Source organism: Balaenoptera physalus (genome assembly GCF_965194825.1).
Source record: "Balaenoptera physalus genome assembly, chromosome: 9".
Taxonomy (NCBI): Eukaryota; Metazoa; Chordata; class Mammalia; order Artiodactyla; family Balaenopteridae; genus Balaenoptera; species Balaenoptera physalus.
This window is the reverse complement of record NC_138888.1, coordinates 42,634,500-42,922,857: the sequence shown is the minus strand read 5'-3', so window position 1 is coordinate 42,922,857 and position 288,358 is coordinate 42,634,500. Positions and strand designations below refer to the sequence as shown.

The 288,358-nt window shown below is 37.7% G+C and overlaps 3 protein-coding genes and 1 long non-coding RNA gene across 17 annotated transcripts; 3 read left to right on the top strand and 1 right to left on the bottom strand.

Moving 5' to 3' along the window:
- Window positions 1-62,366: 62,366 nt before the first annotated feature.
- On the bottom strand, window positions 62,367-275,062 carry CEP85L (centrosomal protein 85L). Of its 9 annotated transcripts, XM_082474593.1 has the most exons (15): window positions 272,915-275,062; window positions 272,619-272,776; window positions 218,952-219,060; window positions 196,342-196,503; window positions 163,853-164,640; window positions 131,601-131,722; window positions 122,662-122,779; window positions 102,668-102,847; window positions 95,905-96,057; window positions 93,550-93,704; window positions 89,434-89,551; window positions 88,832-88,882; window positions 73,430-73,534; window positions 71,105-71,336; window positions 62,367-66,907 (listed from the first exon to the last, which is right to left on the bottom strand). In XM_082474593.1, the coding sequence occupies exons 2-15, from the start codon at window positions 272,649-272,651 to the stop codon at window positions 66,744-66,746; spliced, it is 2,490 nt and encodes an 829-aa protein (XP_082330719.1). In that variant the 5' UTR covers window positions 272,652-272,776; window positions 272,915-275,062; the 3' UTR covers window positions 62,367-66,743. The 9 variants fall into 9 exon arrangements, with proteins under 9 accessions (XP_082330719.1, XP_082330723.1, XP_082330724.1 ...); XM_082474597.1 differs by lacking the exon at window positions 272,619-272,776 and having other exon boundaries at window positions 272,831-275,062; XM_082474598.1 differs by lacking the exon at window positions 272,619-272,776.
- PLN (phospholamban) lies at window positions 147,441-158,975 on the top strand. The gene is made up of 2 exons (XM_082475047.1): window positions 147,441-147,564; window positions 156,403-158,975. The coding sequence occupies exon 2, from the start codon at window positions 156,500-156,502 to the stop codon at window positions 156,656-156,658; it is 159 nt and encodes a 52-aa protein (XP_082331173.1). The 5' UTR covers window positions 147,441-147,564; window positions 156,403-156,499; the 3' UTR covers window positions 156,659-158,975.
- LOC309666887 (uncharacterized protein) lies at window positions 204,448-246,176 on the top strand. Of its 2 annotated transcripts, none has more exons than XR_014267316.1 (2): window positions 204,448-217,102; window positions 245,937-246,176. XR_014267316.1 is itself a non-coding variant. In XM_082475008.1 (2 exons), exons 1-2 carry the CDS (start codon window positions 216,920-216,922, stop codon window positions 218,200-218,202), a joined length of 420 nt encoding a protein of 139 aa, XP_082331134.1. In that variant the 5' UTR covers window positions 204,448-216,919; the 3' UTR covers window positions 218,203-218,934. The 2 variants fall into 2 exon arrangements, 1 of the variants encoding a protein (XP_082331134.1); XM_082475008.1 differs by lacking the exon at window positions 245,937-246,176 and adding an exon at window positions 217,966-218,934.
- Window positions 246,478-286,163, top strand: LOC309666929. Of its 5 annotated transcripts, none has more exons than XR_014267353.1 (5): window positions 246,478-254,715; window positions 254,988-255,085; window positions 255,704-270,659; window positions 276,645-276,773; window positions 280,310-286,163. It is a non-coding gene; the product is annotated as an uncharacterized lncRNA (long non-coding RNA). The 5 variants fall into 5 exon arrangements; XR_014267354.1 differs by having other exon boundaries at window positions 254,988-255,168; XR_014267356.1 differs by having other exon boundaries at window positions 254,988-270,659.
- Window positions 286,164-288,358: the final 2,195 nt, after the last annotated feature.

Genomic DNA, 288,358 nt, shown 5'->3' with positions numbered 1-288,358 from the left:
GAGGAATTGTTGGGTAATAGGATAGAGGTGAACTTAACTTTTTAAGAAACCTCCAAATAGTTTTTTAAAGTGATTATACTTTTTAAAATCCACTTTTAATTCCCTCAGACTGCACTGAGAACCTAATAGGCAGTCAAATATCTAGAGGTCATCCATAAGTGTGTACATAATTGCTTATAGTATGAAGTGCAATAAGCCAGAGAGCTCCAAAGGAGGCTCCAATCCCCCGGGCCCCATAGAAGCCCTGCTCCATTGTCCCCTTGGCACTTGGAGTAAGAGGGCACTATGGTCCACACCACCAGGGCAGAGGGAAGCCACTGTGCCCTTGGGTCAACTTAATCTTTTCCATCATGTGCTTCCTTAATGAGTAGAAAACTAGAACCCAACATTCTGTTTTGTGTTGAGTTTCCTGGCCCAGGGTCTTAAGCAGATAAAGAATGGCACATGCCCATGGCTATTTCAGGCTCTCAGAGAGATGTAGGAGGCTGTCCCTCAGAGAAAATGGGGCATCAACTCATGTATCATGCATTTATTTGAGCTGCCAAGAGGAAGGTTTAATCTGAGGATGGATTTTCCCCTCATTAATAACCACATTTTTAGACAGAGAGCTAAAGACAGTGTCATTTGTGTGGGGCGGGGGGTGGGGGGCACTCTTTAGGAACGTATTTCCCGTCAAGATTGAATAGTTTTACCTGGTCAAGGCCTAAGAGGAAGTGAGCATGATGTTCATAGACCTCTCCGGTCACCAACGTTCAGGCAGGGAACACTCTAGCGTCTTCCAGAATCTACCCAGTTAGGCCTTTGGATGGCTTCAAGCACTCTTGAAAGTATTCACCTTCTTGTGTGCTGGGAAGGGTCCAAGCACTGTGGCCCTCAGTGACTAAGGTACGGGTCCCCCCAGAGGGAACAGCCGGGGAGACGGCGCCAGCATTACCGGCATCCCGTCTCCCCAGACCCGTGGAGTCCAATTCCCTTCTGGTCTTTCCAGGCATCTCTCATCCCCCAGCAGCCTTAAAACACACCCCCTGAAGTCATTATGGGGAAGAGACTGAGTTTCCCAAGAGCCAGAGGAGTCCTCAGAAACCAGAGAAGGCAGTGACCCCCTAGAACCTGCCTGATGCCGAAACAAGCCACCAGGATGACCGAAGGGCAGTCCCGTTTCTCACAACATCCTCCAGCTTGGACCTGGGCTTCTCAGCCTTCTCGGAGCTGGAGAAGACGCCAGGACTTTCCAACTCTGGGTCCTCATTTCCAGGGCTAGTGTATGTTCAAGGCAACCCAAAATAGGGATCATATTTGCTGGGAATGAGGTTTTCCTGTACAGTTGTGGTGAAATTTCCTGTCAGTGATGAATTTGTGGTTGAAGCCACCTGAAATCTTCTGACTGACTAGGTCTCTGGCCTCAGGTGCCTGAAGTATCAATTCCCACAGCTCTGGCCAGGAGTCAACTTGGTCTCTGAGGTCAGACGTAAGGGAATAATTGTATATCCCATTGTTCAGACCCAGGCCCAAGTACTCAATCAGGTTGTTAAACTGTTTTTACTCCCACCCTGGACTTTTCGTAACAAAGTTCACCTTAAAAACAGTGAACTACTGTATGTAAAACAGATAATCAGCAAGGACCTACTGTCTAGCACCAGGAACTCTATTCAACATCCTGTAATAACTTATATTGGGAGAGAATCTGAAAAAGAATACATATATATATATATATATATATATATATATAACTGATTCACTTTGCTGTGTACCTGAAACTAACACAACATTGTAAATCAACCATACTCCAACATAAAATAAAAATTAAACAAAAAAACAGGTGAACTTGCTTTCTAAAGACACCTTTAAAAAGACTCTGAAAACAGGATAAATGTTATGTTTTCTTGATAAGGCATTTATTCCGTCCCCTGAGTACCCACACTTTATAGGTCAGGAAAAAACCCAGGTACTGTTCTGGTTTGATATAAGTAGTTATCACATGCTATTTACAGAGTGTGTGGAAGGATTTCTTGGCTCCTACTGAGTCTTGGAATTCTGTTTCCAACAGGCTTTCAGCAGCCATAGCTCTGAGTCACCCACCTGGTGACCAGAAGCTGGGACCCTGCATCACGTGCTCCCCAGATACTGAGGTCAGATGTGCCAGACCCACTGGGAGCCTGATAACTGACTATTAACATCCCTAAGTGATAGGACTTTTGATTAAACCTCACATCACTGCCTGTTCCCCCTCTTGTCCCATCTAAAATTAGAGCTGGTATTTTGATAACCATGCCCTTGCTTGAACTTTAGGATGGTTCAGGAATAGGGGAAAATCATGATGTCCCTAGACTATTACCTCCAAGGACAGGGTGTTTTCTGGGTCACAAAGCCTTAGACTTTAATTCAAGTCTTGCTGGCCTTTTTCCCCTATGGAGTAAACTTAGATATATTTTTAAGCCAACAAGGTATAAAAGGAAGCATGAGATTTAGATTTAAGAAACTTATGCTTGGCTTTTGAAATGCCAAGCTTCTGCTCCTAAACCAGATATGTAAACAAAGTCATTTTACTTCACTTTCATTTTTCATCTCTAAAAAGGAAAGAGTGCTACTTCCTGAACTGCTATGACGATCACATAGGATAATAGAAAGGGATCCCTTTGTGAATAATAAAGGTAATATATGACTATTAGGTTTTAGTATCATAATTATTTTTTATGTTCCTAGGTTTTCTACTTTGTGGCTTTGTTTGAAAGCTGTAATCGCCAAAGTCAATTTGTCCCATTTTAATGTCGGAGTTCAAGACATAAAATATTATAAGAGAACTTGGAACTATCCTCTAAAGTACCCCTGGACCTAGGAAATGAAGATGTTCTAGAGACAACAGACAGTCCTAGATCTCCACGAAAGTGAGGAGAAGAAGGCCAAAGGCAGACTGATGTAAAACAGAGGACAATTGCAGTGAGACTGGATGGGGAGATGCCAGTACAATAGAGAGTGCCCTCAGTCACGTGGGAGAACAGGTAGATTTTCCTGCCGTAGGACAGAGTGTTCAAGGCATCCCGGGGAATTAGGTTAAAGTGAATGTGCAAAGAAAAAACTAGAAGTGGGGAGGTTCTTTCAGAGATACTGAAACAGTTCAGGTGGAAGGCAGGTGGATTTCGGACAAGGATTGGAGCACAGACTGAGGGAGGATAGAAAGTAAAGAATAAATCTGAACAAAGACTCATTAGACTGAGAGATAAAGTGAGGGTGAGGCCGCGGTTCCAGACTCGTGTGAGGACCTCGATGAGGCTGCAAAGCACGTGTGGTGGGCTTGAGGGAGTGAGAGACCCGGGAGGAGAGAGAGACGTAGGAGCTGAAGATCTCGGAGGAGGGGGGGTTCTTACTGATGGGAATGGGTGTGCATGGGTGAGCGTGATGGAAATGGGAGGGGGGTGACAATCCCTGAAGTGGAGGAAGTCAAGCCTATAAGACCCTGTGTTCCCTGAGTCCCCACATTGTGAGTGGAGCCTCCCAGGATGAAGATGGGACTTAAGGTTATGATGTGCACAGGAACCAAAACTTCCCGTCGATCTGGAGGACTGACCAAGACTTTAGAAGCTGAGAGTAATGAGGTCGAGAAGCGAATGGTTTAGCCCCATGACAGTGGCCCATACAGTGGAGAATACAAATAGTATTTGGAATGCCACCTCTCCTCTCACTTCTGATCTCTTCTTCCTCATTCCATTTTCAGACCCAAGCTCAGAAACGGGGAAGATGAAGATCGATGAGCAGCCTCCACGTGACCCTTGAAAAGACTACAGGTTTATGACTCTTGCTTCGGGTTGTCAGGCATCAGTATGAAGGAAGTGGGAGGAATTGCTCTGTGAGGAGATGGAGCGACTCCTGATCCCCATCATCAGAGGACTCTGATGCCCATTCACCCGGTGCAAGAGGAGCCATGGAAAGAGCTGAGTGTGGGGACAGCCATGGAAGGAGGGAATGAGAGACAGAGCATGAAGCCTGGGTGAGCAGAGCGTTTGCATTGGGGGCTGCGTCTGAGCGACAAGGACGAGAAGCCTGGGCGGAATGAACTGACCCCGAGGTTCTGAGTGAACTCTAGGCAGGCGGAGACCTCAGGCCTTCTCAGAAACCCAGTGGCATCAGTCTTTTTATTATTATTACTATTATCGAGATACAGTTGGTGTACATTATATAAGTTACAGGTGTACAACATAGTGATTCACTATTTTTAAAGGTTATACTCCATTTATAGTTATTACAAAGTATTGGCTATATGCCTTGTGTTGTGCAATATATCCTTGTGGCTGATTTATTTTATACATAGTAGCTTATATCTCTTAATCCCCTTACCCTTCTTGCCCCTCCCCGCTTTCCCTCTCCCCGCTGGTAACTACTAGTTCGCTCTCTATATCTGTCAGTCTGTTTGGCATCAGGATTCTTAACAGAACATCAGAGGGTGTGCTGAGGTGGGAACTGGCCAAGGAGCCCTCCCACAGGTGAGCTCAGAAGTAGGGTCTTTTAGATGTTCTTCAGGGGACAATGAGTTTGAAGGTGCCACGGTTTCTTTTGCCTGCTTGAGTAGGACATAACTTCTGCACACCCATGGGGCAGTGACCTTCAGCTGGCTAGTGGGCCTGCCAGCATGACCTCTAAAGTATAGTAGCCTGAGGTCAGCTCTCAGTTACCAAAGGTCTGACTGAACATGATCCTGTGTTTTGCCATTAGGTCTTAGATGATATAATGACGTGGACTGATTCTCTTCTTGCTCTTTACCCTGCTTTCTTCTTCTCATATTTGCAACATTATTGGTAACCTTGAAAACTGGTGACAACCTAAATGCCCAACAATAGGAGAATCGTTAAATGAATTATAGTACATTTGTGCTTGGGAAGAGAGGAGAGTCAATTAAAGAAATGGGGCAAACTTGTACATGCTATTGTGGAAGGGTCTCTAAGATGACTGTTGGGTGAAAAAAAGTAAATGGCAGGATAATGACTAGTGTTAGATCAAATATTTGGAAAGAAAGTGAAGGAGGAAAGAGAGGGAGGGAGGGAGGAAAGAAGAATAGAAGGAAGGGAGGGAGGGAGGGAGGAAGGAAGGAAAGAAGGGAGGGAGGGAGGAAGGAAGGAAGGGAGAAAGGGAATTCATATTTGTGTATACTGTGTGTGTATGAGTATGTGTTTTGGGGTGTTTGTGAATACAGAAAAATTTCACAAAGATCCTGAACTGATAACTGTAGCTACCCTAGACGTGAGCCTTGGGTTAGTGGGAAGGGGGAGAGGAAGAATTTTTACTACCTACCCTATACATTTCTGCAGTTCTAGAATTTTTTGCAACTATTATTATGTATCACATCAGTAATTAAAAACATAAACAGTCTATAAGCCATTCTCTCTAGGTCTGGTCTTTACAAGCTCAAGTGCACACTCAAGTTATATTAACTTGGGGTTTGGGCGTGATAGAAGCAAGCAGTGAATGTTTACTCATTGAAGGCACGTTGTTTGGAGGGACTTGGAGCAGGGATGATGGCAGTAATTTGCAGAATCACTCAGCAGAAACTGGAGAGTGTTGTCAATGAGTTGGAAAATTGTTCTGAACAATTCGTGATGAGGGTTAGTGGCCGGGCTGAAGCTGAGAAACCTGAACTGCCTTGCTTTTGTATGCCATTTTCTATCTTCTGATTGTGAGTGAGAGCTGAAATTATTAAAGTTTAAAATTACATAAGCTGGCAATTTTCCCATTCTCAAATGATGAACTTAAGAGTCACACACAAGTAATTGCAGGTTATAAGGAGTTGCATCTGAAACCTACACAATACATATTTTGAAAAGTGAATTCAATTTAATTTTAAAATACTGAAAGGTGAAGTTTTTAAATAAACTTCCAATTTGATTTGTTTTCAGAATTTTACACCCAAAGTCTGGGTGAACCACCTTTACACCCAATCACTTAAAAACCTGTTAGAGTCGACAGCAATGACTTCATCTTATATTAGCTTCCTGTCTAAATATACCACTGAACAAATTACTGCAGACAACTTTGATGTTAAAACATCTTTCGGTACAAACACAATCTCTCAAACAAGTGTGAATGAGCTGCACTTGAAATTTCATTCCTTGTCATTACTTTCCAAAGTCAAGGACACTTCACTAAGCCCCCTGTCCTAGATCTCAAGAGAGGAAAAGAGAACAGAGTGGCAGGGACAAGGTTTGTCCTCAAAATCAGTCTCTCACACTCTCTCCTCTGCCCCATTTGGCCCAGGAAGTTGGTTCCATCTCATTTGGGTCCACTCTCCCGCCCCACCCGCCAGGCCTGAATTCTTCTCCCAGTGTCTCTGAAGGTTTCTTCTGTGAAGTTAACTATAACATTAAAAATTTTTTTATTTTATATTGGAATGTAGTTGATTAACAATGTTGTGTTAGTTTCAGGTGTACAGGAAAATGATTTAGTTATACATATACATGTATCTATTCTTTTTCAAGTTCTTTTTCCATTTAGGTTATTACAGAGTATTGAGCAGAGTTCCCTGTGCTATACAGTAGGTCCTTGTTGGTTATCTATTTTAAATATAACAGTGTGTACATGTCGATCCCAAACTCCTAATCTGAAAACCAGATCAAATAAAGAACTATCCAGGAAGAGCAAGTCTGTCCGTGTTTTGAGAAAGGGAAAGAGCTGAAGTTCACACAAAAATCATACGCATTTTAAATTGTAAGAGATTATGAAAATCTTTGAATTCAGGGACACTCCTGGAGGTCCAGTGGTTAAGACTCTAGGCTTCCACTGCAGGGGGCACGGGTTTGATCCCTGGTTGGGAACTAAGACCCCGCATGCTGTGGAGCATGGCCAAAAAAAAAAAAAATCTTTTAATTCAATTCCCTCCTTTAAAAGCTGAAGAAACCAACTCCTTGAGAGCTGACTGACCACGACCACATGGCTATTTTGTAGGCAGGAAGAGATTATCTTTGGTACCCAGATATTTCTGGAACATTTTGGTGATATTAAAAACATGAATATATCCAAAATGTAGTAAATTCATATTATATACCTTACTAGGTGATCAGACAGTAATAAATTGCAATGTCTTGGCATCTGTTTTTATACTAAGGTTTGAACATTAATTTATTCAATAGGCTAATATTTATTACCTACCTGTTCAGGTGCTGGGAGGAAAGCAGGGGACAAAAGGGCCTTTGGAGAGTTTTGAGCAGACAAGGGATATGATACAATTTTGCAGGACCACTCTAGTCACCGTGTTGAAAATAGACCATGAGGCAGGGGTGGGATGTGGGCAAGGGTGAAGCATGAAAACCAGTTAGGAGGCTGTTGCAATGAAGGTGAGCAAGCATGGTGGCTTGTGCCAAGGTAGGAGTGGAATGACTGATGTTTTCAAGGAAGAGCCAACAGGATCAGCTAATGCAGTGATGTGAATGTAGAAGGAAGGAATGAGTCAGGGACAACTCCAGAATATTTGGCTTCAGCAACTGAAAGAATGCAGTTGCCACTAACTAAAATGGGCAAAACCGGAAAGATGCGACTGAGAGATAAAATTTGTTTCGTTTGGGCATATTGTTTGAACATCCTAAAACACAGTTAAGAGTGATATTAATAAGCACAATTGGACCTAGGAATGTGGAGTTTAGAGGAAATACTGGGTTGGATATTTTCCAACTTTAATTTTGAAGTAAAGAGCTTAATTATAGCTCATTGTCACCCATAAAGGCTGTAACAAAGCATTTCTCACTAGAGTGTTAGTAACTATTATATTTTATGGATTCGACCCGTACTTACTTATTAAGCACCAGGGACCATTATAGGTTCTGGGGGATATAAAAATCATTATGGTCCTTATTCTAGGTGACTAAATCTAGATAAGGAGACAAAAAAATAACAACAAAAACCTATGATACTAGAAATGCTGTAAGAGTTTGTTCACGGTGCTAATGAAAACACAGAAGCAGACATAATCAACTACACCCAGGAAGGCCGGAGATAGTGTTTGAGCTGAGTCCTTAGGGTTGAGTTTGAGTTTTGCAGACAGACAAGGGCATTTTAGGCAAAGGAAACATGCACAAATGCACAGGGGCAGGGAGGGCAGGGCTCATCCTGGGACCCACAGAGTCCAGGCCATGTAGGGGAAGGTGACTGTTAATAGCAGGATGAAGAGGAAATCGTGGGCGGAGTGTGTGGAAGGTATGATGTGCCAGTTGCTATGCTACCTCATAAAAGAAGAGAGAACAAACACAGGCAGCAGGAGTAAAGACATACACATCCGTGCCCCGTGGCCGCTGGGCTCTGCTGAGTTGCAGTTAATCTCCTGGCAGCAGAGGAGGTGACCCTGCTGGCAGGGAGGGACGGACAGGTGCCAGGAGCTGACCTGGGCTTGAAAGGGTGCCCTTCAGAGGGTTGCCTCCAGTTGCTCAGAACAGGACCAGCCGCTGCGGGGGCGGGCAGTGAAAGCCCAGGCACACCCGGGAAAGGACTTTGCCTCCATCTGAGAAGATGGAGAGCCACTAGCAAGCTTTCATTCAGAGAGGGGTCCATGATGAGCTCTTCCTAAGGGGTTACTCCCCTCCAGGAGACTTTGACTGGGAATGATGCTTTAACTCAGAGAAATTCATCTCATTTGGTAGAAATGCATCAGGATCACAAGCCTGTGCAGAGCATTGGTCTGATCTCCCCCAGATCAGATCATGTGAAAGGCTAACTACTCCTTTTTTACTTAAGACCACCCTGAAAATGTGAGATTTCTGTCCAGGCTTAGCCTCCAAGAGTCACAAAAGAAATGCTTTTACTTTGGATATTTTAGAGCATCTGCAAATGTTTATTAAATTTTGTCCAAGTGTTAAGATTTAAACAAACTGTATAAAGGATCATCTATTAAAATTTTGTTCATTGTGACGTGTGTGTGTGTATGTGTGTGTGTGTGTGTGTGTGTGTGTGTTGAAACTGAAGGAAAAGGGAAGCACCTAGGGTTATAAAAGAGGATAATCTCCAGGAGGAGACCTTCAAGATGGCTGAAGAGTAAGACGTGGAGATCACCTTCCTCTCCACAAATATATCAAAAATACATCTACACGTGGAACTGCTCCTACAGAACACCTACTGAACGCTGACAGAAGACCTCAGACCTCCCAAAAGGCAAGAAACTCCCCACGTACCTGGGTAGGGCAAAAGAAAAAAGAAAAAACAGAGACAAAAGAATAGGGATGGGACCTGCACCTCTGGGAGGGAGCCGTGAAGGAGGAAAGGTTTCCACACACTAGGAAGGCCCTTCGCGGGTGGAGACTGCGGGTGGCGGAGGGGGGAGCTTCGGAGCCACGGAGGAGAGCGCAGCAACAGGGGTGCAGAGGGCAAAGCGGAGAGATTCCCACACAGAGGCTCGGTGCCGACCAGCACTCACCAGCCCGAGAGGCTTGTCTGCTCACCCGCCAGGGCGGGCGGGGCTGGGAGCTGAGGCTCAGGCTTCGGTCGGATCGCAGGGAGAGGACTGGGGTTGGCGGCGTGAACACAGCCTGAAGGGGACTAGTGCGCCACAGCTAGCCGGGAGGGAGTCCCGGAAAAAGTCTGGAGCTGCCGAAGAGGCAAGAGACTTTTTCTTGCCTCTTTGTTTCCTGGTGCGCGAGGAGAGGGGATTAAGAGCGCCACCTAAACGAGCTCCAGAGATGGGCGTGAGCCGCGGCTATCAGCGCGGACCCCAGAGACGGGCATGAGACGCTAAGGCTGCTGCTGCTGCCACCAAGAAGCCTGTGTGCGAGCACAGGTCACTCTCCACACCGCCCCTCCCGGGAGCCAGTGCAGCCCGCCACTGCCAGGGTCCTGTGATCCAGGGACAACTTCCCCGGGAGAACACATGGCGGGCCTCAGGCTGGTGCAATGTCACGCCGGCCTCTGCCCCACAGGCTCGCCCCGCATCCGTACCCCTCCCTCCCCCCGGCCTGAGTGAGCCAGAGCCCCTGAATCAGCTGCTCCTTTAACCCCATCCCGTCTGAGCGAAGAACAGATGCCCTCAGGCGACCCACACGCAGAGGCGGGCCCAAATCCAAAGCTGAACCCCAGGAGCTGTGCGAACAAAGAAGAGAAAGGGAAATCTCTCCCAGCAGCCTCAGGAGCAGCGGATTAAATCTCCACAATCAACTTGATGTGCCTGCATCTGTGGAATACCTGAATAGACAATGAATCATCCCAAATTGAGGAGGTGGACTTTGGGAGCAACTGTAGACTTGGGGTTTGCTGTATGCGATTGACTGGTTTCTGGTTTTATGTTTAACTTAGTTTAGTATTTAGAGTTTATTATCATTGGTAGATTTGCTTATTGATTTGGTTGCTCTCTTCCTTTTTTTTATATATAGATGTATATATTTTTTTCCTTTTTCTCTTTTTGTGAGTGTGTATGTATATGCTTCTTTGTGTGATATTGTCTGTATAGTTTTGCTTTTACCATTTGTCCTAGGGTTCTGTCTGACTGTTTTTTTTTTTTTTTAGTATACTTTTTAGCACTTCTTATCAAAGGTGGATTTGTTTTTTGATAGGTTGCTCTCTTCTTTCTTTCTTTCTTTTTTTTCTTTACTTTTTACATTTTTATTTTTAATATTTTTTTATTTTTTATTTTAATAACTTTATTTTATTTTTTTTCTTTCTTTCTTTCTTTTTTTCTCCCTTTCCTTCTGAGCCGTGTGGCTGACAGGGTCTTCATGCTCTGGCTGGGTGTCAGGCCTGTGCCTCTGAGGTGGGAGAGCTGAGTTCAGGACATTGGACCACCAGAGACCTCCCAGCTCCAAGTAATATCAAATGGTGAAAGCCCTCCCAGAGATCACTATCTCAACACTAAGACCCAGCTCCACTCAACTACCAGCAAGCTACAGTGCTGGACACCTTATGCCAAACAACTAGCAAGACAGGAACACAACCCCACTCATTAGAAGAGAGGCTGCCTAAAATCATAATAAGGTCACAGACACCCCAAAACACACCACTGGATGTAGTCCTGCCCACCAGAAAGACAAGCTCCAGCCTCATCAACCAGAACACAGGCACCAGTCCACTCCAGAAGGAAGTGTACACAACCCCCTGGACCAACCTTACCCACTGGGGACAGACACCAAAAACAACGGGAACTACGAACCTGCAGCCTGCGAAAAGGAGACCCCAAACACAGTAAGGTAAGCAAAATGTGAGGACAGAGAAACACACAGCAGATGAAGGAGCAATATAAAAACCCACCAGACCAAACAAATGAAGAGGAAATAGGCAGTCTACCTGAAAAAGAATTCAGGGTAATCATAGTAAAGATGATCCAAAATCTTGGAAATAGAATGGGGAAAATACAAGAAACATTTAACAAGGACCTAGAAGAACTAAAGAGCAAACAAACAATGATGAACAACACAATAAATGAAATTTAAAATTCTCTGAAAGGAATAAGTAGCAGAATAACTGAGGCAGAAGAACGGACAAGTGACCTGGAAGGTAAAATAGTGGAAATAACTACCTCAGAGCAGAATAAAAAAAAAAGAATGAAAAGAATTGAGGACAGTCTCAGAGACTTTTGTGACAATATTAAATGCACCAACATTCAAATTATAGGGGTTCCAGAAGAAGAGAAAAAGAAAGGAACTGAGAAAATATTTGAAGAGATTATACTTGAAAACTTCCCTAATATGGGAAAGGAAATAATCAAGTCCAGGAAGTGCAGAGAGTCCCATACAGGATAAATTCAAGGAGAAACATGCCAAGACACATATTAATCAAACTATCAAAAATTAAATACAAAGAAAAAATATTAAAAGCAGCAAGGGAAAAACAACAAATAACATACAAGGGAATACCCATAAGGTTAACAGCTGATCTTTCAGCAGAAACTCTGCAAGCCAGAAGGAAGTGGCAGGACATATTTAAAGTGATGAAAGGGAAAAACCTACAACTAAGACTACTCTACCCAGCAAGGATCTCATTCAGATTCAACGGAGAAATTAAAACCTTTATTGACAAGCAAAAGCTAAGAGAATTCAGCACCACCAAACCAACTTTACAGCAAATGCTAAAGGAACTTCTCTAGGCAGGAAACACAAGAGAAGGAAAAGACCTACAGTAACAAACCCAAAACAATTAAGAAAATGGTAATAGGAACAAACATATCAATAACTACCTTAAATGTAAATGGATTAAATGCTCCAACCAAAAGACATAGACTGGCTGAATGGATACAAAACCAAGACCCGTATATATGCTGTCTATAAGAGACCAACTTCAGACCTAGGGACACATACAGACTGAAAGTGAGGGGATGGAAAAAGATAATCCATGCAAATGGAAATCAAAAGAAAGCTGGAGTAGCAATTCTCATATCAGACAAAATAGACTTTAAAATAAGGACTATTACAAGAGACAAAGAAGGACACTACATAATGATCAAGGGATCAATCCAAGAAGAAGACATAACGATTGTAAATATTTATGCACCCAACATAGGAGCACCTCAATACATAAGGCAAATGCTAACAGCCATAAAAGGGGAAAATGACAGTAACACAATCATAGTAGGGGTTTTTAGCACCCCACTTTCACCAATGGACAGATCATCCAAAATGAAAATAAATAAGGAAACACAAGCTTTAAATGATATGTTAAACAACATGGACTTAATTGATATTTATAGGACATTCCATCCAAAAACAACAGAATAGACTTTCTTTTCAAGTGCTCATGGAACATTCTCCAGGATAGATCATATCTTGGGTCACAAATCAAGCCTTGGTAAATTTAAGAAAATTGAAATCATATCAAGTATCTTTTCTGACCGCAACGCTATGAGGCTAGATATCAATTACAGGAAAAAAAAATCTGTAAAAAATACAAACACATGGAGGTTAAACAATACACTAGTAAATAACCAAGAGATCACTGAAGAAATCAAAGAAGAAATCAAAAAATACCTAGAAACAAATGACAATGAAAACATGATGACCCAAAAGCTATGGGATGTAGCAGAGGCAGTTCTATGACGGAAGTTTATAGCAATACAATCCTACCTCAAGAAACAAGAAACATCTCAAGTAAACAACCTAACCTTACACCTAAAGCAATTAGAGAAAGAAGAACAAAAAAATCCAGAAGTTAGTAGAAGGAAAGAAATCATAAAGATTAGATCAGAAATAAATGAAAAAGAAATGAAGGAAACAATAGCAAAGATTAATAAAACTAAAAGCTGGTTCTTTGAGAAGATAAACAAAATTGATAAACCATTAGCCAGACTCATAAAGAAAAAAAAGAAGACTCAAATCAATAGAATTAGAAATGAAAAAGGAGAAGTAACAACTGACACTGCAGAGATACAAAGGATCATGAGAGATTACTACAAGCAACTATATGCCAATAAAATGGACAACCTAGAAGAAATGAACAAATTTTTATTAAAGCACAACCTTCCGAGCCTGACCCAGGAAGAAATAGAAAATATAAACAGACCAATCACAAGCGCTGAAATTGAGACTGTGATTAAAAATCTTCCAACAAACAAAAGCCCAGGACCAGATAGCTTCACAGGCGAATTCTATCAAACATTTAGAGAAGAGCTAACACCTATCCTTCTCAAACTCTTCCAAAATATTGCAGAGGGAGGAACACTCCCAAACTCATTCTACGAGACCACCATCACCCTGATACCAAAACCAGACAAAGGTGTCACAAAGAAAGAAAACTACAGGCCAATATCACTGATGAACATAGATGCAAAATTCTCAACAAAATACTAGCAAACAGAATCCAACAGCACATTAAAAGGATAGTACACCGTGATCAAGTGGGGTTTATCCCAGGAATGCAAGGATTCTTTAATATATGCAAATCAATCAATGTGATAAACCATATTAACAAATTGAAGGAGAAAAACCATCTGATCATCTCAATAGATGCAGAAAAAGCTTTTGACAAAATTCCACACCCATTTATGATAAAAACCTTCCAGAAAGTAGGCATAGGGGGAACTTACCTCAACATAATAAAGGCCATATATGACAAACTCACAGCCAACATTTTTCTCAATGGTGAAAAACTGAAACCCTTTCCTCTAAGATCAGGAACAAGACAAGGTTGTCCACTCTCACCACTATTATTCAACGTAGTTTTGGAAGTTTTAGCCATAGCAATCAGATGAGAAAAAGAAGTAAAATGAATCCAAATCGGAAAAGAAGTAAAGATGTCACTGTTTGCAGATGACATGATACTATACATAGAGAATCCTAAAGATGCTACCAGAAAACTACTAGAGCTAATCAATGAATTTGGTAAAGTAGCAGGATACAAAATTAATGCACAGAAATCTCTTGCATTACTATACACTAATGATGAAAAATCTGAAAGAGAAATTAAGGAAACACTCCCATTTACCACTGCAACAGAAAGAATAAAATACCTAGGAATAAACCTACCTAAGGAGACAGAAGACCTGTCTGCAGAAAACTATAAGACACTGGTGAAAGAAATTAAAGATGATACAAACATATGGAGAGATATACCATGTTCTTGGATTGGAAGAATCAACATTGTGAAAATGACTGTACTACCCAAAGCAATCTACAGATTCATTGCAGTCCCTATCAAACTACCACTGGCATTTTTCACAGAACTAGAACAAAAAATTTCACAATTTGTATGGAAACACAAAAGACCCTGAATAGCCAAAGCAATCTTGAGAAAGAAAAACAGAGCTAGAGGAATCAGGCTCCTGGGCTTCAGACTATACTACAAAGCTACAGTAATCAAGACAGTATGGTACTGGCACAAAAACAGAAAAATAGATCAATGGAACAGGATAGAAAGCCCAGAGATAAACTCATGCACATATGGTCACCTTATTTTTGATAAAGGAGGCAAGGATATACAATGGAGAAAAGATAGCCTCTTCCATAAGTGGTGCTGGGAAAAGTGGACAGCTACACGTAAAAGAATGAAATTAGAACACTCCCGAACACCATACACAAAAATAAACTCAAAATGGATTAAAGACCTAAATGTAAGGCCAGACATTATAAAACTCTTAGAGGAAAACATAGGAAGAACACTATGACATAAATCACAGCAAGATCCTTTTTGACCCACCTCCTAGAGGAATGGAAATAAAAAGAAAAATAAACAAATGGGACCTAATGAAACTTAAAAGCTTTTACACAGCAAAGGAAACCATAAACAAGACGAAAAGACAACCCTCAGAATGGGAGAAAATATTTGCAAATGAAGCAACTGGCAAAGGATTAATCTCCAAAATATACAAGTAGCTCATGCAGCCCAATATCAAAAAAACAAACAACCCAATCCAAAAATGGGCAGAAGACCTAAATAGGTATTTCTCCAAAGAAGATATACAGATTGCCGACAAACACATGAAAGGATGCTCAACATCACTAATCATTAGAGAAATGCAAATCAAAAGTACAATGAGGTATCTCCTCACACCGGTCAGAATGGACATCATCAAAAAATCTACAAACAGTAAATGCTAGAGAGGGCGTGGAGAAAAGGGAACCCTCTTGCACTGTTGGTCGGAATGTAAATTGATTCAGCCACTATGGAGAACAGTATGGATATTCCTTTAAAAAGTAAAAATAGAACTACCATACAACCCAGCAATCCCACTACTGGGCATATACCTTGAGAAAACCATAATTCAAAAAGTCATGTACCACAATGTTCATTGCAGCTCTATTTACAATAGCCAGGACATGGAAGCAACCTAAGTGTCCATCAACAGATGAATGGATAAAAAAGATGTGGCACATATATACAATGGAATATTACTCAGCCGTAAAAAGAAACGAAATTGAGTTATTTGTAGTGAGGCGCATGGACCTAGAGTTTGTCATACAGAGTGAAGTCAGAAAGAGAAAAACAAATACCATATGCTAACACATATATATGAAATCTAAAAAAAAAAAAAAAGGTTCTGAAGAATCTAGGGGCAGGACAGGAATAAAGACGCAGACGTAGAGAATGGACTTGAGGACATGGGGAGGGGGAAGGGTAAGCTGGGACAAAGTGAGAGAGTGGCATGGGCATATATACACTACCAAATGTTAAATAGATAGCTAGTGGGAAGCAGCTGCATAGCACAGGGAGATCAGCTTGGTGCTTTGTGACCACTTAGAGGGGTGGGATAGGGAGGGTGGGAGGGAGACACAAGAGGGAGGAGATATGGGGATATATGTATATGTATAGCTGATTCACTTTGTTATAAGGCAGAAACTAACACACCATTGTAAAGCAATTATACTCCAATAAAGATGTTAAAAAAAAAAAAAAGAGGATAATCTCCTCCATTTCCGATCATCAGGAACCCTTTTCATTGATAGATCGAGGTACCTGTGCCTCTCCATGAAGTGAGTTACGTGCTGTGGCTTACACTGTATATGACAGATACATACGCTTGTAAGCATGGCAGGCCTTAAAAGAGTATCTTGGCTGATAATGTTGTGGTGATTTTCCAGGTAGAGAAAAGTCTTTTCCACGGTGGCTTTCTGCTCCTGGCTTTTAGGGTATGGGGCTGAATAAGGTATCCTGTCATCACTCTTTTCTGTCTTTTCATTCCCACATCCTGTCCTCAAGAAAACAGCCAAACAACGTGTATTACTCTGGCACAAAGTTTCCAGAAATAACCAGCTGGAATTTTGGCTTAGTTGTTTCATTATTTGGGGGGTAGGGTATCAAGAAACTAGTCTACATATAAAAAGCCTGCATTACATACACATACGCACACACTCTGGGGATGTGCATGTATTTTTTAAAAAATATTTATTCTACATATGATGCTAGGCTCTTCTTGTGTATCATCTACCCAATCAAATATTCTGACTCCATAATTTATGGAAAGTCCAATGCCCTTGTCAAGAGTGATCTGAATTTCTGAAGGTATTAGGTAAATATGGTCACTTCTTTATCTGATCTCCTGCTTCAGCTAGACTGTTTTGTTTACAGAGTCACTGCCCTGCATGTGAGGAATCTGGTCCACACCACGTGAAACCAGCCGTGGTTGCCTGCCACTTTCACAGAGTTGCCAAACAAACTACTCACCCAGAGTCTTTGGATGTGAAGGCAACTTTACTGAAGGTCTAGGGGAAATGATGGGAAGTTTATATCACAGCAACTCATACAACTTTAAAGCTAAATAATCTTCATCTCTCTCCTTAGAAGTCCTTGGCCTCTCCATTTTATTGCTAAGCCATCTTGTCTCTTTTCTTTCTCCTCTGTATCCTCCTTCCCGCCCCTTTTTTTCTGATCAAAGTAAGAGCCTTTATAGATGTCTCCGGAGAGATGGGGAGAGAAAAAAAGATAGGCTATAAATAACCATTATGTACAACTTCCAATGGAAAAATTCTCCCAGTCACCCCTTCCAGCTTGAACTCCAAACTCTGCAGCATTCACTCCATTTAATCATAGCTGCCTACCTTCCTTTTTATTTTTATTTTCTCAGGAAAGGGAAAATTGGACATTGAAAGGCAAATGGGAATTCCCTCTGAGAGTGCAAATGGGAGAAGTCAGGAGGAAGTTTTCAAAGTACATATTAGAGGCATATACTACTCAGGGACACCGCTGACAGCAAGAGTGGGTTTAACATGAGTTAAAAGGAATTTTCTACATAGGCCTGAAAATAGAAATTACGTTGGAGCAGGAGAGGACTGGTTGTTGACAAGAGTGTGAAGGAGGGGGCAGATGTTAATTCAATCTGTTACCTGAGTGACCGAAAGGAGCAAAGTCCTGCAAAGAAAGAAACCTGCAGCCTCCGGGAGGTTTAATTCCCACATCTGGGAAGGCTTCCCTGCATCTATAGCTGTGATTTACAAAGAAGGAGACGGTACACCTGGGGACAAACTGATTTCCTGAAAGGGGATCAAATTCTGCATCCTTTTCTCACTGCCTGCTGACCTCTTGTTAGGACCCCGATGAAGACCAAGATATTATTGGAGATCTCACGAGGCAGGCAGGCGGAAGGAAGTCGATATCATCTTTGAAGATGACTTCAGACACAGCGGAGGCCAGTGACAACATTCTGCTTTCAATTACTGACCTTTTGAATAAAAACACTGGCTTGTATCAGCCCCAGGTTTTTGTTGGGAAACATATTCTAGCATTTCTTTCACATTTGTGTGTGTGTGTGTGCACACCCCGTGTACTTTCCAGTCACAAAGGGCCCTTTTGTTGTCACTAATGAAAACAGGAGAGACCATTACAGGACACGGACAGCGCTGTGCCCAGGAAATTGCATCCTCATTTCAAGCCAGACTGTTCCAATGGACAGAGTGGCCTTAGCTATGCTCAACTGTTTACGTGTCCTTTGGAGCATCCGGACAAGGAAGTAACTTGTCAGTCAGAAGGAAAGCGCAAGTCAAAGCAGGATGAACAAGGCGAGTTTATGGGGATGGAAGACTGATGAAATTAAGCAAGAAGGCAGTCATTCTTCTCAGCCAATAGAGTCATAAGCCCTGGCCAATATTTTCAACGTCAGACATTGAACGGAGAGTTTGGGGTGAGGTCAGCAGGGCAGTGAGTCCAGCTCACTCTCTCCACTGTCTCACCTGTCCCCCCACCATCCTTCTCCATAAGGCGTCTCAGAGGCGATTTGTGCTGACTACTCTCTGTGTTAATATCCTATGTTTAAGTACCTCAGCTCCTCATTGTACTTAGCAATCCTTTCAGGATAGGAATCAAGCAAGTGAGAACATCTCTGAGCTGACTGGGCCAGTCCGGGGACACATTTATATCAGATCACATTAAAGGTGTTTAAGTGAAGTGTTTAAAATTGGGAGACAACGAACAATTGGCTGAGTATTGGGCTGCCATGTTTCGGTGGGCACACCCCAGCTGTGGAGACGGGGGGGATGTCCTGGGAAGGAGCTGCGTTTGCAAATTGATAGGGGAAAGGGCACCTGGCAGGTAAACAGGGTCCTGCTGAGGGTGGCGGGCTCCCCCTAGTGGTATTAGGGAAACAACGGAGCAGGGAAGGCGTTGACTGCCTCCTTGGAAGGAGTGACTCTCTAGACCTTTCCAACCATTTGCTGCCTTTTCAACCCCTCACCACCTTCTCTCCTCACAGATCTCCGTGAAGCTTTCACTTCATACATGGGCACGCGGGGTCGTGTGCTCACCGTCCTTTACTCATTCTCTTTCTCTCTTCAAGGGATCACCTGTAATATAAAGTCAGCTTAGATCCTGTGCTCCCCAAATACCTCCATTTCATCAGATTTTTCTGAGTCCGTTTAGACAGCAAGATTAAATCAGGGAGAGGACTGAACCAAAATTCTCTGAGGAGAATTTCTTGCATGGCTTTGTTCTCCCTGGCCTTAAAAGAAGCAGCAGAAGAAAAAAGTGATACTGAATGCCATACAATATAGCACATTTTAGGAGAGAGGTAGCTTTTAGTTTTAGTGATTATTTTGTGTTTACAAAATACAAACGCTTATATGCAAGCTCTGAAGAAGAGACCACTTGGTTGCCTTTAAGCTGTAGTCAAATATTGCAGGCTTGTTCTGAAGAAATGTACTGAAATTCTGCTTACTCCAAAGGGAAAAACTAAAAGAAATAGGAAAAAGATATTTTGACTCAACATAAAAAAAAGAGTTAACCTTTACTGCCTTGAAAAGTAGTGAACCTGCCAGCCCTGAAAATCTTCGTGCAAAATGGTGATCTGGGTTGTATAAATTAGAGAAACCTAAGCTGAAATAACAAATACATCCAAAAGATTCAGTGACTTAAAGAACAAGGTTTTGGGAATTCCCTGGTGGCCCAGTGACTAGGACTCCACGCTTCCACTGCAAGGGGGCACGGGTTTGATCCCTGGTCGGGCAACTAAGATCCTGCAAGCCACGCAGCACGGCCCAAAAGAAAAAAAAAAAAAAAAAAAAAGGTTTTTTAGTGTGTTTTTTCTTTCTTCATGTAACAGTCCAGAGCAGGTATTCAGGGACTCAGGTTGATGACTATTCTAGTATTCCAGACTTGTCCTGAATGTCACCATCCAGTGTCCTGGAAAGGGGAAAGAGCTTGAAGAACCACCCAGGGGAAGTCACCACCCTGCCCCCACTGCACTGGCCATGACTAACTGCAACGGAGGCTGAGAAGTATTCGCCCCAGATAGTTACAGGCTCGCGTGGCACTTCTAATACCGTGAGTGGATAACAGGAGGAGTGGACTTGGGGTGAGTGCTGGGAAATCTCTGCCGTGTGAATGGATACGCTGCACTTGGACTCAGGCCAACAAAGTTTGAATCATGCGCAGCAGTTCAATAGCTCTGGTACACTTAGGTGAATCATTTAACCTCTCTAAAGTGGTGTTTCCTCATCTGCAAAACAGGAGGAACCTTAGTAACATCGATCTTACTGATGGGAGAATAAAGGGAAAAGAAACAAGATATCCAAGAGCACTGGGGTTATTAGGCCAACTCTCCGTTGTTTCCATGGGCATCTTCAGTGTAGGCATACACAGTAGAGAGCATCCATAATGCACTCTACGTCTGGGAACAAATGACAAATGAAGCAGATTTCAAATGCAGAATGAGGGTTCTACGCTACAAGGGGAAACAGAACCACTTAAACATGGCCATCAGAAATTAGACGTGAAGGAAGGATCTGGGGGGAAATGAGCTATTGAGGAGGACGATAGAGCTTCTTTGTCTAGATAACCTTAGAAGAAGGTGTGATTCTTATTTCCTGGGGGAGGGGGGTTGGAAAAAATTTTAGGACTAAAAAAATGTTTTAGAGGACTGTACCAGGTGATTGTTTCTCCAAGTCCTTTCTAGAGCTGTTTCTCTTGGTCTGGCATTAGCCTGTACAGGCATCACCAAAAATAAGGCACAGTTGAGCATTTTTTCATAGAAAACTTAAGATTCCTCATTCTACTATAATACACAGAGAAGGAAATAGATATTATAAGCCGGAAAGCTGGAGACATTTGTAGACCATGCAAAACATTCATCTGCAATAACAAACCTATTGCATCAGTAGTACAGGAAAAGTACTTGAACAGAGCTGAAAGTTTGTGTTTGCTGCCTGCTCATTGCTATTTTTAACATGGCTTTCCAAAAAAAAAAATAATAATAATCAGAAGGCAGTAAATAAATGATTGACTTGCAAGTAGAAATTGAAGGAAATAGAAGTACAGAAATGTGTAGTTGCACATTCAATCATTTGTTTATTCATTAAACAAATATGTCCCAGGCACTTGGAATACATCCATGAACTAAACACACAAAGAACTTATATTCCAGTTGGTGAGAAATACAATAAGCAATAAATGTAATAAGTAAATTATATACGTTAGAAAATAGTAAGTGCTATGAAAACAAAACAGTGACAGACAGGAAGACTGGGGGGCAGGGGTGTGAGCAGTTTGTGATTTTGAATAGGCTGGTCAGGTGGACCTTATGAGAAGACAATATTTGAGCAAAGAACACTGCGGGTTGGGGAGTTGGATCCAGAATGTCTGGAGAAAGCGTGTTCCAGGCAGAGGAATCAGCAGGCAAGGACTTGAGATGAGGAAGGGCCTGCGTCACACCCAGCGGGCTATTGGGAGGAGGGTCGCTGGATGTGACACTCTTGGCAGTCTCCCAATGGTCACCCTCCTCCCTTGGGGAAGAATGAGAACACGGTGGGAAAAGGAGCTAGCAGTTTTCCCCTGGAAACATAAAGAATGATGAATAAGATTTTTTTCCCTTAACAATCAAGATTATTAAACTGTACAAATAGGAATAGCTTTAATTTTAGACTAGAGTAATTATTCATCACATATCTTTAAAAATCCCATTTTAGAGTGCATTGTATAACAGGAACTAGGTCATTATTATGCTCATAATATTCTTCCTTGCTTAGCCAATGTATTTCTCTGAGAGGCAACATAATGTTATAAAAGCAGCCTAGATTTGGGGGGTCAGACTGAAATCAGTTCTAATCTTGACCCCCTCCACCTACTAGCTGTGTATTTAGGCTTCAATTCCTGGCTGTAAGAGAGGAGCAGTGATATTGGATGAATGAGACAGCGTATGGAAGATAAATAGTATAGTATCCATCCCACAGGCTGCGCCTAAAAAGGTTAGTTTCTCCTTAAAGCAGGAGACTCAGTGGCGATGTGGAATGCCTGCTTTCTGCTATACATGAGAAAAAAAAAGTTCTTCTCCCTGAAACACCGGCTCTTCTATATGAAACGCAGTTTCTCAAAGTGGAAAGAGAAAAATTTGCTTTCCATTCAAACACCTTAGCTTCATTCTGGGGCTTCCTCTGATAGCATGGTGACCTCAAGCACCATACTTCTAATGAAGAACTGTCTGTGAGAATTCGGTACAATGATGAGAAGAATCGTCTTATGAAAGAAACTATTCTTGTGATGCCTTCAGCCCTAGCTCAAAGTCCTGTGGTTTCCAGTAGATCAAATAAAGCCGGGGGTAAAAATAAAACCTCTCTGGAGATTTGTTCATAGAAGCCAACTTGCTAGAAGGCAGCATTTCTCAATGATTTCACAGTCTGGTATTTTCACTGATGATATTTCAGTTATATGCTGTCAATTGCAAATTTTTCTAACACCATAGTATTGGCTCAAAGCTCTTTCTAATTAAGAAAGATGCTGTGAAGAATCATGATAAGGGGATTTCAAATGCTTTGATTAAAATGACATTCACAGCACTGACATTTAAATGACAAATTTTGTTCCTCTTCATTCTATAAGTTCATCCATACTTTTGTATTGTATATGGAAGGAGATTTAGAGAATTTCAGGAGCAAAGCCACCACCATCAGCAGCAGTCTCTTTATAAAACAAAATCTTTCCTGTTCACAGAAAAAATCCTGCTGCTATAGAGACAGCTTTATTTTCAAAAGATATGAACATATTATTGGATTAAACTACTTCATAACATTCTTTGATATTCTTCAGCATTTCCCCACAGTAATTTATACCTTTGTCTAATGTAGGATAGCACAGAGAAGTGGATTTTGGAGTTTAAAATTTCTTTGTTTTATTCCCAGATCCACTGGTTGTTTGATCTTGGGCAAAAGAGCCTCAGTTTTCTCAAATGTAATATAGGGATAGCTCGTAGGATTGTTCTGCAGATTTACCAAGAAAATTTTTTCGAAAACATCTAATATTGGGGTTGATGCCTACTAAGCAGTCAATAAGTGATGGCTATTATTTTCATGAAGAGTCATCATAGTACTTTTGTTCCTGTTTTTGAAACCTGGGTCAAATGACATACATTCTGGAGAGAGATGTTTATAGCTAGGGGAAAAATGAAGCAAAAGATAATAAAATAGCATTTTTTAAAACTACCTACCATCTTTGCATGGTTATTATGTGCCAGGCAATATACTGAGACATTTCTATAAGTTATCCCATTCAATACTCAAAATAACATTTTTTCTTCTTTAAAATTCACATACCGTAAACTCACCATTTTAAATTGTACAGTTCAGTTGTTTTTTGTATACTCACAAGGTTATGCAACCATTATTTAATTCCAGAATTTTATCACCACAAAAAGAAACTCCACACCCATTAGCAGTCCTTCCCCATCCCTCTCTCCCCAGTCCCTGGTAACCACGAATCTACTTTCTGTCTCTATGGATTTGCCTACAAATGTGGCCTTTTGTGTCTGGCTTCTCTCTTTTTGCATAATGTTTTCGAGGTTCATCCATGTCATAGCATGTGTCAGTACTCCATTCATTTCTAGGGCTGAATAATATTCCATTGGATGGATGCACCACGTTGCGTTTATCCATTCATCAGTTGATGGCACAATAACATTTTACTGTTGAGGATACTGAGACTTAGAAAGTTTAAAGAAACTTGCCAGAGATTGTATAATTAATAAGTGCCAGGGCAAGGATTTGAACTCGGGCTTCTTTCTTTAAATCCAGAATTCATATTCTTAATCATTTTACCTTACTGTATCCAAATGTAAAAATAAGTTAGTATATAATGAGAAATAAAAGAAATATGCATCCACTTCTTTTGCTTATTTTTCTGTTTTTTATGTCCTTCTTAAAGGTCTACAGGTATTCTTAATATAAATATTATTTTGAGTCTAATCTTATATTGATGGTGTGTATTGTAAATACTTTCTTCCAGTTTGTAACTTGTCCTTTCACTGTCTTGAATGTGTCCTTCGATAAATAAAACTTCTCAACTTCAGTATGGTCAAATATATCAATATTCATATAGCTGTAATTTTTATGTCTTGCTTAGGAAGCCTTCCCCTACACCAAGGTCTAAAACATAATCACTTATATATTCTAACAAGAGCACAAAGTTTCCTTTTTTATATTTAAGTCCTTAATCAATCTGAAGTTGATTTTGTATATGAAATGTGGAAAGGTTCTAATTTCACCTTTTTCCAAACATCATTTCATCCATGCATTTCATAGAAGAGGAAACATGCATGGCAAATAAATACTTGAAATGATATTCAGCTGTATTAGTGACAGAGGAAACACAAGTTGAGAACAAGTTGTGATAGCATATTATATTCTTTCAAATAACAAAAAATGTTTAAAGTTTGACAATACCAAGTATTTTGGAGAATGTGGTTCCACAGAATCTCTTCTACATAGCTGAAGGGAATGAAAAGTGTTAAAACCATTTGGAAAACAGTTTCGTATTATAAAGGTGAACACCGACACCCCCTGTGAACAACAGTTCTAAGAGGATAGACACTTAACACCATCGTTCATAATAACAAAACTTATGAACAACACAAGAGCTCATGTCAGGAGATCAATGAATAAACATTGGTATGTTCACATCAAAGAGTATGACACAGCAGCCAAAATGAATTACAGTCACACAATATTATGAGTGAATCTTAGCAATATGACATTAGGCGAAAAAAGTTAAGTCCTAGAAGATAACATACAATGTGATACTCATTTTGGTAAAGTTAAAAATAATTCTGATGGGGCTTCCCTGGTGGCACAGTGGTTGAGAATCCGCCTGCCAATGCAGGGGACACGGGTTCGAGCCCTGGTCTGGGAAGATCCCACATGCCGCGGAGCAACTGGGCCCGTGAGCCACAACTACTGAGCCTGCGCGTCTGGAGCCTGTGCTTCGCAACAAGAGAGGCTGCGACAGTGAGAGGCCCGCGCACCGCGATGAAGAGTGGCCCCCGCTTGCTGCAACTAGAGAAAGCCCTCGCACAGAAACGAAGACCCAACACAGCCAAAAATAAATAAATTAAAAAAAAAATAATTCTGATGAAAAAGAGAACAAGGGAAAAATGAACACTGGTGCAGAATGGAGGTTACCTTACGCTGGGGCAGGCACAGGGGAGTGGTGGAGAAGGACCAATAAACATGCAGGTTATCATCTTAGTTCTAGGTTTCTTTGTTTTGTTTTGTTTACTGAGTGGTATATTCATGAGTGACATTATTTTCTCCCAATTTTTTTGAGATGTAATTGACATACCATTGTATAAGTTTAAGGTGTACGGTGGAATGATTTGTTATATGTATATGTTGCAAAACGATCACCACTGTAAGTCTAGTTAACATCTGTCACATTGCACAGTTACATTTTTTTCCTTGTGATGAGAACTTTTAAGATCTACTCTCTTAGCAACTTTCGAATATACAACACAGTATTGTTAACTACAGTCACCATGCTGTACATTACTTCCCCAGGACTTATTTCTCTTTTAACTAGAAGTTTGTATCTCTTGACCACCTTCACCCATTTCCCCCACCCCTACACCCTGCCCCTGGCAACCACCAATCGGTTCCTGGTCACTATAAATTTTTTTTTTAATTCCATATGTAAGTGAAATTATACAGTTTTTGTCATTCTCTGTATGACTTATTTCACTTAGCATAATGCCCTCAAGGTCCTCCAGGTAGTTGCAAATGGCAGGATGCTCTTCTTTCTCATGGCTGAGTAATATTTCATTATCTATATAATGGCACATTTAATTATACATATTATGGAATATATATATATATATATATGACACATCTTCTTTATCCATTCATCCATTGATGGATGTTTAGGTTGCTTCCATGTCTTGGCTATTGTAAATAATGCTGCAGTGAATATGAAGGTGCAGATATCTTTTGAAGTTAGTGTTTTCATTTTCTTAAGATAAATTCCCAGAAGTGGACTTGCTGGATCATGAGGTAGTTCCCTTTTTACTTTTCTGAGGAACCACCATGTTTTTTTCCATAATGGCTGCACTGATTTACATTCCCACCAACACTGCACAGGGTTGCCTTTTCTCCACATCCTCACTAACATTTGTTATCTCTTGTCTTTTGGATAATAGCCATTCTAACAGATGTGAGATGGTATCTCATTGTGGTTTTAATTTGTATTTCTCTGATTATTAGTGATGATAAGCACCTTTTCATATGCCTGTTGGCCATTTGAATGTCTTCTTTGGAAAAATGTCTATTTAGAAATTTGCCCGTATTTAAATTGGGTTTTTTGCTCTTGAGTTGTATGACATCTTTGTATAGTTTGGATATTAACCCCTTATCAGATATATGATTTACAAATATTTTCTTCCATTCAGTAGGTTGCTTTTTCATTTCGTTGATCATTTCTTTTGCTGTGCAGAAGCTTTTAAATGTGATGATTGTTAAATGTCACTTGCTGATGACATTATTAAAGGAATCCAACCAGCAAAGAAGTAAATAAAAGAGACCATTCATAGAACAATGTTAAGAGTGTCATGAGCCAAAAATGTGATTAATCCAATTCCGAGGAGCTATGGTCCAATACAAAATAAAAAAAAAGAAAAATAGCTAATAAATCCCCATTTTAAAAAGAAATCCAGTAGCAGATCGATGAATTTTTATAATAAAGGAGAGGTTGCAAGTGACATGAGAAAGTGTCAGCTTTAGCTTGTTTGTGGAGACACTGTTCTAACTGCCTCATATAGCACTTGGCAGCTATTCGAGCAAGGATTCGGAGAACAGGTGGTGAAAGCAAAAGTGCCCGAGACATGGGCTCCCCTGAACACCCCATCAGGAGAACGGTCCGCAGGAACAGGATACTTATCATGGGCACCCAGGTCAGAGGTTGGACCATTGGACTATTCAGAGACATTCGTCTCTTCCCAGCTCCTGCACACACAAATTGTCTAACTAGGAGCATTTTTTTCAAATTATCAAAATCCTATCACAGTCCTTCTCTGGACTGACAAGGTGTGAAGCACGGTACAGACAGAAATGCTTCTGAGCTGGCCTCAACCTGAGAAAGCTTGAGAGTGACCTCCAGAAGGGTCTGTGGTCACTTCAGTTTACTGCCAGGCCAGCTATTTTATGTTTAGTATTCTCTTGCTCTTCTCGGTGGTTTTACCACAGGTACACGTATCCCTGAACAAAAAAAGATTTTAATTGCTTACCTTTAAACTAGAATTATTTACTTTGTTTGTTGTCTCTCTCCCTCTGACAGATATAAGTTCTCAGAGGGCAGAGATTTCTGTCTGTTTTGTTTACTTCTGTATTTCTGGTGCCTGACACAGAGCAGGTGTCACAAATATTTGTTAAATCTATGAATGAACTGATACAAGCGAGTGGAAGTGGTTCCTGATGTCACCCTCATCCCTCACTGAGGCCCACCTGTAGATCTGTAGGAACTTCAGCATCTGTGGAGAAAGGACTTCATTAGGTCACAAGAGCCTAGCCCTTTTTGCTGCCAGTAGTCAAGGATTCACTCTATTAACTCATGAAAAATTCTTGCTGCATCATATATATGCAATTTTGTTTCCCATTTATTGCTGTGTCATCAAGCCTATGGCAGGCATGGCTAGAGTCAAAGCCCAATCCCACAGTGGTATCATACAGCACCCTTGCTATGGTTATTTCCAGTGTCTTAGTCCATCCATTCTAAAACCTCTACATATGGCCCCATCTTTGTGTCTTTTCTAAGACAGAGTCAAACCCTAATCTTGTACAAATGGCCTCCAATATGCAGGGTCTCATTGCCCAATTCACGTGACCTAGAGGTCCAGGGGCCTCTGATAAGACTTCCCTAGACTGGCATCCTTAGCAAACCTGAGCAAGAAAGGAGAAGGAAGAAGGAAACCAGTCTACTTGACCACTGGTCTCTCTAACCTGGGGGAACAGAAAACAAGATTGCAGAGCTGAATTCGGGGATCTATCTTGGGTCACCTCCAAGCACTAATGCCTCTTTCCCAGCTTGACATCTCCCTACTTCCTCTACTCGGAAGATTTTCTTCCTTGCCCTTGAATTCATAGAGTATGAAGCTCCTCTATCAAATGACAGCCCTGCCCTCTTTCCTCATATGGCCCCACTTCATTCTTTGCTTTGTCCAGCCTGTACTCTTTTGATGCCCAGAAACTGCAAAGGCCAGTTCTGAGCTCATCAGAAAGTAAAACCCCTACCTAAAGTTGGCAAGAGGTATCCTTTCATCAGCCTCACAGTGTTTCCAGAACTGACATCTCACAGACTTCAGTGGAATTTTGTTCAACAATACCTCACCCAGAGCCGAGAAATAAAAAATACCCCCTATTCAGATACACTCTTCTGAATGAGGATGCACTGGGATATACAAAGCTGATTTTTGGTCTCAGAAACAGTCATTTTTTTTCCTTTTTATAGAATTTAAATTTTTTACAGTGAACCATGGGGATTTTTAATATATATCGAGGAAGTTTACAGAGATGAGGGGTATTTATAACATATCATCTTGAATCAAATTCATTTGAACAAGGTAATTGTCCCCTTGTGATAAGGGGGCAGCTTGTTTATGGGCTTGCCATTGTTACCCATTTCTAAAAGGGCTTCTGCCTTTAAAAAGGACTTTCTAACTCATGAGCCACCAATTCCTTTCCTCCTGTCTTGGGTGAAGTCACTGAGCTATCTTTATAATTTCATCATTATTTTCCGAGCAACACACTGAGCAGCTATAAACGGAACATTAGGGAAATTCAAACCCACGCAACTGGTAGGGAAATTGGGTTAAACAATGGTCTATCATCATGGTCAAAAGTGACCACGGTGAAAATTAATTAAAGAGAAATATTTCTGTTGCCTTTGGCATCATTCTGCAGCTTAGAGAATAAATGTTCCAGATAATAGCAACGACTCCCAAAGTGAGATGGTGATTTATACATTTTCTTCCTGAAGAAACTACTGGTTATGGACAGGGAGAAGCTCCCCACTTTCTAATTGGCCTGTGAAAATGATTTGGTGTAATTTGCAATTCATGTAGATGCAACTGGAATGTCAGAGGTGAGAATTCTCTTCTAGGACAGAGTTCTCTTTCACCTGGTGTCAGTTTCCCTGCCCACCCTTCATCCCAACACATGTTAGTCATAAATAACTCGCTTGGCAACACAGTCTCTTCTCTGTGTTCTGTCAGTGGCTCTCTGAGGGCTTCCAGCCTGTCCATTTGGGCCACAGCACCCGCAGAGCAAGTTATCTCAGAGCTGGTTCAAAACAAGAAATGAAATCTTCCTGACCTCTTTCTGGCCTCCTCCTTGGAAAAAGAATAGGAGTTGCTTGTTAACAAGTCTTTGAACTTTTGAGTGATCTTTCCTTGAATTTCAAAGAGGAGTTCTGCAGCAACTGGCTTTGATTTTTGTTTAATTGACATTCTGATATCGAGTTCTTGGTTTTAACTGTTTTTTTTTTCCTCTAAGACTATATTTTATTCATTTAACGTGATGTAGTTTGTGTTTGATCTACTCTCGTGGAAATAGGTTTTGCGTGGATTTTTAAAGGTTTTTCTAAAAGAAGATAACTAAATGGTGAACAAATTTCTCTCCTACTTCAGTGTAACGAAGCTTACTGGTAGCCAAAGAAAATGAGTTGTTATGAGCTCAGGACACAGCTTTTACTTTGTATTTTAAAATAGAAAAGAGGGAAAAAGCACTTTGTTGTATCAAAAACAGAACTTGGAGAAGCAAGTTCTTGATGGGGGCCTTTTGAATCCAGACAGGTAAATACGTAAAATTTCCAAGGTAGGGTGTGACTGGTGAGTGTAGATTTGAAATCAGAAGAGTGAGGCAAAATGAGCGAGCAGATTAAAACCATTATAATATATATATATAAAATATATATTATATATAAATATAATATATATCTATGTATTACTGAATCACTTTGCTATACACCTGAAACTAACACAATATTGTAAATCAACTATACTTCAATAAAATAATTTTAAAACCTGTAAGATATAAACTTGCAATTAAATACATCAAAACCAAATGTAATAAATACTCAAACCCCATAACTTCCTACTTACATTACTAAATTTGCTAGTATCTGTGGGCTTGAGGTAATTTACATGGATTGTATCTGTGTCGTAGAAATAGCACATGATGGAGCCTTACTGCACATCTCTTCCCAGCTCCATGTGCAGTGATGTGAGATTGGTAGCTTGAAAATAGATTTGCTGGAGTATTTACACCATGAAATTTGACAAATGGTACAAAGCAGGGCTTTTCACCAGACCTCCAGTTGTTTCAAACATTTACCAGCACTCTACTACCAAACAGCATAAGAATCTTGCTGTTTCAGAGCGTGAGTAGATCTGAAGGGCCTGTTCTGGACAGTTGATTGCTCTAAATGTGCTTTGTTTTTTACCATACAGCATTCTTTCCCTCTTCATCGTTTAGCATTATTCCTTTCTCCGTGGAGTTACCTCTTTCTTATTCCATGCAGTTGGGCCAAAGGGTGGAGACACAAAGACCCCAGCTCTCCCTGTCCTCAGGGGTGACTTGAGTCATAGTATTGAAAGTCACTGGCCACAGTGATTGGTTCAGGCATGAACATGTGAGCCAAACTGGAACAGAATCCTCCTTGAGATGTAATCGATGGATGCTGGCTGGGATTAAGAGCAGCATATGTAGGCTTGAAGCTACCATTAGCCATCTTTTCCACGTGTAATGATACATAAGGGGAAGCAGGAACCTGATGACATTATTTGAAATTTGTTTCAAGCCCGATGCCCCTTGGACTTCCCAGTTACCTGAGCCAATATATTCCCTTTCTTGCATGACCAATAGGCATTTTTTTATCTTGAGTAACTCTGATAAAATGCCATATAATACCGTACGGAGAACTCTCTTCTTGGGCTACAGGGACAGAGGTGCATAGAGGGGGTTGCAATTTGATCTACATTGTGACCAGATTTGTCGACCAATACAATATTCTTTACACACAGTCTTATTGTATGTATCAACCAGAATTTTGTGTAAATTTATGAGATTCTATTTAAAATACTAACTATTGTATTTGCTTGATTCTTTGAAGTTGATGAAAGATAAGGACAATGCAAAGTCTATCATCACATCCCCAGGACTTATGCCAGCATCACATACAATATAATAAGAAATTACTCAGGAAATACTGGTTGAGACAAAGCCTGTCTCCTGAAGACGCTGCATTCATCTGTACCATGATGATGATTCAGCAGTTTTATGCACTACCCCACAGCTTCCTTTGTAGAAAGGCATATGGACTACACTGTTTGATGTGAGGCAGAGTAAGCAGATTCTATAAATAAAGATATTCGAGCTCATCAGTATGCTGTTTGACCTTGAGAGTTGAAGTTGTTTCTGTATAAGCCAGATTTCCCATTTCTGAGTCTCTGGGCTCAAGGGAACCAAGCAAGAGAAATACCGTACCCTGCTTTATAACAAGCAAAAAAAGGTTAATCCGTTGGCTATTCGCAAATTAGCAAATAGCTAATTTAAATTAAATTAGCTATTTTAAATTAAAAGTAATTTAAAGCTATAACTAAGCTTTCAAAATTTAAACATTTTTTTCTTGTATATCTCATACCCACCCACAGCAACATCCAACGAGAATGCTTTTGTCAGAACAGAACTGAGGTTGCCAACGGGGAGGGAAGGATTGGAAGTTTGGGATTAGCATAGGCAAACTATAATATGTAGTATGGATAAATAACAAGGACCTACTGTACAGCACAGGGAACTATATTCAATATCCTGTGACAAATCATAATGGAAAAGACTATGAAAAAATATATATATATAGCTAAGTCACTTTGTTGTATAGAAGAAATTAACGCAACATTGTAAATCAACTATACTTCAATAAAATTTAAATAAATAAATACATAAAAAAGAATGCTCTTGTCAAAACAAGAGCAGTGTCTGCATCACAGTTAGAATCTTTTGGGGGAACACCTGCCTCCCCTTCTACGTTTCCACAGAGATGAAGGAGCTGTGTTGGAATGAATACTTCTGGATCTTCTCTTTGTCCCTTTACTCATTTTTCCTCATTAGAATAAAAACAGATCTGTCTGAAGAGACAGAGGATAATCTGGCACATATTTACCAAGCTGACCAGGGTGGGGATGAGGCACAGCATTGAAAGGCCAGCAGCACATCAGTTTCCCTTTCAGCTGGGCCTCTGTTCTGCCAGACATCAGGTTATTAAACAGCCATGATTCTTTGTGAGGTTGGCTGGAGAAAATGTGGGCTCTGCAGAAACAGCTCTCCCTACAGGTAAGGAACAAGGCCCAGACTGGGAGGAAAGGAGGAAATTGTGGCCTCCACTTCAGCCTGAACTCAACGATCCAACACTGTTTATCAGGGGTTGCCAAGCCAGCAGGGGATATGCTGATTTGCTCTAGCAGTGAAGCCATATCAGGAACAGCAACTATAATCTGAGTCACCATCTGATTAAGTTTACAGTAATCCACTATCATTCTCTATGATCTGTCTGTCTTCTTCATCAGCCAAATAGCAAATGCAGATTTGGTAGAAATCACCACCTAAACCTTCCAAATCCTCGATGGTGGTGCTAATCTCTGCAGTACCTCTAAGACTGCAGCGTTACTCCTGGTTTACTAATTGCGTAAGCTTTAACAGCGTCCATTTGCTCCCCCTACTACAACAGCTCTCATTTCACAGGACCAGTCTGAGGCTTCTGCCAGTTGCTGAACACGTCTGTTCTAACAGAGCAATCTAGAATTGAAGAGTGGGTTCAGGAACTTACCAGACACACTGTTACATTAACACGAGCCAGAAGTTCTTTGATCACTTGACATCATTTAACCCTACTCTGACTGGCGGACCACAGTAGCACTTCGTGTCTCCAGGACATAGTGTCAATTCAGAGCCAGAGTCACAACATCTGATCAGTCTCCTTTCCCCACTGCACAGTCACCCTGGGAAATAGCCACAGGTCCCTTTGGGGAAGACTATGAGGAATGTTACCGTATGAACTTTGCCTGTGTAGCAGGGTTTTCCCTTTAGAGAATTCAGTATTCAAGGATCCCTCCTTTATTTTTTTATTTTTATTTTTTACAGGTTATAAAAAAAGTATATTTTCAGGGCAGTTATGACATTCCTGGTTCTTTAAATTAAAGAAGAAAAGTCCATTGAAACCTCACGTTTCATCACTTTAAAATATTTTTTTTAAATAGCCAAATAGCAGGTAAATAACTGCAATGAATTTTTGGACGCCAAAGAATGCACATGGACTACAGCCTTAGGAATATTCTTACGTATTTGAAATACAGGTATTAAGGATCCCTCCTTTCAGGCATCCTTCATCCAAGGGGCTCTATATTTGTCAAGAGGCTCAGGGTTGGTTGAGAGAATGTGACTCTATTATGGTGATTCAAGTCAGACCTCTGTTCATCAGACTTAGGGCTTTTCTATTTATACAAATCGAATAAGACTTTAGTGGGATGTACACCTACTTTCATTCTAAGGACACCACAATCAATCACCAATGCCAAAGATTTCTGCGGGTCAGACTATTCTATGACGACTTCAGCTCAGCTGTTCACCATAGTAACCATGGCCACACTGTCTCTGGCAATTAAGTACATTCAAAGGGCAGATTTTGAATGCTGTCCTCTCAACCACTGTAAAGAGGACCATCTGCCGTGGACCTTGGCCCCATCCAGGTGTGCGTACTGCTTGAGAAAGTAGAGAAGCAACCCCCATGCCTGGATCCAGAAGAGGAGAGGAGGAACCCCCTGCCCCTGAACAGAGGAGTGAAAAAAGACAAATGGATGGAGACTGAACCTGGCTTCAGGGGCTCAGTTACTCACCCACCAGCTGACTTGGCTCAAACTCAATAGATGTCAAGTCCTAGCCGCATTGCCACTCCTTCTCCCTTGGGGAAGGGCAGGATAAGAAGATGGAGAGAGGCAACATTTCCAATCCTAGCACTTACCCTGGCAAGAAAAGGGGACAGATGCCCTCCTATGAGGAAACAAGACTCCTAATAAGAGCCTGGATGAAAGCGTAGGATTTGGATTAGCTGAAGTGACAGGCTTCAAGTGCTTGACATGGGGGGAAACAGTAGTCAGGAACACAAAGGCAGGAGAGGATGGCAAATCCAGGAGGGTTCTGGTCCTGACAAGTGACTTCCACTCTACTAAAGCTCCTGTCCCAGGAGGGAACTAGGTGACAATCAGGAACCAAAGCCTGACTTGTGATACAAAATGTACAAACGTGGAGGTCATTAGGAAAGGGAAGGTTCAAATGACACATGGATACATGGGGTGAGAACTTACAGTATCTAGGGCAAAAGAAGTAATTCCAAAGCCATCCCCAGTTCATAAGCAGAGATTTCCTAAAGTGTCTCCAACCTTTATTAGCTGAAAAATAGACAGCTATTCCCCAGTCATCCCAACTCCCTAGAAATGTGAACCTTAAGGCAAGTTTGCCCTGAAGTTGCAGTTGTGCAAAAATATGTCATTTATGGAACGATGAGCCTTGGATAATTCTTGGTTAATGTTCATGTGGTTATTAAAAATCAACTAAGACTTTAACTTTCATTTGCATTTCATTTTTATACTTTCCAGAAAGAAAAAAATTACAGAAAATACATCTCCTGGGACCAAAGCACAAATTCCAGTTCAGTTCAAGAAGCTGAAAGAATAGGACCCTTGCCTTCCTAGAGACGCAAAAACCAGCAGGTGCTCTGCTTTGAAAAGGAGGCTAAGAATAAAGCAGGCACAGCAAATAGTTCTGGGCAGGAAAGAAACCAGTCAAACTCTTGCCAAAAAGTATTGTATTAAATGCTAAATCCTACTTTAAGGTGGCAACCACAGTTTAGTCTTTTCGAATCTCTCCCTTTATAAATAGAGCCTCCTGCTATTTTCTAAGAAGCAGAAGAACTTCTGTCTGCAAGATGATTGATTTTTTTTTTTTTTTTTTTTTTTTTTTTGACAAGAGCCAGAATTTAAAACTGGCATCAAAACCAAGCCAACTTGAGGCTAGGGAGAAGAAAGTAACACTGGTTATTTTATCTAAAGATGAGCCAATCAAATTTTTGGTACATCAATGCCACGTTTGCCTGAGAAAAAAATTAAGGAAGTCTGGTTGCATAAATACCTCCTATTCATGACTTTTCACCTGCCTCTGTGAGTGCAAGATTGGGTGATGGTATTGGCAATTATTTGGAACAGTCACCAGGGGCTGCTTCCCCCAAGAGCAGCCCAGTTAAGTGGCATGTCTGCAGTGTTCTTTTTCATAGTGACAAATGGACCTGAGGCTGATGAAATTACATGGCGCTCCACATGACGGGCCATGGTCAGGTAGAGACTCACCAGGAGGATGTGGAAAAGTTCTTTTTTGAGGGGAGAAATTTAAAGGTGGAGATGGTAGGGGCAGGGGAGGTGGGATGTTGTGTTTTTAAAACATTCAGGAGATCAAAATAGGTATGCAGGCTCGGGAGATCCTTCAGGAAAAGCAGGAATGATGGTACCTACTTCATTGTGGAATGCTTTAAAATGACTAATGAAATGAAAGTTAACTACCTTCCCTTCGACATATTTTCAAAGCCTTCAGTAATGAAAACAGTTTCTTCTTTGTCAATTTCCTATGTTTCAAAGAAAATTTATAATGTTATTAGCATGGGAATTGTGTGATCTAAGCCACCAAGCCTTAAAAACAGGTAAGAAGGGACTTCCCTGGTGGCACAGTGGCTAAGAATCCACTGCCTGCCAAGGCAGGGGACACGGGTTCGAGCCCTGGTCAGGGAAGATCCCACATGCCGTGGAGCAACTAAGCACATGCGCTGAGCCTTTGTGCCACAGCTACTGAAGCCCGTGTGTCTAGAGCCCGTGCTTCGCAAAAGAGAAGCCACTGCAATGAGAAGCCCGTGCACCGCGACAAAGAGCAGCCCCTGCTCTCTGCAACTGGAGAAAGCCCGCGCGCAGCAACGAAGACCCTACGTAGCCAAAAATAAATAAATAAATTTATATTAAAAAAAAAAAACAGGTAAGAATGACATTCAGTTTTAAGGCTTAACTTTGAACGGGTGTTCAGTCTTCCTAAAATATAAGTTAATGAACAGACAGCCTGATATGCTGATCATTTCTCTGTGAGGAAGTTCATAGCCTCGTGAGAACACACACCAGTTGTTTAAACTAAAGCATTTTAAAAGAAAAATTGATTATTAAGGGGAAAGGAGTTGAGGTTTTGGGTGGGAATCCAGAAAGAAATATCTACAACTGAAACAAAAGGGGAGAAATAAAACACATTCTGGAAAAAAACTTATGGCCATAGTACCTAGAATTTTCCATGAAGCCACTGTCTTTGTTTTCTATTTCTCCATAGTTATGTAACTCCATATGCCCTAATTATGCATCATACAGCTTATTTAATGTTCTATTCTAATACTTTTTTTTTTTCATTTCTTCCTTTAGCAGAGACCATTGGGAAAAATATTTTTAAAAATAAAATATCTGCATTTACGCAAATGATACAATTTGTGCTTTCACTTTCCTCATCAAGATCATAAAAACAGCTTGTGGGTGATAAACTTCAGTAGTCTTTATTCCTTATAGCCCAAGAGTCTAGAACAGTTCCTGGCACATAGTAAATGCTTGTCTTAACCTGGAGTCCCAAGAAAGCAGAGCCTGAGACAAAGGCTTTAAATTCAACCACTTTGCTGGTGGAAGAAATCCCAGAAGAGCAAAAGTGAGGGAAAGGGGTTCTGAGAGCAAATGTTTCATTTGATCTTTTAAGACCATCCTTTGCTAAGTGTAGAAACTGCATCTCAAAAATCTCCTCTGGGAGAGGAAGAGAGAAGAATGCATCCCTTGGCCCCCATCTCCCACTGGTCTCCCTTATGTTTCTGAGTTGTGCACGTATGGGACCCCCCAGAGTTCCACACCTCGTGATCAACAGAAAAGCTGTGAGCAGGCCATGTGGGCTAGTTGCACCGGGGGGAAGTTGGTAAGAGCTCGCGCAGAGGAAGAGAGGACGGGAAGTGGTACATAAGAGGAGTCTAACATAGTACTCAATAAGTATTTGCTGAAAGGGTAGAATTTTATTATAATAGTCTGAGTTATTGACTGAAGAGGTGTAAAATGTCCCCAGTAATTCATTATCATAATCATCAGTAGTTTAGTGAAGAAAAGACACAGGTTCTGTTTTAAAAGATCTTGTTTCATGGAAGAATTTTAATATTTGCTGATTTTTGAAATATTTTTCCAACTATCAGCTCAGTCTAACTATAGCTGATTAACTGGGGGACCTGCAGCCATGTGACAAAAAGTCACAGATAATGCAGCTGCCCCTCGACTGGATTAAAGAAAAATTGTTCCTAAAAGCATGGAGCAAATCACACATTTCCTCGAGCATCATCAAAAACAAGTACCCGCTAAGTTAGCTTAAGTGATGTTTCAAATTTGCCACTGTCCCTTGAAGACTTCACCCAGACTCATCCTTCCCCATCACATCATCCTTTTCTGACTACGACTCATCCTTCAAAGCTAAACTGAGAAATCAGTTACCAAAAAGCCTTCACATTCCCTCTCTCTCCCCCTTCCCCCTTCCCTGCCTTTTCCCCTGTCTCCTTCCCTCCCACCTTTTGTCCCTCCCATTACTTTGTGCTAGGTGCTTTCACGTTACTCAGTTTTACTGCTATGGCTGCATCTATCATATTCCATTGTAGCAGTGAATATTTCCCCCACTAGATTGTCAGCTCTTCCAATGCTGGGATTGAGACACTTATCTTCTTAGGACCTGACACACAGCAGGCATCCAACAAATTTCAGCTGAATGAAAGAAGGAGCCAGTTGCTGTTTGAATAAGAGGGAAAATTGCAAAGGATTTTGGGAAGAGAGGGTAGCTGATGGTGATAGTGGGCTGAGTCAGGGGAATCTTAGAGGAGCTAGATGCAGAAGGAAGATGAGATTCATGGACCTAGAGAGAAGGGAGATGCTGTTCCAGCTGGGGCTGTGGCCATAAGGCAGAAATGCACTTAATTTACTGTAAAGCAGTGGATTCTCCAGCTTGGCGAGGGCAGGAAGCTCTAGAGCAGGTCACAGGAAATAAAACCGGAGAGGAAAGTGGGGGTCAGGTTGCAGGGAGCACCGAATGTCAGGCTTAGCAGCCTTACTTTGTCCTCTATTTTAAGTTCTCAAAATATTTTGAACAGTAGGCAACACAGACAAGCGGCATTTAAAAACAGCTGGTAGACGTGTGGAAGAGCAATCGGGAGGGAGAAACCAACCACACTTAGAAGCAGAAAGTGACTTTCCTTGTCAAGCTCTGAGCCAAAGATGAGAGTTCGGCTTTGGAAAAAACAATTGGGGAGGGGTTTAAAGATTCTTTGCAAATTCAGTGCTTTTCTGTCCCTAGCTTAGAGCTGACATTCTCCAAGATGTGACCCCAACTCCATAGTCTAGTCTCCTCACCTCCTGCCAAACTGACCCTTTTGTGGTCTCCACACATGACCTCTATTGCCTCATCTCTGGGAAGATCTTGGTGCCTGGAATACTCTCCCTTGTACCCTTTTCCTCCTGTCAAAATGTGACCTGCACTTTATCCCTCTCTTTAAATGCCCTCTCATCCATGATAGAAGGTGAATGTAAGAAGTTCATTACCAAGTGACACATGTCACTTTCTCTTGGGCCTTCTGGGGACAAGCTATCCCTACCTCAGAATGTGTAGGGGTCAAATCTAACCGTATCTCTCTTGAGTTTTACATATTGAGGAAGAATAAAGTGTGATGTAATAAACAAAAACCTGGATTTTAGTCTGTTCTGTATGTCCTGGGTCACACACAACCTTGGTTTCCTTACAGACAAAATAAAGGGGTTGGACGAGGTCTCCTCTGACGTGCCTCACTGCTCGACACTCCAAGTGACTAATAGTGAGAATTTGTTAGTGACTAGTGAGAACTTTTAGTCACCCCATGTGACTAATAGTATTTCAGAGAGATACATGGGGGCTAAAGGCGTGGCACCTAGAGTGACTGGCACCTTGGAGATGCCCAATAAACATTTCTTGATTGATGGACTAACTAGAGATCCACTCTAATCACTTAGATGTCTCTATTTGCCTCTGTTTGGAGCTGGCTGGGTGCAGGGCCCAGGGATCAGAGCTGACTGTTGTTATGGCAGTGACTGCAGTATCTTTCCCCCAGTTTTATTGAGATACACTTGACTTACAACAATTGTGTATGTTCAAGATGTATGTGACAAGTTGATACATGTATATCTTGAAAAATGATTACCTCAATAAGGTTATTTACCACATCCATCATGGCACATAGATTGTGTGTGTGTGTGGTGAGAACACTTAAGATCTACTCTCGTAGTAACTTTCAAGTATACAATACAGTGTTGTTAACTACAGTCACCACACTGTACTGGCTGCAGTCCTTAAAGCAGTGCTTCTCACACTCGAAAACACATATGCATCACCTGGGAATCTTGTTAAAAACTGGATTTGGGTTTAGTAGGTCCGAGTGGGGGGGCCTGAGATTCTGCATTTCTATCCAGCTCCCTGTGATGTGGATGTAGTTGCTTCCCCAGCCAGACTTTGAATAGCAAGAACTTAAAGCACGGTACAGTCCATCCTCCGTATCCCTGGGTTCGGCATCTGCAGATTCAACCAAACGTGAGGATGTGGAACCCGCTGCTCAGAGGCCAACTGTACATTACACCCTTTTATATAAGGGGCTTGAGCATCCAAGAATTTTGGTATCCATAGAGGTCTTGGAACCAATCCCATGGCTACCGTGGGACAACTGTAGTAGGCCATAGAGTCTAGATCTGTGATTTTCAAAGTAGGGCTCACAGTCAGACATGAGTAGGGAGGGCCATAGTGGGCTGAGGGCTAACTTTATGGAACAGATAAAGTATAATTCCATAGACTTTAATTTTTATACTCTAATAAATGCTGCTTAGTGGTGGAGGTTCCTACTGGGAGATTTGGTTGTCATGCGGTGTGACTGTAATTATGTAAAATGCATTCATTCGCTCAACAACTACTGGTGAGCGGTGCCCTGTGCCAGGCACTTGTCTAGGCGCTGGGAGTACCTCTGAACAAAACAAACAACCGGAAACTCCCTGCTCTCATGAAGCTCATATTTTAATACAGAAAGTATTGTAAACAAAACAAGACACACACATAGTTAGAATTCCTACACTTTAAAAAAACCCCACACTTTTCATCACATAGCAGTGTTTTCTTAAGCTGCTTATTGTTGTTTGCAATGCTGCTATTCTTGCCTTTTAGTTGTAAATTGATATTAGCTTAGCTTAATTATCAACGTAATTGTGGCCTGTTGTGTGAATCCAAGGGTGGGTTGTTACAGATGTTTGCACCAGTGGTATTTTAGGCCTACACATTTCCATTAGCTAGACTCTCAGACATGCAGGCATTTGAGATTCAATTACGAATCATTCACATCCCATTTCCAGCTATCAGTTCGTTTAATGTAGTTAGAACCGATTAACTGGTGACCAGCAGCAATGTGATGAAAAGTCACAGATGACAGACTTGTCCCTCCCTCAACTGGATTAAAGAAAAATTGTACATAAAAACTTGGAGCAAATCATATATTTCCATGAGCATCCTCAGCAACACTCCTAAAGTAGATTTACTGAATCTCATCAAATTCTGCTTGGCTGGTGACATTTAACTGTGATCACCACCAAGTCCTTTTTTCACAGAAGGAAGAAATGGATAGGGTAGATGGGCCATAATTCTTCATGTTCACTGAATCCTTATCAGGGAGAATCATGTGGAGGTTGAAATTTATAAGAATACCTGCCATAATCAAAGATTTCTACCACCTGGAGTTTTACAATTATTATTGTATGCAAGAGTCATGACTTTTCTATTAGGTTGATGATTTCATTAGCCATGTGCTTCCTTAGTTTCTGCTTCTCTGTTCTCTCTCTGACTGTCAAGGGGGCTATTAAGGGTTTGATTTTCTCCTTGCAGATGAGAGCAGGGTTTCTTTCTAAGTTTGGACATTTTAAGATGTTGGATGCTTCCGCTACACGGGCTCAGTCCAAATAGAAAAGTGAGTGATGTTGTCCTGGTAAGTAGTTTGGAAGTCAGACTGACCAGTGTCACCCGGCTTTTTTCACTTTGAAATACATGATCTTTTTCAAATGTTCTACAATAAGCACATACTGTTTTCATATATTTAAAAGTACTTTTTAAATAAAATAAATGATTTGTTGACAATTGACTCAGTATAGTCACTGTTTATGAAATGCAGTGAGGTGAAATTTTCAAAACTGCTTCTTTCTTAGCTAAAGGAGGAGACAGGCAATCATCTTTTTTATTTCAGAAAACTGAGTTAGTACCCATTACCCTGGGAAAACTGTATAACTGGACCTTTTTACTTTATGTGACTTAGAAAATGTCGCCTCTCCCCTCAGAGCTCTGGGAAGTGTCATGATAATTTGTATACTCCTGGAAGGGAAAGCCCAACTCCAAACACCCTTCCTAACACCACCAGTTATTTTCTAGCTGACAGAGTGGACCAGAATGGCTCAGACCCAAGTCCGCTGGCCAGAGAGGACAGCCCGGACCCCAAAGGGGACTTCACCTACAGCACAGGAACGATGGCCATAGGTGGGCACGGGAGAGAGCAGGGTCCAGCAGGGCACGTGCCCGCAGCTGCAAGTGCCCCCGCCTGACCAAGCTGCCAGGGTCTCCTTTTTACAAAGGCAGAACTCACCCTCTCTGAACTGAAGTAGCCGCCATGTTTCTAGACCAATCAAAAGCGAGAGGAGAACTCAAATGGAAGATGCTATACTCTGCTAAAATTTAGCCATTAATAGGGAAAAGATAGCCATATTTGTACCCTACGCTGGTGAAATAAGTTGATTTGTACTCATTTTGTGTGTTTACCATAGGCAAGTTAAGGAGGCAATATTCCCTCAACCGAGTTCTACGCAAAGATCAGGAGCCTGGATGTTTGTTGAGAATATTCTGAGTAAAGCTTTAGCAGCAAGTTTTAGCTGTGTGGTCACTGCACTATACATCACAGCTGTGAGTCTGAAGGGCCTGTTTCCTGGGAGAAATACTCAGGAGACCTATGGGCAGCACAGGAAGTGATGACAAAGGAATGTAGCAAATGAGCAAATATCAGGATGCATCGGAGTGTCAGGGACCCTCTGAGCTGAGAGGGACTTGTTTGGAGGCAGGAGGGGAATGGTGGCTCCTGTTTGTTTGAAAGCCCTTACCCTGGAGAGAAGGGGAGATAGTTCTGCCAAAGCTTCTGGGAAGTTTCCACTTGCCCTGAAGGCCTTCCTAGCCCAGGTGCTGCAGCATCTGACACGACCTCAGAGTCTTTCATTCCTTTGAAACATGCCTTTCAAGGTGCCATTTAAAACATTGGAACGAAAACCCATTAAAGAATATGTAAGCAAGAGTGAGAAGGAGGGTTGCCAGGGACAAAGAAGCCGGTCGTGCCTCATCGCCATTTTGCTTAAGGGCACTGTATTATTCTCCTAGAGCTACCATAACAAAGTACCAAGAACTGGGTAGCTGAAAACAGCAAAATATATTCTCTCCCGGGTCCCACGAAACTGTGCCCCATGGGAGGGAGACGCAAGAGGGAGGGAATATGGGGATATATGTATACGTTTAGATGATTCACTTTGCAATAGAGCAGAAACTAACACACAACTGTAAAGCAATTATACTCCAATAAAGATGTTTAAAAAAAAAAAAAAAAAAGAGCCAGACCATGCTGGCACTCTAATCTTGGACTTCTGGTCTCTAGAACTGTGAAAAATAAATGTATGCTTTTTTTAAGCCAAAAAAAAAAAAAACCCCCCTGAAACCATGCCCCATAGGGTTAATAAAAACTGGTGACTAACAGAAGCTCTTGGGCTTATCTTACAGAACAGCAGATAAGGGAACAGCTTGTTAAAAAAAAAAAACCCTCTGCCTGTAACACAACAAATCTGGCTGAAACCAGATGGAACCAACATGGCTGAGCCAAGTCTGCAGAGAATAGACCTGCTTGTTTAAGAGATGACCTTTTGAAGTCACAGCCCCAAATTTCCCCACGTTTCACACTAATTCCCCCCGGATTTGCACATGCATCCCAGGAAGAAGCGTGTAGCTCAGCAGCACCTGCACAGGAAGATGATTACATCACCTTTTCCTGCCTCCATCACTTTCCCTTGCACCTCCGACCACCCTATACTCTTCACTTGTCGCTATCCCAAGTTTCCCACCTTCAGGGAGGCAGATCTGAGATTTGTTTTCCTGTCTCCTCAGTTGGCTGCCTCATGAATAAACTTTTTCTCTGCTGCAAACCTTGGCGTCTCAGCGTTTGGCTTGCTGCATGTTGGGCAAAGGAACCTGGTTCGGTAACACTGTGGCTAGAAGTCCAAAGCCAAGGTGTTGACAAAGCCTCTCTGAGAATTTTAGGGAAAAATCCTTCCTTGCCTCTTCCTCGCCTCTGGTGGTCATCGGCAGTCCTTGGTACTCCTTGGCCTGGAGATGCACCAATCCAATATCTGTCCCTGTTTTACACGGTATTCTTCCCTCTCTGTCTGCGTTTCTGTTTTCTCTCTTTATAAGGACACCAGTCATTGGATTAGGGCGCGTCCTAATCTAATATGATCTCATTTTAACTAATTACATCTGCAAAGACCCTACTTCCAAATAAGGTCTGAGGTTCCAGGTGGACATCAATTTGGGGGGAACCCTATTCAACCTGTATATAGTATAGTATAGTACAGCAGCTATACCTCCTTTTGGCTCTATTTGTTTCTTCTAATATTCTAAATATGAAGAATTATCAAGGTGAAAAGAGGATTTCTTATGACTTGGATTAGTACACAGCTGACAGGAGATTTTTTATTTATTTTAAAAATAAGCTTTTTCACTAGATGGGGTCATTCAAGGTCAAAGATTACCTCGCATGGGGTTGGAATCCACTGATAATATCTTGCATGATCTTCAAACCAGCTGTTGCCAACATTCCTAATATAGGTAGAAAAATAATTATAAACAGAGCTCTCCCCCAAATCTGCCTTTGGATGTTCCTTTCAGCAAGTTCCCTCTAGAATACCATGATTTACATCCATCTCCTGTCCCCAACCGCAATCTCCTTCTTGTTGACAATAGTCTCTGGGACTCTGGGACATTGAAAGGAGAAAATTCACACAAAATTACTGCTGACCTCTTTCTGTGGGATTCTTTAGGAATGCCCTTCCTAAACATCTAGACCTGTATGAAGAAAGAATCCAGAGGAAATAACAAATACTCATTAATACATTAATGGTAGAAAGTGTTATCTCCTCAAAGTGTAGAGATCAGGCAATCACACACACACCCATTGCCTAAGTATCAGATATACAAGCTGAAACAAATGGGTCGTGAGCTACAAAACTATCCAGTCAATAACGAGAGAAAAATAAAGGTGTGCTTTCAAAAAACAGAAAATGAAAGCCAAGTGAAGATTTATTTTCTAAATAAACATATTTTACCAGAATATACTTATGGCTGTCTGTTTCAGTGCTGTGTTGCTTTGCCCAAGGTAGCCTGGTAAGGAAACACTGCACGTCTGGATTGGGTTCAGGAAGAGTTTATAAACATCATCTATACCCACAAGCCTCAACAATCTTTGAAGTAATACAAATGTCCCATAATCTAAAGAAAAATAGAAACACAGAAAAATTTGTAAGGAAATTTGCAATAAGCAAAACTGGTTACTGAGTATCTTCAACAGAAAGCTAGGCACTATTTAGAGCACGGTCTTCCAGGTTATCTGATTTAAGCCTGTCATTGCCTTGAAGCTATTTTACAACTCTTATAAGTTGTAGATAACTGATAATAAGGTAAAATAACTGTCTACTGACAATTCTTGTTTATCAATGTGCGATAAATTCTGACTAGCGGAGGTTCCATTGACTTCCCTTCCCCACAAAAGAAAAGCGTTTTGCAACCACTTGCAAATTCATTTCAGTATTCCTAATTTATAAATGTGTTTGTTCTTTGGATTCTCTTTTGAATTACTTGTAATAGCTTTTCCAGTTCCTGCAATTAATTAATGAGTTAAATAAAATCTTTGATGCATGTTCACTTTATATTCATGTAAGTCATATTACTTAAAAAAGTTATCAACTACAATCCTGCAGCCTGTGGACCAAAAACCACAGTTACAGAAAGACAGAGAAGATGAAAAGGCAGAGGGCTATGTACCAGATGAAGGAACAGGAAAAAACCCCAGATAAACAACTAAATGATGTGGAGATAGGCAACCTTCCAGAGAAAGAATTCAGAATAATGATAGTGAAGATGATCCAGGACCTCGGAATAAGGATGGAGGCAAAGATTGAGAAGATGCAAGAAATGATTAACAAAGACCTAGAAGAATTAAAGAACAAACAAACAGAGATGACCAATACAATAACTGAAATGAAAACTACACTAGAAGGAATCAATAGCAGGATAACTGAGGCAGAAGAACGGATAAGTGACCTGGAAGACAGAATGGTGGAATTCACTGCTGCGGAACAGACTAAAGAAAAAAGAATGAAAAGAAATGAAGACAGCCTAAGAGACCTCTGGGACAACATTAAACGCAACAACATTCGCATTATAGGGGTCCCAGAAGGAGAAGAGAGAGAGAAAGGACCAGAGAAAATATTTGAAGAGATTATAGTCGAAAACTTCCCTAACATGGGAAAGGAAATAGCCACCCAAGTCCAGGAAGCGCAGAGAGTCCCATACAGAATAAACCCAAGGAGACACACGCCGAGACACATAGTAATCAAAGTGGCAAAAATTAAAGACAAAGAAAAATTATTGAAAGCAGCAAGGGAAAAACGACAAATAACATACAAGGGGACTCCCATAAGGTTAACAGCTGATTTCTCAGCAGAAACTCTGCAAGCCAGAAGGGAGTGGCATGATATACTTAAAGTGATGAAAGGGAAGAACCTACAACCAAGATTACTCTACCCAGCAAGGATCTCATTTAGATTTGATGGAGAAATCAAAAGCTTTACAGACAAGCAAAAGCTAAGAGAATTCAGCACCACCAAACCAGCTCTACAACAAATGCTAAAGGAACTTCTCTAAGTGGGAAACACAAGAGAAGAAAAGGACCTACAAAAACAAACCCAAAACAATTAAGAAAATGGTCATAGGAACATACATATCGATAATTACCTTAAACGTGAATGGATTAAACGCCCCAACCAAAAGACATAGACTGGCTGAATGGATACAAAAACAAGACCCATATATATGCTGTCTACAAGAGACCCACTTCAGACCTAGGGACACATACAGATTGAAAGTGAGGGGATGGAAAAAGATATTCCATGCAAATGGAAATCAAAAGAAAGCTGGAGTAGCTATACTCATATCAGATAAAATAGACTTTAAAATAAAGAATGTTACAAGAGACAAGGAAGGACACTACATAATGATCCAGGGATCAATCCAAGAAGAAGATATAACAATTATAAATATATATGCACCCAACATAGGAGCACCTCAATACATAAGGCAACTGCTAACAGCTATAAAAGAGGAAATCGACAGTAACACAATAATAGTGGGGGACTTTAACACTTCACTTACACCAATGGACAGATCATCCAAAATGAAAATAAATAAGGAAACAGAAGCTTTAAATGACACAATAGACCAGATAGATTTAATTGATATATATAGGACATTCCATCCAAAAACAGCAGATTACACGTTCTTCTCAAGTGCGCACGGAACATTCTCCAGGATAGATCACATCTTGGGTCACAAATCAAGCCTCAGTAAATTTAAGAAAATTGAAATCATACCAAGCATCTTTTCTGACCACAACGCTATGAGATTAGAAATGAATTACAGGGAAAAAAACGTAAAAAAGACAAACACATGGAGGCTAAACAATACGTTACTAAATAACCAAGAGATCACCGAAGAAATCAAAGAGGAAATTAAAAAATACCTAGAGACAAATGACAATGAAAACACGACGACCCAAAACCTATGGGATGCAGCAAAAGCGGTTCTAAGAGGGAAGTTTATAGCTATACAAGCCTACCTAAAGAAACAAGAAAAACCTCAAGTAAACAATCTAACCTTACACCTAAAGAAACTAGAGAAAGAAGAACAAACAAAACCCAAAGTTAGCAGAAGGAAAGAAATCATAAAGATCAGAGCAGAAATAAATGAAATAGAAACAAAGAAAACAATAGCAAAGATCAATAAAACTAAAAGTTGGTTCTTTGAGAAGATAAACAAAATTGATAAGCCATTAGCCAGACTCATCAAGAAAAAGAGGGAGAGGACTCAAATCAATAAAATCAGAAATGAAAAAGGAGAAGTTACAACAGACACTGCAGAAATACAAAACATCCTAAGAGACTACTATAAGCAACTTTATGCCAATAAAATGGACAACCTGGAAGAAATGGACAAATTCTTAGAAAGGGATAACCTTCCAAGACTGAATCAGGAAGAAACAGAAAATATGAACAGACCAATCACAAGTAATGAAATTGAAACTGTGATTAAAAATCTTCCAACAAACAAAAGTCCAGGACCAGATGGCTTCACTGGTGAATTCTATCAAACATTTAGAGAAGAGCTAACACCCATCCTTCTCAAACTCTTCCAAAAAATTGCAGAGGAAGGAACACTCCCAAACTCATTCTATGAGGCCATCATCACCCTGATACCAAAACCAGACAAAGACACTACAAAAAAAGAAAATTACAGACCAATATCACTGATGAATATAGATGCAAAAATCCTCAACAAAATACTAGCAAACAGAATCCAACAACACATTAAAAGGATCATACACCACGATCAAGTGGGATTTATCCCAGGGATGCAAGGATTCTTCAATATACGCAAATCAATCAATGTGATACACCATATTAACAAATTGAAGAATAAAAACCATATGATCATCTCAATAGATGCAGAAAAAGCTTTTGACAAAATTCAACACCCATTCCTGATAAAAACTCTCCAGAAAGTGGGCATAGAGGGAACCTACCTCAACATAATAAAGGCCATATATGACAAACCCACAGCAAACATCATTCTCAATGGTGAAAAACTGAAAGCATTTCCTCTAAGATCAGGAACGAGACAAGGATGTCCACTCTCACCACTATTATTCAACATAGTTCTGGAAGTCCTAGCCACGGCAATCAGAGAAGAAAAAGAAATAAAAGGAATACAAATTGGAAAAGAGGAAGTAAAACTGTCACTGTTTGCGGATGACATGATACTATATATAGAGAATCCTAAAACTGCCACCAGAAAACTGCTAGAGCTAATTAATGAATATGGTAAAGTTGCAGGATACAAAATTAATGCACAGAAATCTCTTGCATTCCTATACACTAATGATGAAAAATCTGAAAGAGAAATTATGGAAACACTCCCATTTACCACTGCAACAAAAAGAATAAAATACCTAGGAATAAACCTGCCTAAGGAGACAAAAGACCTGTATGCAGAAAACTATAAGACACTGATGAAAGAAATTAAAGATGATACCAACAGATGGAGAGATATACCATGTTCTTGGATTGGAAGAATCAACATTGTGAAAATGAGTATACTACCCAAAGCAATCTACAGATTCAATGCAATCCCTATCAAATTACCAATGGCATTTTTTACGGAGCTAGAACAAATCATCTTAAAATTTGTATGGAGACACAAAAGACCCCGAATAGCCAAAGCAGTCTTGAGGCAAAAAAATGGAGCTGGAGGAATCAGACTCCCTGACTTCAGACTATACTACAAAGCTACAGTAATCAAGACAATATGGTACTGGCACAAAAACAGAAACATAGATCAATGGAACAAGATAGAAAGCCCAGAGATTAACCCACGCACCTATGGTCAACTAATCTATGACAAAGGAGGCAAAGATATACAATGGAGAAAAGACAGTCTCTTCAATAAGTGGTGCTGGGAAAACTGGACAGCTACATGTAAAAGAATGAAATTAGAATACTCCCTAACACCATACACAAAAATAAACTCAAAATGGATTAGAGACCTAAATATAAGACTGGACACTATAAAACTCTTAGAGGAAAACATAGGAAGAACACTCTTTGACATAAATCACAGCAAGATCTTTTTTGATCCACCTCCTAGAGTAAGGGAAATAAAAACAAAAATAAACAAGTGGGACCTAATGAAACTTCAAAGCTTTTGCACAGCAAAGGAAACCATAAACAAGACGAAAAGACAACCCTCAGAATGGGAGAAAATATTTGCAAACGAATCAACGGACAAAGGATTAATCTCCAAAATATATAAACAGCTCATTCAGCTCAATATCAAAGAAACAAACACCCCAATCCAAAAATGGGCAGAAGACCTAAATAGACATTTCTCCAAAGAAGACATACAGACGGCCACGAAGCACATGAAAAGATGCTCAACATCACTAATTATTAGAGAAATGCAAATCAAAACTACAATGAGGTATCACCTCACTCCTGTTAGAATGGGCATCATCAGAAAATCTACAAACAACAAATGCTGGAGAGGGTGTGGAGAAAAGGGAACCCTCTTGCACTGTTGGTGGGAATGTAAATTGATACAGCCACTATGGAGAACAATATGGAGGTTCCTTAAAAAACTAAAAATAGAATTACCATATGACCCAGCAATCCCACTACTGGGCATATACCCAGAGAAAACCATAATTCAAAAAGACACATGCACCCGAATGTTCATTGCAGCACTATTTACAATAGCCAGGTCATGGAAGCAACCTAAATGCCCATCGACAGACGAATGGCTAAAGAAGTTGTGGTACATATATACAATGGAATATTACTCAGCCATAAAAAGGAACGAAATTGAGTCATTTGTTGAGACGTGGATGGATCTAGGGACTGTCATACAGAGTGAAGTAAGTCAGAAAGAGAAAAACAAATATCATATATTAATGCATGTATGTAGAACCTAGAAAAAGGGTACAGATGAGCCCGTTTGCAGGGCAGAAGTTGAGACACAGATGTAGAGAATGGACATATGGACACCAAGGGGGGAAAACTGCGGTGAGGTGGGGATGGTGGTGTGCTGAATTGGGCGATTGGGATTGACATGTATACACTGATGTGTATAAAATTGATGCCTAATAAGAACCTGCAGTATAAAAAAATAAACAAAACAATTAATACTAAACTTTCATTGGGTTATTTGTATGGAAATATGTTAATATAAATGTTTCAGACATTACATGAAATTTCTAAAAATCTTGTATTTGTATGGAAATATGTATGGAAATATGTTAATATAAATGTTTCAATCATTACATGAAATTTCTAAAAATCTTATATTTGTATTTGTATGGAAATATGTATGGAAATATGTTAATATAAATGTTTCAGACATTACATGAAATTTCTAAAAATCTTATATGTTCTGGTATAATGTTATAAGTCATAATCCTAGTTATTACTTTAAAATGTATATCTCAGAAATAACTAATTTTCTTGTCAACTGCATTATTATGAACTTTCATCAGATCTTTTACCGTGGTCATTTTTAAGTCTTTTGTCATTTACAGACAGTTCTGGGTGTACTCTGATGATTTTGCAAATATGTTCCTATAAAAGGGTTTCATCTTCAAGAAATTCATGGAAAAGACTCTGACAAGTACAGGTTTCTGGTAACTGACTGTACTGCTGAACTGAATGAATAAGCATTTTCAGAACTCTGATGAACTCATAAAAGTGCTAACAAAAGATCAAGATGAAAAAAAAACAACAATTAATTACATGGGACTGAGTGAACTGATGAGGATGAGTATAATTTTTGTGACTTTCTGTCTGAATTTAAAAAAAAAAAAAAAATCCCACAAGGACTCAGAGGCAAAGAATATACAAATCAATTTTCACTGCAAAGTAAAGGAGCTGTTACAGTGGAGGATTACTGGACTGAATGTCAATATTATGACATAGTATGAGTGTGTTTCATGTTTGGTAATTGCAATCATTGTTGCTTTTGTTGTGGTCATCCATGTACAATGCTTGGTGTCAGTCTATTTATCTCTTGTAAAAATAAAATACAGTGTGTGTGTGTGAAAAAAAAAAAAAAAAAAAGTTATCCTTTTACAGAGTTATGGAGCAAAACATGCCACCACTTTCAGATTGAAAAGAAGTCTTCAATTTTTACTGAAAATTAAATCTATCCGTTAGATTAAATTTAAGTGAATTTATATATTCCTGTTACATATTCCTGGAATAGCACTCTTGTATGAAAGCATTAATCTCTGCATAGATGGACAGTTCAAGGTTATTAAATGTACTGTTTTTCCATAGTGTTCTCATTTTTTATCACTTCTTTCTGGAAAGTTTTCTAGACCAGCTCTGCTCCAGAGCTAAGGAAAAACTGGGATACAGCCATAGAAAATGTGAATTCATTTGGCTTGCTTTGTGAATTATCACATACATTAAAGCTGAGATTGACAGCAATGTAATTTTAAAAATAATTAATTGCTTGATAACAATGCAATAGCTACTACATTCAAACAACTTGACAATTTACATGTCACAGAGTAAGTGAAAAAGGAACAGGTAAGTGAGCTGCCCATCCTTTACCTAGAGGATGAGGACCCACAAGACTGACATTCTGACTTCAGGTAACACCTCATCCCCACACACTCAGGCCCTAGACCAAGTTGAGAAGAAATTAGGGTATGTCTTTGGTACATTTTAGTTGCCAATTTCTGCCAACCTACTATGACTACCTCAACAGCCAGTATTCTCTAACCCAGTCTCTGCTGTCAAGAGAAGATTTTGAATAACTCTTTCACACTAAAATATTAATAACTTTCAACACCTTTCCTTTCCCAGGAGGAGCTTTATTTTAAAAGAGAATTGCAACTCCCACATATACAGTTAGCTGATCTTTGACAACGAGCAAAGGTAATTTAATGGAGAAAGGATAGTCTTTTCAGCAAATGGCACTGGAAAAACATGATATACACATGCAAAAAAAGTGAATCTAGACACAGAACTTAGAGCTTTCACAAAAATTAACTCAAAATGGGTCAAGACCTAAATATAAAATGAAAACTACAAAACACCTAGAAGATAACATAGGAAAAAATATCTATGTGACCTTGGGGTTTGGTCATGGCTTTTTAGATACCCCAGCAAAAACATAATCCATCAAAGAAAAAATTTAAAAGTTGGACTTCGTTAAAAGTTAACATTTCTGTTTTGAGAAAGACACTTTTAAGAGAATGAACTATGAGCCATAGACTGGAAAATATTAACCATAGCCAACGCATACCTGATAAAGGACTTCTGTCCAAAATGTACAAAGAACTCTTAAAATTCAACAATAAGAAACCAAACAACTCAATTTTAAAAATGGGCAAAAGATCTGAACAGACACTTCACCAAAGAAGACATAGAAATGGCGAATAATAACATGAAAAGATGCTCAACATTGTATATCATCAGGGAAATGCAAATTAAAACACTAATGAGACTCCACTCCACACCTGTTAGAATAAAGTCCAAAACAATGACAACACCAAATGCAGGAAGAAGTCTCATTCATTGCTGGTGAGAATGCAAAATGGTAAGTCATTTTGGAAGACTGCTTGGCAGTGTTTTATAAAGCTAAATATACCATATAACCCAGCAATTGCACTCCTAGGTATTTATTCCAAAACATTGAAAACATGTCCACACGAAAAACCAGCACGTGGAAGTTTACAGGAGCTTTATTCATAATTGCCAAAATCTGGAAACAACCAAGTGTCCTTCGGTAAGTGAATGTATAAACTGTGGTATATCTATACAATGGAATATTCAATGATAAGAAGAACTAAGCCTTCAAGCCATGGAAATAAGCTATCAAGCCATATGGAAGAATCTTACATGCACACTGCTAAGTGGCTGAAGCCAATCTAAAAGGGTTACAGTGCTATATAATCACAACTATATGACATTTTGGAAAAGGTAATACTATAGAGACAGCAAGAAATATCAGTGGTTGCCAGGAGTTTGGGGGGAGGGAGGAATAAGTGGAGCACAGAGTATTTTTAAGGTGGTCAGACTATTCTGTTTAATACTGCACTGCAATGGTGTATACCTGACACTATGTATTTGCCAAAACGCATAGCACTGCTCAAACAGTGAACCCTATTATAAACTATAGGCTTTAGTAAAAATAATGCATCAATATTGGCTGGTCACTTATAAGAAATGTATCACACTAATGGAAGACGTTAACAATAGGAAAAATTGTGTGCGGCAGTGGAATGAGAGTGGATATATTTTCAGTGCAATTTTTCTGTAAACCTAAAGTTTCTCTAAAAACAAAATCTATTAAAAGAGAAATTCAAGTTGAGTAAAATGTTTAACACAAAAGTGTAAATCACTAGTTGTGAGATATTGGCAGATGTTTTGGAATAAGCAATCCCCCCTACGTCGCTTCATTCACATAAAATAGAGGCAAGCATTCCTCCTATCTATCAATAATGTGGCCTCCCTGAGTACCAGAGAGGGATTTTACTTCATTCTTTCTTAGTCAGATTCATTCTTTTTTTCTGATTCTGCCCCAGATTCATTGATGGGAAAATATTAGCATCGAATCATAAATCCTTACACATTTGGCCACACTTTCTGCACATAAAAGTTACTATCACTTTCATTCTGAACTCAAAAGCCAGATAAAAACACTTGCTATCACACCAAGCTTACCAATCCTTGGTGCCCTCATCAGTGTCAGTGTACTGTTCCACCACCCTTCATTCTCCACTACAGTGTTTACTCTAGGCACCTCCTCTAGCTCTGACTTTATGGTTATTGCTCTGTTTACTACTTGCCACTTTCCAACACGACTTAGAGCTACAGAGGGCAATTGTTGAAAGATACAAATACAATATAAGTATTTTTTTTTATCACAGATTCAAATAGTACACAAAGGTTATTTATGAAAAGGATTAACAAGATTACCCCACTTTACACACATTAGGAAACTGGACATTTTAATCTAGCTCAAAAGTTTTAAAACCCATATTCTTTCAAGCCAACCTTCCGTACATCTTCCTCTGGATTCTTAAATTAACTAACTTGAGTCTATTCTTGAAAATGCTCTCTTAGGAGAACTAGTAAGGGGTCTAAATGTTTAAAATATTAGAATTCTTAGATACTAGTCACATGGCTTACATTGCTACTTGAATTAAAAAGGAAATTAGTGCATTAAAATTATTCAACTCTTATAAACAGTTTAAAACAGTTATAAGAAATCTGTCAATACCATATCTAACAGCCCTCATTTAATTATTATTATCTAGCCGCTCCAATGCTAGATATAACTTCATTAATTTTAGCACTTTATTAATGATTCAAACACTTATGGAAGAAATAATAAGACTGACAATACTCCAATGAAAAATAGCTTATCTTTGTTTCTATAACAGAAATATCGATTGAGAAATTACTCAAAGCAAATATTTCAGAACCCGACTCTTATTTCCAGTGAAAAACATGTTTATTGAATAAGCACCAGGTGCAAGCCACTATGAGGCATAAAAGGATAAGGAAGATATGGTTAGGCATAATGCCACGTGAATTGAATTTTGAAAAGTAGAAATGGGAAGAAGTTCATTCTAAAGGAGAAAAAAGCATTAAGTTGACTAAGTAATTTGGTATTTTTTTAGCAGAGCTGAGTGTCCACTTTGATCAGTGTTTGTGACCAATATATTTTGACCAGACTAGTGAAAGGGAAAAACTTGAAAAATAGGATGAGAGAAAAAAAAAAACAACAAAAAAACCACAACATGAATGTCAAGTTAATGATTTCTTTAGACAATGGGAATCATTGAAGGTTTTGAGAGCCTGATTAGGACTGCCATTTTGAAGATTATTCAGAAGCAGATAGGCAGGATAGGTTAAAAGGGGAAGGAACTTAGTGAAGTAAATATATTATTGAAATAGTCTAGGAAGGAAGGAATTTTTGTGTAGTGATAGCAGTTCTTATAAGAACCAACTCTAGAATAACTGCACCCTACATCACTAGAGCAAGCAACTAGAAGAGATCAAAAGTAATAAAGGACAATATCCCTGGCAAACAATATTTTAACCAACAAGAGGGGATGATGGGGTACCCATTGTCAAACTGAATTTGTTTAAAAACTGGTGGTTAAAATGTCTTATAAAAACTCTTATAAAGATTTCTGCTTCCAATAAAGGCAAACTAAGAAATTCAGATGAACCCCCCACAGAGAACAACTAGAAAATGCTGGAAAAATAATCTACTTGAAGACATCAGAGAGCTAATGGTGCAGTAAAAAATATTACAGGATCAAGATCCAGTACAAGAAAGAAACAAAAAGGGGCTATTTTTCCTTTTGGGATATCTGCCATTTCTGGAAGAGATAGCTCAGAGGCAGAGAAGCTGGACAGAGCTTCCCTTATACTTAAGGACCCAGGACATGGGTCAGCAAAATTTTGCAAATAATAAATAATTTTTGCTTTGAGGGTCATATAATCTCTAACAACTATTCAGTTCTGCCATTTTAGCACAAAAGTAGCCTTAGGCAATAGATAAATGAATGGGCATTACTGTATTCCAATAAAACTTTATTTACAAAAACCAAGTGGTAGGTTAGATTTGGCCTGTAGGTCATTGCTCACCTAATCTCTGGACTAGGAGGTAAAAATTGGAATCCATAGCTCTCTTAGGAAGGGAAGCCCTGGCAAGTGCCCTTGACTTTGGGTTGGGATTCTGCTAGGTGAGCCAGATGTAGAGGGGCTCTCCCAAGGGCTCAAACTCTTGTTCTAAATCAACTGAAGCCCTGAGTTGACTAGGGTGATTAGTGCCCCTAGCCCTACCAGAAGCAAATTTAAATCCTATCTGGAGTAATATAACATTATCTAGAGCCTCAAATATTTTCATATAAAATATTCAGCTCTCAATAAAAATATGATCAGGTATTTGAGGAAAAAAGACTTTATTTTAAAAATGAAGTGAAACAACAGACAGTAGAAACAATCCAACTGGGGATACAGATAATGGGCTTTAAAATATTTATGCTTAATAAGCTCAAGAAATTAATGACAAAATTGATAATGTTGACAGAAAACTGAAAATTCTAAGGAAGAACCAAATCGAAATTTTAGAACTGAAAAACACAACACCTGATATTGAGAATGCAATGGTTGGATTTCACAGATAACTAGATATAGCAAAAAGGAGAAATAGTAAATTAGAAGATATATCAGAAGAGAATATTCAGAATGAAGGAAAGAGGAACAAAAGAGTAAAGAACATAAGACACATAGTGGATAAAAGAGAAGAAACACATAACTGGAGGTACAGATGTGGGGAAAAAAAAGAGAGAAAGCAGGACAAAAATGATATGCAAAAGAATATGGCTGAGAATTTTCTGAAACTCATGAAAGACATCAATTCACAGATTCAAAGGGCCCTATCAAACCTAAGCAGGGAAAATATAAACAAAAGCACTCCTAGGTGCATCACAGTAAATTTAACTAAAAAACAAAGATGGGGTCACAACAAAATATAGTCAACTTAATTCACCAGCATATTAAAAGCATTATACATCATGACTAAGTGGGATTTGTTCCTGGAAGGCAAGAACGGTTCAACATACAAAAATCAATGTAATACACTATATTAACAGAACAAAGGAAAAACCCCATGTGACCATTTGAACCAATGCAGAAAAATCATTTGACAAAATTCAACACCCTTTCATGATAAAAACCTTCAACAAACTATGAATAGAAGGAAACTGCCTCAACATAATAAAGGCCAAAAAGTAAATATTTCTTTTATTGTTTTATACAGTGTTTTTTGTATCCCAGCTTTTTGTTCACAGTTCCTTCTTACTTCTCTATCCTCCTTTCTGAATTTAATGTTTCTTCCTGAAATTTACCCTCTGGTAATTCTTTTATTAAGGTCTATTGATTTGAAACTCTTTCCAAATTTTGTTTTTATGAAAAATGTCTTTGCTTTGGTCTTACCTGTGAATAATTTATATGATTCTATGATGACAGCTATTTTGTTTCAGTCTTTGGAAGATATTCTACTGTCTTCTGTGTTTTGTTATTGTTTATGAGAATTCTGCTGGTCTAATTGCTTCTTTGAAGTTATTCTACCTTTTATTCTCTACCTCTTTTAAAAAATCTTTCTTTTAAATTTAAGATTCTGAGTTTTTCTACAATGTGTCCAGGTAGAATTTCTTTTTCATTATTCTGGTTTCAGTTTAATTGAATTTCATGACTCTCTAAATTCATGTTTTTCTCTGTCCTTAAAAATTCACCAATCCTGTTAAATAAATATGATCTCTTTAAATATTTCCTATTCCCCCTTTTCTCAAATCTCTCCTTTTGAAAACTCCAATTAAAATTTTTATTAGACTGTCTCATTATATCCTTTGTGTTTCTAAACCTTCTTATCTGGGTGACTTCTTCTTGACTATCTTCATGAATTCTTTTTTGTACCTAATATGTTACTTATTTGCTCCATTTAATTTTAAAATTTAAATTTTAAATTTAATTATATTTTTCACTTCGAAAAATTCTATTTTTCTCCCAAAGTTCCTTGTTTATTTTTTTAGTGTAAAACTTTTAATTGAATTATACATACATATAGAAAAGTGTGTAAATTATAAGGGTACAACTTGATGAATTTTCATAAGGTGAAAACATCTGTGTAAACATCACCCAGATCAATATGTAAATGGAACATGGCCAGAACCCCAGAAGTTCCTTTGTGCCTCTTCTAGTCACCATCTGTTACATAACTTCTGCATAGTTTTAAATTTTATATAAGTTTAATTACATAGTAATTTCTATATTATAATATACATCTGATAATTTCATTATCTGACACATTTAGGGCCTAACTCTGTTATTTGTTGGTTTGCGGACTTTATTTTTTCCTTCTGTTTTAAAATTTTAGATTTTGAGCTGATGTTCACAGGGACAAATCCATGGGACTTCCGTGAGGACTCAGTTCAAAATGCTTCCCTCCAGGGAAGATATGTTTTGTTTTGTCCAGGATTCCAAAGAGCTGCTAACCCAGAACTCCTAAAGTCAACTTCTAGCCTTAGGATTTTTTGGCTCGCAAATGTAGCATAAATTCAAACCTCATTCCACATGAAGGTAGCGTTATGGTTGCAAATTCTCAAGGGGACATTTTTTTATCCCCCTCAGCTGAGTCCTTGAAAACTAAATTTCCTTTTACTAGAGGGTATATTTTCCTCCATTTCTTCCTTTCATTGAATATGTGATCTTTTGGAGATCCTGGCTTTATGTAAAGGTCTTACTTAGTTCCAACCCTCTACTTTATATGGACCAAGGCCTTGCCATCTGTCCTTCATTTGACAATTAATGTTAAAGGGGATCATTTAGCACAACCGCATGATCTAATTCAGCATCACTAATAATGTTACAAACCATTATCATAAACTTCCAAATGCGATGAATGAGAAACACACATTACTCATGTAGCATATTCGCCAAAAATGTTTACCGTAAATCTAATCATCAGAAAGAATCAGACATCCAGATTTTGGCACATTCTATAAGACATTAACAAATAATGATGCTATAAAGATTCAGAAATTCTCAGAAAAAAAACAACATTTTTTTTTTCTTTTGAGAAGTTGAATCAGGAGTCTTACATGTCTTTTCTTGAGTGAAGCAAATACCAGAATCATTTATGATATAGTTTTAAAGCTGACTTTGGAGGCTCCAATTTAATTTTTTTTTTTAAGCTCAAGTATCTGACATCTGTTTTACAGTAGTTTGGGCCTCAATTAGATGGAACAAAAGAAATGGAAACGAAGTACCCAAGACAAATGTGAAAGAATCAAAGAAGACAGAACCTGTAAGATTTGACAACTGATTCATTTATGAGATAGTATGGAAAGTAGAACAGTCCCCCAAAGATGACTACATCATAATCCTTGGGACTTCTGAATATATTTGATTACATGGCAAAGAGGAACTGAGATTGCTAATCAGCCAACCTTAAAATAGGGAGAATATCACATTATCTGGATGGGCCCAATGTGATTACAGGGAGTTCTTAAAAGGGAAAGAGGGAAGCAGACAAGAACCAAAGAGGTGGCAATGTGAGAGGGATTAGGGTCGGCATTGCTGGCTTTGAAGAGAGAATGGGGCCACGAGTCAAGGAATGTGTTAAACTCCAGAAGCTGGAAAGAGCAAGGAAACAGATCCTCTCTTAGAGCCTCCAGAAAGAAAACACAGTCCTGTCAACACCTTTTGAATTCAGTAAGACCCATTTTGGACTTCTGATCTCTAGAATTGTAAGGTAACAAATTGTGTTGTTATAAACTAATACAAATGGGGATGTAGGGGAAAGAAAGAGCCAGAAAGGATTCCTGGAATGAAGGTGCAATGCACAGAATTGGAGAAGCCTAATGAGGAAGCAGGTTTGGGAAAGAGGAGGAGTTTAATTTTGAGCACAAAACTGAGACAGGAGGAACTCTAGTGAGTGGTTCAGTCAAGCTTTGGAGCCTAAGAGGCCTGGTTCTTACAAGCTATTCCAACTTGGTCAAGATAGTAAACCTCTCTGTGCCTCAATCTTTTCACCTGAAATAGGAATAATAATAGCACCTACTTCATAGACGATTATGCAGAGGAATAAATGGGATAATTTATGCAAGGCTCTTGTACTTGGTTTATGCTCAAATGTTGGTTGATGATAATGATGATGATGATATAGAAAACACTTTCTGTGTATTGTTTTTAGTCATCACAGGCCACTACACAACTTTAACTGCTTGGTTTATGACCAGATAGTGTAGGAATAAAAAATGTAAATTAAACTACCTTGCTTCCTTGTTTAGAAGGGATGCCAGCTGTACTATTTCTCTTTCAATGATTATTCTCCAGATTTGTGCATATATATATATATATATATATATACACATATATATATATGGATGAAACTGCATTCATTGTTCAAGTTGACATTTTGTTCCTCTTCTAAGACCTTGGATTTGCCCTTACAAAACCTACACGGCTGGCCTAAACCCCGATGAGATTGCTCTGCTCCAGGAACACTGGGGTTGGGAAATAACTGTGTCCAATCCTGTAGCCTGCAGGGCAGGCTTTCTGCCTCAGAAGGGCAGAAAGAAGACAGTCACAGGAGAGATTAGCAAGAGGTCCAAGAGATGGAGGAAAATGGAACTTGTCTAAGTAGCGTTTATTATCACTTTACCTGTCCCATTAAAAGCACCACACCCTTCTAGGATGAATTATGCTTTAAAGATCACTTCTTTTCTTCTTGGAAATCGTTCTTCCTTCCTGGGGCTAAGGCCAGGTATTTGCACATCTCTGGAGGTTAGTATTTCCTACTTGCTCATTAAACACAAAGTTTAATAAGACAGTGTGCCTGCTCTAAAAGAGCTCAAAGTCTGGTGAGTGACCAGCACCCAAACAAGGGTATAAAAAATTTGTTTCAAGAAGGGTAAAACCAAGCGTTTCACATCAAGTGTGGAGACTCATGGAACACAGGTGGCAGCATAACAAAGGGAAATGCTCCAGAGGGAAGTGTAAACAAAAGTGCCTCTGGTAGAAAGGAGGTCTGTTTTCCAACTCTGATGCTCCATTGCCTTGTGGTCTATTAAATTTTACTCCATTTTCCTAAAGGATTGACATATAAGCGACAATCAATTAAAACCCGAGGTCGTGAAACAATGCTGTTTTTCAACTCTAGGCCGAGAATTCTTACTGACAGATGCCTGTGCTATTTCCAGTTTTTGATTATTATGAATAAAACTGCTGTGAACATTCATTTACAAGTCTCTTTTTAGATGAATGTTTATATTTATCTCAAGTAAACACCTAGAGTGGAATTTCCAGGTCACAGGGTAGGTGTACGTTTAATTAAAACTTCTATTATAAGGGAATCAATAGAGATCGTGAAGCAAGACTGTGTTTAAGTAAAAACGGGTTGGCTAAAATGGAAAGTTTTTGTGTGTGTGTGTGTGTGATTGCACCGAATTCGTCAGGGACAGCAGTTTTATTTAAACATTGAAGAAATCTTTTATCCCAATTTCAGTCCTCAAACTGGAATCTCCTCTAAATCAAGGAGACCATCGTAACTGACATGATGTTAGAGTGCTATTCATTTGTAAACGGTTTGCTCTACTGGATCCACACGCTGCCATTTTGCACCATCACTAACAGCATATTCTACCCCTCGTTTTAACTGAGTCCTCTGCATTTCTACATAGAATGACTCTGGTTGGTTGGGAAAGCTGGCATATAAAGAGAAGCTCAAAGTACTGGCAAAATCACTGGGATGTACCCCGTAAGTCCTCTGCTGACTCAATCAAAACACTTTTTTTAAAACCAGATCAAAATAATCGTATCTTTCATTATAAAGGAGAAACCTCTTCATTAATCACCTTGGAAATACTCTAGGATTTTATCCATTCTGTTTTTATTTCCAAGTCATTTGCTTGCAACCTAAGGGGTCTGTAATGCCTGATTCTTTTTCCTGTTAACTGAATTAGATGCCTCATTTAAAACTCTTGATAGCAATGCCAAGTTAGCTGGACTAGAAACAGATGCTGCTAATCTAAATATTAACCAGCTAGAGACATGAAGGCACATATGACTTAGAACAAGGACCCAGGGTGCCATCAAAGCTGAGATGTCAAGGCCTCTGCAGAGTAACCTTTTAACAAGGTCTTATTTGTATATGTTTCAGTGAAGGTTTTAATATCTCTGATTAGAAGGGAGAAAATAAAAAAGATATAACTTGCCAGCCCAAGCTTTCAGCAATATAAAAAACTGAAATCTGATTTGCCTGTTGGAAAAGTAGAAAGAAGACTTGATTCAAATAAGTATTTTAGAAATTCAAAGTACAGACACAGTGCTATGAGCTGAAATGCATAGACATGCCCTTGTAGTTACAGCACCTGCCTTCAGAAAATCTCAGTGCCCTTCAGGGGAAGGCCCTGAGAAAAAGCTTTACGATGACTGAAGAGAAACTGTAAGACAGACCTAGAAGGCAGAAGTGTCCCCGACCTAGTAAGATTTTCTCTTGCGTATTTAAAGAAAACTTTAAAAAGTCAAGTCAGCATATTCTTACTGAGAATTCAGAGAGTCTGAAATTTCAAATACATTTTTATATTAACATTAGGCACTTGGTAGACATAAATCTTTTATAAAAAAATTTATTTCTCTGTTAATACAAATTCCGACATCAACAAACAATAGTCCAGTGGAAAAATACTTAGCCATTAACATTGAAAACTTTTTTTATTTAATAAATAGAACTTTGGCATTCAAAATTCTAGCTGTAAACCCTATTAAAAAGCAAAAACAAAAAAACAACCCCTTTACAAAAAAAGAGGCAAGGATGATAGATCAGAAGGCGTAAGCCAACCAGTGGCTTCACATTCTTTTTACAATAACTGTATTTCAATTAAGTCATGACCGTTGTATTTACACATGAGGTATTCTGGGTGGTTCAAAAACTGAACCTAGTTTACAAAAACCACCAGTCATAGTGACTGATTATACACTCTGCTGTGCTTTTAATGTAACCACCTAGCACCTTACTACTTCTTGTCATCACACCAATGTGATGCTGAATTTTATGTTTACATATTTAAATAACTATTTATACATATATGTACACATATACACACAAATGACTATACTCCAAAGGAGTTTCCTGCTCACTAAACAGGGAAAAGGCTGGGCTCCAAAGACATATATCTGATACCTCCCCTCATGTTTACTAAGGTATCTACCTAGTAACGAAAAACTGCTCCTTGCTTTAAAAAAAAGGAAAAAAAAATCCTAATCAAGTCTATTTACAGAAGAACAAGGTGCAATAATCATCAACATTCTTACAGCTCATGTAAAATAGAAATGAATGCTTACTGCAGGCAAAAAGGCACAAGAGGTTCTCTCTGTATGCAGCTGTAGTAGTGTTGTTAATGACTTATTGATTTGAAACTACATTCTTTATATACTCAATACTTCTTTTAAATAAGAAAAAATCCAAATATCCAAAACCTTTCCCTCTTCATGATTAAATGTAGAACATTATCATGCAGCAATTTCCACCATGACATTTTGGGGTGAAGCTAGAAATTTTATGTTTTGTGAACACTGGAAAAAAAACTGTCAAAAATGGAAACAAAATGAATTAACTTTGGCTCTGAGAGCTCTAGCTACTGGCAGTTTCAAATGACACAGTCTGAGTGAGCATGGTTATGAGAATTGCTTATTTCTGTAATTACATATCTACAGTGATAGAAAGCTGCATAAGAGAATGCCAATAACCCAAACTGAAGATGTGCCTGAGCTGAACTGTGTGATGTAAAAATATAGTCCAAGTTCTCAGCTACTGTATCATTCAATAAACTATTAGTGATACTGAAAGAACATTTTCCCAATAAAGCAGTTCCTTTAAAAATGCCCTCTAAGAGAATCCTATTAGTAAGTCTTGAACTATGACAGAATTAATTTATAAACTCATTAGTGAGTCAGAAATGTACAATATCCATTTTAGCAATACTTTCCGGCTCTTGAGATTGTCTCTAACAGGCTACTGGAAGAAGTCTAATTCAGTTTAATAAATTGTCATGACCAAAAAACAAATTTCACTAAAATAAAATACTGTTAACATTAAATACTGAATCCTATTTCAAATACAAAAAGTGGTCACACTTATTATTATTATTTTTTAATTCAGGCATGGCTTACCTAGTCAATACTTAAGCAAAATTTCAAATAGATTTACTTTAAAACTTAGGTTAATTTTCACCTCAGACATACAATCACTGCAATAACTTCCAAGAATATCCTAGTTCAAACTAGGACAAGATGCTATAGTGTTTCTATTTGCCCATCATACCTAGCCTAACAGTAAAATCTTTGTTTTTAATGAGATACTGATATTCTTACTATTCTAACACAAAAGGTTGTCTTGGGAAAGGGGAATTTTCTGAAAAATAAAAATCAAAATTAAATACTGACAAATTAGACTACTACTAGTTTTATTTCCCCCCAAATTCCCTCCAAGTCTGTCTACTAATTATCTAGGCCCCTTTACAAAACCCAGACTCCAAGAGATTACATTCTATACTTCAAGGTTATACTTACACTATCACATCTTAAATCCCCTTTTTATGTGGAGTATACATTTTGGGAACTGAAATACATCAGCAGTAGTTAGTTAGTTTTCTACTAGGTTAAATTTGTTTTAACCTCAAGATATGTGAACTAAGTCAAATTCTGTAAGTTTTAAAAAGCTAACTTATTTTTTAAAAATATAAATTACTTAATCCCAACTAAGCCGGAAAACAAAGTATCTACAGTGATCAAAACAAACGATCAAAAGTTTGTTTAACCATAAAACCCCCAAACATATAAATTTAAGAACCTAGTGACCCAAATCAGTGATTATTTGCCCATTATCACTATCATTTTAGGGTACCTTTACTTTCAAAATTATGAAGACTGGGGGTGTGGGGGAGGGGATTCTATTCAAAGAGGTTGTAAAAGTGTTGTGTGCTACACTTGTGGCTTATCTATTTCAGATGCTATTACCTACTTTACTGTAAAGGGCCATTTTTACAGATCTTAATTTTTATAAGGCAGAATTCTTTGCATCAGATTTTTGGTACAAATTTACTACTCCCTGATTGTCTTCAAACCACCATCATTCAAAAACAAAAGAACACATGAGAAAGCCAAATTCTTGCTAGTGACTAAGTCCTTCCTTATTAGGTTAGGGACCTTGGGATGCAGAATCACTACAATGCACTGATTTCTTAGTGCCCAGATCCTAAAGACTTAAAAGGGCAGGGAGGACTCAGGCACTGAACGGAAGGAAAGTCTGACGTCCTTACAATGTATTATAACTGATTGTTGAAATATAACTATAAAATAACTATTGAGAGCTGTATATAAGCCAATTTCTGAACTGAATGTCTTCCTGGGTAGTTTCCTTGAAGGCCTTATCCCAAATATGTTTTCACTGCTGAAAACATTTAGGAATGTATTTTTCTAGGAGCAGCCTTTATACCAGTATATAAGCCCGGCAAGAAAACAGACATGTGATCTGCTCTTGCCTCAAACAATATTCTCCTGCTTGATTAACATCCCTCATTCCTTCTACCTGTTATTTAGTCTTGACCTAAATGAGACCTGGGGTTGCATCAAGAGATAAATCAAAACAACTTGTAAAGGACAATGATTGCCATAACTAAGTACACTAAAAAGAACGTACATTTAAATGCTCTGAAGGCAATGAAATATATAGTCCTTCCAAAATACCAATTAAAACAGGGAAATACTCATTTGGAAGTTTAAATGATTATATGTCTACAAAAAAGTCAGTTGCATTTCATAGTGATAGCCTGTACCCCAGAAGAAGAACTAACCTGGCCAAATTTGTATTCTATGAAGAACCCTGTTTTTAATGTACTTTACCTAACAAAAGGAATTGCAATATCACCTGGGTTTAGATTTTGTTTTATGCTAGTGATAATTCAGATATAAAGACTACAGGTTGATTTTTTTCTTAAAGTAGTTTCAACTTTAAAACAGATACAAAACTGTTAAAATGTAAACATTTGAGATTTGGATAAATAAGCTATTGTTCCAGAGTCACTTTGTTAATCTTTCTTTTACAATAATGATCTGAGGCCTTAGGTTTGCATTAATTATATATGGCTTTGTTTACATTGATATATATATATAGATAGATAGATAGATATAGATAGATATAATATATAAACAAAAAGTTGTAAATAGTAAGGGACATGTTAAAATTAGTTCAGATTATGTTAAATTGCCTTGTAATACATACATTACAATGCTAACAGGAAAACCATCACATCAATATTTCACATCTCTTAGGCAATTCACAAGCACTCTGGAAAAACAGCTGACCTATCTACAGTACTAAAATCAACCCAACCCTACAACCTCACCATCTCAGCACAGGGATTGTTCAAACACAGATGGTTTCGCCTGCTGTACTACTTTTTGAACACTTGCCTGCTGTGGGAACTCTTGTTCAGCCAGCCCTTGAAAACCCCAAGTACAACACAAGCTTCTCCATGAAAAAAAAAGCAGCACAAGAATACAGTGTGTGCCTTTCTTAGAAGCTTTGCTTTGATCCTAGAAATCTTTATAATTTTGTGAACACACACACACACACACACACACACACACAAACTATAGGATTAAAAGAAATCCTATCCCTTTATCTGAAGGGCACTCTTCACAGCTTGGTCCTACAATCAGTAGTTTGAGAATACAGAAATTTTTTTCTTATACATTTTATCATATTTTTCAAATGGTAATTTAATTTTTTTGCCTGATTAGATAAGCCCCTTTGATACTTCCTCACATTCCAATTCCTCCCCAACAGAACAAATCCACAGAAAAAAAAACCTATGTGCAAGTCGTATGTCACTTGCAAGTTTCTATCATGGCTCCTGAAAAGAAATGTGAAGAACCTAGCACAGCAGCATGTAACAACGGGTCGTTATTGCTGTGGGACCAACACTGGTCACTGGGTTACACAGTTGTCTCCCATGTCCTGAGCATAGCGGTCTGATATCGTGGTCCGTAATTCATCTATGTCCCTCCGTAACTGGCATACATCTGACAGTTTTTTAGTGAGTGTTTCTGGGCTGTGGTCATTCTCAGTCTCTTCAGCTGAACAGTTCATTGCTGTGGAAATAAAACATGGAGAAAATCTCACATTTTTTGGGAACAAAGTCATTTTAGGATTTTCAACTTATTATCATTGTAAGTATAATGCTGTATACTGAATACAAGTCAGGCTCAGGTTCAAATTATGCATCACTCAATAGTAAATGCATCTTATCTACTTGGTCCTTTTAAAATTTTGCTAACTAAAATGCATTAAATTCATACAGTGATACACACAAATTCAACAGGTTTAATGGATGACAATATTCCAAAAGTAAAAAGGAACATGCTCTAACAGCTCTCTTCAAACTCAGAGACAAAAATCTGAAAATCACTGTGTGGTGAGGGGCATTATCTTATATTTTTATAGATTGCAAAGTATTAACAATCGAGAGTGTGTGTGTGTGTGTGTGTGTGTGTGTGTGTGTGTGTGTGTTGGGACCTTATGATTCTAAACAACTGAATCAGGCTGATAGCTAGTTGCCCAATGGCTGAATCACTGAGGGTAAGGCCCTGAGTTAGCTAGCTTTTAATTAATTGGAGGCATAAGAGTCAGGTAACTTGTTATTTTAACAAACATTAATTGAACTGTTTTACTGTTCATGATTCATGATCTGGGCACTATGCTGAGTGCTGAGGTCAGCAAAATAATGCATAAAGTGGCTTATTCTTAATGATTTACATACAATTTCATAAACAAGTAAATTCAGTCAGGTACCACAGGTGACCTACCACTACACAAAGGCTACATTAGCACAAAGAAGAGAAAAAAAAGGCCTAACTGGAGAGGGGACAGGTTCACTGAATGGGACAAGGAAGCAGAATGAACAAAGGTGTACAGAAGCAGAAAACAAAACAGTCTGACAGAAATTGAGAAACATCAAGAAAACCAGCTCTAAAATGGCAGAGCACAAATTATGAGAGGGGAGGTCCAAGAAACAAGGCTGGAGAGGCAGGTGGGAGCCACCTTTATCTCTATTCTCAGGGAGGGTATTAGGAAATCAGAATCACAGGTTAGACAGATGGCTCTGGCAGCAATGTAAAGAGGGACTGGGGTGGGGCGGGCACCAGGCTTGGCAGAGAAACCAGTCCAGACGAAGGACTACGAAAGCTTGAATTAAGGCAACAGTGCAGTGGCGATGTGGCAGCAGGAATAAACGTCACAAGTAGGAAGGGACTCATAGACATGAAGAAGTTCGATTATCAATCAGCTTGGAAAGGGGCCAGGGACTGGACACGGGGCACAGATGGGGGAACGAGTAGGGTGGAGGATAAAATCTGGGTTGGGGTGATAGGTGGATAGTGGTTCTACTCATTGAGAGGAGGAACAGGTTTGGGGTAGGGAGGAAAGAAAAGTAGGTTCTGTTTCAAATACATTGAGTCTGCGATACCTATGAAACTGCTGGTTCTAATGTACAGGTGAGTACAATCAGGAGCCCAAAAGGGACATTCTAGGCAGGGTGAGAGATGAATGTCTGTATGGGTCAAAGGTGTAGAGAAAACAGCAAACAAGTGGATATGTACAAGATTACTCAGAGAAAGTAAATAGAAACAAAAGACCAACAAGAAAAGTTTCCTGGGCGACCGCCAGTATTTAAGTGGTGGAGAATTTCACAGATTGAGGCTGAGCAGTCATAAAGGTAGAAGCAGAACCTAGAGAATGATGTCATGGAAACCATGGTAGCCCAGACTTAAGAAGGGAGGGGTGAACAGTATCAACAGATAACTGATGGAGTGATGAGATAAGGGTTCAAAACACCTCCATTGTTTTTGAGAAATCAGCTGGCTGGTCAAATTTGCACAATGCCAGCCTATAAGGTAAGGGTTCCGGGGTTAGACTTTGAAGACTGGAAGGGCTGTACACTGTGCGGGGGAGGTGCTGAGTCTCCCTTCTGTTCACATTAGGAGCATGCTCTTATCCTGGTACTGAAAAAGTAATAAATGCTACACAGGACAGTGCAGATGTAGAAGGTTACAAAGTAACTGAAGGGGTGACCAGCTCTAAAATGGTGGAGAAAACCAGTCTTTTGTGTGTGAGCTTTTATTTCTTGCTCCAAGAGATCACTGCTAACTAAACACCCCATGTTCACCTGGCAAACCTCTCCTCCTTTAAGATTCAAGCCAAACACCAGCTACTCCATGGAGCCTTCACAGCCCTTCCCAAGTAGATTTAGTTGCTTTATTCCCTTGTGCTCCCACTGCCCTCTGATCACATTTCAATTACAGTACGTACCACAATGCTGTAATATTTTGGTTAATGTGTGAGCAAGGGCTGTATTCAACTTATCTGCATTATCAGCACTTTAGTGCTTGGACCATAGAAGGCATTTGATAAACGTTTACTGAGTGAGTGAATATACTTAAACATTAAAGTGTTTTTTAAAAAGAAACAACCCAATCAAAAAATGGGCAGAAGACCTAAACAGACAATTCTCCAAAGAAGACATACAGATGGACAACAGGCACAGGAAAAGATGCTCAACGTCGCTAATTACCAGAGAAATGCAAATCAAAACTACAATGAAGTACCACCACACCAGTCAGAATGGCCATCATCAAAAAATCTACAAACAATAAAAGCTGGAGAGGGTGTGGAGAAAAGGGAACCCTCTTGCACTGTTGGTGGGAATGTAAATTGGTACAGCCACTATGGAGAAACAGTATGGAGGTTCCTCAAAAAACCAAAAATAGAGCTGCCATAAAAAGAATGAAATAATGCCACTTGCGGCAACATGGATGGACCTAGAGATTATCATACTATGCGAAGTAAGTCAGAACGAGAAAGACAAATACCATATGATATCTCTTATATGTGGAATCCAAAATACGACACAAATGAACGTATCTATGAAACAGAAACAGACTCACAGACATAGAAGACAGACCTTTCATTACCAGAGAGGAAAGGGGAAGGAGGATAAACTAGGAGTCTGGGATTAGCAGATACAAACTACTATATATAAAATAAACAGCAAGGTCTTCCTGGGACCTATATCCAATGTCTTATAATAAGCTATAATGAAAAAGAATAAATATTTTATATGTATAACTGAATTGCTTTTCTGTACACCAGAAACTAAAACACAACACTGTAAATCAACTATACTTCAATTTTTTTAAAAAAGTGTTTTTTACATACCCGCACTCATATATGTGTTCTCACATTTATGAAGTGGAGGGGAAAATTCTGCTGACATCTCTGAGTACAGTTACATGTTTCATTTAACAAGTGAGATACTTCGATCAGGAGTATTATTTGGTTTGCCAAAATAACTACTATGAGGCAAGACAGTAGAATCTTTTTGATGAAACTGGAAACAAAACTAGTCTCCACTCAGTCACATATTAACCATATTATTAGGGAACTACTCAATACAAACATGTTGGTAGATAAACACTACGGTCTTACTCCCCTCATATCTCCTTACTGAAGTCCATTTCCTCCATATTTAAAAGAGACCAACATGTCAATATTATAATAATTTAGAGCCATGTAAGTTGAGTGTTCCAGCAAAATTAGCACAGACAGGAAGAGACACTAGGATATTCTTGTGGCGGTTCTCACCATTATGTGTTCAGGAAGGCAGAACTGAGGCAGAATGGGTGGGTGTCACATTGGAAGGGACAAAGCCAGCAGGTGTGCATCACAAAGGCAACAGATCTATGGGCCATGAAAACTGGCTCATGTGACAGCATTGGCACTTACATTAAACAGCTGCCATAGAACATACATAAGAAAGCTTATGAGTACCTGCTCTCAAATATTTTGCCAGTGGACTGATGGCTGGGTCATTAATTTAATACAACTGCCACATGAAAGCAAAGAGAATCATTACTTTTAGAAGAGTAATCAGGAAATCACAGCTAACTACCATTCCAGTCACATAGTAACAGAATCAGCAGAGGAAACATCCCCTGGCAGGTGGATTTATAGGCATTCTTCCGAGTGGCAGTCCATATCAGCTATGACCCTGCTCATTTCTACAAGCATAATGAGGCAAGTTCTAGCAATGAAGAAGGAACAGGTATTCAGACCCACAGACTGATTCAGAAATATACAAATCTAAGTAGGAAAGGAGATAAAAACAAATAGGGAAAAGGCAGTCAGAAGAAAAACAAATAGGGAAAAGGCAGTCAGAAGTTCCGGATTCATGGAGACATGTTTCTAATTGTTAAGCAATACAATACAGTAAGAACAAGTCATTAGCCACTTACATCTGATTCCCAGTAATAATGAAAGATTAGGCTCTTTGCCCTGAGCACGCTGATTAAGAATACTACACAATGCTTTCAAGTCAAACAAACAATAGGACATTTCCTTGAACAGCTGATCAATCACACTCAAATCAAATAGTGGCCTTTTGGAAAGAACGGTCTGCGGCCTGGATTGGTCTGCTTCCTGGCCCTGATCCAATAAAGAGCAGGTCTCTTCTGTTTGTCTTTGGTTCTGCAGTGGATAAAGAAAGCAAAAATCTGGTTGTTAGACAGAGGAAAGGTACTCAAAAGCCATAAAGGTTAACATTCCCCCATCCAATTCTATAAAGGAAACAGCGGAATCATATTACATGCACATTAACCAAATTTAACTGCATACATACAGCAGGAAAAATAAAAAGGGAGAGAAAAAGAATTTAAATAGTGGAAAGGGTGCCATCTGATGGCCTAGAGTAAACCTGAGAGAGGAAACATGAATTCAAACAGTCTCAGTTTCTAGGGGGTCTCTCACGGTCTCACATAAAAAGTACCTTGGTTGTGTATATATTTTGCTATGAGATGTATCCCAAGAACAAAAAGAACTGCAAAGAAAATTTAAACCTCATCCTACAGTTTTACTGTTAGTAGCAATAGTGATTTAGTTACTCTGAAACTGTTTTTTGTACACTGGGAAAAAAGTATATATGTTACTATGTTAATGTTGACAGGAACCAAACTTTTCAGTGTAAGAGAAAAAGAAATAAAAATATAAAATCAAAGGAAAAAAAACCCCAAACAACTCTGAATTGTTAAATTTGAATTGGGAGTATCAGTACAAACTCATGATTTATTATGCTCAGAAAAAGCTACACTCACCTCTTCCCCAAATTATCACCATTTACTCCTCATCCTGAAAACTGCTAATTAAAGGTAAGTTTAACTAGCTTTCCAGTTGGAACTGTATTTCAGAAAAGCCAAATAGCCTGGGTTGATGAGGAAAATACAATTTTTTATAGACGAATGCCAGCTAATAAATGTAAAGGGAATGATATAATTAGAAAAAATTACTGTTGTTTTAATCATCTAATGATTCAGACAATGATCACTGGTGTATGCTAAAACCATCAAGGGAAAGGGTGCTGGCAAACTGCACATTCACACACTTGCCTAAATATCAACAACCCCATTAACTGCTGACTGCAGAGGCTAAAATGCTACAATGGAAAGAATCAGTCTGTCACCACCTTAACCCAGTGAGATGGGTATTTGTGACACTTAAAGTGGGGTAAACAAACACGTATAATTTGATGATGTGAACAATACCTACAAAGTATTCGTGCCAAAAAATGTTTGCACTGAATCTAATATCTTTAGCTTTAACTTCTAGCTTACAAGAAATACAGGGGGTAGAGAACAAGATAAATGACACCATGCGGAAGCAATCACACGAATCTAGGTGTGACAAGTTTACAAGTTTGTAAGACAAAATGCCCAGTTTCTTCAGGGAGAAGAAAGAAACTTTAGCTTTATAAGACAAAATGAAACACAACACATGGTCCTTGTTTGAATGCTGGTTTCAACAGCCACTATAAAAAACACTTGGGGAGCAAGAGGGAGGGGATATGGGGACATATGTATACGTACAGCTGATTTACTTTGTTATACAGCAGAAACTAACACACCATTGTAAAGCAATTATACTCCAATAAAGATGTTAAAAAAAAAAAACATTTGGGGAAGAAGGGGGGAAATTTTCCTAAGACTAGGTATTATCAAACGTCAAGGAAAATTATTATTCTTATTGGGTGTGACAATGGTGAAATGGTTATATAGGAAACTGTCCCTAAGTTTTGGAGATGCATTCCTAAGTATTTAGAGGAAAATGTCATGATGACAACTCAAAAACTAAAATAAGCATTTTTTTGTATAACATGTCCTTAAATGCAAGCCAAGTATTTCATCTCATAATTAAATGAAGAAAGTATGACCAGTTCCAGTGATGAAGTGTCTACATTGCACCTTCCTTAAGGATTTTCAAGGGTAATTTTGTTTATATTTTATATTCAACTTGTGCATCATTTGATGACTTTAGGATCTAATCTCTATATACCATTTGACTTTGCTATAGTTAAGTTTGTGAAATTGTTTCTAAGACATTAGAAAAATAAAAGTTTGTCTTTTAGATTATAATTTTAGTAAGAAACCTAATGGATTTAATTAACTGGCACATCAAAATCAAGTCTTCAATTAAAAAATGATTTATGAATAGGTACAAAATAGGCATTTGCTTTAACTGAAATAGGTACTGAATCATCCTTGAAAGCTATCTGAATTTCTTTTACTCACATCAAGCAATGTTCTTAATCTCTGAAGGTTTCTTTCTTTCTTTTCCAGCTCTTCCATCATCTTCTGAGTAGTCAATTTTTCTTTAGAAAGTTTCCCTTGCATAGACTAGAATAAAGAGAATTGCAAGCAAAGCATGTTAATGCTTAAAGCAAAATGCAATCAGGTAGGTAACCAGGAATACTGGCTCTGAATACTTTAGATGTTCTGACCTCCCCAACCCCTTGGAAGATGATGCCTTCACTTCTTAATCAATCCATATTACTTCTAGAGTGGATAATTCCAAAGCAGGAGAGGAGGGAGGAAGGAGAAATATCATCTTTACCAAGAAAGTTTTTAATCTGGGTAAAACATGTTAAATCTAAAGTTGCTGTTTAACAACTATATTACAAACAGTTCTTATTTTATTGATTTTTGTTTATATATTGGGAGTGTATTAACAAATCTATACTTTAAAAAAACCCTTTTTCTTATGATTAATAAGGTACAAGATAATAAGATCATAAGACTGTCCCTGTTTTCTATCATTTGAAACAGCTAAACACCCTCTCTCAGTGTATAGTATTCCAAGCTGTGAATATGATGTTCAATTCAGGGCAAAGGTCTATTATGGGACTTAGATAAACTAATCTCTCAACTCCATTATAAAATTATAAATTATTCAGACATGATACTGTTGTGAGATAATCTTGAGTATACCAAAGCAGAATATAGGATATTTTAAGAGTGCTTGGGTCATTTCAGCTTACAAATCTGATTTTCAGCTACACACCAAAGAAGAACTTGCCATAAACCTTGTACTTATCAGTGATTTTTTTTTCTATCAACTTTTCCCCTTTTAAACCACAAGATCAATAAACATGACTAAAGAAGAAATTTCATTATTTTTTGCTTCAGGTCTATATTTAGTCTCAACTCTGAAAATACCTGAGAATGCTGATGACCTAAATAGCACACAATCTACTGTGAAGGTTTTTTTTTCTTCCCTCACATTATCTCTGGATGGAATAAGAGAGGATAGCTGTCACCATGGGTTGAGATAAGACTCTAAATATAAAACAGTTTTCTCAGTAACAGTATTCAACCTTGTTGCTTTTTAATTTCATTTGTCTGCTAAACTCTGTAAAAATACTATATTTAATTACTCAAAAGTTGGATACAGATGAATCAAGCTCTATAACAAGTACATTTTCTTCCAGGGAAAACTTGTTTTATATTCCACAAAGATGAATTCCATAGTACAAAGTCACATGGGCTATCTGAAAATATATATTTTTGGATATTGAACTTCCTTTGTAACTGAATCAAAACCCATTTGATTGAATGATATATTGGGATTTATTTACCTAGCTAAAAACTCATACTTACTGGCATGACAAGATTATTCAGCTAGAATCCAGAATTCATCCTAAATTTTCTTAAGATTTGTGACTGTTTATTTTATTAGAATTGTAGAAGAAAGGCACCACAAATAAACTACTCTAAATCTCATATTTTAACAGTGAAAACAGAACCCAAGAGAGGTATTTTCACAATGCTGTAATGTAATTCTTTAGAAGATTATAGTGGTTTTTATTTTTATCATGTTGAATGTGACTAATAAGTAGCTAATAAATCTGACTAATACGTTACTGTGTAAGACTAAATTTAAATCAGTGAAGAAAAAGGTAATCTCCATCAGAATAAACCAGAAATGTCTGGCAGTAGTGCTGTTTGTCATAAGAAGGAAAATTGAATTTGGGAAATACATTAAGCTTAACATGTTATGTTGGTTAGGTTCAAAGGCACTAATCAAGAAGCCCTTTAATAGAAGAAAGAGTTCACAGACACATTCTAGTAAGACCAAATGCTATACAACTTATAGGATAATACTAGGTGTGAGTGCTATAGCTGTCTGACAGTAACATTTCACCTAAAAGATTAATTACTTCTCTATCCCAAATTGTATGAAAAAGCACATGTTTAAAGTTTAAGAAAAAAGCAAGGTGAAGGGAATCTCTACTAAGCTTAGAATGGGATTACTGAAGTTAAAAACGAATTCATTTTTAAATGTCTACAATTTCTCTTTAAATTTCCTGTTTAATAATGATTTTTTAAAGTCTCAGTTACTAATCCACAGGTATTGATCACAATCATTCTTGCAGTTGAAAGTGGTTTTAAATTCATTTCTTATTTTGATGTAAATATCCAGAAACGCTAACCATTTTTTGGCGCACATGCAAATAGCTCCGATGAAGGAAGGCCAAATGTGCCTGACTCAGCGTGTTCTATGTACTCCACAAACCCAGTTTAGGAGGAAGTGTTTTGAAAGCCGCTGACGTTAGCAGTTCTACCATAGAAACACAGCAAGCAACCGACCCCACCCTGCCCTGCACGCCATACAAGAGTCCCACAAACACATTCCTTCCTACAATCATTCATTTAGCAGAAATTACAGCCAAGCACTACCTGTTCACTGGATGGTACACCAATGAACACAACAGTCAAAACACTTGGTCCTTGTGGAACTTGTACCAGGAGGGAAAAGACCAAAGAAAATAAACATAATAAATATGTAAGTTACGTAGCATCATACACTGGGACTTGCCTCGTGCTTTGGAGAATAAATCGGGCATGGTGAGGCAGGGGGATTAAAATCTCAAATGGGGTAGAATAAGGGCTCATGGAAAAAAGTGACAGCTGAGCAAAGTCTTGAAGGAGGTGAGAGACTGTGTCCCATAGGTATCTAGAGAGTATGTTTCAGTCAGTGCAAAGGCTCTGAGGCGGATGGTGTCTCTTCTGTTTGAGAAAAAGCAAGAGAGCCAGGATGACAGAAAAGAGTAAGAGATCAAGTCAGAGAAGGAAGGCGAGGTGGGGAATTGACTACATAAGCTCTTCTAAGCCAGTGTTACGAACTTTGATTTTTTTACTCAGGAAAAAATGAGGAACCTCTGAAGGGTACTATGAAGATATGATGTGATCTGATATTTGTTTAACAGCTCACTCAGGTTGCTGAGAAAACACTGTGGGCAAGCAAGGGTGGAAGCAGAAAGAAATAATCCAGATAAAGAATGAGGATGGCTTGAACCAGGGTGGCACAACAGTGGAGGTCGGGAGAAGGTGCCAGATGCTAGATATATTTTGAAGAAAACAGGATTTGCTCACAAAATGTTAGGCAGAAGAGAAGTCAAGAATAAGTCTTAAGGTTTCCAGACAGAGCAAACAGAAGGGCAGATCTGTCATTAATAGATATGGGAAATATGGAAGGTGTAGCAGGTTTATTATTTTTTGGCTTAGGGGAATAAGAAATTCAGTCTTGAACATGTTATGTCTAATACATCAAGTGATGACGTTGAGAAGGCAATTGGATATACAAATTGTAAGATCAGGGGAGCACTTTGAGCTGGAGATAAAAATTAGGGAGCAGTGAGCACACACATTATATTTAAAGCCGTAAGACTGGGTAAGATTACCAAGAGAAGTATAAATAGAGAATCCTAGGAAAGAAACAAACTCCTTTTTTGAAATATGACACTGTGCATGTGTGTGTATTTTAGCAGTATAACTGACCTACACTATGTTAATTGGAGGTACATGACATAGTGATCTGATATTTCTATACATGACAAAATGATCACCATGGTAAGTCTAGTTACCATCTGTCACCATACAAAGTTATTACAATATTATTGACTATATTCCCCCCACTGTACATTTCACTCCTGTGACTCATTTATTTTGTAACTGCAAGTTTGTACCTCTTAATCTTGCTCACTGGAATATGACACAATATTTTTGAAAGTAATTTACATGTCTTCAAAATAAACCTTAACATAAATACCACAAATGAAACTAAACTTATCCCTAGATTATAAACTGGAAAAGTTTCTAATAAGGTAATATGTCCAATTTTTATATACTAGTCTACTAACCTGCCTATACATTACAATAGGATTTATGCTACAGACCTTAAATTTATTGTGTCTAGTTAAATCAAACAACAAAAACAACCAAAAAAATCTTAAAAAGCAAGTTCCTCTGAATTCTTTTGATTGTCACTTTATTGAACATATTTCAATTATCTAGACACAAGGTATAAGTCAGTCACTTTAAGTTTATTGCTGAGAACAGTCGAAAGGCTTCATAGTAACTGTTATGATTTTATTAATACAAGCACACTATTTTTGCAATAGCATTTGTAACTATACATAAAAGGTAAGATAATAGTGCTACTGTCATAAGAAATAGCAATTAATAAAGAGCATACATACTTAACAAGATAATGGCATTTATAAATCATTAATAAGAAGAATATATTCTTTTAATAAAATTTAATATTTTTCTCTCAACATCTTTTTAAAAACTAGTTAAGAAAAGTTCATCTCCTACACGAGGCCATCCATTCGTTCAAGACTGGGCGAGACAGCTGTTCTATCTAATACATAGAAACCAACACAGAGAGTCAAGGAAAATGAATATGTTCCAAATTTAAGAATAAGATAAAACCAAAGAAAAAGACCTTAATAAAACAGAAAAGTGGTTTACCTGATAAACACTTCAAAATAATGGTCATAAAGATGCTCACCAAGGTAAGGCGAACAAAACAAGAACAAAGTGACAATTTCAACACAGACAGAAAAAGTATAAGATAGTACCAAATGGAAGTCACAGAGCTGAAGAATACAATAACTGAACTGAAAAATACAATAGGGGGTGTTTAATAGCAGACTAGATGAGGCAGAGCAAAGGATCAGTACATCTGAAGACAGGGCAGTGAAACTCAGCCAATCAGAGCAGTAAAAAGAAAAAAAGAATGAAGATAGTCTGAGGGACTTATGGGACAACATTAGGCAGACCAACATTCACATTATAGGCGTTCCAGAAGGAGGAGTGAGAGAGAGAAAGAGACAGAAAACTTAAGGGAAGTAATGGCTGAAAACTTCCATAACCTGGGGAAGGAAACAGACATCCAGATCCAGGAATCTAAGAGTTCCAAAGAAGATGAATCCAAAGAGACCCACTGCAAGGCACATTATAATGAAACTGTCAAAAGTTAAAGAGGAGAGAATCTTACAAGCAGCAAGAGAAAAACAACTTATTACATGCAAGGGAAAGCCCATGATGCTATCAGAAGATTTTTTCAGCAGAAACTTTGCAGGCCAGAAGAATGTGGCACTATATATTCAAAGTGCTGGGGTGGAGGGGAGGGAAAGAACTGCCAACCAATAACATTCCACTTGGAAAGTTGTCCTTCAGTATTGAAGGAGAAATAAAGAGTTTTCCAGACAAGCAACAGCTGAAGGAGTTCATCACCACTAGACTGGCCTCACAAGAAATGTTAAAGGGACTCTTTAAGCTGAAACAAAAGAGTACTAATTAGTAACAGGATAAGTATAAATCTCACTAGTAAAGGTAAATATATTGTAAAATTCAGAATAATCTAATGTTGTAAAGGTGGTAGGTTAATCACTTATCAAGCTACTATGAAGGTTAAAAGGCAAAAGTAGTAGAAATAACTATAACTACAATAATTTGTTAATGGATAGACAAGATAAATTGTGGCATCAAAAATATAAAAAGGGGAGGGTGCTATATCAAACGAAAAAGCTTCTGCACAGCAAAGGAAACCACCAACAAAATGAAAAGGCAACCTACAGAATCGTAGAAAATATTTGCAAATAATGTATCTGATAAGGGGTTAATATCCAAAATATGTAAAGAATTTATACAACTCAAGAGCTTAAAAAAAAATCTAATTTAAAATGGGTAAAAGCTTAAATAGACATTTTTCCAAAGAAGATATTCAAATGGCCAACAGGCACATGAAAAGTTGCTCAACTTCACTAATCATCAGGGAAATGTACATCAAAACCACAATGAGATCACCTCACACCTGTCAGGGTGGTTATTATCAAAAAGAGATAAGTGTTAGCTAGGATGTAGAGAAAAAGGGAACCCTTGTGCACTGTTGGTGGAAATGTAAATTGGTGCAGCCACTACGGAGAGCAGCATGGAGGTTCCTCAGGAAACTAAAAATAGAGCTGCCATGTGATCCAGCAATTCCAGTTCTGGGAATTTATCCAACAGAAATGAAAACACTAACTTGAAAAGATATGTGCTCCCCACTGTTCACTGCAGCATTATCTATAATAGCCAAGACATGGAAGCAACCTAAGTGTCCCTCAATGGATGAATGGATGAGGAAAATGTGATTTTATATAATACACACACACACACACACACACACACAATGGAATATTATTCAGCCATAAAAAGAATGAAATCTTGCCACTTGCAACAACATGGATGGAGCTTGTGCACATACTGCTAAGTGAAATAAGTCAGACAGAGAAAGACATACTGTATGATTTCACTTATATGTGAAATATAAAAAAAAAAAAAACCAAACTCAGAGATAACAGAGAACAGATGTGTGGTTGCCAGAGGGGAGGGAGTGGGAGTGGGGAGGGAATGAGCAAAGGGGGTCAAAAGGTATAAAATTCCAGTTTTAAAATAAGTCCTGGTGATGTAATGTACAGCATGGTGGCTATAGTTAACAATACTGTATTGTACATTTGAGTTGCTGAGAGTAGATCTTAAATGTTCTCATCACAAGAAAAAAAAATTTAACTGTGGTGATGGATGTTAATTATTAGACTTACTGTGGTGATCATTTCGCAACATATAAAAATATCAAATCACTATTTTGTACACCTGAAACTAATGTTATAGCAGTTTGAGAGAAAGAAAGTATAGAGTTAATGGTAACAAGATAAGATTTTGGAGTCAGACAAAATTAGGTTCTGGGTGCACAGCTTACGTGTTGTGTAATCATGGGTAAGTTATTCAACCTTTCTAGGCTCCAAATTCATCAGAAAGATTTTCCAACCTTGTAAAGTACTGTGAAAATTATGTGGTATATATGTAGACAATACCTTTGGATGCCTGCCTATTCACAAATCCCATGAATCATACATAAGTAAGTCATATTTGTACTGGGATTCTACATTCTTGGGTTATAGCTCACTGGGTCAGGCTGAATGAACACTTGACCAAACCTGAGGGAGTGAGACCCAGAGTCTATGAGTTAGTCTCTGCAGGTGGTGGGAAATGAACTATAGAACTTCAGGGCTGTGGGAAAGCCATATTCTGCCATATGAGCTAAAGGAGGAAAGGAAGTCAGTCTGCAGAGAGAGAAAAGAGACTGAAACAGACGGAAATGCGAGCAGCAACAAAGCCTCTTCCTTCCTGAAGCCAGGCTTCATTCCTACCTATGGATTCCACAGATATCTCTGCATTCTTGTAATACAGTATATTCTACTATTTTTGCTTGGGCTAAATTGAATTGAATTGAATCTGTTGCTTACAATCAAAAAGCCTAAATTACTTTTACCTAGTACAAAATATTTATGCAACTAACACTAATTCCTTTCTTCTTATGCTAATATTTAAAAGCCCATTTCTTATTTCAAATCACCATGATAAAAAAAAAATCACCATGATATACACTTTAAATATCTTACAATTTTATTTGTCAACTATACTTCAATAAAGCTGGGGGAAAAAAAGGGCCCATTCCAGGGACTTCCCTGGCGGACCAGTGGACCAGTGCAGGTTCAATCTCTGGTCGGGGAACTAAGATCCCACATGATGCGTGGTGTGGCCCAAATTTAAAAACAACAACAACAAAAAAAAAACCCCACAAAACAAAACAACAATAAAAGAGAGCCCGTTACAAATTCAGCACTATGGGTGAATTTTCTTGTGGAGAAAGGTTTTTTTGTCTTTTTTCACTAGTTATCCCCTAGAAGAGTGCCTAGCCCATGGTAGAAACTCAGTTAACAATTACTAAATGAGCTGAATTGGTGAATAAATGACAAAATATGAAAAAGTAACTATTTAACACCTAGTTTTGTTTAAGTTAGAAGCTGTGTTTACTCATTCAAAACAGTTACTGAGCCTCTTTTATGCACAAGGCACTGTGCTAAGTGCTGAACTGGATAAGGAATGTTCAAAGACCTTAGTGTACCCATTATAAAGCTCTTGAAATAAATGTATAGAAAAAAAAGGCACTTTATTTATCTCAAGGAGCAAATAATGCCACCACACTGTAGAGTGTAATGTACTAAAAAATTTCACTTTGGAGACAAAATTTCCAAATTGTACTTCTAGGTAACTGAGCATAAGGTGCTTTCCGCAGAAGACTAGTTTCCCAGTATGCTCCAGTTTAAATATCTTTCATTCCAGGAAAAGACCCTTAAAACAATTCTCTCCCCTAAGGCTTACACAAGGAAGAAGTCAGACTAACATGTTTTCTTCTTTTTCTTGGGACTTTTCACTTTGAGACATCCAGGATTAATGCCCAAGGCACAAACTCTGAGGTCAGACAGACATGAATTAGAATCTCAGCTGAGACCTTGGGCACACCTTTTAAAATCTCAGCAACTTCATGTATAAAAATATGCTCTTTCTTACCTTGTAAGATTACTGTTGAGGCTTAGAGATAATAAACACAAACCAGAAAGAACCGCTCCTGTACCATGTAATATCATCACTAGCATCATCACTGACACCTCTGCATTTGGCAACAGAGGTTCTATTTCTCACTTTGGCTTAAGTGTGGACAAATATTAAACCCCTTTTCCTCATTCTTCCATACTGATAAAAGGGAATTTTCAAAATATTTGTAAAACTAAGGAATATGCAAGCACCATAAAAATTGCAATTTTTTAGGTTTCTGTTTAATAATAATTGAAGATAGTGTACAGCTCAAATTCCTTTCTTAACTATCATCTTGCTACCTGATATAATTTTAAAAACAATCTGCCTGAGGGCTCTGCTTTCAGCATGATGGCATGAGGAGCTCCTCAGACCTGCTCCCCAAGGAAACTGGTGAAAAACCATAAAATAACACATTTAAAGCTTCTGGAAATGGTTCATACAAGCAAATGAAGAAACATATTCAAGAAAAGCTACTAAAACTCAGAAGAGCTGAAGTCTGTGGTATCTGAAACAAAATCCACTTGATTCCTACCCTCTCACAGCTAAGCAAGATGGAAACTCCAGACTGGAACAGTCAAGAACAGAGAGGGCTCCCTCCCCCCTACCCCACCCCCCCACTCCTAGTTGCACTGCTGTCTTCCTAGGAAGGGCAGGGCACCAGCACTTCTCATCTGTAGCTGAAGCTAAGTTCCAGGCAAGTGCAGCCAAAAGGTGGGGGCTCCGTTCTTCCGCCCAGGCCACCTCAAGGGAGGAAGGCTTTACCTGGGGTGTAGCCACGAGAATACTGGGGCCCTGACCGCCCTTGCGTTGGCTTCCGGGGCAGGAGTATCCACTGAAAGAGGCAAGCCGAGAGACCTAGAGCTGCTGCCCACCCTCCCTCCACTAGCGCTCAGCTAGAGTCACTCAGAATCTTGACACTGTTCCCACCCACAATGACTAGGCTCAGAGATTCTGCCTGGGGAGAAGCAGGCCACACAACAGAGACCACTGAAGGTCTCCCTAAAGGAACTGAATTCTTTTGCAACAGAGTATGAAGTTCAGTCCTAAGGGCACTCTCAAAACAGTGGGAGATTGTGGCAAAGGCAGTTGGGAGGACAGTGTTAGATTCATTGGAGCAACAGGCTCTACTGCAGGCTGGCTAGCTTGCAAGAGAGAAACAGTAACAGAGACAGCTGGGAAGGACACTCCTGGGAACAGTAAAAATCTCAAACATTAACCCAGGAAGCTAGTCCTTCAAAGGAGCCAGAATGGATCAGTCTATGAAGCAATTTATGCCACAGGGCATTGCTGAAAACAGCAGAGTGTTGAGCTGGCAATTAATGGAGCTCAACAACTGGTGTGGTCAGAGAAAGAGTCACAAAAGACCACATATTACATTTATATAAAATGTCTAAGAGCAGGCAAATCTATAAATACAGTTAGTAGATTAGTGATTGCTTATGCTGAGGAGGGCATGGGCTTTAAGAAAGTGACAGCTAAAGGTGTTACTTTTGGAGGTGACAAAAATGTTCTAAAATTGACTGTGGTCTTGGTTCCATACATCTGTGAGTATACTACAAATTACTGAATTGTATATTTATTTTTGGCCACTTGGCTTGCGGGATCTTAGCTCCCCGACCAGGGATCAAACCTGCGCCCCCTGCGTTGGAAGCGCGGAGTCTTAACCACTGGACCACCAGGGAAGTCCCTCTGAATTGTATACTTTAAATGGGTGAACTATAGGGTGTGTGAACTATATATCGATAAAACTGTTATTAAAAAATCAGCACAATATAAAAAAAAAACACCACTTGCCTGGGTTCCTTTTCTTCCAGGTCCTGATTTTCTCAGGCTTATAAAGCAAGAGCTACCAAAAGAGTTTAAACATGCCATTACACACCTAAGGTTAGTGTCTCAGAATTAAACCCTTTTTTTTTTAACTTAAATCTCAGTCTTCCCAGTCAAGTCCCACTTGTGGTCCCATGAGCAAGCTGAGGATTGTACAATACTTCCTACAGGCTCTGGGACTAGGACTACTACTAGGCTATACGGAAGCACTGCCTAGAGAACTTGTTAATAATACATTATTTCAAGCTTCACCCCAGAGATACTGACTCATCAGAGTCACAATGGGGCCCAGAAATCTGTATTTTAAAAAGCATCCCAAGTACTTTGAATATCCATATAGGTTTGGTGACCACTCATAGCACAGGCTCAAGAATACTCTCTCATGATTCAAGTGAGCTGACTCCCTTCCTGCAACTTCCCACCTCAGACACAAAGAACTGACTTTTCAAAAGTTAAATCCACCTTTTACATATCTTATTCTAAGATTTTAATTAACAACTATACTGTGCACACAAAAGGCCTATACACTAAAGATTTTTTCTCTTTCTAAGTACAAAGACTAGAGAGAAAGCTTATTTTTTAAAAATCTACTTTTCCTTTGATAGAATACATATTTTTGGCTGTTAGGATTTTCAAAAATTAGTGTTGATTTCTGATGAGAATATTTACAGTTTTTCATGCATTATATAAAGCATTTACACATAGGTAAAATTTTTAAAAATTAAAAAACTTTGGGAAGAAAGAACTTCATGTCAGGACACATTACAAAACTAGGATAACATAAAAAATAGGAGATAAAATCATACGATAATAATGAAAAACATTAAATCAATATTTATTTAGGTTAAAGAAAAATTATATTCTGCCTATATGACATTGTATTGGATTATGACCCATTTTCTCACCGTATCTACTGAAAAAACCTGTTTGATGAAAGCCTTAATAAGAGAGATTGCTAAAAATTGGAATAAAATCTTCTGAGGCTGTGGAAACGTCTTCTCTTGAAGTGTTATAAATAGGACAGACTGTCACAGTTTTGAGATTGGTGGTCCCAACCATGCCATTAAAAGTGAACAGTCTTAAAGACTTTTAAAAGTGTCATTCTTACTTTGTAATATTATAATCATTCATTGATAGCTGTCAATTCAGAAAGGCCATTTAAATGCGTAAGTTCTTTTAATGAGAAAACTTTTTAACATGTTAGAGAAAACAAGTAAACATAACAAACTTTTTTACTTTGTATCTCCTCTGCCAAAAGATTACAATGATAACATACAAAGATAGCAGCTCACTGGAAACAAGGTTATATGGGTGAAATGTCCTTTTGAGGGATAAATAGGAAGGAAGGTAATAATGCCCAGTGAAGAACTCATTCACGTTCTGACTGCAGCCATGTTTATGGAAATGATGGGAAACATTCTACTGCAAAGTGTCTTTTTATAGTATATATATTGACAGAAGAAAAACCTGTAAGAGGAGAAGTCAGTTTAGCCACACTGGTTTCATGGATATAAGGAAAGGCAATATTTCTAAAGGATCAATTACTAATCAAGGTATTCATGCCAGTTAACAATATCATCTTGATGGCTGAACAAAATAGTAGATAAATCTGTGTTTTTATAACACTGAACTCAATTTCAAAATCAGCATATACTGTTACGTGAAGTAAAACTTCTTCTATATTCAACAACAAATACAAAATAACTAGTAGAAGACTGATTTCTCCCCAAACCTCCAAAGTTGTGAATCAATAAACTTGCCACTGACCTAAACCAGGTAAGTATTTATTTGAGTTCTGGTGCAAGGTAGTAAACTACATGTATTTTATTTTCTTTTTTTAAACTTATTTATTTTATTTATTTTTGGCTGCATTGGGTTTTCGTTGCTGCGCGCGGGCTTTCTCTAGTTGCAGCGAGTTGGGGCTACTCTTTGTTGTGGTGCACGGGCTTCTCACTGCAGTGGCTTCTCTTGTTGCGGAGCACAGCCTCTAGGTGTGCAGGCTTCAGTAGCTGTGGCTCGCGGGCTTTAGCTCACAGGCTCAGTAGTTGTGGCGCACGGGCTTAGTTGCTGCGGCATGTGGATCTTCCTGGACCAGGGCTCAAACCTGTGTCCCCTGCATTGGCAGGCGGATTCTTAACCACTGCGCCACCAGGGAAGTTCAATAGTTGTATTTTAAATATAGCATTTTCACTCTATAACAATGCCTTATTTTTACCTCCTATAAACTGGACATAATAAACATGGCAAGGGATTTTATTTTTCACTTGTGTCATAAAATTTAAGCTATAAGAATAACCTGCATATACCCAAGGCAATGCAGTACTCCAAATCAGCCAAATGAACTTCTAACAAATTTGATCTTCTCAACAGTTTGCAGGGACATAAAGAAGCAGTGAAACATGAAACTCGAATAATACTAAGCTGGCTTTGTCTACTAAACACCCGAAAATGGAACAACTTCCCAGCACTATGGAGGAACAAAACATGCAAACTATAATGGCAGTGACATTTTATAATAAATTTAATACTATACTAATAGCTAAAATGCATAATTCATGTTAAAAATGGTTGGGAAGTTCTCTGTTGTTCTTAATTATAAAGTATTTTGTGTTATTTTGGCTATGCCAAGGAATTTGAAGTAATATAAAACAGAGCTATAGCATGTTGGAAGGACATCACCATCTACATAGGACTAAGGTTGGCCATTCTTGATGTAAGCAAAAGGAAAAGCTAGGAGCTTTAAATAATCAGTAATTGACAGGAATTGCTCTGTTATGTGGTTCAACTTGATGACATGCCCACTGACTATAGTATAAAGCAACAAGAATACTTTTTCAACCCAGAGTGTTCTCTTTAGGATTCTGCAGTTTCCAATGCTAGGTAAATAATTAGTATTCATTTTTTCAGAAGAGGCAATATTCTGAAAATTTCAGGTTTTTACAGATTACGCACTTTTTATATCCATCACAAACCACCAAATAACAAATGAAAACAAAAAACCTAGCTTTCTCAACTGTGAGGGCCCCAAAATAACAAGTTTAAACAAGTAATGTTAAGCCAAAAATTTTCTCATTATCTGAGGCATATTTGTCTCAATCTGTAATTTTCAAGATATTTTCAAATAATATCTTGGTAAATACATGGAGCTTAGTTGGCCAGTTATCAACATTTGCTCTCTCTCTCTGTGAGCAAACTATATCCTAGACCTGTAAACCTAGATGGTCACAATGGCTAAGAACAAAAACCAAAACAAAACAAAACAAGATAGGCTTTGCTTCCAAAGGTAAGAGAATAGAATTAATGAGTATACTGTCTGGGCCCAAATATTTGGAAATAAATGTACCTCATTAATTTGACTTCCATTCTGTAATTAATTTGAAGAAATAAAAGAATGTTAACTCAAGCATTTTAAGATCAAAGAATGGAATGGAAAAATAAAAAAGAATGGAATGGCACATAATTATATATTCTTCTACATATTCATTTATATATAGTCATATCTAAATGTGACTGACTAAAGACTTGGTTAATGTGTAAGAGTAAATTGCATTACGATGCTTCCACAAATGGGGAAAATGCACATTTCAATTAATACAAATATACCTTAAACATCTATAATGTGAGAGAGAGTATGCAATAAATCCTACAAATAAGCAAATTAAAAACAATAAATCCTACATGTTTTATCCACCAAAATCTCAATGCCAAAGGGCAAAGTTGACTGTCCTTAATTTGGATCAAGATAACTTTTATTAGATTTACCTCCTGGATATTGTTACCAAATGAAATAGAAATTCCTTTCATTGTGGTCTATGATAAGAAGTCAGATAATAATGGCTGAGGGAATCTAACCATCTCGTAATTCGAATGGCTTGCAGAACAACTGAAGGAATACACACTAAAGAGTATAACCTCTGTGAATCAATCCAATAAGCGCACACACTTGTTGAATTGGACTAGTGTTTGATTAAACTGATAGATCACTTAATATGGCCAAAAGACAAAGCAGATTGTCCATAAATTCTGACACTCAAACCATTACGTTTTTCTTTTTTACTTCCAGTTTTGAGAACACTCAAATTAGGAGATATAAAAATAATTTATTCAGCAAAATTTGTCCAATGGTTTTCTATCACACAAAGAATAAAATACAAAGACATATACCTCTATGTGATCTGGCCCCAGGCTACTTTCTACCATCAGTCACCTCTCACTATATCTCACAATCACTGTACTCCAGACTAGCAGCCTTCTTGCTAGTCTTAGAGCACACCAGGCACATTCAGGGCACTGGTTGCTCTCTTTGCCTAGAATGTTCTTCCCCTGCTTATCTTCATTCAGAACTATGTTCAAATATTACTTCTTCAGGGAAAACTTCATGACCACTGCATATAATGCAGCATGATCTGTCATTGCCCTCTATCCTCCTTTTTTTTTTTTAAATAATAGTACATATCCCTACTTGACATTATATTTCCATTTTCTCCATCTCACCCCACTACAATGGCCAGGGACTTGCTTTGTTCACTGATGAATCTCCAGTGCTAAGAACAGTGCCTGGCATATATGTAGGGGCTTGGTAAATATCTGGCAAATCAATAAAAGAATGAAAATCCACTTAATCTACACATTTTGGTTTATATTTTGGGTCACATACCCTAAGCTCTAGATACAGACACAAATATGCAAAGTGTTATACTTTGATAATACAGAAAAATAATATATAGAATTATTAGGAGGGAGTGCTCTTGCCGAGTTACAATGGACTAAAAACAGTCCATTGTCTTTAATTTTAGATCACTGATGACCTTAATCAAATGTGTTCTCAGTAGTAGAGGTAGACTGCACCCAATTGAAAAGAGGAGAGGTAAGGAATAGAGAAGAATAATTTTCACAGTTTTTGAAGAACTGATTTACCAAGTATCATTTTCATTCTAAAGAACTGAAAGATTAATATTAAAGAATTTGCAATGTCACCTCAAGTGTTATTAATATGTTCATACAAAAACATATATGCTTTGATATTTTTTAGATATGTAATTACTAAGAGTAAATCAGCATACAGCTAAATTAAAATAAGCACAAAATATTCCTTACCTGAATTTCTAGAATCATTTTGTCAATCTCATCTTGTTGGCTGTCTATTATCTACAACATAGGAAATATATCAGTCTAAATCAAATTGTTTTTTTCCATTGCTTTTTTGGAAGTACCAAATTTCAAGAAAACAAAAGCACAGGGAATTATGAATTTATTTTTTTTAAATCAAAGTGTGCTTTTTTTTTTTTTTAACAAAAGTATTCATACAAAGTATCCTTTAAATAGCCGTATGATTTGGATCACACATATGTAAAACTGCAAACATCTTACTCTAGCTCTTGATAAAACTTTAATCTTTACAATTTATAAAAATAAGTTTGAGACAGATTTTGAATAATTTAGGAAGGAAAAAGATATCCTTTTGTTTTTGCTAAGAAATAATATAACTTCTTTAGTTTGGCTTTTATTTAAATTTAAATTAAAGTTACTTAAATTGCTATTTTCTTTCCTAATAAAAACATTCAAACTAAAAATTCCATAAGCTATTAAATATTAGGAAAAATATAAATCAAATAAACTAGATAAATTATATATCTATGCATGTATCCATATAGTATAGATTTCACTATCGAAGTTCATTATTAAAGATATATACTGACCTTACTAGCATTCTCATTTTGTTCTCTCAGGTTATCATTTTCATTCTGAAGCTGTTTTGCATCTAACATGGGAAGGCGAATTCCATCTTCAAGGCATCTTTCTACTTTTTGCTGCAAACTGTTTTAGAAAGACATAATTATATGAAGAAAATAAGCTCTCTGTGCTGATTTTGGTAGATGAATGAAGTCTCTTCTTAGGATCTATAATATTTTTTAAGCAAGCAATAATCAAGACCTACAGACAACAGATGACTAAGTTTGAGTACCTATATTTCATACAAGTAAGAAATATAACACAGGCAGATTATCTTTTCAGAAATAGCAAATACGAGACCAGAGTCAAGAGTTGCTTAGTATGTGACAACCTTAGGCCCTGGTGAAGTCCTTCATGACCCTAATCTGAGCTCTGCAATCTAAGCCGTGTTCTTTCCCTCTCCCCCAAAAGGAGAGTTCCTTGATTAAGATGATTATGGCAGGGAGCCTAAGAATATGGATACACGTCTTTTGCCCTTCATTTTTAGTTCAGCAAAAGTTTGTAAAGACAGTTGTTGACTAAATCAGCAGAATTACATTTCTCCTTCATTAATCTAGGAACATTTCTCCTTCATTAATCTAGGAACAATCTAGTTCCTTTTTACAGTAATCTGCATTTTTTTTTTTTTTTATAGTACCTCACTGCTAGTTGTGAGGATTAATTTTTTTTTTTTAATATTTATTTTTTTAGTTTATTTATTTATTTATTTATGGCTGTGTTGGGTCTTCGTTTCTATAGCTACTTTTTTATTTTTATTTATTTATTTATTTTTGGCTGTGCTGGGTCTTCGGTTCGTGCGAGGGCTTTCTCTAGTTGCGGCAAGTGGGGGCCACTCATCGCGGTGCGGGGACCGCTCTTCATCGCGGTGCGCGGGCCTTTCACTATCGCGGCCCCTCCCGTCGCGGGGCACAGGCTCCAGACGCGCAAGCTCAGTAGTTGTGGCTCACGGGCCCAGCTGCTCCGTGGCATGTGGGATCTTCCCAGACCAGGGCTCGAACCCGTGTCCCCTGCATTAGCAGGCAGATTCTCAACCACTGCGCCACCAGGGAAGCCCAGTAATCTGCATTTCTATCAATAACCTTTCTTATTTCCTTCACCATTTTTACTACCTCCTTTTTGAACTTGGGATCTAGTAGACGATAGGTCAGTTTCATTGTTTATTCTTTCAGGGAATTCTCTTGATCCTTTCATTAGGAGTGGTTCCGCTGCTTCTTCATTTTACTTGTATTTCTCTGACTGTATGAGTTTAGAAGAAACAGTTACCTAGTGGTCCTGAAGGGCTGTTTTTGCGGGAGCATCCCTGTGTAGCCTGCGTGAGTCTAACATTTTTGATGCGAGGGCTGTTTTTAGTATGGATGCCTGCCACGTCTCTCCTCAGTGTGTGCTGGCCTAACGGGTGTGACTGGTGTTGTGGTGACCAGAGTTTGCACTGGATGCTGAGTGGGGGCCTCCTCTTTGAAAAGCAACAATCTAATATATTTATTCCCTGACCTAACAGTTTCTTATGCTATGCTTGGCAGAGAGTTGCATTTTAGAAGAGGAAACAACAAAAGGAAGCCCCTCTGGTATATTAAGAATAAAAGACGGGGAGCGGGGGTGGATGTTAGCTTTGAGAAAGGAAGAACAGTATTGTTTGGATTAAAAGAAACTATGCTATTAAAAACAACGACCAAAACCAAAACATAACAGCAAAGACACCTAGGAATAGGTCTACTTTAGCCTGTAATCATACTCAAGAGTTACAGCCTACTAAAAGAAACAGACTTGTTATAATGTGGATTTTGATATTTTCATTACTTTTCTTCTTTCAAGTATTATGGCTATCGTGTTTTCTCTCTCCCCGCCCACCGCCCAAAAAGAAAAACTGCCATATCTAGTCTGTGGACAAAGAATTGACAGTCCTAAATAGTACAATAAGGGCTTCAGATGTGTTCATAAATAATGGCACCAGAGAAGTTTTTACATATTATGAATGTACTGTACTGATTTGTAATATATTGTTACTTGTCATAAAAGTATTTGCTTTTTCAGTCTAAAAGTAAAAAAATACATTATTTCTATCTCAGAAAAAGTTTTTGTCTCAATTCACTGTGAAGACACTACTTCTATGTATTTATAACATTTCAAGAAAAATGTTACATTAAAACTATTAAGGTCTCTCATATTAAAAAGAAAACAAAAGAGCCAGTAATGTGGAGGGAAAAATATACTCTGTCATGTAAAAATATCAAGTATTCTTTCATGTATATATTCTCATTTTGTTTACGTTATGAAGCATGCTCACTTAGAAAAGTAATAAATCTCTTTAACGGCAAAGGTACCAACTATTGCATTACTAGGAATCCCGTCCACATATTTTACTTAGATTTTCATTTCTAAATGGAAAAGTTTTCTTATCTCATTTTTAAATCCCCAAAGTTCTTATGTATTCACAAAGCAGGAAACTTGAAATATTATATAAAAACAGATCAATGTAATGATACAATTTATAGTCACATAATACATCTTAAGTTCTTCTGGAACTTAAGGAATACTACATCATATAGCTGAGGAAACTGAAATAACACTCCTACCCCCAAGTCAACTGACACTATAGCCATACAAGTACTGAAGAATTTTAGAAGGGCTTCTTCGGTCCTTTATATCTATTAGAAATCAAGAGAAATTTCTTGGGATGATGTCATCTCAGAGAGTATCAAGATAAAGTTTAGCATATGGAAAATGGATTCTCAAATGCACTATACTAAATCTTTCCAAATCACGAATACTAGGCTCAATGCTCTCCAAAAACCTAATAAAAGAGAAAATCAAAATAAAAGAGAAGGTATAAAATTATATTAAATATGTAAAAGCACACAATGGAACAAAACAAATTATTTTCAGGTGTTCCTAGTTCTACTCATAAAACACAGCTTGAGTTTATGATTGTAATGCCCTATAAAACAGAACAAACGCATTACCTCTTTTCATTTTGTCATAAGATTAAAGAAAAAGATATATGGTTGAATTAATGGAGGTCAGGAAGCTGTTTTGAGACTAGAGAATAGGATATAAGATGTGGAGTAATAAAAAGAAATTAAAGATCAAGAAAGCAGAAAACAGGAGAAAAATAAAGGTAGAGTCAAAGGTATATGGATTTTTTTTTGGAGCTGAGATTAGAAACACAGAAGACTGAATTGTCCCAGAAATCAGAGGTTTTCTGCACTGAAATCTAAGGAAAAAAAAGTAGACCAGGCATATTTAAGACTTTGAAAATAGTAGTAAAGCAATATTAACATGGAATTATCAGAAGGATTTTGACTAAAAAAGTGAGTTACATTGAGTTATATATAATTGATAGAAGCATAACGAGTGCCTTTATTAAATTTAGTTTTTTGCTGCTTTGTTGTCTTCTTCTTCAGGATAGTGTTATCTACTTATAGTTGATAATTTATTAAGGTTTTTTAAGTTCTACAAAACAGTGTACATGTAGATGCCTATATAGCATAGTTTTCTAGGTTTTTCAGGAATCCAACATTAATTGTCCAGCTTAAATACATTAACAAAATATACTAACAAATAATATTCACTGCAGTTCTAACTGTTTTAAATTCAAAGAGACCTGTGAGGCAAGAGATATGTGAGTAAACTCGGAAGGTGCATGGCAAACGGCTGCATCTGTTACTCTGCAGTCAGGTGAAATGAGAGCCAATTACTTCACTTTGACATGTCCCATTAAGGAGTGCAGTCCGGCTGCCCCTCTTTTTGTTACTTAGAATTTTTACTTACTCTTTGACAAAGCCATTAGATAAACAGTTTGTGTTAATGCTTCCAGTTTTCAATTGATGTTTTTTTTTTTAAAAAAGATTCTCATCTAAAACCTACTCTTATCTAAAACCAAGATGTCAGTATGTTGCATCGAATTGTTAAATCACAACTGAGACAACCTGTTTCGATGACAATACTTCTGGTTCTCAATAATACATCTTTAAGAGAAATCATGGAGTACTAATTATAAATTAACATATTTTAAGTGAAATGCTTTATGACAAATAAGGAATAACTTAAAAATAACATAAAAGAATTATTGAGGGTTTTCTTACCTCTGAACTGTAGTTACCAACTCCTTTTCTTTCTTTTTCTGGCATATTAGTTGTGCCTCATTTTCTTGACACTGTTTTTTGAACTCTTCAAGCCTTTTTTCCATTTCTACCAAAGTCTCTTGCAAATTCTTGTTTTTTTCTTCTAGAACTTGCAGCTAAAGAGAAATTTTTTAAAGTTCATGACACAAAGAATATTAAATATGTTCCTACTAGAAATTGATACTGGGTTCTCAAGAATTAATAGACTTATGGTTAAAATTACACTATCTTCATTTCATGGGTAGCACTTAACACTTTATCTCTTCCTTTGTGTAAAGGGAGCTGAGAGAATGAGATTATGGAGAAGAGGAGCATAGGGTCAGAAATTTCTAGAAGACAGAGAAAAGTGAATGATCTCAATTTGGGGGTATTTTTAAAATTTTAATTGTGGCAAAATATACCTAACGTCAAATTCACCGCCCTAACCATTTTTAAGTGCACAGTTCAGTAGAGTTAAGTACATTCACATTGTTGTAAACTAATCACCAGAACTCTTCTCATCTTTCAAAACAAACTCTCTACCCATCTACATCTCTGTCCATCTACCTCTCCCCTCAACCCCTGGCAATCACCCTTTGACTTTCTGTCTCTATGAATTTGACTACTTTAGGTATCTCATACCTATTTTTCTTTATCTTTAATCTATTTATCTTTGTTTTTTTTCTTTTTTTAAAATTAAATGTTGTCTCCTTTTCAATTCCTAGAATAATTACTGTAATCATTTTTTTAAAATTTAATTTTATTTATTTTTTTATACAGCAGGTTCTTATTAGTTACCCATTTTATACATATGTCAATCCCAATATTTATCTTTGTGATTGGCTTATTTCACTTAGCAAAACGTCCACAGGTTCACCCATGTTGTAGCATGCGTCAGAAAGTCCTTCCTTTTTAAGGCTATATTGTGTGTATACATCACGGTTTGTTCATCCATTCATCCACTGATGGACACTTGAGGTACTGTTTGGCTATTGTAAATAATGCTGTTATGAACATGCATTGTGAATAAACACCTGTTTGAGACTCTGCTTTCAATTATTTTTAGCATATACCCAGAGGCGGAATTGGTGGAGCACATGGTAATTCTGTTTTCAATAGTTTTGAGGAACCGTCATATGGTTTTCAATAGTGGCTACACCATATTACATTCCCACCAACAGTGCCTGAGGGATTATAATTTCTCCACATCATCACCAATGCTTGTTACTTTCTGTTTTTTAGATATTAGCCATCCTAATGGGTGTACTATGGTATGAACACGTTTTAAAATCTATAGTCCTCTCTGTTCCTGCTCAAACTCCTGTGGGTCCTTCTTTAGTTCCTTCATGACATCACCCTCTGTTAGTTTTACAATTTATAAATTAATGTAAACAGAGATTGTATTATAGGTCTAGAGTCTACAGAATAATGATACTCCATGGATTAGATCAATGATTCTCAACTGGGAGCCATCTCCCTCCACTCACCCCAGGAGACATTTGGAAACGTCTGCTGACACTTTCGGTTTGGGGGAAGGGAAGGAGCAGCACTACTGGCATCCAGTAGGTAGAGGCCAGAAATGTTGCTAAGCATCCTCTAATGCACAGGACAGAATCCCACAACAAAAAATTACCTCACCTCAAACGTCAAGAGTGCTAAGATTGAAAATCCCATGATTCGTAAGATTTTGAGAAAAGACTGAAGAGTAGGTTTAATGGATTTACAAGTAAGGCTTCAAGAGGATAGGCCTCACCAGAGTTAGTAGAAAGACTTTGGATGAGGTACTGGTAAGAAAGGAAAATGGTCAGAAGAGAAGTTAGAGGAGTGAATGGAGGTCATAGATTAAAGTATAAGAAATAATTTATAGAAAGATTAAGAAGAATGATGAAAGCAAAACAAGTATCTGGAAAGATGGTCAAAAAAATGTCTTGTTAAGCCTTGGTGGGTCCCAGAGAATACTGGGAAAAGTTGGAAATGAGGTGCATGAGTGTGTGTGCATGCGGTGGGGTGTTACTGGTTTAGAAACTACCTTTTAGAGTAGAACAGTAAGTGAGAGAGTTAAGACAGATTCATTAGGAAGGAAACCGCATATTAATTAAGAACAAGAAAGATCTATTCATGCTCAGATGAACAAAGTTTCTAATTAAAGTTAATTCTAAAAACAGCAATTAAGCACACAGATTTAACTTACAATTAGCCAAATATACAACTAAAATTTTAAATTATAAAAATTTACAAAATGAATGAAAAATTATAAAAATGAAATGTCTAAAGAGTCAACTTAAAAAAGAATATGTTTCCCTCTCATTTAAAGATCAGCATTTTATTTCATGTTACCTGTAGACTCTGACTCTGTACATCATCAAGAGTTGGAAGATCAGCCAGATACTTTTCTAAGGTCTCAATTCTTCTCTGCTTTTCTTTATTCTGTTCAGATTCCTTCTGGCATTTCTTTTTCAGGCTACTGATGTATCTATCTCTGGTTTTAAGCTAAAGAAAAAGATTATGAATCTTCAGTGGTTTTGTCAAAAAACAGTAAGATCAAAACCAACATTCTAATCTTAGGCATCACTGAATTCACCAATAGTTCCAGATATAGTTAACACCACTTCCAACTTAAGTATGATTTATCTTATTTCATAGATTCTAAGATTCACATTTTTTTCAAATTCTTGTATCACTGAAATCAAGAGTTTTGAAATTTTTATTTGATTTTACAATTGATGATATCCTATAAACTGCAGTCAGCCAGGCAGCAGTAATGATGTAGTTTTTATTGCCTGCACATGTGCAAATTTGGTCAAGGCTATTCATATCTTTGTCATTTCAACAGTATTATGTACATGTTGAAAATGTGTTGAGTTTAAATCATATTTTAAATACCTTTGAAATGTTACATTATAATTTGGCATTGAAAAATGTTATTGGGTACCCAGAAAGACAGTTTCAGGGAACAACTGAGAAATCAGTGAAGCAAGTATTCATCTCTGGAAGGATGACTTTAATTTCTTATTTATTGCAAAGTTATATGCAATGTTTTACGTGAATTAAGAAAGGAAGATATCTATAAGTAATTAAAGCTGTTTTGTAACTTACAGACTTACAAAGGAATCGCTTACCATGTACTAAAGCAAAGCAATCAAAGCCAGGGCACTTACCAAAATTACCAAATACTTAGGAACAAATAATGGGACTAGTGAGACTAATTCATACCTTAAGCAAGACTATTGTTAAGGCATTGTGTCAAACTGAACTTGCAATATATTCTCTTACTATATGAAGTAAAGATGTGCCTTACCATTAATGTCATCTTAGGACTGATGAAATATGCTAATTGAACACCTACTATGGAATATATACAATTCATGATCTTTAGTAAATCCCAATTTGTGTAGGTTGAACCTCAGACTTTTATGTACTATTTTTTTTTCACCTTTCTACTTGAAACATACGATCTTTAAATTTTGTAGATATACTATCTCTAAAGCTCTTTCATAAGATCAATTAAAAACAATGTATACACAAATAGTTGCCTAAAAAGTAAAGTCCAGACTCACATTTACTTTAATTTACCAGTCTTCCAAACATTTAACATTCTTTCAGAAGCTTACAGGGTTCTAAAATATCTTTATAGCCTTTTCTCATATTCACCAGGGAAATAAGTACGAGTAATTAGTAGTATAATGGATTACTCTTTCAAATTTTATTAAAGCTAATGCTTGTCCACAATCTAGTTTCTTTCATGCCTTATCTAACTTATTTCAGGTCCAATGTATAACAATTTTTATTACAACAATTTCAATTGGAAAAACAAAACACAAAACAAATATACACTACCAAATGTAAAACCGATAGCTAGTGGAAAGCAGCCGCATAGCACAGGGAGATCAGCTCAGTGCTTTGTGACCACCTAGAGCGGTGGGATGGGGAGGGTGGGAGGGAGGGAGATGCGAGAGGGAAGAGATATGGAGATATATGTATATGTATAACTGATTCACTTTGTTATAAAGCAGAAACTAACACACCATTGTAAAGCAATTATACTCCAATAAAGACGTTGAAAAAAAAAAAAGAAAAAAAAAACCCAATTTCAATTGGAAAAACAAATGACATCGCGTTTCATCTATACATTACGTCAATAACGTTAGGATTCACTTAGTTCCTTGGGTAAGGAGCAACAATGGTACAACAGACAAAACCTTTTATTGGGGCTTTCTTAGGACTAAAATCAAGTGTGCTGGTGTGACAATTTAACTTTTGATCTATCAGAACTCACAGACTGTTGGCCCTGGTCGTGACCTGAAAGACCATATAATCCTGCTCTTGCCTTAGCACATGACCCTGTAAATTACAGAAGTAAACATAACTAACCAGCCTATTTTTACTACATGCTCCCTAATTTACACTGAATTGTTTGTGTCTTAAATGTGACATAATTGTTTAAGTGACATAACTGTGTCCTCAAAAAGCAACCACTAGAAAAAGTTAGTCGTGCTGTCTTCTTCTATGCAAAGGTGTCCTAGGTTTCTTCTTTTTCTTTGGTCAATTCTCTTCTTTGCTATCATGTCAAGCTTGCTGCTCTTGATCACAAATCTCGGCCGACACTCTCCTATTGGATACCATCTCTGTTATTTGTGGCCACAAGCTGATCACACATAATTACTGGATCTTGGTTTTTTGGGGGTTTTTTTCCAGCTCTGTTCACTGATGAGAAGCTCTTTATTTTTTGTTTTTTGTTTTTTTAACTTCCAAGTTTTATGTTGTTGCAGATTAGCAGATTAACAGAGGTTACTTAATTCTGAACTCCAGTAATTACCTACAGGTAAATGAGGCATCACTAATAAATCTTTCCTATTCTAGTTATAAAAAGTTAAGTTTTTCTTTCAAGGAGGTATTATGCAATACTGAGATCATTCCTAGAAGGCAATTCCCCATTTTAGAAGAGGTTTACAAACAGGTTTATTTTTCTTCATTTTAAATACAATTATTAGAACAAAATAGATTAGGGAGAAAATGTTTTCCACTAAATTTTTATAAATTATTATTAGAACCAAGGCATCAGCTGGAGAGTTAAATTGTCTTGGAATTTTACTTCCAGCTTTTCAACACCTTCTATCTACATGCAACTGGACAAATTACTTAACTTTTCTCAAAATTTCAGTAACCTCATTTTTTAAAAAATGGGGTATAGTATATACCTCATAGGGTTTCTGTGACACTAGGACTGAATAAGAAAATGCATTTAATGTACATTAACATACTATCTGGCGCATAAAAGAAAGTGCTCAACAAAGAGTAACTTCCCTTGTTATTCTTACCACATTAAATGTTTTTCTGTCTTAGAATCAGTCTTGATCAGGGTTACTGAGAGTAAATGCAGAAGGAAAACAATGCAATCTAATCTCATGTGGGCCCAGGGTGCTGTTTAGTTGATGCATTATCAATGAGTCTAATTTTCTAGCTTCTACACTCCCTTCAAGAACCCAAGTCATCTCCATGTCCTCTGACACAAAGTCTACCCTCTACATTAACCCCACTCCTCAAGTTCCACTGGTATAGACACTTCCATTCTTAATTGTCTCACTTCACAGAGAGGCTATTTCTCTTCTTTTCCAAGAGAAACTCTTCCACCTTGGCATCTGTTATCAACATTCTCCTATTTCTCCTTAGGAATTTGGTCCATCATGCACCCATTCTGACATCTTCGATATCTCTAATTATTCTTTCCCTAGTCCTTTGTTGGGGTTATCTCATTCCCTTCTCTCCCTTCGTGGCAAAAATCACCTGAAAGCATTTGTTCATTCATTCATTCATTATGCCAGGGACCATGGCTGGTGCTACATATGCTACAGTGACACATTCAGATACATCCCTGCCTTCACAAAACTTACAGAGGTATATAAAAAACACAGCAACATTCAAACTTGTGCTGAGAACAAAATGCTTTAAGCATGTATAAGATGGGGTTGGAGGGAAAATATATTTAAGTTGAGACTTGACAAAATATTGATAAATAGGTGACTGGGGAGCAGGAAAAAAGAGCCAAGTATTCATCAGGCAAAGAGGACACTTTATGTAAAGAACCTATACCAGAAACAAGGTCTGACCTGCTTAAAAACTGTAAGACACTATACCAAGACACAGTGTACCAGGGGGAGACTGGTAGAGCCCAAGGCTATATAATTAGGCAGGCTCTTTCAGGTCATAGAAAATATTAAATTCTTATTTTAAAGACAATGAGATGGCATTAGTGGGTTTTAACCAAGTAAGAAAAATGACTGGATCTTCATTTTAAAAGGTTCATTCCTCCATACTATTAAGAATGGATCTGCAAGGCTGTTGAGCACCTGCAACTCTCACTCATTGGTAGTGGAAGTGTTAAATGGTACACACACTTGGGAGAACCTGGGTAGTTTCTTATAAGTTAAACATCTACACTATGAACCAAATGACCTAGAAATTCCACTATTAGGAATTTATCCAAGAGAAATGAAAACCTATGTATACAAAATAAAGTCTAGTACAAGAATGTTCAAAGGAGCCTTATTCATAATTTTCCCAAACTGCAAACAATCCAAATATCCACTAACAGGACAATAGATACATTGTGAGAGATCTATATAATGGAATGCAACTCAGGGATAGATAGGAACAAACTACTGATACGTGCAACTACGTAAATAAATCTCAAAGACATTAAGGGAAAGAAAACACACACAAAAGAACATATATGGTAGGTATGACTCCATTTATACAAAGTCCAAGAAGACTCAGAACTAATCTATAGTGATAAAAAAAGTGTTTCGGGGACCTCCCTGGTGGTGCAGTGGTTAGGAATCCGTCTGCCAGTGCAGGGGACACAGGTTTGAGCGCTGGTCCGGGAAGATCCCACATGCCACAGAGCAACTAAGCCCGTGTGCCACAACTACTGAGCCCATGCTCTAGAGCCCGCAAGCCACGACTACTGAGCCCACGTGCCACAACTACTGAAGCCCGTGCGCCTAGAGCCCATGCTCCGCAACAAGAGAAGCCTGTGCACCGCAACGAAGAGTAGCCCCTGCTCGCCGCAGCTAGAGAAAGCCTGCGTGCAGCAATGAAAACCCAATGCAGCCAAAAATAAATAAATAAATAAATAAATAAATAGATAGATAAATAAATAAAATTTATTAAAAAAAAGTGTTTCAGGGAAGGGAAGAAGACTGACTAGAAAGAAGCACAAGGGAACTTCTTGGATAACTGGAATGTTTATGAAATGTTTATGATCTCATTTTAGATAGTGGTTATATGGGTATACAGTTGACCTTTGAACAACAAGGGGGTTGGGTTGCTGACCCCCCATGCAGTATATAACTTACAGTCGGCCCTCTGAATCTGCTTTTTCCTCCACATCCTCAGATCCTCAAATTGTGTAGTATTTACTACTGAATAAAAGCTATGTCTAAGTGACCTGCACAGTTAACCCATGTTGTTAAAGGGTCGACTGTATACTATTAGCAATATTCATAAAAACTGAACACCCAAGATCTGCACATTTGACTGTATGCAAATTATGCTTCAATCTTTAAAAGTATAATAAATAAAATACATAGAATTACAACAACAACAACAACAACAACAAAAGTGATTGGAGAGAACGGGAGAACAGGCAGACAGGGCAAGGGTGAATTCAGAGATACCAATGTAGAGGCCATTACAAAAGCTTTGCCAAGAGATAAGAACCTGGACTAGGCTGGTAGTGTTGGACAGGTCCTATATATATTTAGAAGACAGGCTTGATTAACTTAGTAGAGTTTCTAGCATGAGTAACTGAATACACAGCAATGAACATTGAAGAAAATGTTGTTTTATGTCATTTGAGAATAGGGCAGTCAGAAGGTAATATTAAGAACTGATTTTAGACATGAGAAGTCTGAAGTATTTTGAAGACATCCAATTAGGAGCCGTCTCATAGGTAGGTAACATATAAACTGAAACATTAAGCAATAGACACAAAAAATAATAAAAGATGAGAAAAATTTAGATAAAACATAAAAATATATTTTAAAAACCACATCCACTGAATCTTCACAATTTTCACACAATCTTTTAATTAACAAGTCTCAGGTGAGAAAACATTTTAATCCCTCCCACTTATGTATGACCGATGGATATTTCTATAGCTCCCTCCAGATTGTGGTATTAGATAAAGCCCAAAAAATACACAAAAGAAACAAGAAACAGTACCTGTTTCAAGGTACTTTCAAGTTAGCCACAATAAAATACATCATATAGCTGAGAAAGAGAAACCATGTAAAATTTGTCAGTTTTTTGGAAGATAAAAATTTTAGCTTGTGTGTGTGTGTGTGTGTACTGACTCAAAAATGTCAATGAGTTCTCAATTAATAGCTCCAAACCTGCCTACAGAAATCATGGTGACCGCCTCAAGATCACTTGAAGGGAAGGTTAGTTAATAGAATAATAAGCTGGGTATAACAAGAGAAATCTAAAACCAATTCTGCAACTAAGTAGTAGCTTAAGGATCTATGCCTCTTCAATAAATCAGGGCTAGCATGTATCCTTATCTTACTTGATCTTTAATGATACTATAATGGAATGAGATGAAGTCTGTGAAAATACTTTAATAAAGGCAGAAAGGTCAAATAAATGGACAGATGTATTGTGTATATAGAGGTATCTGGCTTTCAGCTACTTATTCTGAAGCAAGGGCTTCAGCTTAAATAACGTGAAGTCATGTGCTTCTGAAAGAAGGACCACTTTCATTTACCAATCCTTCATATTCCACATTACAAAGATACAGCGCCCAAAAAGGAAAAGGAGGACAGTTATTGGTGTCACATCTCAGTGTAGACAACTAACTTAAAAAAAAGCTTTACTATTACTTAGAAAGACATAATATAATACACAGTGGTATTTTTATCTCTCAAAAAAAAAATGCCTGGATTTTTGTAGATAGCACAGGGTTTCTCAAAAGTTACTGTAAAACTAATCACGTCAATGTAAATAAAACCTGGTATGACACCTGGCATAGAGCAGATGACAAAAAAAATCATAGGTTGAAGGAATGCCCTTGACCCAATTCAACTTTATTAAAAATACCTACCTTTTCCTCCAGTTTCTTCTTCTCTTCACTAAATTGGCTTATTCTTTGCTTTAGAAACTGATTGAGCTGTAAAACCTCTTTCTCAGTAGATGCAAGCTTTTGCTCAAGTTCCTCTTGCTGAGAATGGGATGTTGACTGGTCTGAAAATGGAGTCTGGATGGAAGTATTCTCATATTGTGGCTATTCAGAAAGAAAAAAAACATAGGTAAGACTTTAAAAGTTTACCTGTCTTGAACAAATGGAAAGAAATTAGAAATGAGGTACAGTACAAAGAGCAAAAATAGCCTTTAATGACAGACCTTGGCATAAATCCCAGTTCTCCTGCTTCCTAGTTATGTGCCATGATCAATTCAAATTCCTTACCATCAACAAGTTATGTAAAGTTCCTACCACACAGCAGAAGCTTAATAAAAAGCAGTTATTATTTGGTTAAAAAGTATCATGAGAGTATAAAAAGTACATTATAAAGAAGTGAAATCTCAGGGGAAATAAATAAAAACTAAAGAAATATTTCCTCACAGGTGATCATTTTTTAGCTAATATTAAACTCAGTAAGTATTAATAGAGTGTTTCCCCTAACTAGAAAGTAAGGTCCATGAAATCAGGAATTTCTGTCCATCTTAGTTGCTCTTACATCCCTATTTCATAGAACAGTGACTGGCACAAAATAAATGTTAAAAAATAATTGCTTAATGAATAAATGTGTTATTCTTTTCATGAGCAAGGCTTTGAAGGAGAGTCAGACAAAATCTCTTCCCTCCCCTTCCCCCTGCAGCATTACAACCTGGAAGGGGAGGGCAGGAAATACAAATATTTCCTCAAACAAATTAGAATGTGATAAGAATGTGATACCAACAAAGTAATGTGAAAGTAAAGAAACAGATTATTTTTCTATTTACTAAGCACATATGTTAGGCATTGTGTACTGGGTAGTCAACAGTTAATAAAACAAGGTCCCACCAGTTTAATAAAGTGCCACACACAAAACGACAACAAAAACTGCCTAAGTGCTAGGATAGTTGTATGTGTAGTAGCTATGGAAAGGCTTTATAGAAGTGAACTTGAACTAGGCCTTGAAGAACTCATACTTCTTCAAAAGGTAGAGATGCAATTCAAAAATTATATACACGGTATGGTACTGGCACAAAAACAGACACATAAATCAGTGGCACAGAATAGAGAGCCCAGAAAAGAACCCATACTTATATGGTCAATTAATCTATGACACAGGAGGCAAGAATATACAATGGCGGAAAAAACAGCTTCTTCAATAAATGGTGCTGGGAAAATTGGACAGCTACATGCAAAAGAATCAAACTGGATGCTTTCTCACACCATATAAAAGATAAACTCAAAATGGATTAAAGACTTAAAATGTAAGACCTGAAACCATAAAACTCCTAGAAGAAAACACAAGCAGTACACTCTGTGGTATCAGTTTTGGCAATTTTTTTGGGATTATGTCTCCTCAGCAAGAGCAACAAAAGCAAAAATAAACAAATGGGACTAAATCAAACTAAAAAGCCTTTGCACTATGAAGGAAACTATCAACGACAAAAAGGCCACCTACTGAATGACAGAAGATAATGGCAAATGATTTATCTGATAAGGGGTTAATATCCAAAATATACGAAGGACTCATACAATTCAACATCAAAAAAAAAAATTAAAAAATGGACAGAGGACCTGAAAAAACACTTTTTCAAAGAAGACATACAAATGGCCAACAGGCACATGAAAAGATGCTCAACATCACTAATCATAGGGGAAATGCAAATCAAAACTACAGTGAGATACAACCTCACACCTATCAGAATGGCTATCATCAGAAAGACAACAAATAACAATAAAGTGTTGGCCAGGATGCAGAGAAAAAGAACCCTCGTGCACTGTTGGTGGGAATGCAAATTGGTGCAGCCGCTATGGAAAAACAGTAGGTCAGTTTCTCAAAAAATTAGAAATAGAACTATCATATGATCAAGCAATTCCACTCCTGGGTATCTATCTGAAGAAAACAAAAACACTTAATTTGAAAAGATATATGCAACCCTGTGTTCACTGCAGCAGTGAACAACAGCCAAGATATGGAAGCAACCTAAGTGCCTATCGATAGATGAATGTATAAAGAAGAGGTGATATCCATATCTATCTGTCTGTCTATCCATCCAACAGAATATTACTCAGCTATAATATAAGATGAAATTTTGCTATTTGTGACAATATGGATGGACCTAGAGGGTATTATGCTAAGTGAAGTTAAGTCAGACAGAGAAAGACAAATACCATATGATTTTGCTTATACATGGAATTTAAAAAACAAAACAAATGAACAAACATAACAAAACAGAAACAGTCATAGATACAGAGAACAAACAGGTGAGGGAGATGAAGAGGTACAAACTTCTAGTTACAAAATCAATGAGTCACAGGTATGAAATGTGCAGTGTGGGAACACGGTCCGTAATAATGGAATATCTTTGTATGGTGACAGGAGGTAACTAGACTTAGTGTGGTGATCATTCTGTCATGTATAGAAATACTGAATCAATATGTTGTGCACCAGGAACTAACATAATATTGTAGGTCAATTACACTTCAAAAACAAACAAACAAACTCATAGGAAAAAAGAGATCAGATCTGTGGTTACCAGAGGCAGGGGTGGGGGAAGGGGAAGTGGATGAAGGGGGTCAAAAGGTACAAACCTCCAGTCATAGGATAAATAAGTACTAGGGATGTAACGGACAACATGATAAACATAATTAACACTGCTGTATGTTATATATGAAAGTTGTTAAGAAAGTGAATCCTAAGAGTTCTCATCACAAGGAAAAAATATGCTTTTTTCTTTTTCTTCTATTCTGTATTTGTATGAGATGGTGGATGCTCACTAAACTTACTGTGGTCATCATTTCATGACGCGTGAAGGTCAGATCATTATGCTGTACACCTTAAACTTATACAGTGCTGTATGTCAATTATATCTCCATAAAACTGGAAGGAAAAAAATTTTGATTATATAAACAGCATTTATCCTGTGCATGGTATTTCAAAGATAACCGACTCAGGCACTGCCCTTTACAAACTCAAATTCTAATCAGAAGCATAAGAGAAACCCTTAGATAATTATATACAGGATACAATATACTATGGCAGCCAAAGAAAAGCCATCTTCAGTACAAAGTGTTGGAAGGTGGGAGGATAAATGAAAAGGGCATGGGGAGAATGAGGGAAAAGGCTTTACTGGAAAGGTGGCTTTTGGGACAGACTTTGAAAATAAGGAGGATTCTGGCAGGAACAGAGAAAGGAAGAAAAGCATTCCAGAAAGAACATTTTAAAAAGGTAAAAGATGGACTATATGCACAGAGTATCCATAAAGTATAGGTTACAAGAGGGGTGAATATAAGAGAAAATTAAAACATCTACGTGATACCATACTTCAGAATCACAAGGTTCAGAATTCAACCTTAATTCATAGGAAATGGGAATCCGGTGATGGTTCTAGAACAAGAAAGTAACATGTTTAAGAAGTCTGTGAACTCTGTTTCGTAAATCTCTGCATTCCCTAGCACTTACCGTAGTGTGTAAACTCTTAGTAACTTTAGATTAAAGGGAAAAGAAAAGAGGGAAAAGGACAAGAGAGAACTATAACAATTGGAAGTAATGAATAAGATGAATTAAAGGACATGGTGAATGAATATGAATATATCACTTTAAGAAATTATCCTAACCTATTTAGCTGAAAAAACCAAGGAGCTGAACAAGAATACTGAGAACAGAAGGAAGAAACTCTGGAAGCAGAAATGAGATGATTTAGAGAAAATTATTTTTCAAGGTGTGAATGGACAAGAAATGTTAAAGATAACTAAAGGTTCGAAATTCTGAGTCTAAGTAACAGGGAAGATCATATTCTGAGCAGAGGTAAGGAGGTCATGTGGGAGAACAGGTTTAAGCAAACGTACTTAATTACAATTAGAGCCTACTGATATTAAGATGCCAGTTAATAGCAATTTAATACTAAGATACAAATATATATGAACATCAGGCAAAGAGATGGGTCTAGAACCCAGAAAAATGACCAGGATAGGCTAGGAAACTGTAAAAAAGTTAATACAGATTTACAGTTTCCCGTCAGGCGTATAATGAGCTCAGAAATTGCCAACCTGTTTTACCGACAAGTAAAAAGCTGAACAAACTGAAAAATCAACAACTCTTCTTATATCTGTCAGAGAAGTGAGGTTATCGGGCAAACTGCAACCCCCAAAATTGGAGAAACAGGCAAATAAAGAAAATCACACTTACTGGAACAGAATTATCCATGGGAACCAGTGCTGAAGTAGGAAAACCAGAACTGTAATTGATGAATTTGTTGGAGGCTCAGAGTGAAGGTCTGAGAGTCAAAAACTCCAGGGGTACCCAGTCATAGGGGACACCCAATATTCTTGAATTATACCACTAGAAGCTCTACCAGGTCCTCACAATGAATCCCTTTGTGCTTCCAGCAGAGGGAGGAGAAAAGAAACCATTCTGAAATGCCAAAGCTCTATGTTCTTCTTAACAAGGCCTGTCCTCAGGAGAAACTACTTTACCAGAGACTAACCTACCTAGAAGGGAACTAACATACCTAGAAGGAAAAAAATCCCAAACCAGCTCCCTCTAGCCTTCCACATGGGGGAAGGGTTAATATCCAATTCAGTTGCCTCTAGCCATCCTGTCCTACCTAAGGGTGGGAAAGAAAAAACTAAGAAGCACTGGTGAAGTTCACAGTCCAGGAGCACAGGCTCACGAAAAGACTAAGTCAGAGGGCCAGAGAATGCTTCCCCTGCCCCACACCCTACCATGACATTACTAAAGGCCTATTTACCACATTTCCTTTTATCAGTACATCTGGAGAGACTGAACAAGCATCAGAACTAGAGTCAGATATGTCACAAACGTTGGAATTATCAGAACAGACATTTTTTAAAACTATGATTAATATGCTTAAGGGCTTCACTGCTGAAGTAGACAACATTCAAGAACAGATGGATAATATAAGAACAGAGCCGGAAAGACTATAAAAGAAACTCTAGAGACAAAAAAACACTGGAACAGAAACGAAGAATGTCTTTGATGTGGTTATCAGTAGACTGGACCTGGCGCAGGAAACAATCTGAGCTTGAGGATATGATAGCAGAAACTTCTAAAACTTAAGAGCAAAGAGGAAAAAGATTGGAAAAAATAGAACAGAATATCCAAGAGTCATGAGATAACTACAAAAGTTGTAATATACATCTTATGGGAACACCACAAGGAAAAGAGAGAAAGAAAACAGCAATATTTTAAACAATATGATTTGAGAATTTCCCCAAATGGTCACATACCACACCTCAGATCCAGGAAGCTCAGAGAACACCAAGCAGAATAAATGCCCAAAAACTACACTTAAGCATATCATATTTAAATTTTTGAAAATCAAAGATTAAAAAAATTGTGAAAGAAACCAGAGGAGAAAATACCTTGCCTATAGACAGGAAAAGATAAAAGCTTTATACAACTTCTCAGAAACCATGCAAGCAAAAACAGAGTGGAGTGAAATATATGAAAGTCAGGCACTTTCTTTCCTATATAACAGCAATGAACAGGTGTAATTTGAAACTAAAAACACATTACCATTTACATTAGCACCCCCAAAAACATAATAGTATAAATCTAACAAAATGTGTATATACAAGATCTATACAAGGAATACTACAAAACTCTGATCAAAGATATCAAAGAAGGACCAAATAAATGAAAAGATATTTATTCCCTGTTCATGGATAGACTCAGTATTGTCAAGATGTCAAGTTCTTCCCAACTTGATCTATAGATTCGATGCAATTTCAATAAAAATCCCAGCAAGTTATTTTGTGGATAGTGACAAGCTGATTCTAAAGTTTATATGGAAAAACAAAAGCTCCAGAATGGCCAACAGAATACTTAAGGAGATGAACCAACTAAGATGGAGGACTGACACCCTGACTTCAAGACTTACAGTAAAGCTACAGTAATCAAGAATGTGTGGTATTGGGGAAAGAACAAACAAACAGGTCAATGGAACAGAATGCAGAGCCCAGAAATAGATCCACACAAATACAGTCAACCAATCTACTGACAAAAGGGCAAAGGCAGTACAGTGGAGCAAAATCAGTCTTTTCAACAAATGATACTAGAACAACTGAACATCCACATGCAAAAAAAAAAAAAAAAAGATTCTAGACACAGACCTTACACCCTCCACAAAAATGAATTAGAGACTGGTTCAAGACGGCAGAGTAGAAGGACGTGCTCTCACTCCCTCTTGTGAGAGCACCGGAATCACAACTAACTGCTGAACAATCATCGACAGGAAGACACTGGAACTCACCAAAAAAGATACCCCACATTCAAAGACAAAGGAGAAGCCACAATGAGAAGGTAGGAGGGGCGCAATCACAATAAAATCAAATCCCGTAACTGCTGGGTGGGTGACTCACAAACTGGAGAACACTTATACCACAGAAGTCCACCCACTGGAGTGAAGGTTCTGAGCCCCACGTAAGGCTTCCCAACCTGGGGGTCCGGCAATGGAAGGAGGAATTCCTGGAGAATCAGACTTTGAAGGCTAGCGGGATTTGATTACAGGACTTCGACAAGACTGGGGGAAACAGAGACTCCACCCTTGGAGGGCACACACAAAGCAGTGTGTGCATCGGGACACAGGGGAAGGAGCAGTGACCCCATAGGAGACTGACCCAGACCTACATGCTAGTGTTGGAGAATCTCCTGCAGAGGCGGGGGGTGGCTGTGGCTCACCGTGGGGACAAGGACACTGGCAGCAGAAGTTCTGGGAAGTACTCCTTGGCATGAGCCCTCCCAGAGTCTGCCATTAGCCCCACCTAAGAGCCAGGTAGGCTCCAGTGTTGGGTTGCCTCAGGCCAAACAACCAACAGGGAGGGAACCCAGCTCCACCCATCAGCAGTCAAGCAGATTAAAGTTTTACTGAGCTCTGCCCACCCGAGCAACAGTCAGCTCTACCCACCACCAGTCCCTCCCATCACGAAACTTGCACAAACCTCTTAGATAGCCTCATCCACCAGAGGGCAGACAGCAGAAGCAAGAAGAACTACAATCCTGCAGCCTGTGGAACAAAAACCACATTCACAGAAAGACAGACAAGAGGAAAAAGCAGAGGGCTATGTACCAGATGAAGGAACAAGATAAAACCCAAAAAAACAACTAAAGAAGTGGAGATAGGCAACCTTCCAGAAAAAGAATTCAGAATAATGATAGTGAAGATGATCCAGGACCTCGGAAAAAGAATGGAGGCAAAGATAGAGAAGATGCAAGAAATGTTTAACAAAGACCTAGAAGAATTAAACAACAAACACCTAGAAGAATTAAAGAACAAACAAACAGAGATGAACAATACAATAACTGAAATGAAAACTACACTAGAAGGAATCAATAGCAGAATAACTGAGGCAGAAGAACGGATAAGTGACCTGGAAGACAGAATGGTGGAATTCACTGCTGTGGAACAGAATAAAGAAAAAAGAATGAAAAGAAATGAAGACAGCCTAAGAGACCTCTGGGACAACATTAAATGCAACAACATTCGCATTATAGGGGTCCCAGAGGAGAAGAGAGAGAGAAAGGACCCGAGAAAATATTTGAAGAGATTACAGTTGAAAACTTCCCTAACATGAGAAAGGAAATAGCCACCCAAGTTCAGGAAGCACAGAGAGTCCCATACAGGATAAACCCAAGGAGAAACACGCCGAGACACATAATAATCAAACTGGCAAAAATTAAACACAAAGAAAAATTATTGAAAGCAGCAAGGGAAAAATGACAAATAACATACAAGGGAACTCCCATAAGGTTAACAGCTGATTTCTCAGCAGAAATTCTACAAGCCAGAAGGGAGTGGCATGATATACTTAAAGTGATGAAAGGGAAGAACCTACAACCAAGATTACTCTACCCAGCAAGGATCTCATTCAGATTCGAGGGAGAAATCAAAAGCTTTAGAGACAAGCAAAAGCTAAGAGAATTCAGCACCACCAAACCAGCTCTAAAACAAATGCTAAAGAAACTTCTCTAAGTGGGAAACACAAGAGCAGAAAAGGACCTACAAAAACAAACCCAAAACAATTAAGAAAATGGTCATAGGAACATACATATAGATAATGACCTTAAATGTGAATGGATTAAATGCTCCAACCAAAAGACACAGGCTCGTTAAATGGATACAAAAACAAGACCCATATATATGCTGTCTACAAGAGACCCATTTCAGACCTAGGGACACATACAGACTGAAAGTGAAGGGATGGAAAAAGATATTCCATGCAAATGGAAATCAGAAGAAAGCTGGAGTAGCAATCCTCATATCAGATAAAATAGACTTTAAAATAAAGAATGTTACAAGAGACAAGGAAGGACACTACATAATGATCAAGGGACCAATCCAAGACGAAGGTATAACAATTATAAATATATATGCACCCAACATAGGAGCACCTCAATACATAAGGCAACTGCTAACAGCTACAAAAGAGGAAATCGACAGTAACACAGTAATGGTGGGGGACTTTAACACCTCACTTACACCAATGGACAGATCATCCAAACAGAAAGTTAATAAGGAAACACAAGCTTTAAACGACACAATAGACCAGACAGATTTGATTGATATTTATAGGACATTCCATCCAAAAACAGCAGATTACACTTTCTTCACAAGTGTGCACAGAACATTCTCCAGGATAGATCACATCTTGGGTCACAAATCAAGTCTCAGTAAATTTAAGAAAATTGAAATCATATCAAGCATTTACAATAGCCAGGTCATGGAAGCAACCTAAGTGTCCATCGACAGATGAATGGATAAAGCAGATGTGGCACATATATACAATGGAATATTACTCAGCCATAAAAAGAAACGAAACTGAGTTATTTGTAGTGATGTAGTGGATGGACCTAGAGTCTGTCATACAGAGTGAAGTAAGTCAGAAAGAGAAAAACAAATACCGTATGCTAACACATATATATGGAATCTAAAAAAAAAAAAATGGTTCTGATGAACCTAGGGGCAGGACAGGAATAAAGACAGAGACGTAGAGAATGGACTTGAGGACATGGGGAGGGGGAAGGGTAAGCTGGGACGAAGTAAGAGAGTGGCACTGACATATATACACTACCAAATGTAAAATAGATAGCTAGTGGAAAGCAGCTACATGGCACAGGGAGATCAGCTCCGTGCTTTGCAACCACCTAGAGCAGTGGGATAAGGAGGGTGGGACGGAGATGCAAGGGGGAGGCGATATGGGGATATATGTATGCATATAGCTGATTCACTCTGTTATACAGCAGAAACTAACACAACACTGTAAAGCAATTATACTCCAATAAAGATGTTAAAAAAAAATGATAACATAGGAGAAAATTCAGATGACCTTGGATATGGCAATGACTTTTAGATACACTGCCAAGAGGCATGATCCATAAAATAAACAACTGATAAGCTGGACTTCATTAAAATTTTCTGCTATGCAAAAGACAATATCAAGAGAATGAAAAGACAGCCCACATACTGGAAGAAAATATTTGCAAAAGATACATCTGATAAAGAACTTGTATCCAAAATATACAAAGCACTCAAATTAAATAATAAAAAAACATACACCACAATTTAAAAGGGGCAAAAGATCTGAACAAACACCTCAAAGAAAATATACAGATGGCAAATAAGCATATGAAAAGGTGTTTAACATCATACGTCTTTAGGGAATTGCAAATTAAAACAACAATGAACTACCACTATACACCTGTTAGAATGGCCCAAATCCAAAACACTGACAATATCAAATGCTGGTGAAGATATGGAACTTTCACTCATTGCTAGTGGGAATGCAAAGTGGTATAGTCACTTTGGAACAGTTTGGCAGTTACTTAAAAACTAAACATACTTTTACCACATGATCCATAATCATATCCCTTGATATTTATCCAAAGGAAGTGAAAACTTATGCCTACACAAAAATCTGCACATGCATGTTATTAGCAGCTTTATTCACAACTGCCAAAACTTGGTATCAACTAAAATCTCCTTCAGTAGGTGAATGGATAAATAAAGTGTGGTACAACCAGACAATGGAATATTATTCAGTGCTAAAAAGAAATGAGCCATCAATACATGAAAAGACATAGAGGAAACTTTAATGTGTATTACTAAGCAAAAGAAGCCAATCTGAAAGGCTATATTCCAACTATAGGACATTCTGGAAAAGACAAAACTAGAGACACTAAAAAGATTAGTTGTTGCCAGAGGTTAAGGGGGAGGGAGGCAGGACAGGCAGAGTACACAGATTTTTAGGGCAGTGAAACTATTCTGTATGATACTAGAATGGTGGAGACAGGTCATTATATATTTGCCCAAACCCACAGAATGTACAACACCAAGTGTGAACAAACCCCAGTGTAAACTATGGCCTTTGGGTAATAAGGACATGTCAATATAGGTTCAACTGTAATAATGTACCCTGTGATACAAGATGTCAATAGTGGAGGAGGCTGTGGGTGTATGGGGAACACAGCATGGGAATTCTCTGTACTTACTGCTCAATTTTGCTGTGAACCTAAAAGTTCCCTAAACTATATACTTTACTAATTTTACAAAAAAGTTAATAAAGGTGTTTTTATTATAATTAAATATACACATTAGTGGAAAACCACTAGAAAATTATGAACTAAAAATAATAGGGCTTATGGAAAAGTAAGAATATGAATAATCCACTCAAAACCTATCCAACTTTATAGCAGATCACTAATGAAGACAGTAACCAGGGAGTAAGTTGAACATTCTGGGCAGGCAGCCACGGTTGATATTAAATACAGCCAAAATGCTGGTGTCGCTTTGATCAGAGCAGGTCTGGTGGGTGTTGAGATGATGAAGGTAGAACTCTGTAATAGAGGGACAGCCATCCAGATGGGCAGGAGGCAATATAACCTGCCATGAATTGAAAACCACTAGCAGAGGAAGTGCACCTCTCAAGGAAGGACAGGCACTCATAATTTTCTTTAAATGAAGCTTGAAGAGGCTTCTGCTGCCAATGCAATAGGTGAGCCTAGGTCTTTTTTACAGCCTGCCAAAAACTAATTTTACCCCCATTATTCTAACTCCCCTTGCCTAGAAAACAAAACAAAACAAAGCCACAGATGAACCAGTGAGACTTGAAAACTATGCTGACATCGTTCTCCTATTTATCATTTGTGTATGAGCACATTTGCACTACGGAAATTTGTTTTGCAGCAAGACGAGCTGTAGTTGAACCTCTAGATGAAATTAAGCAGACAGAGAAGACTGAAGCCGAAGAGCTTTAATTTCTACATTTAATAAGATGTTTTCAGCCTTTATACCTACTTTCTCTAGTGTCAAAACAACCACTCATTCTGGAGAAAGCCTTTCTTCCCTTCATTTCTATGACAATACCCCACACCACCTCCCATTCTCCTTCACAAGTTGTGCTCTTCTACTACCCTGCATGCAGTATACTATGCCTCAAACACTATTCTGCTACCTCCTTCTTCTGGCTATTTTCTTTTAATCCATCAGGTTCTTGGACTAGATATCCCTTCCTATGGGAAGCTTGACCTGACCTTTGGAAGGCTGGTTTATATGTTCTTAGTACGGGTGCCCATAGCTCTTCAAATATATCCCTCTTGGGCACCTCCAACATACGGCAATTGTCTGATGTTTATCTGTGTTCCTCATTAGGTTGTACACACTATGAGGGAAAGACCAACTTCATTCACGTATTACTAGAGCCTAAATGGTGCCTTATCCATAGTAAACATAATTTTTGAAGAAATGGATAAACATGTTTTTTGATATAGTCTCCCTTTGTGAACTTCAAGTTCCATGAAGACAGAAACTGTTCTTCACTTCTGTGGGCCCAGTATTTAACACATTAGGTGTTTATGTTCTGTTCAATAAGTTCCTTTGCAAAGGTGGGACTCATTTATAAAATGTTCATTAGAACCAAAGGACTTGGTAGTAGAAAAAAATAGCTGAAGGAAAAAGGAATAGAAAAAAATGATATAAATGGGAAGAAAAAAGGAATGATGCATCAATAAAGCTTAAAAAGAATAACCATTATTTAATTGGTCTTTCAAAAGAAGAATTCTCTTTCTTCTTCAGTTTTTAACAAAAGGAAAAAGGGTCTTTCACATTTGGGGTTTTTCCATGCAAGCCTGTTAACCACAGGTTAAAATTTTGGTTTAAGGCATTATAAGTACAAATTACTCCTTGGTTCTACCAATTCTACTACTGAAACAACCTAGGAAGTTTGGATTTTAGGATAAAGACCTGGTTCTCATTTTCTGCCTATGAGACTTAGCAATGTCTAGTTCATTTTGATTGTAAGGTTATTCAGTTTTTAATAGGCAAACAGAAGTTACTTCTCAATAATGTTTTTCATCTATAAATTAATTAAAAAGTCATTTTATTTCCAAAATATGCTTTTTAAACCTAGAATATACAGAATAGTAAAAGTATAATTCCCTTTTAAAAAAAATTTATTTATTTTATTTATTTATTTTTGGCTGAGTTGGGTCCTTATTGCTGCGTGTGGGCTTCCTCTAGTTGCAGTGAGCGGGGACTACTCTTCATTGTGGTGCGTGGGCTTCTCATTGCGGTGGCTTCTCCCATTGCAGAGCACAGGCTCTAGGTGCACAGGCTTCAGTAGCTGTGGCTTGCGGGCTCTGGAGCACAGGCTCAGCAGTTGTGGCACATGGGCTTAGTTGCTCCGCGGCATGTGGGATCTTCCCAGACCAGGGCTTGAACCCGTGTCCCCTGCATTGGCAGGTGGATTCTTAACCACTGCAGCACCAGGGAAGCCCCCCACTTTTTAAATATACTAGGGAATTAAGATGAACAAGTATGGACCCAAAAAATGTGCACATAAATGTTGTGCACAAAAAATAATGTTCATAAATCCAAGGAAAAAATTCCTTTGTTGCTCTTCACAGAAATAGAACAACCCTAAAAAGACCCTGGACAGCCAAAGCAATACTGAGAAGAAAGAACAAAACCAGAAGCATTACACTTCTAGATTCCAAACTACACTACAAAGCCATAGTAATAAAAACAGTTTGGTACTGGCACAAAAATAAACACATTGACCAATGAAACACAACAGAGAGCCCAGAATTAAACACCAGAATACAAGGTCAACTAATATTCAACAAGGAGCCAAGAATACTCAATGGGTATGGTGCTGGGAAAACTGGAGAAACACATGCAGAACAATGAAACTGGACCCCTATCTCATATCACTCACAAAAATTAACTCAAAATGGACCAAAGACTTAAACATAAGACCTGATACCATAAAACTGCTAGAAGAAAATATAGGGAAGAAGCTCATCAATATTTGTCTTGGCAATGATTTTGATATGATGCCAAAAGGACAAACAACAGAAGCAAAACTCAACAAATGAGACTAATCAAACTCAAAAGCTTCTGTACAGCAAAAGAAACAGTTAACAGAATGAAAAGACAACCTATAGAATGGGAGAACATTTTGCAAACCCTGTATCATATAAGGGGTTAATATCCAAAATATATTAAAAACTCATTCAACTCAAAAAACAATCTATTAAAAAACAGGCAGAAGAACTAAATAGACGTTTTTCCAAAGAGGACATCAAAATGGCCAACAGACACATGGAAAAATGCTCAACATCATTAATCATTAGGGAAATGCAAATCAAAACCAAAATGAGATCTTACCTCCCACCTATTAGAATGGCTATCACAAAGAAGACAAAAGACAACAAGTGCTGGTGAGGATGTGGTGGAAAGGGAACCCTTAAACTTGGTTGGTGGGAATGTAAATTGGCGTGGCCACTACAGAAAACAATATGAAGGCTCCTCAAAAAAATAAAAGACAAATCTACCATGTGATCCAGCAATTCCATCTCTGGGCATATACCCAAAGGAAATGAAAACAGGATTTCTACAAGATATATGCGCCCCTCATGGTTATCGCAGCATTATTCACAACAGCCAAGGTATGGAAACAGCCCAACGCCCATCAACAGATGAATTGACAAAAGATGTAACACACAATGGAATATTACTCAGCCATGAGAAAGGAGGATATCTTCCATTTGAGACAACATGGATAGACCTTGAGCACATTATGCTAAGTGAGATAAATCAGAGAAAGGCAAGTATTGTATGATACCATTTATATGTGGAATCTAAAAAAGTTAAACCTGTAAAAAACATAAGAGTACCTCCTTACCAGGGATGGGGGGGGGGAGCTCCCACAGGGGATAAGAGTGATGGTGTTTAAGGGTAAAACTTTAACAAGTAGTAAATATGCCATAAAAACCTAATGCACAGTGTAATGAATACAGACAATTATATCGTACTATATATAGTTATGTAATGTGATAAATACCACAATAGCAATCATATTACATACAAATGTATCAAAGTAACATGCCACACACCTTAAACTTACACCATATTACATGTCAAATCTGTTCAATGAAAAAGTGAAGAAAAATAAAAACACTATTCACATGCCAAAAAAATTCCTTCACTAAAGAAAATTTTATTATCTTATTAGTTGTTTCTCCTAAACTTTTGCTGTTTTATCCCCCCTCTGTATCAATCTCCTGGAAAAAAGTTTATCTTATATATTTATCATATCCATTTAGTACTTAGGGTTTTCCTTGTATTTCCTTTTATTAATTGCACTTATTTTTAAAATGAATTTCTCAACAATATTTTAATTCCCCACATAATTTAAAATTCTTCTAATATTTTTAGCAGTCCATTTTCCTTACCTTTCCAGATATTTCTATCTGTCCTTTCAGACTGACTTAGAGAGCCCTCTTCTGGCCTGATGCTGTGTCAAAAAACATTTTCTTCAGCTTGCAGATAATGTAAGTTTTAAATGCTTTTGGTAATATAATAATAATTGCATAATTCAAGTAAAACCTTTATTCAGAATAATAAAGTTATAAGGAGAAACTGCATGGTTCTATTAAAATACCCTTATCAAAGCAACTTATACTACTTAAGTAGTATAGAAATACCACTTTCGAATAACTGTACACTATTAATCTCAGTATGACAGAGCCTTGCTATCATGTGATGGAACTTGAAGATGAAACCACATAATAACAAGGTATTTGATACATTAGTAACTGAAGTATGATAAACAAGCTGGAATCTCTGTTAAGTGCCTCTGCCTCAAATAAGTCTGATAGCTATTTGGTCTTTAATATGTCCCGATTTTAATATAACAATGCCTTTAATAAAAAACTACAAGTTTGAAAATATAATGGGGGAAAAAATTCCACTTAAGTTGATTTTTTTAAATTCTAGGAATAAAGATATTAATGAAAGTGACCAAACAGAAGTACATACCACCATTAAGTAATCTGCCAATGGTTTTTCTTCTTTTTGTAAATAAACAAGCCAATTATAAAGTTTACATAGAAATATATAAAAACAAATATTAAGGACAATTCTTAAAAACAGTAATAATTTGAGAAAGTAGTCCTTCTGGCCATATAAATTTTGTTATGAGGCGTCATAGACCCTATGTCTGTGTTCCCATTAGACTGTACTCTCAAGGACAAAACCAATCTCGTTCACATTTCTATTCCTAGTACCTAGACAATGCCTAATCTATAGGAATCATAATAAATTTTTAAGGATTGGGTAAATGTGTTTACCTATATGGTCTCTCCCTTTATAGTTTGAGATTCATGAAGGCAGGAACTATTTTTCACTTTTGTGACCTCAGAATTTAGCACAGTGGATGTTTAATAATTGTTTGTTAAATGGGTTCATTTCCAAAATGGTTTATTTATAAAATACTCATCAGAATTAGAGAGACTTCATGGTAGAAAACAATAGATAAAGGAAAAAAATGAGAAAATGATATAAATAGAATGAAAATATTACAACAATTCAGAAAATGCATTTTCAAATCAAATTATATGTAAAAGAAACTAACTTTTTTCCATTAAAGGGTTCATAAAATCCATAAGCAAAAAAACCAATACAGAAAAAATAAGCAAAAAATACGAAAAAACAATTCACAGAAAAAGAAACATGAATGGGTCTTAAATATATAAAAAGAAGTTCAACATCAGTCTTAGGAGAAATACATATTAAATCCATATGGAGAAAACAAGAAAAAGATCTCAAATCAACAATGTAACTTTACAACATAAGGAATTGGAAAAAGAAGAACAAACTAAATCCAAAGCTATCAGAAGGAAGAAAATAAAGGTTACAGCAGAGATAAATGAAATAAAGAATAGAAAAATAATAGAGAAAATAAATGAAACCAACAGTTGGTTCTTTGAAAAGAACAAAATTAACAAACCTTTTCCTAGATGGCCTAAGAAAAAAAGAAGACTCAAATTACTAAAATTAGAAATTTAAATGGAGACAACATTGATTCTATCAAAAAAAGGATTATAAAAGAGTAGTATAAAGAATTAACTGTTCAACAAATTGGAAAAACTAGATGAAATGGTGGATTCCTAGAAGCAAAACCTACTAACACTAAATCATGAAGAAGTAGAAAATCTGAGTAGACCTACAACTACTAAGGAGATTGAATCAGTAATCAAAAATCTCCAAACAAAGAAAAGCCCTAGCCCTGAACCTGATGGCTTCACTGGCAAATTCTACCAAACATTTAAAGAAGAACTAATATCTATCTTTCTCAAACTTTTCTAAAAACTGGAAGAGGATGGAACATTTGCTAACCCATTCTGAGGTCAGCATTATTCTGATACCAAAGCCAGATGAAGACACTACACGAAAACTACAGACCAACGACCCTTTTGAACACTGATATAAAAATCCTCAACAAAATATTAGCAAACTGAATTTAGCAGTATATAAAAAGGATTATACTCCATGACTAAGTGGGATTTATTCCTGGAATGTAAGGATGGTTTAACATTCAAAAATCAATCAATGCTATTATACAGCACAAAAAGAGCATGAAAGAAAAAAGAAAAACAATCATCTCAACTGAGGCTGAAAAGAGCATGTAGCAAAATGTGACACCCTTTTATGATAAAAACACACAAAAAGCTAGGAAAAGAAGAAAACTACTCAACATAATAAAAGCTATATAGAAAAAACCCACAGCAAACATCATACTCAATGGTGAAAGACTGAGAGCATCTCCTCTAAGATCAGGAAAAAGGATTCCCACTTACAACACTTCTATTGAACAGAGTACTGGAAGTTCTAGCTAGAACAATTAGGCAAGAAAAAGAACTTAAAGGCATCCAAATTGAAAAGGAAGATGTAAAATTATCACTGTTCACAGATGATATGATCATACACATTCTTTAGCAATAAAGAATGGATTCAGGGACTTCCCTCGTGGCGCAGTGGGTAAGACCCCATGCTCCCAATGCAGGCACCCCGGGTTTGATCCCTGGTCAGGGAACTAGATCCCATGTGCATGCTGCAACTAAGAGTTTACATGTCACAACTAAGGAGCCCGCCTGCCGCAACTAAGACCCAGTGCAACCAAATAAATAACTAAATAAATATTTTTAAAAAATGTATCTCCACCCTCCTGGGTTTGAGCTGGAGAAATTAAAAAAAAAAAAAAAAAAAAAGAATGGATTCAGCAAAGTATCAGAATACAAAGTTAATACAGAAAATTTAATTGCATCTCTACACACACTAATAATAAATGATCTGAAAAGGAAACTGTGAAAACAATTCCATCTACAATAGTATCAAGAAGAATAAAATACTTAAGATGTAACTTAACCAAAGAAGTAAAAGAATTGTACAATGAAAACTAAAAAACACTGCTGAAAGAAACTGAAGATGACACAAATAAATGGAAATATATCCCATGCTCATGGACTGAAAAACTTAATACTGTTAAGATGTCAATATTACTCAAAGTGATCTACAGATTCAAATGTAATCCCTATCAAAATCCCAATAACATTTTTTTTGCATAAATAGAAAAACCCACCCTAAAATTCATATAGAATCTCAAGGGACTACAAATAACCAAAACAATCTTGAAAAAGGGGGACAGAGGAGGACTTACACTCTGTAATTTAAGAACTTTCTACAAAGCTACAGTAATCAAAACAGTGTGGTATTGGCATAAAGAGAGACATATATAGACTGATGGAATAGAATAGAGAACCCAGAAATAAACCCTCACATATATGGTCAAATGACTTTTGACAAGACAATTCAATGGGGAAAAGATTGTCTTTTCAACAAATGATGCTGGGAAAACTGGATATCTGCATGCAAAAAGAATGAAGTTGGACCCTTACCTAACACCATATACAAGAATTAACTTGTAAGGGATCTAAGACCTAAATGTAAGACCTAAAACTATAAAACTCTTAGAAGAAAACATGTGGCAAAAGCTTCATGACACTGGATTTGGTAATGATTTCTTGGTTTATGACACCAAAGACACAGGCAATAAAAGAAAAGTAGACAAATCAGACTTCGTGAAAATTTTAAAATCTTGTGCATGAAAAGACACAAAGGACTATCAACAGAATAAGAAGGCAACCCACAGAATGAGAAAAAATATTTGCAAATCATATATCTGACAAAGGATTAATATCCAGAATATATAGAGAATCTCTAAAACTCAATAAAGAAAAAAACAAAAAGTCCAATTTAAAAATGGGCAAAGGACTTGAATAGACCTTTCCCCAAAGAAGATACAGAAGTAGCCAATAAGCACATGAAGATGCTCAACATCATTAATCATTAGGAAAATGCAAATCAAAATTACAATGAGATATCATCAGGATGGTTACTATCAAAAACCAGAAAATAACAAGTGTTGGTGACAATGTGGAGAAACTAGAACACTTGTACACTGTTGGTGGGAATGCAAAATGGTACCTCCACTGTGGTAAAACGGTGTGGCAGTTCCTCAAAAAATTAAACAGAATTACCATATGATCCAGCAATTCCATTTCTGGGTATATACTCAAAAGAAATGAAAGCAGGGTCTCAAAGAGATATTTGTACACCCATGTTCAAATAAATAATATAAAAAATGTTCATAGCAGCATTATTCACTATAGCTAAAATGTGGATTCAGCCCAAGTGTCCATTGAAAGATGAGGGGAAAAGCAAAATGTGGTATAAATAAAATGGGATATTATTCAGCCTTAAAAAGGAAGGAAGTTCTGACACATGCTACAACACAGATGAACCTTGAGGATATTATGCTAAGTGAAATATGCTAGTCACAAAAAAGACAAATACTGTATAATTCCACTTAACATGAGATACCTGGAGTAATAAAAATTATAGAGACATGAAGTAGAATGGTAGTTGCCAGGGGTCGGGGAGTGAAATGGTGAGTTATTGTTTAATGAGTACAGCGTTTCACTTTTATAAGATTATGTATAATAGTCCCAAACTAGAAACAACCCAAATTTTGACAAGTAGAGACAGGTTGAATAAATTATGCTGTCTCCATAAAATGGGAAATCAAGCAGCTGTAAAAGCAAAGGAAAGGGATGCTGCCTATGTAATGATATGAAAATAATCACTGTATTTTATATAATTTTATATAATATTAAGGGAAAGAAGCAAGGTGTTGAATACTGTATTTATTTTGATACTTTTTGTGAAGGTAGGAGGATAAAATACATTTATATGTGTTTGTTGTGATATAAGTCAACTCTGGAAGGCTACACTAGAAACTGTTAATAGTAGCTCCCGTTTGTGTGGGGAAAGGGTGTGAACTGGACAGATGGAAAACAGCACTTGGACATCTTTCACTACACATATAAATACGAACCATGTGAACAGATTATTAATTCCAAAAAATGTCCCAACAGATTATTAATTCCAAAAAATGTTACAAGCTTAGTATATAATTTACATGTTTTACTAATAAATCGACTACAAAATCCTTTATAATCTTACCTGCAAACTAGCCACATAAGAATCCTCACAATTTACGTAATGTCCTAACATGGCATGTTGTGCTCGTAATTCATTATCCCTTATTCTTTCATGCAGATGGGTAATTTGTTGCTTCTGCCTGCAAAACATAAGTTGAGGTACCACATTATAAAAAATATACTTTTCTAAGTGATAATTAAAAGCAGAACTTTCAGTATTCTAATTTGGCATAAGAGTTAAAAGTATGATCAATCTTAAAATTCATAATAGGAAATCTTTTTAAACCACAGTACCATGAGATATGTTAAATACAGAAAAAGTTTATACTGTAGAGTACTTCTGACACTTTAAATAACATAATCTTTTGTAGAATACTCTTCTTAGATTCTAACAAAGTCATACTTTGCTCTCTTTCTTCTTGTTGCCTAGCATAAAAACTGTTTCAATCTCAGTCTGGAATGTCTTTACCTTAATATTATTATTTCCATTTGTCCAAATTCTGTTCAACACTTAATACCAATTGAAGCTTCTGAAAATTTCATTGTTTGGGTGAGAGGTATTTTTATAAATATCATCTAGCTCAACTGCTGTACTATGCCTGAATCTTATCTACAACATCCAGGTTGCATGGTCTACACATAAACATCACCAACGATGGAGAACTCACATGGTGGCAGATTTGCATCTCTGGATAGCTCTGAAATTTCATTTTAATATAACCTCATGCTGGAACCAGACACACTAAAGTTCAAGTATTTCCTCAGTGGATCATAGCTTATTTTAATCAAATTATTTAACTTTTGTGAATATGTATCCTTAAACGTTTGAAAACCATTATGTGCCAGGCAACATGCTAAGACCTTTATGTATTATCATTAATCTTCAAAAATTTAATAACAAGTCTCATACTAAGGTTATGAGAGATAGAGTGAGAGCAAGAGAGAGCAAGAGCTCGTGCTTTCAAGGAATAATAAGGATACATGTGGGTAAACAAATAGCTTGATGTTTTCCAAAGTTACTTAAAAAATAACTTTTGGAGCAAGTTCAGACTGCATCAAAGAGCTTGTTCTATTCAGAGCTGTTTTTATTTGTTTTTCAGATATGTTATCCTTTAAGAACATCCACACAAAACATCAAACAGGAAACAGATAAGTTAGGAGAGATTAGTCACATGGTACTTTTCAAATAATGTAAAACTTTACAAAGAAAACTAAACTTCCTCTTCCAGCCAAGATGGAGTAACAGGAACCAGTTTTGCCCTTCCCCTTGACATAATTACAAAATGGAACAAAATACAGGTAAGGAAGACTCTCAAGACACTGGACAACAGGCAATTAGTCACCATGACTTCTGGGAGGTGGACAACAAATTATGTGAGTCCTAAGATTGCCAGAGATTACCATTTTAAGCCTAAGCCTCTGAACAGGGAAAGTGACCTCTCTGAGTTGAAAAAACAAAGCTGGTAATCTGGAGAAACCAAGGCAGCTAGAGTTCACAGTGCAGAGCCACCCTTGAGTATTCAGTTGAGTGTTAACTAACGAATGCATGAAGAAACTACTTTAAGTGGGGAAGGGGGGTGTGGGGTGGGGGTGGGGGATATGTTAGCCAAAAAGATTAGAAGAAACAGTGCCTGAGGCTCACATGGGGCCTGGAACTGTGCCTGTTCCCAAATGCCAGAGTGGAAAACTTCATAATTTACAGGGTATCAGTTAGCAGCAATTTCCAACTGAGGGCAATTTGGGGCTCAGAACAAAGCGCAAGAATACAAAAATAACAGCTTCCCTGGTGGCGCTGTGGTTAAGAATCCGCCTGCCAATGCAGGGGACACGGGTTCAAGCCCTGGTCCGGGAAGATCCCACATGCCGCGGAGCAACTAAGCCCGTGCGCCACAACTACGGAGCCTGCGCTCTAGAGCCCACACGCCACAACCACCGAGCCCGAGTGCCACAACTACTGAAGCCCGCACACCTAGAGCCCATGCTCCACAACAAGAGAAGCCACCACAATGAGAAGCCCGTGCACCGCAACAAAGAGTAGCCCCTGCTCGCTGCAACTAGAGAAAGCCCGCGTGCAGCAACAAGACCCAACGCAGCCAAAAATAAAAATAAACAAAGTAAATAAATTAAAAAAAAAAGAATACAAAAATATGTAACATCCAAAACAAGTTAAAATTCATAATGCCTGGCACCTCAAAGAAGCAGGAAAATATGACCCACAATAAGGTGAACAGCCAATCAACTGAAAGTGAGCTAGAACTGACACAAATGACAGAATTAATAGTGAAGGACACTAAATCAATTATTGTAACTATTTTCATATGTTCAAGAAACTAGAAGAAAGACATAATATGTTAAGCAGAGACATGGAAGACATAAATATTATCCTGAATGGGATTAGGGCAGATTAGAATTTGCAGAAGAAAAGATTAGGGAATTTGAAGACATACCAATAGAAATTATCCAAAAAGAAACAGAAAAAAAAGACAAATAAATGAAACAAAACAAAAACTCAGAGAATCAATGAGTTGTGGATTTCTTTAAAAGGCCAAATATATGTGTAATTAGAATCCCTATCGGGGAGGTGAGGGGAGGAGGAATGAGCAAGAAAAAGTATTTGTAGAAAACTGGCCAAATTTTTTCCAAATCTGCTGAGAATGACACACCCACAGATCCAAGAAGACCAAAGAACCCAAAGCACAAATAACAAAAAGAAAACTAAACCAAGGAACATCTTAATCAAATGACTTAAAATCAGTGATAAAGAGAATATCCTAACAGTAGTCAGAGGAAGAATGGTAAATGCGTTTAGGGAGCACAGCCTGAAAATACTCCCAAAGTATATTAAAAGGATGCTTTTACATTTAAAGGCAGACCTTGGAGATACTGCAGGTTAGGTTCCAGACTGCGGCAATAAACTGAATATTGCAAGAAAGCCAGTCACACAAATTTTTTGGTTTCCCAGTGCATATAAAAGTTATATTTACATTATACTGTAATCTATTGCGTAATAGTATGTCTTAAAAAAAAAATGTCCATACCTTAATTTAAAAATATTTTATTACTAAAAAATGCTATCATTTGAGCCTTCAGCAATGTATATGTCTCTCATTTAATTACATGTGGAAGTAAAATCACATTATAATTTTGCTAGGTAAACTTTTAAAATCAGTGGTGGATTCTTTGGTATAGTGTGGATTTTTTTTTAATGGAATTCATATTAAATGTCCTTCTAACTCATCTGCTTTAGAAGCTAGGACTTACCATATTTCTAAAGCAAGGCCTAAGTGTACATATCATGGTTATTAAAAGTTATTAAAATTCCAACTTCACAGATATGATCAATTAACATATGGGAGTTTGCTCATGGCAATTTGCAGAACATCTTTTACTTTGAGATGGACCCCATAATGCAAGAGTCATATTTATTCTCCATCACAAGTGTTTAAGTAAGGTTTGGTTATTTTTATCCGCTTATCTGAGTATTTAAATACAGTTTCAATAGTTTGTTTCTATCTATTTTGGTTGTTTACACCTAGGTATATAGCTTTATAAAATCAATTTCTAAATCTATTTTGTTTCAAGGCCAACTGCTACACTGTGTGAAATTTGATTCTGACACTGAACACCTTAAGTTAGCATCAGACTCCACAGCTTTAAGGGCATGATCCCCAACAAGAAAGCCTCACTTCAGATGCCAGACTCAAGTGGGATCCCCAGGCCATCCATCCACACTTCTAACCAAATGGCTACAAATCTGGGGAGTTCCCAGAGTTTTTATTATTCAATTTCATTGTGTGGGCAAGATTGATTAAATCACTGAACTCAATCTCCAGCCTCCTCCTCTCCCTGGAGGTTGGACTGGCTCAAAAGTCCCAACCCTCTGATCACAGGGTTGGTCTCTATGGTAAATAGCCCCCATCCTGAAGCTGCTATGCAGGGCCCAAGAATCACCTCATTAGCATAAATGCAGGTGTGTTCCACCACTCATGAATAAAAAAGACATTCTAAAGATTTACAGTCTCCTTTCCAAGAACCAGAAACAATGGCTAGTCAGATTCTCTATTATTGGACAAGATCTTAAGAAGATTTGTAGATACTATATTGTAAATTGCCAAGTAATGAGAAAATGAGAATTCTCCTCTATACTGCCAGTATCATTTACTAATAGCATTAACTCAGCTGTCACCACAGAGGGTATAGGGTTTTCTCTCTGAATCAGGCTCCAGTGCACTGATTTACCCCTATATTTTATCTGTTCAATTCAGCGGCACAAGCTATGCAATTTCTAAGTGTAAACCATCCTAAGAACTACTAGTATCAGCAACAGCATAGGTTAACCAACAACCTTAACCTCTTTTTCATTAAAATGAGGCTATTTCCTCTGCATGAATATTTAGTGAGTACCTACTATGAGTAATAAAATGTACATGAAACTGTCTCTTCTGTGAAGAGATCAAAGTCGACTGAGGAAAGACAAGCACGTAAACATAACTATTACATATACAAAACATGTATAATGTGGCTCCTATTTGCTGATGGCCACTATGCATCAGACAGTATTAGCGCTTTTTACATACATTTATTCATTTAATCCTCATGCTGTACAACTAGGTGGGAGAGGAGAGTTGCCTAGAAGAGTGATCTTCAAAAACCTCATTTTTTGCTTAAGTGGTGAAACTCCTTGTACCCAGGCAGATGAGAAAATCAATACGCAAAAGGTCAAGTACCCTATTCAGAATTACCTAAATGGTTAGTGTCAAATATAAAGCATTAGAAACCAGGTTTCCTCCTTTTTTTCTGAGTTGTTTTTGAAATTAACCTATTTGCTTTTTCTCACAAGATGGGGAACACTTAAGAACAGTTTCTTTTTTTTTTAATTAAAAAAAATTTTTTACTTTATATTGGAGTATAGTTGATTAACAATGTTATGTTAGTTTCAGGTAAACAGCAAAGTGATTCAGTTATACATATAAATGTATCTATTCATTTTCAAATTCTTTTTCCATTTAGGTTATTACAGAATACTGAGCAGAGTTCCCTGTGCTATACAGTAGGTCCTTGTTGGTTATCTATTTTAAATATAGCAGTGTGTACATGTCAATCCCAAACTGCCAATCTATCCCTCCCCCCCAACCCTTCCCCACTGGTAACCATAAGAAGAACAGTTTCTATAGCAGTTATTTTTCCTTAACATTTGATCTGTTTTGACCTAATTATCCAAAATCTACGAAAGCTATATGCATTGTAAAAAAAAAAAAAAAACCACATTTTTCTCATGTAATCATGAATAACTTGATATTTGCAGGAATAATATCCAGAATACAATTTTTAGTTAAGTGACTTAAAAGGTATCATCACCCACACTGTATTCCAAAGTAGAAAAGTTCAGCATCTTTACTCTCAGTTCCATCCAGGAAGAAACTAAATCCTGTCAATTCTGTCTCTGAAATAGTCTCTGCATGTGTTATCACCATTTTAAAGGCCATTAGTCTAATCTGGTTCCTGGAAAAAAGATATACTATAATTTTGTTCTAATTTTCATCACTATATGTGTTATAAAGATCTTTATATATGAACATTTTTACTTTTAAATTCTGGTCATGTTGCTTGAGAAACAGGAGTTGCTACTTTTTCTTCCTCTGTTTTATATAATGTCAAATGCATTAATCATCAAAAACTTTATAATAAGCATGTAAAATATCAAAGATTATTTAAGACACTGGGTGTGGTAGATTGTTTACAAAAACTTCCACACGTATTCCCTTCCCTGTATTACTTATACTCCTTTATGATGTGATTTTGCTGTTCCTACTGCCCACAGGTGAAGTCTCCTGGCCTTGTGACCAATAAGAACATAGTGGAAGTGATTTTTTTTTTTTTTTAAGCAGACTTTATTTTTTAGAGAAGTTTTAGGTTCACAGAGAAATTAAGCTAAGGGTACAGAGATTCCCCATAGGGACTTTGTGCCAGTTCTGAGCCTAAGCTCCAAGAGAACGTGTGTGCTTCATTTTCTCTTTGAACTTCACCCTATGAACAAACCCTGGTTAGCATACTGGAGGATGACAGACCCCCATGGAGCATACAGACCATCCAGGTTAAGGCTTGCCTAGGCCAGCCAACTCCTACTTTACAATGTGGCTACCACAGATCCATAAATGAGACTAGATAAAGAATCGGCCAAAAATGGGCAGAAGACCTAAATAGACAATTCTCCAAAGAAGACATACAGATGGCCAAAAGGTACATGAAAAGATGCTCAACGCTGCTAATTATTAGAGAAATGCAAATCAAAACTACAATGAGATACCACCTCACACCAGTCAGAATGGCCATCATCAAAATGTCTACAAATAATAAATGCTAGAAAGTGTGTGGAGAAAAGGAAACCCTCTTACACTGTTGGTGGGAATGTAAATTGGTACAGCCACCATGGAGAACAGTATGAAGGTTCCTTAAAAAACTAAAAATAGAGAGCTACCATATGATCCTGCAATCCCACTCCTGGGTATATATCCAGAGAAAACGATAACCTGAAAAGACACATGCACCCCGATGTTCACCGCAGCACTATTTACAACAGCCAAGACATGGAAACAACCTAAATGTCCATCGACAGATGAATGGATAAAGAAGGTGTGGTACATATATACCATGGAATATTACTCAGCCATAAAAAAGAATGAAATAAAGACATCTGCAGCAACATGGATGGACCTAGAGATTATTATACGAAGTGAAGTAAGTCAGACAAAGACAAATATCATATGATATCACTTACATGTGGAATCTAAAAAAAATAATACAAATGAACCTATTTACAAAACAGAAACAGACTCACAGACATAGAAAACAAACTTATGGCTACCAAAGGGGAAAGATGGGGGAAAGGGATAAATTAGAAACTTGGGAGTAAATACACACACTATTATATATAAAATAGATAAACAACAAGAACCTACTGTATAGCACAGGGAACTATACTCAATATTTTATAATGACCTATATGGAAAAAGAATCTGAAAAAGTATATATATATATATATAAAACTGAGTCACTTTGCTGCATACCTGAAACTAACACAACATTGTAAATCAACTATACTTCCATAAAAAAATTTTTTTTAATTAAAAAACAGAATTGGCCAACTGAGCAACTTGAATGATTTTGGATTATTTCCTTAGTATCCTTCTATATATACAAAATTGACAAATATAAATATATTTTAATAGATTACATCAATAATTATCTGCATTTCTTACTGCCATAGACTGAATGTTGTGACATACACCACCCACCGCCCCCCCAAATTCACACATTAAATCCTAATGCCCAATGTGTGGTATAGGAGGTAGAGGGCCTTTGGGAGGTGACTAGGTCATGAGGACAGAATCCTCATGAATGCAATTAGTGCCATTACAAAAGAAGCTCCAGAGAACTCCCTTGCCCCTTTCACCATGGGAGGTTACAGCAAGAAGACGGCCATCTATGAATCAGGAGGTTGGCTCTCACCAGACATTGAATCTGCCGGTGCCTTGGGACTTCCCAGCCTCCAGAAGTGGGAAAAATAAATATTTGTTGTCTATAAGCTACCCAGTCTATGGTATTTTATTATAGCAACCCAAATGAACTAAGACACTTATTAACTTATACCCAATAGAATGGTATAATGGTGTTTAAAAAATAATAAAAGCCAAGTGATTCCGATTGAGGGCAAGTCTATTCATATTAATGAAAGTCTGAATTTTGGTGTGTTTAAAAATGGTATTAATTTCAAGTCTATACAATGAGTTAAATTATTTAAGTGTTCAAAATATATATCCAACAGGGTCTATAATTATTTATACATAAAATTCACTTGTACTAGAAGTATCTAATATTTTAAAATAGGCTTTTCATAAAATCAATTATAACTATCTCCTACAATCTTCATTCATTTATCAAGCATGGAAGTATCAAGCACTAAGTACATGTACTACGTGCCAGGCTCTGTTCAAGATGTTGAGAACATAGTGGAGAATAAGGAAGCCCAGATGTCTATGCTCTAGTTTATATTCCAGCAGATCTTGCTTAACACTGCTAAGTTTCTAAGCAAAATCTTTTGAAATTTCAACTATTAAATATATTTAAAGGTTTGAATCAGGATTTAATTTTAAAGCTAAAATATCTACTACTTTATCCCACATAAGCACATGAAAATAAGTAGTAACTAGCACTGATTAAGGAAAAATGCCTCCTCAAACTATTTCCCAATTACCATGATATGCAACATGTTTAACTATCCCAAAAGTATACATAAATGATGTAGAACCAATATAGATCATAAATAATTAAGTAATAATTAAGTAATTTTTTGCTGGGAATAATCAGGAGACTATTAAGTTTAAAAAAATTTTTTTTCAGAGCTTTGGTACTGAAATAGGCAAAATTTTGGAAATGTCTCCCAAAGTTTTCAAAATTCTTATCTGTAGGTCATTTAATTTTAAACATTCATGATTTTCATACTTTCTGTGCTATCAGATCTAACATACATTAGTTAAAGGAAACTACCACTTTAAAGTAGCTTTCCAATTTGATAGTTCCCAAGTATAAAACACAAAGACACTAGCTTTGATAGTTCATCAGCATTGCAGCGAACTTGTTACATGTACAAAAAAGATGGAGAGGAGTTTCCAAATAATGAGTTACCCTCATGTAAATGGGAGGATGGTAGAAAACAGACACAGATAGATAGATAGATAAATAGATAGATAGATAGATAGGCAGATAAACCAACTGACCCTCAGTTCTGATAGTGGTTCTTAAAAGTACTGGGATTGGGGATGGACAGACATGAGACATCAGTGTACTTGTAAGGTTCTATTTCTTAAACTCTAAGCAGTGGGTACAAAGATATTTGTTTTATTAAACTACATTTCTGCATGCCTGAAATATTTAGTAATTAAAAAATAAAAAAAGACTCACCGATCAATTACAATTTCTTTCTGCCTTAGTAGTCCTTCTTTTATTTTCAGCACTGATTCCCACTTACTGAAATCTTGATAGCCAGGAGGTGAATAACTTTGACGAGATGATCCAGTCAAAACCTGCACAAACATGTTTACACTATTAGTATACTAAAAGTGGCTAAAGGGAATATTTATATGTCACCTTGTATTTTCCCAGTGATTTTCATTTAAAAAAAATAGAGAACTGTCCATTTGATTTTTTTAAAAAACCATCTTAAATCACACCTGTGAATACAACATAACTTGAAGAATTTCAAGGAAGTTCTAAAGTAAATGTACAAATCTAATGAAGAATTGGTGACAACAGAACATTATTATAATACTATATGTAAGATCCTGTTCTCATTATCTTGTGGAAGCTTTCTGGAAATAAGAAATTAATCATTGCCTAAGGAAGGAGTACAATAAAAGAACATACCAAGGCTAGACTGTACAAGCATTACCAGAAGGGTTTCCACAAGGAAATAAAAATAGTATCTGTAGCATTCAGACTTCAAATTGTCACTCATCACATCAACCTTTAATTACACTGAAATTTCAAAAGCTAAAATATTTTCACAAAGTAGTAAATATATCCATAGAAAATGACTATTAAGCAGATAATCTAGATGATTACTGGTCTCCAGTGTTTATTATATCATTTAGAAAAAAATCGATTTAGACTTTAAGAAAAATTTAAGATATTTAAAACAAATAATAACAAAACCCAATACAGCAGATATCCTCAAATTTCTATCATTGAAACAAAATCAAAATTTTACTACTGGTGGTACTGGTTGAACTGTGGTCCCTTCAAAAAGATGTTGAAGTCCTAACCCCCAATACCTCAGAATGTAGCCTCATTTGGAAACAGGGACTTCACAGATACAGTCAAGATGAAGTCATTAGACTGATGCAAAAGGGGAAATCTGAATGCAGACATGCACACAGAAGACTATGTAAAGAGATACAGAGAGAACACCATGTGAAGATGAAAACCAGAGATTGGAGTGATACATCTACACGCAAAGGAACACAACAAGATTGCCAGAAAACCACTAGAAACAGGCCTGAAACAGATTTTTCTTCACAGCCCTCAGAAGGAACTAACTTTGCTGACACCTTGATTTTGGACTTCTAACCTCCAGCACTGTGAGGCAATAAATATCTGTTGTTTAAGCTACCTTGTTTGTGTCCTTTGTTATGGTAGCTCTAGGAAATTGGTAAATTTCCAATACAATTGGTAAATCAAATAGGAAAATAAATTCCTTGGCAAGCTAAGAGATGCTATATAAACACCACAAAGCAACTTCAGGAGAATTCAAATGTGCAGCAATATTTTTTATCCTTTGTTTTCCAAAGATGCTACTGACAAGACCTACTTCTGAATAAACCACTAACTGGGTGACATCAACTAGTCCTAGATTAAACCTTTAAATTAAGATGATTGCCAAGTAATACTAGGACAGGATGTTTCAGGCAGCACAAAGACAGCACAAGGTGATCAGACTAAGAAGTGTAGAAACTAGATAACAGGGTACATAACTTTGTCAGATGGTCACATATTTGGAGTCTAAGTGACATATAGGGTTATAGAGACAGGTTAGTCAGAGATCTGGTCTTTGAATTTCACTCTTTCTCTTGCCCAATATACAGCTCAGGCTGATACTGGGCCAGTATGCACCAGTACAGATATATTAGTTGTAGCAGTACTGAAGTACTTTCACTGTGGTTGAACACTAGCTGCTGCCCAAACCCAATCCTCAGAACTTTCCATCGTCCAACAAATAAAGAGTTACTCCTGGCATAAAAAGGGGCCCTCTGGACACTACTTAACGACATCCTTCCTGATTGGTTGGTTTCTAGTAGTCAGCCCCTCAAACTTCCCCCGTCTCAACACTCCCTACCAGCTTATATTTAGTTGGCAGAGCTAGGATTCAAATATAGTTGGCAGCCCAACAAAAGAGCACCGTACTGTCTCACTCTTTCTACTATGGCCCAGTTGACCAAGAGGTATTTCAAATTTCATAGCATCACAGCAACTGGAATAAATGTTTGAAAGTAACTGCTCTTAAAAACCAAGAGAAGATTAAGCACTATAAACAATATTGTTGATATTAAGAGAAAGTCTCTGCTTATTGCAACTCCATGTTACTTAATGACTATCAGTTTAACAGGTACTCGTTTCATGAAATTTATTTTGTCAAACTGTAGCTCAAACAGGAATTCATTAAAACTGGTAAAAAAAAGCAAGACAAAAGACCATATCAATAATTCCAAAACTCAGCATAAGATGTGGAAATTATCAGAATGATATGGTGAACCATTTGTGCTATAATTTATAATACTAAATATTAAATTTATTTGTAGAATAAAAGTGTATATTTTATTTATATATTGAGTTATATATTAATATCCTGATAACAGGTTACAGATATTTTAAATGTTGGTTTTTGTATATTGTTACCATGCCTAACAAAAAACTTCTAAGATAGCTTGAGGATCTATGGTATCCTCTTCCAAAACTTTATAAAAGATTCCTTCACTGCTGATTACCACAAATCAGGAATGACCTATACCATAGTATTTTAAGCTATGCTTTACCTTATACATCTTGTACCTATTTCAATAAGACAAGTGCCTAGACAATAGATGATGATCTTTTCAAGAAGACATTAACTATTCTATTCTTCCACCAGTCATCTGCTAAAATTTTTCCCATGGCTGACAACTTAAGGAAAAGCCTTTTCTTGTTTTAGAAAACTTCCTGGCATCAAGAAAGAGGGAGTAAAGAGAAGAAAAAAGTAGGTCTGCAAGACAAAAGCAAACAATAGTACTACTTGGTTTATAGCACCTGAGTCACTGACAGGATGGACTGCTGAAGTACTTGCCAGATACATCCAGTGAATATATGTAAAACAAAACATGAAACTTTATTCTTCTGATTTGTAGCTCCCTAACCTAAACCCTTTAGAAAACAAAAATTGACCCATAAAATTGAGCAAGCAGGAAGAAAGGAAAGGAAGTCTTTCTCTGTAATTAAGATGCAATAAACAATTACCAAATCAGCAGCATGGCAGTCTTCCCACGAAACTTTAATCCTTATTCATAGAAGTAGTTTAAAAAGGAGAAAGAATCCTGACACACAACCAAATGCTGCAGGTGGAGTTACACGTAATTTTAAAAACCTGTTTATATCTGCCTATCACTGAAAATGACAATTATGGAAACATGTTACCTTTTAAGGCTTTTGTAATGAGGCCATAGGGCATGCTATACTAAATGAAGTTATAGAACACAATTTGAATTACCTAGCAAGAGTTATTAAAATCATATTGTGACATCTCAGGTAGCAAGGCAGCTACTGTACCTTTATGATTTTGCATAGTATATAAACAATGCTGTACTACTAAAGATATACAGAAAAGAAACAACTGATGAAATTTTATTTTTATTATAATTTATAGCAAATTGGAAGTTTGTATCCTTTGACCAACATCTCCCCATTTCCCTACCCTCTACCCTCTGGTAACCACCATTCTAGTTTCTGTTTCTATGAGTTTGGCATTTTTAGATGCCACATATAAGGGACATCATACAGTATTTTTCTTTCTCTGACTTATTTCATTTGGTCAACTAACTTCCGAAGGGGCAAAGCTGATTCAATGGGGAACTGAATTTGGTATCTAATCAAAAGAAGTGAAAACGTATGTCTACAAAAACCTGAAGGCAAATGTTTAATCACCCAAAACTGGAAACAAACCATTAACTGATAAATGGATAAACAAACCGTGCTACATCCACAAAATGCAATACTAACTCAACAAAAACAAAATATATACTAACCATGGGCCTAGACTTTATTTTTCTCTCTACATCACAGTAGGACTGAGGGGAAATGAAGGCCTTGCCTGCTGGGGGAGAATATGTAAGTACTCAAAGATGCTCTGTAGATGATACAATGCACTATCTCGGCTATAATTTCCTATGTATTCCTCACTACGGTGCTATCCTACATAGGCAAATAATTGAGAGATAAATGACCAGATGAAGTAAATACCATACACCAAGAATGCAAAAACAGAGTTGGAAATGAAGGGTAGCACAATATGCTACCCCAAAATACGACTGTAGGAGCTCAGGACACGCCACCATAATTAATGACATATTAATTATTTTGAGCTGTAGGCACTTCAAAATGAGCAAATGCAGGGAGAGGCTTTTTCTGAACTCTACTCTCTGTCTAAAGACAGATCCTCCCAAAGGAACTCAACTGTCATAAACCCCTCCCTGGGAGTTTCATCAATCAGGGAGGATTGGCTCTTATCACAGGAAAGGAGACTAGAAGCAGACATTGCACCCAGACAAACTTTCCCACAGGAGGTTATCATCTCTCCTATCTATTCTTCTAAGGGCCTATTCAACTCTCCTAAAAATCGTCTATTCTCCCCTGAGAGGCCTGCATCCCTCCTCTGCTTTTCCTGAACTGAGTGGTATTTAATCATGAATTCTAAAGCCACCTCTCTGAGTTCCTCATTTTTCCCTGAGTATCTTCCATTTGCACACAAGGTATATAGGTTAATAAACTTCTATTTGTTTTTTTCTTGTAATCTACCTTTTATTACAGCAGTCTCAGCTAAGAACTAAGAATGGTAGAGGGAAAATTATTTGTCCTCCCCTATAACAATTACAAGCTGGTTCTTAAGAGTTGTCAATATTTAAGAAGAACAAAGAAGCCTTCTATTAAAGATGGGACAATGCTGCTTCCAAATATGAAAAAGAAGAAAGTATTTCATATTCAAATAACCTCTCCCCTATAACCATTAGTAACACATTTTTATCCCAAGTAGTTAGAAAGCAATTAAGAATTTCTGTTCAATAAAATCATAATTGGCCATGAGAGGAATACCATTTTGTGGCAGAATTTCAAGTCATCAGTCATGTTTCTACTTGACCGTAACCAATATAAGTAATCAAGGAGAATATAATTTAAACATATGAATATATAATTTATATTTATAGCTTGTAAATAATAAAACTGTAACCAGACATGAACATGAAATCTAAAAGATAATTATAAAGGCATATAACTGTGAGCTAACTTCAAGCACGGAACAGAAAGGACATCATCAAAGTAATGAATATTTCAAAATCTGTACAGCAAAACAAGGGCAACTTTTACAAGTAAACATTTTTCATACATATTTGGTAGTTACCAAACTCAGGGAGGGAAGGGAACTCCTCATTTAGATGTTTTACCTAAAAATGCATAAGATACATTGTTGTAATGGTGGTTTAGAGGAGAAAACAGTAGACTAGCCAAATAGTCTAGCCAGTAGACTAGCATAACTCTTCTGCATCTAGAGCCCAACCACCCAGAGATATAACACATATATTGGCACCTCTTATTGTAAACAGCAAATTCCACTCTCATAACTGAATAGGGAAAACAAGCATCTACAACAATCCCAAATATATCTATTTAGATGAGACCCAGATGCTATGAAAAGTTGCCAAAATATGTCATGTAATGGTCAAACATGTTTCTAAAATAAGCTCACTATTTGCATCTGAAAATAGTTCCAAATTCTTTGGCTTCAGCCTGGACAAATACTGTTAAATTTAGATAATCTAGTACTGCCACACTTAACTAGAATACAACCTCTGCAGTTCTTCAAGTTGGTTATCTCTCTTTCATTTGCTTTTGTTCCTTAGCTCATTCATCACTCACAACATGTCAAATAACACAGCAGATCTTCCTCTCTTTCCTGGAATAGTCTATCTGAAGAGATACTCTATGAGTGCTTTTTGGTAAAAGGATCAGGACATCTCACCCAGAATTAAGTTCACAAAGCTCAATAATGATGATGAAAATAAATTACAAATTACACAGAGTTTAGAGTTTTTATTCAACGAGAAGGAAAAACACGGACTACATGATTACTGAAAGAACTGTCATTAAAATCTGTATCTTACATATTATATTATTACTAAAAGAATGTGCATTTAATAAAAATAATCTGTATCTTAACTAAGCCCATGTAATTATTTATGGAATGTATTACTACATATTTCTCTAACAAAATAAAAACAAATCATATAAAAAAATTCTATCCATAACCTCTTCATCAGAGTGACTAATTATAAACAGAAGTATGCATCTTAAGTCTTGAAATTTAAATTAAAGAAGGAACTGAGTTTTTAATGATCTCATTAGTTCTTCAATTTGTCTTTATAACTAACTCTATAATGCTATTTTTGCCATCCTAATATGCTTTACTGAAATAACAATGCAAATATATCAAGTTACTTCAAGGGTAAAAGACCCTAAAAAAATGATAAAAAGAAACTGATGAGAGGAATATATACCTACATTTTACATCTTAAAAATACATGTACATGAAAATAAAGAGAACCCTAAACATATTAGTGATTTCCACCATGCTAAACAACTAAGTTACTATTAATGTAACTATTTTCTTTTGGAGGAAGGGACATTTTTCCTCTCAAAAATCAATCTGATTTATGTCTAATCTGTGTTAGCATGAGCATGTTTTCTAAAAATGCCAACAAAGGAATGATCTATGCATGAAACATGATCTCATTACAGTTATAATGCAAAAGTGAAGCGGGTAGGGGCTTCCCTGGTGGCGCAGTGGTTGAGAATCTGCCTGCCAATGCAGGGAACACGGGTTCGAGTCCTGGTCTGGGAAGATCCCACATGCCGCGGAGCAACTGGGCCCGTGAGCCACAATTACTGAGCCTGCGCATCTGGAGCCTGTGCTCTGCAACAAGAGAGGCCGCGATAGTGAGAGGCCCGCGCACCATGATGAAGAGTGGCCCCCACTTGCCGCAACTTGAGAAAGCCCTCGCACAGAAACGAAGACCCAACACAGCCATAAATTTAAAAAAAAAACAAAAACAAATAAATAAAAAATTTAAAAAAAAAAGTGAAGCGGGTAAACAATATATCCAAGATTGAGGAACAAATCATTTTCCCTAAGAAATCAATTAGAAGATTGGGGGTGGGGGGGGTGTGTTTAAGTCCTCAAATTTAATCATGGATTTTACTTATAAACAAACAGAACGTAGCATTTTCCAAAGGTTTTGTATAATTACTTAAGGATAACAAATGTACCAGACTACAGAACCAGATTCTACTAAAACGGAGCTGTAGCATAAGTGCTAACATATTTCACTTATTTTTAAAAGCAGATTACCAAAATATGTTTTATCAAGTTTTTTACCATATTGTACTATTGAGAGATAAAAGAAAAATATATAATCATACATGTGTTTGGGGACCAAAGCACTGCCTACATTATTTTTAAAATGTATGAAAGGATTTTTCTCAAAGTATACAAAAGGAATTATTAATGATGGTTATTTTGTGAGCAGAGAGGGAGGAGACTTTTACTTTATATCAGTTGGGATTAACTGACTTTGCTTACCGTACATGTACTACTTACTTCTTTTCGGATAGTGTAGTTATGGGCCATTAAATACTTTATTCTTCCATATGTTAAAATTACTGCTTTTTAAAAAAATATTTCAAGAGTCAACAATCGGTAATCTTCTCAGGGTAAAATTGTTGAGAGGAGTTTAGAGGGGCAACTTGATTGCTGTTCAATTTAAACATCCCTTCACATATTTTGCTAAAAAGTATAAGCACCAGAAATGTTAGAGATTTTTTTTTTTGTAATGCCCAGAGTCTAGTTCATCCCTAGCCCATAGCACACAATCAAAAAAAAGACAATGACTAACAACAATCCCTCAAGTATATTTCTCAGCCTTCAAAAAAATCCAAAATTATTTTGAACAGCACAGACAGGTATTGTAATTAGAGTGACAGTACTTATGACAGTACTTACGGCAGTGGTTCCTTTCCCAGTTTAGTCCGCATCACGATAAGCTTGACCTTATTCTTTTATAACTCCTGGTACTCAGCACAGAACCTGACAATATTTGCTAAATATTAAGCAATCGAAAAATTTACAATCTACAAAAGTCTACCATCCCTGAAATTACCATTACTTAAAAATCTCTACTATCATTTTTATAGCAATGATATACAAAATAAAAAGAAATATATACACTCTAAAGATTAGAGTTCAAAGATCAATCCACAAAATTACATTTGAATAAAAATCATGCTTTCCAGCTCTTGAGATTCAGCCTCATTTCTTTCAGACCCAGGAAATCTCTGAGTAATCTACATAACTAATTTAATTTTAGTTTGCATTTTAGAGATACATTTGAAAGAAAGTCTTCAGTGACTATACTGTGTTTCTATTTTGTAGGTGTAAAGTCTCAAGAGCACTTTCTGATTCTCAAACATTCAGTACACAGATTCATAATGATCCAAATACTGAATTTTTAGACATTTTATGTTTTCAAGTTTGATTTAAAAAAATCAACATATTAATGCTGGAGTCAACAATCAACTCTTCAGCTATCCATGGCCCTAACTAAGCAATAAACCTATAAAAATGAATACATTAACAGGGCAGCCTGATAAACTTTGCCAAAAGTATGCTCTTAATCCTAATGCTAAGGGCTGGTCCTGGAACCTACTCCCCACCTTTGACCAACTCAAGGGCAAATGAAAACCCCAGATGATGATATGCTCACATCCTTTTGCTGTGCTATATAAGCTTTTAATTTGGAGATGGGTTAAGGAGGAAGTACAGATTACTGAGATATAGCAAAACAATGTACAACTCTCAGTACATTAAACTGATAAAAAGTTACAATGTCTGCATATTAGAAAGTTGGGCTTATTAATCTTTTCCACTGGGACATCGCTTGCTTTATAAGATAAACATGAATTTTACATATCAAAATCCATTTTACATAACCTTTTCAAGAATGCATCTATGCTGAAAATTCAAGGGTCAGTTGGTCAGTTGCATTTGTATTCTATACCTTCCTTTAACTTATCGTTTTACAAGCTCACTTGTAATGGCAAAATAAGATTCAAAATATCCATTAACCTTAACCTCCAAGGCATTAGCAGCGTGAGGAGTAAAGAAAAAATAAATCAGTCCCTATTCATGAAATTTATGGTAAAGAAAAAATAAATACCTACAAAATGTATAAAGTCCCCCTCCAACTTCTGCTTTATCTGAGTTTCCTGAATTGCTAAGAGATATTCACTTATTACTTATGCAATTAAAAATTAAGAACAAACAAAACAGGCTTCTCCCTACCTATTTTTGAATAATAAAGGCACTCCAAAGGAACAAGAAAGTAAGAATAGATTCCAGATAGAAGAAATAACACACACAAATGGCAGAGTTGTCAAATATGGTGGGAATAGATGACAACACCAGATTAGGAAAAACCTCTGTATGCAGTGCTGTAAAATTTGGGTTTTTAATCTTGAGGGACATGGTGATAATAAAGAAAAGTTCTCAGCATGTGAGAACCAAATTTACCCTTGAGAAGGCAACTTGGATATCAGGGTAAAGAACAGGAGAGGCTCAAGATAGAAGGTATATATAAAAGTTCAGAGGAAAGCTGATGAGGCTATGGGAACACAGATTTCTAACTGGCAATCTGCATTTGATTTCTTAGTGGACCAGAGTCTGGGAGAAGACAGAAAGAAGGATGAGTCTCAAATTTCCATTTTGGATGACAAAATAAATAATGGTGCCACCATAAAGATTGGGAATGCAAGGAGCTCAGTTGCTGGGATGCCAAGCACAAAGATAATGAATATAATGGACGGGGTGGGACTACAAATCATTGAACTGGATTAGAATCTTCCTAACAAAGGAACAGCATCATGGTCTACAGAGTTCTGAAGCAAGTATCTGGAGACCTGAGGGTTGTTTTTTGTTGTTAAATTGGTTGTGTGTGTGTGTGTGTGTGTGTGTGTGTGTGTGTGAGAGAGAGAGAGAGACAGAGAGAGAGGGAGTGAGATTTTCCATTTCTTATTTTGGCTTCAGTTCTGCCAGCTTCTTTTGTATAAAATATGTAGTTCTCTTAGAAATCATATTGCTTCTTACTATATGTGCTAATTTGACTCTCGATCCTGAGTTTTCTTGACCTCCTAGTGTTATCTTGCAATAGTGGTTAACTTCCAAATGTTAAATGTTTCACCTGTATATTACTTGTTTACTGATAGACAAGTTCCTTAAAAAGCCACAGAACATGCTATAGCATTTCTTTCCATAACTTAGAGTGTATTTTGTACATTTCCCCCTAATTGTGTAAACCTACATGACAAGCCCCTCCCTTAAACTAACTGGCTTCTCTTGATGTCAAACTCTTCCCCATTGCTAACTGGGATATTTAATAAGGAAAGAGAATCTGTCCAGAGTTCAGCATTTATGAAAAAAATAAAATGCTTGAGCCTTCAAGTATCTGACAAGTCAATTTTAAAAGCGAATCTACCTCCCCTAAATGATCTCAAGTTTTATAAGTTACTTTATTATTGGTCTTTTTTACCCCCGACTTGATGAATAACTCCGATTCTCTCTTCTCTATTACCTTAGGCACTTCCCCATCCCCTAAGTCTCAGACTACTAGTCTCATCATTTTTGCTCTTAGATGTTTTTCTCAACTAATCCTTCTTTAGGTAGCTTTAAATTTTAAGGCAGTAATTCTCAAACTTTTAACAGAACAGAACCTTTAAGAGTTAGGTAAAATCCTTGGGAGTCTAGGAGGTATAACTTTAAAAAGCTCCCTATCTTTGAAGTATCACAAAAATTTATTCAAAGCTTGCATTTTACTGTATTATATATTTGTTTAAGTATTAAAATGCTTTAATTCTGTCACCACTTAAATTATCTTTTTGTCAAAAGTTTCCAGAAAAAAAAAAAGTCTACCTTGAAGCTTCTTTTGCTTCTGACATACCACTACAACTTGAAGTTTAAATACTCAGTGTAAAAGATTTTTATACATCATAATTTCCTTTACATAGAGTTAAGTAAAATTACAAGAACTTTTAAGGAATACATAATTAAAAATGCCATAAAACTATAAAAACAAATGTAAAGAAATTAACCCAGGAATCAGAATAATCATTTACTTGGGTGGGGAAGATAGGGGGAACATGGCAAGACCGTGTGGTTAGATATAAGTTATTAACATCCCAGCTTATGTTCAGGTGGTAATCTTAGAGGTGCTTTCTTTTTTTCACTATTAAAATAAAATAAAAACTAAATAATTACATAAATAAAAGCAGGTCTTGCAATATTAAGAGTATATATAGTACCATGAATTATTATGAATCCAATGAGCAAAGAAAACAAAAATTTTAAAAAAATTTAGAGGTTCAATTCAGGAAGCATGGGCTTATGGTTCCACCTTCCTTCAGTCTTACTCTACAAATATATTTACATCATCTTTAAATGACAAGAAAGTTTATTTTCTCAGTTACTGTACTCTTATCCCCAATCTCTCCCAATTATTCTCCTCCTCCCCCATGATGGGCTTTAAAAGTGAGAAGTTTTTAACTGTCTATAACACTTACTTCTGCAGAATCACTCATTCACTACCACCTTGCAATCTTTCCTAGTTCCCCCTTTATTCACTCACTCATCCAATCATCCATTGAGCCAATATTTAAGAATTGCTATAAGCCAGGTTCTATACTATAAGGAATAAAGAGGGTATAAATATGAGTTATTGGATAGTTCTCAAGTAGCTTGGAATCTAGTCTAGGCAGATATACTAATAAACACAATAAAATGAGACATAATAATAGGGGTACATGCAGAAGTATATATCATAAGAAAGAGAGGGCTGCACAGAAGACGTAAATTGAAACTAGCACTTTAATGGGAATAAAGGTTAGTAAGGAGGACATTCCTACAAAAAGTGAGGAGGCTTAAAATAGAACAACAGCCTGTTCAAAAAGCCGCAGGCAGCTGTACAGGGCCACAGCACAGGATACAAGGGAATGTGATACCAGACAAAGCTAGAAAAGCAGGGCCTAAAAAAGCAAACTAGGAGATCTGGATTTTAGCCCGTTTGAGAACTCAGTCTTCTTTCCAAAAAGGACTGCCCCATACTACGACAGAAACAACTCCCAGCATAGGACTTCTTAATTTTTTGTGCCATGGACATTTTTTGGCAGACAGCTAAAGCCTACTGATCTGTTCTCAATGTTTTTATATCATAAAATACATAGGATGCCAAGTAATTTTTATAGACACTCCACTCTTAAGGTAGTGAAGCGTAAGGGTGGGCTGTGCATAGTAACTTTCTTCTGGAGAGTGCAGTAAGGAGGGAGAGGGAAAAGAGTAACTTTACCATGGAGAAACTTGACGAATACTTCACTTCAGCCAGGTGATCAAGGTTAACGACATCGGTAAGTCATGCTGATAGTATGTACACTTGATATGTGATGAAAATGGCACTTTACCTCTCTGATCTTCCTCTCAAAAACACATTAACCAGCCCTAACCATGAGAGAAACATCAGACGAATCCCAACTGTGGACATTCTGTAAGAAACCGTCACAACCAAGTGGACCAAAGGAGGCACGATTGCTAAATGTAATCTGGTGTCCTGGAAAGAAACCTGGAAAAGAAAAGGAACACCAGGGGAAACAGAAAATCTGAATAAAGTATGGGCTTTAGTATCAACACTGGTATAACCGCTGTGAGAAATGTACCATACTCATGTAGGATATGTTAACAACAGGGGACACTGCGTATGGGGTATACAGGAGCTCTCTATACTATATTTGCAATAAGTCTGTAAATTTAGAACTGTTCTAAAATAAAACTTTAGGGACTTCTCTGGTGGTCCAGTGGTTAAGATTTCATCTTCCAATGCAGGGGGTGCGGGTTTGATCCCTGGTTGGGGAGCTAAGATCCCACATGCCTCACGGCCAAAAAAACCAAAATGTGAAACAGAAGCAATACTGTAACAAATTCAATAAGGACTTTAAAAATGGTCCACATCAAAAAAATAAAATAAAATAAAACTTAAAAAAAATTAAGTGAGATACATAGCATTAGAAAGGAAATAAATTACACTGAAATAAATATTAAAAAAAACCCAACTTGTGTTGTAATATTTCTGCTTTTCTTTTATTTTCCTTTTCTGTTATGCTGCTTTATTAATGCATTAAATAACAATATATTTACAGGCAGGTCTAATTTTGTAATTTCAAGTGGTATGAATGTAAGCAGTATTTCAAGCTATCTGCAACAACTATACTATATGAAATTATCTAAGATTGCTAACAGTGACAGTCAAACATACTGCTAATACTTCTGCAGTTTGTGGCCTACAGTCAAAACTGAAGAAATGCTAAATCTCATTTAGAGCTTAGTAAAAATAAAGATGTCTAACATTTTTCCTATCCAAGTTCAAAGGGCACTGAACTCTACCCGTGGACTGCAGATTAAGAATCATCTTCAAAAGGAAAATAAGTGCTAACACTAAATGGACACTGTATTGCAAGATCTCTAATAGTCATTATACATACTTCTTCTCATTAAATCCTCACAACAAACCCATTCCACAGATAAGGCAGCTTAGACAAGTTTGTATAAGGTCATGCGACCAAAAATGGATTCAGACCATAGTCTGACTCTAAATGAAGATTCTGACAAAGCACCTCTAAAAACACTTTCCAGCCCCTCATTGTGGAATTTCTGAGGAACAATCTATTGACTATACTGTAGCTCACCAGTGCTCCTAGTAAGCAACTTTCTGTTTAGGCAATCAGCCTAAAACGAAGGTGTAACACTTCCTAGAGTTCCATTTGGAGGAATAATAATGATCGTCCTCCTCAGCAGCAGCAGCAGCTAACCAAAACGAAAAAGGTAAACACAGAAGCTCCCCGCCCTTGCACCAATCTGAAAAGTAAATTTTTATCTCCATTTTCCAACTCTAACACACTGTTTGTTAGTATCCTTCTAAGGGTGTGTGTGCCCAGCTATATATGCTTTTAAGCAAATCTGCCAACATGTTAAATATCTAGGCCATATTTTATTTGGTCTATGGCGGTTTCTTATACAACTTATACAACTAAGTATTACTAATTCTATTTTCTTAGAACTAGAGGTGCAACTACAATGATCTATCCCCTAAGCTTCACTTTCAAATGAATGTGTAGGTGAACTTAAAGCAGACTTTCTAAAAATAGTTTGAGTTTTCAGTAATTCAGCTATCTCCATCTTAAAATCCGTTAGCTGACGTATACTACTCTCTGAAATCCATGTCCAGATTATGGCTTTCCCCCCACACAACATGCCAACCTATCAGAGAATTATAACTAAACAGATCTGGATTTGAACCCTCAGTCTGTCCCTTAGCAGCTATGTCATCTTTGACAAATTACTGTAAACCACTTTAGGGTTATATTTCAAGGCCCTAGGTTTTGTATTTCATTAATCATTGGCAATTGGTAATAATAAGAGATCCTCATTATGTAATGATTGAAAGAAAAAATGCTTGAATAGCACTGAGCAAACTGTCAAACATTCATGCAATTTATTTAATTTGGGGTTTTACTTTTAAGTTGTAAAATTTTCCCTTAGCAATGTTTACAGAGGGCCTTGCTGAATGTTATTTCTCTGATAGTTTTAGTTGATTCTTTAAATAACAAGAGATTTGTTCTAGCAAAGGATTTATCTTTCTTTGGAAGAAGCCAAAATCATCTCCATTTAAGGACACATAAGCAGCTGCTGCAAAAGATTTTAGTTACCCGTAAGAAAGTGAAGCAGACTGAGTTCACTCTGCTATAAGTATTTTAAAAATTAAAAATAACAAGTAGCTTCTCCAGAATTATAGTCGAGATTTAAGAATTAGAATCTGGAGGTGTGGTGATTTAAGTAAATCTAATATATAAACAAAAAAATTAGAAAAAACAGGAAAATGATGCCTGGCTTGTCAAAGGAATTCTTTTCTGTTCTCGGAAGTTCAAAACATCATTCTATTTACTAAAATTTCATTTACACAGTAATTTTCAGGAAAACAACTAATGCATTAAATGAGGCACACCCTTTCAGAAGTACTAAATTTCCAAACACATGCACACCTATTGTCAATAAAGTATCACTAACTAGGATGCCACTGATTAGTGATTTGTGATTATTTCTTTTTTGCTAGAAAGTTACTCTTGATACTGTCAGCTTACTGGAATTTTAGTAAGATTTTATGGTAATTTAATGTAGCTGTTAAAATATCCTAAGTACTTAAATGTGTAAACAGCAACTTTTCTTGGGGTGATATCTATCAGTTCAAATGAGAATTACTATTCATAAAAATGCTGTTAAAGCCCTAACTGAGAAAACACAAAATTTTTAAAACCAAAATCAGATTTCTCAGCCTGGCTTTCTCACACATACTCTCTCCCCCATACACATGTAGGTATGAGAAAAGAAGAAAATAAGTCAGGAAAAGGTATAAAATTTGATTCTGTGACAATGTTTAATTATTGTCTTGCTAGAAGCTAACATTATGAAGCTGCAGTATTAAAGCAACAGCAACAACAAACTCAATGAAAGTTGTTTGGCTTAAGCCAGTATTATTATTCTCATTCTATTAAAATTCCTATTACTTTATTTTAGTTCTTCAACATTATCACCCTCAGTTTACAATCACTTCTAAGCCTGAAGATGCATGAACCTCTAAAAAAGAGCTTTCTACCACTCTGAACTTACTTTTTCACTTATCTCCCATATACTTTTTAAAATAAAGAACAAAAGGCACAAAGTGTTAATGACCTTTCCATACCTAAGGTTAAGATTAATGACATTCTAAAAAGTTTGGTTGTGATAAGACTATGGCTAACCAATCATAACTTCAGAATTCCTGCGTGACATCATAAGACCTCCCTAGAACACTTTTTCTCCTCCACCTACTTCAATTGTTCCCATAACTCTGGTAACAGTCAGAAAACTTTCCAGCTAAACGCAGGATAATACTTCATACAACTTACAATATTCTATATTGTGATCATCACAACAGCCAAGGTAAGAAACAGATTTCACTGATTATGGCAATTCTTACTTTCTATAACTCAAACTTACTGAACTTTTTAAAAAGTTAATCATATTTTATAAACTTCAGTTCAAAGTTAGATAATAACATGTCTGATTGACATAAAGCTTAATTTCTAAATAAATGCTTATCCATTCAGTGACAGTAAGAATAAGACTTAACCTAGAAATGATAAAGATAGCATTCATCTTTGGTCCTGGCTGTTGGTTTGTCATTTTAATTTAACCTTCACTTTTATTTTGCTCTTCAAAAGTAAATTTCTGCCAATTAAAATATCTTTCAATAATGTTACCATGTTTGGTACTAGTGGTGATTTGATTTCTCCATGCAAAAATAATGGTTTCATTTTGTTATGTGTTACTCTGCTGAGAAGTAGGGTAGGACTGAGCTGTCTGCTTACATCCGGAATACTAAGAACAGTTTTGTTACCGGCATGACTACTCCAATATTATCATTATGATTCTTTACAGGGACTATTAATGAAGTGGAGTTTAAGAACATATAGCACGAACTAAGTCCAGTCAACTTCTATTAAAAAATCCAAGCTTTTAATAAATTGAGTTATTTATATTAAATTCAATATTATATCATAAATAACAAGTTTGGACATTTCAAAACACTTGTCAAAAACATGTAAAATTCTTTCTAAAGTTACAGAACATTAATTTCTTTATTTTAAAAATAAAGAGACGTTATTTTGGTAGCACAAATATTCCTAAGTATCTCCTTTGAGTGAATTTGATCAAATGAATGTTTATTCTGCCTATTAATGAATATACTTTTATCAAGTTACTATCCTCCAGTGTTCCTCAGTTTCCTCTCTTGTATTTGGAAGGTGGGGAGGAGGATGACAAAATGCCCAGGAATGGAGATGCCAACATAAATTTTATAACTTCTGTTTAAATTCTACTCTACTCTTTATCCTCAATTTAATATATGAAATGTGTTTTCATTCTTAACTTTCAGTCAGGGCATAAAAGATACTACATTGATTTTATTTCATTATTTTTATTTTTATATATATGTCAAAATAAAATTTACCTCTAGAATTCTAAGTTCTTATGACAAATGTTAACTCTACTGCTTTTTATAGATAAGAACTTTGTATAATGCCTTAAGCAGCTTTCCTTGAGGCATGCAAAAGCATTTCTAATTTTTGTCTACCACTGAGGCACCCTAACTGCCTCTAAGTATCTTCATATTCATAAAATGTTTTTCCTTTGATATTACACAAGAGTCACTCAGTGCAGGTGTTTTATATGCAGATTTATGCATTTTTACTCAAATATCTATCAAATTACATTCTCACACTTCAAATGAGATGTTCATGAATTCTTTTATAGTACCAAAATTTCACATCACATACTGCTCCACGAAGTTGTTAATTTCTAGAAAGAGCAGAAATTCTGCTATTAAAGTTATCCTTCGTGTGTCCAGATTAACGGAAATTACATAGTTACAGTGACTGTTATTCAAATTTGAAACATAATGCCCTAGTGCCAGACATAATGTCCCAACTAGTTCATCTCTTTCATAAGGTGAAATTTAAGTACGGTCTTTGTTTCATGTGGTTTAAAACTAAGTGCTTAAAAGAAAAAAAAAGTGTCTGATGAAATAAAATGGAAGAAATGTGAAAGATGTTTAAATTATGAAAAATTGATTAAGTCTTAAAAACACATGAAAGAGCCAGAGTACTCTGTCTAACTAAGAGGAGTCATGTCACTATCATTTCCTCAAACTCAAGTATCAAAATTATTTTAACAGTATTTCAGTGGACATAAAGGAAAATAATATTCCAGAAAAAATTGCATTTGGTTACTTATTAATATTATTTCTTAATCTCAATAATTAATTGGAGATAGAATATTTACATAAACAAAATAGTTCCCCAGAAGAATTAAAATTTTAATGTATTAGGTAAAATATTAACTGTGTCACGTATTAAAGTTTTAAGTAAAAATTAAATGTAAAAATTAAGAGTACCTAAATTAGACTGTATATTTATTACCAATCCTAGAAATAAAGAGGGCAATTAAAACTTCCTTCTTTATTCTTGAACAATTTTCTAGATGCACCATATACAAATATTTCATTTGATCCTCTTAAATCCCTATATGTTTGACACTCCATCTCTATTTTACAGTTTAGGAACAGATGCAAAAAGGTGAACTGCCCAAGGTCACAGAGCTAGGAAATGGTGGAGGCTTGGCAAGAGCCAAGATTTCATGACTCTAAACCACACACACATCTCATCCACTGATCAACATGGCTTAAAAATAAATCATGACATTGGCAAAACAAAATAAATTGAAAGTCCTCAAATGGCACTCTAAAAGGCAAAGTTAGAGGACACAAACTTCTATTTTAATTTAAAACCACTCCATTTCATTTAAATTTATGCATGAGGTATGATGTCCTTAATAGCCTTATAATATTCTCCTGATCACTTTCAAAGCCAGGGATATAAGAAAGTTATAGATGTCCTCAGTTATTAAGCGATTCACCCTGGAAGACAAAACTCAAACTAACTGCACAGATTTTAAAGAACAATAACATGCACAAATTAAAGTTTCTTTTTATTTAATTTGTTTCATTGCTAAAATACTCATGTCTTTAATCTTTAGCTTTGATACCTAAAATTCAGGTTAATTTCTCCTCAAAACTTTTCAAAAAATTACATTTTGTTATGTACTATTTCTTAATCTCACTAATTAATTGGAGATAGGAGAATACTTGCATAAACAAAAACCACACTTTCGTATTTTATTCCAGTTCCATATTAAATCCTTGGCTTTCCTCAGTTTCATTTCTGACCTCCTCACATTCTACCATTTAAAATATTCAACCCCATTTGTTCTGAAGTGCTTGAATAGAGCAATCTTGCTTTATTTATGCTATGAAAATCACTAACTTTCATCTAAACTGTTAATTAACACAGTACTGATCACACCAGCAAAGAAGAAAACCTAAAGGTTAGAAATCAAGGAAGTGATGTTTCTAAATTACAGTGACCTATATCAGATAATATGTAGTCTCTTTGAACATTTCCAGAAATAGTACATCAATGTTCTTACCCTACGTAATTCTGAAGCATGTATTACCAGAGAAACACAAGAAAATGAGGCCTGGGTGTACATCTCCACCCCAGTAAACCTGTAGTCAACTGAGGACCTCTAGTGCTTTTTAAAATGTATTTCACCTTCAGGTCTCTCCAAAACAGGGGGGGAGGGGAGGACCAACGTACCCACATTAGTGGGGATATATTTAACTGGCATTCATTTTCCTTAAAACTTCCTCTACACTTCCTCCTCACATGCTTTTCCCCCCAAGAAGAATCTGAAGGTTAAAAAGAATATTTTAATTGCAAATAAATTAATCTTAGCATAATAAACAGACAATAAAGACAAGCCCACGGACTAGCAACAGCAGTGTGCCAATTTCAAAGAGAAAATCTGTATGCTGCTGTTTAATGAATTTTCCTAAAGGCAGAGCTTTGAACTGAGGGAAACAATTCATTATGGGGTCAATTTAGGGGTTGAGAATATGTTGATTTTTATATGTTTACACAATTCTTTTCATAACCAGGCAGAAGCAGCTTGAAGATTCTTTCAAATAGCCAGTGTGGACCAACAAAGCTCTGGAAAGTTGCTGACACAAAATAACTTCCAAGTTTATTAGCATTAGGCAATCTCAAAAGGAAAATGATTCTACCAAAGTGAACTTTTGGATGCCAACAGATTGATGACAAATCTAATGATGAACTGTCCTGATTTAATTCAACAACCACAACAAAAAAGATGCATATACAATCGCTTCTGGATTATCTGCAAAAATGACAGCAAAGAGTAGGAAAAAATAACACCCCCCCCAATAATCCTAATATAGACAAGTCCTGTAACTCAAATCTATAGAGAATTCTAACCTTCTGAACCAACCTAATGGGAAAAATTTTTCAAAGAATGATCTGTCAGACTGTAGTCTTAGATGTGTATTACTTGAATTTACTAGCAAAATATGTCCATGTTTATTTTACTAAAAGCATAAACAAGCAGATAAAAATTAAAGGGAAGCAAAATTCTGAATACCACAAATAAAGAATCTAAGGAATTTATGGTTTCAGCAGAGGGAGTACTGAAAAAAAAACTGAAGTTCAGTTAAGTTCTGCAAAGCACTGAAAGTGCTTAAATTACACGTGGGGATTACTGCTCAGTGTATACAACATCGTTAAGGTATCAATTGTCTAGCAAGTCATAAAGCAGACACCAAAAGTTTGCAAAAGTCTACTTAGGTTCCTTTTGCACAAGAATGTGCCTGATGTTACCTTAAGAAATAGAAATCAATGCAGACAAAGTGAGAACTACTGCAGAAGCTGACAAGGTACCTTGCACCCAAAATGTTGCCTAACATGGCACATGATATCTGTTGAAGGATTAGAGTTGCCTGTAGTTTGGTCTCTCCTTCTTCCACTTCAAAAAAACAGAAAACTATCTTGAACTTGACTGTATTTACTTCCCAATTTCATCTTTTTGAGCAAAAGAGGAAAAGTGGACAAGCAAAGCCTTTATAAATCCTACAAAGAACAGTAAAGGGTTATTCTTCCCATCCTTCCAAAAATCAGAATAATCACAGTGCCCACAGACATACAAGATACTCTGTGGGTACTTTTCTGCCTCTTACATGTAACTCAAGAGACAGGGATCTGGCACATCTACAACCAAATTCCTATCAAAGCATTTTTCATATTTTCAATATTCTGATACTAGGGCCCGGATGGTGAATTAATTTTCAAAGTATCCTTACTCCTCTTGTCCTAAACACTTAATTTACATAACTGTCATCCTTTTAAAAAGCCCCCCCCCGGGGGCGGGTGTTGTGGGGTGGGTAAAGCTAATTTCAGTTTCCTTGGCTGTTTAGGCCAGATGTAAGTTCAGAATACCCCAACACAATCTATTTCTGACTATCCCAAAAGAATGCTCTAAAAGATTAAATTAAATGAAAATACAGTGAAACTATTTCTCTAGGCTCTCCACCAAATACTACTGCATTAACAGTAAGCTCTAAGAAAGAGAAGAAAAAAAACTGCAGGAGTTTTAAACTCATAGGATGGTTGTGACCACAGAGGAGGAAAAAAGAAAAAGATAAACACCTGACAACCATGCCATAAATTGTGATGTAGTAAAGGTCACAGACAACTCTAAAAATAGGACTGTGCTGTTCCCACACAGTTTTTCAATTCTCAACATATGACTGGAAGCCCCATCTTGTAGGGATGAATTTTGGCTTAATTATTATCATACAGACTTTGGAAGTTCAGCAGAATTAGGACTCAACACATTTCAGATCGTACCACTGTAAAATAAATTGGGCCCAATAAATTGCATGCATATAGCTAACATTTCAGCATGTAAAGTAGATTTGTTTTGGTTCTAGCATAAGGTTATAAAGGGACTACAAATCACTTTAGAATTATATTTCTAAGTTTGACAAGAAATAAGACAGTATCTTTGGTTGTCTCCTTTATAATCAATTTGTCTCCAGGAACAAACTATCCTTTCCCAACAATAGTTGGCTGAAGTATTATGAGATCATCTTTAAAATCTATTCATTGTATATTCATCATTAGATAGCTCATCTATTTAAGGCACACCTCTTTGTATTTCACAAACACCAAATACCCACTTGTACAAAGCCCAGTTCAGGCTAACAAAAAGAAAGAGACTTGAGAAGAATATTGGAGATTATGTGTTTAACTATCAAATTCTATTTTTCACATGGTTAATCTGTTAATCACAGCACTATCTTTGATCATTAATAATTTTCTAAAAATATTAAAGTAAATCATAAAAACCCTTGTTCAACTTCACTGACTTGTTCAAATGGTACTAATTTTGCACTAAGTACTAGAATACAAAATAAACACGTGATTTCTTATACCCACGAACTAGAATTCTAGTTGGGGGCACAGGCATGTAAATCAAAATTACAGCACAGCCTGATAGCCATATCTTGACACAGGTAATACCAGAGCCCTACTAAAACCCAACAGAGGTGATAACCAATTCTGCCTTAACGAGTAATGGAAGGTTTCATTAGGAAGTGATATTTAAACTGGGCCTTAAGGATTAACTGAAGTTTGCCTGGCAAAGAATCAAAGGTAGAGGCAGGGGGAGGGAAGACATTCCAGGCAGAGCCAGAACAACATGTGCAAAGGACAGAATCATAAAAGGGAATGAAGTATTTATGGAAAGGTGACATGTTTCATGTGACTCAAGTACCACTCACCAGTGTCAGGGTAGGGAGTGACTCTTGTATATGCTTCATGATGAATAACTGGCCTGCTCTTCCTTTTCCATGTTATATCTCACAATAATTTTAAAATTTAGACCTTTCATACCATTTAAGTCCTGAAACTTCACAAAAATTAAGTTTAAATAGGAATTACCAATGCTAATTCTTTACAACCTTCTTAGTTGTACTCTGTTATATAAAGAGATTAGTCAGATTTATATAATAAAGTAATAAAGAAAACCTTCTCCACAATTACCCAACAGTATAAATCCGCTATATTTATAATAAACAAATATAAGCCGAAACAACTTAAAGGATGCTTCTTCTTAAGGAACAAAAGAAAACCCCTTTATTTCTATAGTATTTTACCTGAGGAATTAAAAAAAAAGTAATTAAATTAAATTTATACCAAGCTTATGCTGTCATTTTCTATTAAGTAACAGCCACTTGTGTTGGAGAATGAAGAATATATGCTAAAGACATATATATATATATGAGCTAGAGAAACACAGTTTGTTACCAACTCTTTGAAAGAATGAAGTTTGACTTAAGTTGGTTTTTTGGATCTCCTCACTATAGGCCAATACTATGAAGGAGACCAGAGTCTTCAGCCAAATGAAAGCCCATAATTCAAACATATATATATACTACCAAATGTAAAATACACAGCTAGTGGGAAGCAGCTGCATAGCACAGGGAGATCAGCTCAGTGCTTTGTGACCACCTAGAGGGGTGGGATAGGGAGGGTGGGAGGGAGACACAAGAGGGAGGAGATATGGGGATATATGTATACATATAGCTGATTCACTGTTATACAGAAGAAACTAACACACTATTGTAAAGCAATTATACTCCAACAAAGATGTTAAAAAAAAAAACTTAATAGAGCCAAGTGGAAGTGCTGAAATTATATAGAATCTAACCACCATATACCACATGGTTTCTTTGTAACAATAAATGAGGAGTTCTAACTGCTCAGTCCTAATATATATCTTCCCCTTCCTCATTCTTTCAGTTCTTCCCTCTGCTGTCTTCAGCAGTAGTCTCTCTCAGAAATACAGCTGAAGGTTGAGATGGGTTTTCATGAGATATATAGCCACTACAGAGAAAATGAAATCAGGCAGCTGGGGTAAGGTAGTAATATCTTGATTAGCAGTGATATGTCAACAAATGTTAACAGCTATTATCTTTGGCAGTTAATTACGGTTATTTTTTAAATTCCATTTCTAATTTTTCTTATTTCAAAATTTACATAGATGTATCCTGATTGACAACAAATATCACCAAATGTTAATAGCTATTATCTCTGGGCAGTTAACTCACAGCTAATTTTTAATCTATATCTAATTTTCTACAATGATCTGTTGTTTTAAGTTTTGTTTTGTTAATTAATTAGCACAGATAATTGATTAGGCAGCAACTAATTAATTAATTAGGCAGAATAGCTTGTGGGAGCTCTGAAAGAAAACAAATGGAAATGCTGTTCTTAAGTACAGGTCCTTTGCAAATAGCAACTGTCTGTGGTAGACAGTGAGATAATGATAATTTTATTACTATGCCTTCTGAGTCTTGACAGCCTTCAGTACTTAATATCATCTTGTTAAAAAGTTACTTAAAATAGCATATTCTACAAAGCTATAAAATCATAAAAAGGAATGAGAAACATTTGAATCTACAGTTCTGGTAAAACACTGCTCATTGAACTATTTTATTCTGGAGTGAAATCAACATCCAGAGAATAATTTAATGCATGCATTTCTTATTATAAGACTTGCTCTAGAGCTATTTACATACTAATGTTCACAACAATTATGCTCACAGAGAAACAGCCTTAATAAAACTGTATGTAAGGACTTCCCTGGTGGTGCAGAGGTTAAGAACCTGCCTGCCAATGCAGGGGGCATGGGTTCGAGCCCTGGTCCAGGAAGATCCCACATGCCACGGAGCAACTAAGCCCGTGCACCACAACTACTGAGCCTGTGAGCCACAACTACTGAGCCTGCGAGCCACAACTACTGAGCCCACGTGCCACAACTACTGCAGCACACACACCTAGAGCCCGTGCTCCGCAAAAAAGAGAAGACACTGCAATGAGAAGCCCGCACACCGCAACAAAGAGTAGCCCCCACTCGCCACAACTAAAAGAAAGCCCGCGCACAGCAACAAAGACCCAACACAGCCAAAAATAAATAAATAAATTTAAAAAAATAAACTATATGTAAGAACTTTTGCCCAAGGGAATAGCCCAAAACAAGCTGCACCCTAACCAAACTATACTTCCAGTCATTTTGAGAGGAGGAGGCAAAGACTAAAGTTATTACACCCCAAATACAAGACATCATGGTGACCATCACCAAAACAGACTGACAGAGAGAGCAACACACACACCGACTACAGAGATATTTGATGTCATAAATACAAATAATGTTGAGGAAGAGGGATTAATACAAAACTGTGTTTTACCTGTTCAGAGGATAGGTTACACATATTATGCTAATCCATTTTCTATTTTTACATTCCAGGAAACCTAAAAGAAGATAGTGATCTCACACTTGGCTGGCAGCTTTTTATCTTTCTCTTGACCGTTTAAAACTTCAGGCTTCCTGCCTTCCTGGTGTCATGGATAAAGTCCAATACCTCACTCGCTCTGCTATAAGAAGAGCTTCAACCATTGAAATGCCTCAACACGCACGTCAAAATCTCCAGAACCTATTTGTCAATTTCTGTCTCATCTTAATATGTCTCTTGCTGATTTGCATCATCGTGATGCTTCTCTGAAGTTCTGCTGCAATCTCCAGTGCTGCAACTTATCACCATCAGCTTAAAATCTATCATCCCATGAAGAAGGGAAAACAATACTATATAAGAGACCACTTCCTAAGTAGAAGAATTTCTTCGTGAAAAGGTCAAGATTTGGAACAAAACAAATTGTTAGCAAATGTATTCATCTGCTGGATGTTGTAAACATAAAAAGGGCTTTATTTTAAAAAATTAACTTTAAAATGACTATAATGTAAGTGTGCATAATGTAACTGCTAATTTTCTCAAAAGAGCTTATAAGTTTCTATCCCAAATCTTTCCTAAGGAGGAACTAGGGGTTTAGTTTTGAAACTGCACTGCTAGCAAGTTCACTTCATATATAAAGCAGTAGCTTCACTCTTTGGGGGTAAATATAATTTATACTGTACTGTAAAAGCCTCTTTGATGTTTATTAAGTATTTTTCAGGTCTTCACCAAGTATATCAAAATAATCATTCAAATGAAATGTCATCATTTGAAACAGCCCTCACATCTGTTATCTTTACTATCATCATATAGAAGTCTTTGTAGTAATTCTATCCAAACCTACATTCTAAAATAGAAATTATGTTTTTTCTATACTACCCTAATATTTTAAGTTTATGAGAATCAAGTTAAAAAAAGCAAGACCATACCCTTACATAAGTAAAATTTAACTAATTTTTTCAAAGAATTACAGAATTTTAGCATGTGTAGGTAAACTGTAAATCTGTTCTCTCTAGGACTTTATGATCAATAGACAAGAACTGCTGGTTAATTTAACATCTGGCATTGTGATTAGCCATAAATACTAATACACTAATAGAACAGAATCAACCTTAATTTAAGGCACTATAGCTAATTATCTGAGTTAGAGCACATAACTGCCACACTGTATCTCTGGAATCATGAAATTTTAAGACATTAGAATGATTTCACAGGTTGTCTTCTGTTCTAATCTCACACTCAATGTAGGCAAGGAAAAGAATAAAAGAAAAAATATTATTTCAAGCATTAAAAAATAAAATTTTTAACTATCTCTCCAAAATTAACAAATTCTTTGATTAAATTTTGAAATGAACTTTTTAATCCCACTATTGTTTATGATAGGGCTTAGCTGTTTTCCTTAATCTAACAACCAGATGGTAAATACATATTTGGTAGGCCATTCAACTACGCTAAATTATAGATCCAGCAATACTAATCTACAATGATTTTCTTGCTGAATACATTTCCAGTTTCCCCTCTAGTCATTTAAAAATATCAAATATCTTCCAACAAATTAAACAATAGAAGTAAAAACTGGTTTGGAAAATATATTCACCAAAATTTGGTAATTTAAATTGACTCAGTTTAAAATTAAGTCTAAAATGGTTTACAACTATACTGCACAATCCGTTAATTTTAACTTACGTTCAAGACATACTACTGATATAGTAATTATTAAAGGAGTAGAAAATATGTAATTTCCTATACGATTTGGCAAAATATGGTTACTAAAAGAATTGGAAAAGTCAGTGTTGACCTTGGTTTGTAACACAAGTGCTACTAAGAAAATAGTGAAGGAAATATTGCTTTTAAGTTTTTTCTAAATCCCTGAGGGGTACTGGAGATAGGAAGGGGGATAATTTTGGTTCACTGATATCTGAGAACAGAGGGAAAAGGGGTTTCTTACTAACAGAGGGATTTCTTCAGTGAAACCTCATCTATGGGTTGGATATCCCTAACATCAACTAGAAGAGCTTATAAACAAGAAGTAATGCATTCACTTCACTGGTGTCAATAATAACCCATGCAAAAAATAACCAAGTTCTGTAATTAGCTGCAATGATCTTAAAAAATAAGTGGAAATTTTGCAATAATAAATTCTATCCTTTTCATTATGTTGCTCATTACAACATCAACTGCAAACCATAAGCTGTGATGTTATGGAGTTTTTCCTAAGTCAAACAGAAATAAAGAATTGTTTTGTTTTTCATTCTGCCTTTAACAGAAATTAAAACCTTATACTCGAGGATTACAGAATATTGTACCTTAGATTATATTGTAAAACAAAAACCCATTCTTTAAATGCAACTTATTTATTCTGTTTATCATGATGTGTAAAGAGTAAGATATAATGAACTATGTATTTAAACATTTTTAAATACCAAATGCTCAAATACTTTCTACTGTAGAATAAACTCTAATCTTACTTTACAGGGTACCAAAACTGAACTAATTCTTAAATGTTTAATGTTGTCTTTTTTATTTTATCTGGTCCAAAATGTTTATTTAATGCAAATCACCTAAATTAAAATGAACCTTCTTGAACTCAGTGAAATTGCTCATGATTGATATGACCATAAAACAATCTAATTATAAGCAGTTTTGATTCTGTAGGTTGTTTTCAGTGACTTTCCGCAAATAAAATAAGATCAAGATTTCCTAGTACAGACACAAGAGGGCAGACCTACATAAAACAATGAATTTCCTCCTGTCTAGAAGTTATTTATCCTTTGATTATTTTTGAGTCTTCTGGAAAAGTGAGAAAATGGTAAAATTTCAAAAAACATTTGCTCTTCTTCTAAGTAACAGCACACTTTAAAATGTCTAAAAATTATTAATGTGTTTGGCTTTTTTCAATCTGTCATCTTTTCTATATAGCATTGGCATATAAGTTTATTCATTAAAACATGTATACAAAAATCAATTATATGCATTTTAGTTACCTAGTGAATGTCATATCCTATCTATTGAGAGTGTCACAGTGTCCACATCTTTCAATGCAGTTGTGCTATATTATGTTAAACAGTAAAAAAGTTAAAAACAAAACAGGGTGCAAAAATAAGAAAAACACGAAAACTTTCTTTTCAGAGAATGTAATAGAATACACAAAATGCTCTCACATTAAAAATAAAACCTTTCGGGCTTCCCTGGTGGCGCAGTGGTTGAGAGTCTGCCTGCCAATGCAGGGGACATGGGTTCGAGTCCTGGTCTGGGAGGATCCCACATGCCACGGAGCAGCTGGGCCCGTGAGCCACAATTACTGAGCCTGCACGTCTGGAGCCTGTGCTCCGCAACAAGAGAGGCCGCTACAGTGGGAGGCCCGCGCACCGCGATGAAAAGTGGCCCCCGCTTGCCACAACTAGAGAAAGCCCTCGCACAGAAACGAAGACCCAACACAGCCATAAATAAAATAAATAAATAAAATTTGAAAAAAGAAAATGCTCCCTATAAAAAATAAAAAAATAAAAAAAAATAAAACCTTTCATTCATATGTGATGTTAGACAAAAAGCAAGTCATTTAGCTTTAAGTCATTCTACCAAATATTTATATTTTTTATTTATATAGGAGAAATCTTCCAGTAAAATACATTGAAATCATTAGGTGCCAATATCCTGGCTGATCAAGCTCTCCTTGGTTAAAACAAGCACAAAATTTTATCTTCTTCCTCTTAATGACTGCAACCCAGAACTCAGAAACATCCTACAGAATATAAGAGAAAAGAAGAACTACTTTGTCAATAAAGAGAACACTTCTTCACTTCTGTCTGGGGGGTCCACTGTGAGCTTACAGGGATCCAGTGGACACTGCGGTGTGTAGAAATATGCATCCTCCAATCCCTGCTCACCCCACCCCGAAAGGGAAATGCAAAAGGGTCCTGGAATGGGAAACAGTCTTTCCAAAGAGAAGATGATAAGACTTTGCTGTTTGTTTTTCTCTTATGTCATAGTCCGTGTAGGGTTAGACAGCTTCTGGGGAAGGTGGAAAGAGAGCAGCAAATGTAGAACAGAGGAACGAACCAAAGATTGTGGTGGACATTGCACATGGAGGCTTATACTCTAATCAACTGAGGGCATTGATGGCTTCTCTTCATTCACAAGGGAAAACACGTCAGAGTTCCACACCACCTACATTCTAGCTGATTTAACAGGAAACCATGGGAATCAAAGAACACCATGCACATAAGACTGTGAGGCTGGCTCAGTAATTATTTAGAACTGAGTTCTAAGAGGAGTGACACTTCCATGTTACAATACTAAACTTTTGAGGGTGTAAAGGGAGAAAGGAGGTTCTGAGGATCAACTGAGATAAAACACTCTGACAGCTACAAAGTTCTAGATAAATTTATGGTGATGTTAGATTGTGACTCTCAGCCAAATTCCTTTTCTGTGTTGTAAACAGTTTTCTTTTTTTTTTTTTTCTTCACGGTGACAAACAGTTGTCCTTGAAAATCATACACATTCTCACAATTTATGAGATGGGATAATTATTATTAAGCCTCTTCCCTTTATGCAAAAATTAGACTAAAAGGAAATCACTGTTTTTAAAGAGACTTAAGAAAAGACAAAGATGAGAGCTTTTAAAATACAGTATTTAGAGGCTCCAAGGAGAAGGTATTTAAGAATTTTTTTTCTGTAGTAGTCCAAGAGAATTAGAAGAGAAGCGGTCATTTAAACACTGCAATTAAAGTGTCTAGGTTTTCCTTACCTGGTTTCACCTTTCTACTATGAAACTTAAAAGCACTATAAAGAGACCATCCCAAAGAAGGTTAATCAAAAAGTAGGGCTTTCCAAGCACAAGCAAATTTTGTCCCTTATAGCCTTCTTCCTGTACCACGCACCAAGAAGATTTAAAAATAAGTTTTCTCCACAAAGCACCTCCAAGCTCCCTACCCTCTCTGCACTGCTTCAAGGTCGGGGAAAACTTCGATTACAGAAGAGGGTCCTCCCACCAGAATGGAAGAAGGAATGAATTAGTACTTATTCCTTTAAATTCACTCAACTCTCGCAGTTACCTCCTATTGCACCTACTGTTTTGCAGGTTGGAGCAGAACATTCAGCCCCTACCCTCACCACCCCAGGCCGCTCCACTTCTGTGTAGACACCAGCTGCAGAAGCAACTACTTGAACGCTGCTCTCCTATAATCACAAGCACCTGAGAACTAAAATATGGTAGTATTTGATAAATTAGGTCTCCTATCTTTCAACTGCTTGAATAGATAAATCACAAATAAATCTGGTTAAATTGCTCTTTTCTGATTTGTAATTCACACATCATAATGATACTTCTGTTTGGTTATGCAATTTAAATATATATAATCAAGATGATAAGAACTATGTCCAAAACAAGAGTAAAGAAGGCACATACGATGTGTTAAGGGTTCTCCTGTGAATGTAGCACATTAGGTTATGCGTATGTTTTGGAGCTGCACTCAGATTTGTGAGGTTCCTAGATAAGTGATTTCCTTATCCTTTCATAGAATATATTCCTTTAATCTTTGTTATTTTTTTTATTAGTAATTGTAACGATTAGTAATTTTAAGTTTTTGCTCTAGGGAAATTTTACAATTTTCGATGGAATTACTTTGTTTCAGAAAATTCTGGCAATAGAAAAAAAATTGGATGATAGAATTTATGAAAAATTCTACAAATAATTGGTTTCCCAGTTAAAATGAGCTGTAGAAAATTACCATGGAATAGAAAACATTTCCAGATCAAGAAATTTAAACATTTACATGTTACATTAGGGGGTACACACCATTTTTCTTTTATGTAATATTATCGCAAAGTGCTTTCCTTAAAATGATTAATAAATCCTGACATCCAATTTAATTTTAAAAAAAAGCACATCTATTTTATAAACCTAAATACATACCAACCACTACCAAAGCTTTATAAATGACTTTAGTTACACCTTCTCATTTTATAGATGTAGAAACCGAGAAGAAACATATATATGGCAAACAGGTACATGAAAAGGTGCTCAACATCACTAATCATCAGGTAAATTCAAATCAAAATCACAATGAGATATCACCTCACACCTATCAGAATGGCTATTATCAAAAAGACAAGAAATACCAAGTGTTGACAAGAACGCAGAGAAAAAAGAAACCTGTACACGTTGGTGGGAATGTAAACTGGTGCAGCCACTATGGAAAACAGTATGGAGGTTCCTCAAAAATTAAAAAGAGAACTACCATATGATCCAGCAATTCCATTTCCGGGTATTCATCTGAAGAAAATGAAAACACAAACTCGAAAAGATATATATGCACCCTTATGTTCATTTCAGCTTTACTGACAATAGCCAAGACATGGAAGCAACCTAATTATCCATCAGTAGATGAATGAATAAAGAAAATGTACCATATATATATGTGTGTGTGTGTGTGTGTGTGTGTGTGTGTGTGTGTGTGTGTGTGTGTGTGTATGGAATATTACAATAAACAATGGAATGTTATTCATCCATAAAAAGGAAATCTTGCCATTTGTGACAACATGGATGGACCCTGAAAGCATTATGCTAAGTGAAATAAGTCAGACAGAGAAAGACAATTATGTTTTTAAAACAAGCAAACAAAAAATCACAATCATATATACAGAGAACAGATTGGTGGCTGCCAGAGGCTCGGGCTGGAGGGTGGGTAAATGGATGAAGGAGATCAAAAGGCACAAACTTTGTTATAAAATAAAAAAGTCACAGGGATACAAGGTACAGCATAGTGATTATAGAGAATAATGCTGTATTGTATATCTGAAAGTTGCTAAGAGTAGATCTTAAAAGTTCTTATTACAAGGAAAAAAATTTTGTAACTACGTATGGTGTTGGATGTTAACTAGAGTTACTCTGGTGATCATTTTACAATATATACATATATTGAATCATTATGTTATATACCTGAAGCTAATATGTTATATGTCAATTATATCTCAATTTAGGAAAAAAAGAAAAAAAGGAAAGAAAGAAAAACCCAGGCCCAGAGATACTAAGTATTAAGTGACAGGTAGAGAATCATCCAGACTCTGAATCTGATAAAACAAAATCCAAGCCTTCATACACGCAAGTTAATGTTCTTTCTAGTATACCATGCCAGCTCCTCTGTTTCTGTTTCAAGTATTGAAACAGAATTGAGTATTTTTTGCTTTGTTTATGTTTATGTCCATTTAACAAATGAGAAGGAAAATAAAGGCCAAGGCAGGTACAGGTTTCAAGTTTTCCGTGTTAATCAGTCTCAAATATTTTTTAAGCTTTGTTTACCAACGTGATACTTTTAGAGTTTATAACATTTATGCTTATTATCCTGCAGGGGAAAGGAAAAGCAAAACAATCTGTGCCTATGGACACACTGTCATATGCTTACTTCAAGTGCGCTTGTACTCATAACATCCACTGGAGGGAAGCAAACACTAGACTTTGAGCCTTACCTGCACTGGTGTTTCACTTTCTTGTCGAAACCCTTCAATTTGCTGCTGCTGCCAAGGAGCTAAACTGTGAGAGTCCTCTGTAGTTCTACCTTCCAAAGGGTTTGTCCGCAACTGCTCAGTAAGCCACATCTGCGTCCTCACAGAAGGCTGAATGGGAACTCCACCTACTGCTTGTTGACCAAGCATTAAATATTTCGGCGGTTCAAAAGCCTCTGAGCTTGTCATAATGGGCTTGCTTTCAGGTAAGGCACTATATGTCATGTCTAAGGCCTGTCTCCTAGGAATGGAGGAAGAAGCTCTAAAGTCCTCTTTGCTGCAGCTCTCAAATTTATATTTGTTGTCCAGAGTTGATGGTCGTGTTTTATTTATTTCCTTGTCCTCTAGCTTAAGCATCTCCATACTGTCATGTAAACAGCTAGGTCCAATTGTCCTTAGTTGTGATGTTAAAGCCTTGTCTCTCCCTGTCTTTTCTAAACCTCTCCTTGACTGTTCTGTGTGCACAATGCCACCCTGGCTGCAGTTACCTGGGACAGTGAGTTTGGATAAAGATGACCATTTCCGGAGAGGCCGGAAGTCCTTCATGTCTAGTGAAGAGTCCTGCTCCCCCCTACTGTGGTTTCCCAATGTTTGCATAAGGCTTATACTCCATTTTGAGCCATCTGATGTCAATGATTCCCTATGTTTGGAAACTGAAGCGCTGGAGTTAGATGGCATGACATGGGCAGTAGGAAGAGTAACCAATGATCGACTAGGCTTAAAAGATAATGTGCCACTTGAAGTTGAATGATCTGGAAAGAAAAAAGAATGCCAAATTAGTTGTAATTAACAGAAAAAAAAAAAAAAGAGGCAAAATGTAAAATGCCAAAACAAAAATCTGAACATGGTTTCCCAGCACAAGTTTTTCAGAGGCACTTTTATCAAAATGAGGGGCTTATTATTGTTACTATTATTATTATTATTCCTTTAAGTTTATCTGAAACAAATCAAACATACTTTCAAATATCATTTTCTAAAAATGGATACATAACAAAATATATGCTCATCTGCCATCTACTTACAGATGAAAAATGACTGGAAAACAGGTTTATATTCATGATATTTAATCTAAGTATTGTGCCTTAAAAGAAAAATCCATCTCCCCATTGAAAGGTCTTATTCATGATCTATCACTGAAGCCTCAAACACAACTTTATTAAAAAATCATATCTCTTAGTGTCTTTCCTCAACTGTGGAAATATAGGCCCAATATGAACATTTTAGCACCTCTCAAACTACAATTCAAATTAGAATATGGGTAAAGGTGCTCCTGCAATAATGGAAAATAATCCGAAAGTGTTCTAGCAATATATTTGCAGATACAGAGTAGTTCCTACACTCCCAATCTCCCTAAATGGCATCATCAATAATATATTTCCCAAGCTAGAACACTTGGAGTCTACTTTGATTCCTATCTTTCTCTGCACATTTACTAAATCCCCACGTTGTACATTTTTACTTCCAAAATGATTACATAGTTACTGCTGTAGGTCAGGCCTTCACATAATACTATCCTACACATAGGAACAGCTGTAGTAGGCTCTACGGAAGCCCAAAGGATAAATAAGGGCCTCTATACTCAATGGACTTACTATCAAGTGCCAAATTATCATCAAATATATGAAATTAAAATCAAAGATTATCATTTTTATCACATGATATCTAGAAAGGGGATAGCGATTTGAAATGCAGGGGGAGAGGAGGTGGGTGGTGAAAGGCAACTTTTACAGTTTTTTCTGTATCTTTCCATATTGTTTTACTCATAACAGAATATATTTAAATATTAGTTGTGAGCTTTGATACCATTTTAAAGAAATAAAGTAATAGAAAAAGAAATGTTGAGAAAGTCATAAGAAAATTCAGATGAGAAAGACCCAGGCAAACTAATTCAAAAATGGAATTCCAATAGGTCTTTGCACAGAATTTATTCACCTGGAGATGAAAGCGGAAAAACATTATAGATGAAAGAATACAAGAAAAAGTAATATAGTAGACATTTACCATTTAACAGTTTCCCATCAGCTTCTGCAGAACCTTTTCATACTCAAGAAAATTCCCACATTATAAGCCCAACCTCCCAAAATAAATTTTAGACCTTAAATTCCCAACATACCCTGCAACTATGATACAGACATTCAGAAGGACCTGCACAAGGTTTCAGTTTGGAAGTGAGTCACATGAGAAAACAGGCTCAGTGTGGAGCTACCACGTTTGGCAACAGCAGAGGCATTAGCCCCCAACAATGACAGCAGCAGAGGTGGCCAAACCAAGTTCTGTCCGAGAAGTGGCAGCAGTTGGGCAGCACTGGTGGTTTCCTCCAGTGGGGCCGGAGAGTGCCAGTTCTCAGAGGTGACTGAGGCATATTACCTGGAAGCTTAACCTTAAGCCTGGCTCTCCAGCCCTCCTCAAAAATTCTGAGTTAACCAAATGCCCTTAAATAAATTCCTCATCTGCTCAATCATCCAGTCAGCTTCTTCTACTGATTCAGAACACTAACTGATCCAAGTATGAAGCAAGGAGAATATGGCCTCAAAAGAAGACAAACAGGGGCTTCCCTGGTGGCGCAGTGGTTGAGAATCTGCCTGCTAATGCAGGGGGCACGGGTTCGAGCCCTGGTCTGGGAAGATCCCGCATGCCGCAGAGCAAGCCCATGAGCCACAATTACTGAGCCTGTGCGTCTGAAGCCTGTGCTCCACAACAAGAGAGGTCGCGATAGTGAGAGGCCCGTGCACCGCGATGAAGAGTGGCCCCCACTTGCCGCAACTAGAGAAAGCCCTCGCACAGAAACGAAGACCCAGCACAGCCATAAATAAATAAATAAATAAATTTTTTTAAAAAAAGAAAAACAAATTATCCTATTTATCTGCAGTATGCAGTAAGTATCAAGAAAAGCTGCTCAAGATAATTATTGAAAGGTAAATGTAAAGCAGAGTTGTGCAAATCTTCAAATGCCCTGCTACAGAAACAGCCTACCCTTCATTCAGCAAGAAATGTGACATACCAAAAGTTTCCAAACAAAGGAGCAAGTGATATGACCAAAACTGTACTTAAGATGATTATTCCAGTAACTGCTAAGGACAAATTAATGCAAAATGATTGGCAGCAGGAAGATTAATGGATTATTATGGTAATCAGTAGAAGAAGGAAATAGAGAGGAATATGCTACTGAAGGTCAGTTCTAAATAGAAATAGGACAAATGACCCCAAAGTTCTATGGAATATTTGTATTAATATATTACAGCACTATATCTACATCTATATATGTGTATTTGTATTACTATTCCTAAAGGAATATTTGTATTAAAATCATCATAGCCTCTTAAAAATATCTTCAATTCTTTAATAAACAAAAAATGGGTTTTATATCAAATTTAAAATTTTCAGACTTTCACATTTTTTTTTTTTTTAAAGATTTTATTTATTTATTTATTTATTTATTGGCTGTGTTGGGTCTTCGTTTCTGTGCGAGGGCTTTCTCCAGTTGCGGCAAGCGGGGGCCACTCTTCATCGCGGTGCATGGGCCTCTCACTGTCGTGGCCTCTCTTGTTGCGGAGCACAGGCTCCAGATGCGCAGGCTCAGTAACTGTGGCTCACGGGCCCAGTAGCTCCGCGGCATGTGGGATCTTCCCAGACCAGGGCTCAAACCCGTGTCCCCTGCATTGGCAGGCTGATTCTCAACCACTGCGCCACCAGGGAAGCCCCAGACTTTTACATTTTTAAAAAGCTGTAAGTAAAGATAGTGTAAAGGCTAAGTGTAATATTTTTGAAATCAGCATTTTTAGATTCAAATCCTGGCTCTACCACTTAGTAGTCACATGCTCAAACAAGTTATTTAACCTTCTTGCATCACAGTTACCTCATCCATAAAGTAAAGAGGACAACAGTGAAGATTACATGAAATAATACATGTAAAGGACTCAGAAGAATTCCAGGCACAAAAGCAAAATGTTCGCTATTATTACACCATTGAAATAGCTACGGGGGACCTTCAAGATGGTGGAGGAGTAAGACATGGAGATCACCTTCCTCCCCGCAAATACATCAAAAATACATCTATGTGTGGAAGAACTCCTACGGAACACCTACTGAATGCTGGCAGAAGACCTCAGACTTCCCAAAAGGCAAGAAACTCCCCATATACCTGGGTAGGGCAAAAGAAAAAAGAAAAAATGGAGACAAAAGAATAGGGACAGGACCTGCACCTCTGGGAGGGAGCTGTGAAGGAGGGAAAGTTTCCACACACTAGGAAGCCCCTTCACTGGCAGAGATGGGCGGATGGCGGGGGGGAAGCTTCAGAGCCACGGAGGAGAGCACAGCAACAAGGGTGCAGAGGGCAAAGCAGAGAGATTCCCACACAGAGGCTCGGTGCCGACCAGCACTCACCAGCCTGAGAGGCTTGTCTGCTCACCTGCCGGGGCGGGCGGCGGCTGGAAGCTCAGGCTCGGGCTTCGGAGGTCAGATCCCAGGGAGAGGACTGGGGTTGGCTGCGTGAACACAGCCTGAAGGGGGCTAGTGCACCACAGCTAGCCGGAAGGGAGTCTGGGAAAAGGTCTGGAGCTGCCTAAGAGGCAAGAGACCACTGCCTAAAATCATAATAAGTTCACCAACACCCCAAAACACACCACTGGACGTGGCCCTGCCCACCAGAAAGAGACAAGATCCAGCGTCATCCACCAGAACACAGGCACCAGTCCACTCCACCAGGAAGCCTACACAACGCACTGAACCAACCTTACCCACTGGAAGCAGACACCAAAAACAATGGGAACTACAAAACTGCAGCCTGCGAAAGGAGACCCAAACACAGTAAGTTAACCAAAAGGAGAAGACAGAGAAACACACAGCAGATGAAGAAGCAAGGCAAAAATCCACCAGACCGAACAAATGAAGAGGACATAGGCAGTCTACCTGAAAAAGAATTCAGAGTAATGACAGTAAAGATGATCCAAAATCTTGGAAACAGAATGGAGAAAATACAAGAAACGTTTAACAAGGACCTAGAAGAACTAAAGAGCAAACAAACAATGATGAACAACACAATAAGTGAAACTAAAAATTCTCTAGAGAGAATCAACAGCAGAATAACTGAGGCAGAAGAAGAGATAAGTGACCTGGAAGATAAAATAGTGGCAATAACTACCGCAGAGCAGAATAAAGAAAAAAGAATGAAAAAATTGAGGACAGTCTCAGAGACCTCTGGGACAACATTAAACACACCAACATTCGAATTATAGGGGTCCCAGAAGAAGAAGAGAAAAAGAAAGGGACTGAGATAATATTTGAAGAGATTATAGTTGAAAACTTCCATAACATGGGAAAGGAAATATCCATCAAGTCCAGGAAGCGCAGAGAGTCCCATACAGGATAAATCCAAGGAGAAACATGCCAAGACACATATTAATCAAACTATCAAAAATTAAATACAAAGAAAAAATATTAAAAGCAGCAAGGGAAAAGCAACAAATAACATACAAGGGAATCCCCATAAGGTTAACAACTGATCTTTCAGCAGAAACTCTGCAAGCCAGAAGGGAGTGGCAGGACATATAATAAAGTGATGAAAGGGAAAAACCTACAACCAAGATTACTCTACTCAGCAAGGATGTCATTCAGATTCGATGGAGAAATTAAAAGCTTTACAGACAAGCAAAAGCTAAGACAATTCAGCACCACCAAACCAGCTTTACAACAAATGCTAAAGGAACTTTTCTAGGCAGGAAACACAAGAGAAGGAAAAGACTTACGATAACAAACCCAAAACAATTAAGAAAATGGTAATAGGAACATACATATCAATAACTACCTTAAATGTAAATGGATTAAATGCTCCAACCAAAACACACAGACTGGCTGAATGGATACAAAAACAAGACCTGTATATATGCTGCCTACAAGAGACCAACTTCAGACCTAGGGACACATACAGACTGAAAGTGAGGGAATGGAAAAAGATATTCTATGCAAATAGAAATCAAAAGAAAGCTGGAGTGGCAATTCTCATATTAAACAAAATAGACTTCAAAATAAAGACTATTACAAGAGACAAAGAAGGATACTACATAATGATCAAGGGATCAATCCAAGAAGAAGATATAACAATTGTAAATATTTGTGCACCCAACATAGGAGCACCTCAATACATAAGGCAAATGCTAACAGCTATAAAAGGGGAAATCGACAGTAACACAATCATAGTAAGGGACTTTAACACCCCACTTTCACCAATGGACAGATCATCCAGAATGAAAATAAATAAGGAAACACAAGCTGTAAATGACACATTAGACAAAATGGACTTAATTGATATTTATAGGACATTCCATCCAAAAACAACAGAATACACTTTCTTCTCAAGTGCTCGTGGAACATTCTCCAGGATAGATCATATCGTGGGTCCCAAATCAAGCCTTGGTAAATTTAAGAAAATTGAAATTGTATCAAGTATCTTTTCCGACCACAATGCTATGAAACTAGATATCAATTACAGGAAAAACTCTGTAAAAAATACAAACACATGGAGGCTAAACAATACACTACTAAATAACCAAGAGATCACTGAAGAAATCAAAGAGGAAATCAAAAAATACCTAGAAACAAATGACAATGAAATCACGAAGACCCAAAACCTATGGGATGCAGCAAAAGCATTTCTAAGAGGGAAGTTTATAGCAATACAATCCTACCTCAAGAAACAAGAAACATCTCAAATAAACAACCTAACCTTACACCTAAAGCAATTAGAGAAAGAAGAACCAAAAAAACCCCCAAAGTTAGCAGAAGGAAAGAAATCATAAAGACCAGATCATAAATAAATATAACCCATTAGCCAGACTCATCAAGAAAAAAAGGGAGAAAACTCAAATCAATAGAATTAGAAATGAAAAAGGAGAAGTAACAACTGACACTGCAGAAATACAAAGGATCATGAGAGATTATTACAAGCAACTATATGCCAATAAAATGGACAACTTGGAAGAAATGGACAAATTCTTAGAAAAGCACAACCTTTCAAGACTGAACCAGGAAGAAATAGAGAATATAAACAGACTAATCGTAAGCACTGAAATTGAAACTGTGATTAAAAATCTTGCAACAAACAAAAGCCCAGGAGCAGATGGATTTACAGATGAATTCTATCAAACTTTTAGAGAAGAGATAACACCTATCCTTCTCAAACTCTTCCAAAATATAGCAGAGGGAGGAACACTCCCAAACTCATTCTACGAGGCCACCATCATCCTGATACCAAAACCAGACAAAGATGTCACAAAAAAAGAAAACTACAGGCCAATATCACTGATGAACACAGATGCAAAAATCCTCAACAAAATACTAGCAAACAGAATCCAACAACACATTAAAAGGATCACACACCATGATCAAGTGGGGTTTATCCCAAGAATACAAGGATTCTTCAATATACGCAAATCAATCAATGTGATACACCATATTAACAAACTGAAGAAGAAAAACCATATGATCATCTCAATAGATGCAGAAAAAGCTTTGGACAAAATTCAATACCCACTTATGATAAAAACCCTCCAGAAATTAGGCACAGAGGGATGTTACCTCAACATGATAAAGGCCATATATGACAAACCCACAGCCAGCATCTTTCTCAATGGTGAGAAACTGAAACCATTTCCACTAAGACCAGGAACAAGACAAGGTTGTCCACTCTCACCACTATTATTCAACATAGTTTTCAAAGTTTTAGCCACAGCAATCAGAGAAGAAAAAGAAATAAAAAGAATCCAAATCGGAAAAGAAGTAAAACTTTCACTGTTTGCAGATGGCATGATACTTACTATACATAGCGAATCCCAAAGATGCTAACAGAAAACTACTAGAGGTAATCAATGAATTTGGTAAAGCAGCAGGATACAAAATTAATGCACAGAAATCTCTTGTATTTCTATACACTAATGATGAAAAACCTGAAAGAGAAATTAAGGAAACACTCCCATTTACCATTGCAACAAAAAGAACAAAATACCTAGGAATAAACCAACATAAGGAGACAAAAGACCTGTCTGCAGAAAACTACAAGACACTGATGAAAGAAATTAAAGATGATACAAATAGATGGAGAGATATACCATGTTCTTGGATTGGAAGAATCAATACTGTGAAAATGACTATACTACTCAAAGCAATCTACAGATTCAGTGCAATCCCTATCAAACTACCCATGGCATTTTTCACAGAACTAGAACAAAAAATTTCACAATCTGCATGGAAACACAAAAGACCCCGAACAGCCAAAGCAATCTTGAGAAAGAAAAATGGAGCTGGAGGAATCAGGCTCCCTGACTTCAGACTATACTACAAAGCTACAGTCATCAAGACAGTATGGTACTGGCACAAAAAGAGAAGTACAGATCAACGGAACAGGACAGAAAGCCCAGAGATAAACCCATGCACATATGGTCACCTTATCTTTGATAAAGGAGGCAAGAATATGCAATGAGGAAAAGACAGCCTCTTCAATAAGTGGTGCTGGGAAAAGTGGACAGCTACATGTAAAAGAATTAAATTAGAACACTTCCTAACACCAAACACAAAAGTAAACTCAAAATGGATTAAAGACCTAAATGTAAGGCCAGACCCTATAAAACTCTCAGAGGAAAACAAAGGAAGAACACTCTATGACATAAATCACAGCAAGATCCTTTTTGACCCACTTCCTAGAGAAATGGAAATAAAAACAAAAATAAACAAATGGGACCTAATGAAACTTAAAAGCTTTGGCACAGCAAAGGAAACCATAAATAAGATGAAAAGACAACCCTCAGAATGGGAGAAAATATTTGCAAACGAAGCTACTGACAAAGGATTAATCTCCAAAATATACAAGGAGCTCATGCAGCTCAATATCAAAAAAAAAAAACAACCCAATCCAAAAATGGGCAGAAGACCTAAACAGACATTTCTCCAAAGAAGATATACAGATTGCCAACAAACACAGGAAAGGATGCTCAACATCATTAATCATTAGAGAAATGCAAATCAAAACTACAATGAGGTATCACCTCACACCAGTCAGAATGGCCATCATCAAAAATATTTACAAACAATAAACGCTGGAAAGGGTGTGGAAAAAAGGGAACCCTCTTGCACTGTTGGTGGGAATGTAAATTGATACAGCCACTAGGGAGAACAATATGGAGGTTCCTTAAAAAACTAAAAATAGAACTACTATATGACCCAGCAATCCCACTACAGGGCATATACCCTGAGAAAACCATAATTCAAAAAGATTCATGTACCACAATGTTCACTGCAGCTCTATTTACAATAGCCAGGACATGGAAGCCGCCTACATGCCCATCGACAGATGAATGGATAAAGAAGATGTGGCACATATATACAATGGAATATTACTCAGCCATAAAAGGAAACGAAACTGAGTTATTTGTAGTGAGGTGGATGGACATAGAGACTGTCATACAGAGTGAAGTAAGTCAGAAAGTGAAAAACAAATACTGTATGCTAACACATATATATGGAATCTAAAAAAAAAAAAAGGTTCTGAAGAACCTAGGGGCAGGACAGGAATAGAGATGCCGATGTAGAGAATGGACTTGAGGACATGGGGAGGGGGAAGGGTAAGCTGGGACGAAGTGACAGAGTGGTATGGACATATATACACTAACAAATGTAAACTAGAGAGCTAGTGGGAAGCAGCTGCATAGCAAAGGGAGATCAGCTCGGTGCTTTGTGATCGCCTAGAGGGGCAGGATAGAGAGGGTGGGAAGGAGACGCAAGGGGGAGGGGATATGGGGATATATGTACACACACAGCTGATTCACTTTTTTATAAAGCAGAAACTAACATACCATTGTAAAGCAATTATACTCCAATAAAGATGTTAAAAAAAAAGAAATAGCTAAAATAAGTGATATGTTCAGTATAACAGGCAAAAGGCTAAATATCCATACTGTACAAAGAACTCCAAAAAAAAAAACAAACCCAAAAACAAACACCTAACAACCTAATTTTAAAATAGGCAAAAGAAATCAATAAGCAAACCACAAAACAAAACAAAACAAAAGCAAATAAAGAATACATGTTTAATGGAGGCAGCCTAGGTGTCTGCTGACAGATGAATAGATAAAGATGTGGTACAGGGCTTCCCTGGTGGCGCAGTGGTTGAGAATCTGCCTGCCAATGCAGGGGACACGGGTTCGAACCCTGGTCTGGGAAGATCCCACATGCCGCGGAGCGACTAAGCCCGTGAGCCACAATTGCTGAGCCTGCGCGTCTGGAGCCTGTGCTTCACAACGGGAGAGGCCACGATAGTGAGAGGCCCGCGCACCGCGATGAAGAGTGGCCCCCACTTGCCTCAACTAGAGAAAGCCCTCACACAGAAACGAAGACCCAACACAGCCATAAATAAATAAATAAATAAATAAATAAATAAATAAATAATTAAAAAAAAAAAAAAAAGATGTGGTACATATGTACAATGGAATACTACTCAGCCATAAGAAACAATGAAATCATGCCACTTGCAGCAACATGGATGGACCTATAGATTATCATATTAAGCGAACTAAGTCAGAAAGGGAAAGATGAATATCATACGATATCACTTGTATGTGGAATCTAAAATATGATACAAATGAACTTATCTACAAAACAGAAACAGACTTGCAGACTGTGGTTGCCAAGGGGGGTGGGGAGTAGGGGGTGGGAGAGGGATGGATTGGGAGTTGGGGATTAGCAGATGCAAACTAGTATATATAGAATGGATAAACAAGGTCCTACTGTACAGCACAGGGAACTATATTCAATATCCTGTGATAAACTGTAATGGAAAAGAATATGAAAAAGAATGTATAAATGTATAACTGAATCACTTTGCTGTAGAGCAGAAATTAACACAATATTGTAAATCAACTATACTTCAATAAAATAAATTTTTTTAAGAAGTTTGTTTTTCAAAAAAAGATGTTTCAACTCACTAAATAGTAGAAGTACATTCCCTATCATATTCATAAAATTATTAAAGGTTGCTAAGATCCTACGATGGTAAGAACATAAATTGTTATAGCCTTTGGAAGAAGAGGGGCAATCTGTCTGTATACATCAATATTTAAAATATGCAAACATATAAGGAAATATATGTATACATGTGCATATGTGTATGTAAATACATATATATTCACGGGCAGAGAAATGATCTAGAGGAATATACCCCAAATTTAATAAACAACGATAGAAAGAGGAGAAAAGGAGAAAGATGCTTTCACATCTTACTTTACACAACGTCTTATTTTAATTACCATTTGGCCAAAGTTCTGCAAAGGTGTTTTATTTTGTGACCTCAGAGAGTTTGAAATATCTCAAAGAACACTGTTACTAAAGTATGAATTATGTATCAGGTGACTGTCTCACTTTCCATGTCACAGCTGAAACTTCCGAGACCAGAGATCACTAATCCTGGGTGCTACTTTTATCTGATAACATGCTAACTTCCTGTCTACCTTGGTAGCTCAATATTTCCCAACTGCAGAGAAAATCAACAATTGGTGATAAAAACCAATTCCACATCAGACTAGTATTTACTCCTACAAATCTGAAAGCTACTGATAATATATACTGTTCATAGAACATTATATTGAGAATAGTATTTACTCCAAAAGTCACTTATACCTGAAGTTCTCAAACTTTAAAATACAACAAACTTACCTGGTATCTCGAGCCCTACTCTGAGAGATTCTCATTCAGTTAGAGTAGAGAGGGTCCAGGAAACAACACTTTTTAATAAGTGATTCTGCTGTTCTATTCACCACGTCATTCCACCTAGGACTGATTCCAGTTCTGAAGCCTTCAAGTTTAAATATCTTAAGTTCAACCATCACCAGTATCTGAGTTTCACTGTAAAAACTGATTTACTGTGACATTCAGAATTCATTACTGTGAAAACTAAGGATTAAAGTTCAGTCTACCCACATACATATGCACATACATACTCATGCACATATACACCATGAATTAATGAACAAAGTATTAAATATTTGACAGTTTAAGTATCTGAAAAAAAAGACCATTCTATCTAAGAGATGAATCAAAAAATAATTTATTTTGCCCAACAAAACACAATCAATTACAGGTAGATGCAATGTGATTCCTAATGTGCTTTATTATACTACCTAATTGTAGCCACAAATCCCAAATGCAAGTTATTATCATGGCATCCAGCCCATATCTAAGTTAGAACAAGTGAAATCTAAAACCGGCAGAAGGCCGTCCTTTTAAAAACCAGAGGACATGGAACTTCCCGGGTGGCACAGTAGTTAAGAATCTGCCTGCCAATGCAGGGGACACGGGTTTGAGCCCTAGTCCAGGAAGATCCCACATGCCACAGAGCAACTAAACCCGTGCGCCACAACTACTGAGCCTGCGCTCTAGAGCCCGCGAGCCACAACTACTGAAGCCTGAAGGCCTAGAGCCCGTGCTCCGCAACAAGAGAAGCCACCACAATGAGAAGCCCATGCACCGCAACGAACAGTAGCCCCCGCTCGCCGCAACTAGAGAAAGCCCACGCACAGCGATGAAGACCCAATGCAGCCAAAATAAATAAATAAATTTATTTTTAAAATTTAAAAATTAAAAAAAAACCAAACGAACCAGAGGACAGGGTTTATAGAGAGCACAGAAGAGCTAATGGTTTCAGACAGATTTCAGCTTATAGGGGAAAAATATAAGAGGACATTGCTGTAATCTGATAATGCAAGTGAATTATATTTAAGATAACAAAGTCCTGAATTCTGAACAAAATCCCAACCTTCTGTTTCACTGTCATATTATTCTTATCTGGCAATAGATGCGAGATTGATTCTATCTTCTCTTGTATATAGAGACAGTCTCTCTCTGCTCTTTCTTATAGTATAAAGGAATTAAATTTTTTAAAAAACCACACCTTCCAGATACATATTATAACAATAAATCATGAGTCTTTACAAAGAAAAAAATGATCAGGAAACTATAACCCTATATCAAAATATTCTGATTTAAAGTGTAACAGCTTAATATATTTTCAGTCAATATAAAATATAAATATTTTATATTTTAAATAAAAATATTAAGTCTATCCCAAAGTCAATAATTAAGTTTTATAGAACACCGTGACTTTTTCCCCTTCCTGCTAATGTCATGATCATGTATCATATGAGAAAAAAAATTTTTAAGCCACATTTAACTCTTTTTTTAAACAAATGAACGTTTCTAAGTATTCCCTATATTTTTAGGTAAATATTTTAAAAATATTCTAAACTACACTCTGGTAGGAAAAGAGACCTATATAAAGAAATTCAGTAGTAGTTCAACCAAACAATCTTCTAACAACGTATTATGTACAAGGCACTGTGCTAAGTAGAAAAGACAATGCAAATATATTATTTGCAATAAAATATGAACATAGCCCTTCTCGGGGTTTACAACTTCACCATTACACACACACAGCGGCAGGACAAGGAAACTACAAAACACCAGACAATAAGAAGTGAGCCAGGGGCTTCCCTGGTGGCGCAGTGGTTGAGCATCTGCCTGCCAATGCAGGGGACACGGGTTCGAGCCCTGGTCTGGGAAGATCCCACATGCCGCGGAGCAACTAGGCCCATGAGCCACAACTACTGAGCCTGCACGTCTGGAGCCTGTGCTCCACAACAAGAGGCTGTGATAGTGAGAGGCCCGCGCACCGCGATGAAGAGTGGCCCCCGCTTGCCGCAACTGGAGAAAGCGCTCACACAGAAACGAAGACCCAACACAGCCAAAAAAATTAAATTAAATTAAATTAAATTAAAATTAAATTAAAAAAAAAAGAAGTGAGCCAGAGAGAAAAGGGAGACTGTTCATAAAAGAACTCTCAGAATGATAGCCAACTTCTCAACAGCAATAATGGAATCCAGAGCACAGTGAAATAATATCTCCAAAGGGTTAAGAGTAAATAAGTGGCACGCAAGAATTGTTTGGAACGCTAAGCTATCTTTCAAGATGAAGGCAAAATATATTTTCTGCTAAACAGAAACAGAGCTTATCACCAACCGACTCATTAAAAGAACTACTAACATTCCTTAAGTTTCTTTCACTAAAGAAGAAAAATGAGTCATGAGTTGTAAAAAGGAATGAGGTTTTTTTTAAAAAACAGCAAAGCTGTGATTAAATCTAAAAACACCAATAATTGCATAACACTATCTAACTTCTGGGTTAAAAAAAAGAGAGGGGGAGAGATAAAACCAAAATATCAACTATGACAAATACAACAGGGGTGGAGCAGCATACTACCATTACAGTCAAGTTAGGGATGCACATTATAATCTCTACATTAACAACTAAAAGAATAGGTAGAGCTCACAACTATATAGCCACAAGCAAAAGAATACAAAGCTGTACCCCTACCTTATACCTTCAACAAGTATTAACTCAAAATGAATCATAGGCCTAAATGTAACAGCTAAAACTATAAAACTCTTAGAAGAAACCATAGGTGTAAATCTTCATGATCTTAAGTCAGGAAGTGATTTCTTAGATGCAACACCAAAAGTCCAAGCAACAAAAGAAAATAAACTGAACTTCAATAAAATTTTTAAAATTTTTGCTGCAAATGATACCATCAAGAAAGTAAAAGGACAGCCCAAAGAAAGGGAGAAAATTTTTGCAATTACACATCTGACAGGGACTTTCATCTAGATTATATAAGAAACACAACTCAATAATAAAAACACAAACAATCCAATTTAAAAATGGATGTGGAATTTGAATAGTCGTTTCTCCAGAGAAGATATACAGATGGTCCTATTAAAGCATACGAAAAGGACATTTTTGTTTGTCATTTTTAGGGAAATGCAAATCAAAACCACAATGAGACACCACTTCACACCCATTAGGATGGCTATCATCCGAATGACAGATAGTAAGTGTCAAGTGTTCGCAAGGATGTGGAGAAATTGGAACCCTCATACAATGCTGATTGGAATGTAAAATGGTGCCGCTGCTTAGGAAACAGTGTGGCAGTTCCTCAAAAGGTTAAACAGAGTTACCTACCGTATGATCCAGCAATTCCACTCCTAGGTATACACCCAAAAGAAATGGAAACATATTCACAGAAGCATTATTCTTAACAGCCAAAAAGTCAGAATAATGCAATGTCCATCAAGTGATCAATGGATAAATGAAAAGTGGTACAATGGAATATTATCTTTTATTATGGTAATAAAAAGAAATGAAGTACTGATACATGCTACAACATGATGAGTCTTGAAAACATTATGCTAAGTGAAAGTCAGTCACAAAGGACGATATATTAGATGATTCCATTTATATGAAATGTCCAGAAAAAAGAAATTTATACAGATTAGTGGTTGCTTAGGGATGGGAGGGAAGGTGGGGAGTGACAGCTAACAGACTTCTTTTGGGGAGGAGGGGGGTGGGCTAAAAAATGTTCTAAACTTAGACTGTGGTAATAGTTGAACAATTCTGAGAATATATTAAAAAGCATTAAATTGTATACTTTAAATGGGTGAATTGTATAGTATATGAATTATAGCTCATAAGAGATACGTGTGTATAACTTCTAATAAACTAGAAGGAAAATGTCATGAAGAGAAAGTGAAACAAAAGAAGGCAAGAAGGAAAAAACTTGAGAAAAGCAGACTAGAAAGTATACAATATGATTTAAAATGCATCAAAATTTAACAATCACAGTAGGTGAATATCCACTCAAAACACAAGAATTGTCCACATAATTTTTTTAATCTAGCTAAATGTTTATAAAAGATACACCTAAAATATTAAGTCCTATTTTGGCATTATGGTATCTGCATAGAGACTGAGGATGATTACATAAAAGAATTACACAGAAATAACTATCAAGAACATTAGGAAAACTGTATGTCAGGTATCAAGATCATGAAAAGCATAGTTCCATGAATTGCTTGCTTTTATTCATTATATCTTAAGAATAGAGAGAAGCTTCTGTTTCCCTACTTTCAAACCTATGACCTATTCTTTTAGCAACTGTACTTGATAGCAGTAGTACACAATTCTATGCAAATCTTGGTTCTCATTTTGTTATTGTCTAATCATTATTACCGATCACCTTTTTTTCTTGAATATTTTATATTTTTTCTCAATTGTATTTTGTGAAGTCACTTCAAATCCTATTGAAGCAGAAAACGAGTGAGAAGTTCTAAAATAACTTGTTTAAAATAATTACAGAAGTCTACACTGTTCACAAATTAGTTCTCAAGCTCTTTTTGTACACTGTCTCTTAGCAACCATTCACAACAAAGTAAGAAGCTTCATTCTATAAGTTTATATAAAACAAGATGAAAAGCTGGTTTTTAAAAAAGGGGGGCATTTCTGATCTCCAACCAGACTACTGGCAACTTTATTAAAGGACAATCTGAAGTATAGTTTAAAGAGGTCAACAATTCAAAGCAAAACTAATTTTAGGGACTTCCCTGGTGGCGCAGTGGTTAAGAATCCGCCTGCCAATGCAGGGGACACGGGTTCGATCCCTGGTCTGGGAAGATCCCACATGCCACGGAGAAACTAAGCCCATGTGCCACAACTACTGAGCCTGTGCTCTAGAGCCCACGAGCCACAACTACTGAGCCCACATGCCACAGCTGCTGAAGCTCATGCGCCTAGAGCCCGTGCTCCACAACAAGAGAAGCAATCTCAATGGGAAGTCCGTGCACCACAACGAAGAGTGGCCCCCGCTCACCGCACCTAGAGAAAGCCTGCAAGTAGCAACGGAGACCAAACGCAGACAAAAATATAAATTAATTAATTAATTAATTTTTAAAAAAAAAAAACTAATTTTAAAAGCTAGTCAGTAAAAAAGCTCCTTTTTGTATTTACGCAAAAATTTTAGTTATCTTTTTCTTGAATGGCTTTTAAAATGTCATTCAACTGTACCATTTTCTAGATATCTCCTTCTAGTTTCAATTTAGATTAAGTCTCATCGGGCAGTTTACTTGCAAAGAGCTAAAAGTGTTATTTCTCTCCTATAAAAATGGTTATAAATCAAATTGTAATGATCTCAAATTATGGGACGTGATTTTCAAAAATTCAAATTTTCTCAGGAAAAAAAACTGTTACTTTATGACAGAACTGACAAGAAATTATCATTTGGTCCTCTAACCACTTGCATGTCTGGGGAAATGTGAAGTCATTAACCTCTTCCCTAAACCCATGGCTGTGCGACTGAAAGGTCTTTACAGGTCAGAAGTACATGGGTTCATCACAGTTCTCAAAAATGGACTAAATTCAGCTCAGCTTGGTCAGGTTCATATTCTACCAGATCAAGAAGCAAAATGATAGGAAAAAATGAGTAAATGAATAGACAAATGGATGGATGAACAACAATGAAGGTAAAAATGAGGGCCATAAAGATACAAAATATACCTCCAACAAACAATTTTAATTTCTGCAAATTTACTACAGCTGTAATGTTCTTATATGCCATGTTTAAAATTTTAAATTGAAATATTTTAAGCAGTAAGGTAGATTAACAAGAAAATTAAGTAGAGATGGGGAGCAAAGGAAAAGGGTTATTTGGTTTGCAAAAGAATATAAATCATAATTGTTTTGAATACTGCCTTGAAATTATTTGATTTCACAAGCAAAAAAGTATTCTGTATATAACCCTTCACCTCTTTCCATATGCAAATGAAGAACTAAGTCCATAAAGGTTAAATTACTTGACCAAGTATAGATCTCAAAAGAGAATCCTGGTCTCCTGTTTCTCAGCCTAGTATTACCTACACTATCCTACACTACACCTCTCAGTTCTTCTTCCTCTCTAGTTTCTCCCTTCAAGAGCAGATATCTAACAGTGCGGTTAAGTGCAGGGCTTTAGAGTTAGACTTGAAGAATCTCAGCTGCACCACATGAACCGCTGTATAAACCCAGATGTTGTTAATGTCCTCTAAGTTTTATTTTTCATCAGTAAAGAGAAAATGATTATATTTGACCTCAGAAGGATTCTATAATGAAAAAAAAATTTTAATCATGTATAGAAGTATAAAACCTCACACTGAAAAAATCTATGGTACATACTCTTATTAACGTTAAGGTCAACAGACCAACTAATCCACTGTAATATCTGGAGGTCATGTTATGGAAGTACTCATCATCAGAGTCCTGAAAGTTCCAAAGCTATGAAGTTGCAGCAACATAAGATTATTCACCAATGAAATGAACCTTAATAAAGCAAGGAAACAGGTTAGAGAACAGTCTAAATAAATATCATTTACTTCGCCTATAAAATGGGTATAGAATTGTACCCAACAAGTTATTTTTGAATTAACTGAAACAATCATGTAAACCTCTTATCATGATGCCTTATACACAGTAAATGCTCAATAAATATTATTACTATTGTAATTAAAAGGTTATGGGGGAACTCTTGATTTGCTTGAAAATATCACCTAAGGTATGGGGGTGAGCACAGAATATCTGAAATAAGATTGCCATGTGTTATAAATTTACAATTGTATAAGTTTGGTGTTGTGTACATGTGGGTTTTACCATTTTGCCTTCTTTTTACTTTAGTATATGTTTGAAATTTTCTGTAAAAAAGAAAAAAAAACAAGAGTAAGAACAAGAGGATATTTTACATTAAGATGAGGTGTTTTAAAGAAACCATTTAGCAAAGTAAACTAATGAAACCTAAACACTGTAATAAAATACACAAGCAAAGAAAACAGAGCCTTGGGAAATTTTTATGACGTCTTCCAAAATTAGTGGTTGCCTATGGTAGGGGGCATAGGGTTGTTGAAGGAGGGGGTGATGGCTAAGGGGAGTGGGGTTTCTCTTTGGGGTAATGAAAATGCCCTAAAATTCATTCGGGTGATACATATACAACTCTGTGAATATAATACTAAAAGCCACTGAGTTGTACATTTTAAATGGGTAAATTATATGGTATATAAATTATATCTCAATAAAGTTGTATAAAAGAATGTATGATTTTCATTGCCTAATTATCTCCTGAATCATCTAATTTTCTCCTTTCCTACTGTCTCCTTTTATGAACAAGTCATCATTGGCTCCCACCTGCAATGCCAGTGGTCCCCTGGCATCCCGTTTTGCTCTCCTCTTGATTCATCCTCAGAATGTTCTCTCACCTCCCAGTTTTGACCATGCTGTCCTCTCAGCCTAGACTACTCTCCTGCCTTGTTTTGCCCTGTCAGTTCTTACTCACCTTTTTGGTCCTCAGCTTAAACATCACTTCTGCCAGGGGTCCTTCCCCAAATCCAGTGGATTTAGGAATGTCCTCCTACCCTATGTACTTTGCCTATCATACTGCTCATATTTTATGATAATTATTTCCTGTATTGTCTTCTCCACTAGATTTTATGTATACAATGAACAAAGAAAATGTCTGTTTAATTCTAACCACTAGCACAGGACCTGACACACAGTAGAGGATAAATATTGGTCACATGAATAAATGACTAAACAAGTCCTTACATTACAAGGCCTTCGTTTCTTCATAAAATAAGGACAAGGCACCAAATGTTAACTTTTCTTATTTTTCTTCCTTTCTGACACATACTCACAGGATGACCTCAAAATTTATACTATTCAACAGTCCCATTATTTCTTAGTAAAAACAACTAACTAATGAAGATTTGATTAAATTGAAGTCCATTTTTATCAGTCCCTCCTACTTGATATAAATGAGGTTAATTAGATAAGAAAATTATCTCTGATACAAATTAGCAGTTGGAAATTATCAAAGAAAAAATATTTAACTCTATCTGTACCTTTTTTTAGTAAAATATATAAATATGCTTGAAAATTAGCCCCAAATAGACTATTAGAAGCTACACTTAAAAGCTCAGATTTAAAAAAATAAAAGAACTGCAATGTGAGCCTGCCTCTCAGGCACCATGTGATTCGGGAGAGGAAGACTGTCCTGTGGAAGGTTACAGAGCCAAGTCTAAGCAAAAATTAAGTTCTTTTCTAGCCTCAGGGTCCTATACTCCCAGTCCTATACTCCTCTTGCTTCTTCCTTAATTACTCAACTCTGGGACCACATCTAGGTTATGCCCTACACAACAAATGCTGTATACTTCAAGAACAACTCTCCTTTCTGTGCCAGCAGCAGCTATTTATACATGGCCTCCAGGTCTCATTAAAGAAAACCAAGAAAGAAATTGGTGATCTGTTGATGTGGCTTATGTTACAATTTGGTAGTTCTGCAGGCACGTCTATCCTTATGTCACAGATCTACTTCCTCCCACCCTGGAATCTGACTCCGCATGAACAAATTACCACAGCTAAAAGGTGGTGCCACTAATGTTAGTGTTCCAACTTGTTAAATATAAAAATCTCACACTCTTATTTAGCATTATTTGAAATCTCAAAATACCATGGCTAAAAGCAAATCGCTCAATGGTAATTTTAGAATATTTTTCTATACTAGAGTTCTTTCCCTGCTGAGATTTTGATGTAATCCTCTCCATGTTGATCTCTGCAGTTCTGCAGTTTTTGAAACAAAGTACTCAATAAATATTTATTAAGTGAATAAATGAACAAACTTCTAAAAGCTGCATGTTAGCAAAGAATAGAAAGGTACCTTCATTTGTGTCGTATCATTTACAAAGCTGGATATTTATCATTACTTGAGCATTTACAGTCTGTGTGATAATTATATATTCTACACTCATGTATGAATTTTAAATTTTTAAATAATTAAAATAAAACACAACATTAAAATTAAAAATAATGTTATTTTTCCAGATGATTCACAGAATACCTTGAGGATTTAGCAATGGCCAAAGAGCATCGACTGGAACATCAGTTATAAGCATACAGTACTATAGGGCAAAGAAGGGGGAGTGAGAGTGAAGGTCTAACTAGACAGTACCTTATAGTTTGTTTAAGGTTTGATGACTTACTTCATAGCTGTACTGTTTACTTAATATATCATGGAATTTAAGTAAAATTTATTCATGTACTTTTATCTATACCCCCAAAATTAAATTTACATTTAGTTTATAGAGGTATACCATTTAACCACAATTGTCTTTTAAACAAAGATAATCATTAAGATAAATAAGAACTCAAAATTTACTATTACAGGTTAAATATTTGAATTATATAACATGAACATAATGTTATTTGCAAAGAACAAATTTCAGAGGCTTGTGGCAAGATAGGCTTTTTCCTTCTAAACACTCAAATTGCATCCAAACTTTACATGTGAAAAACTGGTGCAATCACACTCTTTACCTGCTCACTTTCATGTGGGTACCCACTGGTCTAGCAGTCAGCTATGTGAGACTCCAGGATAATGTTCCCTCTTCCTCCTAATTAAGTCTGAGGGCCTATACTTCACACCTGATGGGAGAATTCCAGCAGGGATCACTGACATTATTCCTTTTCCCCATTCCTTAACTGAGCAACAGAACTCTTCAGAATTTCAGGGATTCTCCAGTCTAAAATCTTCCCTAACCCAAACATTTATATCTCACCACAGAAACCTTAACTTTCTCTTTGCCAAAGGAACCAGGGCAATCCCACTGCAGTGAAGCTTTTACCACTGTCAAAATGATAAAAGGAGTATGCTTTTAGTAGCCTCAGACTGACAGTAGAATATAATTTATCACAGACATAATGCTAAGGATATAAATTTCTATTATATTAAATATTAAGTGGGGTGACAGTAGCTATTTTAAGAAGCCAATATTGTTTCTACTGGGAAATATATAAACATATATACACACTCGTAAAATCTTTGAAAGTAAACCCTTTACAAATGATACTGTCAATACCAATATGTCCAATAAAAATATAATGTAAGTGGGACTTCCCTGGTGGCGCAGTGGTTAAGAATCCACCTGCCAATGCAGGGGACACAGGTTTGGTCCGTGGTCCGGGAATATCCCACATGACACGGAGCAACTAAGCCTGTGCACCACAACTACTGAGCCTATGCTCTAGACTCCACAAGCCACAACTACTGAGCTCTCGTGCCACAACTACTGAAGCCCACGCACCTAGAATCCATGCTCCGCAACAAGAGAAGCCATTGCAATAAGAAGCATGCGTGCCACAACCAGAGAAAGCCTGTGTGCAGAAATGAAGACCCAACAGAGCCAAAATAAATAAATAAATTTATTTTAAAAAATAACAATGCAAGCTACATTTGTAATTTTAAGTTTTACAGTAACTACATAAAAAAAAAAAGGTAAAATTAACTTCAATAATATCTTTTATTGGGACTTCCCTGGTGGCGCAGTGGTTAAGAATCTGCCTGCCAATGCAGGGGACACGGGTTCGAGCCCTGGTCCGGGAAGATCCCACATGCCGCAGAGCAACTAAGCCCATGCGCCACAACTACTGAGCCTGCGCGCTAGAGCCCACGAGCCACAACTACTGAGCCCATGTGCCACACTACTGAAGCCCGCGCACCTAGAGCCTATGCTCCACAACAAGAGAAGCCACCGCAATGAGAAGCCCGCGCACCGCAATGAAGAGTAGCCCCCGCTCGCTGCAACTAGAGAAAGCCCACGTGCAGCAACGAAGACCCAACGCAGCCATAAATAAATAAATAAATTTATTTTAAAAATCATAATATCTTTTATTTAACCCACTATATCTAAAATAGTATACCATTATGTAATCAATATTAAAACGTATTAATGAGATACTTTATATTCTTTTAATACAAAATATTCAAATCCAGTGTGCAGCTTACATCTCAATTTGGACCAGGCATAGTTCAAGCACTCAATACCCCCATGTTACTAGTGGCTACCATATTGAATCACACAGCTCTATACTACTGTTTTCCATAAACTACCCTGAATATCTTCAGAAAGGAAATGACAGTAATTTACAATAGATGTAAGTGCATATATTGTATCAAGTATAGTATGTAAATTGTGATAAGTTACATTGAGTTTTTGTTAATAAACCCATGTAGGATGTAAATCATGCAGTTATTTGCTACATATATTGAGGTTTTTACAATAATCCGTCTTTTAAGAATTCAAATGTATTCACACATTTCAGCTAAAAATTGTCACAGCAAACCAAAATAATATAGCACTTCATGCCACAGCCTCAGAAATCAAGTAGGAATATATACCCTCCTCCAAGACAAATATTAACAGTAACAGAGTTAAAGGCAGTTAACTAAAATATTCTGCAGATACATTCTAAAACAAACTCAAATTATATTTGGTAACAGGTCCAAATTTCATGTATATTATTTAAAATTAATATAATTTTACACCACCGTAATTCTCAACTGGGGGTTTAGTACAAAGGAGATGACACTTTTTAGGTTATTCTATTATGTGTGGAATTTAATAAGGATAGATTTGTTTAATTTTATAAATGAGAAAAATAAATACTTTATAGACCTATGATTAGTGGATGACAAAAAGATTTATGTAATCAAAGACCAAAGTATGTAAAGCATATATAAGTGTGTATATAGATATATGTATAAAGTATCCACATGACACTGATATGAAATAATCTAATACACAGCATGTTTTAATGCTGACATTATGTTATAAATATCAACCTATTAGTTATATTCTAATGCAAGGCTATTTTCAATATTCAATAATCCTCCACAATGGTTATTTCCCTGAGCCCTTTACATTAAACAGATATGGCATGTAGCAAATCCAACAAGGAAAAACAAAGATTACAAATTAGACGACTCAGGAAACTTACCAAAGAACAGAGACGGTAAATAGCTCCCATGAAGCAGAAATCATGAGAACTTCAGAAAGACATAAATTCAGGAAAGAAAACTACACTAACTGGAATCAAGTGTTGTATCAGCAAACACCCTAAGCTTTTGTTCTAAATAATCTTTAATATGCTTGCTAAAATTATTCCCTATTTTTAGATAACATTCTTAAATAATTGATTTTTTTTTTAAACAGGCGTACCCTTCACCTCTCCTGACAGTCAATAAATAAATGTAATCAAAGTCATTCATTACCAGCACTGTCATTCAAACCATAATTCTGATTCATTTTCCACAGGAGCCCCAAGTTTCTGTTATTTATTGTCAGTCTCCCAGAGTCCTACTACTCCATCTTATTTTCATGCACCATTGTTATACTCATCATCCTTTCCTAGAACTCTTTCCCTACTTGCCCTTTGTCTTCAAATTCTGACACTGCTCTATCCACAGAGAATAGCCTCTAAATAACATTACCTATTATGATCATGCCTTGAACTCAATGGATTCTTTGTCCATTAGAATATTTTGTATAGTGTTCTGTAACATACCAGTAAAATCACTCATTGTTTTATGTATTAATTAAAAAACTAGCAGGGAAAGGAGTTGGGAGTTCAACTTGGAGGTAATGGCAAGATCTAATGGAAGGCCAAAAATAAATAAATAAATAAAAATAACATCTTCACATCAGCCCAATTCAAGAAGAAAGTGAGAATCATGCTCTTCATCCCTAAAAAATTATAGGGACTTGGGCTTCTCTGGTGGTGCAGTGGTTGAGAATCTGCCTGCCAGTGCAGGGGACACGGGTTCGAGCCCTGGTCTGGGAAGATCCCACATGCCGCAGAGCAACTAGGCCCGTGAGCCACAATTACTAAGCCTGCGCATCTGGAGCCTGTGCTCTGCAACAAGAGAGGCTGCGATAGTGAGAGGCCCGCACACCGCGATGAAGAGTGGCCCCCACTTGCCGCAACTAGAGAAAGCCCTCGCACAGAAACGAAAACCCAACACAGCCATAAATAAATAAATAAATAAATATTAAAAAAAAAATTATAGGGACTTGCATTTAACACCTGATGAATTATTCAGTGAGAAAAGCAGTGATATTTGCTGTTAACACAAATAGTTTTAAATTAATTCAAAGAATAAAAAGAAGCAGTTTTCTAAACAGCAATAGAAAAGGTGAGTAATTATATATAATAATACACAGCAGAATCAAAGAGTTTCTGGAGATTATAAAAAAGACACCATTATAGTCATATTCTCAATGAGGTATTCTCAGTTCTTCAGCCAGTCATTATGAAAATGCAGCATCCCAGCCCTGACACTGTGTGGCCTAGTCTGGGGGGAGAGAGGGGAATTTTTTTTTTAACCTTTCCCTGGCTGAACTGAGGAAAGAAAATTCCCAGCTGGACCCAGATTAATACCATAATATTCTATGGAGGTTGAAATAACTGAGTATAAGAAGATTATTAGTACTGAGTTTCTAAGACAAAGCTTCAAAAAGCCAAAGAATTTATCTCTGAACCTCAAGTAAATTTTTGAGAAGTCATAACACAGGAACAAAGTTAACAAAGAGTATGATTTGCTTAAAGCAAACAGCTTTGTAATAGCACTAAAAAAAACCCCAGAGCATCCATTCTACAACTTTTAAATCTCCAGATCTGTATCCTTCCCACATCATTCTATCCTCAAAAAAAGTTAATTTTTATAGTTCAGTGACAAGACCAAATAGCTAATAATACATTTTTTAAGCCTTCAAAGTAGTTTCCTGCTTTATTTTCAACTCTACTTAGATCAAATTACTCTCCAAAAATTTTATGGCTCTCCATTTAACCACATAGATGTAATAGAGTGTTGTGGATTGAACTGTGTGCCCCACACAGATACACTGAAATCTTAACCCCCCAATACCTGTGAAGGTGATCTTATTTTGAAGTAGGGTCTTTGCAGATGTAATTAAGTTAAGATGAGGTCATACTGGATATGGGTGGGCCCTAAATCCAATGACCAGTGTCCTTATAAGGAAAGAGAGAAAGAGATATCTGAAGACACAGAGGAGACCTAGAGAAGGCGGCCATGTAAAGGAGGCAGACATGAAAACTATCATGCCACAAACCAAAGAATGCCAAGGACTGCCAGTAACCACCAGAAGCTAGAAGCGACAATTAAGGAAGACTTGTCCCTAGAGCCTTTGAAGGAAACATATCCCTGTCGATACCTTGATTTTGAACCTGCAGTCTCCAAAACTGTGAGAAAATATATTTCTGCTGTTTTAAGCCACCCAGTTTGTGGTAATTTGTTATGGCAGCCCTAGGAAACTAACAGAGGGGAATATGGGTTAATAGTTCCGAACCTGCTTTACTTGTATACTGAGGGCTGAATAAATATGTAAAAAGATGGTAGATGGTGGCGGTATCTCACTGTTGGAAAGGGAAATTATAGACAAGTAAGGGGAAAAAGCTAAAATGAGCTCTGCTATACTGGATTAGAGTCAGAGACATCAGTATGAACTCATTTAGCTTAATATGGATACTTATGAATAGACACAGAAATAATTATAGATATGCATATATACACAGGCGAGTATTCATACCATATAACCTAGTTCTGCCTCCTTGACAGTGTAGAAGCAATAAAACCCCAGCGGTAACAAGCACTCCCAGCACCCAGATTTTGGTTTCTAAACACTATTCTCCAATAAAAAGAACCAGGGATCTTTGGAGAAATGGCTGATCCTAGGGCTACAGTAGGGAAGATATAAGATGATCATGTAACACCTTACACTACCCAAAAGGAAGTGCTCAAAAAACAAAAGGATGGGGATGGAGCACAGAGTGTCACAGGAGTGACACACACACACAAAAGGTCTCAGCAAAGAAACAGAAGATATAAATGAGAACCAAAATTAAAAATTTATAACTGAAAAATGCAATAGAAATAAAAATCTCAGCAGACAGGCTCAACAGCAGAACGGAGTGGACAAAAGAAAAATATTAGTGAAGTGGAAAACAGAACAATAAAAATTACCTAACCTGAACAACAAATGAAAAACAGAAGGAAAAACAAACAAACAAAAAGGACACAGCATCAGGACAATAACAAAAGATTTACAATTTGTGCCATCACAGTCCTAGAATAAAAGAGGAAGAGGCTAAAAAAGTACTCAAAGACAATAATGGCTGAAAACTTCCAATGTTTGGCAAGAGACATAAACTTGCAGATTCAAGATGCTGAATCCCAAAAACATGTACAAATCCCAAAAAGGATAAACCCAAAGAAATCCACCTAAAGACATGTGGTATTAAATTTCTGAAAACTGAAGACAAAAAAATCTTGAAAGTAGCCAGGGAAAAATGAGAGCAGATTTGTCATCAGAAACCATGGAGGCCAGAAAGAAGTGACAATACTTTTCAACTACTGAAAGAAAAGAACTGTCAAACTAGAATTATATACCTACTGAAATTATCCTTCAGGAATCCAGGGGAAATCAAGACATTCTCAGTTGGGGAAAAACTAAGATAATTTGTCACCAGCACATGCATCTTAAAAGAAGGACTAAAGGAAATTCTCTGAACCAAATGGAAACAATAAAAAGGAACCTTGGAACAACACAAAGGAAGAGCACAGGAAGCAAAAATGTGAGTAAATACAATAGGCTGTCTGTCTCCTCTTGAGTTTCCCAAATTATGTTTGATAGTTGAAGTAAAAATTATAACACTGTCTGATATGGTTATAAATATATGCAAAGGAAAAAGCTAAAACAATTTTATTATAAATGGGATAGGTAAAAGGATATAAAGGGAGATAATGTTTCTACACTCCACTCAAACTGTTAAAATGGTAAGCTATGTATATGTAAGTTATCTGTATTATATATCTACATTATATATGACAAAACACATAATGTAAAACCTAAACCAACCACTAGGAGAGATACACTTAAAAATACTATGGTTAAGTCCAAGTAGAATTCTAAAATTGTTCAAGTAACCCACAGGAAGGCAGGAAAATGAAAATAGAAACAAAAAGAACAAACAGAACACCTGAATATTAATACATCAATAATTACATTACATGTAAATGGTCTAAATATATCAATTAAAAGACAGAGACTAGCAAATCCAACTGTATGCTGTTACAAGCAACTTAACTGTGAATATAATGTTACAGACAAGTTAAAAGTAAAAGAACAGAAAACACACCATTTAAACATTAATTAAAAGAAAGCTGGAGAGGCTATATTAAATCAGATAAAGTAGACTTCAGCACAAAAAAAAATTACCAGAGATAGAAAGACATCATATAATAATAAAAGGGCCAATCCACCAAGAATACATAGCAATCCTAATTGCATATGCATCAAACTACAGAGCTGCAATATGTGCAGCAAAAATTTATAAAACTAAAAAAAGAAATGCACAGATCCACAATCATAGTTAAGACTTTTAATACTTCCTTTCTCAACAGTTGAACAACTAAACAGAAGATCATCAAGGATATAGAAAAAAATCAACAACACCATCAACCAACAGGATCTAATTGACATTTACAGAACATATACCAAATAGACCATATGCTGAGACCTAAAAGAAATCTTGACAAATTTAAAAGAAACAAAATCATAAAGTATGTTTTTGACCACAATGGAGTTAAACTAGAAATTAATAACAGAAAGATAGCAGAAAAATCTCTAAACACTTCAAAACTAAACAACATGCTACTAAATAACCCTGGGGTCAAGAAGAAGTCTCAAGGTAAATTAAGAAAATATAATGAACTGAATGAAAACACAAAATATCAAAATTTGCGAATCACAGCTAAACCTTGTCTGAGAGACAACTTTATAGCACTAAGTGCATACATCTTAAGAGGAAAGTTTCAAATCAATATCTAAGCTTCCACCTTAAGAACTTAGAAAAAGAGCAAAATAAACCCAAAGCAGTAATAAGGAAATAATAAACAGCAGAAACCACTGAAATTGAACACAGAAAACAAAAGAGAAAATTAATGAAACAAAGAGTTGATTCTTTGAAAAGATCAATAAAATTGACAAATTGCTACCAAGACTGAAAAATAAAAAAGGAAAGATGACACAAATAACCAATACCAGAAATGGAAGAGGAAATACCACTACAGAGGTTGCAGAAATCAGAGGTAAGAGAATGCTATGAACAACTCTACGTTCACAAATTTGACAACAGACAAAATGGACTACTTCCTCAAAAAAAAAACAAACTACCACAACTCATCCAACATGAAAAATAATTTGAATAGTTCTATGACTATTAAGGAAATTTAATTCATGATTTTAAACTATAAAAAAAGAAATTCTAGGCCCAGATGAAGAACTCTAATAAACATTTAAAGGAGAATTAACACCATTCTACACAATCTCTTCCAGAAAATAGGAGGGAACACTTCCCATTTCATTTTATAAAGCTAGTATCAGCCTGATATCAAAAGGAAAAACATTCCTACTTATAGATGACATAACTGTCTACAGAGAAAACTCCAAGAAATATACCCAAAAACGCCTCCTAGAACCAAAGAGTTCAGCAATGTCACAAGATACAATTAACATATTGATACCAAAATTGGAAAATTAAATGTCATTTACAATCACTCCTCCAAAAATGAAATACTTAGCTATAAATCTAACAAAATATGTACTGGACATGTATGTTGAAAACTATACAACACTGGTGAATGAAATTAAGATCTAAATAAATGGAGAAACATACCATGTTAACGGATTAGAAGACTCAACAGAGTAAAGACGGCAATTCTCCCCAAACTGATATATGGACAACACAATTCCTATTAAATTCCCAGATTTTTTGTAGATATAGACAGAATTATTCTAAAACTTATATAGAAAAGCAAAGCAACCAGAATAGCTAAAACAAGTTTGAAAAAAGAATAAAGTGGGAATTATTCTGGATTCAAGATTTATTAGGCAAAGAAAACGAACCTTAATCTAAAAATCTCACACTGTGCAGAAAGGATCAGCATGTCTGAGTTTTCCACAGTCTGCACATTCCAAGAAAGGTCTGGCCCTTGTCTGGCTCCTAAGATGCAACCACTAAACCCTTGAAATATCCTGCCTAATGAGAGTGTCTTTGTTTACCTGGGGACCTTGAGTGACTCCATATAGTCCATGCTAAAAATGTGATATATGTTTGGAGCCTTGAACCATGTAATATTAGCTTGACTTCTCAAGGGCTGGAGTCTAAGGTCATCCACAAAGGCAGTCAACCATACCAACATAACCTACCCACAATAAAAATCCTGGACACCAAGGCTTGGATGACCTCGCCTGGTGAGCAATACTCTGTATGTGGTATCACACACTACTGCTGAGAGAATTAATCACTGTCCACACAACTCCACTGGGAGAGGACAACTGGAAGTTTGGACCTGCTGTCTCCTGGACCTTGTCCTTTGCTTCTTTTTCTACTACTAATTTAAATCTGTAACCTTTCAGTGTAAAAAAAAAAAAAAAAACCATAACCATTAGTATAACAGCTTTTCTGAGTTCTAGCAAATAATTGAGCCTAAGACTGGCCTCAGGGACACCCAAACATACACACATTATACAAAATTAACTCAAAATGGATCACAGACTTAAATGGAAAACATAAAATGATTAAAATTTTAGAAAAAAGAAAAAAAAGAAGAATATTCAAGATCTGGGACTAGGCAAAGAGTTCTTACTTAGCCTTGACCCCAAAAGCACAATCTATATAGGCAAAAACTGATACATCGGACTCACAAGCTTAAAAACTTTTGCTCTGCAAAAGACACTGTTAGAGGATGAAAAGACAAGTCAGACTGGAAGAAAACGTTTACAAACAGAATAGCCAACAAAGGATTAGTATCTGAAATATATAAAGAACTCTTAAAACTCAACAGAAAAAAAGGAAAAAAATCCAACTAGAACATGGGCAAAAGACATGAAGAACATTTCAACAGAGAACATACAGACGGCAAATAAGCATGTGAAAAAATGTTCAACATTATTAATCTTTAAGAAAATGAGAATTAAAACCACAATGAGGGCTTCCCTGGTGGCGCAGTGGTTGAGAATCTGCCTGCCAATGCAGGGGACACGGGTTCGAGCCCTGGTCTGGGAAGATCCCACATGCCGCGGAGCAACTAGGCCCATGAGCCACAACTACTGAGCCTGCGCGTCTGGAGCCTGTGCTCCACAACAAGAGAGGCCACGATAGTGAGAGGCCTGCGCATCGCGATGAAGAGTGGCCCCCGCTTGCCACAACTAGAGAAAGCCCTCGCACAGAAACGAAGACCCAACACAGCCAAAAAAAAAAAAGTAAATAAATAAATAAGTCAGGAGCTCTTAAAAAAAAAAAAAAATTAAAAAAAAAAAACCACAATGAGATATCACTACATTCCTATCAGAAAGGCTAAAATTTAAAAACCACCAAAGAAAAAATTAATTAATTAATTAATTAATTAAAATAAAAACCACCAAGGGCTAGCAAGGATGAAGAGAAAGTTAGATCACCCATACTGATCCACTCCCACCACTGATGGAAATGGAATAGTCACTTTGGAAAACAGTGTGACAGTTTCTTTAAAAACTAAACATGCAACTGCCATACAACCAGCTACTGTGCTCCTGGACATTTACCATAGAGAAATGAAGACATGTGTTCACACCAAAACCTGTACATGAATGTTTATATTTATAGCAGCTTTATTTCTAATAGCCAAAAACTGGAAACAACCCAGATGTCTTTCAGTGGGTTAATGGTTATGCAAAATGTGGTCTATCCAATACCACCATTGCTAACTACTACTCAGCAATAAAAAGAAATGAACTATTGATACACACAACAACCTGGATCAATCTCCAGAGAAAAAAGCCAATTCCAAAGGGTTACATACTGTATGATTCCATTTATAGGGCACACCTGAAATGACAAAATTACAGAAACGGAGAATAGATTAGTGGTTTCCAAGAGTTAAGAAGGAGGGGGGGGCATCCCTGGTGGCGCAGTGGTTAAGAATCTGCCTGCCAATGCAGGGGACACGGGTTCAAGTCCTGGTCTGGGAAGATCCCACATGCCGCAGAGCAACTAAGCCCGTGAGCCACAACTACTGAGCCTGTGCATCTAGAGCCTGTGCTCCGCTACGGGAGAGGCCGCAACAGTGAGAGGCCCGCGCACCGTGATGAGGAGTGGCCCCCACTCGCCGCAACTGGAGAAAGTCCTCGCACAGAAACAAAGACCCAACACAGCCAAATAAATAAATAAATAAATAATAAAAAATAAATAAATAAGATGGGGGAGGGGAAGTGGGTGTGAGCAGAATAAGGTATACTGTGGTGATAGAAATGTTCTGTATTTTGACTATATCAATGTCAATATCCTGGTTGTGATACTGAAGTGTAGTTTTGCAAGATACTAAGTGGGGGGTGAGATAAAGGGTATATAGAATCTCTGTGCTATTTCTTTAAATCACATGTGAATCTACAATTATTTCAAAATAAAAAGTTTAGTTAAAAAATGAATGAAGGAAAAATTAATACAATCAGAAGAACAATTTCATTTGATATATAACAACACTGAACACTATTAAATATTCAAACACTACTTTATAATTTCTTAGTTTAGAACAATAAAACATATCCCTTGAATTTTCTCAATCATAGCCATTCTACAAAGATTCACGTCTAACCAGTCAGAATTCAGCTCACCTTCCACACTGTCAGAACAGGAAGTTCCAATGCCAGTGTCACCACTGTCAGAAGCTATACTATGTCTCCTGATATGGTTATTTCGTTGGTTAGATGGAACAGTTGTGGCCTGCCACAATGATTCATTACCAGGTAACCATGCTGATGAAGAATAATCTGGGCCTACAAAAGAAAATATGCAGAAGTTAACACATTTATAATGTCTGTGAGTAGATAGAAGACATCTTTTGACCTTGTAAAAAATGCAAATAAGGTAAAATAAGCTTATTTTCTGCCAAAAATAATTTAAATAGATCGGTGATATCTAAGATTCACCAAATAAACTTACTTATCACACATACACAAATTCAATGCTGATTAGGCAGCTTCCTCTGGCTGAAGAGCTCTGATTTCTGCTTATAGACATTGAACTTTTAAACATGGAACTACTGTCTGATTTAAAATATCAACTCTATCATCAATCCATCTGGAAATGTCAGCACTCTGCTTTGTAATATTTCATAGGTAGGCATCTGTGATCCCAGACACAGGCATTAGCTGAGAATTGGGACTCAGGGAAAATCTAATCAAATCATATTGCATGCCAATGTAAGTAGAATGTGCTCATGGAAGGTCAAAAAAATTTATTTTTTTCCGCTATAACCTAACCACTTAAAATTTTAAATTCTTTTGCATTATTTTAATTGACTTTATTTCTTTAGCTATCTTTTGATAAAAGTGTAACACCGGAGCATCTTCCTGGCTCTTTGCTTAATTTTCCCTTTTGAGTTACATTCAATCTTCATTGTTTAGCTAATGTATCACTTTTCAGTGTTCTCTTATAATCTTTATTTTCACTTACGTTGTCCATTTTTATTTAACTTACATTTGCCTTTTTCTGACTTATCCATCATTTTACGTTTTTGCTCACTTCATTCTTTTACTGTCTACAATGCCACTCAAAATACACCCATGGACCAATGTCATTCTGTGAACTATTAATTACAAGTTCATAAAAATTAGGTGCAGAAATAAAGGACAAGCACTGAAAAATGTTTATAGTAATTTGAAAGAGCAATTTTAAATCTTGAATTTTATACAACGCTATAGTAGCACATGTCTTTATCAACGGTTAACACAGTGACTCTAAAATTGAAGCCTGTAGACTTATTTGTGGGAGTTAACAAGCTCTGTACAAGAATTTTGAGCCTTCAATTCAATTATACCCTTGAAAATTAATAAGCATATTATAGATGACGTGAATAGCTACCTTAAAGCAGACATTATCACATAATTATAATACTCCCATTTGGGTTTTATGTTTGCAATTGCAGTTGCTTCTAAGTAAAGCGGAAATGACTGGGCACTTATCATCATGATGTGAAACAAAACATCATTACAGAATTATCATGTTACATGCTACTGAAATTGGCATGCAAGGAGAGCTTTCTAGCAGTTTAATAAACATAAGAATCACAAAATGACAAACACATCCACAAAATTAATTACATCATTTTTACCACACTTAGGAACAGTCATTCTCTTTATTAATATCAAAATATATAAAGAGATTAATAATAAAACCAGGGACTTCCCTGGTGGTGTAGTGGTTAAGATTCCACGTTCCCAATGCTGGGGGCCGGGGTTTGATCCCTGGTCAGGGAACGAGATGCCACATGCATGCTGCAACTAAGAGTTAGCATGCCACAACTAAGGAGCCCACCTTCCACAACTAAGACCCGGTGCAACCAAATAAATAAATAAATATTAAATTGTTTAAAAAAAATAATAAAACCAGACCTGAAGCTATTTTCTACCATATTAACCCCAACATTAAAGTTCTAGTTCTAATAAAACATTATGCCAAATTATTATTAACTTTAATTTCTATTTATAATATAATTTATAAATTAAGTTTGAGTTTTATAGATCTATCTATGAAGTATACAAGCAGCCTTAAAAGTCATATACATTTAAATTAACTCAAGCTTAAAAAACAGTGGCCAAAGAAATACTTCTACCAGCTTTGAGGTCCAGAACAACCACTTAAAACTTTGTAGATTCTAGACCTATCTCAGAATGGGACTTATCTTAATTCATCTGACTAAGCACTCACACATTAAATCACCATGTGAAGGCATTCTGTCACCAGATCTGCTCTAACTCTGATTTGTCTATAATCTGCACCAAAGATATTTTCTTTAAACAGCTCCTCAGGTAATATTCCTTTTAAATGAACTCAAAGTCCTATCTAAACCCTTATCAAAAAGGGCAACCAGCCTACTACTTTCTCTCCCAAGTGCAAACCTATTAATTGGAGAAATTTTTTTAGGAATACTCAGAAAACAACATAAATAGGCTGGTAGTACATGGAAATGGCAAATAAAGATATGAAAGGATGTCCAACCTTACTAATAACGAGAGAAATGAAAAAGACAACAATGTTTTTATTTTTAGATTTTTAAATTATCTATAACATTAAATACCACTGGCAAATATTTGAAATACCAATGTCAAACAAAGTGCAGGGAAAGCTCACATACTTTTGTGGGTATATAAACTGATAGAACCTTTCTAAATTAGGGCATCTGGAAACAGGTATCTAAATTTCAATATGTGTGTAAATTTCAACATAAGACCTCCTACTAGGAATTTTTATAAAGAAGTAATAGAGAAGTATAAAAATATATAAGCACAAGGACAGTACTTCTTTAATAATAAAAATAAATGCCTAGAAACAAAATATGTATCTGTAAGTTAGTTGATAATATTCAAGTGCTAAAAATAATTTTACTGACTTTTCTTTTAACATGTAGTGACATCCAAAATATTAAGTATGTGTGGGAGCAAAGCATTTGTATCGCTACATATATAGTATGATTCCATGGTTAGAGAAGAGACTGTACATTTACATATATGGAAAAAGGAGCTTCCAGGGAGCTCTACGTCTAAATGTCAACATTGACTACAATGTTTTACGAAAGGAACAAATACATTACAGAACATTTACTCTATCACTAGGGATGATGATGATGATGATGATGATTATACACTATCATCTTCCGGGGAAAAATGCTGAAAATTACTTATATTGATTTGCAGATTACATCAACATTTGATTCTGAAAGGAACCAGCTATAGAGCAAGATATGTAAATTCAACAGATTCCTGGTTAACAATTTTACAAAAGCTGCATAAGACCACTGAAATAAAGTAAAAACTCTTGCTTTTAGACAATATAACCATCTTGAGCAGTATAAAGTAGTATTACATGTTTAGGCCACAACACCTCCACCCCATTTATTGTTAACAAATCTTGGCCCGAGGAAACCATTTGTAGATAAAAGGATATAATACCCCCCAACCCCACCCCCCAGCCCACACACACACACACACACATACACACCAGTAACGGGAGTAAAAAAAGAAAGAAAAAAAACACTGATAATGATATGGTGTTACTACCAGAAGCTAGGAAGATTTTCAATAATTAGTCTTAAATCATTAGCTATTACCAGGAAGAATGGCTCAACAAAACTTTTTCTGAAGTTTTCTGAAGGTCAGACAGTAAATATTTTCACCTTTGCAAGCCATCTGATATCTATCAAAACTATCCAACTCTGTCACCATTGTGGTAAAGGCAGCAGTAGACAACAGAATGGGTATGACTGTGTGGCAATAAAACTTTATTTATAAAAACGGATGACAAGCTAGATTTGATCCATGGGCCCTAGTTTGCAGACCCCTGATCGAGAGTAAAAAATTATTCTAATAGATAAATATCCTCTAAAATCCAGCTGATTCAAAATGAGTAACTCCAGCCAGCATGTTAATTCATTCTTTTATTCAGAAGAAATTCTAGTTCATCCTAGAGCACATACCAGCAAGTCCTGCTGCTCTAAATCTGAAAATTCATGGGAGCATTACTGAAGTTATCTGAGGACTACCAACACCAACAACTTTTTTGGATTTCTTTTTCCAGAATAAACAGTCTCAGTTTGTAATAAACTTTTGCATTCTATTACAAGTTAATCACTAAAGGGATGTTTCCTATAAGCTTAAATTATACATAATGGCCCATCTCTAGGAAACCTGCCTCCCAGGTAGTGAGCATTAAGCTGAAATACCTCCGTTTAGCTCACAGGAAACATCCTGACCAGGCCCACCTGTGAATGACTACAGGTAGGAAGAAATTAACACATCCCCTCTGGAGGCTGACTGGAACCAGGAAATGTTTGACTTTACTCCCTCCCCTTTTAGTATAAAAGAAGCCTGAATTCTAACTCAGGCAAGACGGTTCTTTGATGCATGAGCCCACCATCTTCTCAGTTTGCTGGCTTTCCAAATACAGTCACTACTCCTTGCCCTGACAACTCATCTCTCGATTTAACAGCCTGTCGTGCAGTGAGCAGTATGAGCTTGAACTCGATAACAAGTTGACCTGTATGGTTTATTTATTTATTTTTTTGGCCGCACCGTGTGGCTTGTGAGATCTTAGTTCCCCAACCAGGGCTTGAACCCAGGCCCTCGGCAGTGAGAGCACAGAATCCTAACCACTGGATTGCCAGGGAATTCCCCTGTATGGTTCAAAACTCTTAGACAACATCAAACACATATTCATATGTATGATGGTTAACTTTATGTGTCAACATAACTGGACCATGGGGTGGCCAGATACTGGGTCAAACATTATTCTGCATGTTTCTGTGAGGCTATTTTTAGGTGAGATTAGTATTTAAATTGGTAGACTGAGTAAAGCAGATTGCCCTCCATATGTGGATGGGCCTCATCAAACCAGCTGAAGGTCTGAATGGAACAAAAGGTTGACCCACCCCCAATAAAGAGAGAATTCTTCCTGCCTAAAGGCCTTCAAAATAGAACATTGGCTTTTCCCTGTCTTTGGACTGGAAGTGAAACATAAGCTCTTCCTGGGTCTCAGGCCTGTCAGCCTTCAGAATAAAACTCCAACATCAGCTCTCCTGGTTCTCAGGCCTTCAAATTCAATTTGAAACTAAACCATTGACTCCCCTGGGTCTCCAGCTTGCTGACTCACACAGCAGATCTTGGGTCTTACCAGCCTCCATAATCACATGAACAAATTCTTTATAATAAATCTCTTCCTACAGATATATAGAGACAGAAAAAGAATATAAATACACATTTTTTTCTCAAGTGCACATGAAACATTCTCCAAGACAGATCATGTCTTATGCCACAAAATAAGTCTTACTACATTTAAGAAGATTTACACCATATCAAGCCATCTTTTCCAATGACAATGGTATGAAATAAATCAATTAAAAGAAAAAAACAGAAAATTCGCAAACATGTGGTGCTTAAACATGCTCCTAAACCACCAATGGGTCAAAAAAGAAATCAAAAGGGAAATCAAAAAATATCTGAGACAAATGATGGAAACACAACATAACAAAACTTATGGAATGCAAAAGCAGTTCTAAGAGGAAAGTTTATAGTGATAAATGCCAACATTAAGAAAGCTCAAATGAACATCTAATTTTACACCTTAAGGAACTAGAAAAAGAACAAACTAACCCCAAAGTTAGTACAAGGAAGGAACTAATTTAGGATTCCGGGCTTTCACTGCCGTGGCCCGGGTTCAGTCTCTGGTCAGGGAATTGAGATCCTGCAAGCTGCGTGGTGACGTTAAAAAAAAAAAAAAGTTTAAAGAAGGAAGGAAATAATAAGAATCAGAGTGGAAATAAATGAAATATAGACTAAAAAGACAACTGAAAAGATCAATGAAACTAAAGCTATTTTGAAAAGATAAACAAAACTGACAAGCCTGAATGACTACGGGAAAAAAAAGTCTCAAATGAAAAAGGTGCCATTACAACTGCTCACACAGAAATACAAAGGATCATAAGAAACTGCTATGAACAATCATAAGCCAACAAATTGGCCAACCTATAAGAAGTGAATAAATTCCTAGAAACATACAACCTACCAAGACTAAATCATGAAGACAAAGAAAATCTGAACAGACCAATTACTAGTACAGATATTGAATCAATAATCAAAAACCTTTCAACAAAGATATGTCCAGGACCAAATGGTTTCACTAGGGAATGAATCCTACCAAACATTTAAAGAACTAATACCAATCCTTCTCAAACTCTTCCAAAAAATGGAAAGGGAGAGAATAATTCCAAACTCTTTTTAAGAAGCCATCATTACCCTATACTGGACACTACATTACCCAGACAAGGACACTACAAGAAAATCACAGGCTAATATCCCTAATAACATAGATACAAAAATCCTCAACAAAATATTAGCAAACCTAATTCAACAGCACATCAAAAGGACCATACACCATAATCAAATGGGATTTATTCCAGGGATGCAAGGATGGTTCAACATATGCAAATCAATAAATGTGATATACCACATTAACAACATAAAGCATAGAAATCATATAAACTCAAAAGATGTAGGAAAAGTATTTGACAAAATTCAACATCCTTTCGAGATAAAACTCTCAACAAACTGGGTATAGAGGGAACATAACACAATAAAGGTCATATATGACTAGCCCACAGTTAACATCATACTCAACAGTGAAAAAGCTGAGGAACAAGATCAGAAACAAGACAAGGATACCGATTCTCACCACTTTTACTTAATGAAGTACTGGAAGTCCTAGCCAGAGCAATTAGATAAGAAAAAGAAATAAAAGGTATCCAAATCGGAAAGGAAGCAGTAAAACTGTCTCTATTTGCATATAACATACTATATATGGAAAACCACCAAAAAACTGTTAAATCAGCAAGTTCAGTAAAGTTACAGAATACAAAAATCAATACACAAAAATCAGTTATGTTTCTATATACTAACAATAAACTATTGAAAAGACAGATTAAGAAAACAATCCCATTTACAACTGCATTGAAAAGAACACTAAGAAGTAAATTAAACCAAGGAAGTAAAATATCCACACACCAAAAACTATAATACCTTGAGATGAAAGAAACTGAAGAAGACACAAATAAATGGAAAGATATTTCATGCTCACAAATTGGAAGAATATTGTTAAAATGTCCATACTACCCAAAGTAAGCCACAGATTCAATGCAATCCCTATAAAACTTTCAATGGTATTTTTCACAGAAATAGAGAAAACAATCCTAAAATTTGTATAGAACCACAAAAGACCTTGAATGGCCAAATCAATTCTGAAAAAGAACAAAGCTTGAAGCATCAAACATTCTGATTTCAAACTATACTATAAAGCTATAGTAATTAAAACAGTATTGTCATTAAATAAAGACTCACAGATCAATGGAATGGAATAGAGAGCCCAGAAATAAACCCATGCATACACAGTGAGTTAATTTACTATCAGGGATCCAAGAATATACAAAGGGGAAAGGATAAATGGTGTTAGGAAAACGGGACAGCCACAGGCAAAAGAATGAAACTGCTCCCCTATCTTACACCATACACAGAAGTGAACTGAAAATGGATTAGAGACTTGAACATAAGACCTGAAACCATAAAATTCCTAGAAGAAAACATACAGGTATGCTCCTTAACATTGGTCTTGCAATGATTTTTTTGGATTTTGACACCAACAGCAAAAATAAATAAATGGTACTATATCAAACTAAAAAGCTTTTGAATAGCAAGGAAAATCATCATAAAAAGAAAGAAAGAAAGAAAGAGAAAGAAAGAAAGAAAGGAAGGAAGGAAGGAAGGAAGGAAGGAAGGAAGGAAGGAAGGAAGGAAAGAAAGAAAGAAAGGAAAGAAAAGAAAAAAGAAAAGGCAACCTATAGAATGGGAGAAAATATTTGCAAACCATATATCCAATAAGGGATTAATATACAAAATATATAAAGAACAACTCAACAGCAGAAAAACACCCAAATAAAAATGGCCAAAGGGCCTGAATAGACATTTTTCCAAAGACACACACACACACACACAAACACACACACACAATAGAATATTATGCTAAGTCTTAGCATCTAATGTAGAATACGATGACTATAGTTAACAACAGTTTTGTATACTTGAAATTTGCTAAGAGAATAAAACTTAAGTGTTCTCAACTAAAAAAAAAAAAGTAATTATGTGAGGTGATGGATGTGTTAATCAACTCTAATGTGTTAATCAACTCTAATGAGAATCCTTTCTCAATGTATACATATATCAAAACATCACATTTACACTTTAATACATTACAATTTTATTTACCAATTATACCTCAATAAAGCTAAACTAAAAAGAAAAGAATCCAACATTTGGGACAATGGGGCTATAGAATGTTCCTAAAGCGTTATTTCTAATAAGGAACTGTTACAAATAAACCAAAAGGGAGAAGGGAACACAATTTTGGCCATTAAAATAGTGAAGACCTAAAAGTATAAAATGCTTATATTGTCAATCTAAGTAAGACATAAAATTTAATAAATGGGAAATTCACAAATAACCTCAGATTTCATATTGTCTAGGAATTCTCTGAACTCTTTTTTTCCCTGTTTCTAGCTTAGCACTCACCATATCAAACTGAAGTTATCTGTGCCTGTATCTGTCCTCCTTCTAGACTGCAGTAACAGTCATTGAGGGCAAGGACCATGTGTTCCAGATCTTACTCAGTGCTGCAGCCAGCATATAGTAAACATTCAAACAAACAAAAAAAACTGCATAAAGCAACTGGAAAGAAATACATCAAAATACTACCTGTGGTTTTCTCTAGATGGTAAGATCACTGGTAATTTCTTCGACTTTTATGCTTTGTATTATTACTTTAATAATCAGAAAAATAAGCTTTATTTTTTTAATCCTTAACCCCCACCACTAATAAACCAAATAATTTACTTATTAAGTACCTCTTAGTTATTCTATATCTGTGCTAAGTAACTATTAATGAAAGTCTTTGGAGATATGTTTTCCGAGAAATGGGTATACAACTTACTTGGCCTAATTTGGAACAAAAGGCATACATTCTAACACATAAATCAAACTACCATAACTTTTTTTAAATGTTCAAAAATTCAAAACTACAAATTAATGTTTACAAAATGAATTATATTTATACACTTAAAAGGAAAAAAATTTCTTCGAAGTAAAGAACTTAGAACAGACTGGTTCTTTGGTTTGGTTGATAGCTACAAGTCTGTTTCAATATCACAATTAATTTAGTCCAGTAGAAGAAAAAAATTTTTAAAGCTGTAGGAGGAGAGTCTACCGGGGAAACACAGCAACTCATATACTTTGACAAAAGACCAGTGCAGTCCTTTTTCTAGGAAGGTATCCTCATCAAAAGAACTCTAGAAGAAGGAAGCATATAATAAGTCCAATCACATCAGACAAATCATTCGATCAATCAATGGGGAAAACATGTCCTATTCAGAACAGCATCTTATTCTTTTAAATCAGTAAGACATTTTAATTTGCTTATGATGGTATCACAATGATCTTATTTTTGCTAAACTTTTCCTTTTAAAGGAACAGGCAATTCATTCAGGTTTCCCAAAATGACGAAATTAGCTATAGAAGGTGATCTCCTCTAGCATGAATTCACATTTGTCTTAACCTTTAAATATAACTACTACTTTCTTTAAAAGATCCAATATTTTATGTGCCTAGAACACTGAAGATAATTAACAAAATGTCATGATTGAAATAACATTCTAATCTTTCATTTAGATTGAATGAATCAATCTGAGAAGAATGACATGGCGTGTCTCTATTCAACATAATCCAGAATCACAAAGCAGTCAGAATTAGACACAAATATGCTTACCAGGTGATACAAGGAAAATTTTCTCACACAATAGTTATAAGACTACACTACTAAAAGGGAATTACTCAATTTCTAGATATGTGCTATGCACTTAAAAAAACAAACTTTAAGGCTCAGTGATCTCTGAAATAAGGTATTACCTAGGTCCTATCATATTAGAGCAACTGAATGACTGTGTAGAATCAGCTCTCTCTAGAACAAAGACACATTTCTGCAAGAACAGCAAAGATTCCCAAGACACCATACATTGGGACTTCTCTTTGGAAGACAATATGGTACATTTTTTAATACCAATTTCAATAATTTTAAATAGAATACTGAATGCCCAGGGATAACTTATTTAATAATTACTAATATTTCTCACACTGGAAAAACAGGAAGATTAGCATCAAATGAATAAGTAACCTATTATATTTTATTTTCTTTCTGAAGCTTTTTTTCTAAATTGGAAGCAAAAATGCATACAACATCAAGTCTTCCACAATATGCTAACATAATTGTAACTGCACTTAGAAGAACTAATCTTATTGAATTTTTAAAATGACAATGCTAAGCCAAAAAAAAAAAACAACACCATTGACAAAGCAGATTTATAGTTGTAAATAAAAAGCTGAATATACAATACAAACTATGAATGCAAATTACAGTGTTTTTTAAAATGCAGGTTAGCATCCATTCAGTGCACTGAGACTAACCTTTTTTAATAAAATAAAACAGAAAAAAAGAGAAAATATCAAATCATATTTACCCTTATTTGACATAAGATACACAAATCTCACAATATAACATCTCTGAAATGTTAACAAGTACTTCTCCTCAAAGTTCAGAACAGTAGCCTTCAAGCTGCCCCAATTCTATCAATAGAAACCAAGTTAAAAAGAAAGAAATGCAGGGAATACAACAACAAAAATCTCTTTTCCTTAACTCATACACCTAATCCATTTCTGAAACTCTTCAGTCCATTTCAGAAGTATTCACTGAATTAGTTCTCTCCTCTTCTTCCCACTGTCACAGATCATATGTCTTTTGGCTGAACTGCTGCACAGATGTCCTGCTGGAGTAACTCTGCCCAAGCCAGCCTCTACCCTACTATCAGAAAATATATTTACGTCATTCTTTTGCTTAAAACTCAAATTCCTTAACTTTGGCAAAGTTCTTCACCAACTGGCAACCTCATTTTCTAAGACTTTACAACTTCTACCTCTCCCACTTCAGCTCCCCTACACTCTGTAGCCACACATACCTAACCACTGCCTCCAAACAGATCAGGTTCTTTTGTGACTCCCTCCACGCTATTTCTCTTCTCTCTCTTCTTTAAGAGTCCTGATTCAGAATTAACTTGCTCTAAATGTTTTCTCTGATTTCTCCAGGTGGTATTAAAATAACTACTACTTTGTGCTCTCCCAATATATCACTCAAAATACCATAACAGCATTTACTAAATTATATTAACCCATATGTATATGACTTTCTTCTTCCTCACCAAAAGGCAACTTTTTTTAGTCTCTAGCACAGAGCTGCACAGTTAAGACAGGGTCTCAATAAATGTAGTCATTATAACTACTGGGTACCCAATAAATGTTCCTGGCATAAAATTAAAACTTTGGAAGCTTTATAATTAGATCTTAAAAACAGTCTTTGTTTTAGAAGGATTAAAACAGGGTGTTTTTTGGTTTTGTTTTGTTTTTGGTTGTTGTCTGTTTGTTTTAAAATCCAGGAGATTTTAAACTATCCCTTGAGCCAGTTTGCATTTAAGTATCTATTTAAAGATCAGTAAATATTTTCCAACGTAGATAAAAACAAACAAAACAAAAAAAAAACTAATAATTATAAGTGATTTGAAAGGCTGTTGGCCAAAATTCCTAATAAATGTGGGAAAACAATTTTCAATAGCGTCAAAAGGCACAAAAAAGTCACCAAAAAATTAAATAGAACATTAAAACACAGAAAAATATTCACATTAATAGTAATCAGGAAAACAAAAACAGAAAATCTTGTACTACACTGGAAAATACCTAGCTAAAGTGAAAGAAACTTAATATAGAGATATTTATGTTATTCATCCTACTCTTCTTCATTTCAGTACTGTTTACCTCTAGAGTAAGTGACTCCAATAGTTTTAATTTTTCTTTAATTATAGAATTAATAGTATAGCTTAGTGGAAAAGAATATGGACTATGAAACTAGACTCCCTGGGTTCAAGTTCTGTACCACTCTTATAAGCAGTGAGATCTTGAGTAAGTCACTTAGCCAATCTGTGCCTCAGTTTCTTCGTATGTAAGAAGAGAAAAAAAAATTATAGTATCTATCCTATAGGGCTGTTGTGATAATTAAATGAATTAATATGTAAAGATATTTTTTAAAGTGCCAGGCATAAAAACAGACACAATAGATCAATGGAACAGAATAAAGGGCCCAGAAATAGTCTCTTCAATAAATGGTACTGAGAAAACTGGACAACCACATGCAAAAGAATGAAACTGGACCTTATCTTACACCATACATGAAAATCAACTCAATGGGTTAAAAATGTAAGACTTTAAACCGTAAAACTCCTAGAAGAAAACACAGGGGGTAAGCTCCTTGACATCAGTCTTGGCAATGATTTTTTTGGATTTGACACCAAAAGCAAAGGCAACAAAAAGTAAAAATAAAGGGCTTCCCTGGTGGCGCAGTGGCAGAGAATCTGCCTGCCAATGCAGGGGACACGGGTTCGAGCCCTGGTCTGGGAAGATCCCACATGCTGCGGAGCAACTAGGCCCGTGAGCCACAACTACTGAGCCTGCGCGTCTGGAGCCTGTGCTCCGCAACAAGAGAAGCCGCAACAGTGAGAGGCCCGCGCACTGCGATGAAGAGTGGCCCCCACTTGCCACAACTAGAGAAAGCCCTCGCACAGAAACTAAGACCCAACACAGCCATAAATAAATAAATAAATAAATAATTTTTAAAAAAAGTATACTACATCAAACTAAAAAACTTCTGCACAGCAAAGGAAACCATCAACAAAATGAAAAGGCAATCTGCTGAATAGGAGAAAATATCTGCAAGTCATCTATCTTATAAGGGGTTAATATCCAAAATATAGAAGTAAATGATACAACTCAATAGAAAAAAAAAATCTGATTAAAAAATGGGGGGAGGAACTGAATAAACATTTCTCCAAAGAAGCCATACAAATGGCAACAGGTACATGAAAAGGTGCTCCACATCACTAATTAGCAGCGAAACGCAAATCAAAACCACTGAGATAGCACTTCATACCTGTTAGAATGGCTATTATTAAAAAGACAAGAAATAACAAGTGTTTGCAAGAATGTGGAGAAAAGAGAAAACTTGTACGCTATTGGTGGGCATGTAAATTGGTGCAGCCACCATAAAACAGTATGGAGGTTACTCAAGAAACTAAAAATAGAACTATCATATGATCCAGCAATCCCACTTCTGGGTATATACCCAAATGAAATGAAATCACTATGCCAAAGGGATACCTGCATCCCCCATGTTCACTGCTGCACTATTTACAATAGCCAAAACACAGAAACAACCTAAGGGTCCATCAACAGATGGATGACTAAAGAAAATGCATTTGTACAGAATGGAATATTATGCAGTCATAAAAAGAAGAAAATCCTGTTGTAACATGAATGGACCTTGAGGGCATTACAATAAATGAAATATGCCAGACAGAGAAAGACAAAAACTGTATGATCTCATTTACATGTAGAATCGAAAACCAAACAAACTCATAGAGACAGGGAACTGACTGGTGGCTTCCAGGGGCAGGTGGTGGGAGGGTGGGGGAAATGGGTGAAGGTGGTCAAAAAGTACAAACTTCCAGGTATAAGATAAATAACTTTGGGGATATAATGTACAGCATGGCGACTACAGTTAACAATACTATACTGTATATCTAAAGTTACTAAAATTAGTAAATCTTTAAAGTTCTCATCACAAGAAAAAAAAACCATAACTATGTGTGGTGATGGACGTTAACTAAACTTATTATGGTAATCATTTTGCAATATATACATACAGCAAGTCATCATATTATACACCTTAAACTAATACAATGTTATGTATCAATTACACCTCAATCAAACTGGAAAAAAATCTACCTCAATCTAAGTTAACTGGCTTTCTTGCATTTAAGGATTTAAATCGAATTTTAAGTAATCAACACCTAGTACTCTTTGCTTTCTAAATATAAAAAAAGAAATCTGGAAGTTCATTAACTATTACTATTAAAACTACTTATTAGTACTATTATTACTAAAATTAATAAAAATAATTTTTAAAAACATTACCACAAAAGGTATAAGACTATAGTCTTCAGATGTAATTCTAAATTTCCTTACTTTCAATTTGAGTAGAACAAGGACGAGTTTTAAACTAGGTTGGTTCAGGTGGAGGTTAAAATTAACTCAATTAAGAACAATGATCAGATGGATAAATAAGATGTTCACCTTTCACATAAAAAGTATGAATTCAAACCAGTAATATTCACTCATGATATAAAACAAGGAACTCAAGAGCATCAGGGTAGCAACCAACAAAGGTAAGACTATCTCCTTCTATGAAAAAAATCATGTGCCTGTTGATTACAATATGTGGACAGGCCAAAGATTCCTATCTTATACTCTGGTTACATGAAGTGCTGTATTCAAAAGAGTATTTTGGTAGCTATTTGGAATGAGGGCCACATATTTAATTTAGTCTCTCATAAGCCTTTGTTTCTGTTTATAAACTGGAAAAAAATGAGGTATGATAAAAACTAATAAGAGGTTTTTTTTAATAAAACCACTACAAACGTGAGGGAGTATAACAAGTCGTATTCCAGAGGGGTTTACCTTTGTCTTTGAATATACCTATTTCATAATATCAATTAATAGAGAAAATATTCTACATGGTGGCAAATTATGTCCAAACTTAAGAAGGATCATCAGTCCAGGAGGAAATAAAAGCCCCAATAAAAATAAACATTCCTAAATAAAGTTGTTAGACCTAATGCTGCTAGACCTAATGAAAATTCACATAGCCACCGACTTCCAAAGAAAGCAGAGTAAGCTCATTATTTCTCAATTAGCCTGTTGTTTTCTGATACTTAGGAGCCTAAGTGCTTTACTTAATACATTTAAATGCCAAAACGAAAACAAAAGTTTAGTTTTAAAACACTCGAAAATAAAGTTTTGAGAAAATTTATAAATAACACCCCCAAATTTAAAAACTTAACTTCTAGTTAAACTTTTCAGTACATTATTATTATAAAATGAGATGGGATGCTCAGAATTAATGAAAAAGCTTCAGTAATGTCATGACAAAGCAGTGTATATTGATTATGATCAATAAACACACGATATCTGCCTCTACAAGACAGTGTAAGCACCTCATAGAAAACTTTAAACTTTACATGAAATGTAGTCCAAATTTTTCATCCCATTCTCTTTCAGAAGGTTAACTAAAAACTAGAGTTCACTTCAGAACTCTGAACTTTCAGTATTAAAACAGCATCAATAAAGCAATGAAGACATCTACTATGTGAAGAGGGCATAAAACAAAGTTCCTGATCTTGAATCTACTATCTTTAAAGTAATTTAAAAATCTCTTTAAAGTAATTTAAAACCTTACACCAGTTCAGATGCCCTAGGCAGAATCCTATAGTCAAGACTCAGTGACTGTTCAATGTAAGGCATCCCAGGAGACACTACCGCTAGTTTTAAAACTGAATGTCCCAGGCAAACCCACATAGTTGGTCACCCTAGCTTGAGAAATGGTAAGGGCAAAGAAAGCAACCCAAACACTCACTGAGAACTTATGTACCAATTCTATGTAATAAAATGTGCAGACTCGATTAGAGAATCTTTAATCCCTACTAGTTTTAAATTTTTAAGTCTCTCACTGGAAGTATGCAGTGGCACTGGTCCATTCTCTTCCGTCTCATCTCACATGGCCTCTCGGAAGCACGCGGCTCTGGTGGTGCACACTCGTTCCTTCAGTCTCCTCTCCGCTGGAACACCACACTCTGCTGGCTGTTCTCCTACTTCACTGGCTGCTCCTTCTCAGTCTCTTTGGATGGCTCCTCCCTCCGCTATCTGACCAGAAAACGGTAACCTCTGCTGTCTTCTCGATACTCTACGTGATCACATTTAAACACCATTCAGGCACAGGTAACTGTCAAAATCCCTACCTCCACCTTCCCATCTCCCCACTGAGATGCAGACTTGTATACCCAACATCTCACCTGAACCTCTCAAATGCATCTCAAACGCCACACGGCTAAAACAGGACTCTTAATTCCACTTATCTTCCTCACATTCTTCCACACCTCAGAAAATGGCGCCACCATCCATTATAATTACTGAAGCGCCAACTAAGACATCATCTTTGATTCCTCTTTCCTTCATTTACCACCCCCAAACCATCAGCAAATCCTGTCAGCTTTATTTCTCGAGTATATTCCAGACCCATTCTGTTCTCTCCAATCCAATCATACCACTCTGATCCAAGCCATCATCTCTCACCCAATCACCGCAATGACCTATTAACCGGCTTCCCTACTGCCAATCTTTCCCCCACTGCGCCACAATTTCTTCCCCCACAAAACAGCCAGGAGTGATCTATAAACACCAAGAACAGGGATATCTGCTTCATCTCCCCAGGACACAGAACACAGAACGAGGTCTGCCTCACAGTAGCGCCCAGTGTGCTGAGTGAAAGAATGAACAGTCATCTCCCCTACCCACCCACAGCTGCCTTCCCCTCACACAGAAAAGAACCCAAAATTCTTACCAATTCTTACAATGCCTTACATCAGGCCTCCCTCACCTCATATCCCTACTCACTGCGCTCCAGACTCACTGACCTCTGATATTCCTCAAGCTCCCCAAATTCATTTCTACCTTGGAGCTGTTTCTATACCCTCTGCCTGAACACTCCTGCCCTCATGTCTGGCTCCTTCTCATCACTCAGGTCTCAGAGCAATGTTACCTCCTCAGAGAGGCCTTCTCTACCCAGATCTACCCATACTACACCATCTCACCCAGCTCCCTTTTCTTCACAGTACTTAACATTAGCTGAATTATCTTGTTATTTTACTTACAGACTGTTTCCTCCCTACTAGAACGTAAGTTCCCTTAGAGCTGGGACCCTATCTTTCTTGTTCAATGATGTATCCCCAGAGCCTAGTACAATGCCTACCACACAATATTTACTGAAAGAATGACTCATATTTACCAAGTACTTATGTACGTGACAAGCACTATGCTAGGTAACAACAATGAATTTTTTTTAATTAAAGAAAAATAGAAAGTCCAAGTAAAATATTAGTATGAAGAGCAATTTGATATTCTTTTATGTTGAACAGTCCCGTTCTTAAAATGACCTTATACAATAAATTCCACTTAGTAGAATATTATTTTGCCAGTGTAAAAAATATATATCCTTAAGTAGTAACAATAATTAGTATTTCATTTAGCTTTAGAAGTTATCTAAATGATCACATTGTTCATTTTTTAATATACAATTTGAAGGAGCTAATTAAGCTATAACTCAGTAAAATCTGAGAGCCTTCATTTCTTCATCTTTTTCTCAGAGTACAAATATACACATTTCACCCAGTCAGAAAACTCAAGACTGTGTAAAAGCTTTCCGTTCTCAACATACAGAAACATTCAAAACAGAGGCTGAACTCACCATTTACTGTCTGGCCTCAGATTAATTTACCAGCTTCATTCAAGCCAAGAAGCTATCAGTAATAATCAGGTTCATTTCACAAAAGTCATCACTAAAGTTGAGATTCACCCCTCATCCCCCAAAGCCTATTATAAAAGAACATGTCCAAATGAGTTTAGGCAGAAGAGTTATGTTTCATTGTTATCAGAGTACTTTTGGGTCCATTTAATTCAGAACCACAGAAAAACTTTGTATTTGACATAATCATACCAGTTACTACCACCATCATTATGACATCACTAAACACCTTATGGCCAGGAATCAACTAGGAAAAGGCAGATTTAAAGCTTGAGGCACTGAACAAATGACACTTCTTCAGATCATGTAAGTATTTTCTATAACATTTTCTTTTCAGCACACTTGAAAACTATCATATCCTACCTCCAAATGTTTTAAGGGTTAAATGTATTAATATTTTGAAAATATGATTTATAAAAAGGAACAAATTCAGTATACCTAAGTATAAGTACTCAAAATATCCCCATGTCATACTAGATTTTTAAAACCTAAGGGAAATACATCTATCTTTCATCCAAATTTGAAACTATTATACATTTTGAATAACAGGATCTTCTCAAATGCACTCAACCAAATGTATAAAAGACATACCACTTGTTCTATTTAAAATTAGCTTTCTAACCACACTTGCCAATTGGAAAAAAAAGGAGGGGGAGGGTGGCCTTTTGTTTGATCTTTGTATGGAAATATAAGAAAATATTCATTTTATTTTCATTTATAACAATAATATCTGTAAAGCTGAAAAACTGTGGGTAAAGCCAAAACAAAATTAAACCCTAAAGAAAAGGTCAAAAGTTCAGTATTTTCCAAACCACGCTAATTAGTCCCACTTGTTTTAACTGCCATTACCTTAAAAAGAAAGTTTTCTCCAATTTTTCAGAACACTGGTTCTACATTACCTTTGGTTTTCCCTTTAGTTACATAACTGTATAAACAAACCAGTTTTAGGACACCCAGAATTAACCCACATACTGAGACAAACTCATTTAAATACCAGAAATAATTTACATATCTCTGTCTTCACACCGGCCATCAAAACCAAAATGATTGCTGATAAATTCAATCAGAAGACTGGTTCCTTCTGCTTTCAGAAAAGCTCGAAAATCGCTCAAGGTAGTCAAAAGATAATACTGGACAGTGTTTCAAATATATAAATTTCCTTTAAATTCTAAGAAAAAAATGCCTACATGAACCAAGTCAGAGGTCATTATCTTGACCTTCACCGTCTGCTCATTTGCTAAAGAAACCACACAAGTTTTTCATCTAAGGTATAAATTTTTAAACTAAAAAAATTTTAAAGATTTGCTTGGCTCAAGAAGAGAATAAACATAATTATATCACTATTCTGTAAAAGTAATCTATTCTCAGCATATAGCTGAAAAAAAATTTTTATTGGAAAGGCATGTCCTGACTTACCAAAGGTTTATCACTGTCAAAGGTTAGATAAAATATATTTGTTGTAAAGATATACTGTCCAAATTTATTAAAATTGGGTAGTATTTATAAAGTATCTTCTTCCACTATATTCTTTGTCACAGCAAAGGTTTAGAGGGTGCAATATAACCTCAAGGTCCTTCCTTCAGTTAATTAAAAATTTCTAAGCACTATGATGTTTTCTTCTTCATAGAAAACAATGGAAAAATGGATACAATGCTTGGGGGATATTAAGCCTTCAAACATGTTATTATTACAAATAAATTTTAAGAGGTTAGGTTACAAAGACATTACAGATGGCTTCTGACATGTACAGATAAACTGAAACCATTCCCTCCAGCCTCTAGGGATAATGAAGTACCTTCTCACTCACTGAAGTTACTTTGACTGCAGAGTTTGTAAGCACCCAGTGAGCATCAGAAACCTCTCAAGTGCTGTCTCCTCTTCTTAGGACAAATGGTATACATTTCAGAGAAAATAATTTCCTACTTATATGATTTTTTTACTAAACTCATGCCTACGTTCAATTCTATTATTTCTAAAAGTGTTGCAGGACCAAATTTAAGAGAATGATTTCAAATCTAACTCTGGATTTAAAAAATTTTATGTCTAGATCTAACGTACAGTATGCTACTACAGTTAACAATACTGTATTGTATGCTTGAAATGCGTTAAGAGGGTAGACCTTAAAGTTTTCTCACCAAACACACGACACAAAAAAATGGTAACTATGAGGTGATGGATATGTCAACTAGTTTGATTGTGGAGATCATTTCACAATGTGTGTGTGTATGTGTGTGTATATCAAAACCAAGTTGCACATATTAAATGTATCTATCAATACAATTTCTATTTGTCAATTACACACTAAATAAAGATGACAAAATTATGTCTAAAAAAAACCCCACATCACAAATTTCTAAACTATCACAGAATTGCAATATTTGAAATTTTAATAGAAATCTGAGTTTGTGCCTGATATTTTTTAAATAGCAAAAATACTACCAACAAAAAACCACTTCCAAATGCTTCTGCTTTTTTGTTTCGCAAACAGTTTTGAAAATGTATACCAAAATGTCAGTTACACAAGTAGAGCTCATTTTGTGTAACAAGGTTACTTAATAGGAGTCCTAGAAGCACCTAAAGTTGTAGGAAAATTTTTGTGCAAGTACATATGGCGGTTTTTCCTGGATAAATGGTCCATATAACTTGCAGCTTCTCATGGGGGGTTCAAAATTCAATTAAGATTAAACTGCGTGAAAGAACCGTCAACGTCAGATAACTTGTCACAGGCAACCCAAGCCTTATTTTTTATATCACAAATTAGGGGACGATTTATCCTAATTTGGCGGCTCCTACACAACTTTTAAGTGATGCAGGCATGAAATGGCTGTGCGTTACAAACAGCTCTCTTCACACACCCAACGCGGCAAACCCCCAGTTTTCCTTGAAAGGGCCAGGGACTGGCAAACGGATTAACACCCCTATTGCTCAAAGATCGACTGGCTTTGGCAGGACATGTCCTCCAGAGAGGGCTGCTGGGCGGTGACCAGGTCTCAGTGAGGGACTGGACCCCTCGGCGGGCACTTGCAGCCAAGGCATCACCAGCAGTCTCCTTCCGCCCCAAAACGCGCCCTAAAGTAGGGTGTGCGGATGCGGCTGCAGCAGATCCCGGTCCCCCTGGCGCGCGCCGCGCCGCCGCCGATGCAGCACGGTCGCAGCGACCTTCCCGCCCGGGGCTCCGTGAGTCCCGTTACCCACGTCGGCCACACACCCCACGAGAAAAAGGGAGGAGGACGCACAACAAAGCCTAACCCGAGGAGGCCCAAGCGAGCTGTAAGTTGGGGCGCCCGGGCTGCGGCCCCAGGAGGAGCGGCCCGGACACCGAGCCGCGCCGAGCCGGTGCGCCGCGATGCAGGGCGGACAGGGCCGGGGACGCGGGGCGCCAGAAGTCAGCCCGCGGGGCCGGGCGTCAGCAGCTGGGAGGAAGCCGGGCTGGCGGGCCGGCGCGCGGCTCGGGGGCGGGCGGCCAGGGGGAAGCCAGGCCTGAGGAGGGAGGGGAGCGGCGGCGGGGTCCCGAGGCGCCGCGGTCGGCCGCGACCCCCACCCCAGCCGGGGGCCTGTCCCGTTACTTACACGCCGGGAAGCTGCGGGCTCCGCCGGGGCTGTCCCGGCCGCCGGCCTCCGGGGCCAGGAAGCGCCCCCACATCTCGGGTGGGAGCGCCGAGTGGGCCGGGGGCGCCCGACTCCCCACGTCCGTCCTCCCTGCCTTCGCCTCCGGCGGCGGAAACTTGTCCGGAGCCTGGGCCGCGGCGGCACCGGCGGGGGAACCAGAGGGCGGGCTGGTTAACGGCCGCTCAGCGACGGGCGGGGAGCGCAGGGGCCTGATTCGCCGCGGTGGCGGCTGCCATGGTCGAGCCGGCTCGGTTGAGGCCCGGGCCGGGGAAGCGGCGGCTCCGCGATGTCGGCGATTCGGTCCCCGGCTGCGCCCAGCCTCAAAGGCTCCAGGCGAAGTTGCAGCTGCGGCTTCTCTCCGCCCCCCTCCGCCGGGGGAGCCCGAGCCGGAGCTTGTGCCCGAGCCGGGGAGGGGCGGGGCCTGGTGGGGGCGGGGCCTCGGGCGCTTACAAAAGGCGTGCGCGGCGCCGGGCGGGGCTGCGGACGGGTCCCAGTGGGTACCTTTATTCCCCTGTTCTCCGCAGGTGGTGAATAGTCGCTCGGACACACCAGCTGCATCCCTCCTTCCCCGTCCCCGCACCCTGCGAGATGAGGAGAGGGAGGAAACTTGGCCCCGGGCCTCGTCTTTTGGTTCCCCTCCCCCCCCCACACCTTGGGTAATCCCTCAGGGCCTTCAGGGCATATCTCAGAAAAGGGCGTGGAAGACCTGCCCTCCCTTCACGACTGCTTGTGATGAAAGAGGTTTCCTCGGGAGGGGCTGAGGGACTCCCAGTCTCATTTGGGATTGGGATTAAAGTTGTCATCATGCATTCCATAAGCATCGTTTACAGATCACTGTGGAGGATAGAGAAGTGGTCATTTTCCTCATCCCGCAAATTCAATGCCTGGGGGTGGGGTGGGGGGAGAGAACAGGTACCAAAATATCTACGACACGGACACCTGCAAAGAAAAAAGCAGGAGAAAAGCCCCAAGGTACTCAGTACCAGAAGGTTCAGGGAGGGGCTGTAAATTTTATTCTAGTAGCCCAATGTTTCAGATAAGCAATCAGAAAGGAGTGAAAATGGCACAAAAATGTGTAATGGGAGTGTAACTGCCTTACACCCTAAACCTTCATGTTCCTCCTCTGCCTAGTCAGTTCCCACCCTTCACCTGAACCCAGAGTGCAGGAGCACAGAGAAGGAAAAAAAGGTGCAGCAATCTCTTTTTAAATCTTACTTCTCATGGGCAATATTTATAATCCTTCCAATATTTAGATCTAAAATAGTGCATTTAATAAATATTGGTCGGGCACTGTAGAAGGAGGCGAGCTCTGCGCATGGCCGATGAATCAGGTAAACCAGAAAGCAGGTCCCTAACCCTCAACAGGCTTTGAGTCCAGTGATGCTTTTTCCTGTTTTGGATGTTTGCTAACAAAGGCCTCATATTTGTATTTAAGCACCCTGTAATTGAGAAATACTGCTTAAAACTTTTAGAGGTTAAATTACATCTAGGTGTATAATCTATCACTTACCACAGCTGTCTTGTAATTTATCAGATTGCAGTTTTACATTTAGGGTCCCCTGGGTAGAGTTCCACTTATTTCTCCAAATCATGAGCGATTGGCCAAGGGTCAACTGTTTCTAAGGACAGAAAGTGACAGAAACATGAAAAAAAAATGTGACTGGTTCCTTTCTGTGATTTAAATGTACATTAGTTCATGTAATATGACGCATGCATAGTATAGGTTCAAAAAGAAACCTAAAAAAGTAAATTCTAAATGAATTATCAGAAGCTATAGAACCAGATGAAAGTATCCTTTTTTTTCCATCATTTATACTTACCATACTCTCATATTAGGTATAGCATTTATTAAATACCAAACTTTTTTTACACAGTTCCAAGAAATGTATGAACTATTGCAGATATATCTCAATCCTTTGTGAGTTTAATATATACTTATTGTTATTCCAAAACTCTGCCAACTTCCACTCAATTCTAAGCAGTGTTTTTAAAAAATCATGTACTCAGGTTTTCTACGTGTTTTTATCAAACTGAAGGGCATGCCACTATATACACCAAAAAAGTATGTGTGAAGCTGAGACTATGTAAAATATTTCAATACTTATTGAAATAAAAGTAAAAGCAGAGAAAAACATGTTGCTATTTTGGAAGTTGGCACCAAAGATAAAAAGTTTTGTGTTCCTACTAATTAAACTTGAGAGGATAGAGATCTAATACAATTTAAATGACTGAAATACTAAGAATATTATGTATACGAGGTAAACTATAACCATCCTTTTTTTTAATCATATGAATTCTGAATATATATACAGTTGATCCTTGAACAACACAGGGGTTAGGGGGTGCCGACCCTCTGTGTGGTAGGCATTTTCGAGTATAATTTATAGTCACTCCGAATCCCCGGTTCTTCAGTATCCATGGTTTGACATCCGAGGATTCAACCAACCAGGGATCCTGTAGTACTGCAGTATTTACTATTGAAAAAAATCTGCATATAAGTCAACCCACACAGTTCAAACCCGATTTTTCAAGAGTCAACTGTATACTGAACTGAGATTTCCCTCCACATCCATGACACACCCAGTATCCACGGTTCTCAGAATGAGTAAAATCAGTCATGGCACAAGACTGAGAGACAGGACTACCTAACCATTACTAAGCCCAATGTTGTAAACCAGCATGTTTTTGTTTCATTGTAACAGTAGGTAAAGACCATAAGGAGGATCTTACAAGCTAAGACATTTATTACTGAACTTCAATATTTTAGTAATTTTTCATAAGTAGAGACAATACAAGTAAGTAATGAAAACAGTGATTGTGTATGCTTCTGTGTAAATATGTGTGTGTGTATATATGTATATATATACATAGTTGCTTAGGTGAAATTTACATGCTTAATGTTTTGGGAGAGGGCTTTAAAAGAGGAAAATAGTACTAAAAACACCATAGTTAACATCAAACCATATTAAACTCTTCATTTGAAATACTGCATTAAAAATATACATTATTTGGGGGGCTTCCCTGGTGGCGCAGCGGTTGAGAATCTGCCTGCCAATGCAGGGGACACGGGTTCGAGCCCTGGTCTGGGAAAATCCCACATGCCGCGGAGCAGCTGGGCCCATGAGCCACAATTACTGAGCCTGCGCATCCGGAGCCTGTGCTCCGCAACAAGAGAGGCCGCGATAGTGAGAGGCCCGCGCACCGCGATGAAGAGTGGCCCCTGCTTGCCACAACTAGAGAAAGCCCTCACACAGAAACGAAGACCCAACACAGCCATAAATTAATTAATTAATTAATTTAAATATATATATATACATTATTTGAAAATGAAAAATAAATGTTGCATTCATAAATCTTAAATTCTTTGGATATGAATCTCTGAACTGATTAAGTTGAACTATCTTACATGTATTTTTCTTATGTAAATTTATCATATTGGCAAACGACAACCAGAGAACTGAAGAGTGATATAACGATGGGTAAAAGTGATATTTTAACATTAGAGGAGATTGGTTCAAGATGGTGGAGTACAAGGACGTGTGCTCCCTCCCTCTTGTGAGGGCACCGGAATCACAACTAACTGCTGAACAGTCATCGACAGGAAGACACTGGATCTCACCAAGAAAAGATACCCCACATCCAAAGACAAAGGAGAAGCCACAGTGAGATGGTAGAGGCACAATCACAATAAAATCAAATCCCATAACCGTTGGGTGGGTGACTCACAAACTGTAGAACAACTATACCACAGATGTCCACCCACTGGAGTGAAGGTTCTGAGCCCCACGTCAGGCTTCCCAACCTGGGGGTCCAGCAACGGGAGGAGGAATTCCCAGAAAATCAAACTTTGAAGTTTAGCGGGATTTGATTACAGGACTTCAGCAGGACTGGGTGAAACAGAGACTCCACTCTTGGAGGGCACATGCAAAGTAGTGTGCATATCAGGGCCCAGGGAGAAGGAGCAGTGACCCCATAGGAGACTGAACCAGACTTACCTGCTAGTGTTCGAGGGTCTCCTGCAGAGGCGGGGGGTGGCTGTGGCTCATGCGGGAACAAGGACACTGGCAGCAGAAGTTCTAGGAAGTACTCCTTGGTGTGAGCCCTCCCACATTCCGCCATTAGCCCCACCAAAGAGCCTGTATGCTCCAGTGCTGGGTCGCCTCAGACCAAACAACCAACAAGGAGGGAACCCACCCATCAGCAGACAAGCGGATTAAAGTTTGACTGAGCTCTGCCCGCCCAAGCAACACCCAGCTCTACCTACCAGCAGTCCTTCCCATCAGGAAGCACCCACAAGCCTCTTAGATAGCCTCACCCACCAGAGGGCAGACAGCAGAAGCAAGAAGAACTACAGTCCTGCAGCCTGTGGAACAAAAACCACATTCACAGATAGACAAAATGAAAAGGCAGAGGACTATGTACCAGATGAAGAAACAAGATAAAACCCCAGAAAAACAGCTAAATGAAGTGGAAATAGGCAACCTTCTGAAAAAGAATTCAGAATAATGATAGTGAAGATGATCCAGGACCTTGGAAAAGGAATGGAGGCAAAGATCGAGAAGATGCAAGAAATGTTTAACAAACACCTAGAAGAATTAAAAAACAAACAAACAGAGATGAACAATACAATAACTGAAATGAAAAATACACTAGAAGGAATCAATAGCAGAATAACCAAGGCAGAAGAATGGATAAGTGACCTGGAAGACAGAATGGTGGAAATCACTGTCACAGAACAGAATAAAGAAAAAAGAATGAATAGAAATGAAGACAGCCTAAGAGACCTCTGGGACAACATTAAATGCACCTACATTCGCATTATAGGGGTCCCAGAAGGAGAAGAGAGAGAGAAAGAACCAAAAAAATATTTGAAGAGATTATAGTCGAAAACTTCCCTAACATGGGAAAGGAAATAGCCACCCAAGTCCAGGAAGCGCTGAGAGTCCCAGGCAGGATAAATCCAAGGAGAAACACACCGAGACATACAATAATCAAATTGACAAAAATTAAAGACAGAAAAATTATTAAAAGCAACAAGGGAAAAATGACAACATACAAGGAAACTCCCATAAGGTTAACAGCTGATTTCTCATCAGAAGCTCTACAAGCCAGAAGGGAGTGGCACGATATATTTAAAGTGATGAAAGGGAAGAACCTACAACCAAGATTACTCTACCCAGCAAGGATCTCATTCAGGTTCGAGGGAGAAATCAAAAGCTTTACAGATAAGCAAAAGCTAAGAGAATTCAGCACCACCAAACCAGCTCTACAACAAATGCTAAAGGAACTTCTTTAAGTGGGAAACACAAGAGAAGAAAAGGACCTACAAAAACAAACCCAAAACAATTAAGAAAATGGTAATAGGAACATACATATCAATAATGACCTTAAATGTGAATGGATTAAATGCTCCAACCAAAAGACACAGGCTCGCTAAATGGATACAAAAACAAGACCCATATATATGCTGTCTACAAGAGACCCACTTCAGACCTAGGGACACATACAGACTGAAAGTGAAGGGATGGAAAAGATATTCCATGCAATGGAAATCAGAACAAAGCTGGAGTAGCAATACTCATATCAGATAAAATAGACTTTAAAATAAAGAATGTTCCAAGAGACAAGGAAGGACACTATATAATGATCCAGGGATCAATCCAAGAAGAAGATATAACAATTATAAATATATATGCACCCAACATAGAAGCACCTCAATACATAAGGCAAATGCTAACAGCTATAAAAGAGGAAATCGGCACTAACACAATAATAGTGGGGGACTTTAACACCTCACTTACACCAATGGACAGATCATCCAGACAGAAAATTAATAAGGAAACCCAAGCTTTAAATGACACAATAGACCAGATAGATTTAATTGATATTTATAGGACATTCCATCCGAAAACAGCAGATTACACTTCTGAAGTGCACATGGAACATTCTCCAGGACAGATCACATCTTGGGTCACAAATCAAGCCTTGGTAAATTTAAGAAAATTGAAATCATATCAAGCATCTTTTCCGACCACAACGCTATAAGCTTAGAAATAAATTGCAGGGAAAAAAACGTAAAAAACACAAACAGATGGAGGATAAACAATACATTACTAAATAACCAAGAGATCACTGAAGAAATCAAAGAGGAAATCAAAAAATACCTAGAGACAAATGACAACGATAACACAACAATCCCAAACCCTTGGGATGCAGCAAAAGCAGTTCTAAGAGGGAAGTTTATAGCTATACAAGCCTACCTAAAGAAACAAGAAAAATCTCAAGTAAACACTCTAACCTTACACCTAAAGGAACTAGAGAAAGAACAAACAAAACCCAAAGTTAGCAGAAGGAAAGAAATCATAAAGATCAGAGCATAAATAAATGAAATAGAAACAAAGAAAACAATAGCAAAGATCAATAAAACTAAAACCTGGTTCTTTGAGAAGATAAAAAAAATTGATAAACCATTAGCCAGACTCATCGAGAAAAAGAGGGAGAGGACTCAAATCAATAAAATTAGGAATGAAAAAGGAGAAGTTACAACAAACACCACAGAACTACAAAACATTATAAGAGACTACTACAAGCAACTCTATGCCAATAAAATGGACAACCTGGAAGAAATGGACAAATTCTTAGAAAGGTATAACCTTTCAAGGCTGAACCAGGAAGAAATAGAAAATATGAACAGAGCAATCACAAGCAATGAAATTGAAACTGTGATTAAAAATCTTCCAACAAATAAAAGTCCAGGACCAGATGGCTTCACAGGTGAATTCTATCAAACATTTAGAGAAGAGCTAACACCATCCTTCTCAAACTCTTCCAAAAAATTGCAGAGGAGGGAACACTCCCAAACTCATTCTATGAGGCAACCATCACCTTCATGCCAAAACCAGACAAAGATTCTACGAAAAAAGAAAATTACAGACCAATATCACTGATGAATATAGATGCAAAAATCCTCAACAAAATACTAGCAAACAGAATCCAACAACACATTAAAAGGATCATACACCATGATCAAGTGAGATTTATCCCAGGGATGCAAGGATTCTTCAATACACGCAAATCAATCAATCTGATACATTGTATTAACAAATTGAAGAATAAAAACCATATGATCATCTCAATTGATGCAGAAAAAGCTTTTGACAAAATTCAACACCCATTTATGATAAAAACTCTCCAGAAAATGGGCATAGAGGGAACCTACATCAACATAATAAAGGCCATATATGACAAACCCGCAGCAAACATCATTCTCAATGGTGAAAAACTGAAAGCATTTCCTCTAAGATCAGGAACAAGACAAGGATGTCCACTCTCTCCACTGTTATTCAACATAGTTTTGGAAGTCCTAACCATAGCAATCAGAGAAGAAAAAGGAATACAAATTGGAAAAGTAGAAGTAAAACTGTCACTATTTGCAGATGACATGATACTGTACATAGAGAATCCTAAAGATGCCACCAGAAAACTACTAGAGCTAATCAATGAATTTGGTAAAGTTGCAGGATACAAAATACACAGAAATCTCTTGCATTTCTATACACTAACAATGAAAGATCAGAAAGAGAAATTAAGGAAACAATCCCATTCACCATTGCAACAAAAGAATAAAATATCTAGGGACAAAACTACTTAAGGAGGTAAAAGACCTGTAGTCAGAAAACTATAAGACATTGATGAAAGAAATCAAAGATGACACAAACAGATGGAGAGATATACCATGTACTAGGATTGGAAGAATCAATATTGTGAAAATGACTATACTACCCAAAGCAATCTACAGATTCGATGCAACCCCTTTCAAATTACCAATGGCATTTTTTACAGAACTAGAACAAAAAATCTTAAAATTTGTATGGAGACAGAAAACACCTCGAATAGCCAAAGCAACCTTGAGGGAAAAAAACAGAGCTGGAGGAAGCAGACTCCCTGACTTCAGACTATACTACAAAGCTACAGTAATCAAGACAATATGGTACTGGCACAAAAACAGAAATATAGATCAATGGGACAGGACAGAAAGCCCAGAGATAAACCCACGCACATATGGTCAACTAATCTATGACAAAGGAGGCAAGGATATACAATGGAGAAAGGACAGTCTCTTCAATAAGTAGTGCTGGGAAAACTGGACAGCTTCATGTAAAAGAGTGAAATTAGAACACCCCCTAACACGATACACAAAAATGAACTCAAAATGGATTAGAGACCTAAATGTAAGACCGGACGCTATAAAACTCTTAGAGGAAAACATAGGAAGAACACTCTTTGACATAAATCACAGCAAGATCTTTTTTGATCCACCTCCTAGAGAAATGGAAATAAAAACAAAAATAAACAAACGGGACCTAATGAAACTTAAAAGCTTTGGCACAGCAAAGGAAACTGTAAATAAGACGAAAAGACAACCCTCAGAATGGGAGAAAATATTTGCAAAAGAATCAACGGACAAAGGATTAATCTCCAAAATATATAAACAGCTCATGCAGCTCAATATTAAAAAAACAACAACCCAATTTAAAAAATGGGCAGAAGACCTAAATAGACATTTCTCCAAAGAGGACATACAGATGGCCAAGAGGCACATGAAAAGCTGCTCAACATCACTAATTATTAGAGAAATGCAAATCAAAACTACAATGAGGTATCACCTCACACCAGTTAGGATGGGTATCATCAGAAAATCTACAAACAACAAATGCTGGCGAGGGTGTGGAGAAAAGGGAACCCTCTTGCACTGTTGGTGGGAATGTAAATTGATACAGCCACTATGGAGAACAGTATGGAGTTCCTTAAAAAACTAAAAATAGAATTACTATATGACCCAGTAATGCCACTACTGGGCATTTACCCAGAGAAAACCATAATTCAAAAAGACACATGAATCCCAATGTTCATTGCAGCACTATTTACAATAGCCAGGTCATGGAAGCAACCTAAATGCCTATCGACAGACAAATGGATAAAGAAGATGTGGTACATATACCCAATGGAATATTACTCAGCCATTAAAAAGGAACGAAATTGGGTCATTTGTAGAGAGGTGGAGTGTGAGGATACCTCATCTCAAGTCCCTGATTCCTGGGAGATACAGAAAATGAATCCCACCTATACCTTTGGCTACAGAGTTGGGTTGCAATGGCTAATGAGAAAGTAGGTAAGATATGGATCACTGAATAATGGAGCAGTCCTATGGGTGGGCGGTGAGGCTGTGAAGGATGAAATTAAACCAAAAGATAAAGTTTAGTCTTCCAGGGACCATCAATGTTTACTGGAACTGCTGAGGACTGACATCTTTGTCAGTGGAACTTATTATGGTCACCACCTGGTCATACTGAGCCTCAGAAAAGATTCAAGGTCATTTACAATGAAAGGGGACAGCAACCTTGACAAACTATAAAGAAACAAATTCTTCCCTACCTGTCTTCCTTTTCAAACACCAAATGGATATGTGGAAGGAGGGAAGTGTGGAGTTCAAGAAAGCTGATCATGCCTTCACTAAAGACACACACACACAGTTTCCTATCTAACCTGCACTAGTGGAGAAGAGGACTGGTTTAATAACAAAACGTCCAGACTGTTATGAAATTGGATTGGGATGTACTCAGTGGAAAGAGGAGTTTTCAATAGAGTTCACTTGGTAGCAGTTAGTGGGGAAAAAGCTGAGGGTATATATTCTCAATGGTTTGAGAATTTTCACTAAACTGATTAAATATTTTATGTAATCCTGAAAACAATCTGCCATCAACTGTTAATATTAGCTCCATTTTAAAGATTGAGAAGGGACTTCCCCAGTGGCGCAGTGGATAAGAATCCGCCTGCCAATGCAGGGAACACAGGTTCGATCCCTGGTCCGGGAAGATCCCACATGCGGCGGAGCAACTAAGCCCGTGCACCACAACTACTGAGCCTGCACTCTAGAGCCCGCGAGCCACAACTACTGAGCCCATGCACCACAACTACTGAAGCCTGTGTGCCTAGAGCCCGTACTCCACAACAAGAGAAGCCACCGCAATGAGAAGCCCACGCACCACAACGAAGAGCAGCCCCCGCTCGCCACAATTAGAGAAAGCCTGCGTGCAGCAACAAAGACCCAACGCAGCCAAAAATAAATAAAATTAAATCTTTAGAAAAAAAAAAGACTGGGGAAAAAAGACCTAGAAGTTAAATAAGGCCACATAGGCAGTAAAGAGCCACAATTCAAATCTAAGCTAAGGAGCTTTCCCCATCATGCTCTTTAACATGTTGCAAAACAAATATTATAAGATTTTTCTTCTGGTGCCATGTGAGAAGGAAGTACCTAATTATAGGATTTCTGTGTAGTGTTTAGGCTTCAGCTAAGACTGGAAACCATGTGCCATTAATCTGTAGTATTGTATGATTTTCTTTAGCTGAGGCCATCATTTTGAGTATAGGAATAAAGAAGGCAGATGGATAAACACGATTTTGCATTGTGGGCACTTAGGGAAAAGGGGCAAAGAATTTAAGGATACTGGCTGGAGCATGGATGAAGTGATGGGGAACTGGGTCTAGCCTATCTGGAGAAAGCAGTGATGTCAAGAAAGGGTGAAATGTTGAGAGAAGGTTCAGGGAGTAAGGGAGTGGAAGTTTCACATGAAATCAAACAGCAGATATAATGAGAGTAAGGGAGCGAATGGTGGAAAGATAGGGCATTGGGGTGAACGGGTAGCATGTTGGAGTTTCAGATTTCAGAGGTGGGGCAGTGGAGGAATTCAATCTATGAGGTAGCACTGGAATTGCTTCTCTCTGATTTCCCTTCAGGAAAGACCTTGATGTTCATCCACAAGGACATTCAGTCCACAAGCGGTTAGCACCTGCGGGATCTGCCTTAGCTTTGGAGGCCTCTCTTTTGTCGCAGAGCCCCAGCCAATGGCTGAGCACGGCAGAGATACTGGGGCCTGCCAGGCTTTCCAGTGCAGAGCCCTTCTAATCATCAGTCTTTGTCCTCTAGCTCCTCATTGGATTGACTGAGACCTCATCTATATGCATTGTGGTCTGAGCCTTTCCTTTCCAATCCTATTTCCTGCCCCTTTTATCTTTCACAGGTGTTACCCTCCAATAAACGTCTTACACTCCTAACTCCATTTTAGCATCTGCTTCCCAGAGAACCCAACTGAAACAATACGTGAAGATAAAGATATAAAAGAGTTAGATTTTCATCTATGTATCTGTTTGTTGTAAATAGTAAAATGGGGGTTCTTAGAGCATGATGAAAATGTTTCTGAGGACTGTCAACCGAGGATGAGTTACCAGAAAGGCAGCACAGAGCAGCACGGACTGACACCGGACAATGGTATAGATAAATAAGCACCTTACATTTTGAACAGCAGAGGAAGGCAGGATTGAGAGAAACAACAGGTTTGAGTGGACTCAGAATGCCACTTGGGCACACATGAAACTCATGGGACAAAGTCCTCAATAGTCCTGCCTGGGGTGGTCCTGGCAGCTGCTGCCCCAGTTGGACACGTTTGCCGCTTTCCAAAGTGCTTCCAGAAGCAGACTACAAACTTGTGCAACTTGTTGAGTTCATTGAGGTCCACAGGATTTAATTAGCGAATTAAGAGTAATTAATTTGTTACAACTTCACTACTCAAATAATTTTAAAACATTAAGACAGTTTTCACAGTAGCTTTGTTACTTCTAGGTAGTAGGTAGTATTCAATTCAATAGCTCTGTTAACTTTGGTTAAGTTTTCATTCCAAAGAATTTTCCCCGTATTGCTTACACAATGGAAGAATGTGTAGGGATCTCTGGAACTGTAAATAGAGCTAATATCACTAAAACAATCCCTAGAGTGACCTGGGCTGATTTAAAGAGTGGACATTTTAGCTAAAATTTCAATGGAATTTTAACAAGTATTATAATATATTCAGAAAATAAAAGACAAGTCTAGCTATAAATTCCGGATTTATGGGGGAACTAATTTCTTATCTTTGTTATTTTTTTCTGATTGTAAAAATAATACATACTAAAAAACTGAAAGAAGATAGTATATAAATGTTCATTACTTACTCATTTAGTAAATATTTGTTGAGTACCTAAGTAGAGCAGGAAAAAGTAGGGACAGGTATGAAAGTTTGGCTTACTTCACTATGACCCTTTATAGCTTTTGAATTTTCTGTTTCGTAAACATACATAGATATCTATAAGGTGTGGGTTGTTTGGGGGTTTTAACCCAAATTAGCTCTCAGAAAAGATGGAGTCACGTTGTGCTCCAGTCCTTACAAGTCTCTAATATTATGGATCACTCTCTTACTTTATTTTGATCAACAACAGACTGATCGGAGAAGTCATCTAGCTTGATGTAAATTCAATCTATAAAATCGGGAATCTGTATTTTTTTTAAAAAGATAAATTTAAAACATAAAATGTACTACAATAATTACTACATTGTAGTGATTAAAAATACATATTAAATGTGAAAGTGGGAAAAAGGAACATATCTTGTGTTATTGTTAAGCAACAATATTGTGTTGACATTTAACCATTTCACTAATATCTCAAAATTTTAACACGTCAAGTTGTCCCAAACTTGGGACACATTTTTGAAAATGTGTCAAAAAACATGGGGATCACCTTATATTTGGACATATCTAGACTAACTTAATTAAAATTAATTCATTAAAATTGGTCTACTTTTTTCTCTACTTTGAGCCATAGTCAAGATATTTCTTAAACATTTCTAATTTCTTATAATGTTATATTTGGGGCATCTATTTTAACATACTACCTAAAACTGAATTCAGAAGGAATAACTTCTTATAGACTTTTCTTACAACCCAGTAAGACTTAAAAGTTTTTAAAAACCTAGAATAACCAATTTGTACTTTTATTACAGTGACTGAGACTTTTTAAAAATGTTCTCTGCATCTTTAATCGCCAATTACTGAACTGCAAAATTGCAAATGAAAGCACAGAAAAGCCACCTGAACATCAAATATTCATTATCATAAGTACTCACAGAGAATCTGAGATGAATTAACAATGAACAAAGCATCTAAAATTAAATTCACACTCCTCATATATATATTATGAATGATGACAAAATAAATTACAAAAGATATATATATGATATACGTAAATTTATATGACATTTTCCTAATTGGGATATTATATAAATCTTTATATTAAATAATTAGGTACTTTTTTCTTCCATTACAGATAATCTCCTAATGAAGTTATGAGCAAACTTTAGCCTTAGTAAAATTGGGCAAGTTATCTACACTGTGACAATCACTGAAAGATAACCGTTTTCAACTGAGTGAGACCAAAAGTTAGAGATAGCGGTAGGATTTATTTTCATTGTCTTAAAAAGGTGTAAGATTTCAGCAGGAGGCACCTGTAGTGACACTAAGGAGGCAGGGGATGGATTGGGGGCATTTGACCAGCGTTGGGGAGAACAGAGCCAAAGGCATTATCCAGAGAATTCTGCACAGCAGTTGCCTGAAGGCTGCCTTCTTTGCTCACCCTTGAATGTCAGCCTGGTTCTGGCCCAGGCCCAAGAGCTAAGTTTCAGATCACAGCAGGCTTAGGAGAACGGTGCAGACTGGAACATCTAATCCCACCCAGCTTGCCCTAAAATGGCCCCTGAATTCACCCAGCTCCTGAGCCTCTTGCCTGAAGCTGTTTCTAGAAAATCGAAGTATAGAAGAGCAATGCAACTTTTGCTCTGGGTTTGAGTTTGGGTTTTACCATATCATTTTTTTAAAGGAATTTTCATCTCCCTCCATACCATCTCTTAGGACAGATTGCTTAACATTTCTTAGAGGAAATGAGACTCAGCAGGTGAGTGTGTATATCTCCGTGTTTCCAGGGCGTAGGTAGTTATCACCCTGTAAGTACCTACAGGCTACACGGGAAACCGATACCAGGCACTGTAGTTTTTCTGTTGTATTTTCATCTAGGGGCTTATAATGAATTCCCTTAGAATGTTATGGTGTGTATGGGCATTCTCCTGCTAATACAGTCTCCAGTAAGAGGTGAACTTTCTCAGCTACAAGGTGGCTTTCTGCTGAGGTGACTGCCGGCTCCTGGAGAAGTTCTGCTGAAGGAGACCTACAGTGGGAGCCACAGCGAAGCGCGTGTGCCTTGATCCCTTTTCACATACTGGCAAAAGGCCAGACCCAGAGCATTGCTCCAGTGAGTAGCTGGGAGAATTGTCAGATTGCCAGGTGAGGGGTAGACTGTCATTTATAAAGTGATGGTTTTTATAGACTCCCAGTAACCCATACTTCAGCCACTTACCTGAACCCTGTGGTTTCTGGGAGGAAAAAAAGAGCCAGATTATTCCCATATTGGAATAAAACCAAAACAAACACTGTATTTAGGTTGGCGGGATCTATATCTTTTCAAAATACTTTAGTATTTAGTTCAGTAAATAGCCTTTGCGTGATCGTGTCCATAACTCACACTTTTCCTGAGTCTTGAGATGCTCTCTGCTCCTCTAGTTGCCATTAAGGGTCCCTCAGTCTACCATGCCCCGGGGGCTTTGTCACGTTGCCTGTAACTGCCTCATTAACTCCCTCCCCTCTTGGGTTATCTAAATCTGGTTTTCTTTCTTCTTTTTTCTTTTTTTCAATAAATTTATTTATTTATTTTTTAATTTTTTGGCTGCGTTGGGTCTTCATTGCTGCACCCGGGCTTTCTCTCGTTGCAGTGAGGGGGAGCTACTCTTTGTTGCGGTGCTCGGGCTTCTCATTGCAGTGGCTTCTCCTGTTGCAGAGCATGGGCTCTAGGCGCGCGGGCTTCAGTAGTTGCAGCATGTGGGCTCAGTAGTTGTGGCTCGGGGCCTCTAGAGCGCAGGCTCAGCAGTTGTGGCTCACGGGCTTAGTTGCTCCGCAGCATGTGGGATCTTCCCGGACCAGGGATCGAACCCGTGTCCCCTGCATTGGCAGGCGGATTCTTAACTACTGCGCCACCAGGGAAGTCCCAGGTTTTCTTTTTTTTTTTTTCCCCCCCTGGTTTTCTTAAATATGATAAGAAGAATGTCACTCAATGTGAGAGATCAGAATGTTCAAAGAAAAAAATGAGCGAAATATGAGAACTGAGAAAAATATGATTACCATAAAATGTCATCTTAAAAAATGTTCTTGTAGTTTAAGAGTTATATAAATAGAACTGATATTTATTAATGTGTTCTATTAATGCATGCCAGAGTAGATTATAATCTATACCCAGGGCACTTTTTACTGTTCCTTGGGAAAAAAATAAAAAATAAGGTTTCATGAAATGTAGTTTATAAATACATTTTAATAAGACATTATTTTTCCTTTAAAATTAAATTTTTATAAGTCATAAAATTTTAATCTTACTGCAGCTAACTGTTAAACACTCAGGATCATTATGGGGTTATTTTAGTTAGAAGGCTTAGGATTAATGCATTCATGGACTGAAATTTGGACGCAGAAATTGCATAAGATCTTTACTTTGTCTTATTAAAAAAAAAAGCAGAGAAAAGTAATACCAAACTTAGAGATCTTAAATCTCTAACAATGTAAATATAATTATATTATATAACTGGTAACGTTTTTTGTTGCACTTAAAAGTATATCTAGTTTTATAGAAGCAATAAATATTTCTTATAGAATATTTAGAGAACATAGAAAAAGAAAACAATTATAAATAGAGAAAGAAACTGGGATCTATCTATAATGATTATCTTAAAGAACAGTGCTAAAACTACCTCATAGGCCAGTAATATTATATCATGAAACGGCTTGTTAACTTTCAGAGGTGATGGTACTGCAGCACAGAAGTGCACAATGTAAGGTGCCAACTACCAGAGATGCGAGTACAGACACAGCTCTGTTCCCTGATGGCCCTGGACCTTTCGAGCTCAGTTTCCTCATTTATCAAACGGGATCACTGCAATACTACCTCATAAAGCTGTCATGCGGAGTAAACAGGATCATGTTTGATAAAGTGTTTCACAAGTTGTAGGTAAGCTAATCTTTTTAAGAAGGACAAGGAGCAAGCAATCCAAAAGAGAAACTAGAGCAATAATGAAAGGTAGTATTGAGTGCCGAGCACTGTGCCAAGAATTTTGCCTGAACTGTAGCATTTAATCTTCATGACAACATAGAGAATAGTAGGAATGGTTATATCTCCATTTTCTAGATGAGTAAACCGTGGCACAGAGAGGTCCAAAGAGACATGAAGAGCGAGAAGCAGAGCAGGAATTCAAAGCCAGTTCTACCTGACTCTAGGACCTAAGAACTTTCCTATGAGCTATGCCATAGGAAAGAGTTTAAATTCATTAGTAATCAAAGATTTAACAGTTAAAAGATATGGAAATGGAAATGCAAAGGAATGATAAACATCCAATTCCATTTGTCTCTGTAGAGGGGGGTTAGGGAGTAAAATTGGGAAGGGGGTACACAAAGACTTCAACCATGTATGTAATACTTTATTTTTATAAAACTAGTAAAAATATGAAAATGTGTTAAGATTTGATAAACCAGGGCTATGGATTAATATTTTTCTCCATACTTTTCTGTGTGTTTTAAATAATTCATAGTAAAAAATTAAAAGTGAACTAACGTCATTTTATTTTGTTTATATGAAGATTAAATAATTAAGAAAATAATTCTGGGGAAAATCTGGAGAAACTGATATTCTCATATGTTTCTGGTGATACAAATTGGTCCAACTCTGGAAACCAATTTGGCAATATGTTTCTAAAACCATAAAAATAATCATACTCTTTGTTTCAGTAATCTTCCTTTGGGATACTATCCTAAGAAAAAAATATCAAAATACGCATGCACGTACACAATGAATACACATGCTGAAAAAACTATATGCATAAATATGTCAACTGCAGTATCATTTATAATAGTGGACTGTAATTAACAATCTAAAATTTTAACAACAGTCAATATTATGCAGGCTTTAAAGTAATATTTATGAAGGCTTATAGCAATTGGCATAATGGTGGTGATGTAACATTAGTTGAAAAAAGTCAAAATATGAAATTGCATCACCACTGGAATTAAATCAGTGAAAAAAATAAGCAGAGAAAAAAGTTTAGGAAAAAACACCCTAAAATGATGAGTACAGAATTAGTGTTAAGATGATGAGATTATGAATATTTTTCTTTACTCTCTCTTACAAATTTTTGATAATATTTATCTCTGACATATGGTTTTTATAATGCAAAATTGTTACATAGTAAAAACCTAGCTTTGGAAATAATGAGATATATTTGAAAATGAACTAAAATTCAAGGGAGAGAATGAGGAGTTCTAAGGAAGGTTGTAGACCATCCACAATCAGTGCAGTAGTTCAGAGCAAGGGGCGCTCATCAGGCTGGGGTCTTTAGGAATGCTTCCTGAAGGAGGGGCTGTCTGGGGGTTCAGTAATTGGTAGAGCAGGGTAAGAGCTGAGAACTAGGAAAGGGCCTAAGGGAGGAGGGTGTGCAAGCTTCGAAAGTAGAAAGATGTGAGATAATCATAGGAAACAGCACTTCTTGTCATGGAATATTTTATTTTCAGTTTGTATCCGCAGGGTTTTTTTTTGGCAAGTATGGTGACCTTAAAGTTGTCATGGTTGAATTAATTCCACAAAACAACTGGTTATAGAATCACAGCAACATTATTATGAGTTGTGCTTCTGGCTTCAAATGTTTCATCTAAAAATAATCACAATGACTACATCTTGGGAAAACAAAGCCGTTACCTACTCTTGTGTTCCAACTATCTTGGTAGTCATTTAGTGGAAAATGGATCATAGGTAAAATAACTCCATGTTTTTAAAACCCTGCTTGTCCCTCTTACCTTAGCTGAGTTGATTAATGAAATAAGTTTTAAACTTTCATTGTATAAGCATTCTCTTACATGAACATGACAGAGGAAAAATCTTTTCTAATCACACAAGCCTGCCTATGCTCCCGGAGGGGCACAGCCCTGGCCCTCCTGAAGGCTCAGGGAGTGTATTTTCTTGTGCAGAAAGACAGAGGCCAGGGGTAGAGGTGTGGGGAGTAGGAGGAGGGATGTTAGGTAAAATGAATGAACCTGTATGCTCCACTGCCCCCAACATATACCAGCTGCTCTTTGCCCAGCTTCCTTGGGTTTGATAAATAGTCACCGAATAATGTATGAATTAACAAGGTGAATGGATGATAGTTATCATTTATAGAATGATTACTTTGTGCTAGGAGTCTACATCCATTAACACTAATTGTCATAAAAATCCTGGTGAGTGTGTAGCACAAATGCCAGGGTACTTAGTTTCTTTAACTGACTCTTGGGTTTTTTTGTTTGTTTGTTTGTTTTCATTTTTAAAATCTTTTAAGATCAGTGTAAAGTAAAAGTACTTGATTGCTGTCTCGCACTGGTGAGAAATCTGCTGGTTTTCCCCACTTTTTCAGGTTTCTCTTCCTGACCTCACATTCTGTTTTCCTACCCAGGCCAAATTTCTTCATCTCACCTCTACATCCCTCTTGTGTTTTCATTCCCTTCTACTGTACTGCTTTCCCCAATATCACAAACACATCATCCCAATTTCTTCACTTCCCAAAGTATCACCCACACATGATTGCTTGTGCAACAAACATCTATTTATATTCTGGTGAAAAGGTAAGGAATGGTCCATTGCGGTGCCAAGTAACAAGTCAACGTTGAATATTAAGTCTCTTGCCCCAAGTAGAGCCCCAGGTTTTTGGCTCTTTTGCTGGACTTCTTTCCTTCCTGGGGTCGGTGCTTTCATCTCAAATTCTGGAATGCTCAAAATTCTTACTTTATCAGGCAAAGCAATTTAGTTCTCTGCCTGGGGCTTCCTCCTTCATATACAAAGTAGGCTCATCAAGGTGTTTTCCTAAATTTAGAGTCTTAGGAATCTGAAGGCTGTTGTCTGCTGTAGTTTTAAATAGCATTTTCCCCTCACCACTATGTTATTATTCACATTTTACACAAGATGAAACAAGTTAAGTGAGATTAAATGATTACACAAGAAAAACAGCCAGAGCATGAATTAAAAGCCTGTCTTGACTAACTCAAAGCTTATGCTCCTTCCACTAAACCAGGATGAATATATGAAAGTCAGTACTTACTGAATGTTTACAACATGCCTGGCTCTGTTCCAAGAGCTTTAGGTGCATCAACTCATGAAATCCTCACATTAACTAATATCCATGTCATAGATACAGAGATAGTAAGTAACTTAGCAAAGTCACATAGCAAACAAAGGCCGGGATTAGAACCCAGGTAGTCGCTTTGGTTCCCTCATCAGCGGCCAGCCTCATGCTCTAGCTCCTTGCAGTTCTTTCAGTGGCTGGAAATGGGGGCAGATACTGGATGACAGTTCAATCTGCACCCTGAAAATGGCATCAGTGTGGTTTAGAAACTCAAGTTTTCTGGGAAATTCCCTGGCAGTCCAGTGGTTAGGACTCCACGCTTTCACTGCCAAGGGTGCAGGTTCGATCCCTGGTCGGGGAACTAAGATCCCATAAGCCATGGAGCGCGGCCAAAAAAAAAAAGAAAGAAACTCAAGTTTTCTGAAGCTGGGACAATGCAGGGGCGCATTGTTGGGGTCTGAAGGTACAAACTAGATTTGTTCAGTGACAAACTGAGTTATAAACTTTATAATTGCTGCTTTTGAAAATAATAAAGTAATTCAGTCTTTTCCTGCTTAATGAGTTGCCATAAATTCACTTAATTCATTTAGTCAGTCATTCAAGATTTATCGAGTGTCCTTAGTACCTCAGGTCCTGTTAGGCGCTGAGCAGACAGAAACATATCCTGCAGTAGCTCAGAATCTTATGGGGAACTTGTAGTCTAGAGCATGCTGTAATATGACTCATTCATCAAACAGTTACACATTTGATGATGTTTGAATCTATAGAGAGTCGTATTTCACATCAGTGTATAAACAGAATGTCTAAGAATTACTCCTTGGAGGAAAGAGAAATGACTCTATCTCCAATGGTAGCAAACCCTCAAACATAGGAAATGCACAAGGCAGAGCCTGGCTCAGGTGTGTTCAAACATACGATGACCTGAAAAGTTCTCATCCTGGAGTCTATGATGCATATTTTGAATGTTAGGAGGACAGTCATGTCAGGAGTATGGAGATCTACATGGAGACATAAAAAGGCAAGTTAAAGGGTAAGGTTTCTTCCAACACTGATCTATGGGGAATGGTGCTGAGATTCTAGATTTCCCTGCCTAGTTCTTTAGAGAAAAAAAAAAAATTATTAGCATGAAGAAGGGCATTAAGCTAGGTCAACCACTGATTGATAGAACTATTCCTCAAGAATAGATAACTTGTGGCGAATTCCATAGCGGTCCAGTGGTTAGGACTCAGCTCTTTCACTGCCAAGGGCCCGGGGTTCAATCCCTGGTCAGGGAACTAAAATCCCACAAGCCACACAGCCCGGCCAAAAAAAGAAAAAAAATAGAGAACTTGCTTTGATTAATTTTATGCTCAAAGTTCTGATCTAAGGTTTGATTTCCTGAGTGGACATGACCATCAGGGCTAGATGTCTCATGGAGATGACCACTAGCAATTCTTTGGGAAGGAACATCTCTCACTTTAATAAGCGGGCATCTTCATTTAGAGCTGGATCTTAAATGTGAACTAAATCAGTGGTTTTCAAGGTGTACTCCTAGGGCCTCAATGGCAAACAGTGAAAGTTTTAAACTGCATGTGAAAATTGTGTGTTGTTTTTTGTCTGGTTTATACATTGGAGTTTTGCAATTAGATTTCATTTAGGAAAAAAAAAGAGCCCCACTGCAAAAAGTGAATACCTTTGAGATTTTGGTCCATTTCTCTATTCATAAGGAACTGAGGCTCAGAGATTATATGATTCACTGAAAAGGCCATGGTGAATCTTAAAACTAAGTCACCGCTCTCAGCTGAGTCCACTGTGCAGACCTTCTGCGTTCTGTCCACAAGCCACTGTGAGTCTGGGGAGCATGGCAGTCACCCAGGCCAAGGTAACTCTGGATGAACTACGCATTCCTAGTACTGCAACAGCTAAGAACTAGGTTCTAAACGGGAAGATTCTACTCAAATACTGACTGGCCAGCTATCATTGATTGCTTATATAATTAGGTGCTACATAATCTAATTTGAACCTCACAGTATCTGTTGAGTTGGGCAGAACAAGTATCTCCCCAGCCCCCATCCTTAATTTTGCAAAAGGTAAAAGATATATCAATATCTCAAAGATACTGATTTCCTCAAGGAAACATATAGTAGATTGAAAAACACACAAAAAAAGGTCCTAAACTCCAGTCTTTTAGAAAGACAAGGCTCAGTTCATTTTCTTATGTCCTGATTAATCCAACTAGTAAGAATATGCAGTGCCTGTGTAGACGGGAGACCAATGATGTCATTAAATAGGACAGCTTCCAAAACTGACAGGCATAAAAATGGAGAACAAAGTTTAGATGCCAAACTATGAGCCATGGATATCTGCCAATCTTTATAATTATTACAGGGAGACCCACATACTTTCATGAAGTATGCTTATATCTGTACCCTGAATAAGTTGGCTTGCATTGATATGTATGCCTATTCTTCAAATGAATGTAGATGCTCTTTTGTTCAATAAAGCATGATTTTAATTAAAAGCATTACTGAATTCATAACAATGTGCTTTGTCCTAATGTACTGTCTCAATCAAATTCTACTAAAACTACAATTTTACTGTTATGTGGGGCTCTGTGAAATTTTTTCATCTTAAAAATGGGATCCTACTTGAAAACTTGGGGACCATCTGTTCGAGGGTAAAATAAAGGGAACAGAACAATATTAGGATAGGAAATAATTATTTTAAAGCATATTTTGTATCTTTTCCTGTGCCTCTTTTTTAATGTTGTACAGCTAAATTATCGCTCTGTTTTTCATGTTGAATGGCTGCTTCTTACCTGGCTTTGTTTCTTATGTGTGGTCAGATCACTGATTCTCAGAAAAACTACTCTCTAGCCTAGCCCTACATTCCTCCAAGATAATATCATCTACAGGGGTCAAGTTTCTTGCTAGAAGTGTCGATTCACAGAAGTAAGCAAACTAGAAGTACAACCATGAAATGTTAAAGAAACTTTCAAACTTGGACAGGACATTAATAACAAATACTATATTAACTATTAAGTATCTCTTTTTAAAAAAAAGTAATATCCGGTCACGCTGACCAACAAAATTGGCACAGTAAACAGAACACAGAAAGGGCTGTAAGCAATGCATGTAGGAACACTGAGGTAATGGATAGGCTCCACGTCTGCTGAGGACTCCGGAGGAACAGCTGTTCCCTTCTCTCAAAACAAACCCGACTCCAGTGCATTTCAGCGTGCTTACCAGCTCAGATCTGCTTTTGAGGAGTAAGCCAAGCACATACCCACTGGTGATTTACCTTAAGGAGGACATTAGGGAAACTTAAAAAACAAAAGTCAGCTTGAACATGACCTGTTTTATAGCTTTCCTCCATCTCTGGCAATCTTCCATTCAGTCTACCTCCCCTCCCCCTTGCCCTTACTTACATTTGATTCTTTGTCAGATAAAACATGGAGACAATGGAAAGCAACTGGGAAAGAAACTAAACATTTCCTTCTGGAAACATTACCTATTTTTAAATAACAACTCAGAGTCTGTAAATATTTTCATTAGAAAAACCCTATGAGAAACCAATTTTTTAAAGTCAGAACCTAGAATTTAAGGTCTCCCTTCAGTGTACTATCAAAACTCTTTACATCTGCAGCCAGTCTAGGCTTTTATCTCCGGAGACTGAAGTTTAGGTCCTTAATCCTAGATTTATCTCATGAACTAAACTCATTTAATTCCACGTAGAGCTGGGGTTTGGAAGTGGAATGTAGAGAGGAAAGTCAGCGGTACAACATTTAGTTTCACATAGCAGAGCTTTGAACTGACTTATAGGCAAATCTTATAGTCTCTCTGTGCCCCAGATAATTCATATTTAAAACAAAAAGGATCATACTAGACAACCTTTAAATTTCCTTACTAATCCAATGCTGTATGATCCTTAGAGGTCTGAAATGGGAAGTGAAATGTGAAGGCGTATAGCAAACAGAATTATGGTGATGGTAATTGGATTGTCCCTCCCTGATGTGGAATTACACGGCATCTGTCAAGTGGCTCTGCAGCACCTCCCACCAGAGTAGGCAGAGTATATTTCCTCACTGACCATATTGGGCTTGACCATGTGACTTGCTTTGGCAACTGAAGTTAGCAGATGTGATGCAAGCAGAGGCTTTACACATGCCTGTCTTTGGCTTTAGCATTTCTTTGCTTCTGTAATCTACTGGCTAGCCACTGACTCAAAAATGAGGAGATGTGGAGCTGACCAAACCTTGAGCAAGAAAAACAGGAGATTGGGATTGACATATATACACTAATATGTATAAAATGGATAACTAATAAGAACCTGCTGTATAAAAAAATAAATAAAATAAAATTCAAAAAAAAAAAAGAAAAAATGTGAAAGTGAAATATTAAAAAAACAAAAAAAACAAAAAAAACCCCAAGCATCTGCTGTTTTAAGCCTCTAAAATTTGTGGCTGGCTGTTACGCAGCACTACTGCAGCAGAAATCTGACTAATACCATAGACCTCTTGCTCTTTTGACTTTTTTGGTGTATTTATCCAACAATATGCCCACTGATCTGAAAATTTCTTCAAGGCTATTGAGCTGCATTAGAGGCATCATGCCATTTAACTTGACCATGGAAGTGTTCTCCTCATTAGGACAACCAGCAGGGTTACTGTCAGTGCTAAAAGCACTGCACAACTTAAATTTAGTCTACTGAACCTTCTGTGTAAAGAACTCTGTGTTCCTAGCCTATACTGAGAAATGACTTCTACAAAAGTGTGCTGTGTTGACTATAAGGATGGTGATCATTATAACTTACAGTGTCGTCTTTATGATGACCTTGTGGAGAAATTTCTTTCTGGTTTCAGTAACTGGAGAAATTGTATTTATCCCAAGCAATTTGTTTGAATCTATGGACACTAGTTCTGTAACTGGTTGTGAGCCCTCTTGATACTGCTTGCAAAAGTCAGAACCAAATATGTAGCCTTCCACAAGCAAGTACATGTAGGTGACCTTGCAACATACATTTTGTTTACTAACCTCTCTCCTGGTTTTATCTTTTTTTCCTACACCCATTTTCTCTCTCTTTGCTTTCCTTATAACTTACTATTGTTATTACATTAGGTATTGTTATACTGTATATGTTTATGTCAACTACCTTAAATCCTTTTCGGAACTGAATTGAGAATATATATATATTTTAAACTACTATTAATAATAAAAGTACTAATTTCAATTAGTACAATGGAGATAAAAGTATAATTACACCACTGATCTGTCAACTCTTTCATTGTTAAAACTTATTGAGACTATGGTATTTCTCTACTCTAAACTATCTCTAGGAAGGTATTGTTTAAAAAGTACTGATATCCATTTGTACCATTTCAAATCCACCATCAAAATAAATGTAAGGATGAAAAACTATCTTCAGGGGCTTCCCTGGTGGCACAGTGGTTGGGAATCCACCTGCCAATGCAGGGGGCATGGGTTCAAGCCCTGGTCCGGGAAGATCCCACATGCCGTGGAGCAACTAAGCCCGTGCGCCACAACTACTGAGCCTGCGCTCTAGAGCCCACAAGCCACAACTACTGAGCCCACATGCCACAATTACTGAAGCCCGTGTGCCTAGAGCCCATGCTCCGCAACAAGGGAAGCCACCACAATGAGAAGCCCGCGCACCGCAACCAAGAGTAGCCCCTGCTCACTGCAACTAGAGAAAGCCCACACGCAGCAACAAAGACCCAACGCAGCCAAAAATAAATAAATAAATAAAAATTTAAAAAAAAAACTATCTTCAAGCTGTTAGAATTAGAGAAGTTTTTTATTTACTAAGAAATTGACATGTTATTCTATTAATTATTCAAGTGAATTTTTAAATATTTGTTGAGCACCTACTGTGTACATACGTGATGCTAAGTGCCATTGGCAATATAAAGATGAATAAGGTACTTCAAAATCTTTCAGAAGCTCCTATGGGTGTTAGGCGCTTATACATTACAAGGACTTGGTTACCTCAGGTGTAACTGGGGTTCACTCTAAGAATGAAGAAAGGTGAGGCAACGTGGAAATACTCGGGACCTCTGGCAGAAGCACAATCTGATCTCTAATTGTAGTTTATTGCTCTAAAACATCAAGAAATAAATCAGTCACCAAGGTCAGGGGGCTGGTGGCTAGGGCAGGACAAGTATAGGAAACACCAGCAAAAAACAGAAAATAACCATTCAGGGTGATGAGAGTAGGATGCTGAACTAATGTGGGTCAGTAGATGGAAGCCAAGAATAATCAGTAATGAGCAGAGCCAAATCAGAAGCTGAAAGAAGGGTTCTGATGCAAGACACTGATCTAAGTTTACATGTTTTAACTTCTATTGAATATCCAAAGGGGTATAAAAAGGGGGGAAATAAGAATTGGCACTTGGTATAAACCTTAAGGGCTCGCTATTAAAGTGTTCTGTGTCTAGAGGTAAATGTGAGATATAGGGCAGTTAGGGAGGGACAAATACCAATCCTACCAACATCTATAGGAAGAACATTCAATGCTAGAGTCCACAAAGAGCAATATCCCAGGACATCCCAGCTTACCCTTCATATACTGAGATGAGCCATAAGAAAACAAGAATTCTGTGACACAGTGGTAGTCTCTGACCCTGCCCCCTCTTGCTGTAACTCTTCCCCTACTCCAGCAGATACCTGGAATCCAACTTATTAAAGTAGAACTGTGAAAAATCTTAATTTTTCCCTTCTCCCATTGTCTGCACCTAATATTTGAATAGGACCCTCAAACTATTCTGAAAATTGTGAACTTCATCTATGGAGATGAACACAGTCATAAAAATGAACAAGCAGAAAGAACCATCTTCTAGATTAAAAGCATCAGTTTTAATCTATAAAAGGAGATTAACCAGAGGTGTAAACATAAATGACCCCATCCACGAACAGTTAATAATACAAATAAAACAAACAAAAAACTTTAGCAAACTCTAAAACCCAGGAAAAGATGCTGGGCTATCAACAAGATGCAAAAGAACATCACACCATGTACACGTTATATGCAAAATTTAGCACAAAATAAATCATAGACCTAATTGTAGAAGCTAAAAGTATAGGGACTTCCCTGATGGCGCAGTGGTTAAGAATCCACCTGCCATTGCAGGGGACATGGGTTCGAGAGCCCTGGTCTGGGAAGGTCCCACATGCTGCAGATCAACGAAGCCCGTGTGCCACAACTACTGAGCCCGTGTGCCACAACTACTGAAGCCTACGTGCCTAGAGCCCACGCTCCACAACGAGGAGTAGCCCCTGCTCGCCGCAACTAGAGAAAGCCTGCGTGCAGCAAAGAAGACCCAACGCAGCCAAAAGATAAATAAATTAATTTTTTTTAAAAAAGCTAAAAGTATAAAATTCTTAAAACATGGGCACAAATATTTGTGACCTTGAATTAGGCAATGGTTCTTAGATCTGATGCCAAAAGCACAAACAAAAAAGACAAAAACAGATAAATTGGACTTCATCAAAAGTAAAAACTTTGTGCTTCAAAAGAAACCTGGAGAAAGTGAAGGGGCAACCCAGGGAATGTGAGAAAGTATTAGCAAACCATATAACTGGTAAGGAATTTGTATCCAGAACTCTTACAACTAAACAATAAAAAGACAAATAATTAATTTTTAAATCATCTGAATAGACATTTCTCCAGATAAGATAGACAAATGGTCAATAAGTATCTGAAAAGATGCTCAACAATATTAGTTATTAGGAAAATGAAACCATGATGAGATACCACTTCACACCCAGTAGGATGGCTGTAATAAAAAAGACAAACAGTAAAAAGTATTGGTGAGGATGTGGAGTAAGTAGAATTTTCATATATTGCTGGTTGGAGTGTAAAATGGTACCGCCATCTTGGAAAACAGTTTGCCAGTACCTCAAAAAGTTGAACATTGAGCTATCATATCACCCAGAAATTCCACTCCTAGAGAAATGAAATATACCCAAGAGAAATAAAAACATATGTTTGCACAATACCCTAAACAGAAATGTTCAGACCAACATTATTCATAATAGCCAAAAAATGGAAATAACACAAATGTCCATCACCTGATGAATGGATAAACAAAATTATACACACACACGGAAATATTATTCAGCAATAAAAGAATGGAGTACTGACACATACCACAACACTGATGAACCTTGAGAACGTGCTAAGTGAAAAAAATCAGACACAAAAGACCACATATTTTATGCTTCTATTTATGTAAAATGTCCCAGCATAGACAAATCCATAAAAACAGCAGATCAGTGGTTGCCAGGGGCTGGGTGGCAGGTAGGGGAAATAGGAAGTGATTTTTAGTAAGTAAATAAGGTTTCTTTGGGGAATAATGAAAATGTTCTGAAATTAGACAGTAGGAAAGATTGCACAACTCTATGAATATCGTAAAGCCCACCAGATTGTACACTTTAAAAGAGTGAATTTTATGATATGTGAATTTCATCTCAATAAAGCTGTCACTTTAAAAAATATTACATATTTAAAATGGGAACTATTTGAAATTAGGAGCGATTGCTTTAGAAATAAGAATAGGACTGTAAAAGTAAAAAAAAAAAAAAAGCAATGAAAGCAGCAAAGAGCAAAATAGGAAAATGCCACAAATCAAATCAATGAATTTGAAGACGAACTCAAAAAACCTTCCAGAAATAGGAACAAATAAAATGAGAGAAGAGATGATGTACTGAGAACAGATCTAAGATATCCACTAACAAGGAATGTGGTTTTAAGCAAACTGTTTAGCCTCTTTGGGCCTCAGGTTGTCATCTGATAGAAACAAAAGCTTGAACAAGATGACTTAAGCATATAATATGGGCCAGGGCAGTGGTAGGCAGTAAAGAGAGAAAGCTAGGCTGGGAAAGATAATGAAGTTCTGATCTTACAGAACTAAAATATTGGGGGTGGGGTGAGGAGGGGGCAGGGAAGGGCATGCAGTCCTGCCACTGTCCGTAGTGCTGAACCATCACAGTTTTGTCTGAATGCCGTTTGGAGGAGTTAGGAATTGCTTTGGTAAGCAACATGGAGAGCCCACCATTTTAGAAATGAACAGTGATACTCTGAGCTAATGTACATTTATGTTTTTAATTACCACATGTGTGCTAATGGTCACCAAACCCATATGTCTAGTACTGACCTCTCTCCATCTCTCAATGCATATTTTCAATTATATGTACCTTGGAGATATTGCGGGTTCAGTTTCAGGCCACCACAATAAAGCGAATACCACCATAAAGCAAGTCACATGAATTTTTTGGTTTTCCAGTGCATATGAAAGTTATGTTTTTACTATACTGTAGTCTATTAAGTGTGCAATAGCATTATGTCTAAAAATACAATGTACATACCTTCATTTAAAAATACTTAATTGCAGGCTTCTCTGGTGGCGCAGTGGTTAAGAATCTGCCTGCCAATGCAGGGGACACGGATTCGAGCCCTGGTCCGGGAAGATCCCACATGCCGCAGAGCAACTAAGCCCGTGCACCACAACTACTGAGCCTGCGCTCTAGAGCCCGCGGGCCACAACTACTGAGCCCACACGCCTAGAGCCCGTGCTCCGCAACAGGAGAAGCCACCACAATGAGAAGGCCGCACACCGCAGTGAAGAGTAGCCGTCGCGGGCTTCCCTGGTGGCGCAGTGGTTGAGAATCTGCCTGCCAATGCAGGGGACACGGGTTTGAGCCCTGGTCTGGGAAGATCCCACATGCCACGGAGCAACTAGGCCCGTGCTCCACAACTACTGAGCCTGCGCGTCTGGAGCCTGTGCTCCGCAACAAGAGAGGCCGCGATAGTGAGAGGCCCGTGCACCGCGATGAAGAGTGGCCCCCGCTTGCCACAACTAGAGAAAGCCCTCGCACAGAAACGAAGACCCAACACAGCCAAAAATAATAAAAAAAAAAAAAAAAAAAAAGAGTAGCCGTCGCTAACCACAACTAGAGAAAGCCCGTGCACAGCAATGAAGACACAATGCAGCCAAAAATAAATAAATAAATAATAAAAATAAAGCTTATTTTAAAAAACTACTTAATTGCTCAAAGATTCTAACCATCACCGGAGCCTTCGGTGAGTTGTATCCTTTTTGCTGGTGGGGGTCCTGCCTTGATGTTGACGGCCGCTGGTCAGGGTGGTGGTTGCTGAAGGCTGGGGTGGCCATGGCCCTTTTTTAAAATAAGACACCAGGGAAGCCGATTTACTTTATCACAGCACCTAATACACTCTATTTACTCTTGATATACTCTTCTCTATTTCTCATTAGACTGTGATCCTTGTGCAACAATTGATTTGACTATATAAATCACTATTGTATCCTCAATGTTTGGCACAGAGCATGTCATTAAACAATTTATCAAATGAATCATTAAATGGATGAATAATGAGAATCTGTTTTCTTTCCATTCCTTACTCCCTGGTGATTCAGTCAAACCAAACTAATTGCAGTTTCTTGACTCTCCCAAGCCTTCCCTTGAACCCAGGCTTTGGCTTGCCCTCCTTTGGCTTGGAGTAACCCTATCTGACTTGATTATCAGCTGAATGTCTCCTTCTCAGAGTCAGCTCAGTTGTCGCCTTTGGAACACTTTCCCAGGCAGTCACAGCCTTCATCCTCTGTGTTTCCATAGCCCTCAGTTCCTACCAACTATCACAATCCTGTTACTTTTAATGTTCACGTCTGATCCCCTTCAGGGAATATTAGACTGTGAGCTTCATATCCATTTTTGTTTCCTTAGCGCCTAAAAGGGGTCTTTCACCCAGTAAAGAAAGAATGACTGAATAAACAATACATACATGAGTACAGTTAGGCTCTAGGAATATTAGCAGGCAGTGTGTGCAGAATGAACTAAGTAGGAAGGAAGACGATATAGGGGAGAAGATTATAGAAGGTTATGTAAGAGCCATGCGTTTCTAGATACTGAATTAACTGTAATTCCTTACTTCCAAAATTAGTTTTTCCCATGTGCAAAATGAAGAGCAGAATGGTGATATCAGCACAATTGTTGCTTTGCCTAACATGTCTTAGTCACACCATCTCTCAGTCCGTTGTTTACTAACTGCTAGCCTTTAGGTGTCAACTTCAAATAACCTCAGGTGCCAGGCAGGTTACCTAAAGGTGTGATGGGCCTGTGAGGAACTAAATGTCCATGCAAGGGGCATCAGTTTCAATTTTTAAATCATGTGGTCACCAAACAGAACAGTATTTGGGCCTGATGTGGTCTGCAAGGCACTGGTTTACCTTCCCTTCTACACATTTTGAAATCAGAACATCTTCTGAACTACAATGGAACTGAATAGGGAGAGATGTGGACAATCTTTTCAACATTGTAGAAAAAGAGGCTGTTTCCGTAATTCTGGCAAGAAGTAAAATTCTTTCTGAAGTGGTTTCATAGTCTGCCAGAATATTAGATCAGAAATTTCACTGGCAGTCCAAAACAGAATCTTTTCCTTTTATGTAAAATATCTTGATATCTACCGTTGGCACTGCTTTTGCTTTTTTATAAACATAGTTTATTTGCTTCTTGATTACAAAACTAACACAAACTCTTTGTAAAAATATTTGGATGATATAGGGAAAAAAAGTTAAAAAACAATTCCTCAAAATTAGTCCACCAGTGATCAACATCTACCAACCAGCATTTTAGTTTATGCATCAGATATGAGGTAGAACTGTGGAACTGACGTGCATGCTCAGAGCTAGGTAGCAGGTAAGCAGGAAAACACTTTAGTTCTAAACAGCTGGTTATCTGTAAGAACTTATGATCCAGCCGAACTATTAAAGACATTCTGAGGTGACGCTGGAGTGCCTGACTAAAACCACATGTCTGCAGAACAGGGCCTGATGAGGAGTTTACTATTGTTGAAATGGAACTTGGTTCTGAATCCACAACAGAACTATTGTGCATATGACATTTGCTTTGGGAACTGAATTCGGGATTAACAGTAAACAAGAGCTTTTGAGTCCTGCCCATAAAGAACCTTCCCTTGCTTGCCAAGTAATTCAACGTAGAAAATGTACTCACCAGTACATTCAACATAGAAAAGTACAGTTTTTGACCTTAAAACACTGAATGCAGTCTGAAACTTTAAAGATGTGGATTATACAAGTCAAATGAGAGAAGACAGTTACAAAAAACAGAACATTTTTTTTAAACAAGGAACTGTGCTGTGTTTTTATGTAGAGTGTATTGTGTCCATGTATTCTTGGGTTCATCTATAGAACCATAAGAGGGAGAAGCATTGGAAAGCAAGGAAATGGACAAGTCTGAACACGAATTATCAGGGATCTGGGGTGAAAAAAACCCAATATGTCCATTATTAACAGTAAAGAGACCGAATGTTAATATTTTCAGAGAAACTTTAAAGATTTATGAATATCTGAAGTTGTTCTTTTTTTTCCCACTTAATTTAAAAAATTTTCACAGTTTTCCTTTTATTTTGTCTTTTTTTTTTTAGTTTTTAATTCTGGGGCCATACAGCATATGGGATTTTAGTTCCCTAACCAGGGATGGAACCGCAGCTCCCTGCTTTGGAAGCACGAAGTCTTAACCACTGGACCACCAGGGAAGTCCCTGCAGTTTTCGTTTTGATAGTATGTGAACCCCATGAAATTTTCCTGCAAAGCCACTGGTATATCAGGGGACAGAGTTTTAAGAATATCTCAGATGGGGACTTCCCTGGTGGTGCAGTGGTTAAGAATCCGCCTGCCAACGCAGGGGACACGGGTTTGAGCCCTGATCCGGGAAGATCCCACATGCCACGGAGCAGCTAGGCCCGTGCACCACAACTACTGAGCCTGCGCTCTACAGCCTGCAAGCCACAACTACTGAGCTCGCACGCTGCAACTACTGAAGCCTGCGCACCTGAAGCCTGCATGCCTAGAGCCCATGCTCCACAACAAGAGAAGCCACCACAATGAGAAGCCCGTGCACCACAACAAAGAGTAGCCCCCGCTTGCCACAACTAGAGAAAGCCCATGCGCAGCGACAAAGACCCAATGCAGCCAAAAATAAATAAATAAAATAAATAAATTAAGAATATCTCAGATGAGGGACTAGGAAAATGTAATCTATTAGAGGTACTTTTGAAATCCAGATCTATTTATTATTTTACTATAATTAAACCTGTGATGCACTTACATATCATCCAACAGTTTTAACAATGCTTTCACCTACCTTAATATTCATTTCAAAATTATTAATCTCAGGAAAACAAAAAACAATCAAGGAAAAATAAAAAGTGGGTGGCTTTCAAAAACAAAGCAGCTGTTCATTCAACCTAAATATCATAAGCTGATTTTATTAAGTAAAGCCTTACATTTCACAGTCACAGCAGTTTATAAATACATGTTTACTCATTCATTGATTCCTTTTATTCATCAATCATATTTTTAGTACTTTATGTAGTAGGGTTATATTGTACTAGGTGCTGGGATTTAGCAACACAGGCTTTCTGGGTGTGAAATGTGGTCTTCACCTCCAGGACCCCATGGTTTAATTCCATAAAGAAGTTTTAAATAAGGGGTGCCTTCGCCATGTATTAAGGGAACAGAAGTGATTTGGCAGACAAACCGCGCAAGGAACGTGTCCCCTCCGCTGCTCAATTGTTCACATGTCCTAAGTTTGTGCTTCAGGCAGAGGTGAGTGACGCTTCACATAATATGCCCTAAAGTTAAGTCTTCCTACTCCTGAAATACACACACACATGCACTTTCACCTTGCTCTAAATTTTTCCTCTTGAATATCAAGGACTGAGTGCTAAAAAGTTATTTTTAGAGTTCTCAGCTCCAATATGGAAATGTTTCTAGAGCTTGGATCTAGAAGTTTATGCCTTTCTTGAACTTCCAGAGTTGTAATAATCCACTGAGGACAAAGGACACAAAGCACTGCCACAGGGGAGATGTGGCCCAAATTTGAAAAAGTACACGTTTTTACAGGCATGAAGATTAAGGCAGCTGGACTCCTGTAGTTTCCATGAAGAGAAGTTGGGGAGTTCCCGGAGGCCTCCTAGGAGTGATCCATCCTACATCACAAAGCTTATGTGTTTTTCTGAAGAGTCCAGGCAAGATGATTTTGAGCGTTCCCATACTCTGATTAGAAAAATCTGATAGCTACATTTAAATATAGTGCATTGTTTTTACCACTTAAGGTTGCAGCAATTTGATCAGACAGCTTTCTTTTGGGAAGATTTCCAAATCAATGTTTGGGACAGAATCTAATCTTTTTCGTGCCAAGCTGGAAGTTTTTGTTTTTTGGTTTTTTTCTCCCTTGAAATGTTTATATGGGAGAATATGAACTATAAACATTTTTATATGAAAACTTAACTTTTTAACGTTTTATTGACTGCATTGCAAGGAGTCATTTGGCCCAGGCAGGGCAGAGAGAGTAACGTCTCCCAGGGTCGCCTGCAACCACTCCTCCGTCTCCTTTCCCAACTCCAGCAGTGATGCCGGAAAATCAGTGCGGCCTCTGGGTGTGTACATGCAACATGGTCTGACAAAGATCATAACGTTCTCATCAACATGTAGTGACAGACCAATGTCCATTCATAAATTCCAGTGTTTTTTCCTGTTGAAATAAGTGATTAACACGTGGGTATAACTGTCTACTACAGCTACCTGGTTTTGTAAAGCATATTGTTAATTAAAGGGCAGGATTCAAAAGCTTAGCCAACTCTGTAAAAGCTCTACACTTAATCATCTGTTTCTTGCAAACTTCAGCCTGTGGGGTAAAGAGACATTTGTTGGATCATGGCCTGCTCGTCTTTGGGGAGGATCTTTCCACAGACTGGACTCTTTTATCAGGGAGCCTAGATAAAGGTCTCAGGGCCACCTATTTTGCCAAAGTCTTTCACCCTGTCAAACTAATTTTCCTTTCAAAAAAAAAACTATGTGGAAAGTTAATGTTTAACTTTTCATAATAATATTTTCTCTTTACCTGTTTTTTGCCAATGGTTTCATATCTCAGCTTAACATCCATCCCAAAGGACTTACACAGGAAATGGAGACCAAAGCTAAAACAAACTCACACCCTTTTCTCTAGCAGCCAACTTTAAAATTAGCACTTAAAAATCAAAACATAGGGCTTCCCTGGTGGTGCAGTGGTTGGGGGTACGCCTGCCAATGCAGGGGACATGGGTTCAAGCCCTGGTCTGGGAGGATCCCACATGCCGCGGAGTAACTAGGCCCGTGAGCCACAACTACTGAGCCTGCGCTCTAGAGCCCACGTGCCACAACTACTGAAGCCCGCGTGCCTGGGGCCCATGCTCTGCAACAGGAGAGGCCACCGCAATGAGAAGCCCGCACACCGCAACGAGGAGTGGCCCCCGCTCGCCGCAACTGGAGAAAGCCTGTGTGCAGCAATGAAGACCCAAAATTAAAAAAAAATAAATAAAAAAGAAAAAAATAAAAACATAAAACTCTCACTGCTGAGAGGCTCTCCCTCTAGGTTACATTAGAAAAATCTATCCTACATCTAAATGGAGTTTTTGCTGTTTATGATCTCAGCTTTCATTATTGTGGCTTAACTAGTATATGTAAGGTTTAAAGATAGTTGAAGCTGTAAAGAAATCTCGTAAATTATGAGCAACCTACAGGAAATGAAAGGTCAGCATTGTTTCTTCCTATCCTTCTCCCAACAGGGCTGAAGAGTTTCTTTACAGCCTTGAATGCAGTCTGCTGTGGCATGTCTGTATTTATCCATCTCCCTTAAGGCAAGACATAACAGTAACCTCTATTTTCATAATCTCACATAATAAGTAATTATGAGCTACAGTCCTGATTGTTTCCCTTCAGCTGAATTTTAAAGAATTTAGAAACTCATTCTTTTACATATTTACAACCAAGAAATGAATTCTGATAGTAGAGACTATTAATATGCTAATCTTTCCCAGCATTATGTATTTCACGTGAAAGGAAAATCCAAAGATGACGAATCCGTCATCTGTTCTACTGACAGGGAAATTTAATTTTGCTTAGTTATATCTACAATTTCCCTTTTGCTCTTAAGAATATATCAGGAAAAAAATTGCAATAAAACAAGATAGGAGGTCGGCCAGTGGAACAATTATGTATAGCACTTAAAACGTAAAGGTGCTTAAAACCAGTTAAATAATGGCAACCTCCAGTTAATAAACCAAAAATAAACTCTAAATCTTGCTTGGGCTTCAGACATCATTTTTTTTTTCTATAGAAATAATATGATAAGTAGTGTGTGCTTTACTGGGTCAGCCTACAAAAGTATTTACATTGATATCAATACAATACTTTTTTTGCTATTATTCTTGTTCATAATGAAAAATAATTTTAAAATATAGTTATATACAAATAAGCAAAAGTTTAAAAATATGATTTAATAACTTTATTTCCCATGAATGTAGTAGAGAGAGAAGCAGGTTTGATTGTACAATAGTGAGGTAGAGAGAAATTTTGAGATATTTTTGAGAAGGATTTTTTGGTACTTTCAAGTTTAGAGGTTGATTTGGCAAAGTACCGCTTCGTCTCTCCTTTTTCTTGGTACTAATAAAGTGTCTGTCCCCAGTACTGTTCTCCCATGTAAGGGCCATGATTTTTACAGTCGTTTTGTGGGATCACAAGTGGAGCAAATACAGAGAAAGAGTGATGGGTGACAGCAGAGAAAATAAAGGTAGAAAAGGGAGGAAGAGAGGAGAAAAAAGAGAAAAGAAAGTAGTAAGGAAAAAAAATTTTTTTAAAAAAACAGTTGACAAAAGCTAGAAAAGAGAGAGAAAAAAGTAGATGGGCTAAAGATGATAAAGCGATTTCTTACGGAGGAACCAACCAACCGGAGAGTTCTGAAAATAGGAGGCATGGGGAGAGCTTGGAATGTCTGTGATCTCCTGAGAGGGAAGAAAGTTGGGAGAGGAAGAAGGCTTAACTCAACCAGTTCCGAAGCAGGACACTGGTGAGTGGAAAGCCCGGCCAGCTTGGTGATGCCTAGAGCAAGGGGTCTGCAGTGGGGGGGGGACCTGAGGTCAGGCCAAGGTCTGTGCAGACCGAGGGTCCACGGGATCTGAGGACATATGTCCTCAGTTTAGAAATATCTGTGTGTGTTTAGAGACAACTTTACTGAGGTATAATGTACATGCCTTAAAGTTCACCTGTTGCAAGTATGCAATTCAATGATCTTCAGCAGGTTTACCATTTTGTGCAACCACCACTGCCATAGAGTTTAGAATGCTTCCATCATTCCAGTAAGATCTTCCTGCTCCTTTACAGTTAAGCTCTGTTCCCACTCCCGGCCCCAGGCAATCACTTGTCTGCTTACTCTACATATAGAGCTGCCTTTTCTGGACGTTTCATATAAATAGAATCATGCAATATGTGGTCTTCTGTGTCTGGATTCTTTCACTTAGCACGGTGATTTTGATGTTCATGTTGCAGCGTGTATCAAGATCTCCTTTTATTGTTAAATAGTTTTCCATTGTATAAACACATTTTGTTTTCCACTCACCAGTTGACAGACATTTGGGTCGTTTCCACTTTTTGGCTATTATGAATAATGCTGCTTAGAACATGTTGTGTGCAAGTCTTTGTGTGGATACCTATTGTGTTTTAAGCGAACGAGAGGGAGAGATTAACTTGTTTATGGAAAATACAAATTCTCAGGTCTGTCGTGTTCCAGGGAACACACTGCCTGGAAACAGTCTCCACGCGGCAACTCGAGCAGACTTTTTAAAACAGAAAATCAGATCACATCCCTCCTCGGATTACCATTTTCCAGTGACTTCCCATCTCACTAAGAGTGAAGCCTGACCTTGCCGTAGCCCACAGGGCCCTGCCTCACCTGCCCCCAGCTGACACGTCTCACATCTTCACTCGCCACTTCTCTCTCACTTTCAATTTCACCAAACAAGCGCTTATGCCGCCCTCAGGGCTTCTCCGTAAACTATTCCCTTTGCCTAGCATGTTCTTGCCTGGCCTTCATTTGGCTCATTCCTTCTCATTCAGGTCTTTTCTCAGATGTCATTCACGTAGAGAAGCCTTCCACAGCTTTTTAGGGTGCTACCTAAAATAGCAGCCATGCTTCTCTCGCTATTAGCTTACCCTGGTTCATTTTCTATGAGCCCCTGTAACTGAATAATCAGAAATTACCTTACTCATTGTTTGTTGGCTGCCTCCCAACCAGAATGCAAGCTCAACGTAGCAGGTACTTTGTTTATCTTGTTCTTTGATGTATCTCCAGCACCTAGCATGTGGTAAATGTTCATTAAATTTGTTGAATTAATGCATAAATAAAAAGCAGAATTTGGTCGTCTTTTTTTTTTTTTACAAGTCTGTACTTTTTCCCTAGAATCTCTAAGTCAGTTAAACGATGCTGTGAATTCAGTTTGTGAATTTCTAAGCCAACAGACCAAAGGTCAAATACTGGCAAACCATGTACCATATCTGGCCTTCACATATGTTTGTTTTATGCAACAGATACCTTGGAGCCCCATTCTCATCTCTTTGGCCCACCTCTGTTTCATCTGCTGAGAGTTCAGGTTCATCTCCTGTTGACAAGGTCCCACCTCAAGCAGGTACAGAAGTACTCTGCCTCCTGCCCTGGGTCTCTCCCGTGCCCTGGAGCAACTGGGCTTATGTATAAAAACACAGCCCTAAGGTGAGCTATGTTAGTGCTCCCCAGGGAAACGTCAGCCATAAACAAATGTGGGAGCCATGCTTCATCCTCACTTCCCTCAGGTGGAAAATTCTGGAAAACATTCACACTTTCCAGAAGTCCCAGCCAAACTGAGTCCCTGTGCCTTCAGCAAAGACTTGGATAACATGCCCTTGTCTTGACTTTACCACTTCTCTTGTCCCACTCTCCCTGCTCCTTTACTCCTGTTTCCTGGAATCACCTCCTTCACATGTGACCTGCAGCCCAGTCTTTGTCTCACCCCCTGCTTTCAGTGGGAGCCAAATTTGGTCTATAACTTACATAGCTTTTTCTTTTAAATTATAAATTGTCCAAATTCAAAGCTCAAAATATCTCACGTTAAATTCTGGGTTTTCAACTTTGTACGCTGCATATAGCTTAGTATACTGCGTGTAACGTCGCAAACAATGCTTTTTATGGTTTTTGTTTGGTAAAAAAAATTATAGTTCATATGGACATTAGCTTACTTTCAAATCTTCAACCTTTCATTTGTTAATAGGTCATTTCAGCTGTTCTGTGAGGAAAATGGTCTCAGAGCTGTGATTCCATTAGGAATGAGAGGAGGTAGGGAATTCTTTCTATTATAGAATGTGGCAGAAAAATTTTAAGGAGTTCTTGGCTGCATTAGATTTCCTGTGGGTTGGGAAATCAAGAAATTAATGGCTACAGTACTGAAATAGACAGTGATCAGTGCTTGTGAATAGAATTGCTTCATTACTAAACCAACTCAGCCTTACTGTTTGTAGGTTAAGACAACTGTAACATGTGACTACCAAAAGAATCTTTCTTTTTGTTTTGATTTTGAAGCCCCATAAATACAATTCATTCATTCAAGCATGTAGTAATAAAAAAAGAATAATTGCAATAACTTTACATTCTTCTTGTCCTGCACACCATGCTTTGCTTGTAAGAGTACATCCTTTATCTTTCCACCTTCAACAGAGTCAATTATTGGGGCAATTCCCTGGCAGTCCAGTGTTAGGGCTCAGCACCTTTCACTGCCTGTGGCCCGGGTTCAATCCCTGGTCAGGGAACTAAGATCCCGCAAACCGTGCGATGCGGCCAAAAAAAAAAAGTCAATTATTTGTGGTTCTTGCCTCAGGTTAAGTTTTGCATCCTGGTCCCTCCCTTCTGATTTGCCCAGTTCACTTAAAAGTAACTTGTATGTCTGAATCAATCCTGGCATTTGATCCTATATGGGATTTAGGCTTGTCTAATACTTTAGAGACTTTTTCCACACCTTTGGTGATACAGTGTCTCAGATTGCTTATGACTGAACCAGTTTTATAATTAATTATTCCTAATTCTTCTGTGTCTGACTTGTAGACCATATCAAATTTATCATGTGTAACTATAACTCTAATAATCTGCTCTTGTATACCTATATCTCTAGAATGAATATTAGGAATACCATATTTTATCCAGACCTGTTACTTCGTGAATGTCCTAAAGCATTTCTTTCCAGGATATGCCTCTCTGCTCCCTGGTAGGACCGTCAATCACAGGACACCATCTTTCCTTTCACAGGAATGGGTATGTTATCCAGGCTGACCAATCAGAACACTCCATCTGTCAGTCACAGGATTTGTTCGGGGAGCCATACTGGGCCAATCATAGTCCTCTCTTGAAATTTTGCTGCAACCATTCAGAAAGAGGTCACATCTTTTTCTTTTCATTGGGATTGCTGTAGTTTAACGTAAATCCAAAGCTGCTAGTGGCCATTTTTGCCAAAATGGGAATTTTCCTTGAAGGTAGACTCAGTAGAAAGGAGAACAAAGACAGATAGACAGAAAGAGGGAAGAACAGTGTAAAAAAGAGAAAGACTGAGAGAAACAAAAAGAGAAAGAGAGCAAAAGCCTCTGTCAAATGACAGAAGATAGATGACATTATTTGAAACTCCACGTCCAGCCATGCCTGAAGCAAGCAAGATCTGTCTTTTCAGTTTTCTTAGCCAAAGATATAAATATTTTTCTTAAGCAAATTGCAGATAAATTTTTGCCACCTGTACTTGGAAGAGGCCTGACTAATGCTTTGTACAGCTACTCAGAGGGTAGGACTGGTGGATTAGGCTACACCACTGTAGATGTCTTTTTTGATTCCACGAAGCTTGTGGTTCTTACCAGGATCGATTATCTGGGGAGGAAGGAGGCCCTCAGGTAGAAACTCAGAGCTGAGAGGATGGTCCTGAGATAGATGGAAGCTCCCATTCTTCTTTGGGTCTTAATGATGACAAAGCCAGATATCTGGGGATATGTACTTGCAGAAACAGAACTCAAGAGAAACAGTAAAGAGCCCTGTAATGGGTTAAAAACTGAAGATGAGTAAGTTATGCAATGTCTGTTAGATGGGTTACTTTTATGGTTTCACTCTTATCCAGTTTGCCATTTTGTTAGCCTTTAGTAAAGCTTAATTTGGGCATTAAATCTGTCTCAGCTGAGCTAAATGATACACGAGAAAAAGTCATGTGCCCATATATGGGACAAAGCATTGGAAGCAGGGTATCAGTCTTTGCCTCCCAAGGCCAGCGGGTGATACAGTCATTAAAATAATCCCCAAGGAGAATGCTCAGAGCTAAGAGCTGAGACTGTAGAGTACAACCTCCTCTACTAAGAAAAGCCTCACCCTCGTTGACTGCTTCCAAACATCTGGGTTTTATTTCATTACGGAAGGCATCAATGTACTACACCAATTACATGAAAGCATAAAATTATACATCTGAAGTAAATGAAAATATTAATCTTCTAAGTAGACAAAGCAACATGCCCACTTCTTTTAATCTAACAGATCTTTTAAGACTTCCTGCTTCATTTCCAGATTTGGGGCACAGACAGCAGTACAGAGGAAATGAAACAACGTGCAGATATATTGATAGAAGGGGGCATCTGGGATTTTTGCTGGTGGGCAGGGAAAGAAATCATTGGAAGGGAAGTTTCACTAAATCTTGAACTTTGTCTCTTTTGGACACTGGGGTACCCTCAGTGCCAAGAAGCACGCCCAGCACGTAGTAGGCCAAAATGTGAGACTCAGGCTATTTAGTTTGTCTTACTTGTGATTGGAACTGGGCCTAAGAAATAGGCATGCACAGATTGTGAAGGGGGGAATCTTGTGGCCCCAGCTGTTCGGATGAGACAGAAGGAGAACAGAGACCTCTAGCCCCGCTAGTTGGGAAAAAATAGCTGAAATTACAACATTCAGTACATGACCGAGGACAGTCCCAGGATAAAATTTAAAAGTCTCTGTGAGAGTGAAACATCTGCCTATTTGCTCCTCTGGAGCAGTAACAAGTAAGGGCTAGCACCACAGCGTATATGGAAGGCACTGCCTTTATTTTCCAATTCCAAACTGCATATTTACTGATAGTTTCCACTGAGTCCATTATTAATACATCTTTTAAAAATTCCCATCCTTTCAAAGAAAGATGTTTTCCTCCTTAATTATTTTTACCAGCTGGAGATTGACCCAGGCAATACTGCTGGTAGGTGGATGAACATTTGTCTTTCCTAACTTTTAATAACATCAAAAAGTAAAACTTACAAAGAAACACTCAATTCTGAAAGCAATATTAGTGTTGCAAAAATACATTTTTTTCTTTTGGACCAACATCTCACAGACAATTTTATTCAGAAGACCTATATCAGCCAGGGAGCCTCATTGCGAACAACAGAAATGGACTTTGCCTGGTTTGGGCAGAAAAGGGATTATTTAAAGGATATTGGTTAGTTCAAAGATTGTCCAGGTTCAGAAGCCATGCAGCCAGGGATACAATGAAAATCATATCACAAAACTATTCCTGTGAGGACACAGCTGCTGCTGCCACTTAGTGTCAGAAATCACAGCTTGCACAGTTGACACTGTTGGCACTATATCAATACATTGGATGCTACTACAGAGGCAGCTGGCCTTAGAAACCAGATGTTGTTCCTACAACCACTACAAGCAGAAATGCTCCCCTCTCTCTTCTTATTTGTAAGACTAGCTCCCAATTCAAAGTGAGGCAGAAGAAGAGACCACCTCTTATTTTTAATAGGTAAAGAAACTCTCACAGAACTAACCCCATAGCAGACTTCCTTCAATGTCTCATTGGCCAAAATTGGGTCACATGGCCCTTTTTAAGCCAACCACTCATATGGAAAATAGAATAACCATGATGGGCTAGATGAATTGATTCACCTGTTGGGATGGAGATGTAACCAGCCTTCCTTGGAGTGTAAAGTCACATGGAGGAGCATGGGTACCTATACAAAACTGAAGTTTTGTTCTCAAGAAAGTAGATTGGCTACTGGGTTCACAACCAATGTGGTAGACATTTCTATGGAACCGTAATGTCTTTACGATATGGCCCATTTTATGAGACCTGTCCACATGCTTCTTCCCAAGCTTCTTTGTCACCAATTCTCTTGTCTTATTCTTTTCATGTCTATGACAATCTGACCAAAATATTTGGTACTGTCCATCAACTTATCTCTCTTTCCAGGATAAAACAAAGATGTTATACCACTTAAAGTTCTACCTACTGGGAGAATTTTGCACCTTCAATTAAGTGGGACTGAGCAGTACTCAGCAATCCATTTGAGGCTGGTGTCGGCTTATTATGCAAAGCCATCTGTAAACTACACTTTCCTTTTCTTCAGTTATCTGATACTAGAGAAGTGTTCATGGTGTTGTAAGTGTTGGTGGGTGGAGAGGTGGCCTGTGGCATGAGTTGGCATAGGAGGAAGACATCAGCCTGTGAAACTTGAGCTTTCAGGACCTGCTCAGATGCACTCACCTATATACTATTTCCACTTGGATATGTTTGACTTTATAGCTGGGTAGATCAGATAACACTCAGTTCATGATGGGCAGCTTATATTTCATAGTCACCTGGTTTCTGTCAGGGCCCAGTGGCAAGCTAAGTACTATTCCTCCAAAGAGGAATGGACCTCGCTGAGGAAGGCATAGCTTTGTTCTAAAACCTTGATGTTTCTGTTGTGAATCTTGTATTCAGTCTTTCCACACCACAGACTTCATTTGATTTTTGAGCACCACTGATCTTGTTGGGTCCTAATAGGCCATATGGAAAAGTTGCAGCCTGGACCAGCTGGAGAGTCTTCCTCTGGACCCTACTCAAAGCTGTCAGCCTTTTGGGTCACTCAGGAAAGAGCTGACGGGCACACAAAATGTTATCTCTATTGCTTCTAAAATCCAAAGAGCACCAGAAATCATAGTACTTTTTTCTAGAGGTAGGAAACAAATTGTCCTTGACGTTAGAGAGGATAAACTCACATGCCACATAGCACAGATCCCAAGAAACGTCACTGCATTAGCATAGGATTTATTTCCTACCTTCTGGCATGTATGGTTTCAATCTAAAATACCAGCCACTTCCTGCTCTTTGGAGCTCATCAGTATATTATTGCCGATTTAGCTGGGGATGGTGAGACAACCTAGTTCTTATAGACTAATTTATGGCACAGAGAGTAGAGAGTTAAAATAACCTGCAGTTGAAAATATGTTTCTGTCATTTGAGGTGAAATCAAACTACTTCTTGTGTTCTCTGTTGGAATGGAGAAAAAGGAGTGTCCAGATGCAAGCTGCAGTCATACAGTGTATGTAGATTTGCTGCAAAAAAAGCAACTACATTTGGAAGATCATGTATGCTTGGAATTCCCACTTGAGTTCGCCTACAGTAATCCTCTGTGATTCTCAAGACTCCTCTATCTTTTGCACTGGCCAAAAGTGGGGATGGGTAGGAAACACCATGGCCTCATTCTCTGTGATTTCCCCAGAGATGAAGTTTAAAAAATATTATAGCAATTTTTTATTCAACATGTCAGTGTAGGAAGTCTGCCACTTTCTGAGGTCATCTATCTTAATAATATACCCAGAAACTGGGGAAATAATCATGGCAAGGGTTCAGGGTCCTATTGGGATGCATCAGTGTTCAGGGCACAGGACTACTTTAGGTACTTTAAGTAGAAAGAGTTTTAAGACAGGGAATTAGGTGCTTACAAAAATCACTGGAAAGTCTGGAAAGGTAGGTGTCAGAAGGCCACCACCAGAACTACCATGTTCAAGAACACAACACCAGAGCTACAACCATTAATCCTGGAGTATTTTCCATTATACAAATGAATTAGAACTCTAGTAGGCTGCCATCTATTTTGATGTCTGTAACTCTACTGAATATAAAACACTTGCAGAGATTTTTGAGAGTTGTTTCATTTTGAAACCCATGCCAATCCTACTGCTGTTATTATGGTCAGCATACCCACCTTGACTTTAGCAGTTAAGTACCACAACTTGCCCTCTTCCATCTTATCATCCCTATTGAAATCAGGAGCCCTTTTCAACCACAGAGTATTCTCTTCTTACCCCAGCATATGAAGAAGAACCACAAAGTGCTTTTTATACCTATGCAATTCTCAAGCCTCTGGTCTAGGACATATTTTCTGGCCATTTCTTCCTTTTCCTAAGAGGAAGGAGACAGTTGGGAATAGGTGAGTGGTTCACATGTGAAGATCTACCCCAATATTTATATCTCCATAAACTTTTGGATTTCTTCCTCTATATTAAAATAAGAAATTTCTAGTATCTCTGGTTAGTTTAGAATGGACTGCTCTTGAGCACAGCTCAAAAGATAATTTAGCAAATAATTTAGACAACTTCCAACTGTTTGAGCTAGCACATTAAATCCAGAATTTCTGATAAATACATCTCTATTGATAAATTCTATCTGATCTATAATTTTGTTCTTCCTTCCTTGGTCTAGTACTCTCAGAATCCATTTCCACATATATTCTCCATATTTTTCCAACATAAATCAGCAGTCTTTCTATTCTTTTGGCGAGTACATCTTCTGATCCTGGATTTGGCTTTATAATGAATCTCCCGAGGCATACGGAGATCTGAATCTGCTTAAAGGTTTGGTTATGTTGAGGAGCAGTGGGAGTGATGTGTGAGGAGAATGACTTGCCCTGTAAAACCATTCCATAGACTCTCTTATGTGAGATCATCAAGGACACCTCAGGCGAGACAAAAACAGCATCATCAGACAGGAAGGACTCTTTTGGCTACCCGTGTGAAACTGGCCTAAAGAGTCAGATGTTTATTACATATATAATAATATTTCTAGAGGAAAGGTGAGTTTCAGGAGCCTCTGTGTTTACTTTGTCCTGAGGTGGGCATCCTTTGTGGTTATTAAGGTGGCCGCCAGACTCTAATACTTCCTTGTTTATATTCTGTAGGGGAGAGGACATTTCAGAGTCATGGAATATGAGTTCTCCCATTTAGAGTGATTTTCAATCTCTGTATCAGTGATAGTCACCATGGAGATGGCATGTACAGAACAGCTTTCAAGATTGGGTTCTTGAACCAGTCATTAGGTAGGGGAAAGGAACTAACATGATGGCTCAACCTAAAAAGTTACCCCTGTACATGAGGATAGGTTGAATACCTGAATAAAATTGAAGTTTCCATTAGGAAGGAGGAAGGGGAAAGGTCCACATGGTGTAACATCTACTGATATGGTTCAACAGCTACTGAAAATTAGAAATGTTTTCTCTTACCCAGTGGTCAGAGAAGAATAAATGTAATAGAGTATATAATTCTAATGTTCAATCTTGGAAATAAATGTGGTTTTTTTCTTTATATTTACTCTCTATAGATAGCTCTGCTTTGGCATAACAGAGCTTTCACTTTCTAATGAAAATTTTATGCCTTTAATATCATTTTCTAGTTCCTAATTAGACATATGCCTACTAAATGACTACCTCTTACTTACCTAAGTAAAAAAATGTTAATGCAATTTCCGTTATAAAGTGGTTTAAGTGAAATAAGTATGTGTGAAGGAGGTGGGAGTATTTTGTGCATTTCTTTAAGTATACCTCTTGATACACCTACACTTTCTAAAACAAGCTGACGTTTTCCAAGTGTGGTGGGTTAAAAATGGTCACAAAATTGTTTACAGCTCCTTTCGTCAAGAGGTGGTCTATTTTCCACCCCTTAAATCTGAGCTGACCTTGTGTATTAGTCTGCTAAGGCTGCCATAACAGAATACCATAGACTGGATGGCTTAACCAACAGAAATATATTTTCTCACAGTTCTGGAGGCTGGAAGTCCAAGATCAAGGTGTGTTAGCAGGGTTGGTTTCTGGCCACCCTTTCACTGTGACCTTTTCTCTGTATATGCACGTCCCTGGTGTCTTCCTCCTCTTATAAGGGCACTGGTCCTATTGGATGTGGGCCCCACCCTTATGATATCATTTGACCTTAATTTAAAGGCCCCATCTGCCTTTAAGTTACATTAAGTCACATTCAGAGATAGGGCTTCAACATATGAATTTTGGGGAAGTGCAGTTCAGTCCATAACACCTTGCAACTTGTTTGACAATAGAATGCTGCAGAAGTGATGATTTGTGGCTTCTAACAAGGCCTCAAGAAGCCTTTGCAGCTTCCTCTTGCCTTCTTTGGAACCTCAATAATATGTGAAGAAGCCTGAGCTAGCCCGCTGGAGAGGTTCTCTGGAGAACTGAGGCACCCTGATTGTTAACCTCAGCTAACTGCCCACTGACTGCAATTGCAAGTAATCTCAGTCAGTGCCATGTGGAGCAGAGATGAGCTGCTGCAACTGAACCCTGAACATATTGCTGCCCCAAGAATTGTGAACTAATAAATGGTGTTATATTAAGCCACTAAGTTTTGAGGTAGTTTTTATTCAATGATAAATAACTGATACACCAAGCCTTGTCTAATTTTCATTGGTTCTTCATGTTGTATCCTTTCACTGTCATTTTAGTGAGATGTGGGAAAGAAGTAGACCCAAAAGTATATTATCATTCAACATGCTTACTTAGAAATCAATAAATTATATGTTATAGATAAGAAAAGTTTTTTTAAAGAGGAATAACTTAAAAACTTAGTCCTATTTTATATGTAGAAAAACAGAAATAGCATATCAACCAATATGGTTGTCGATAATGTAGGTAATTCCATGCAGCCCTGTAAAACATGGTGTGAGAACCCTGAGCAGGGACTGAGAAAATGCCATTCCACTTCTGTCTCCTGCCAATACCTAATGAGCCCCTACTATGTGCCATTGCATTATGCCCTGTGGTAGGTAGGTGAGCTTCGGGATGGGTGGGGGAATGAAGGTGAAGGTGGGGAGGAGAAGGTTCCATTCATAAACAAGACTGTTAATTAAATAGAATTTTAAATATATATTTAATTTTATCTTTATCTCATCTTTCTTAATATGGATCTCATAATCTAATGGCCCATGTATCATTAGATAATACATGCATAGAGTTTATGAATAAAAATGCACATATACTGGGAGGAAATGCTCGCAATATTTTTACTTACACATGTAAATGATCAAAAAATGTGAAGGATGAGCTAGGAAGCACGGCTGCCCTTTTTAAGAGACAAACGTAGGTGAGAACTGTACCTGTCATGTAATATAAATAAACACACCCATGCGTACAAGATGTCATCTAACTGCCATGACAAAGGCCTTGGGAAAACATCAAGGCATATCTACCCATGGAAAATATCACAGTAAAGACCTACTCTATGCTGACACGGTAATAACCTGTTTGGAGGAATCAAAGATGGAATTGGGAGTTTTCTAGCCTGATTTAAAGTACTTCCAATTCTCTAGGGGTTTTCCTTTTAGGTCAGGCCTGATGTAGTGGTCCCAACACCTGAAAGTCCTTTTCGGATCATTCTAAGGGTTCATACCTATTATAAAATATTACAAAAAACATCCTTGGAACCCCTGTACCTCCTGGCTCATCTTCCAAGTGGCCTAATCAGACTCAGGGGGTTTGGACTCTGTTCCAGGAACCTTGCATCAAGTCCAACTCTGATGTGACCTCAAACACCAGGAAAGAGCCATGTTCTAAGCTGAGAGTTCACTACATTGGGGAATTTTCTCCCACCAGTTGCCTGGCTTCCACTGAAGATGTTTTCTTATCCTTCTGGCTATTTTCACCTTTCTTTCAGTTACTTTTTTTTGCAGAAGATTTTTATTCATAGTCTTCTGGTTTTTAAGTACCTACCACATCCATTTTCATGCTTTTCCTTTACTGTTTTATTTTTCATTCTCCTCTTAGCCCTCCCTCACTGCCACACCTGCTTTCCTCCTTTTCATTTTTTCCACATTCATTTATTCCATGCTGTCCCAGCTGCTTTCCTTTGTTCAGTTCAGAATATCAGCCAAAAGCTTCCCTGTTGCTAAGTAACAACATCACCCGCACACACCCTTTTCCACTCTCTGTGCATTTCTTCTGCTGCTTTTATAAGTGCATGGGTCAAACGGGCTCTCAAAGAAAACGAAGGGTGGTGCTTCGATCTTCTCCTCATAACTAGAGGATGTGCACCTTCCGCACCCTGCCTCTTATTAGATTTTGGCTTCTTGTTTTACCTGATAATTTGCCCCAGGCTGTCAGATAACACTAAAACAGCACAAAACATCCCTTTGAGCTTAGACAATTTATAGACGGGAGGAAGGGATATAATTTCTGCTAAAGGAACAACAAAAGAGAAAATGTTTAAAGTTTAGTTACATGGCATGGCCTGGGCACATCAAATCCAGGTTTTAAGAGCTTTCCATTAGGGATCAAGATAGCCAGCAAGTCCCTCTTACAGACCTTTATCTTGTTGAGTTTTGAGGGAGCTACTAATGGCATGTGGAGTATGGTGTGCACAAAATAAAGGATAAAAACAACACAAGAACTCATGCAGTTTTTCAAATCTCGGTCCTTTTCCAGACATCAATCTGACATGACAATTGTACCAAAAGCATAATTGGAGTTCTGTCATCAGCCCTTCTCAACATGCTATTAAGAGATTCCAAGTCTTCTGGCACATTTTAATACTTTAACGGCAATGGGTACTCCATATGTCCAAACACTAGGATAGAGTAATAGAGATACCAGGACCTTGAAAAAATCCTCTTTTCACCCTTGCAATGCCATAAATAATTTTCCTCCCTGGTGTGAATTCTTTCTCTCTCTCTCCTTGTGCATTGATGCAATGCCTGGGAAGCCTTCCCTGATAACCCTGTCCCACATTGTTGGTCTCAGCTCTTTGCTACAGTCAACACTGAGCTAACTGGGGGGCATTGGGGCTTCTTTGTCTGTAGGTACCACAGCCTTTCACTAGCTGTGTGTCCCTGCTCCTCGGGTACTGCTCTCTGTGAGGGAAGGACTCAGATCTTTTTTTTTTTTTTTTTTTTTTTTTGGTGTATTTATTTATTTTTGGCTGTGTTGGGTCTTCGTTTCTGTGCGAGGGCTTTCTCTAGTTGTGGCAAGCGGGGGCCACTCTTCATCGCGGTGCGCGGGCCTCTCACTATCGTGACCTCTCTTGTTGCGGAGCATAGGCTCCAGACGTGCAGGCTCAGTAGTTGTGGCTCACGGGCCTAGTTGCTCCGCGGCATGTGGGATCTTCCCAGACCAGGGCTCGAACCCGTGTCCCCTGCATTGGCAGGCAGATTCTCAACCACTGCGCCACCAGGGAAGCCCCAAGGACTCAGATCTTGCATGTAATGTATACTTGATCCATTGCCTTAAATTTAGGCATAGAACACAGGTACTCTGATAAGGGAGTTGGTTTTAGTTTCATTTTCTAGAGAGGAGAAGGAACAGTAGTTTTCTTTGTATTAAAGACCAAGTTCATCAGCACTCAAAGTGCCAGAAATGAAGCTTATGTATTTCCATCACTATCCAGGTTTGCAGACTGAGCATTTCAGTAGAGAAAATTTTCAAGAGCCTTATTTTGGCCCTTTGGTTGATATTCTGAAAGTAGAATCCCTCTGAGACTAAAATCCACTCCAAGGTATTCTAAGAATGCCTGACCAGAACTGGAATTGGCAAGCTACTATGATTTTCCTTCTAGAATCGAGCCTCTTTGGGATGTTATATCTTCTGAAAGGTTCAGAAAATTTTAATAGGATTTTAGTTTTTAGCTTAGGGTAATCTCAACTAATGAAACATATATTTGAACTTCCTGGAATTTTTGATTTATGTACTGCTTACTTTAAGCAACTGAAAATTATACAGAATTTTTACTACCCTTCAATATTTGCTTCTCTTTTAACTCTCTTTTCTCCAACTTGAGGTACTGGTCAACACCACTTATGTCATATTCATTTCTTTTCCTCACATCTCTACGTGTTTAACTCCTTTGTCCCCTTCCATCCCACCTCCTCAATGTGACCTATAGCCCCACAGTCCCTCCTGTGACTGAAAACTGGCACTCTTCCCAGTTAACCATCTTACCTTCCACCCAGAACATCTACGTGGTAATACATCCAGAGCTCTGGAGGACTCTCATATTTCCTGACCTCTCAAAGCTAATGACTCCTCTATTCATTCAGCCACCTATAACCTTGGCCACACCCTCAACATCATCACCTGGGACGGCTTCCCCTCTGAAACATTTAGGTAAAAATTTTTCTCTCCAACCATAATCTCCTTCTCTTCCAGCCTCACTTAGCTACTTTTCACACACTCCACCAGAACTTTCACTTCACAAGCCCAGCCCAATTCTTCACCTAGTAGTCTCCTTTTTTCACTCCTTTCCTACCTGCAGAGATCTCACGATCCATCACTTTAACTATGTTCTCTAGTATCGCGACTCCATTGCTCCTCGTTAGCAAATCCCCAACCTTGAATGAGTTCATCTTCATGTTTTCCCTGTCCGTCTGCACCCACGCTACTGAGGTGTCCTGGAGAAATAACACAACTCTGCCACGGGTGCTATTCCAACCCCCTGTCATCAAGCACTGGTCCCTCAAAGCTGGTCCCACAGCAATCCTCATCATCTATCTGTTATAAACCATCATCCATTCATTCATTCATTTACTTATTCCTTAAGTATTTATTGAATACCCACTCTAGCAGTATGCTGGGTCTTGAAAAATAACTGTGAGAGAGACAGACAAGGTCTCAGTCCTCAAAGAGCTTAAAATCTAGCCTGGAAGACTGAAACCAAAACCGTTCCAGAGAATTGAATTATTTGGAGGCTAATGTTTAAAAAGAATGGTGAATGGATGAAATAGTTACTATGGTGAGTGGGAGAGAAGATGGCTAGGGAAACAAAGGAGGAGAGCTAGCAGCTTTGAGGGACCAGTGCTTAATGACACAGAGTTGGAATAGTACCAATGGCCGACTCGTGCTATTTCTCCAGAATAACTCAATAGTGTGGGTGCAGACAGGGAAAACATGAAGATAAACACTTCCAAGGTTGGGGCTTTACCATGCTGATGACAGGCAAGGGAGTTGAGAGACTAGAGAGAAACGTTATGGAAAAGATAATTCAGATTAAAAAGTATTAATGGATTTGAAGTGCCTTTTGATAGTTATTTCTTTTCTAAACGGATACTAAAAGTACAACTGCTATCATATGATTGTCCGGAAAATTATTAACAATTAAAGGGCATCCTCATACTCCAAAAAGTTGTAATCTCCTTGTATATTGTTCTAAGAGATACATAAAATCTTACTTTTTGCTAATTCCTAGTGATCTTCTCTTTTCATTTTTTAACATTATACAAGTACAAAAGAATGAAAATATTCTCATTTTTAAAATATTCAGACGTTACAGAAGTACTCAGAATAAAAGCGAACTCTCCCAACATCCTTCTTCCCCTTTTCCATTCCCTGTCCCTGCACATAGGCCCTGTTAAGAGCTTGATATGTCCAGACAGGTCTCGTTTTAATGGGTGTACATACAAAAAGATGTTTGCGGGCATATGCACAACACACCTAAGTTGTAGAAACTGCATAGTTAAATCATCTTTTTGAGAGGGGAAAATGTAAACATTAGAAAGACATGTCTTCCTTTAAATAGGAATAAACTTCATTGCAAATCACTTGAATCTAAACTTAAGCTGCTTTCTATAAGCTGATAAGAAAGCTCAATGACAGAGAATATTAATGATCCAGGGAACAAAACAATAAAGCCACTTGCTGACTCATCAGGTTGAGACATGATCTTAAGTAAAATTACACTTTGTTATACACTTTTATCACAAATAAAGTTAGGAAACAACAGAGAAGATCTGTAAAGATAGATAAGGACTCTATTAAAGGTTTTCACTACAAACGCAGCATTTACCCATCTGAAGTGTAAGCTAACTTTAGCTATCAATATCAGGGTTTGTGAAACATGTTCTAAATAAAATATAGAAAGTCATAATATATGGCAATATAGGATTGATAGATAAGAAATCATACCTCTTGTTAGTCACTTCAGAACTAATTGAACCCCCAGGGAACTGACTCACTGGGTTTTATTTCTTTTTTTCCTTTTTTTTTTTTTTTTAAATTCAATTTTTATTTTATATTGGAGTATAGTTGATTTACATCTTTTTTTTCTTTTTTTCCCACATTGGACTAGTCATATATTTCCCACACTATAAAAACTCAATGCATCTTTTGGAATGTGACCTAGCTTTTACAATTGCTATTTGCTTGCTGCAGTGTGACTCAAATATATAGTTTCTGATAGTTCCTAAGATTAAGGACAAATAGTTTCTTCCACAATGTGCATATGTACATATATAATTTTGGATAGAACTATGCAATACATCTTCTACAACTTGCTTTTTTCATTTAACAATATGCTGAATTCCTTTTATGCAGTACATGTAGATTTACCTCATTCTTTTTAATTCCTCATTCTCTGTCATAATAAGGAAACACCATAATTCATTAAACTACTTTCTTTTCACTACACTTAATTTTTTATTACTACAAATAATACTCTAATGGGATGCTTTGCATATATTTTTGTTTACGTATCTAAGTGTTTCCATAGGATACATACCTAGAATTGGAATTTTAAAGGGGCTTTATATTTTTTGTTTTTATATATCTTGAAATAAATGCAAACTTTTGCGTGTCAAGATGGACAAAGTATATAAAAAGTTAATTCACAGAACAGCAAATCTAAATGACCAACAAACACATATAAAGATACTCAAACTGATTAATAGCAGGAAAATAAAAATTAAACAATGGGATATCACTTTATAGCTATTAAACTGGCAAACATTTAAAAGACCAATAAAACCTATTACTGGTAGAAATATGGGAGAAAATTGCCTTAGCTTTTCTTGGAAAGCAATCTAGCAACATCTATTAAAACTAAAAATATATATAGACTTCGACCAACAAACTCACTCTTAGAATCCAATCCATAAAAAGGCCACAAGGTCAGAATATAGAAACAAAGATGCTCTGGGCAACATTCATTTTTTTCTACAAATACTTGTTAAGTGCTGACTATGTTGCCATCCCTTCAGAAATGAATAAGACACAGGCCCTGCCCTCAAGGTACTCACAGCCTCTGTGGGGAGAGAGTTAAGTGCCCAAGCAACTGGAGTTCATGAGAGAGATGCAGAGGAAGCAATTCAGGCATGAGATGGAGGGCTGCAAATACTTCACAGAAAAGCACACTCACATGACTTGGTAAGATACAGCATGTTCCTAAGGCCTTGGATTAAGTTGTATGGTCCACGAGAGCTAAACAGAGTAAAGATAACTGGACATGGGGAAACATAACCCTAAACTGGCCATGAAACAAAAATCACAGGTAATCTAATTTTTCTAATGGCAGGGGTGACAGAATATGAGGTGCATGATGGAAAAAGGATTTATTATACTTTTTGGGAATAAAATCCAAAGAGTCTATGATTAAGTGGTAGCCAAAAATGCTGTATTGTTCTATTCCTAGTACAGAGTACACTCTTGAAACGTATTTGTTGAACCAACAAAGAGAATTGGGAAGAGCACGTAAAAAGGTTTAGCTCTGTGGTGATCATTTTGGAATGTATAGAAATACCGAATTGCTATGTTGTGTACCAGAAACTAAGATTATGTTGTGGGTCAGTTATACTTCAAAACCAACCAAACAAACTCACAGAAAAAGAGATCAGATTGGTGGTTACCAGAGGTGGGGAGGAGGGGGTTGTGAGGGGATGGGAAATTGGATGAAGGTGGTCAAAGGGTACAAACTGCCAGTTAAAAGATAAATAAGTACTAGGGATGTGACGTGCCACATGATAAATATAATGAACACTGCTGTATGATATATACAAAAGTAGTTAAGGGAGTAAATCCTAAGAGTTGTCATCATAAGGAAAAACATTTTTTTCTTTTATTGTATCTATGGGAGATGAAGGATGCTCACTGAACTTATCGAGATCATCACTTCATGATGCGTGAAGGTCAAATCATCATGTTGTACACCTTAAACTTATACAGTGCTGTATGTCAATTATATCTCAATAATACTGGAAGAAAAAATGTGGTAGAATAAGTGTTTAGAAATGTGAATGTAATTATTTACCTTCTTTAATTTGAAAAAATATGTATTAAAAAATGTTTAGCTCAGATAAACTTAGAGTTAGTCAATAATCTCACCTATTCAAGAGTTTTCCTTGAATAGACTCTCCTCCTTCTCACTCTCCCTACCTCCTCTCTTTCCTTCCATCCCTCCATTCTTTTCTTTCACCATTTTTCAGAAGGAAAGACTCCAGTCAAATTGAAATTCTAAATCCCATTAACCTCACTTTGACCCTGTTATTTCACCATTTAACCATGAGACAAAATCATCAGCTCTTAAAACATGAGCTTTAAATGCCAAAACAGTGTTGAGCAATTTTTAAAGGATGAACATTCCATAGGAAAAGAATCTCTAACATTAAAAACAAACAAACAGTTCATTAGAATCATAGTAATCTATGACAACCAAGATAATATCAGTAACAGACTTCAGGAAGGGGTTATCAGACTGTGGAGAAATAAAAGCAGCACATCTAGAAAGAAGGCACATTTTCTCCCTAACGATTGTCATTAAAGGAAAAGACACTGGCGTGTGTTCGAATGAAAAGGCTGGGACCTCCATGGACTAAGGCAAATGTTCCCAGGGTCTAAGTGCTGCTTGGCAAGGCTCCCATATAAACAGCAAAATAACTGCATAGCAACCTACATATGCCCATTTCTCACCCTTTACTGTTTGTCCAGAGAAAAGACCCCTACTACTCCCTGTCTGCTTCGTAAATTTTGTCAAACAGGAGTTGCGTCTGTATGCCAAGTTGAGGAGTGCCACAGGCTGGCATTTCCCAGCACATGCTGTTCATCACGTGGGTTCCTGGAGCGCTGCCTCTTGGCTTCAGAGGCGCTGGAGCCCCCCTTCCCCTCCCTCATTTCCTCTCACAAAGAAAACACACAATAACCGTTAGCAAGTGTGTGTGTGTGTGTGTGCGTGTGCGCACGCGCGCGCGTATCCCAAGTATCTTTCGATCTGGTGACCTGTTTTAGGAATATTAGGAAAGAGTTTCCAGCTTGTTTTTTGCATTCTCAGGAGTACACAGAGTTCGCAGTGAGAGCAGAATAACAGACACTTCTAAAACAAAGAAAACCCACTCTAAATGCTGCTTGCCTAGGACCATTCGCCATCTGTTTATTTCCTCATGGCAGTGCTGCTTATCGGGGACTCCAGCAAAGGCACCAATGTGCAAATCCAGACCGGAGGGCTTTTCCTCTTTTCAAGAGGGTGTTTCCTTGAACTTTCCCATCTGCCTCTGAGTAAGATGTAGAAAATATTATTTATAAAATAAGACTAGCAAATGACTCACAGTGAATAAAAATAAATCAGGGTGCAGTTTGTCATCTTGAAGAGAAGGAAAGGAAAATGCTCCACAATTGGAGTTACAACTCACTTTTTCACACCTCCTCAAGGAACATCTTCAAATGATAGGCAGGAAGTGGGTTTGTGGGAGTTAAGTTAAGCTCAAGAACACTCAAGTGGCCAGAGCGAGATCCAGCCTCGTCATGCATATTCATGAGAGGCAACCTGAGCTCCGGTGTGAAACCACAGTGTGACTGTGTTTCCTGTACACACTTTGCAGCCCACACTGCCAGGAAAGGCTGTAACGCTGAAGAGCCCCGGAGCCTCAGTTTATAACACGGTTCAGAATGATGACTGTTCACTGCCGACTTAACCCACACATTTAACTGGATTTTCTTCATCGTCTTATGACAGCTCAAGAAGTATCCATCTGCCAGGATGCATTTTAGAGCCATCACTGTGCAAATGTGAATTGCAAGGCTTTGGCTAATAAGAAGCAAAAAGGAATAAGGTTATTTATTTTCAGTAGAGCCTTGGGCATTTATTATTAATACTCTAATGGAGAAATAGGTCAGTAGAGCATATACACAGGAAGATAATTTTCCTCTACACACTGCTTCTCTTCTCAACAGACTTTCTACAACAAAATACCCAGAGTGAGTTTCACCTGCCAGAAGACATAAACCAAGGGCCTTGTTCCAGTGGGATTTAGGGAGGCATGTACTGGATTTTTCATTCCTTCAGTCAACAAATAATAACTGAGTGTAAATGTGTACTGTTCTAGGCACTTCGAAAATGGCAATGAACAAGAGATAAAAGTCCCTCCATCATGAAGCTTATGACAGTTTATTGCCATGTTCTTCTAGGGAGAAAGAACACCTTATTGTGTACCTGTCACAGAAGATTCTGGAACTTTTAGTTCAATATCTTTCAAATGCCCTTGATGACTCTGTGGATGAAAAAGTCAGTATGTGTGTCCATGCGTGCTGTGTGAAAGAGAGAAAAAAAAGAAAGGGAGAAAGAGGAAAAGAAAGCAACACTGAAACACAGAATAAACCAAGAGGAAGACTATTAAAAAAATAATGGGTTTACCTTTATGATCTAATGAAAACACAAAAGACTCTAGTACAGGGAAATGAAAAAGAGACACAAAGGAACACTGGAACAGATGGGAAAACCTGATATGTTTTGTGTTGGGAAGACACAAAATATTATCGAGATATCAACTCTCCTGACTTAATCTATAAATCTGACATAGGACACCAAAAAACTTCATAATGATATTCTCAACTAGATAAGCTGATTCTCAAGCAAGAAGAAAAATCTCCAGGGAAAAATGTAATGAGGGGTAGCCCTATCAGATACTGAAATATAAAGCTTCAGACTAATCCATAAGTAAACAGACAAAACAATGGAACTGAAATAATGCCCAGAAGTAGTTCCAAATGCATATGGGAATGTAACATCTAATCAACATGGCACATTCCCCATGGCTCTGTTTGCCTCACTACCATTGTCAACCATGCTGCATGGTCCTTTGCCTCTTTCTCATTAAGGGGCTCAGTGCTAACCCTAGGCCCTTGGCACAGAACAGCTCGGCATTAGGAAAGAGGGCAGGGTTTAGATGGTAAGAAACAGAAGTAACAATTCTACTCCACCACTTGTAGTTTGGTGAGCTTGAACTTGGAACTTTACTGCACTGAGCTTTGGTTTCATTGTCGATGATGTGAGAATAATAAATCTATCTCAAAGAATTGTTGTGAGGGTAATATAAATTGATATATATGAATCTACCTAACAAATTCTGGTACTGAAAAAATAAACATATCCTATTTGAATAGCTTAGTAGGCATCTTAACTCTGGGTTGATTGTTTAACAACTTGTCTGCAGACAGAAACTGCTTTCTAAAAAATTCTTAAATCTTTCTTTTCTACACAACATTAAAGTAAATAAGTTTTGGAATAAAGAAAGAATTATTTTTAAACTCAGCTTTTAGACTCAATGATTTCCTTACACAGAAAATTCTTTACAAAGGAGATAAATTTTTCAGTGGGTTGATTAAATCCAGCAGAAGAAGTTTGGTTACATAGCACGGAAGGACCTCCTGACTTCAAAGTTTGTCAGGAAAATGTGGAATTTTTAAAGATGATCCTGGACTGAGATGGGACTAATGGAAACCCATCTTGTGTGTAGGGACTGCCCAACGCCCAGGTGCAATGTCAAAAATGGAGACTGACTCTTGCACAAAAGAAGCTTGAACAATTTATGGAGCAGGTAGGAATACGAACACAATGGCACGTAAATTTTTAATTTCAACCTTTCGTTGTATTGTATATCAGTGCCTAAGGGATAAGAGGATATTGAAGAAAGTTGTGGGGATGAAAACATGGAAACCACGTATTCTCTGGGAAAACGTGACAAAGAACAATCTTGAACACTGTTGGAAAGGGATGAAGTGGCATCACTTGGTGGGAAGTGCCAGGCTGAATGGTCTGTGGATACATCAGAGGTGGAAGGCGGTTGAAGGAAGAGGCAGTAAAGGGTCTGATGGGCATAGTAAAGGCCTGCAAGACAATGAGTTGAGTAGTAAGGTGATAGAATACTTGCTGAATAACTCTAATTTAATTTTGTCAGGTAAATGATGAAAAGAATGCTTGCTGCTGGATAAGATGGTTCGTATAAGGAAGGAACTAAAGGTGGGAGATTAAAAACTATTCCCCCTGTCTAGATGCAATGCTTCGGTCCAATGCAGCCTGTCCCCGTGGGAATGGAGAGAGCATGTGACTTCAAGCAGTCCCACAGAGCAAGGATCCTTAGAACTGGTGATTTCCTGGACAAACTTATAGAAGGGAAAGATCTGACCAAGTTAGGAACATAGGAGGCTGGCAGGAGAATGGAGCTGTTGACAACAACGGGGAACTTCAGATGTGACAAGGGTTCGTAAGGAGAACAGGAAAGGAAATAAGCCCGAGTTTGGCTAAATTTAGCTGTAGGTGGCAAACAACCAAGATATGACCCAAACTCTCAGAAAAAAATATCAAAACTCTAAATATAATAATTTCAGAATTCTTAGCAAAAGAATATTGTGCTGTTTTTTCATCATGAGGCTAAATTTTTTTCCCTATTATAATATGCACAAAAAGTGTTTATAAAGGTCATGCCTATCACTGACCTACATCTTGTTTAAGGAAAATGTATCTGTTACAGACACCAATAAAAGAGTCTTTCCTCCCACCCCCTCCTCGATAGAAAAAATAGCAGAGGAGCACATTTTTGGTAATCTCGCTGAGAGGGGAAACATTTCACACAAAATCATCACCTCCACCATCTGTCTTGCTCCAAAGTTCACCAGCTGCTAGATTAATGCATTTCATATAAGTCATCATTTTGGTCCTCTCTTGGACATTGGTCAATGAATAGGTGAGATGTTTCTAGGTCACTGTGTTGACTCTGAGATGGATGTCAGTGTTGGGGCCACAGTTGGTTGCGATGGAAATACAGGGCATACACCATCAGTATACGTGTCACAATATCACATAAGAAAATTGACATTATTATTTTATCATTCATACCTTGTTTTTTATAACTGGATTGATTATTCTCCCAACTCACCAGGCTTGGTTTTGAATAATCCTCAGGTGTTCCCCCCACCCAAGACAAGTGCTCAATGGATTTTCAAAAAATGTTGAGAATTTTCAAAAGAGTGTATTATATTTGCAAACTTTTTTAGCAGAAGAACTTTTATTATCCTAGTGAGAACCCCTACATATGAAATAGGTGATTGTCATGAAGGTCTTTCTCATCCCATCTAAAATTTCAGGGATTGATGGGAACTATGTCATTCTCTGTGAACTTCTGAGGTGTCTGTGGAGATGAAGGCAAGTCCAAAAGAGAACCCAGCCTCTGTTGAGCACCAGTAGAAGAGCATGGCTGCCCAATGGGACTGCACGTAAGAGCCAACGCTGTATGTGATCTGATGTGCTTCTAGATACATTAGCCACACCTTGTAATACATGAAAACACAGGCTTTAGAGTCAGACAGACCTGGGTCTGAATCCTGCTGGGTGATCAACAGGTTATTAGCCTCAAAACTCAGTTTAAACATCTATGAAATGGATATAATAATACTCATCTTAAAATATTTGTTATAAGAGGAAGATGAAGTCATGTATATAAAGAGCTAGCACAGTGCCTAGTATATAGTGAGTGTTCAAAAATGGTAGGTAATAATAATAATAATTATTATTATAGTAGTAACAACAATAACAATAGTTGCCTTATTTTATAATCACCATACTTTATAGAGTAATTAAGAAAGCATCGGGCTTCCCTGGTGGCGCAGTGGTTGAGAATCTGCCTGCTAATGCAGGGGACACGGGTTCGGGCCCTGGTCTGGGAAGATCCCACATGCCGCAGAGCAGCTAGGCCCGTGAGCCACAAGTACTGAGCCTACGCGTCTGGAGCCTGTGCTCCGCAACAAGAGAGGCCTCAACAGTGAGAGGCCCGCGCACCGCGATGAAGAGTGGCCCCCCGCTTGCCACAACTAGAGAAAGCCCTTGCACAGAAACGAAGACCCAACACAGCCATAAATAAAAAAAAAAAAAAAAAAAAAAAAAAAGAAAGCATCGTGGGCTTCCCTGGTGGCGCAGTGGTTAGAAATCCGCCTGCCAATGCAGGCGACATGGGTTCGTGTCCTGGTCCAGGAAGATCCCACATGCCACGGAGCAACTGGGCCCGTGAGCCACAATTGCTGAGCCTGCGCGTCTGGAGCCTGTGCTCGGCAACGGGAGAGGCCACGACAGTGAGAGGCCCGCGCATCGCGATGAAGAGTGGCCCCTGCTCGCCGCAACTGGAGAAAGCCCTCACACAGAAACGAAGACTCAACACAGCCAAAAATAAATAAATAAATAAATTTATTTAAAAAAAAAAAAAAAAAAAAGAAAGCATCGTGTTGGTAATAAGTTCATACCTGGCTAGTCTGACCTGAAATGGAATTTCTAACTCTCCTAACAGGAATAGCATCAGCAAGCAAGGTGTTAAGGAATCAAAATGCCACCTGTGTATAAGAGCCCTCAATGGTTACCTTGAGTAGAGTACCTATGATTTTAGTTAGAAGACCTTGCCAGCCAAACTAAGCTCTCTACCTTCTGTCAGGATCGTGGAACCTTCTATAGAATAGACATTGTTTTAGTAACCTCCAGGGAAACAGATTCCACAACTTCCCTTATAACCTAGTTCAGTGTTTAGCAACTGTCTCTCTTGGTAAATCTTCAAAGCTCATCTAAATCCTCTGTGCTCTAGTTTTAGGCTGATCATCTCACATTTAATTCAGATCGTATTGATACTCGTATTGGTATTGAACTAAATTACAGCTAGAAATACAAACACACATGTTAACACAAGCTTTCAGTGTCAGCATAATCAACTACGATGAGTTAACATGCTGGAGAGCGAGGCACCGTTAATGTAATCAGAAACACATCAGCAGTGTTTGCTTAATGTCACAGCCCAAGTTCCTCAACAGTTGTCACACACAGACTTGCGTGACATGAAACAGAGTGAGCAGCATTTTAAAAGCCAGCAGAATGAAAGGAACTGTCCTCTGAGTTGTTTCTGCATCCCCTGGTGTTGGCTCACTCTCTTAGAAGCTGTCGCTTCCTACCCACCTTCTGGGAGGTCTGGGCCTTTTGCATAGTGTCCAGGATTAATCTAACAGCCACAAAAACAACAAATTCCCTGAAGCCACCTTTACGGTGCGGGTGACTTTCCTTTCTTTATCATTGTGTGTCAGAGAAGCTCCAGCCCAGAGGCCACTGCTTTGTTCAGTGGATTAGAAAAGCGGTGCTAAAGGGGGACTCAAGCTGGACGGCAGCATCTGCCCAGATGCCTTCCTTGCAGAGCCAGGCTAGCTGCCCAAGACCCTGGACACTTTGCATTTAGACTCAGAGTTCTGGAAGGCTGTTTCTTTGAAACATGGTGTGCCCCCCCCCAAAAACAAATGTTCAGAAAATATGCATTGACTGTGAGCTAAGGAAGCCTAAGCTTTGTTTGCGTGGGTCCCATCAAAGCTGTAGCTACACCTAACTTATATTTATGATTTTGTGTTGTATGGACCACAATTCCCTGGACTGCTCTGAGACCCACTTCCCTCTGCCGTGTAACAAGATTAAGAATATCTCACCCACACCTAGTGGTTCCTCTTCTGCAAGGAGGCTGCCAGAAAGAGCTTCAGGACCTCGCTCCTGACTTCACACCATACTCTTCTTTGGGAGACTCACAACACCTGTTGGTTTATTAAACTCACCAAATCCTGAAGGAAAGACTTCTGCTTGATTTGACTTAATCTAATGTTTCCTCAAGTGGGAGCAGGATGACGCCTTCTCTTACCTAGTGACCAGCCTGCCACACGGGAGGGAGATGACAGGTGAGAGAGTTCACAGCAGTCCCCGTGTCACCTGGACCCCTCTGGAGGTCTGCAGGCCCCGTCTCAGCCCCCAACTCTCCAGACATTCTTTCCTTAAAGGGGTAGGCGAGCAGGACTCCAGTGTCCCTATTCCAGCTCCCCAGATGCTCACTGGAAATGGCTGTCTTTTCCAGAGCTTTCCTGTCAGGTCCATTGCCACGCTCGATTAGAACTTTCTGGGTGCTGCCTGAGCTCACAGGCAGGACTGGGTGCTTGAGACATAAAGAGAAAAAGCAGTGGAAAAGATAACCGGGAAGAAGAGGGACTGGCAGACTGACCTTGTGCTTACATCAGGGGACCATAAAACAGACGCGAATATAATCCTTAACCAGGCGTTTGTAAGTTTGTGTATAAGAATGAATTGACAATAGTATTTTACTTTCCTTTTAAGGATTTGATTTTTAGGCGACCCGAAACTCCATTTTAAACTTGGGAAGAGAGGGCTACTTTCATCCATCCACCATGCCTGTTCAGGAACGCTGATGAGAGAAGAAGACATCTCCAGGGTTTCCCACTCTCCCACCAGAAGTACCCTACCCACCCCACCCCCAAAGGTCCACTGGTCCAAAACTCAGAGTAGGGACCTGGTGGGGGTTGAGGGCATGGAGGCCCGAGACTAAAATGGCTAGTGCAGTTTCCAGGTGTGATAGCCAGGGGCAGCCTCATTGAAAATTTGTCCTTGAGGGGCAGTTGTGTTGAAAAGAGCCCTGTGCAGAGGTCAGAGGGTGGCTGGAGTCGTAGCTCTCCCACTTACTGATCCTGTGCAATTTCTTGAATCCCTCTGAGACCCAGTTTCCTCTCTATGTAACAGGATTCATGGTACCCGGTCTGCATTTAATAGTGCTCGATAGCTGTTGCCCCTGAGTCTGTGATGAGGCAATAGTCAAGGACACTGGGTCCCCAGCAAGCGTTAAACAGAAACCGCCCTTGGGGCTGCACGCTGACTGCAGCAGCGCTGTCATTCCACCTCCTTGCCCATCACTCAGACCAGGCCCCCTGTCATTTTCACTTTCTCCCGCTAGGATTTGCACCTACAGGGACAGCTGGAGGCCACAGCGCCAGGCAGACACCAGCAAGCCCAGATGGCCAGCCTCGGGCACCAGCGCCCACCACAAGTGCCTGCGATGGAGAGAGGGCTGCTGGAGGTTCGGCTGAGCAGCTGCAAAACGAGGGAACGCCGAGTGCAGGGTGGTTTGGGTTTTGGTTTTGATTTGGGGGTTTTCTCTCCTTTGCACTTTCCCGGGAAAGCATTTGAATCCACACTTATCTTCCTGGCTGATTTCTTGTCTGAGTCTACTTTTTTTGTTCTTAATCCAACAGGATTAATGTTCTTAATTTCATTTCACTTTCTCTTTCTCCCTTTGAACTCCCATCTCTACCTCTTCTGTTCTGATCTCCTTTCTGCACATCCCCATCCTTTTTGCCTCCTTGGTCCCCTAATGTCCTTTTGAAGCTTCTGCACAGATAAGCAGATGCACTTTTCTCAGTAGGGATTGGGAGAAACCTCTCCCTGCAAACACCTGCAGCTGCCTGGGAGCCCCTAGGTTCAGACTGCTGCCCCCACCGTGAAATGCACTCACACAGCAAGCCAGTGCCTACGTCCAGATGTGACTGAAATAATTTTTATCCCTAGAATACGTGAGGCACCCCGATATTTTCTATACCAGTCTATTTAATTTTTGTCTTCATTTTCCCGTTCCTTCCTTCCTTCTTTACTCCCTCTCTCCATCCCTTCTTCTCCCTCTCCCTCCCTTGCTCTCCCCTACCCCCACTGTTCCTCACCCCCTACACTGATCTCAGGACTCATTACTGCCATTACTGTCATTCTTGGATTGAGACTTAGGAGCCCTGGCCACTGGCCCTGGGAAAGAGACCCTCTCCTTCATCTTCTGAAACACATAGTATTTGTATGTAATGAGAAATCCATTCCTCCCCAAACAGATGAAGTTTAAAAAATTCTCCTAAAGTAAACTGGGAGACAGGACAGAAGGACAACAGGTTTTTAAGGTATATTGTGGAGCCATCTCGGGGTTTAGGAAATGGGGATAATTGTTCTGATGCTTTGAGGTTCCCGGGCTCTTCTCTTCATGATGCCCCAGTGTTTTCTGCCCCCCGGCCTCCTCCCCCAAAAAAGTTCTGAGGAAGGATCTAGCGGTGGGCAGAATAATGGCCCCTCAAAGATGCCCATGTCCTATCCCTGGCACCTGTGCATATGTTGGTTCTGTTATGTGGCAAGGGGAAATTAAAATTGCAGATGAAATTAAGGTTGCAAATCAGCTGATCTTGTAATGGGAAGAATAGGCTGGGCTGTCTGGCTGGGACCACTGTAATCACAAGGGTCCTTACGAGTGGAAGAGGGAAGCAGGAGTCTCAGAGTTAGCTGGATGCCATGTAGAAAGGTTCCATGGCTCTGGTTACCGGGTCTGCTGTAAGGAACTTGGAAGTTGTCTCTCCATCTTAACAAGAAGTAAAAAGCTAAACAGCCTGAAAAATCAACAACTCTTCTCAGACTCATAAGAGAGAGGAGGACACAGGGCAAGCCACTGCCCACAAGACTAGACAGACAGACAGGCGAATACAGGGCGTTTCTGCCTCCCTAACGGAGGCTCGAGAGGGGAAAGCGCCACAGGAACCCGTGCCAGGGTTATAGTGAATTATAACTGATGAGTTGCTGGAGGCTCAGTGCAGACAGCACTGAGAGTTAAAAACTCCAGGGGGCCCCAGTCATAGGAGGTCCCCACAATATTGTGAGATTTCTCTCCAGGAGCTTAACCAAGTTTCCACAGTAAATACTGGAGAAAAAAACCCTCTCATACGTCCAGCAAGGTCAGAGCATTCTGCTTTTAGCAAGGCCTGCCCTCTGGAGAAACTCGTTAACGGAGCCTAACCTGCTGGGGTATTCTCAAAGCCTAACTGATAGTGGGAAAGGAAATACCCAACTGCAGCCCACTTAGCCATCATGTTCCACCTAAGGGGGGAGGCGAAAAACCCGAGAAACACTTATGAGTTCCCAGCCCAGAGGCACAGGCTCACTAAAAGACTGGACACCTAATTGCAGACACCCCCTCCCCCCAACCTCACCACCACCTACTGTTCACAGCAGCTCCTTCTACCCGGTACATCATGTCTGGCTATCAAGAAAAAATGACAAGGCATACTAAAAGACAAAAGACACAATTTGAAGAGACAGAGCAGGCGTCAGAACCAGACATGGCTGGGATGTTGGCATTATCAGACTGAAAATTTAAAACAACTTTGATTAACATGCTCTAATGGATAAAGTAAACAACTAGCAAGAAAGACTCCACCAGCCGTTGTTGGCTTAGAAGGTGGAAAGGAGTCACAAGCCAAAGAATTCAGCTAGTCTCTAGAAGCTGGAAAAAGCAAGAAAACGAATTCTCTCCTAGATGCTCCAGAAAGGAAATGAATCCTTACAGCACCTTGATTTTATCTCAGTGAGACCCATTTCAGACTTCTGACCTCCAGAACTATAAGATAATAGATGTATGTTATTTTCAGCCACTAAGTTTGTGGTAATATATTACACCAGCAATAAGAAATGAATACTGATGTATTTTTGGTCAATTACACTATGAGTTGAAGCATTTCTGAGTCCAGGGTTTATTTTAAATACCCACTTTCTTATTTCAAGGCTGGCTCTGGCACTTGGCATTGTCTCCAGTCTGGGAAAGGAAGAATGAACAGAGGTCTGGCCTGCAGACCTGCGGAGCCACTGAGGTCAGGGTAGCTGGAGGAGAGGGTGGGTAACTGTGATGCTGAGGAGGGGGGGGTTCCCTGGAGGGCTGGTTCTTCCTCCTACTTCTCAGCAAAGATCACAAAACTCTATCACTCTGCAAATTGTAATTTTTACCTGATTTTTTTTTTTTTTTTTTTTGGCTGTGCTGCGCGGCTAGCTGTATCTCAGCTCCCCCACCAGGGATCGAACTCACGCCCTTAGCAGTGAAAGCACAGAGTCCTAACCACTGGACCCCCGTGGAATTCCCTACCTGGATTTTTTGAAGGCTAAAGGCAGTCACTGTGCCTTAAGGTCTAAGCTGGCTAAGCAGGGGGGCCCCCTAACTGCACTTCCAAACCAGAGATTTCCTAGAGCAGACGGTGGTGAGGAGGGCTTCTTACGACACAGTGATGAGTGCTGTTGTGAGCGCCTATCCAGCTGGACCCGACCTTCTAATTCTCCTTCACCCTCTTCACTGTTAGATTCTACCTCAGGGCTGCCGTTGCCCGGACAAGAGGTCTTGAGAAAATAAGTTAAGCTCCCAGACTTAGTTTCCTCCTCAATAGAATACCAGCACTGCCCCGTTCAGAAACTCTGACTACACAGCAGGCACTTAACCAAAGCTCTGGAAGGACAACATGAGGATTTCTTCGCTGGTTTACAGCAGCTTTCTCTCTGCTGTGAAGCCCAAGGTTTTGTGTACATTTCCATCTGGACTTGAAACGGATTGTGTGTGTGTGTGTGTTTATAATAATATGTTAAATATACAGAATTCTGTTTCTGATTGTGGGTCTGCTCACCAGGCTCAACACTTACTCTCCACTCAGGATCCTTGTCTCTATGAGGTCAGTGAAGAGCATATGGCATTCGCTGATTACACCAGAGAAATATTAGGAATGGATATTTCGCCAAGATTTTTCCTCTTTTCCTTCCAGCCAAGACACAAAGCTTAGACTGCTTCTACCTCAAAATGTTTCTTGTGCCATCGATTTATAAATTCTGACATGCATTGTGATTTTCAGAAAGCTAGATTCTTCACTGATAGTCTCCTTACATTAGAGAAGCAGCCTAGAATGCTAACAACTCCCAAAGCTGCATGGCTTTAGAATGGATGATTCAACTCTATTTTACCACGAGTCATGGTTGACTAGTTAGCTAGTCCCTGGTGCTCCTGGCTGTAAGCTATGCCCGGCTCAGCCTCTGCCAATCCTGACTTTAGGCAAGGGGCTGCGGGTGCATAAACTTTAGCTCCACAGTCTAGAAGTTAGGTCCAGTCACCCTTTCTGGACCATCTCTGTTCAAGATCTGGTAACTAGGATTCTGAGTGCTGAGAATGTTGCCTTTTCGACCTGCCAGAATTCCAACCTGCTGGAATTCTCTAGCCGTTTGAGGCTTGAGGCTCTGCCATGCTCTTATCAATCTCCCTTCTTGGAACAATCCTAACCATGAGCTGCTGACAACCTTGCCCAGTACCTTCTGCCCATCTAAGTTCTTGTTGTATCCCAGAAAGTCACGACATGCCAGAATTCCATTGGGACTCCCTGCAGCCTTGTGATGATGGGCCATCCCTTTACTCATTCCTGCCCTGCTACCTACTCTGCCAACTGCATTTTTTTCTTGGCACCTGTTCCATGGTGCTTGTTTCTCCAGCCCCTCCCAGGCTGCCTGTCCCACTGCAGTTAACTGGGTTATGCCTGGCCATATCCCAAGGTATGTCAACAATTGATAGATCACACTTTAGGAGCCAGAAAATCTTATTAGACTGAAATGTTAATTAGGACAGGAACTCTTGGAATGTAGCAGCAGGCAGAGCGATCAAGGTTTGGACAGTGGGAATGTGTAAGCATCGCATTAGGGAATTACTCTCTGAGCAAAACACAAACGAGATGCCTAAGACTGAAGGGAAAATAAATGGCTGCTGATTTTACAAAGCCCAGAAGTTTTAAAATTTCTTCTTGTTGTTCGTTTGTTTTTATATATTTAAAAATTATGTTTAACTGTGGTAAAATACACATAACATAAAGTCCACCGTCTTAACCATTTTGAAGTGTACAGTTCAGTGGCATCAAGCACATTCACACTGTTGTCCAACCATCCATCTCCAGAACTGTTTTCATCTTGCAAAACTGAAACTCTGTTCACATTATACAATAAACTCTTCTTCCTCCACCCTCCCTCCAGGCTCTGGAAACCACCCTTCTACTTTCTGTCTCTGTGAATTTGACTACTCTAGGTACCTCATATAAGTGGCTATTATGAATCATGCTGCTAAGAACATGGGTGTACAAATAGTTTTGAGTCCCTATTTTCCATTATTTTGGGTATATACCCCAAAATGGAATTGCTGGATCATGTGGTAATTCTATTTTTAATTTTTTTGGGAAACTGTCACACCATCTTCCATAGTGGCTGCACCACTTTACATTCCTACCAACATAGCATAAGAGTTCCAATTTCTCCAATACTTGTTATTTTTCTGTCTTTATGATAGTAGCCATCTTAAAACATTTGAGGTAGTATCTTTATGTTTTTTCATAAATCATCTGTAAGTTTTCAACCTCTGAGGATATTTACACTCCCTTCCCCACAGATAAATATTGTTCAAGTTAAGTGATATCATCTCTTGGTTCTCACTAATCTGTTGCCTGGTTGTATTTTCAACAACATTTTTCATCTGCCTAAGTTTAGAGTTTAGCGAGGGCCTCATCAACAACTCTTAGGTAAAAAATGAACTAAAGATCTCAATATGAGTATTTCATTTTATTTGTTTTTATGAATTTATGTATATAAGAGTAGCTGTAAGTTTGTTTTTACTTTGCCCTCTTTCAGAATCCTAGTAAATTTATTTTCAAAGGCGATGACATATTCTGTAGGTATGCAAAAAAAAAAAAAGTTTTAAGGTTTCTGAGGGTCTTTAAGGAATAACTAGGTCCTTAGAAATGTGGGAGTGGTCATACTTATTCACAATAGTCATTACTCAAATTATCCCACTACCAAACATTTCAAGGAATAAAGATGTTAAAAAGCAAATTACCAGTGAAACATATCTAAATCATTATATTTTACATATAAAATATACTAAGAATATAGAATGATTAAAAATTATATTCTTTTTAATTAATTTTAATTACTAATTAAAAGCATCCATGTTAATTCCATGTTATCCAAACTATTTTTTTAACTATGTGATCATGGTTTTTATCAATGGCCCTTAGGTACACAGAAGTGGAGTAAGTTATATTCATTAAGTGATTCTGCCATTCTTTGATGCCTGATACTGTTCTGGTTTCATGTGAAACAAACTCTATTCCCTGTGCTTAGAATGCTTTTCCTTGTATACCTGTCTAAATTCTACTCATCCTGCAAGGCCTAGCTCAAGTCTTCCCCTACTAAAAGGTAATCTTCAGGAGGGCAGGGATTTTTGTCAGGATTGTTTAATGCTGTAGGACCATTATGCAGGAGAGTACCTAGTGCTAGAAAATGCTCTATAAATGTACCCTGAATAAATGATGAATGAATAAGTGAATGCATAAATTAAAATCTTAGATTTTATTGCTCGCTCACTCCTCTAAATGCCTGCAGCATGTGGGCACAGTCCATATAATGTATTTGACCCTTAACATGTACATTTTGTAGTGATCATTTATGTTGTCCACCAAATATGTATAGTTCCCCTCCTAGCATATGGTAGAATCACACTCTCCCACCCCCCTTGAAGTTAGGTGTGGACATGTACCTGCTTTAGACAATGACATATGAGCAGACGTGACGAGTATAACATCTAGGAGGAAGCATTAAGAACCACTGAGTGTGGGGCTTCCCTGGTGGCGCAGTGGTTGAGAATCTGCCTGCCAATGCAGGGGACACGGGTTCGAGCCCTGGTCTGGGAAGATCCCACATGCCGCGGAGCAACTGGGCCCGTGAGCCACAACTACTGAGCCTGAGCGTCTGGAGCCTCTGCTCCGCAACAAGAGAGGCCGCGATAGTGAGAGGCCCGCGCACCGCGGTGAAGAGTGGCCCCCACTCGCCGCAACTGGAGAAAGCCCTCACACAGAAACGAAGACCCAACACAGCCAAAAATAAAAAAAATAATAATAATAATAAATTAATAATAAATTAAAAAAAAAATTTAAGAACCACTGAGTGATTCATCACCTTCCTTTTCTCCTGCTGCAGTGATCATAAAAGTCAGTCAGTGTGGAGCCCTCATTAGCCTGGGTTCCTGAGTGACTGCAAGGAGCAAAACCCCCATGCCAACCTGTGATGACCATGTTGAAGGAATGAGAAATAATCTCTGCTGTTATAATCCTCCAAAATGTGGAGGTTATTTGTTTCTGCAGCATAACCTAGCTGCTTCTGACTTGTACACACTTTGTACCTGTATTTATCTATTAATTTGTATCTTCTCTCTGTAACTGGATCTTAAGCTCTTTGAAAAAAGTAATTATGTTTTATAGTCTTTTGATTTCCCTTTTCCAGTTCAGTACCTTAAACACTGTAGACACTTTACAAATGTTTACTGATGGTGGACGGTGGGGATGATCGTGTTGGTGGTGAACATGACAGGGAGTCAATATCAGGTGTACTTATATTTTGAAGCAACCATTTTGGCCTCTGTATTCTTGATTTCAAGAAAAGCCCAGTTAAAAACAGATTGGAGTTTGCCATGGTTTTTGAACTTATAAGATGTGTACATTTTGATTATATTTCAAATCAATCGAAATTGATATGTAGACTCCAGACAGACTGGAGTTTGCCATGGTTTTTGAACTTATAAGATATGTATAATTTGATTATATTTCCTATGCACCCTAGAAGCCTGGTCACACAAAAACATATGTAAACAATGCTGAGATTCTAGTCATATTAATTTTCATGTTAAATTTGATTGTTAGCTATAAATCATAATGGGAGATCATAATTAAGAAGGTACCTCTTGCATAAGCATGCTTTCAACCTGTCACTCACTGGTTTAAAACATATTTCCCTCCATGTTTGCTTCATAATGCCTAGTATAGTTCTGGATATTTTGTAATCTCCAAAGTGGATTTAAGGGTATCCTGTTCCAGTTTCAATGACTGCCCATTCTGTAAACATCCCCTTAGCAAATGAAAAAACAAAGCCATCCCTGGAGTTTGATTTTGGGTGTCCCTAGATGTATTGAAATTGCCATGGATAACTTTCCCCTGGAAATGAGCAAGGGCTTCCCACCTTAAGTCATTTGTACAGTCTTGGACAGAGGATTATGGTAACATTTGCCATGCTTTCCTATAAGAAGAACTGAGCTCGAATCTAATTTATAATCAGATCTTGAAAAGTGTGACAATTCTCTTGG

Coding starts and splice junctions, on each gene's coding strand:
- PLN (XM_082475047.1), top strand. CDS start 156,500: ATGGATAAAGTCCAATACCTCACTCGCTCTGCTATAAGAAGAGCTTCA.
- LOC309666887 (XM_082475008.1), top strand. CDS start 216,920: ATGCGGCTGCAGCAGATCCCGGTCCCCCTGGCGCGCGCCGCGCCGCCG. Junction 217,103..217,965: donor CGAGGAGGCCCAAGCGAGCT/GTAAGTTGGGGC, acceptor TGTTCTCCGCAG/GTGGTGAATAGTCGCTCGGA.
- CEP85L (XM_082474593.1), bottom strand. CDS start 272,651: ATGGCGAATGGTCCTAGGCAAGCAGCATTTAGA. Junction 73,535..88,831: donor AAATGATTCTAGAAATTCAG/GTAAGGAATATT, acceptor TCTTTATTCTAG/TCTATGCAAGGGAAACTTTC. Junction 66,908..71,104: donor ATTATTACTGGGAATCAGAT/GTAAGTGGCTAA, acceptor TTATTTCCACAG/CAATGAACTGTTCAGCTGAA.